At 43.0% G+C, this 288,358-nt stretch overlaps 1 protein-coding gene across 2 annotated transcripts; it reads left to right on the top strand.

Annotated features, from left to right (window-relative positions):
- The first annotated feature begins 139,065 nt into the window (after positions 1-139,065).
- On the top strand, positions 139,066-264,167 carry Stac (SH3 and cysteine rich domain). 2 transcript variants are annotated; one of them, XM_027414743.2, is made up of 11 exons: positions 139,066-139,176; positions 190,383-190,686; positions 219,190-219,290; positions 220,676-220,757; positions 222,193-222,308; positions 223,755-223,833; positions 234,527-234,591; positions 238,642-238,730; positions 253,287-253,338; positions 253,438-253,575; positions 264,069-264,167. In XM_027414743.2, exons 1-11 carry the CDS (start codon positions 139,066-139,068, stop codon positions 264,165-264,167), a joined length of 1,236 nt encoding a protein of 411 aa, XP_027270544.1. The 2 variants fall into 2 exon arrangements, with proteins under 2 accessions (XP_027270544.1, XP_035300502.1); XM_035444611.1 differs by lacking the exons at positions 219,190-219,290; positions 220,676-220,757.
- The last annotated feature ends 24,191 nt before the right edge of the window (positions 264,168-288,358 follow it).

Raw genomic sequence — 288,358 nt, 5'->3', positions numbered from 1 at the left:
TCTCTAGTGTGACTATTCTCCTGTTTCTTCATGTGGGCACTTAGTACTATGAACTTTCCTTTTAGTACTGCTTTCAAAATGTCTCATGAGTTTGGGTATGCTGTGTCTTCATTCTCACTGAATTCTAATTAGTCTTTAATTTCTTTTTTTAATTTCCTCCTTGATCCAGGAATGGTGCAATTGTGCATTGCTCAATTTCCATGAGTTTGTAGGGTTTCTGCAATTTGTGTTGTTGTTGAATTCTAACTTTAAAGCATGGTGGTCTGATCAGATACAGAGGATTATTCCAATTTTTTGTATCTGTTGAGGTTTGCTGTATTGCCTATTGTTGAGCATGTGGTCAATTTTAGAGAAGGTTCCATGTGGCACTGAAAAGAAGGTATATTCTTTTGTGTTTGGATGGAATGTTCTACAGATGTCTGTTAAACCCAATAGGGTCATAACCTCATAACCTCTGTTAGTTCCTTTGTTTCTTTGTTAAGTTTCTTTCTGATGGTCCTGTCTAGTGGTAAGAGTGGGGTCTCCCACTCTAAGTGTGTAAGGTTTTATGTGTGATTTGAGTTTTAGCACTGTTTCTTTTACAAATGTGGATGCCTTTCTATTTGAGGCATAGATGTTCAGAATTGAGTCTTCATCTTGATGGATTTTTCTTGTGATGAATATGAAATGATCTTCTTCATCTCTTTTGATTGATTTTAGTTTAAAGTCTAATTTGTTAGATATTAAGATTGCTACATTAGCTTGTTTCTTGGGTACATTTGATTGGAAAATCTTATCCCAACCCTTTACTCTGAGGTTAACATCTGTCTTTGAAGTTGAGGTGTGTTTCTTGTATGTAGCAGAAGGATGGATTCTGTCTTCACATCCATTATGTTAGCCTGTGTCTTTTTAAAAGCATGTTAAGACCACTAATTTTGAGGGATATTAATGACCATTTATTGTTAGTTCTTGTTTGTTTTGGATTTGGTGGTGGTGGTTGTATTGTGTGTGGATCCCCCCCCCCTTTTTTTTCTCTTTTGGCTGTTGGTAAAGTGAGGTTATCTATTGCCTATGTTTTTGTGAGTGTAGTTAACTTCCTTTGGTTAGAGTTTTCCTTCCAGAACTTTCTGTAGTGCTGGATTAGTGGATATGTATTATTCAAATCTGGTTTGTCATGGAGTATCTTGTTTTCTCCATCTATAGTGACGGAAAGCTTTGCTAGTATAGTAGTCTGGGCTAGCATCCGTGATCTCTTAGTGTTGGTAGAATATCTATCCAGTACCTTCTGGCTTTCAGAGTTTCCATGGAGAAATCAGGTGTAATTCTAATAGGTTTGTCTTTATATGTTACTTGGCCTTTTTCCTTTGATGTTCTTACTATACTTTCTTTATTCTGTATGTTTGGTGTTTTGATTATTATGTGGCAAGGGGACTTTTTGTGGTCCACTGTATTTGGTGTTCTGTAAGCTTCTTTAATTTTATTGGCATGTCTTTCTTTAGGTTGGGAAAGTTTTCTTCTATGATTTTGTTGAATATGTTTTCTGCAATTTGAGGTGGGTTTCTTCACCTTCTTTTTTACCTATTATTCTTAGGTTTGGCCTTTTCATGGTGTCTCATATTTCCTGGATATTTTTTGTCAGGGATTTGTTGGACTTAAGATTTTCTTTGGGCCAGGCATTGGTGGTGCACGCCTTTGATCCCAGCACTCGGGAGTCAGAGGCAGGTGGATCTCTGGGAGTTCGAGGCCAGCCTGGTCTCCAGAGCGAGTGCCAGGATACACTGCAAAGCTACACAGAGAAACCCTCTCTCAGAAAACCAAAAAAAAAGATTTTCTTTGGTCAATGAATCTATTTCTCCTAGCACATCTTCAACACCTGAGATTCTGTCTTCCATCTCTTGTATTCTTTTGGTTATGCTTGCATCTGTAGTTCCTGATCCTTTGCCCAGCTTTTCTATTTCCAGCATTCCCTCCGACTGTGTGTGTGTTTTTGTTAATTGTCTCTATTTCAGCTTTCAAGCTTTGCGCTGTTTGAATTGTTTCCATCACTTGTTTGGTTGCTTTTTCTTGGCTTTCCTTTTTTAAAAAAGAGATTTGTTTATTTCTTGCAATTTTGGTTTATCTTTTCATCCATTTCTTGAATTTTGGGTTTTTTTCTTCCATTTCTTTAATGGGTTTTCTTATTTCCTTTTAGAGGGTCTCTATCATCTTCATAAAGTTGTTTTCAGGGTCATTCTCTTCTGCTTCATCTGTGTTGAGATGTTGAGGTCTTGCTGGCATGGAGTTTCCAGACTCTGGTGGTGTCATAGTCATCTTTCTGTTGTTGAATGTGTTCTTATACAGTTCTCTTCCCATCCCTTCATCCAGTGGGTGCCTAAGGGGTCTCTCACTCCTCTGGTGGGTACAGGCTCAAGGTTCTCTTCTAGTGGGTACAAGCATGTAGAATACTCCCATAGCTCTCCTTCTCCAATGGGTGGAGGCAGGACTAGCCCCATGAAGTCAGCAGACTCTGGATGGCCTGTACCGAAGGGACTGGTTCCCCTGTGCTCAGTCCCCAGGACTCAGAAGGCTCAGAGCAGGGATATATATATATATATATATATATATAATATATATATATAATATGAAATTTTAGTGCACTAAGCATGCTCACTTTAGATTTGTCCTTGAAGATGCCATGTGTGCCCTCAGCCTGTGTGAGTGGCTTGAATACTGGAGATTGCCTGGCACATGAAGAACAGAAATGTGTTCTGTGCAATTCTGGAAGATTGACAGTGCAAATCAAGGTGCCAGCAGATTCAGTTCCTGACAAAGGCTGCTTGTTACAGATGACTGTCCTGTCACTCCTGTGGGGAAAGGAATAATGAGGTGTCTGTGGTCTCTTCTAATTACATCCCTAAGAATTCTATTCTCATGATTGAAACACCTCCCAAAGGCCACACCCCTCACTCTGATCTTTGAAGTGAGGATTTCAGCTTGGCATCTTTGTGGAGAGGAACAGAAAATTCTCCAGCACAGTAGACACCTCCATATCACCCTACACAAATACCCTCATTTCTTTCAGGTGTAAGAATGACTCACTGTTTACATGTCTATTTTTAAAATTAGTTTCTTATGGTGACCACTGTCACTGTCTCCAGTCAATGACACTATTAGGAGCCCATTCGTAATAGATAAGTGCCTATGTCCTGGATTTCCAGGCAGCTTCGCTCTTATTCTGTCTTTGCTAGTGCCAAGCCATGTGACCTGGGGCAAGCTCCCTCCCTTCCGTTGTTCACAGTCATCTCCAAAAAGTTGAAGAAGCAAAAGTGCAGAGCACATTTAGTGTTAGCTAGATTAATTGTGGATGTTCAGTGCTCCCAGGGAAGACCAGAACATCTGCAGGTAAGTTTCTATGTATTTTATTATAAAATATTTACAAGATAAATAATTCTTCCTTTGAAATTCTACTATCAAGTTTTGATGGCTACTTCAAGTTGTCACCAGAAATGTTAATGCCTGTCTTTTCCTGTCAATTTCAACTTATTCAAGCATTTATGTTTTGATGAACCAAATTGATGACTTTCAAAAATTCACTTGTGTTTTAATTTTTATGCCCTTTTAATTTCAGGCACACATGCAAGAAAAGTCTCCTAAACTTTCGTGAGCAAATATCTTATGTAAACCTACTATGAAATATGGTAATTGAACAACACTAAAAGATATAAAATGTATAATCTTTCTTTGTGAAAACAGTATATGCACTATATGACATGAAGGGCCCTGGAATGCAGTTATATGATGTTTGTATGTGTATGAGATGTGACCATATGTATACAAGAGTGAACTGTATATGTGACCGCTCTAACAATCCCCAGAGAACTTAGGTGGGGGTCTCACTAATGTGATCGGTACATTCTGAATCCTGTCAGCCATAGACTCTATTTATAGTTCACAGTTCATCAAATTAGAACCTTAGAATGACCCATGTGATGCTTAGTTTGGTTGTCAATGTAACACGAGGTTGAATCACTTGGGAAGAGAGTCTCAGTGAGAAATTGTCTAGATCAGGTTGCCGAGTGGGAATGTCTGGAGGAGACTGCCTTGACTGCTTTAATTACTGTGTGAAGGCCCAGCTGAAAGTGGTGGCATCATTCTGTGACATCGGGCCCTGCACCCTATCAGAGTAGGGAAACTGAGCTGAGCACTTGCAGTGCCCTGTGTGGCTTAGATCTTGAACTTGATTAGGGGTGCCAAGGGAACAAACAAAGGGCAGACACGAACACACAGCAATGCTGGGGTCTGGGGCAGGGGTGTGCACACTGATGAAGTGGCACCTATTACTGTTATGACGAGGAATCTCAGCATGTTTATTACATACTGCACAGGGGAAGGGGCTGTCTCTTCTCCTTTGTAGGAGAATTGTTGTCTGTAGTCAGCTGTTGTCGGAGTAAGGGACTGTTGGATGTGTCTGTAATCAGCAGTCTCAGGTTATACACATCCTGGAAGTTGCCAATTTCCCATGGGTCTGAAGCCTTGGTCTTTGTCTTGGTTGTGCCCATGTCAGCAATACACACTTCACTCAGAACCCCACTCACTCAGGGCTTCCTCTGCTCACTGAAGTACTAAACACATACACATTTGTTTCCCCTTTATCTTGACTGTGGCTGTGATTTGTCTAATTGTTTCAAGTTTCTGTGGCCTTTACTTCCCTCCAGCAGCTGGCTGTGCCCTGGAATTGTGAACGAAGGTAAACCCTTTGTGACATAGGTTGCTCTTTTGTCAGAACATTTTGTCACAACAGAAATGAAAGTAGACCAAACTAGTTTAACCAAGGTATCTACTAGTCATACTTAATGTCCCACTCAATTCTTTGAGATGCTGTACTTAGATCTTGATAACTGCATTTTCTCCAAGAAAAATTGCCAAATATAGGCCATCACCAGTGACTTTGTGGGGACCCTATCCTCACCACACCAAGAGTGGAACTGTGCAATTTCAAAGAAAGTGTTTCCAGGAGCAAAACCTGGAGTCCCATAGCAACCGCCACCGCTCTCAGGTGTACTGTTCCTTTCAGCCTTTGAACAGGGCTGTAGAGCCCTGACCAGCAAAATCTTAGAGCTTGGACAGACAGACAGACAGACAGACAGACAGACAGACAGACAGACAGACAGGCAAGAATCTGGAAATATAAAGGAATAAGTTGAGTCCAAGACAGACTGAACAGATAGACTTAGGACAGAGGAGGAGAGCAGCACAAGGCCACACAAAGGCTGTTTCCTTATTGGTCATTATTATCTTGGTTTGTTTATTCAAGGTGAAGTTCTGCCATGTTATGAGGACAGAACTGCACAGCCGTTGTCTTACACTGTGGGGCATTGACTGCTTGGTGTTTCACATTACCTGCTACTACCAAAACATCATAGTCATGTATCATTTGCCTTCAATTCTACTAGAAATGGTCCTCACTACCCACACCCATCCCGACCTAGGTAATTCTGGTGTGTAATTTCCCAAGCCTCTAGGTGAGGATGGAACTTGTAGCATCTGTGGTAACCTAAATTCATGTTCACATCTCCTGCCCCAAAATGGGCAACGGGGCCAAGACTCTCTTAAGCTGGCCCTCTATGATGTTTCTACTTTAGGCACAAGTGAGACCTTCCCAGAGGGAAGAGGAGTGAAAGAAGGTAAGGTGACAGTAGCTTCCTATCCCAGACCCAGGCATCCCAGAAGCCCTCTGGGACCTTGCGACGGCAGCTGTATGAGGCGACAATTGTACTGCGGTACCTGTTCCTTTCTTTGCTTAGGTTTCCCTGAAAGCAGAGGGAAAGTTTCCCCAGAGTTTAGAAGGTAATCCCAGAGAGCAGGAATGCGGCAGGATGTGGAGATGAGGGAAAAGGGCCAGTAGACATGGGTGTCCTGGCAGGAGAGAAACTGCTGGAGGCTCTCGGTTACCCCATCTCACTGCCCTGAGCTGGCAGCTTCTGAGCAGAAAGGGGCAAACATTTGTTTTCTGTTCCTTCCTGCATAGGTTAGAGGGTAATCCTACTGAACAGTAGCTCCCCTGGATAGTTGGTCACATGTGCAGGAGAGAAGAGGAGGGCATCCTCACCTCAGAGTGGGAGGACTCCCAGGCTGGAGTGTGTGTGCACGACCCTGAGCTGCCACAGTGCACCTGGATGAACCCCACGCAGATGGAATTGGAGTACAACATGGGGGTAAAAGCTTTCTAACAGTAACATTTGGGAAACTTTGGCTCCTAGCCAGCACAGGGTGTGAGCTTTTGGTTGTTAGCAAAAGAATCATAACTAAAAGAATGAAGAATTTTGTTGTCAAAAGTGGAACTCAGGAGTGATCGTCCCTGGCCTGGTGTGTGGCCATGTGTTTAGGGCCTTAAAACATTCCTCTTTTGTCTGCTGTTCCTCAAAGGGAAAGCAGAGCTTTGTGCTACTCCCACAGGAGGGGAAAACTGCTCTCTTTTCTGGTGTTTGGTTGTGGTCCCTGCTCAGTAGGAATGACCTGGAAGAAAGGGAAAAATTACAAAGAAACAAAGGGCTTGAGTCCTGCTGTTCTTCTGAAAGATTTCTGCCCCTATTATCATTAAAAAATAGGGAAATTCAGAGTTAGGAAATTATATCCTTTACAAAACAAATTTGTCATTCTTTAAATATGAATAAACACTTCATCAGATGGAAACATTCAAACAAAATGACCATCTAATACTTGTATTTGTGTTTCATGCTAGCCTACATTAAATTAGTTTAATAGTAATGGTTATAAATCAGTCAGAATCTATCCACTTCTTTTAAGCTCATTAATATTTTTGCAAGTACATATGGGTGTATTTGTACCCACAGAGGGTTATTTATGTACAACAAATCACACATGTAGGTCTGTCTGTGATGTATGGCAAATTCATACTAAGAATTGAGACCTGAGAAGATGGTTAAGTGGGTAAGGGCACTTGCTATGAAAGCATAAAGACCTGAGTTCAGGTCTTTATCTCTAGCCCCTATGTAAAAGGCCTGAGTTCAAATGCCCAGCCCCCACGTAAAAAGACCTGAGTTCAAAACCCAAGCCTCGGTGTAAAAATCTGGGCATGGCTACATGTGCCTGTAACCCCAGTTCTGTCTCCTAATACTAGGAACTGACTGGACTATCTAAAGCAGTGAGCTTCTGCTTCAGTGAGATTCCCTGTCTCAAGCAACAAGATGGAGAGCAATAGGGGAAGCAGCAGGGGCCATGGAGGCAGCCCTCACCTGTTGGAGAGCAGGGAGCAGCCCTGCTTTTGCAAGCCTTCTCCCAGTAGCTTGAATCTGCTCAGGACCCAGACACCTCCCTGCTATTGCACTGAGGACTGAGATTCCCATATAGGGAATTTTACATAGGGTTCAAGAGAATACATTCAGACTGCAACCATTCTGAAGCCCAATTTTCATTTCCTAACTCACACAGCCACTGCAGCTCCTACTCACTCACTCTGAACCAGCAGGTTCAGAAGCAATGTTACATGTTACATTCAGTCTCTTCTCTCTAAATCTCCATCTTTTCCTGGTTGTTGGAGTGAAACTTCTCTTGGTTTCTTGGCATGTTTCTTACAATAATGTGTCTTAAAGCCTGAAGATGTAGCTAAGAACTGTAGTCCTTGCCTGGAATGTGTGAGGCTCCAGGTTTGACCTCCACCAGCATGAAAGCAAGAAAGAGAAGGGGGGAAGGAAAGAAAAGGAAAGGAAAGGAAAGGAAAGGAAAGGAAAGGAAAGGAAAGGAAAGGAAAGGAAAGGAAAGGAAAGGAAAAAAAAGAAAATGTTGTGTACGGGCCCAGCAAGATGGCTCAATGGCTAAAGGTGTCTATCATCAAGCTTGATGACCTGAGTTCCATGTGGTGGAAAGAGAAGGTCAACTCCCACAAGTTGTCCTCCAACCCTCACACATGTTCCCTGGCATGCTTGCTTACTTACACACACACACACACACACACACACACACACACACACACACACCACTGTAGTGAGAGATCTATAGTGCCCTGTATCTTAATCTGAACATCTACACACCACACCCACAACACAAACACACAAACAAATGTAAAAAAAGTATTAAGAATTTTTCCCCAATATGTGGCTAAATTAACTTGTTCACCATTACCGTGTCTCTGATCATTTTGTAAGAAATCAAACAAACTCTGTTTTCTAGAGTCTGTCTTCTTGTACCGGAAGAAAACAAAACTGAGATTGGCTTGTGATCAGAGTAAAAGAAATTTTGTTTGCTAATTAGAGGGTATAACTTACTAATGTGTGTTTATAGGCCATGTATCATTTTAATATTTTGAATTTTAATTTCTAAATATTTTGTAGATGCACTAAATTACTTTCATTATGCATTATAATCTCCTTTTCAATTTTATTCTGGTCATTAGGAAGGTTTTCACTCTTTAATTGATAATATATATGTAAATTTTAAATTTCATTTCAATTTGTTTTTCTCATCTTCTTTACTAATATAATTTTTACTGATTCTATAGTAGTAGTAACAAGAGTATTTTCTTGTCTCATTACAGCTGTTCTCTTCCCTCTTGTCTACTGACCAGTATTCACAATGGCACTCAGCTTTCTATTTTGAAGATGCCCATATTCTAGTCACTGCCTTATTATTTACCATTCTTTTTAAAGACTTGTTCTCATCACTTTGCATCCCACGGAGACTTAATGGTGTAATAAACAGCCATTGCTGAAACTTTTATGTGAATGTATTTGACAGTTTCTTGAAGAGTACCCTTATAAAACTTCTGAAAGAAATACCACAAGAACCAAAGTCATCTAAAATCTATAGACAGCATTGGAATTACAAGGATACCACCCTTTCCTAGTATGAAAGCTCTGCCCAGCTGCTTTACAGGTGTAATTATCTAAGGTAGAAATAAATCCAATCTTATATAACTTCCTTATGGAAATAAAGGCCAAGGAAATGTTTCTCAACTCAATTTATTAGCACTGTACAGCCTTGACAATGAAACTGAGCAAAGATGTTACAAAAAAAAGTGAAGAAAAAGAAAGATATCCAAAGTTTCCATGATCACAGGCACACAATTCTTGAGTAAGTATTATCTACCTAATAATATAGTTTCTGTCTCAGAATGAAGAGGGGGCATGGCAAATAATCTAGAAAGGGGAAGAGAGAACAAAGTGCACAATACAACCATAGACAAGGGTCAAACGTTAGCAGTGACATCAAATACAGGCATGTAGATATTGCGGACCGTTTGGAGTGCTAATTAGAAGTGTCATTTCTTGAAAATACATGGACTAACATTAATACTAAAAGAATAAGAAATACGAATCACTCCCATCTTTACAACAAAGAAAAACTAAACTGCTCAGTGGACTCGCCTTGGTCCAGCATCAAGACAATGCAGCACACCCTGAGGCCCAGAGGACTGGCCAATGTAGAGAACTATTAAGGATGGCTCCAGATGGGAACTTGGAGTCTGCAATCCTCCATGTTATATTCATAGCACTAGACATTGCTACACTGATTTTACTTGAAGAGATCACTCACATCCCCACACAGTGAAGAATGGAGAACAAGTTTTTGCACTCCAGCAAGAGAGGGAAGAACTGTGTTGACCAAAAACAGCCCAGAGATTCTCCATGAGCAAGATGCACTGTTAAGTGGGAATGTTACTTTTTATGGGAAGCACATGTCTTGCTGGAGAGCCAAGGTGCAGATGAAGATGAAGCACCCACATAATGAGAATATCCAAGCAGTCCAAGCCTGTCATATCTCTTCCCATTTCTACCACCACCTGGTGTGTCATGTCCAGTTCTCAGCAACAATCAACACAGTCCAACAAGCAAAACAAACAACATGGGAAGACAGTAATCATTAGAACCATATTCAGACACAATGTAGATGCAGGAATCCCCAAACTGGGGAATTTAAAATAAATATAACTAATGTCAGAGCAAAGTAAATAAGAAGGAGCAGACAGGTAATGCAAACACAGATTGAAACTAAGGTAGATTGTTGGGGGAGATCTGTAGGGAAACCTGCACCACCCCTACTTAGGGGCTAGCTACAGGTTCCCCCACAATTCCCCTTCAGCCCCTAAGTAGGCATGGCTGCAGGTTCCCCTACAGAGGTCCTTCTCTGTATATGTTTTTCTTATTGGTTGATAAATAAAGCACTGTTGGCCAATAGGAAGGCAAGATAGGTGGAGCTAGGAGTCGAGGAGGATTCTGGGAAATGTAGTAAAGACAGGAGTCACCATGCAATCCCAGAAAGAGAGGATGCATGCCACTGGTGTCCTTGATAAGTCTTTATAAAATATATAGATTAATGGGTATGGTTGATACTTAAGATGGAGCTAGTAAATAATAAATCCTAGTTATTGGCCAACAGCATTGTAACTAATATTAATCTCTGTGAGTTATTTGGGGTCCTAACTTGGTGGTAGAACTCAGGCAGTTGGCAGAAAGGGTTATCATTACAGCAGATAGAGAGGAAATACTAGACACCAATAACACTGTAAGATAAATGAATGCTTCAGGGAGGGTATGTTAAAACACTCCCCTCTATCAGCCATAGGCAAGACAGGTTAAAGAAATAGGCAAGGATGTTTTAGCAGCTTTGGTGTAAAACTACTAGCAGAGCAATGGAATAGTACAGAAATTCAATACTTTTGCCTCCACAAACTAAATGCTAGAAAAGCCACATAACACCTATACTGTGCCTGTACTTCTTTGAACTAGGGATGAGGGGATCAGCTTTAACTCCCCTCTCCAATTCCATAAGCACTGTCTGAACCTGAGTCTAGTCATCAGAGCCACTTCCACCATAGTGTTAGAGCTTAGTTGCCATCTTAGTCTATTCAGTCTACTCAGGCTGGAAGCCTTATAAAAAACACAGAAGTTTAATTTTAGTGACAAGGGGTTCAAAATCAAGACAAATTTAGTGTCCCATAATAATGGGATATACTAATAAGGCTAAATAATGCCTTCTCACTGGGTCTTTCAGTGTAAAGCAAACAAGGTCCCAGAGCCTCTTTCATATGAGCACTGATTCCATTCACAAAGGGCTTTGCCCTCTGATCCAATCACTGTCGCCAAACACCAGCCTCAGCACCATCATCTTGGGATTAGGACTTCAAGGCGGGAATCTGGGGTGGACTTGAGCACTCAGCTCACAGTGTCAGAAAGTTGTTTGCACCCTGGCCTTTCACGTGCATTTTTACCTGTCTGAGGATCTGCCTGTCTCCCATGTGGGAATGGAAATATCTTATTTCCAAGTAGCATCACAGAAGAGATAATTATTTTGCATAATCATAACATGTATTGAGCCCTTAGTCATTTAGCACTTTGCTTAAAAGATCTCATCTGCAAAATAGAGTTAATAACAGTTATTTTATTCTCTGACTTCAGTGACATTTATGAAGCCATTCATGTGGTGCCTAACATTACAAGGATTTGATCAAATACTATGATAACCACATTATTCGCTGCATAAGCTAGCTCCCTGTGGTGGAGGGAAGCTCACAATGTAGAGTGCAATAGTAGCATCTCTACCAGGAGACTCACCCAAGACATCTTGTTCCTCTACAAGATGCCTGTCTCCTGTCAGGGTCAGGAGAAGAAGCACTGTGGTTGGGACATCTTCATTTTGGCACATAGATGGCGTACTTAATTGCATTGAGAAGACAGGGTGAAAAGATCAGAGAATCATCGTTGGCAGAATGGATGCCAGACAAGGTTTTCTGTGTGGTTCTGCATTGCATAGCTGCTACAATGGAGAAGAGGAATGAGATCCTGGGCTGTCAAGGACAGCCTCTCCACTCCCCCATCTCCACCTCCCTACCCCCCCCCGCCAGAGCCTCATGGCCTGTAGAGAGACAATCCATGCAAGGTGAAGAAAGGAACTCTAGTCAGCACCACTTTTGCAAGTTCTGGGTCAAAACTTCCAGAGTTTGACCTCGTGGTTTAATTCTATTACACATTGAAGCACAGTAAATTTTTCGGGAATAGTTTCCATGTGACAATCTCATAACAAAGCTTCAGGGATGGCTACATCAAAAAATCCCTTGGAAAATATCCCTCGATAGTGAAGTACCTAAGACCTTTATCATAAAAATGAACTCTATTTGCTGATAAGCAGTGCTCAGGGCTAGAGACTACGGAGGAAGGATTTGTAATAAGAATAAGGGTAGATTCTATTGATGGAAGATGCAAAGTGCATGGACCTCTTTCATAAGGATGAGTTCTATTCACTGAGACACTGCAGTGGTTTGAATGAATGCTGGCTATAAAACTTTCAACTCTCTCATCTTCCCAATGTTTGTGACAAGTAGACAAGGGGCAGGATGAAGGTAGCTGCCCCATAGTGTTTCAGGCAATAATGTTCAATAGCAGCTTCAACTTTCCATTTATTTAATACTGACCACTGCTACAGTGACAAAGGATTGGTAGATCTCTTTGAAAATCACTGTCTATGCCAGGTGTTGGTGGTGCATTTAATCCCAGCACTCTGGAGGTAGAGGCAGGTGGATCTCTGTGAGTTCGAGGACAGTCTGGTCTCCAGAGCGAGTGCCAGGATAGGCTCCAAAGCTACACAGAGAAATCCTGTCTCGAAAAAACCAAAAAGAAAAAAAGAGAAAAATCACTGTCCACGTAAGTGAAGACCTGTAGACATCAATGTGCTTGAAGTGTTGCTTGTTATCATTTTAGGAGGGTGGAGACTCACAGAGAACTCACAGAAGAGTCAAGAGTCAGCACTAAATGCCTTTTTAATCAACTGACTTTGTTCCTAATTTCTCAGCAGCTCTGTGATCCTTTCCCAGCATCATCTCCTACCACTCTCTGGATTTTATGCATTCTTCATACTGCCCCAGGTAGATGAGGCTGCTCCCTGTGGGCAGCCCTTATTTCACATCTTTTGATATGGTGTGGAGGAATGTTCTAGAATAGTGGTACCTGCCTACATATAATGCCAGCTCTATGACTTAATGGCTGGAGGACATTTGAGGAGGACAATTTCCAAACTTCTCCATTTTCCCTGATTGATCAGTCACACCCTTGAAACCATTGGCTTTTGTGCTGTAATTGTTAATATGTAAGAGGTTGAAGGTAGTGCCAGCCATAAGTGGCATGTATGTGGTTACTATGTTGTGGTTGTTGTCCATTCTTGTGATGACTGTTTTTATGTATTCAGATATTATCCTTCTTTGCATATGTAAAGTTCCTCACTTGTCATGGTCCCCTGAGGCCATTTGAAGGCAGGGTATTTATTATCTTCTCTACCTTAAAGTTTCTATAATATTTAGGCTTCCATTTAGCACCTTTTAAAACTTATTATTACATGTAGCAACTGCACACAGCTCTTGAACATGTTTGGAAAACCAATTTCATCGTTCACACATATTGGAAGTCTCTGTGGGTGAGTGTTACATTGTACTGGTGATGTCATGGAAAACTGTGCTGGTCTGGGAACTGTGCATGAGCCATAGCATTTTCCCCCCTGGGACATGGTTAGCAGTCTTTCCTCCCCTCTAAAGACCTGATCCATCAGGATCTGCACTAACAAGGTCCCTAGAGCACCTCACCCTGAAGCCCTTGATGGGGAAGCAGGGAAGCTGGCCAAGACAAATGAGGCTCAGCTATGCGGTATGGGCAAAGCAAGGTCTGTGCTCTCCCAGAAACTGCAAGATTCAAAGAAACTTCTACTTTAGCATCCAACAAACTGAAATTGAGCTTGGTCTCTGGAGTCAACATCTCTATTCATCTGTGCACTTTAGTAGCTACCATTGCTCACCAATCATAACATTCTCTGATCTATGTAATGTTGATGTCAGTATGAGAATACAGGTCTCTCTTAGCTACTTTTATGTTGCTGTGATAAGATAAAACTACCAAAGCATCTTATAAAAGAAAGCATTTAATTTAGAGCTCATGGTTCCGGAGGGTCAGAGTCTATGGCCATCATGGCGGGGGGCACAACAACAGGCAGGAAGCCATGGTGCTGAAGCAGTAGCTGAGAGTTTAAGTATTGAAACAACCATGAAGCAGAGAGTACTAACTAGGAATGCTTTTGAAACTACAAAGCCACCCTCAGTGACACACCACCTCCAGTGAGGCCATACCGCTTAATCTTTCTCAAGCACTTCCGCCAGGGGACAAGGATTCAAACATAGGAGCCTACAGGGGTCATTTTCATTCAAACCACCACCAGGTCATAGAGATACCACACTGGCTGGAAACAGTGAGACCAGGCTTGTAGGAATTGCAAGTGCTGAATTATCTGAGAATGATTGTTTGATGAATGTGTGTGATGGTTGTTTTGTCCCTGACTTAAATGAAGAAAAGCAATGGCGAACAAGCTGGGTAAACTGAGGAAAGGGACATCTCCCTGATGCTCCCTTCTACTCTTCAATACAATGTTCTTATTTCTTTACAGTCTCTGAGAGTTTGCTCCAACTTTTCAAATGTCTCTAAGCTCTTGTGATCCAAAAATGTTTTTTTAATGGTTTTAGAAAGGGTGAATTAATGATATTGCTATTGTTTCTGATGATTTGTATGTCCATCCCATTAAAATGACAGAGACACACTTGGGGGTGTGGAGGATGAGGAAAAGGAAGGCAAGAGTGGGGAGAGGAGAGGGGAGGGGCAGAGGGAGTGGGGAAGAGAGGAGGGGAGGAAAGGACTAATAAAGATAGAAAGTCTTGAGCATTAAAACACAAGAGGCTAAATAAAACCTGAGCTGATGGGATAGGGAAAATGGGAAGAAACAATGGAACTTCAGGGACAGCCCCATCCATCCCCAAATGCACACAGAGGCGCTTCTGCAGTGAGGGAAGCCAGATGGGACTGAAGAACAAAGAATGGATTTAAAAGCTTCAAAGACTGAGTCCACCTCTCCTACCAGGATACCCTAGAAATGTCTGCCTCACCCTGGAAGAAGCCTGGATGCTCACTTTCTCAAATCTTACCCCCAAACACAGGGACCTTAAGACTGAAGCATAAGGCCAGAAGGGTGAGGCAGGAAAGCAAACCCTGAGGAGGGGTCAGCCTGCAGAATACCAGCTTCCCACTCCCTGCCCACCCTGCGACTTGACCCACACCCATTCTTACATGTGAGATTAAAAAGGCTCCCCTGGGACATCAGCCAGCGCAAAGTGAAGACTTCTGGTGGTTTCCCAAATACGCAGGCAGGTCTCTGATCAGTTTACAGTAGTGTGTGCTGGATAACAAGAACAACTTTCCAACCACACAGTCCCACCACAAGACCACCTCAAAGAACGACTCCAAATATCAGCTTAGTGTATGCTTCCAAGAATCCAGAGTGACCAGCTGTATTAGAAAGTATTCAGTCTGGAGTCAGACACAAAATTCAAAAGAAAAGAGAAAGGAACGTACATAGGAAAAAAGACAATGGGATAAGCAGACAAAAAAAATGGGACCTTGTTAATGACCCCAAGTAATGTAATATATAAATGTTAATATATAATATAAATATATTAATGTATATCAATGCTTTATATATACATATTCCTCTATATTGATAATGACTTCAAAGATAGGAAAAGTATAGAGAAAAAGAAGAAATATTAGGGAGTTTAGAAAGTAATAGTATAAATAAGAAATGCAAAAGACATATTTAAATATGTTAAGGAAGCAAAATAAAGAAATTGGCACTAGAAGAAAACAACCACAAAGGATCTGCTGAGGCTACAGAGGGAAAAGCACACGGGCATGAGCCTAGCATAGGAGGTACATGGTATGCTAAAAGGAACAGTGGGACAAGGATCTTACAGGCTGAATAAATAACACATCCACTAATTAATCTAGTGATTACCTTTAAATATTAAAATCTCTCGACATCTCTGCTATTTAAGGGTTTCTTTTTCTCCAGATCTTCTACAAGAAGATGACTGATATTCCATGTGCAAAAGAATGCTTAACTCTTCCTAGATTGCATTTTCCATAGTTTCGTTCAAATGATTGGGTAAATATGTTAATCGATTGAAATCCTGACTTTCTTCTAACTTTGCTGTGTAAGTATGTCAATTCAAGGTGAAAAGCTTTATTTAACAAACTAATGTGTGTCTATGTTCTACAAGATCTGTGCTGCATAAGTTATAATCAATATATGAGTTAAATATTTTGCATGTCAGAATTCACTGTCTTGTGCCTGATTGTCTTACTTTAAGATTATTTTATTTTAATTTGGGAACATGTGGCATGTACATGCAGGTACCTCCGGAGGCTGAGGGAGTTGTATGTCTTGGAGCTAGAGTTAAAGGTAGAAGTGAGCCACCCAAGCTGAGGGCTAGGAACAAGACTCGGGTCCTCTGGAAGAAGAGCAAGTGCTCTTAATCAGTGAGCCATCTCTCCACATTCTTGCTTATCTTATTCCAGAGATTAATTTTCAACTAAATGATGCCAATGAGCCAATTGTTGAATGTATTTTATGTTACAGTTTGCTTTAACAGTCAGTGGTATTTTAAAAGTTGTTGGAGGTTGGGGCCTTACTGAGGGTAGGAGAAATAGTCTTCCTCAAGGAAGAACATACCAATTGGGTACCCAATGCCAAATGGTCAGCCCAGAAAACATATACTTAGATGTAACATTATACAATCTTCTAAGTAACTTCTATTTAGGTATTTAGAAACATATATGTATGCATATTACGTATATAGTAACATTTTAATAAAAGAGGTTGTGATTTGAAAGAGAACAAGAAAGCTTACATGGGAGGATTTAGGGGACAAAAGATAAAGGGGAAATGATATACTTATCATCTCAAAAAAATATTTTGAAAAGAATTTTAGAAGTTGTGAGCAAGGGCTAGAGAGACCTGAGTTCAATTCCCAGTACCCAAGTCAGGAGGCTCAGCTCCAGGAGAATCTGATGCTCTTGAACCTCCCAGAGCGCCTGTATTCCTCGTGTGTGTGTGTGTGTGTGTGTGTGTGTGTGTGTGTGTGTGTGTGTGTGTGTGTGTACAATTTTTAGAGTTGTAGGCACCAGCATTTATTTAATTGCAGAATCAGAATAAGGAGCACATTTTGGGACCTGTATCTGTGCATCAGTGAGGTGGGGGCTGATGCACCCTTGAGAAAGACTGTAAGTCAATGAGCTCCATAAAGACGGCAGTCCATCTTCTCTAACCACTAAATCTGCATGGAGTGTAAGCTTCGTACCTGTAGCATGGACTGCTGGCTATAGTAATAGCAGACAGTCCATACATTGCTTTTTGCCTATTTTGCTCTTGTGGTAGTAAGAGAAAAGGCTTAATTGCCCCCTGAGTTCCTTTAAATAATTAGTGTACTTGTTTTCTGTATTTTCCCCCTTGACAAAGAGAATGCTGGGAATAATTCATTCTGAAGTTGAGTAATAGCCATGACTGTGGGTTACAGGAATGGAACAAAGCTTGCCTGACAAGTCTTCTTTAAAAATGCTGTTTCAATTAAAATTCAAAAGATAAATGGGGGAAGTTTCATCAGCATGGAGCAAGGGCCTTCTACCCTAAAATTTCTCAAAGCATGTTCTTGAATTTATTTCCTTCTAAGGGTCCAATCAAATACAGCAGTGCTCTGATTATTAAAAGTCCAAGTGTCATTCTTGAGCCTGTTTCTTCCAAGAATCAAATTCACATCAGCAAGCAAGACAGACAGTGAGTGACATCTTAATCATTGCACTATAACTCATTAAATCTCCACAGTGGGCTCCACTCTGCAGACAGACATAATGCAAAGGCTCCCCTCCCCTGTAGGACACATGAGTGTAGACACCTCAAAGGATGTTCATGCTCCACCCACACATTCTAAAAAGAACCTTTGAGCAGAAGGGCATACACCAGAGGAAACCCTTGAGTACCCGGTAGTCAGCTCAGGATCACATGAGAATGAATTCCAAGGTCTTCAAAACAGAGCATCATAGGAAAGGAGCTGAAGTTTCCATGTGAATGGATTTTTCCCTTTCCTGCCACCAGGGGGACAGCCTTCTGGGCCTCCTGTCACTCAGGTACCACAGAGCCTAATGGACTGAAGGACCCTAAGAGAAGTCTCCACCTGAGGGGGACCTCCACACTGTGCTGGGAAGTTTCTATTTTTGAAATTTCATTTATTTGTTTTAACTCTGATTTCAATTTCTTCACTGGAATTAAGTTCATTTCTAGTTTATTTTTGAGTTTGAGTAGTGCATTGGCCACTTTGTTCATTGCTATAACAAAATACCCGTCAAAAAGCATCTTAAGGGCATGGGTTTGGGGCTCACAGTCTGAGGGGACTGTTGATCACAGAAGGGAAGGCCCGGTGGCAGGGAGGTTAGGCAGTAGCCACAAGGCATCCACAGGCCACAAGGAGGAAGAAATGAATGCTGGGACTCAGTGAGCTCCTTTGAATTCTGTCCCCACCCAGCCCAAGGGATGATGTCATCCTCACTAAAGGTGGATCTTCTCACCTCAGTCACTCCAAGCAAGGGCACCCCCTGGGGACCTACCCAGAGATTTGTCTGCCAAGTGAGTCTAGAGCCTGTGAAGTCAGCTGACAATCACTATAAACCATCACAACTTTTGAGAAATGAGTGCACTTCATATGAACTATCAAATTTAAATGTGCATTTGTCTGAAATATTTTTCTATCCTTTTACAGTATGGGAGGCCTCTGTTGCTCTTCCTTATCATCTGTGGCAATGGTTATTTGTCTTCTCTATTTTTTTGGGGGGGGGTTGTCCCATCTAAAGACATGTACCAATTACATTGATCTCTTCCAAAAGGAACAAATATTCTTCATTTACTTTAATCTAACTGATTTATTTCATTGGCTTTGTTTTTTCTTATCCTTTGGTTTTCTTTGGGGAATTTTATAAGGTAGAGACTTGGGTTGTTGACTTGAGATTCCCTTTCTGAAATAAGATTTCCTGGGCTGAGTTGTCTTCCCCATTCTCCTAAATGTTGAAATTCTAACCTGGAAAGTCTTGAAATTTAGGTTTATTTAGGATGAGACATTAATTAGTTAAGTTAGTAATGAGGTCATACTGAAGTAAGGTGATCCCTACTCCAATATGGTATTCATTATAATTCCCCGTATAAAGAGGAAAACACAGAACATGGGTATGCACCAATACCAACACAGCATACAGGGACAGCATGTGGACACAAACATAGCACACAGGGACACCATAGCACACAGAGACACCAAGGGTACACAAACATAGCCAACTACAGCTAAGGAGAAGGGCCTGGAAGAGACTCCTCAGAATTCTCAGGAAGGACTGAGCTGGTCATCACTGGGATCCCATGCATCCGGGCTTCAGATCTGTGAATCAGTACATTTGTTACTTAAATCTTCTGGTTCGTGCTTTATTGTTGTCATAGACTCAGCAAATCAAATCACACTTTCATTTTAGTTCTGCTTTGTTTTGTTTCAGACATACTAAGGCTGAAATCTAGGAACTTTCAGATGCTAAGCCCAAGCTTGTTACCAAACTACACTCCACAGACCCCAAACATAAGCTTTGGACATTGTAAATCCCCCCCCCTTACTTAAAGCATACATTAAGGCATAGGTCATAAATTTTACTGGTTCAGTTTTTTTAATTTTATTATGCCAAAACATTTTATGCTTTTCTCGAGACTTCCTTTTTGACCCTTGAGCCATTAATAAATAGCACAGAGTAGAGTATTTATTTTCCAACTATTTTGAGATCTTCCAGATAATTTTCTGTTACTTATTTCTTATTTTGTTTGTTCCAATAAAGAACAAAAATTTGTAAGTTTTAAATTATTTTAAAATTTCTAAGATATGCCTCATGATTTCAAATGGTAACATTTGATAAAGTATTCCATTTGAACTTAAGAAAAAAGTATATTATACTCCTGTTGGGTGGGATGCTCTGTAATTCTCTATCAACCCGAGTTGGTTAATGATGCATGCTCTATTTACTTCCAGACTGAGTTTTTAAATTTCTTTTATTTATTTTTTCTAGACAACAGAGTGAAGTCTGACAGGTGTTTTGTGAATCCCATCTGTCTGGTTTTCATTTCAGTCCCATGAGCCTTTTAGTTGCTAAAGCTGGGTGTAAATGGAGCGGTACTCACATACCACACACATTTAGATATGTTATATGCTTAGTGAGCTGACTGACCCTTTCTGACATAATACAGCATAGTTCAACTTCTGTTCATTTCCCATGCTCCAAAGCATAAATTGTCTGATATGCATATAGATTTCACAGCTTTTTATGGGTAATATGTTCTTGAATTTTTTCCTCTTCTTTTACTTTTATTGTATCAACTCTATTACACTGGAGTTGTGGTAGGCCACACTAACGTAATTATTAAGTTCTCAACTCCGTACCAAACATATGTTGGCTGCCAGAGGAATAGAATGGAGATCACACATTATATGGATTCTAAAAAGAAAACCCTGAATGTTCATTTGTCATGTAGAATTTATATTCTATAGTCAACTCTAAGCATAGAGTTCAAATAAACCAGATGGTTTGTGAACATGATGATCTCAGCATCCTTTTATTTACACCCAATTTCAGAAACTAAAAATGGTGACAGAGGACAGATAAAGCTGAACTAAGGAAGGTGATCCCAGGGGTAGGCAGCCTCAACGTGACCTGCACAGGGCAGCTTAAAGAAGGCTGGGTCATGGCCAAAGATGATGGAGCGTGGTGGGATGACATGTGCTTGAACACATGAAAAGCACTACATGTAGTTATGTATGGTCAAAGACAAAACAGGGTCTCCATCTTTGGGGCTAGCCAGAAAAATAGAGATTTTTAACTTCTCAAGGAGCCCCAAAGGCAGAGCCAAGGATCTAGGTAAAGACAAAGATCAGAACCATCCAGCCATTGTACCACAAGGCTATTACAGGTTGGGAGCACTAGAAAGGGCCCTCTCTGAGATGAAGATGAACCCTCATGGATGTTCTTAAGACAGCAGTTAAAGCAAACTATGCAAAAGGTGATGTTGGACTAATGTATGCTTTCAACCAAGCTCTTAACCTGTGCTCCAATGAGTCCTGAAGCCACGCTGGCTTATACTCTGCTTCTCGATTCTGAACCCTGATCAGTCAACTTCATCAGTCACCAGAGTGACCTCACAATGAGCCACAGCCTTGGAAAAGACGTCTCTCTCCATCTTACGCACTTCAGTGCTTAAGTGATCAAATACACTCTTGAAGCATCTACTACTGCAACAGAGCTCTCTTCCCAAGGGATACTAGAACAGTAAGATTGATAAGGGAAATGTAGACCTTTCTGCTGTAACTGGCTGTAATTGACCACTGGTAGACTGTGAAGTGGAGAATCTACCAAAGTCTGCACCGGGGTGGGGTGGGATGGTGTTAATGTGCTTTGAACTGATATGGGGTTCAACAGTCCAGTACATGGGGTCAGAAAAGGAGGCCCTTTACAGATCACTCTGAGATATTCAGCCTTAGCTACAGCCCCGGTTGGCTCAGTATTTTATCCACACCTACATCCTTAAAATGTTAAATCCCCAGTTACTGCAGCCTTCTTGGGTCAAGGCTATTATACTTGACTACTGACTATGAAATTGGTGGGGTATACCACAGAGTTCCCAATAGTAAATAGATTATCCCCAGCCTCCCTTATAGCAGTACTCTTCCTTCTTAGTTGTCATCATCAACTGTCCCTTCCTACATAGTGATTTTTCTTGTTTCCATCTCTTCCTTCTGCAAGAAGAATTTGAGTTGTCTGGCCAATGGCTAGCCAGTAATTTACTGGCAATCTGACCACTTCTCCCTAGTTGGAGGCATTTTTCAAACTAGGAATGTTAGTTGTCCATATATATAGAAGTTGAGCTATATGGCTCACTGGGGATATAGAAGCAAAGTCCTGGTGATTCCAAACTCTAATTCATGCATGACTGAGTCCCACTCACTATAGTCCTAACTGTTTTCCAAACTTGCCCTATTGATCACCCACACAACACCCAAACTCTTACACTTTTTCCTGTCTTCCTTAAGATGTTGGCGAAATCTTACATCTCCTGTGACATATGGTTTTCTTTTCCCTTCCCTGTTTAACTTGACACTTACTGGGCTCTATCATAATTTAATTTAAGTCATTGACCTTGTGGCTGGATAGGAAGCAGTAAGCCAAAGAATAATTTTCATGTTGAAGCTCACAGAGTGCAGTACCATTCTCAACCAAGGTACAGTACTATCCTTAAGCTAGAAAATGTGAGCCACTTCTTCTAGATATGAGGCCATGAGCAGCTGAGTATCCTGTATTTCAGATGTGTGAACACAGATCCCACAAATCAATATCCCATTCATTATTTCCTAAAAGACTATGAGTTTTATAACAGCAAGTCTACCTTAAACAAAATTTTGATTTTCAGACTTTCCCTTCTCTTATGATGAAGACCTAATCTTTCTCCATAGCTTCATTTTCCCTATGGTTACAGAAATAAGGAACACCATATAGGCTACTTTCATGCTAAGCTTTTAATTTAATGATTAGAATTTTCTTCTTTTCCCACAGAATCAGTTACACCTAGGAAAAGTGACACAATTTCATTATTATTGTAGTATCCATGACATAATGCATAGTATGATATATAGTATCTTCCATGTATTTTGAACACAACCAAATTTTTTTGTGATTGTATATTCTCTAGTACCAAAATCCCATTTGGCATTAACCAAAGATGTATATTTTAATGGCATGGATGCCTGACAGTAGGGGATAATCAGGAGTATAATGGAGTTTGTTAGCCACTAGGTAGTGAGAAAGATGAACCTCAAATCCCTTAGCATCTTTCTCAGACTGTTCCTGGTATCAACTACCACAAAATAAGACTCCTAGAAAGGAAACAGCTGAAGATCAACAAAACAATCATCTTCTAAGACATGTTCTTTGACACAGCATTTTGATGGAAAGAGAAAGAAATGGAGCTGGTAAAAGGAGAAGCTGGATTCCAGGGAGAAATTAAATGGAATGGTTACACCTCCAAAGTGGTCCAAGTATGGTGAGGGGTCTGAGCCCCTGTAACAGTGTTTCAGACGGTCACTGGACACCACTGCTCTGTGCAGGAGGTGTAGGCTTTGGACAGTGATCTTGTGGTAATCTGCTGCAGCATTATAAAGACAGGGGAATAAGTAGTTCCACCCTGGAGGGAAATACCATCAATGTATTCGTGCACTTAGTGGTAAGATGAGGCTTGATCACAGAAGTTAGGTCTATGTATCAAATATCTTAGGGAAAACTAGTCTCTAACACTGCAAGGAAGACAGAAGCCGTGTGAGTGTTCTATTTATCCCAGGCTATGGGCAAAGCCCATACATGACACGCTGTAGTCTGTGCCCCTGAGTTTGAAGATTCCAAGGCTGAAGGAACAGGGTCGGAGAAGGCGTTAGAGATCTCTGCTGCAGACAGAAGCCACACCCATTGGAAAGAGATTGTTTTTATATGTCCTTTATTCACTGCATTGTGAGTGAAATGTTCATGCAAGCATTTTTCATTTACTCACACATATTCATCAAATACTAAATATCAAGTAATAAACATACAGTAGCCATAAAGAATCGATATAAATAATAGGTTCTGCTTTCTGTGCCTTACATGGGAAACACACACCACTATACAAGGGATATCATGAGTACTCAGAATTAAAAAATAGCAGTTGGACAGGGAAAAAGATTCACAGGGACTGGAGAGATGGCTTGCATTAATAGTAGTGGCTAGCCTCTATGGCTGTGGCTAGCTTTGCATTCTGATCTCTAGGCCAGCTTTATTAGATCATAAACAATATATCACCACAAAAATGTGTAGAACATGAGAAAAAGAGTGAGGCAAAGAGCATCCTTCCCTTAACTGTGCACGGCAGGCTCCTTAAGAAGATGCTGGCATGAGACACAGTCCTACAAAGAGAGGGTATCAGAAAAGCAGATATGGCGGTGTGCACATGTATCCCAATTATCTTGGAGGCTGAGGCTGGAAGATCACAAGCTCCAGGCCAACTATAGGCTACATAGTGAAGGTGAACGTCTAGCTTAAAACACACACACACACACACACACACACACACACACACACACACACACACTTCCATGTCATAATCCGTCAATGAAGGAAGGCATGGCAGGACTCACACAGGAACCTGAAGGCAGGAACTGAAGTTTAAACCAAAAAAGATATACTTCTTACTGGCTTGCCCCCATAGCTTGCTCTCCTACTTTCTTACACACTCCAGGGCCATCCACCTAGAGCTAACATTCTCCCACAGTGATCTGGACTTTCCCACATCAATCATTAATAAAAATTAAAATGTACCACAGACTACAGGCCTATCTGATGGAGGCATTTTCACAATTGAGATCCTTCCTCTCAGACAACTCTGGGATACCTCTTATTTTATACATTCTCAGTCTGTGCTACAATTAATGTTCTTGTACATATCGTCTGTTGAACATAGTTTTTGTGTGTAAGGAATCTTAAGAAATGCTATTATTTAGTTGTAATATGCACTTCAACTTTACTAACTATGCCCAATTATCCTTTAATGTGGAGGTGCTGATTTATAGCTCAAGGTAAAAAAGTGTTACTGTCTCCTCAATTTATAGGCTAAATATTCAGCCTCCAGCCTTCTGAAAGCAGACACCCATGATAACAGTGTGACAACAAGCCGTATTTTCAAAGTAATTGAGGTTTCTAATTCAACAAACAGTAATGTTGACAATGTTGAGACAGTGTGTGAGCTCTTCCATGTCCCTTCATCTAATCTTCACAAATATTTCTATGCTAGAGATGGCTGACTGTTAGGAATAAATCCTAAAGGCAGCTCCAGAGCTCCAGTTAACCCTACTGATGTCAAGTTTGAGGCCATGATATTAACAGCTGTAACTGCAGCACAATTTTAGTAAGCACAAAACAATAGCTTATATTTTGTAGTCATCTAACTATGTGATGTATAGTCACATCTTCCTTTGCTAAATGTCCTTATGAATTGCATTCTTACAAACTCCCACTACTGTGATATGATGATTAAAGATATCTTACCTGGATTGAAGAACTTAAGAACCTTACCTGGGGTCACACATTGCCATTTGGTTGGGTATTCATCTGAATTCATGGTTTGATTCTGTGCTTTTCAATAATAATAATAATACAGGGCCAAAGGGATGGTTCAGCGGTTGAGTCCTTGCTCTTTCCCAAGTGACCCAAGTTAGGTTCCCAGCTATCTGAACTCCAGCTCCAGTATACTCAGTGCTCTCTTGTGACCTCTGTGGTGTAACAATAAGTCTTTACTCCAAAGCCACCCGAACCCTACCGCCATGCAGGCGCTTTCTGCCAGGCCGCCCGAGTTCTGCCCCCCACCACGTTAAGGAACAAAGTAACATATAGAGACTTATATTAGGTACAAATGCTGCTTGGTCAATGACTAGGATTTCTCATCTGCTCTATTATCAACCATAAAGACTTATAGGACACCAGTTGCTGGTGTCTTCTCTTGCCGGGATCACATGGCAGCTCCAAAGTAGAAAGCAGGAGGAAGAGAAAAAAGGGACGACTTCCTTCTTGCTCTTGCTTATATAGTCTGCCTGCTATGTCACTTCCTGCCTGCATCAGAAGACTTCTTTACTACATTTCCCAGAAACCTCCCTGACTCCTAGTCCCACCTATCTTGCTTTCCTTGGCCAACAGTACTTTATTTATAAACCAATAAGACAAACATATACACAGAAGGACCTCCCCCATCACTGTGGTATTCAAACATTCATGGCACACACACACACACACACACACACACACACACACACATACACACACACACACACAGAGAGAGAGAGAGAGAGAGAGAGAGAGAGAGAGAGAGATACAAACACAAATAAAATAAATCTTAAGGGGTGGTCCTGTCTTCATGAGCTCTCCACCAAGCCTCAGACTGCTCCCTCTCCTCAACATGGCTGGAGACTAAATCTCCGAGACTGAATACTGAATGCCCTGCTCCTATCTTATATACCTCTCTATAGCTGGGATTAAAGGTGTATATCACCACTGCCTGATCTCTATAGCTTGTGGCTGGCTTTGCATCCTGAATCCTCAGGAAAACTTTATTAAATCATAAATATCACCACACATTAACATATTGACTCCATGGAATAAAAACACTAATATTTTCATTTGTGAATTATACTGGATTACAAACACAATTCTTACGGATTTAAATTACTTTCTGATAAATTTGACTTAAAGACAGGGAAAATATGATCATATGTCATTAAATACATATATAGTGCATTACTATGCTAAATGTTGCCATTAGCCTTACCTTCAGTTCAAGCATATCATTAAGTTGCATCAGATGTATAAGAGGCAGAGTATGGTATGGGGGTATATATATATTCCAAAGTATAAAACATATCAAGGATTTTGGTTGTTATGCAGTATATACATAGGCAAGTGTGGATGTGGATCAAGTAGGGTGTCCTCTACAACTCTAATTTTCTAGTAGAATAGTAAAGTCTTAATAGATACTATAAGACTATCAGCAGAAACATTGGTGAGAGATCTTTAAAGGTGGCTGTGTAGTAATGAGTACATTCTGCCCAATAGTACTTCTGCTTAAGGGCAAAAACAAATTTGCAGAGATTTCTAGAAAATATGTAGACTCCCCAAGAGTCTGTGCTCCTGTTGAGGACTGAAGGAGGTAGGCATAGCCAACAATTTAACAAGAAGAGGTAGCATCTGATGGAGTCTAGAGTGATCACTGTTCTGCACAAGACAGTGTGGAAGACTTGCAGAACTGGACAGATCCGAGTTTGTAGTCGGGTTATCATCAAATCCATTTTGAGACATACTTAGTGTAGTACTAAAAGGATGGACATCAAATCTCTCTTGTAAGACTGATGCTATGTTAAAAGCAATTAGAACATGAGGAATAATCACCGTCCTTGTTTCACACAGGGAAACATGAATGAAAAGTGCTTTTCCAGGCTCAGGACCACTGCGTCGAGACCCAAGGTTATTTTTTAAATGGCTGAAAAGCACCATTTCTGTAATAGTTCCCACTCAGCAGGTATCATCTTGTGCTGAGAGCTGCCAATCCCCACTCAACAGGCTTCAGGCCAAAAATAGATGCACCCTGCTCACCCAGTGCTCTGGCTCCAGCCTGTTGCTATTCATTGGCCCTAGCTCTGCTGCACCTGCCCAGTGCTTTACTCAATAGTCAGTGACAGAAACAGGGGCAGGACCCTCTTTTGTGTTGTTTTCTGTAGGTCTAGAACTCCAGGGTTTCCCACCAGCACCCTTCCTCCAAGTTCAAGGCAGGCTCATCTCATGCCCTGAAATCTGAACCTTGGCATACACTAGTGTGAAGGGGGCGGGGGTGGAGAGGTTGTGGTGTGTGTGTGTGTGTGTGTGTGTGTGTGTGTGTGTGTGTGTGTGTGTGTGTATGAGTGGACAATTTTAGTCATCTTCAGGAGCTGTTGCTCACACACACTGTCTACCTTAAAGGAAAAGAACAGACAGGGCCTTTCATAGGTCTAGGACTAACCAATAAGGAAGACTGCCAGCCAAAGAACTCCCTGGAGGCAAGTCACAAACCCATGCCACCATGCCAGCTGTTCTATCTGTTTAATGTGAATCAGGCTCTTAGGCTTGCAATGCAAGCTCTTGATAGGTGAGTCACCTCTTCAGCCCTGGAATTGCTCTAGCTTGGCAAGTGCAAACATTATGAAGAGAAAATTCCTTAAGAGTTATTAGTTACTCTTAGTTAGTTACACTGTCTTATTAGTTACTTTCTCTTTTCTGTGAAAATGATCTGGGAGTAGCAACTAAAGGACAGGGAGATTTATTTGAAATCACAGTTTGAAGGACTACAGCCCATCACAGTAGGAAAGTTGGGGTGGGGATAGCTAACGTGGTATCTGGTTGTTACACTTTATCAGCAGCCGAAAAAGCAGATACTTTTGACTTGAAAGGGATTAGCTACAACCCCTGAGGTCTGCCTCACAGTAGTTTACTTATACCAAGTAGGTCCCAGCTCCTAAAGGTTCTACATCCAGTCTAAGCAGCACCATAGCTCGGGACCAACCGCTCAAACATGTGACTCTAAGGGACATTTCCCACTAAAACTGCAACAATTGAAACATCAACTTTGACTGGCTCTCACCAAGATGCAGATCTCAAAGGGATGGGTCCAGAGATTCTGTTAAGTGTCCACCCTGTTCTGAAGGTGTGGACGCAAGAAGGTCATGGAGAGATGGCCTTGGATGCAGAGGAACACATGGTGGGCACCCTGTAAGTCTGCAGTGAAGCGTGCTTCACTGTGGCAAGTGTACTGTCAGATCATGACCACCATTTCAGAACCTATACTATGGGAGTTATAACTTATCCATAGTTTCCTAGGCAACAAGACAAGTGGGACCAAAATCAACCCTGTGCTTACCACTATCCGGAGCACTAAATTCTGTGTAAGTCTACCCCAAGGAAAGAGAACTGCATCCTCACTCTATTTAAGAGACACACTTGCAAATCCGGCACTGTCCTCGATTCTCTCAGTGACTCATTAGCACTTATTGCCCTTCATACATCGCCCTGAACTAGACCCTGGTGACAGAAACATGAGAAACAAGAGTTGCCTGTCCTGATGAGTTAATGGGCCATGATCAGGAAGCACATTAAGAGGCACTAACCCTGTTCTAAAAAGCCTTTTTACTAACATGTCTCATTCACCAGCCCTCTCCTCTGGAGATTCCTTCTACTCCAGCAGCTACTCCAGCACTATGGAGGAAAAAGTAGAAATGCCACACATAAGCAATACCCTGTGATGCAGCCCTTTATGGGACACAGGACAGTTCTCACTCATCACACTTTTGATCATTGCAACAATTATTATCTGTAGGATGGATACAAACAGCCCACTAGTTGGTGGCAGAGACTCTGGGGATCACCCTCGGTCCTAGATACAGAAAGGCTCCCGGGTGTGTAGTTCTGATGACACTAGGAATTTAGAGCAACTCTACATTGGGATGCTACCATTCTGACACATTATTAAATGATTGTGTTTTGTTAGCTTCTAACCCAGATGATGGTAATTCTGCCCATTTACTGCTTTTCCAGATGTGGCACAGTTCACATATAAGGGGATGCAAGGCTAGTGCCCTCTGCCTGAGCCTCCTGGGGAAGCTTCCCACTAACTCTGAACTCTCTTTCCCCAGCCATACATTTTTGGTTTTGTTGTTTTTCTTCTTCCTTTCTTGAGAGAGAGATAAGAAAATGATGGAACATAATGTTGTGTGGGTAGGGAGCTGGGAAAGAAAATCCAGGAGGAGATGTGAGGGGGGAGAATATAAACAAAATATATTGTATGGTTTTAAAAAAATAAAGATTTTAAAGGAACAAAACTAAGAGAATGAATGTGTGTGTGAGTGTGTGTGTGTAAGTGTGTGTGTGTGTGAGTGTGTGTGAGTGTGTGTGTGTGTGAGTGTGTGTGAGAGTGTTGTGTGTGAGTGTGTGTGTGTGAGTGTGTGTGTGAGTGTGTGTGTGAGCGTGTGTGAGTGTGTGTATGAGTTTGTATGTGAGTGTGTGAGTGTGTGGGAGTGTGTGTGTGTTGTGTGTGAGTGTGTGTGTGAGTGAGTGTGTGTGTGTGTGAGAGTGTGTGTGAGTGTGTGTGAGTGTGTGAGTGTGTGTGTGTTGTGTGTGAGTGTGTGTATGAGTTTGTATGTGAGTGTGTGAGTGTGTGTGAGTGTGTGTGTGTTGTGTGTGAGTGTGTGTGAGTGTGTGAGAGTGTGTGTAAGTGTGTGTGTGTGTGTGTGTGTGTGTGTGTGTGTGTGTGTGTGTTATTAGACTGGCCCACAGGCTGTGGTCTATGTCGTCCAATAGTGACTGTCCCACAAGCAGTAAGCCAAGAACCCAGTAGTTGTCTAGTAGTCTACATTAGAATTCCAAAGAAGTTCTAGTTAATCTTGGCCCCAGGTACAGGATAGATGACCTTGCCAGTGGGAGTGATGGAGAGCAGGCAAAAAGTAGTTTCCTTCTTCCATGTTATTTCTTTTTTTTATTTTAATTCTATGTATTTTTATATATTTGAATTACAAACAAGATTGAGTTACATGACGATCCCAGTTCCCTTCTCCCTCCCTTCCTCCTCTACCAGCCCCCAACTAAAATCCTACCTGTCATATGTCCTTTCTTCTAATCTACACCTGACTCAAAATTTCTGCTTCCTCATGACCTCTGCATCCTTCCTTTTCTTCCATTCTCACTCTCATAGCTTCCTCCCCCCTCCTCCTATGTTCTCAATTTGCTCAGGGGATGATGACCCTTTCCCCTTCTCCAGGGGACAAAGTTTGTCTCTTTTTAGGGTCTTCCTTGTTTACTAGTTTCTCTGGCAGTGTGGATTGTAGGACTTCCATGTTATTTCTTATGGGCTGCCACCAAAAGGTGTGGCCTGATTTAAGGTGGGTCTTCCCACCTCAAATAATCTGATTTTAAAAATCCCTCCCAGGAGTGCCCAGAAGCTCTGATTTAGTCAATTCCAGAGGAGGTCAAGTTGACAACTAAAATTAATCATCACAGTTGCCCCTGACTCACCATCATGAACATGAGTGCAAATGAAGAAAGTCTTCAGTGAACACACCAACTCAGACCTCTTCACTCTCCTAGTAATCCTACTACTGACAATTGCCAGATGCATCTTCTCAAGTCAGGTGGAGTCAGGTTTATTTGGATTTTGCCTGCACATATGTCTGTGCGCCAGTTGCATGCCTGGTGCCCATGGAGGCCAGAAAATGATGTCATATCCTCTGACACTGGAGTTACAGATGGTTGCGAACTGCCACTGTAGGTGCTGGAAATGAGGAGTCAAACCCAGGTCCTCATGAAGAGCATCCAGCGCTTTTAACCACTGAGCCATTTCTCCAGCCCCTTGCATCAGTTTTATATTCATTCTCATTCAAAACCTGGGCGACTGTCAAGGGTCTATCAAGAGAAACTATATTGTTTCTTTGTTGTCATTTTCATAAAATACCCTGACAGAATATCTTGGAATATAAAGGGTTTATTTCAGGTTATAGCTCCCCTGAGATAGATTCCATAATGGTAGAAAAGACAACGTCATAACAGAAGGGAACAAGAGCTGTCTCATCACCCCCAGGAAGCAGTAAAAGAACAGCTGGAGGACAGTGCCAGACTTTCTCCATGGAGGCTCCACCTTCTCAAGGTTCTACAACCCCCTCCCCCAAGGCACCAACAACTGGGGGTCACATCTCCCTCAAAGCACAGAGACCAGTCCTTCCCTTAGAATGTAGTTTATCTACAGTGTGGATTCAACCTCCTTTCAATCTGTTTCTCAGTCTTTTCATAGACCTCAACCATAGATGGAGCTAGAACTATGATAGGACTACCACAGAACTACAATCACTCTGTCCCTCTGCACAAACTTGTGTCTCTGACGACAGAAACTCCAATGCTTTAGCTACTGCCTTGCTCTTACCTCATAATTTACACTCAGTCCCACCAGTGCTGCCCCGAGACGTCATCTCCACAGAGACTATTTCTGCCATGGTAGCAATCTTCTGTACTGTTGACAGTGTTCTATGCATTTATATCATGTGACTATTGCATACATGTCAGTGTGTGTACATGTGCAGGCCAGAGAACAACCTTGAGTGACATCCTCAGGAATGTCATCCACCTTCTTTGATGCAGAGCTTTTCATTGGCTTGGAGATCACCAATCAGATTATACTAGCAAGACAGCAAGTTCAAGAGGTCCTGGTGCCCCTGCCTCCCCAGCTCTGTGATTAAAATACACACCACTGTGCACAGCATTTATGTGTGTTCTGGACATCAAACTCAGGTCTTCATGTTTGCAAGGCAAGCAATTTACCAACTAAGCCATCCATTTCCACAGTCCTGGAACACTGATTTTTAATGTGTACAAAATATCAACTTAAAGCCTTTTTAATTTCTGTTTTGGATGATCTCCTTCAGAACTGATTCCAGAGGGTAGATGTTTTGTCACATGCCTCAAAGCCTGCCCTGATATTAACTGGTTTCCCACAGTGAGTCAAGAAATGCAGTCACAGTCAACCCACTCTGCTTCACTCCTCCCAGGAATAAAGCTCTTGCTCTTTCTGTTCCCAGAGGAAGAAGAGTCTAGGCAGCACTCCCTGTTATTACTGATCCTACTTTCTAGTGGAAAAACCAACCAAGTGCATGGTTTCTCTGAATGCACACAGGGGGCCCATCAGAGCTTGCAGCAATGCCTGAGAGGGCTAGCAAAAGCTAGTCTCCTTGGCAACTGTAAGGGAGCACATGTTTACTGGGCTAGGAAAGTAAGTCTTGCTTAGAGAATACACACACACACACACACACACACACACACACACACACACACACACACACACACACACACTCCAGCAGCATGAATGCATGTGCCTAATTGAAAAATGGCATTTTGCTTGAAATTCCAGATTAAATCTACACTCTACTTATGCATTACAGGATATGAAACAAGAGTGCTGACTAAAGTTTCTCTGTCATGAGCAAGTATATGAAAAAGAAAGGTGTTGGACACATGAAAACAGCAGTAAAGATGGGGTGTGAGCATGCTGCAGTGGAGGACCAACTTCGGGCTCCTCATCCAAATGGGAAAGATAGATGCCCATTATCAAAGACCAAAGAAGAAATAGAACCCAGAAGTTGAAGCTGCCAAGGCTCCAATGCAGAGCTACAAATAAGTAAATGCAGTTAAGTGATTTTAGTTTTGAGTGGACTTTCTGTTACTGCCTTCTCCTCAATGCTTGAGTGTGACTGGACTCAGCTGCTTTGAATTGTATTACTTGAGGCTGCAGAAATGGCTTAGCAGATAAAAGCACCTGCTACTCTTCCAGAGGACCAGGATGTGATTCCCAGCACCCACAATGGTGACTCAAAACCACCTTTAACTCCAGTTCCAGGGGATCTGATGGCCTCTTCTGACCTCCACAGGCACCAGGCACAAACATGATACATAGATGTACACACAAACAAAACACCACATGCAGAATTAAAATTGAGGTTTAAGAAGACTTGTATAAAGAATGAAACATACATCCAGCCACAAAAGATGGATGAGATGCTAGGAAAAAACATTCACGAATCATTTTCAAATGATCAATGTGTTCTCAAAGGTGATCATGACTAGCTGAAAGAAGTGTGGAAGACAATCCAAGATTTGAATAAGTACAAAAAAAGTGTCTTAGATGTAATTGGAAATCTTAGAAATGGAATTTTCTAGAAACCAAATTAAAAACCAAGAGGTTGTACCAAGCAGAAAGCAAACTTTCAGGGCTTGATGACAAACTTAGGAGGCAGAGTCAGGAGGATCTGAGAGCTTATTGGCCAGTCAATTTATCACAATCTGAAAACTCCAGGTTTAGTGAAAGAGCCGGCCTTAAAAACCACAGCCAATCAGGATGCAGAGCTGCAGAGCCCAGTCCCAGTGGATACATCTACAGCACCGTTTCTACACGTAAGTCTCTGGGATCATTGTGGAAGAGGAGGCAGGAAGATTCTAAGAGCTAGAGGAACACGGAGCTTGCTATGAGACTTGTCCTACCAATGTCAGAAGATACACTCATCCCCGAGTCTCAGCAACATGACTGCCTACACATGAGCTGCAAGGACAGCAATAACAGACATGCTGGTGTGAACTGAGGAAAGACCACAAGGCTTCAACCCTACACAAAGGGCAGCAGGCAATTGAGGAATGCAGAGAGTGGGAGAAACACTCTACTCCGGGGACGAGCACAGCAATTGGTTATCCAATACCAAATGGTCAGTCCTGAAAACACACATACAAGAAACAGACTGAGCAGGTTGAGTTTAGGATTATATATGTGTACATATATGCATATTAATAGCAATCAATGTAAAAAATGGGGGCCATGAATTTAAAGGAGAGAAAGAAAGGATATATGGGAGGCTTGGAGGGAGGAAAGGGAAGAGAGAAATACATAATTATATTATAATCTCAAAATAAAAAGGAATAATTTTTGAAAGAAATTTAAACTGAACATTTTAATGGAGAAAAGGGAGAGATAGGGTTATTTTTCCCCAGACATCTGTCACCTAGCAGTCACATTGGAAAATGGATTCTATTATCCCATTGTGTACATATGAACCATCTCAAAGAGCTAAATTTCTAGCTGGGGATCCCCAGGCAGAGCTAGGAAAAATTCCCCAAGCTGAGCTTGTCCTAGTTCTCCAAATACTTCTCTCTACTCCCTGCCTTAATGTTCTTGTAAATGAATGATCACTGGCAGAGAGGACTAAGAATTTTTTGGCAGAATTGTTAGGATTTGAAAAGGGAAAACAGATTTGAAAAACAAGTAATTTTTAGTAGAACTATGCCTCAAGCAATATTTGTGTCCTATATTTTATCTAGCTATTTAGAGAGGGCCTTTATTAAATTATCTATGTAGTATCTCTGTAGTATATCCCAGGAGACTCCGTTTCTAGGCTTCAGCTAGAGCTCCAAAGCTGTTCTTGATGACTCGTGCCTCAAGGACACTGATCGGGACAGAGTACTTTATGAATCATTTAGTGTTTGGCATAAAGTATCTTACATAGGGAAACATTCAATAAACGTGTCTGAAGTGTATTTCCTTAATATTACTTACCTATTTGTGGCGAAATTTCTTATCAGGACCTTTAGACCACCAAGCAGAAGTATTGTAAGTAGATCAGACTTAAATAGAAATAGAGAGAAATGTACAGAAAAAAATCATAGTGAAAATGAATTTGAGGTAATGAATACAAAGCCCTGAGCTGTGAAGGGTTAGGGTGCACATAAGAAACAGAAGGGAATCATCAGTTGTAGACATGGGTTATGGAAATGTCTTACATATTTCCTAACCTATGATCATCACCACATATGGGTAGCAAGTATCCCCCATCCTCTCTCCCACCCCAACACCACTAGAATGACATGCTTAGGCTTGACCAGAGCTAGAGTCAAGTCTGAGTTAGGTGGACATCTCACTGGTTCCATTTTCTTATGATACAAGCATTCCAGGGGTTCCAAGTCTAGATCTGGACTGTGTATCTCAGCTGTGACATTATGGTAGGGTCTCACCTTCTCCTAAGAGAGGCACTTTGACTCATTTCAGCAATCTTGTTAAGCACTTGGTCTTGTCATGGAGCCTGGTAAGCCACACCCAGATTTTCTCTCATCTTGCTTCAGTAGCCAACCTGCATGTCATCACAAATCTGTCCCTAGCCTGACTCCTCTCTCTCTCTCTCTCTCTCTCTCTCTCTCTCTCTCTCTCTCTCTCTCTCTCTCCTTGTTTTCTGATTGTTTCTTTTGTTTTGTTTTTGTTTGGAGGAATTTTTTTGTTTTTGTTTTTGTTTGAGACAGGGTTTCTCTGTGTAGCTTTATAGACCAGGTTGGCCTTGAGCTTGCCTCTGCCTCCCAAGCACTGGGATTAAAGGCATACACCTCCACCACCCAGCTTCTCACCCTGATTCCTAATCTATGTTCCTACCACTTTAGGTTCCACTTTCTTTAAAAACAATGGTACATTTGCTCCCCGTCACGTGCTTTAGCCTCTTTTCAGCTATGCACATATGCACGCATACCACCTAGCACACTTTGACTCTGACTAGCAAACACTTGCTTCACCACTGTCCCAAGCCCTTTTCAATCCCATCTACCTACACCAAAAGAAGTTGGCATGGCCAGAGATTTGCACCCCGCCCCCCCCACTCAGGCTGACACCATGTAGAGAAATGTGTAAGTGAAGCCTCTTGTTCCCTGAATTTCCAAGTGTCATCACTGTCTCAAGGCATAGCCTGGCCTCAACAGCTCCTGGTGGGTTAAGGCTAAGAATTGATCTCTGTGTGTCTTTGCTAGCTTATTCCCCTTCCTGGCTTTCCCAGCTTCTTTACAGGGTCCCTCTAGAAGCACTTCCTTACTGCATTAGTTGCACACAGATCCCTCCCTGGGTCCTATTTCAAGGAACCCCAACCCAAAGTACCTATTCTTCTATACTTACATTATTGCCTACTGCTCTCTTGGACAAGTCCTAAGGCCCTGGGTGCTCTGTGTTAATAAGCACCTTGGTTGCATGTTGAGGCTATATCCATCTTCCAGCAAGGATGGGAAGCTAAAAAGCTCAAGAGTAGCTTCTGAGCCACAGCTTAAACCATTCTCTTCCACCACGGAGTGCATAAGGTTTGAGATGCCGAGCTGCTCCATATGCTCTTCCATGCCTAGAATTCTGTGTGTTTCCCCAAAGATTGTGAATACTAGAAATTTGCACTGTGACTCTGCTATTCAACATTTCTTTTCCCAACAATTGCTCCTTACCTGTCATTTTGTTATTATATATTTATAATAAGACACCTGAATTATATTATCCCTTCGCCTTTAATGCCCCTAATATTCTGAGGGAAAAAATCAGAAAGAAAAGACAGAAAATAGTTCATTGTCTTGCAGGGAATTGGTTTTCAAGGAATTCATTGTAATGCCTAATGTTTTCCAACAGTTGCGCTCTGAGGCAGTGAGCTTGTGAGATAGAAGGCTAGAGATGTAGCAACTGTCACTCATTAGAAACCAGAGAAAGAGTATGTGAAAGCAAGACTCCATCAAAACCATCCAGCAAGCCCATGAGGAGACAAAGAGGAAAAGCCTCCCACTTCTGCAAGGGTGATCTCTGTCTCACCCTTCCCTTCACTGAAACAGGAGAAATTCTTCCTGGATCCCACAACCACTTTCAGGAGCTCTTGGGAGCACCTGTTTTTAAAATGGCATCAGAACTGAGAGGATGAGAGGAACATCCTCAGAGTAGGTCTGTAATGGCTCATCACCATCACCAATTCTATGTATATTTATGTAAATGACAACTAACTTTTCCACTGAGAAATTCCTCTGGTGTACAGCTCACATGTATCAGACGAATAGCCATTTTAGAATGTTTTTGGGGGGAAATGAGACAACTGGATATGGGAGGGGAAAACCTGGAAGGGCAAGGGTGCAAACTCTCCTAGGCAAGGTGAAGAGTGGCCCTGGAAGAAAGGAAATAGGTGAGGCAGGCAGAAAGAAGTATCAAAATTAACCCCAAAAACAGTAAACACAAGTGAGTGTACACTGTGATCCTTTTTATTATAAAAAGGGAAAAACCAGACAAAGCCAACATCTTCTATTCAAAGTCAACATGAGTTGACATTTTATGAAAGAGATGGGGGCTCTGTGCTGGCAATACTGAGTCATGATTCGGGTTCTGGTGGTGTGAACTTGTCCTGTCTGTGAAACATGCTCTGCTCTATCTGGATTCTTCTTCTTCTTCTTCTTCTTCTTCTTCTTCTTCTTCTTCTTCTTCTTCTTCTTCTTCTTCTTCTTCTTCTTCTTCTTCTTCTTCTGCTTCTTCCTCTCATTCTCCTTCTTCGTCATCGACATCTCCTCCTCCTCCTGCTCCTCCTTCCTTCTTCCTCCTCCCACCGCCTACCTTTTTCTTTTTCTTCTTCTTCCAATATTTTCATTAACTCTGAGAATTCCACACAATGTGCTTTGGTCATATTCACCTCCACTTCTCTAACCATGTCAAATCTGCTCCCAGCCTTCCCGTACTCTCCTAACATTGTGTCATTTCCTTTTAAATCATTCATTAAGTCCAATCTGTGCTGCTTATATACTCATGACCAGGGACATTCACTAGAGCATGGGCAACTATCCGGAGCTATACATTTAAAGAAAACTGACTGTCTCTACCCTTAAAGCCATCTGGGGAGGCTGAACCCATTTTCAAGCCACACCGGAATGTGGATCGGCTTGATTCGGTGCAGACCTTGGGCAGGCATGTACAGCTGCTGGGAGCTCATGAGTGCGCCTGCCCTGTTGTGTACAGAAGACAGTTTAAGTCCAGTACTCGCCATCTCTGCCTCTCATACTCTTCCCACCCCTCTGCCAGGTTGATTACTGAGCCTGGAGGGTGAGTCACAAATGACTGACACTAGTCCTATGCATTTGGATCAGTTGTGAGTTTCTGTGTTGACCACCATGCACTGCACAAAGAAACTTGTCTAATGAGCTCCAAGAGATGTAGTAATGTATGGGCACAGAGATATGAATGGAGAGGGAAGCTTGATACAGTGTCAGTTAGTGAAATAATGGTAAGTTCACACCCAGTTCTGTGAGCTCCCCAGACATGGGTTCTTGGCCAGGTTATGTATTTCCCACTGTGGAGTGGGCCTTAAAGGTGTGATTAACATTCATCCTTAAAGAAAAACACAGAGGATTGTTAGTTAGCTATTGGCTAAGGTGAGTTCTGTTCTTCAACTGCAAAGATGAGATGGGAAGTAAATTAGTTTTCATTTCTCATATGTCAGAATATTGTACAGATTATAATCCTAACAGTAGCCTTTTGAGGAGTTCAGGTGATGGTCATGAAGTTTACTTCTAGAAAAAGTCTAAGGATGCTTTATTCTTCCTTCTGTCCCTTCTGGAATGCAGACATCCTATAAACCAAGACAGCAGTGCACAGAATCAAAGACTCTGGAAGGAGAGGCTCACTGTGGAAATTACTGGTACTTTTTTTCTCTTAGTAAGATTTTTTTCTCTCTGAGCCATTTTCCTACCAGGCTTTGTCTAACAATCTTTCTTCAAATACAAAATATATCACTGTATTCCCTATGCACCTATGTTCACATAAAGAAAAATACTGATTGATTTGGGGTTTCAATCTTAGGCCTTGGTGCTTCATTTTTCTTTCCATTTTTACATTTGGATTTGAATTATCTGTGTCCCTTTCTCATAACTCTCCTTCCAATAAGACAATCTAACAGGACTTGTTTCTGTCCCTCCGAAATGTGGGTTCCATGGTTTACACAACTTTCCCCCTGTGTACAGCCCTCCAGAGCCCATACATCCCACTACTATTGAAAGCCCCCTGCCTATATCTTGAAATGGCTTAGTAGACTTCTTGAGAAGCCTTGAGTTATTTAATCAAAATGTTGCTTTATTGTTGGCTCTTCCTGCTATAACAAATACTACCAACTGGGTGATTTAGACATTGGACATTTATTTTCCTCAGTTCTGGGACTGAAAATCCAAGACCATGGTGACACTAGGGCTAGTAGTCTCTGGTGAGGGTTTTTTGCCTGGATCTCATCTCCTTGTGGCTTTTCCTTCTGTGTCCTGGAGCAGCCCCTTAGTATTCTTTAGACAAGTACATCAGTCTCTTCCCAATAGAACCCCAACCTGACAACCTTGTTTAGCTCTCAGTGACCTGTGTCCAGACTCAGTGGCCTTGAGGACTGATGGTCTTCAACACGGGAATCTGTAGAGAGGGACTCATCCCACAGCAGCTCCATCACTTCTGTTTAACATTTTTAACATTTTTCTTAGCATTTTCAGAGTCACAGAGCTCATTAAGCATGCTTATTCTCTGCTTGTGAGAAACCTTTTTTATAGAAGCCACTCATGGAATCTTCATGTTAGATTATACTCAGCATAATCTTGGGGTGTATTTATAATTCTGAGTGTAATTACAATATTGTTATCAATTTCAAGGTAATTATAGGCCAATGATTCCACTATAAGCTGCCAAACTTCACATGAATCCAGTGCTCTATAATTTCATCTCCACATCTTTGTGTTCAAGCTTGTGGCATTTGATAGAGTTGTGCTTGTTCGTTGTTCTTCTAATTGGCAGGGTGGGAGACTGCAGCAGGGGGATGCCTGGAATTGTTCTGCATTATAAATGATGAGCCAATCTGATCCTGGGAGAGCTTGTGCATACTTGACTGCAGGAATGTGCACAGCTAACTCTGAGCTCCCACGCCAAGTACCTCAGAAAAGCACCACGGGTTCTCCTGACCCAGACATAGATCCCGATCCGAGTGAAGGTTCATCTCTACTCATGATAGATGGGAGGGTGCACAGTCGTTATTGCATGTCTGACGATTGCACAAAACTTCCTTTTTTAATTTATTTGTTTGTTTCTTTGTTTGTTTGTTTGGGGGAAGTGTATCTTCAGGTGCTCCAGAGTATGTGTGGAGGGTTAGAGGACAACTTGCAGGGATCAATTCTCACCTTCTGCCTTGTGGGATCTGGGTCATCAGGCTTGGTGGCAAGCACCTACAGTGCTTTGAATGACTATGACTCTCATCGAATCATACATTTTCATGACTGGTCTCCAGTTAGTGAGCTTTGAAAGATGAATTAAGAGGTGTAGGGGGTGTGGCCTTGTTGGAGGAGGTATGTCACTGGCAGAGGGTTTTGAGGTTTCAAAAGTCCATGCCAAGCCCAGTGGTGCTCCCTCTCTCTCTCCCTCTCTCTCTCTCTCTCTTCTCTCTCTCTCTGCCTCTTGCCTCTTGCCTCTTACTTATGGATCAGGGTTATCTCTCAGCTATTTATTCAACATCATACTTTCCTGAGGGCCGCCATGCTCCCACCATGATTATAATGGACTAACCCCCTGAGACTGTAAGCCAGCCCTGAATTAAATGCTTTCTTTAGAGTTACCTTGGTCATGGTCTAAAGACAGCACTAGAACAATAAAAAAACATAGTGATCAAATAGTGATTAATAGGGTGCCTTTACTCTCAAAGTCATTTCACTAAGCCAGTTCTTTCCTGACTATTGTGTTGGGCTGATACCTATGTCCAGTGAGGAGAATCAGTTCTCCATGAGGCCTTCCAAGTCTGTTGTTATGCCTTTAGAATATACAGAATTCTAGAACATATGAAGCTGTACAGACCCTCATGGTGAAACAGTCTATGGCTATTTGTGTACATCTCAGTTTCCTTACCTCAAAACAATGTTTTGTTTGATACTCCAGCCCACCAGTGGGCTCTACCATGGACATCCCCTTCACCTCAAGGCTCTCTTCACATTTCCCTGACAAGGAGAGAAAAAGCCACTATTTCCTCTTCTAGCAACACATTGATGACAGGAACAGGCGATTTCATTGGCTAACTAAAAGCAGTATGGCCACTTACCACTTCAACTTGTCAATTAATTCAAAATTCTGAACCAAAGGATATCAGTGACCAAAGTTAAAGACCCCATATGTGCACCTAACGCTTAGGATAGAGGATGCTGGACAACTGAAGCTGTGCTCAAATGAGGACATAGCCTGAGGGGGTATCATCACCCAGGCTGGTGCCTGCCCAGTGCACCCAGGTTTGTAAATGAGTCCAAAGTGATTTATGCATGATCTTGATGGAGGAAGATCTTTGTCCTTAAATTCCCTAAGATCAAAGCAGAAGAGGGTCAAAGGCAGAAGCAGGAGAATATCAAATCAGCTCCACTGAAATCATAAACACCAAACAGAAAGCAGTCATCTTTCAAAAGAAAGCTACCAGTGACTGCTTTCCTGTCCTACTGCACTAGGTAGGGTGAGTGATGGGTGAAAAATAGGATGCCAGCATTCTCTGGTAAGATAAGACCACATGGAATACTTAGATTAACAAAAATGGGTTAATAATTAAGAGAGAGATAGACAATAAGAAACCTGAACCATCATCCAAACAGCTTATAGTTAATATAATTATCTGTGTGCTTATTTGGGGCTAAAGGGTGGTGGGACCAGGCACAACAGAAACACCAGCTATAGGTGGGGCCTAAGACTAGGCTGTGGGCAAGGCTGTAGGGCATTTTCTTAATTAATGATTGATGTGGGAGACCAAGCTAATTGTGGGTTGGTGGTCCTGGCTTCTATAAGAAAGTAGGCTGAGTAAGTCATGACAAGCAAGCCAGTAAGAAGCACCCATCCATGGCCTCTGGGTCAGCTCCTGCCTCCAGGTTCCTGGCATGTTTGAGTTCCTGCCCTAACTACTCTTGGTATTGAACTGTTGTGTGGAAGCATAGGTAAAATAAATCTTTTCCGTCCCAAGTAGCTTTTGGTCATGGTGTTTCATCGCAGCAATAGTAGCCTTAACTAAGACTATTTAGACTCAGAAATTGCAATTTCTTTACACTTACATAGTCATGGTCAATGTAATTTTTCAAGAGCTTATGTTGATGGCTTTATCAGAGACCTAGAGGGAGGAGCAAGGCAAGAGTTAAGATAATAAAGGGAAGAAAAGTGATTTGAAATATATACTTAATTGATAAAATAAACTGAGTTGCATTAATGAAGATATTAGTCATGAACACATTTAAAATTTATAAAAATATGGAACTATAAAGGGGAAGGAACAAAATAAATGAATATGTTTCTAAACATATATATATGTATATATACATACGCATACATACATACATACATACATACATACATACATACATACATAGTAGTATAGACATGTAATCCCAGCTCTTGGTAAACTGAGGCAGGAGGATCATGAACTTGAGGCTAGCATGGGCAAAATAGCAAGATACCATCTCAGCATATATAAGGGAAGTAGGAAGAAAGTAAAGCTCATGTAGTTTATTAATATGATATATTTATAAATATGTGATGAATTTATGAAATGCATCCAAGAATGCACAAGAAAAGTTACAGTAGTTGCTATGGAAGACAGGGATATGAGAAAACACTTAAACTTACCACATTTAAAAAATGTCTGAGGGTGTACTATAATTGAGACAAGAAACTATAGTGGCATGATGGCTATTCCCAGCCCAGAATCCATTCCTACCTTGCCTATGCATTAGTGACAACTGTGTGAGGACCACCACACTATCTGAGTATTTCAGAAGCAGAGCCAATGATTCATCACCAGCTACTTTCTTAACAATAACCTGGAAAAATCTACAGGGACGTAGTGGAGGTTGAAGGAAGAAGGAGACACAATACAGAAGGGAAAAGAGAAACCAAAATGGTGGTTTCAAACAAAGCGTTGGGCTCAACCTGGTTTTCAGGGAGCCCAGGAGTATACAAGCAAAAGGGCTTGGCTCTTCTGTTTCTGCATCAATAATTCTTAGGCTATTCAGATTGTCTATTGTCTGGGTAAAGGAGACACATGATTCCTAGGTATTCCTACTTCTCTGAGAGGAACTGAAGCTCTAGGATCCAAGGGTGATCCTGTTGCCAGCCAGGATTAGTTCTCAGACATTAAATACACAGGGCACTGACCACATGCCTATGTTCAATAGACTGTAACTTTCATACACTCAACAGATATGTGATGAAAGCCTAGACTCATGCTCCCAAATGTGGAAGGCACTATCTGTATATATGGCTACTGATCACTAGAAAAATGGCTAGTGTTGTGGGATAATCTTTTTGTACATTATGAAGATGTGACCATGACAAGACACCTTCTGATTGATTTAGTAAAGAGCTTAATGGCAAGTATCTATGCAGGAGAGGATAGGTAGGACTTCTGAGCAGAAACAGGAACTCTGGGAAGGAATCAGAGAGGTGGATTCACTATCAAGGCACAGAGGAAGTCAAATGTACAGTGTGGAGGAGACATAGCCAGCCAAATGGTCGACCTTGGATTAAAATAAGTGAGTTTAAGTTACAAGAGCTAGTTGGGAACAAGCCTAACATAAGGCCAAGCTTCCATAATTAATAAAAGTCTTCTTTTCATTATTTGGAGCTGGTGGTCCAAAGAAAATCTGACTACATTTGTTGTCCAATGTGCAAACATGTATATCCAAGCAGAGGGCCTGTGAGCAGCAGATGTGCTACTCAGCATGGTAGAAACGCCTGCCACAGCCCTGGTCCACCAACTACCCAGAGCTGGGACAGATAGATATGGCTCCCAGATGGTGTTTGCAGGCATGAAGCTAGGCTCTCACAGAAAGGCAGTAGCAGTTGCAGCCCAGAAACAATAGAGTAGCCTGCTGGACCTACTAGAATGGGGTAGATCCAGTCACCAGTGCCATGTGCTAGGCAGAACCCATGGCAGTGGTCTGGCCCTTTAAGGTTTGCCTCACATAGTCAGAGGAGGCTGCAGGCTCACAGAAGCAAAGTCCTCTGAAATAGGTACATTAAACCTCAGAGAAAACCTCTGAATAGGTACATTATACTTGAAAATGTGCTTAGCTGTTAAAGAAAGAAAATAAAATGGGTATAGACCGTCACAGAAAAAAAATAATTTAAAAGTAATAAAGTCTTTAACGTGAGAGTAAAGCAATGTAAAAAGAATAAGCCATGTAAGGATGGGAAATATTTTAACGCAGGAAGTTTGGATCCTATATCGTGCTTTATTAATTTCAAATATTTTTTAAAAGTTAATAAACAAATAATAACTGTTGCTGAAAGACATTGGATTGTGGAAAAAAAGAAAAAAAAACTGTTGAATTCCCAGCCTGTATATTTTGAGGATGTCACAACTTCAGAATAGAAGTCAGGAAATTTCTTACATTAGGGGAGAGGTTATACCTTTGTTTCCATAGGAAATAAAAATCTATGAATTCCTTCAATGTTATAACGATCAGATTTGAATGGGGAAGACCTCCTGAAAATCTTGACTGCAAACCTGAAGGAAGAAACCAAGGAAAACTACCAGAGAAGTGACACACATGCTGCTCCCTCGACATGGGGACAGCTCTGAGAAATCTTGTTGGCTACAGAGTCCTCATGACTTTTTATTACATGCCACCCTTTCATATGACATGGATGGAGATTTATATTACAGTTTGGTTATTCAGTCCAAACAAACTTATAAAGCTGACAAATGCCTTTTACCTGCTCAAACATAAAACAAAAAAATCATCTTTAGCTAATTTGTGCACAACTCACATTCCATATGTGTGTTAATACAGATATGTATGTTTCCTTTCAAAGTCTGTGTGTTTTCAGAAAAAAAGGACCAGACACCACTGAAGACAAGTAGCCCACGTGATCCAGTTTCTCAGACTGCCTCTGTTTCAATTTCCTCAGAAACCTGTATTCAGAACAACTTCAAAGCTGCTAGCTGAGATGGTCCAGCCAGGACTTCAGTTAAGCCCCACTCTTTCTTATCACACTGGGCAACAAATGATACAGCAAGCTCTCCTAGGATTTGACCATCATCCAAATTATCTCTGGGTTCCCTAAAGATGCTGTCACCCAGACAACAGGGAGTAATTTTAAGAACATGATGCCCACAGTCCCAACAGGTGGGGTTTGGGTTGTTCAGTGGGTTATGGATATTTGTCATTAAGGGGAGGGTTGTAAGTTGTTATTGGTCATGGTCATGGAAGAAACCAAGCAAAGGAGGTTAGATTTAGGGTTCTATTTCTTTCCTCTCTTCTTCTTTCTCTCCTAGCGAGTGTTGAAAAAAGGGGAGAGGATAAGGGATGAAAAAAGGAAAGATATAGGAATGATAGGATAAAAGAATAGATTATTGAATCTACTTTTAAGCTAAAAGACAACTACTAGTCTCAAATATTTTAAATTGGTATGGACTTTTTGTTTATTTATACAAATTTAAAGTTATTTTTGTTACAAAACACTGTAAGGTAGTGTATTTATGCAACTCTTTTAAAATTGTAATGTAAAGTTCTAGTCCTTGAAAACTACTATTACAAATTGTTTAGGATAATTAAGATAACAATCAAACTTGTAGTAAGGTTTTATATGTAGACAGACAGATAGATGGTCTTCAAAAACTTCAGATACCTACAGAATATGGCATTTTAAATGTTTTAATAATATAAGGCTTTTCGTGACAGTGAGATGCATGTGCTCCTGGCAGCACCAATCTACCTCAAAGAAGATGATAGGTATCGAAGAAACTCCATATAGAGTTTGCCCAGGGAGTGAGAAAAAAGCTGGGGAGAATTGAAGAGCTGGGATGTGTTTAGCATATTCCAATCCAGAAGCCATCAGACAGTTCAAAAGAACATCTATGAACTGCATAGTTCTGTGTTTACAGGAAACCAGTGGGAGTAATCTAAAATAATACACAAATTGCAGATTTGGTACATGTAGTTGATGTTTAGAAAAATAATCATATTTGAAAGTTGACTAAGAAAGTCTTTTTTTCCTCCTGAATAAATTCAGACTCACTTCAGGCAGTAATATCTAAAGTAATTGGAAAACCAAAGTTTAGGGGACAGGGACAGAATTTCTGCAATTACATTAAAATGAAAAACACTGGATGGAGTTCGGTCTAAACAAAACCACATCTGCCTGTTTATTTTCATTTGGAGATTTTTCACTTGGAGATTTTAAAGTGATGCTAATGTCTCATCAAAATCACACAAGAATTTTACATAACTTTTTAAGGAGAAATCACAGTAGCATTCCTAAGATAGATAAATAACAAAATACTTTTTGCAATTTTAACTGACAATGAAAAAAGTTAGTGTGGAATTTCTTAGAATAGAAAAACATTCCCTGATAAATTTAATTTTACCATAACCCATTCAAGTTTTAATATTAACTGATATATAATTTAAACTTCAAATTGACTCTTCTTAGATAGCTTTTGTTTATGTTATTTTAAACTTAATAGTATGATCCTAAATTATTCTTAATTGTTCTTATTTCTTATTTCAGGTAAATTCAAGGTCAAAAAAGAAGATTGGGAGCCAGGTGTGGTCTAGCCTTTAATTCCAGTAGTTGGGAGGCTGGGTAAGAAGATCATGAGTCGGGCTAGAGAGATGGCTCAGAGGTTAAGAGCACTGACTGCTCTTCCAGAGGTCCTGAGTTCAATTCCCAGCAACCACATGGTGGCTCACAACCATCTGCAATGAGATCTGCTGGCCTGCAGGGATACATGCAAGCAGAATACTTCTTTTTTGACACAGTCACTCAGAGTGTGGTCAACAGGGACTTAGACCAAGAAAGGCGACCAGTGGCTTTAGAGGAAAATGCTGCAGGAAGAATCTGAAAACTTCTTGGAGTGGATTAAAAACACGCCTAGGTTTTAGTGTAGTTTCTTCACTTTTGTTGGACAGACAGGAAGGAAGAAGAAATGGAGCTTCTGTGGTCCCACTATCTCTGCCTCTCTCTGTATCGCTTTCTCTGTCTCTCTGTGTCTCTCTCTTGTGCACATGGGCATGTACACACACACACACTCACTCGTGTGTGTGTGTGTGTGTGTGTGTGTGTGTGTGTGTGTGTGAGAGAGAGAGAGAGAGAGAGAGAGAGAGAGAGAGAGAGAGAGAGAGAGAGTCTCAGATGTCAATACTAGTGTTACTTCAAACACTCTGACCTATTTTCTGAGGCTGAACCTGGAGTTCACAGATTCCTTGACTGAGCAGCCAATGAGCTGCGGGGACCCTTCTGTCTCTGACTTCCCAGTGCTGGGGTGGCTATCACATGCTTCTGTGCCCCACTTGGACTGGAACCTGGGTCCCCACACTGGGATCACAGACAGAGGCTTCTGTACCCAGCTTTTAACACAAATTTACTGACTGTTCCATCTCTCCAGTGCCTGTTCCTGTCTTTTCTTTTTTCAGCCCATCTGACCTCCTGTCCATCCTCAGGAATCTACAAACTTCTATTTGTGCTCTCTGCTTTTCGTTATGATAGCGATTGATTTATGAGCAAGTTCAATGTGGTCCTTTGAGGCATTCTGAATCACCCTGACAGCAGCCCTGTAAACAGATCAATTTCTGCCTTTACAATTTGATGCCTCCTGTCCCAACAAACCAACATTTTGTTAAACTCGGGAGAATTCTTCATGTTTGTCAAAGTAACAGTAAATTAGTCTCCAAAGGCCTGAGACAATATTATATCCACACAGAACAGAAGTAATCAAGCCTATTGTATTTCCCCAACGGTTATTTGTGTACTAAGGGAACTCTGTGCCCAGTAAAGCACAGGATGGGATTATTCTGTAGCTTTTGTTTGCCTGTGCTGTCACCTGACTTTGGAAAGAGAACAAGAGTCCTGGTCACTAGCCCACAAGTCAGACACAACTTGAACATCCAGCAAGTTAGGCAGTTCTTTGTCTACGTTCCAAGCATTTAGTGTTGTTATTTTGTTATTTGGATGTGAAGTGTCTTCCCCCAGAAGCTTATAAGTTGAATGTTTAGTCCCAGCTAGTGTCCTATTTTGGAGGGTCATGAGGTGGTAAGTAAGGAGGTCTCTAGGGCCAGGTCCTTGGGCACATCTTATTGTTGACTCCTTCTGTCTCTCTCTCCCTGCTGCCTGTCTACCATGAAGTGGGCAGCCTCTCCCACATGTTCCCACCACCACGATCTCCCTCACCGTAGACTCAAAATCAAGGGAGTCAATTGTGGGCTAAAATCTCCAAAGCTGGGAGCAGAAACAAACCTTCCTTCACGTATTCCATCACAATGATGGAAAAATGAACTCACACCATTATCTTGGGGATACAGTGCTTCAGAAACCTCCTCTGCATTTCCTTATCCTATCTCCTAGATGCACACTGTTAGCAATTGTGCTTTTGAAATCATTCAAGTCCTAGTAGGGGAAAGGCTAAGAAAGATGCTTTCCAACAGAAGTCTAGACCACACCCCTTGCATCTTTATTCATTGTTAAGACGTTAGACAAAAGGTCACAAATTTTCTGCAATCATTCCTTTCCCTATAGCAAGACTACATGCTCTATATTTAGGCTTGTTAAATGGGATGAGGTAATGTATGCCCCTGGTCATGCAGTTCTTTATAAATGTAGGCTATTATTACTACTCATGAATCTTACCAACTAAAAGGGTCAGAGATAAGATATAATTATGCTGATGTCACCAGTTTTCCATGAATTAACATTGTCTGTTTGATCAAGGACTCTGTAGACCATTGTAGCTTTAAGAATATGTCTGGCTAATAGGCAAGGGAAGAACCAGGGTGTTCTTCAAGATCAGAGTATTCTCTCATGTGTGATAAGAGCTATAGGAAATACTTTTCTACATCATTGCACATCAAAGAACTGAAAAGTAACTGTTTTAGGAATAGTAATATAGCTCAATTGGTAGAGTACTTGCCTAGCATGCAAGAGGCCATGGGTACACTCCCCAGGACAACATAAAAACCAAATGAGGTAACACCTTCCTGTAATCCCAGCACTTGGGATGTAGAAGTTAGAGGACCTCAAGTTCAAAGTCATCCTTGGCTACATATTGAGTTCCAAGCCAGTTAAAAACAAAATCATTTAAATCTTGTTTTGTTATTGTTGTTTTGGATAGAGGGTCATGATATATTCCAGGATTGCCTGAAACTCATAACAATCCTCCTGCCTCAGCCTTACAAGTTCTGGGCTTACAGGCATGTGGCATGACACTCAGTACTGTTTTAATGGTTTTTACTCCTTTGGGCTTATTCACTTAGGACTCAGGATATGTAAAGAAGGGGAAAGTTTTGTTTTGGTTTCCCTCAGATAGTCCCATGAGCAGATTTTTAAGAAGGAACTCCTTGGGTTATCCAACAATGGCCAAGCTCAATGGGCCAAATGTCTCCTGTGTGTTAGGTCTGCCTTAGGATGCTCAATCATTTCCAAATATGGGTGATACTCTGAGTCAGCCTCATCCATTTGAAAGGCAAGTGACTCTCAATACCCAGTGCCTGTGTGGAAAACACACACTCAACCCATTAGTCTGTATTAGTAAATATGGTAGGAATAATAAAAACCTCAAAAATATGATCACCAAACCTACTTGGATTTCTCTATATATTAATAAGTGTCACATGGTTGGCTTCCTTCAAAACCCCAAAATGTAAGCACTGACCCATGATGTATGTGTGAGGGCAGGGAGGGAAGGTGGGAGGGAGAGATGAGAGAGAGAGAGAGAGAGAGAGAGAGAGAGAGAGAGAGAGAGAATTGATTGGGAAGCAAAGAAACAGTAGATATTGAGTCTATTGGGTTTCCATTGTGAGATTTTACCTTGAAGATTAGAAGAGCTCACACTGTAAATGCATAGGCAGTGTTTATATCATCTATTCTAGATAAGTCGTTGTAAATTACCTTTAAGAAGTGTTGCCTAGGACAGTCACTGTAGCTTATGACTGCTTTGATCCATGGAGAACAGCTAAGACAGAGCACACAGGACCACTCAGGCTTTAAACAAACTCCCCTCGGAGCCACCTAAGTAGAATTTACTGAATGACACACAAGCCAGGCAATAGTCTTCCAAACTTAATGTTGAACCAGAACCACAGCTTCATATGGATTTTCTGGGTAGTTGGAAGCAGGATTTTATTATCTCAGGCTTTGGTAAGCATTATGATGTACCTTTAAACAGCTGAGCATTCTGGTTGGGAACCATAGGCATTTGTGTTGTGTCACTATAGTGTCCAAGAAATACCTTTGTATACATTCAAGGTGACTAGGTATATTAGTAACTTTTTCTTGTTGCTGTGACCAAATACATCACAAGAAATAATTCAATGGGTGGGGGAGCTATTCAGACTTAGAGTTTAAGAAGATACACAGTCCCATTGTGGCAGGAAAGGCAAGAGGACAGGAACAGCAAGCAGCTGGCCACATTGTATCTGTATTCAGGAAGCAAAGGAGTGGACAGGAAGTGGGTTATGCTATAAAAACTCAAGGCACACCTATACTGACCCACGTTCCATAGCAAGTTTCTGCCTATTTTTTCAACCTTCCAATACAGAGCCACCAACTTAGACCAGTGCTCAAACACATGAACCAATGGGCTTTCACACCACAACACTGGGGGTCCTGTTTGTTTTAATACTAATGGTGTTTTAAGACTTCAGACACTCAAGCTCAGCCTTCAATCAGTCATAGGTATGAAGATGGTAGACTTTGTTTTTTGTTTGTTTTTTTTAAGAGGATAAAACAGTACTCATTTTAAGGATAGCATGCCATTTTCTTGAGATATAGGGGGGAAATGTAAAGGAAATTCTTGCAAGCAAGAGAATTCTGGATCTTTTCAAAAGAAGTTATGATTGAAAGCTTATGGTCAATCCTGGTATTAAGTAGAAACATATGCTTTTAATAAATCATATCTTGTACCAGAATATGGAAAGGTAGAGCGATTATGCTAGAGAGGAAGGGCCTTTTCATAAAAAGAAAGTTTGAAATTTAATAATTAGTTCAAATATCATGGGAAGATTAGATTTTAAAGGTCAGGCAGAGAGATGTAAGCGAGAAAGACAGATCCAGATCTCACAGGTCTAAAGAGAACATTAGAAGAGAAGAGAGCTGTCTCAGCGACTAAGACATTGGAAAGGAACCAAAGATATGCACAGAAGATGGGAAATTAATCTCTGTCAGAGAATGAAGCAGCTCTACCAGAGAGAACCAAGACACAAGGTCCTAGGAAGAGGTGACTTCATAAACCTACATAGACTGGCCAGAGTGAGAATGACTGGGAATCTTGGTGGTCTACACAGTGGCTATAGAAAATATGGGCAGACTTAAAAGGGTGGGGTTAGGATGACTAGCCCAAAATAAAGGCCCATCATGAAATCTGTTTTAAAGTGGTGTAGCCATTGGAAATAGATCAGAAGTACATCGTGTCTCTAATGTTTCCCTCAGATGGACCACAGCAATCCATGGGTCCAAATTGCCATTTTTACCTAATGCAACGAAACTAGAAATAAAGCCACATTTATTTCTAAGCCCTATTGATTTCCCCGAAGGTCTTTTTTTTTGTCCTTAGAAGAACAAAATAAATAAATAGATAAATAAATAAATACTTCTTCAAAATAAAAATGTTAAATTATAGACATTTTTTTAAGTTTTCTTATCTTTAAAAGGTAAGCAATATTAAGAGTTCTGCAGCTAGTAGTTGTAATCAGCCCCCAAACAGCCCACTTTTAAGGGGATCACAAGATTGGTGGAAATTTGTGTAGATCTGTTCAGAAAAGTGAGCTTGGCTTGAGCTTTAGCAAAACAGTGAAATGAACACATTTCTGGAGCAAAAGCACCCTCACTCTCAACAAAGGTCCTCACACGATGAAAGCCCAAGAGAAGATGCTCAGAACTGTCCCTCTTTTTAGGTGAAGTTCTTTGAAGAACAACTCTCTGGGTGGAAGCGAAAGCTACCCAAATAGTCCAAGGAAAGCAGGAAGTCACCCCACTGCCACCTTCACCTTCATGCTGACACTTCTGCAAGGATGGCAGTAGTTATTTAAAGCCAACACTAAACACAGTTTAGACATGTTCTCTAACTAGCCAAGGAGTCAGCTGGCAAGCAGTTCCTCAGTGGTTCCTGCCTCCTGGTTCTTACTCTGTTATGTATATTAACATTAATTGCTTTAATCACTGAAATTAGAGCCCTTACTTCTTAGCAGTTATACATCTACATTTATTTGTTTATTGCCCATTTTCCTCACCAAATTGTAAATTTCTCAAGTCTAGGATCTATGCATGTGTCATTCACCTACACACTCATACACACACACTCTCTCTCTCACACACACACACACACACACACAATATATATATATATATATATATATATATATATATAGTATGTATTTTCAAATACTGACGTTACATCTTTAGAATTTTTTTTGGGGGGGGGTTCCAGACAGGGTTTCTCTGTGTAGCTTTGGAGCCTATCCTGGCACTTGCTCACAGTGATCTGCCTGCCTCTGCCACCCAAGTGCTGGGATTAAAGGCATGTGCCACCAACGCCAGCCCATCTTTAGAATTTTTAAAAAACTAGAACTCATCATCAAATGTGTATTGAAAGGCTACTATGTGATAAACACAAACTAGACTATAGAAATATTAAAATATAAATTGACATTCAACATTATGATTGAAATGATACAAACAAATACACTTCCTATGATTATAGCTAAATGAATCAACAATGAAATAGAATAGTGAAAACCTCTCTCAAAGCTCATGCTAATCCCCACAGCTAGCCCATAGCAGGAACCATATTAGTAAGAATTTAATTGTATATTCATGTTGCTTCAACTTTCCAAACACAACCACTTTCAAAATAGAAAATGTGTTGACAGTTTTCTACTATGCTAGAATTTAAAGAGACTTGTAAAAGGAGACTTCCTTTGGTAAAACCTCATTATTTCCCTGAGTAAACTTTTCTCTCCTGTATTCATGTGACATTTTCATATCTTAGACAGTTTTCTGTGCTCCTCTGGCTGTTATTTAGACTTTTCACATGTATTGTACAGAGATTAAAAAACAATACACAAGGAACTAAAAAGAACAATCAACCTTGCAACCTTCCGATACCCATTCTATAGCCTTGGGCTTCTTGGTTTTTGCTAGAAGTAGAGTATTCTAGTGAACAGAAATAAAAGCTGCCCACATTTTCCATTTGTTATGCTGGAACATGCAGAGGTCTTCCCTGTTTGCCTGGATACATGTATCAAGGGGGTAATGACCCTCTCCATGCAGTGAAAAAAAAAAAAAAAAAAAAAAAAAAAAAAAAAAAAAAACAGCAAAAGAAGGGTTCTGGCCAAACCAGAAGCATTCAAGCCTGTGTTCAACTGTTTCACTGTGACTTCTCTGCTATGATGGACCATAATCTGGAAGTCTAAGGCAAATATACCCCTTCCTCACCTATGTCGTTGTTTGTAGGCCGTGATGTTTTATCACACCAACAGAAACATCTTGTTTGGAAAGCTAGAAGTCTGAAATGGGGTGCCAGTCTGCGTCATGTTTATCCAACTGTGTGGGTCCCATCGAGTTCCTTCATCACCAGTGATTTTTTTTATTCCAGACATTTAGAATAGAAAAGATTATGGGAGGGCATAATTAACTTTGTGAGAAATTGGGGGTGTTTGGTGGCATATGATGTCATGGTACTCAGTCCTCCTTGAGGGGACAGAATATATTGCTGCAGGAAAAAAAAAACTAAAGCATGGGCCTAGAAATTACAATCCAACATCTCGGGTAGTAATTATTGGTTAACGACAGGATTCTGTGCTATGGACCTTCCAACTGAAGACAGCAAAGGATAGTCCCTCTCTGCAGTTCTAGCTGCAACTGGAGTTGAATGTTGGCTGCAATCAGATCAAATTGTTCACCATCTGTTCATGGAAAGATAAAACCCCTTTTCTTCTATAATAGACCAGCAAGGATGTAAGCAGAGCAATTGTCTCAAATTTCAGCATCAAATGACTGTGTTTATGCACAGAGTACATATAAAATGAGATCAGCCATGCAAACACAGCCACAGAAACTTTGAGGTCCCTGTCTGCATCTTCTGAAAGCCTGTCACCTGCATTTTATGGCAGAGGGAGAGAGCTGTGGAAGTGCACTTACTAACATGAGGTTTTTTTATTTTAACATCCATTCTCCAAAGAGATATTTTTAGCCCTTCTGATCTTTAAAATCATTTCAGGAGTTAATTGTTTTTTTTACTATACCCATAGAGTGAAATTTCTGTACAATATTTTATGCATAATTTATATTTCAAATAAAACATACATTCCAACATCTACTTAGGATCTCATTTCATGTGTACCTTTTACTTAGAACCAGTAAGCAACTGAAGGCAGAAGACAAAACCTGGTAAAAACAAAAATCTATTACCTATGAGAATTAAGGAGCAAATGTAACAAAAATAATTAGACATGAAATCAATGAACCAAATTTATTTCTAATGAAAAATAGGAAAATGAAAGAAATAATTAGATATAATTTATCAAAATATAAGAGGTGTATAATAATATTATTTGGAAACCATAAAACATATCTGAGATAAATCACAGAATACCTCCACAGCTTGTGATAATATACGAACACATAGATCATTTGTGGTACAAAAATATATATTTTCTTCATATTGACCTAGAAATACTAAGAGGTCCCAGTTCAAATTCCCAGTGCAGGGGGGGTTCATAAGTCCCCACCCCTCCCTGAGTATCTGACGGTTAATGGTTTCTGGAGGAAGAAGAGACATTTTCATCAGTGGCATAGTCATAGGTAAATCCCCAGACTCTAGTAAATCGCTGGTCATCTATGGTCCCATAAGCAATCCCAATGAGATTTGCTTAGTCACATACACGTAAATCCTTAGTTGGTTACATTTAATTAACAAGGGCATTCTAATATTTATCTGAAAATGCTGTAGCTAACTATTTCAAGCACAGTTTTCAGAAGAGCTAACACTAAATTAAGAGGACTCACACTGCTCTTTATCAAGAGTTGTTAAGTCTACAGTGTGGCATCAGGGCAAAGACAGACAAAAGACCAGAGACAGAGAATATTCCAGAAGCAGCTAAAAAGAGGTGACTATTTGTTTTTTAAGTGTGTCCTTAAGAGCAATATATTTTAGAACAATGAGTAGAGGATGAATTTAAATTTATGATGCTAGGCCAATTATATATCCATATAAATATAAACTCGATGCCCAACTTACAATACACACAAAAGTAAAAACCTGAGACATTTTTTCATCTAAATGTGTAAGACAAAATAGTAATGATTTTCAAATACAAGCATAGAAATGTACTCATGACCTTGAACATAATAAACTCTTGGAAAAGACACAAAAACAACTAGTAGGTAGATATATAACCTTATCAACATTAAGAAATTTTGTTCAATGAACTATTCCATTTAAAGTGTACAATAAGACCACCCAGGGGGTGAAGGAGGTTGCCACTCAGCCTGATGACCCAGGTTTGATCTCCAGGACCCACACGGCAGAAGGAAAGAACTAATGCCCGCAAGTTCTCCTGTGACCTACATAAGTATGTCATGGTACACATGGGACCACACATGCGTGCACACACATACACACACATATACATAGACACTCAATGAATAAACAAAGAAATGCAAAAAAGCAGACTGTAAAAACTATGCTGGGGTGTAGTTCAACAGTAAGTACAGTATTTGCCTAAAATAGTCAAAGCATTGGAGTCTCCCCCCCAGCAATACGGAAAAAAAGGAACAAACAAAACCACCCAAAAGTAAAAAGTATAGGTAAGCCAAAGAATGAGAGAAGACACTGGAAAGTACATACTGGCCACAAAAAAGAATCATATATGTGCCTTAATTACACTAGTCACTAGTCACACACACACACACACACACACACACACACACACACACACACACACACACACGTTTGCTACAGTGACACCAGCTGGAGGGGGGAACAAATCACTGTGCTTATTCACAATGAACCCTTCAGAACCTACCAACCAGTTAATTTTTCTCCCTAATAGTCTACAAAATAGAAACTCACAACCCAAAATAGAAAAAAAAAAAGACTTGACACTTCACACAACAGAATATCAAAAACAAAACAAAACAAAACAAAAACAAAAAAAAAGTCTACAGAAGTTGAGACATGAGCTCAACTTCATTAGGTAAAGGGGAACACAAACCTAAAGAACAATTTGATACCCCTATGCCCCCATTATATTTTTATTAAAAATTTCAGTTGTTGTTAATACTACAGTTCAAACCCAGGGGAGAATTGTGAATTGGTACAAGCACATTAGAAAATCAATTGCAGAGATGCTAATGAGGACGTGGGCAAAGAGGAACCCTTATTCACTGATGGCAGAAGTGGAAACTGGGGCAGCCACTACGGAAATTAGTATGGAGGTTTCCCAAAACACCAAAAATAGAACTTCCATATGGTTGAGCTCTAACCACTCCTGAGCATATACCCAAAGACTCTCAACCCTGCCAGAGACATGTGAACATTCATCTCTCCTGCTGCTCCATTCATTGTGTAAGGACATGCAATCTTCCTGGATGCCCATCAACAGGTGAATGATAGTGAAAATGGGGTGCACAGTGGAATTTGATTTGTGTAGGAAAAAATAAAATGATGTAATTTATAAAAATAGATAAATACTAGATTATAATGAGAGAGGCAACCAAACTTGGAAAAGCAAACACCATGTTCTTCCATATACAGATATAGATATGGATTGATGATAGATAGGTAGATAGATAGATAGATAGATAGATAGATAGATAGATAGATAGATTATATAGATAGATATAGACATACTGTAAGGTGTATGGATGTCAGCCCAGAGACAATGACAAAAGAGAGTGTATGTGTATGGGGGGGATGGCTAAACAGACAGACAGAAGATAGAAGAAAGCTAGATAGATGATAGGTAGGTAAGAGAGACAGATGTTAAATGATTGATAGATGATTAATAGAGATAGATGACAGATAGATAGATAGATAGATAGATAGATAGATAGATACATAGATACATAGATACATAGATACATAGATACATAGATACATAGATAGATACATAGATAGATACATAGATAGATACATAGATACATAGATAGATAGATACATAAATAGATACATAGACACATAGATATATTTCCTACCATTGGGAATATATTCTAATGCTCTAGAAATAAGCCCATTTCTGACTGGAATTCAGATGGAATGTAAGAATATATTATCTTTGACAGTCTTGAGCTGTTACATTCACAAGAATAATTCATCCCTCTGACTTTCAACCTGCCCTCCATGAGGTCATCCATGCATGGTGCTCTGTAGGGTCATGGAAAGCGCATGCTGGGTATCCCATTGTTTCTTAACTCATCACTTGGCTGCTACCTAAAGGTCTTTGTCTAAGAACTCACTCACAGAGCATAAAACCATCAAAAGACTTAAAGTGAAATCACAGCAATGCAGCCCATGCAGAATGATGCAAAGTTCTCTTCTCTCAGTATTTGTAAAGGAACAGATTTGGAACCAAGTCCCGTGACCAGAGTCTGGCACCAATCAACGTGCCAGTGTAGAATGCTTACTCTGTAGTAAGAATGACATACTCACAGCACCTCTGTGAAATGAGTGAAGTACTCACTTAACAGCTGTTCCTTTGTGAACTTTCACCCCCATGTAAGAGCCCCCTTCCACACCTGCCACGGGGCTGTCACCTGATGGCTTCTCCACAGACGAAAGTCTCAGTGGATCCTCATCTTAAAGACCAGAAATCTAGAAGTACCTGCTTTTGTTTATTTTTAAGTTTCTAAGGGGTGAGATCCCCACACTCAGCTTTATCTCTACCCTTCAGACACTCACCCATACCAGACTTTGGTTTCCATGTTGCCTTACAGTCAGTAGTGGTGGCTGCAAATGCAATAGCTGGCAAACAATGGCACTGTCCATGCCTGCCTCTGGACACATCCCTGCCCCCATCCTTCTGTATTTGACCCAAGCTGCAATCATACCTTGTCAATACCTGTGAGCTAACTTATTTCCATTCCTACCAGAGGGTTCTTGTCTCTTGCTATGTACTTTACACTAAGGTGTACTTTACACTAAGGTGTCTACACTGCCACAAAATATCCAGTGGTGTTTCTGTTCATCCTTATTGGCTAAGCGTCCTTGCTTGTGTCAGAATTTACATGTTCTGTGCTCATGTGTGCAGAAGTGAGAGTGCAGTCATGAAGAGAGAAAACCCTAGGAACCTGAATAAGCAGCAAAGTAAAATTCTTACACAAAAATGATGGATCAAAGGAAAAATTACATACAGTTGCTTATGGAGACAAAACGATCTCTCAGCTAACAAAGATCTAAGAACAGCCTGGGTGACAGTGGGCATGTATCTGCTCAACTGATGACTGGAGCAGCTCATGGCTTAACTAAAATAATGGGGTAAGGTGAAAAAGTTAGGGAAATAAATACTGTCAGTATCTGGGGCAAAGGGATGCCCTAGAGATATGGTAATACTGCAGTCAGGCAGCTCAGCACAAAACACTCCAGGCAGAGACTTTAATATACAGGTGCCATGCTAGCTAATCTTTCAACCACAGAATTTTACCCTAGGTTCATTTTGTTTCTTTGATCCATATCACTTCCCTACTCTCCAAATTTCCCTTCCCCACACCAGAAACCTCCACAGCAGGAGAAAATGAACTAAAGATAATATGCACGGATCTCTCCCCCCCCCTCTCTTCTCTCTCACACACATATGCATGCACACACATGCACAGGCACATACAGAATAGAGCCTCCGTGTTAATTTATATGCACAGGTTTTGTGCATACATGTGTGCATGAGTTTATTGATTGATGTGTTCTTATTGGCATGCATGCATTTCTCCAAAAGTCAGATTAGTTATGAAGCACTAATATTTCTAAGCACACATGTAAAGAAGCAGAGAAAGTCCATTGAGGGAAAGGACTCTGAATATTGTCCAAAGGATGACTGAGGGAATGGCCTCTGGGATAAGGATGGATAGTTAAGATATGAAAGACAGCAGAAGAGGCAGAGTAGAGAGAAATCAGAGGTTGCGAGGTATTTGGGGAAGTCGGGGACAGTTCTGACAGTAGAAATCTAGTAACATGCTGAAGTGACAGGAAAGGGCAGTCACTGGTGAATAGTGCCGAAGCTACCAAGCCAATTGTACTGTGTATAGGTCATGAAACTAGAAAGGGAACTGCGGCAGAAGAAAAAGAAGTGATTATGGGAAGATAGATGGTAGTAGAACACATTTGACAGGAAAATGGACAGGGCTCACCTGGGGCGGAAAGGTGGAAGAAAGAGGGGTGGGGGGAATGAGCAAACAAGAAGGGTCAACCAAGACAACGTGTGTATGAAAATGTCAGAATAAACTCCACTGCTCTGTAAGCTAATTAAAAAACAAAGTTTTAAATTTTTAAATGAAAACAAAAATAATTTGTGGAAATCTACTAAACACCAAAACATGACTATTCTGTGTCCTTTAGTTAAACTGGTGGTCTTTTAGCCAGAATTATTCAGCACAAATCTGAAAAGACACAGAATCAAGATGACTGTGGAAGGCCATGAACATGAACTCAAGTGCTGTCTGATCCAGTCTTTCATGCATCCACTGCAGTTTTCAACTCCAAGGACGTTGACAGGAGTCAGTTAGACAGGAAGACTACAGATAGTGTCTAGTTTTTCAGAAACTGGCGACTAAAAGTTTTAGTCACTTTGACACATGCATTCTTCACCCCAGCTCTGGAATTCAGGGTGTTCTGAGGTCTTTGGCAGAAGTTTTTAACCTGGCTTTCACGTGCCATGTTGCAGATTATACATATAACTCAATGGTCATCTCCATTTGCATGTATTAAAGGAATAAAGAAAGCCCCACGATCCAGAGAAAAGTTTTTGGAATATAATCTAGGCAATAATTTCACTTTCCCCCTGGTGATATTAGGAGAATCAAGAAAGAGATGTAATTTTAAAAATGAAAAAGAATTATTATAAATGAGGCAGCAACGCCTCCAGAGGGTAAGCATCAGGGCCAGGAGAGCAGGATTTGATGGAGATGCAGGGAAAGGATGTGGTTCCTCTAGATTTATTAGTAGGTGGATGGGAATCAAATGAACATGAAGTCAGGGATAATTCTTGCTCCTGAATGTGGAGAAGAAGGGTGGGGCAGCTATAAACTACAGACTGTCACGTTCCAGTTTCATTTTCAGTTGGCTCTTAATAGCATAAAGAACTGGTTGACTTTGTATATTGGCCCTACAACCTGACTACCGTGGGTTATTTCTCCTGGTATTTTTTTTTTTTTAGTAGATCCTGAACTATTTTACACTCAAATTATCCTGTCTCCAAAATAAAGGCAATTTTATTTCTATCTTTCCAGATGTTCCCTCCCATTGGTTCCCATTGCTTCAATGCTCTGGCTAGACTCTCTCATAGACTACTCAGAGAAAGTGGGATGGGGTGCCACTGCTTTTTTCGGTGTCCTCAATGGGAGACATTCAGTCTTCTACCATCATAGAGGGCTGTGTAGCTAATGGCCCTTATCCAGATAAAAATGTTTCTTTTTCCTTTTGGTTTGATAAGCATTATGTCTGAATTTTACCTGGGGATTTCTATCTAAACTTTGGGTTGATCTGTTGGAATGACCTCTCTGTGAGTCTCTTTCAAATACTGAATTATATTGATTGGTGTCTGAGTGTCCCATTTCTCACATAATCTCTGTTTGGTCATAGTGAAGTTATTAGAAATTGATTGATGGATAGATTCAATAATTTACACATCTGTGTTATAGGGCTATTAAGGAGTAAGTAGTTCTTGTCTCATGATGAAGCAACTAACTTAGTAATCTCTTATGTTCATTATCAGAATCCTTTTACTATTTTGGTTTTTATTTGCTCTTTTTTCTATATTTCTTTCTTTGCTTCCTTTGTTGTTGAGAGATAAAGTAAGACAGGATCTCGCTGTGCGGCACTGGCTGTCCTGGAACTCACTAGGTAGACCAGCCTCTTCATCCAAAGCATGGAAATAAAGGTATGACCCTCCAAGCCCTGTTTTTCTGCTCTCTTTAAGGGGAAGTGGAAATTATTGAGTTATGATCCATTTCCAAAAATAAACCTTTAGTCTTTAAGTTTCTGAGTGGCATTTTATGTGCATATAATACATTTTGAAATGTTCTCACTTTTAACACAATACTAATTGCTTTAAATTTTTTCTTGTATTTTCATTTATTAGAAAATTCTCGAATACTTGGGAATCTCTTAGAAATTCTTTCCCTTGACTTATAATTAACCCTATGCAGTCTTTGTGTGCTTTGTATCTTAAAAGAAATAAAACTCATAAAAACATTTGCCCTTGTTGCCAAATTCAGTTATATAATCATAAATACTTTAAATATACTTACCATTTTAGACAGAGTATTTTACAAATGTGAGTTATGGCCAGACAGATGCCTATGTTATATAACTCTTTTATATTCTATTTCTTTTATCTTTTTGTTCTAACATTTTCTGGGGGCCAAAGAAATTAAAAGACTTTAAAATGATTAGGAATTTTTAACTCTCTCCCTTCATTTCTTTCTATTGTTAATGAAGCTGTATGAACTTTATTAGCCATAGGAAAGCTTATGATTCTTATATGCTCTTCATTAACTGAGCCTGCTTGAGTCTGATATGAGCACTTTCCCCAAGGGTTTGCACTAAACTGTACTTTCCCTCCTAGTAATGTCAGCATTCTGGCTTCATTAAATTTATATCAACATTACATGTATTTCCAGGCCTTTAAATGTAGTATATTTGTGTTTCCCTACCTAAAAGTGAGTTTTTATAGATTTTTTTAATGCAGGGCTCTCTCCCTTCACCCTCTCTCTCTCTCTCTCTCTCTCTCTCTCTCTCTCTGTGTGTGTGTGTGTGTGTGTGTGTGTGTGTGTGTGTGTGTGTGTGTGTGTGTGTGTATACATGGAACTAGAGAGATGTATGATGGTTAGACTCTTGACATTGGTGCTAGGAAATGAACTTAGCTCCTATACAAGAGTAGTCATTTTCACCATTGAGCCCTCTCACCAGTCCTTAAACTGAGTTTCTCATCAAAAGCATATAGAAACCACTTACTTTATGCAATATAACAATTCCTGCATTTATCTACGACATATAGATCACCTACACTTAATGTTATAATTAATGTGTGACTTTGAACAGACCGTTCTCTGATTAGTTCACGCTCTGTCCCTTATCATCTTTGTTCCCTTTTGCTACTTTCTTTGTCTTGTTCTGTATAAACTATTTTATTACTGGGTGTTGGTGGCACATGCCTTTAATCCCAGCACTCAGGAGGCAGAGGCAGGGGGATCTCTGTGAGTTCTAGGCCAGCCTGGTCTACAGAGCTAGTGCCGTGATAGGCTCCAAAGCTACACAGAGAAACCCTGTCTTGAAAAAAAAACATTAGTTTTTTTTCTCTTTTATTGGATTATTTGCTTTATCTCTCTTTTTTTTTTAAAGATGTATTTATTTATTATGTATACAGTCTTCTGCCTGCATGCCAGCAGAGGGCACCAGATCTCATTCAAGGTGGTTGTGAGCCACCGTGTGGTTGCCGGGAATTGAACTCAGGACCTCTGGAAGAGCAGTCAGTGCTCTTAACCGCATCTCTCCAGCCCCACTTTATCTCTTTCTTAAGGACTTGCTTCAGGTTTGTGTAGTTCCCCTTTCCTCATCACTGTCTACCTACCAGTGTTATTCCATATACAATATAATAATCTTGAGATACATTATTTCCAATGTATCCCTCCTGGCACTCAAATTACCAGAGAATTTAGAGTCAGCACCTAAGCTCTGGTAGTCCCAACAAATGAGGCTTGGTTACCCATTTCTAGTATGCTAATTAAAGATATACATAATGGTGAAACTGAGAGAGAGGGGATTTATTCAATGGGTCTCTTGGGAGGAGGAACACTAAGGGGTCCCGCTACCCCTCAAGTACATCATTCAAGGCTGCTAGTATTAGCGTTTGGTTTAAAGAGTGGCAAAGGGCATGGGTAGCTAAGCAGTCTTGGTTGAGGTGTGAGCCTACCTGCTACTGACCCATCATCCCTCGACTCCAGCTCTGCATCAGTGTGGTCTAGTAAGTGGCAGGAAAACAAGTACTGAATCCAGATGACCAGGGCTGTCATCTGTTACTATGCACTCTGAACCAGAGGTTTTAGTGTTCTCCTTCTTTAAGTGGGGACATCAACAGAAATGCCTATCAAAGGCTGTTGTATGAGTAAATGGGAAAATTGCATAAAAGTCATTTGGAGTACAAGGCAGAAATACAATATACCCTCAAGAAATATGTAGCTTGTTACACACACGCTATACATACATACAAACAGCTTGTTTTGACTTTCTTTTTGTAATTTTCATAACTATACACAAAACTGATCGCTCCAAAGGGATCTGCCTTCTTCCTAAATTCACTCAGCAATAAGGAATAGGCCCCATTCCAGTTCAAATGACCACACAGGATCTTGGAATTAAGAGCATTAACTCTTGTCCTCAGACATCTTGCAGGCTTTGGTGAGGAAGGCGAGACTGGTATGATGGAGACCTGCACAGGGATGAGAGAGGTAAGCCACTGAAGACGTGGGACTCATTTCAGGGCAACACAAGCCTAAGCCTGGGAGAGGACGCACCCTGAAGAAAAGACAAGAAACAAGAACTCCCCAGGACTCTAACTTCTCCAGTAACAAATGGAAATGCACAGGTTTCGATTTCAAAGATGGACTGAGGAAGTCCAAAGGCAGCAAAGCCCTGGAACACCTCCTAAAAGCTCAGGTTCTTCTTTGCAAATCGACTGACACTGACCTCCTGAGTTGTCTAACACACTGGCTCTAAAGCTGCCATAGCTTTGTTTGCTTCAGGGGTAAGACTGTGCAAAGGCCAGAGCAGGCAGTAAGAACAGCTGCTCTGAGAAAAGGAGCCCTGACTGAAAGAGGGGAGTCCGTAGAAACCCCGGAGCCTGGCTGCCTGTGGCTTCTCTCTGGAAAGCTGTGGAATCATCACACCGCCACTTTGCAAGTGCTCAGCTCGCCCCGGTGATTACAGAGTAGCTTTGTGTCCCAGGGTCCTGGCTGAAAGTGGGTTATCCAGGAGAGAATGTAGGGCAGACCTGCACCTGGAAACTGGGACAGGAAAGCAAAATCCGCTTACCTCCCACTGGCATGTTTGCTTTCTGAGAGTCAAAGAAACTTGTAAGTTCAATTCTTGAGTCACAGAAAATCCAGGTCTTCTGGTGGAATCCTATACAGAGGAAACTGCAATATCGGATGCCAGCACCTGAGCTGTGACCACCCTAACAACCCTGGAGCAGCCCCCCATTCTCCTCAAGACAATGAAATCAGTAACAGTGAGAGCAGAGAAGGGAGATTCAATCAACATGGCCATGTCAGGAAGAGGAACCATAAGGCCCAGTGGCATACCAAAGAGTTCATCTTCATATTGTAATAGAAGGATTAAATTTAACTTGGAGGGTGCTTCTTGGAGTACATTGTTTCAAAAATGTCACAAAAGAAAGATACTGTTGCGCCCAAATTCTGAACTCCAAAATCACCAAGAGGCCCATTTCCATGCAAAAGCAAAGAGTCTTTTATTGCAGTTGTTTAATGAGCTAACCCCATTAGCTCCTGCCTTTCATCCATCTACCACGGCAGATAGTTGGAGAAAAGACCCTGAGAAACCACAAGATAGGGATTTACAGGGCAGCTTAAGGGGAGTGTCTAGGGTTACACACAGTCTCAGGACTGGTGCGCCTCCAAGCTTGGAGGACCTGCCCTGTGTTGATTGGTCAACTTGTTGTTATGGCCCATAGGCCCTCCCAGGGTGGTTGCTATGCTCTGCATATCACTGTTGCGCCTGTCCTAAAGCACACCCAGAGAAGTAAAGCACAGCCCCGCCAGCTAACTTCTGATTGGTTCCGTGCTACAAGGAGGGCATCTGACCTCCAAGTGAGCAGGACAGGCCCAGCAAGGTCAGGCAAGCACACGTTAGCCTGTCATGGCTGCCAAAATGGGGGGTTGGTCCCTTCAATACAAGCATTTTTAGAATATCTTTACTGCTATTTCCAGAGGTGGATTCTAACTTGTCCCTCCCGCCCCTGATGTTTGAATGCAAGTCGCCCCCATAGGCTCACAGGGAGTGGCACTATTAGGAGGTATGGCCTTGTTGGAGGAAGTTGTCATGGGGGATGGGCTTTGAAGTTTCAGAAGCTCAAGCCAGGCCCAGAATTATTCTCTCATTCTCTCTCTCTCTCTCTCTCTGTCTCTCTCTCTCTCTCTGTCTCTCTCTCTCTCTGTCTCTCTCTCTCTCTGTCTCTCTCTCTCTCTCTCTCTCTCTCTCTCTCTCTCTCTCTCTCTGTCTCTCTCTCTCCCTGCTGCTGGCCTAGTGAGAACTCTTTGATCCTCTAGCCCCATTTTTGCCTTCATGCCACCATGTTTCCCACCATGATGACAAAACTTCTGAACTGTAAGCCAGCCCCAATTAAATGTTTCCCTTATAAGACTTGCTGTGGTGGTGGCGTCTCTTCACAGCAATAGAAACCATAACTGTTACAGCTGCAACAGGTGCATGCTCACACCTCCACACAAACCCAACAAGACAAGCTCTGAGTCCAAAGAACAGATAGATGGCAAGGGTTTGGTTGTTGTTTTGTCTTTTATCTTGGAAAATGAAAGGAGACATGGATTTATCTAAGCATCAACAAAACAACTTTACTTTTTTAGGTATCAGCCGCCTCACAATAAGAGACAGGAAGTGATGGAAGGTGTTCTGACAGGCAAGTGAAGTTGAGCTTCCATGAGCCAGTGGTATAATCCCTGGCCCTCAGTTCACACTTTAGACACAAAAGGCAAGCTTGTTTACCTCAGTTTGCTTCCCAGGACCCTGCCGGGATAGACATCACACCAGAAGCTTGCAAATTGCTCTCTGGGACACTAAGTTACTTGTTTTTCTGGAAGCCACTGCTGCAAAGTATATAGGTAAACTTTTATTGTTGCAAATTTTCAGAAAAAAAAAAGATACTTATTTTGTGATTTTAATTATTTTCATGTTATAATCATTGTTAAATGTCAACACCCAATCTCAGAGTTATTACTACCAGTGCATAATGGTTTCTGGTTTTGAGTAAATTTGTTTGGTACCTGAAGCTTAATGTATTGACATTTAGGCTTATTCCTTTAGGGCCCCCGAGATACTCTGTCCTCTGATCAAATTACCTCTCAATTACTGAAAAACTAGGAGAGACCACCATGCTGACACATGTACCCTTTAGAGGTAAATACACTCAGGGCACCCCTAATTGCTAGTCACTAAAGAGCAGTTGTTAAATGGCAGAGTAAGTGGCAATTCCCAGATCCGCGCTATAAGGCAGGTACATTTTTCAGTTGAAAAACAGAATCAAGAAACTAAAGAGAATCCAGCATGACGGAGTGTGCCTTCAGTCTCAGAGCCTGGGTAGTGAAGGCAGCGGGCTGGTAATTTGCAAGCCAGCCGGGTAAGACCCTATCCCAAAAATAAGTTTTAAAAATAGAATTTACAAAAAGAAAGGAAGTGGGGAGGAAATTAAATGTCTTGTGAAGGTCACATTGCTAGAAAGCACCTCAACCAGAATGGGGGCAGAATAGATCAGAAGCCACACACAGTGAGGCCATTTGTACTTGTGGAGATGGGCTGGCTCACCGCTAAAAACTGTCACCTAGAACACTACCAGATGTTCAGTGTTTGCTGAATAAATGTGTGGATGAAATGTCTTATCAATATATAGACACAAAAGATTTAAACTTCCATCAGCAGCAGGCCTCCATGATGCTATATTTAATTTAATTTCCTATGTCTGTGTGTGTTACATGAATGGGACATCACACACGTAGCACAGGGTAGGAACATGGTCAGAGAACAACTTAGTACAACAGATTCTTGATTTTCTTCTTCACATGGCTTCTGGGCAAACAAAACTCAAGTTATCAGGCTTTAGGGGCACCTATTTTAATCCACTGAACCATCCCACCAGTCCTAGGAACTATTAATGAACAAAGCTGGGCATAGTGGCTCATGACTGTAACGCCAGCACTTGGGAGGCTGAGACAGGAGGATTCCATGAGTTTGAGTCTGCACAGCATAATGATGTCTAGGCCAGGTCAGCCTGGAGTAATAACCTGTCTCAAAACCAAACCAAAGAGACAAAACTCCACAAAAATAGTTATTGACAATATTTTAAGCTATTCCAATACAGGGGTTGTGAGGACATTAGCCTTCCAAATTCATCTTTACAGACAGCAGCATGAAAACTCATGAAAGAAAGAAAACTATACATCAATTTTACTTTTGAAGGGACCAGCTTCCCTTTCGGCAGCCATAACAGCTGAACACGTGCTTGCCATAAACTTGCCTTGGTCACTTAGAGGTCAGATGCCTGCCTTGTGACAAGGAACCAATCAGAAGTTAGTTAGTCACTAGAAAGTCAGATGCCTGTCTTGTGACAAGGAACCCATCAGAAGTTAGTCACTAGAAAGTCAGATGCCTGCATCGTGACAAAGAACCAATCAGAAGTTAGCCGGTGGTGTTATGCTTTATGGCTCTGGGTGTGGTTTACGGACAAGCGCACAGCAATGATGCAGAGAGCATAGCAACCACCCTGGGAGGGCCTATAGGCCATAACAACCAGTTGACCAATCAACACAGGGCAAACCCTCCAAGCCTGGAGGCACACCAATCCTGAGCCTGTGCATACCCCTAGACACTCCCCTTAGCGCTGCCCTATAAAGATCTGTACACAGCGGCTTCAAACTGTCTTTTGCTAGCCATCTGCCATGGCAGGTGGGTGAAAGACCCGAGCTAACATGGGGTTAGCTTGTTAAATTACAGTAAAGCCTTGTGTAGTTTGCATCAAGCTCTGGAATCCGCCTGGTGATTGGGGTGACTGCAGTCGTGGCCTGGGACCCCGGATACTTGAGTTTTCCGGGGGTCTAACACTTTTAAATGTTCATTTAAAATTTTAAGATTAAGTTAGGTGAATACATTCTAACAATATTTTAAAATAAAATAATACCCTTTATGCTTAACATTTATTCAAGTAACAAGTTGCAAATTTTGTTAAAACTTCAAAAGACAACAAAAAAATCATTTAAAAGTGTTTTGGACCTACTACTAATGGGACATTTAAAAATTCATGATTTTCCATTTCGTGCCAGGTTTTGTTTTGTTTTTTCTTTTTTTTTTTTTTTGGTTTTTCGAGGCAGGGTTTCTCTGTGTAGCTTTGGAGGCTGTCCTGGAACTCACTCTGGAGACCAGGCTGGCCTCGAACTCACAGAGATCTGCCTGCCTCTGCCTCCCTAATGCTGGGATTAAAGGCGTGAGCCAGCACCGTCCGGCTTTTCCCCCATTTTTATGCTGAACAGTTTAGTGATATCCCCAGCCAATGCTTGTGAAGCATAAATCCTCCCTTTGTCTGTTGTGTTTTGCATCAAAGGGTTAAATAAATTACTAGGGAAGTGCAGATGCAGAATCCAAATCCCCAGTCAGCATGGGTCCCGACAAGACTTCACTTCCTCATCCTGTTGCTTATCTAGCTGCTTCATTGTTCCTTTGTGGCCAGAAAGCACGCATGCACGCATGCACGCATGCACGTGCACACACACCTCCATCCCACACCAGCAGCTGCTGCCTGGGAATTTCATTTCCTAAGCACCCATCCAAGACAAGGAAACAAATTTCAGAGCCCTTCAAATAGGAAGCAGTTTATAAAAATAGAAAGATTCTTCATGAGGGAAAGGGTAAAACGCACTGATAAGACAGGTGTGGGCATCCCTGTCAGAGAGTCATAACAGGTTTCTTCACAGTTGGTATATATGGGATCTTGGTGGCACTAAAGACTGTCATCCTTCTTTTGAACGTTGCCCAAGGATTGTAATGTGTGGCCGGGGTAAAAGCTAAAGAACGTTTCTCAGTAAACCAAGTTGCAAGGTGGATTACAGGGGCATCACCTGGCCTCTGAGAGTTGGTGCTGGGAGACTAAGTTAGATCCTGTGCAGCCCTCTGTAAGCACTGCCTAATGGCACCCTTAGTTGCGCTGTCTCTGGAAATGCATATTCCAGCTCTAAGTAAGAGCAATTTATTTATTACCTTTGACAAGATGCCTTTTGGAAAACACATATGCTCTCTGTAAGCCACGAGGTCTTTATCAGTGGAATCTGAGGTCTGCCTTTTCTAACCATGAATGCAAATCAGGCCCCAGGAACAGAGGACCGCCTGCCTCCCCCAGCCTCTTCTCCTCATTCCCCAGCCCAGTCTATCCTGCCTCAATCTGATTTTATAAATGTATAGATACCAGGCATGCAAATGTACCCACAGGTATATCCAGACAAACATGTGAATGTAAGCAGGGACCAGCTCCAAGAGCATTGCTTTAATGCACTGGAGATGGTATTAGCTAGTTGCCCTAAATACTTCCTGCAGGCACTGTTAGGCACAGGGAGTTTTTAATGCCAGGAAGGACAAGTAGACATTCAGATTGCCTTTTCTTTTTCTTTCTTTCTTTTTTTTTTTTTCTCTACACGCTAGCTAGCATCTCTCACTTGGGGTTGCCCCAGTGTTTGGAAAGTAGGTGACCTGGAGGGCCATTTGGGAAATGAAATGTGAGTCTTCAGGTAAGTGGCAATAAAGAAGTTGAAAATGGCAATTAAGAAACAAGGAGCTAAGCATTTGTGTTGCAGGACCTTAATGAGTTTAAAACTGTAGTTGCGGAAACCTGCTGTGGCCTAACGGATGCAGCAGCCCAGCAGCCTCTCTCCTTGAAGACACAGAAAGACACCGAAGCCTCCAGACTATAAGGAACTCCAAGCAGCACATGCCAGGAGCTCCCATCACCATGCAGGGTGCACGTAACTCACAGACTACATTTCATCTTTGAAGCCCACAGGAGAGAAGGCTATGGAGATGGTTGCGTTGATAAAGTGCTTACTACCCAAGCATGAGGCCTTGAGCTCAGATCCCCATCACCCACATACAAGGTCAGGTGCAACAGCTTTTGTCTATAATCCCAGTGGAGGGGCATGGCAAAAACAGACAGGACCCTGGAGCTCACTGGCTAGCAGGCTAGCCTAATAGATGAGTTCTGGGTTCACTGAGAAACCCTGTCTCAAAAAATATAAGGTGAGGAGTTATCAAGAAAGACAGTTGATGTTACTCTCTGGGCTCCACATGCATCTGTACCCTATGTACATATGTACTCTATGTACATATGAACACATGTATATCACATATGGGACCCTTCTATGGCAATGATGTTTAAAAAAAATCTACCTGAAAACCTTTCCAACAAATACTTGTATTTTACTGCCTTAATCCACCAATTAACACCATGATTTTTCTCACTGTTTAGCTTATGACATTGTATTGCTAACATTTTAATTTCTATTCCACAGATATTCTTCAATAGGGATGTTTCTAAATGGAATTTGAGGTCCAAACTTACTCCTTGACTATCCCAATGGTATTTTAAGTTACATTTTCTAAGCCCTTTTGTAAATAGTAAGTATTTCATATTTAGATCATGTTTGGCCTATCTAGCCCATACAATCTCTGTGTCTAAATCTCTGTTTGAGTACTGCCTTCCAAGTGACCTATAAATAAAGAGTAGACATGCATGCTAGTGTTCAAAGGCACTTCCAGGCTGTGTGGTGGCAGGCTTCTATTGAAACAGCAAACAGAGAGGTGAAGGCTTTACACTAGTCGGAGCACAGGCCTGTGGAGCAAGTTGCTTGCTGAGCCTGTGGCAGCTGGAGTCCTCACTGAACTGTGTCCAACGTGTTGGGCCAAACTCAGGCTCTGTGGGGCAGTTTCTACAAAATCATACTTTAAATCAAGTGCCTTTACACTCTTGACCTTTTATTTTCTTTAATTTATGAATCTAGTTGTTTGGATGTGGATGCATGCCTGTGAGTGCGTAGGTGTGTGCTCCCATTTCCCCACTTGCATTGGTAACCTGAGATGGAGATCAAGAGTCTTCCTCTATGGCTCTCTGCCCACTTCCTTTGAGACAGGGTGGCTCACTGAACCAGAAACTCATTGTTGGACCTTGACTGACTGGCCACTGAGGTCCTAGGATTTGTCTGTGTCTGTTCTCAATCACTGTGGTTACAGCACATACCCAGTTGTTATGTGGAAGCTGAAGGTTCAAAACTCGGGTCACATGTTTGCATGGTGAGCACTTTTAACCATTGATCCAGCTTTAGTTTTTATGGCAGAAGCCATAATCTTTTATTAGTCTAAAGCACTAGACAGACATATCATTTATACTTATGCAGACAATATTTGCTATAATAAAATTGTCTTAAATATTTGTGGTCCTTCTAACAGGTCTCTGAATACCAATCAAAAACTCCTCCTTCAGGTGTCCTGACACAAGCAAAGGTCTTGTCTCTACCTTGCTATTCCTTCAGTCAAAAGAGCAGCTTGTTATATCAAAGAATTAATAAAAAATGTTAAAATACTGGTTTCCTATTTCATGTTTGTGATCTGAATGCTTCTTAGGGCAGGAATATACACCCCTGAGGGATAATACTCTTCCCAACTTACTCTACTGCATTGACATGTTTTCTTTCCTCAATAATTGTGGTCATGGCATTATAAAAACCCAAGAATAAATGACCTTAAAATATTTCATAAGCTGTCCCAGCACCCGGGAGGCAGAGGCAGGCAGATCTCTGTGAGATCTGGCAGGCTGCTCTACAAGAGCTAGCTTCAGGACAGCCTCCAAAGCCACAGAAAAACCCTGTCTTGAAAAACGAAACAAAGCAAAATAAACAAACAAACAAAACCCAAAATTTTAATAAGCCATTAAATGTGTCCACAACAGAAAATTTTATAATTGGAGGATGGAATTGGCCACATGTGTTGATTTCACAGAACAAAATCCTGCACAAAAGATGATAGATGATAGATAGATAGATAGATAGATAGATAGATAGATAGATAGATAGATAGATAGAAATAGTGATATTTATGTGGGATTTCAAAATACTTGTGCCCCACTTGGTTTTACTTTCCTGGCCCCAACTTTCAAAGGATTGTTATACTTTGAAATAGCAAAATTTGATTCCAAAGTCCAGACACAAAACTGACTATTCGTCTGGAAAACTGAAACCCATCAATTAAGCACAGGCTGAGAACAAAAACAGCTTCTAAATCTCATGCACCATCTTGTAATAAGATATGCCTTAAAAATTAGCTTCCTAAGCAAACAAGATAAAAAAATCATGTTATAGGTGACTCTGGGAAGATACTGTCTATACAAAACTCAAGACAATTTTACATGGCCCAATAGCACAGTTGGCTTGGACAAGACAGGACCAGCTGAAATCCAAGCTAGTTAACCTGAATATCAGCAACTGTTTTTTCCAGATGTACTGAAAAACATCAGAATCCCACACCTTTATGCTGAGCTACTATTAGAGCAAGATAGCTATTTCAGTAGCTGAGTTTGGCTTCAAAAATTCCAGGCCTACTGATCAAAAATTAAAGTTCTGATTTTGCGCCCCCACCCCAGTTGGATGTGTGCACATATGAGCACACATGGGGAGGGGTCAGGGCAACTCAGGTGTCGCGTCTCAGGTGCTATCTACCGTTATTTTGAGACAGCGTCTCTTCCTGGCCTGGAACTTGCTAAGCTGACTGCACAGGCTAAGCTGACTGGCCAGGGAGCTTCAGTAATCTGCCTTCTCAGCTCTGGTGTGATGAGCATGCTCTGTCACACCCATTTATGTTGCTGTTTTTTGCTTATTTAATATGGGTGCCGGGGATTCAAACTCAAGTTCTTAGGCTTCTAAGGCAAGAACTTCACCAGCTGAGCTGTTTCCCCAAACCTGATCTTGCTTTTTGTTTCATTTTATTTTTACTATTTAGGTTAGTAGAATCTTAAAATAAATTTGCAAGTTGCTTTATATAATGCAACATATCCATCATAAACATTAACTAACACAGGCATTGTATAAAGTTGGTTTTTTCCTTCTCCCAAATTCACTTTCTAGAGTTCACTAGCATTTGGAGTTCCATTTCATCTTCAGAGATAACTTATCATATGTAAAAATTGCTTTTGTAAAAGAAAATGGGGTCATATTATTAGGAGAAGTCCATGGAACAACAATCCCAAATGAAAAAGAAGTACAGAGGGTTATAATAGCAGATATGGAGCCCTGGGATCATGAGTTCAAAGAAGTGTAATAGCTTTAGCTGAACCACGTGTGTGAATTTGGAAACATGCACACATGTGCACACACATGTAACCCATTGTTGACTAATGTCCTTTAGCCTCATTGCTGTACGCTCTGTTGTGTGTGTGCATGGATGGTAGTCTGGCTGGAAGCTAAGCCTGGAGGCTGCAGCCAGTGAGACAATCAGAGCAGCTAGAACTTCTTGCTTTGTTTTTAAACCACTCCTCCCACTGGGACTGACAACCATGGGCTAGATAGAGAGGAAGTAGAATTATTTTTGGTGTCTCTATGCTGAAGACTCAAACCTCTCCCATGGCCTTTTGACTGGCGCCTGGAAATTTTCTCTTAAAGTTTCTGCAAGAGTTGCAGTTCCCCAAATGCAGCAAATGGAAGGCTTCTCACTTCAGGCCTCACTGAGCATTTTTGCCATGGCAGAGTCCCCCTTGCAGACCCTATGAGGCGTTGCTCCCATAGGAATGGAGAGAGCACGCCCTAGGAGGTGAGCCACCACATCCACATGTCTGGGCAAAGCACACGCTACAGCAAGTTCCCACCTCATCATCCCCTTTCTGGCTGCCTCAGTCCTTCCTTCCCCATTTCAAAGCAAGATTGCCTCATGAACAGGAGGAAGGACCTCAGGAAAGATTTGCTCAATGCCAAGATCAAAGCAGGTCTCCAGACAAAGCATCTACTAACGTGTGCTTTGCTTATTATGATAATGCAGTGGACAGCAAAACATCAAAAGAAAAAGTTTAATATACTAACAGAGCAGCAACACCTTCCCAGCTTCAAATGTGTTGCTAAGATTTTAAAGTGCTGTCAAGGTTATTATATTATTATAAGGGCTATTTCAGCTAGCCTGACTCCTTCCTGCTTTATTAGCTTAAATGTTATCATTTAGATTTTTTTTCCATGAAACCCAATCTTCATCTAAGCATTAATTTACATGTCCGCATAATGGCTTGTGGAGAGCTCCTTCCAGAAGTGATCCGCCATTAGTCCTTGCTTGAAGAGCTCCATTTCCTTTTATCTCTGTGCTTTGTAGACAGTGTAATAAGGGATATGCTCATGTCAGGGAGTATCTTTCCACTCTTTAATTCCCTTTTTCATATTTCTCTGGGTAAAATCTATGCATTAGAGGAGGCACCATTTTTAGAACTGTTGAAATGACTTGTCAAATTGCTTTCTAACACTAACTATACTTGCAAACATTATGATGCCATTTCAGCCAACATCCAATGCTTGTTTGCATGATGTTTATTTTTATCTTATGTGTCTGGGTGTTCTGCTTGCATGTATGTCTGTGTAAACCTGCATAGTACAGAAGACAGTGTCAGACCCCTGGACCTGGAGATGAGCTGCTCCATGTGAGTGAGGGGAATTGAACCCTGGTCCTCTGCAAGAGCAGTAAGAGCTCTTGACCACTGAGCCACCTCTCCAGCTCCAAGAAATGAACTTTTAAAGAGACCAGTCCTCTCTGTCTTTAGCCTAGAATTCTGCTTGCTACTTATTTGCATAATGACTATTGTGTATATTTTTGTATACATTTTGAAATGTATACATTTTGTATACATTTTGAAATGTAAGAGGAATCTGCACTGGAAATGAGAAGCTATGGCAAACAGCAAGGGTGCTGCTCCTGTAATGCTGCCCTTGGAGAAACGGGTTCTTTACAAAGGGCAGCAGGCCTACGCCATTATTCAGAGAGGAATGACTCAGCTATGTATAAGCTAAGCACAGGGAGTCATTCTCTGAGTGATGCCTGCTAGAAATGTCAATACAAACTGGCCTCATGTCTGACCTGAGCTTTACTTCAAATGTCTTAATACCTGTATTCACGTTGGAAAACAAGGAGAATGTGGAAAATTCAAACAAAATCTTCATCAATAGACCTTTACATAATTTAAGTGGCAATGTCCCCAAACAGGACATTGCCATATCAAGAGAATCATACACAACATCATGAAATGCCCAAGCCAGCCCCTCCCCAGGTATCTAACAAGTGAAAGCCATGCTTCACCCTTATGATCCAGACTTGCAATGCTCAGGGACATGTGTGTCCTCCCTGGTGTTCCTCAGATGTGTGTCACAGGCAAGGGTGAGACTCTCATGCCCAGTGATTGCCATACTTGCTCTGTTCTGAAACTTGCTGTGTAGGGCATTTCCTACCGTCTTTTCCCTCGGACTGTTGCAGAGCTCAGCTCAGTTGCCACCGCCTGTCAGCAGCCTTCTCTAAGAGCCTGACCTGAGTCACTCACCCCGTCTTGCTATCTTATCAATTTTAATGCCAACATGCCAATGACCTTTCTTAAAGTCACCTTAGTCAGAGTGTGGCTATCTTGTTCATGGTCTGTGCTGCCTGGCTCACATACAGGATCCAGAGAGCAAAGGCTTTTTCTCCCAAGCAATGCCCGAAGCCTGGAACCAAACTGACACACAGCAAACACTGAATAAGTGTTCTCTAGTACAGAACTCAATTGTAAATCCCACTTTACCATACTGCCTTCAAGAAAAATGGATTTTTGCTTTTTAAACTTCTCAAAAAAAGAATACTTGTTGTTGTTAATTACCATCAAGTTACATGAGCACACAAGCAGTGCAAGTCCCTGGTAAAACTTTGGCTCTCAGAGGAAATCTTCTATGTCCCAGCTCGGACGGTGGAGAGCTGATGCCTGCAAAAAGGCTGACACCCACAGTGATGTCATCGGAAGGGGAAATGACCTCATACCTGACTTCCCTAGGCTTCTGAACTAGTTATCCCCTTGTCATTCTGGGTGAGGGAAGAGCAATGGAGTTCATGAGATTTCTTTGTAGATCCCAACTTGGAGATGAATCCAAGTTCCATGTTCGTTTGATGTCAGGAAAACCTTCCCATTTCCTTTGCTGCAAAAATAACCTGGGACATCAACTATGCATGGGCTCTTTAAAGACCTGGTCTTTTTCTCTGCCCAACCATTACCCAAGGAGAAACTCTCATTGCATACTTATTTCTGTATTTGGTCTCTTTTCATTCCTTAACTAGACTGGGTGCCTTGGGAGGTCGAGACCAGATACCATGCATTGAGGTCAGTAGGAGCTATGTGATAAGAATCTGTGTCAGAAACTCACATTCCCCCCCCATAAAAATAAAGGAAAAGGAACTTGCTAAAGAAACGTTTGGATGGCACTACTTTTATTTACATAATGGAGGCATGTAAGATGCAGAGTCCGTGCTGTTAGAAAGGCTGTTTGGGCTTTTTAAATAATAGAAATAATCCTGTCTCCAAAATAGTCCCAAAGTTAGAATCCATTATGCATTCTGGAGAGTGGGCATTGTTCTTCTATTTTTGTTTTGCTTTGTTTTTTGTTTGTTTCGTGTTTTGTTTGCTCTGAATATGTATCTTGCTAGATTGCCTTGTTCTCTGCAAATAATAGAGAGACCACAGACAGCGCTAATCTTCATTGAGAATGGGCAGCGTGCTTTATGTTAGACACACACAACATCAAAGCTAATGGAGACTGAGGGAAGAAGGGTGTGGTCACCCAGTCACAAATCAAGGATCTGAGTCATCTGGCCAGCAGGCTGCCCATCTAGGACTTACCTTCCCCACTTGCCATTCCTCATGCTGTGTCTCTGCATGTCCAAGCAGAGCAGGGTGACCCTGGGGTGGGGGGATGCGGCAAGGGACACGACTTCACCACCACCTCAGTCCTTCTGTTCTGTTTATGTAGCTGTCTCTCCATGATTCTAATTTGTCTCTACCCAGCACAAAATAATATCACAACATCTCTGGGGAAGACACTCATAGGGTGAGGTTCCTGGTTGTTAATCATGCTTGTGTTACATTTTTTAAAAAATCATTTCTTTTATTTTTTAAAATTATAATATAATTTTATCTTTTAATCTTTTCCTTTTCTCCCTCCAAACCCTCCTATATATCCTTTCTTGCTATTTTTCAAATTAGTGATCTTTTTTTCATTAAATGTTGTTACATATACATATATAGCTATAAATGCATACACACACACACACACACACACACACACACACACACGTGTGTGTGTGTGTGTGTGTGTGTGTGTGTGTGTGTGTGTGTGTATTCCTAAATGCATAAATATAACCTAATCGGTCAGCATAATGTTTCTTGTGAGAGTTACATTTTGAGGCTTATCCTCTCGTACAATGACAGAATGGTAATGGCATCCTAAGGAATGAAAGCTATTTGCTTGAGCTGAGCACCCAGAGCTGGGGTAGACCTTTGATAGCCCAACCGGGACTCGTTTACATTGTTGGGATGGGACCAACCACAGAAGATGATTCCCAGCATGGGAACTAGCTCTAAGGTCCTGATGTTGGGTGCTTGAAGGAGACAGCTGTCACATGCTATGACCCTGTTTCTCCTGTTTTAGTTTCTCCTGTTTGAGTTATTGAAAACAGTATAATCAAGAACCTGAAAATAACCAGAAAATCCCAAGAAGGAGAAGGAATGTAAGGCTCTTGCTTCACCACTATGATTTTTTTCCCTGCAAACTTAGTCATTAGCTCTACAGTGACTTGTTGTTGTTTGTTTTGCAGGATGGGACTTCAGCCTAGGACCTCTTGCATTCTAGGCAAGTGTCTTTACCCACCGAACTACCTCACCAACCCCAGAGTAAATGTCTTTACCTGAAAGAACTTGTTCACCCAAATTCACAGCCTTCTATAGTTACCATCATTGCTCTTCCCACCCTGGTTCCGCTGCTGCCTCTGCTGCCTCTGCTACCTCTGCTGCTGCTGCTGTTGCAACAGAACCTCACACTATAGCACAGACTAGCCTGAAATTCATTATTGATCATTATTCTTTCCGAGGTGGCCTAGAAATCGTGGCAATCCTCCTGTCTCAGTGCCCTCAATTCTAGTATTATAAGTATGAACCACCTTCTTTTTGGGGGGAGGGAGAAGGGGAAAAAAAAGCACCATTCTCCAACTCAATTCTGAGAGCTCCAATGTCTTAAAGGATCCCATGGTCACATAGCGTGGTGGCAAACATCCCTTATAAATGTGACTGGGTTTAGAATAACCATTATTCTAAATATTTGTGGGAGCATCTATAAGGAAGATTCCAGAAAGCTGTAACTGAGGACGGGTGGGCCACCATAAATATGGGGATCGCTTTCCCATTAGCTGGAGTCCCAGCTTGAATTAAAAAGAGAAAGTGATATTTATCCAGAAAATTGTCCATTTCCTTTCAATTTTCCAATTTTGTGGAGTATAGGTTTTCAAAGTATGACCTGATGATTCTCTGAATTTCCTTAGTGTCCATTGTTATGTCCTCCTTTTCATTTCTGATTTTGCTAATTTGAATTTTCTCTCTCTGCCTTTGATTAGTTTGGATAAAGGTTTGTCTATCCTGTTGATTTTCTCAAAAAACCAACTCTTTGTTTCACTGATTCTTTGTATTGTTTTTTTTGTACTTTATTGATTTCAGCCCTTAATTTGATTATTTCCTGGCATCTACTACTCCTGGGTGAGTTTGCTTCTTTTTGTTCTAGAGTTTTCAGGTTGCTGTTAATTCTCTAGTGTGACTATTCTCCAGTTTCTTCATGTGGGAACTGAGTGCTATGACCTTTCCTCTTAGCACTGCTTTCAAAGTGTCCTATAAGTTTGGGTATGTTATGTCTTCATTTTAACTGAATTCTAGGAAGTCATTTATTTTTTTATTTCTTCCTTGACCCAGGAGTGATTCAAATGAGCATTGTTCAATTTCCATGAGTTTGTACATTTTCTGCAATTTGTGTTGTTATTGAATTCTAACTTTAAGCCATGGTGATCCGATAAGATACAGGGGGTTATTCCAATTTTTTTTTGAGGTTTGCTTTGTTGCCAAGTATGTGGTCAATATTGGAGAAGGTTCCATTGTGTTTGGACGGGATGTTCTATAGATGTCTGTTAAACCCAATTGGGTCATAACTTCTGTTAGTTCCTTTGTTTCTTTGCTAAGTTTCTGTCTGATAGTCCTATCCAGTGGTGAGAGTGGGGTATAGAAGTCTCCCACTATAAGTGTGGGGTTTTATGTGTGATTTGAGTTTTAGTACTGTTTCTTTTATGAATGTGGATGCCTTTGTATTTGGTGCATAGATGTTCAGAATTGAGTCTTTATCTTGATGGACTTTTCCTGTGATTAATATGAAATGCCATTCTGAGGTAGTTTCTCAGGAAAGTGGGAATCAGTCTACCTCAAGATCCAGCAATTCCACTCTTGGGCATATACCCAAAGGATACACATTCATACAACAAAGGATATATGTTCATCTATGTTCATAGCAGCATTGTTTGTAATAGCCAAAACCTGGAAGCAACCTAGATGCCCCTCAACTGAAGAATAAATGGAGAAAATGTGGTACATTTACACAATTGAGTACTACTCAGTGGGGGGGAAAAAAAAAACAATGAAGTCTTGAAATTCACATGCAAATGAATGGAACTGGAAGAGACCATCCTGAGTGATGTAACCCAGTCACAGAAAGACAAGCATGATGTATACTCACTCATATATGGATTTTAGACATAGAGTAAAGGATTACCAGCCTACAATCCATACCTCTAGGCTCACCCTCCCTGGGGAATGGATTGGGGTGGGATGGGGTGTTCAGTGAGGGACATGGGAGGATGGGAGAGAGAGGGAACTGGGATTAATATATAAAATAAGATTGTTTCTAAATAAATAAATTTAAAAAATAATGTCAATAAAATGCAAAAGAGAGAGAGAAAGTGAGCCAAGCCCCAGATTTTATCTCTCTCTACTTCCTGACTGCAGGTACAATGTGACCAGGTGCCTCATGTTCCTGCCCCCAGCTCTCCTCATCATGGTAGACTCTACCCACAAACAGCCAAGTTAAACCCTTTTTTCCTTAAGCTACTTTGCCAGGGTTTTGCCAGCAATGAGAAAAGTAACTAATGTGGCTATGAAATTCCGTTGAACAAAAATGTGCAATGTGTCACTTCTTGCTGTAAAGACACCAGAGAAAGCAGTGCTATGAAGAAAACTATAGAGAAAAGGCCATTCTGAGTATATAAGATCTGTTTGCCTAAGACCAATTATCATTTTCTATTGTTTGCTTTTTAGTTTCTTCGGGATACACAGATATCTGAAGATAACTCAAGAGAACTGATGTCTGATGAGATTCTTTCTCTAAAACAATATACAGAGATAAAAATAAAATTCTTTCATGATATACTCATAATGCATACTACATGTACATAGTATGTGCTACAAATGAAGAAAACACACTTTGCTAGTGTGGAAGTCTAAAGTAAAGTCCTGTAAGTTCTGGGTGAAACTGGAATTGTTTGCTCTAGTGGAAAAACCAAGCACAGTCCTGTTTCCAAGAGGCTTCATTTTTATTTAGAAAACAAACAAACAAATAAAAAACTGTTATAACACCAGGAAACCTCCCAAAGCTGGGAGGCTGTGGTCATCTAGATGGTTATGTGACTGAGCTTTCTGCATAGCTCTGAGTCACAGCCATGTGTGCCTGTCAGTTCAGTAAAAGCTAACACAATCAAACCCAGGACCTGTATATGTGACTGTCCAGGGAAAGGTACAGAAAGGCAGAAAATGACAAGAAATGGAAGCCTCTACCCAGTAGCCTCGGGTAGATGTGAAAACACAAGAAACTGACAAGAAAATTTGTAAACCAGAAAGGCTAGAGGAGGCACAACCCAGAGACTGCCTAGATATTGCCGTGCACTAAGGACCCACTAAGACAGAAAGCACTGCTGAAAATGAGATCATGACAAAAAAGGGAAAAATCAGAAACAAAATGTGGAAGGTGCTAATGACAAGAAAAGGGGGGATTTGGAAAGCACACTAATAAATTGAGTAAGATAGGGGGCTGTGAGGGGGAGGAGACAGGCAATATGAAGATTAGATAAAATCAAGACCCAGCAGTTTGTACCAAGACATTGTGTTTGCCTGCACAGACAGAGTATAAGAAGCAGGCAATGAGTTTCTGGCTGCAATATGACTAAAAAAAATTGATAGAATTTCTATTGGCCAATGACAACCAACTGTAAGTATTTTAAGTCCCCATTCGCAGTAAGAACATGTAATGTAAGATACATTGGGGCAATTTAATAAAAGAAAAGTATGACTGTTACTGAGAAATTGCCAGGTGCTATTGTGGGAAATAACGAATAAAAGGAGATGAAGGATGGACAGAGAAAGAACTCACCACTGTAAAGATGGAATTCTTCACGACACTGCTTCTAAATGTCATAAGACAGAACCAGCCAGGAGCAACCCTTCAATGCTAATATCCATAACCAGAAGCCAAAGTGTGTCAGTTAGCTTCCCTGTACTCAACAAATACTTGAGATAATCATTTTATAGATAGAAAAGCCTGAGTGGATTCTGCTCACAGTTTCTGTCTACTGTTCATTGACCCTGTTGTCTCTGGACATACGGTGAGGTGGCATTTTCTCATCAGGTACAGAATGAATGTATGACATAACTGAAATCTGTTATCCATAGAAGAGATTACATATCCACCAAGGATTTACTACTTAGTTCGGATGACACTAGGCATACTGAACACATAATGAAATACACAGTAAGTTTCTGGACACTGGTAAGGCAGAGATTCAGCTGCACAAGCCAGAAGAAAGAAGAGAGTGGTGTTTCAGAGAGTCATTTTGGACATAAATCTAAGGGACAAGATGTAAATGCTTGTCATATCTTTGCATAAGACCCAGAGGAACAGTCTACAGCACTAGAGGATTCTTTTTTAAAAATGTTCAAGGATGAGTGATGGCTCAGTAGTTAACAGTGCTCCCTGCTTTCCCAGATGACCAGAGTTATGGTTCTGGCACTCATCCCAGGGAGCTCAAAACCAAACTGTAGTGCCAGGGGATCCAGCACCCTTTTCTGGCTTCCACAGGCATTACACTGAGTTGCATATACCCCCACACAGAAATACACACCCACATAAATAATAATAAAAGTTTATCAGTAAAATTGATGCCTTAATTTATAAGACATGAAATCAACTACATCACCTGGATAGCAGGGTTTGTAAGTGATTTGTAAAAACTACGAAAATGCCCATAGAAACACAAATGTTCCATTTGGAATCAAGTGGGAGATGACTTACTCAATTGAACATTTTAAAATATAGCCTAAGTGATTATTTTTCCCAAGCTTTAAATCAGCCAAACATACTCAAGGCTTGCTTATTTTAGAATCAAATTATCTTAATGGCATGGAGAAGCAGATGGAAAATCATGGGTAAGAGTCATTTTCTCTACATCATGTGTTTATATGTGTATGCGGTGGTGTGATTGAGAATGTTCCCATAGGCTCTATGTTTGAATACTTGGCTCCCAGTTTGTAGAACTGTTTGAGGAAGAAACAGGAGGTGCTGTCATTTGGTATGGGGGCTTGGGGTTTCAAAAGCACACACTATCCCCAGTGTCTCCCTCTCTGTGTCCTGTGCTTATAGATCAAGATGTAAGCACTCAGCTACTGCCTCACTGCTATGCCTGCTGCCTGCTGCCAATGCTCCCTGGCACGATAGTTATAGACTATAACCATCTGAAACTCTAAGGCCCAAATAAACTCTTTCTTCTACAAATGTCCTTGGTCATAATGTCTTCATACCAGAAGAAAAGTAACTAAGATGGTGTTTGATGGTTCCTCTTGCCTGTCAGCTTGACTAGATCTAGAATCAACTGAGAGATAACTGCTAGACTTATTCTTGATGCAGTTATTGCAAATAAGAAGACACACTTTGAGTGCAAATTGCCCCTTCCAATAGCAGCCCAGATAGAAGGAAGTCTGAGAGAAAAGCTTTTGCTTTTGCCTTACTGTCTTCATATCTCAGTGACAAGTTTATCTACCCTGTCACAGCAGCTGAGGCTGTTATAGTGCTTTATATATCAGAACCCAGCCTCCTTGGGCTTCCATCAGAGACTGAAGACCAAAGATCAATCTCTAGGCATCCTCTAGGCTTTCAGCACCAACTTGAGACTCGGAGGAATCCAGCCTCATGGACTGAGCAGCTGCCTAGTTTTCAGCCTCTCCACTGTTAAAACCAGTGCGGTATTATGTAATCCAATCCAAAAAAAAAGAAAAACCTGTTGGATATGTATTTACCCTATTGGTTCTATTTATGTAGAGAATTCTGACTATTACAATGCTTATATACACGTATGTACCTGTACATATATGTCTTTCACTCAGGTAACCTTAGAAACATGACTCCAGGACTGTAACAATAGTTACGTACTGGTTGTAATGATAGTTACCGACAGATTATTCCTAGAAAAGCATAGACCAGGCTGTATTTCAGCTGTTTTGGATCTGAACACCCTGCACTGCCATCTTCTTCATAAGCTCCTACAGCACATGAACTTCTAGGAGGCATCTACTGAAAACTACAAATGGAAAATCAGGTCTTGTGTTGGGGGGAAGGTTGGCAGGGCTTTGGGCCAGGCTTGCTCCTGCCCCACTGCTCACGACCCTTAAGCAGGATTCAGAGTCAAATGGGCCAAACTAAGAACTTACCTATTGCTGTGGATAATTGTTGGAACACGGTCAAAAGAGTGACACAGTGAACAATGCCTTGGGGAACTATGAGAGAGGCTTCATGGAAAAAGGCAGAGGGCCTTTTACCTCAAGTGTATTTTTTCCCTAATTGTTCCTGGATGTGAGGAGGAGATTTCATGCCTCCTGTGTTAAATGTTTACATTCAATGTATAAGCCATGTTTATTTCCGTTGGATGTCAGAGCATAGCTGTGGGACCCACTCTAGTGCAAGGACGTGCTCAAAGCTGTCCTCCCTGCAGCCTGATTCTGGATAAGGCTTTCTGCCCTGCTCTCATGCTTCCCAGATACAATCTACAGCACGTGGCAGGCAGTGTGTTTAACTTGGTCTGTCCTGGGAAAGTTCTAGGGGAAGGGCTGCTCTGTTAATACACAGGAAGTGCTTACTGGCATTTATTTACATGTTCTTCAGATCATGTTTTTCTGAACTCGAGAAAACTTCCTTATATCATTCCTTTCTTTGTTTCATTCATGTATAAAACACACTGGAACTGAAGTTGGGCTGCCTACAGCATTAGACTGTGGTCTGCTCCCATTCTTTCAGTTCCTCAGATCCCGGGTCTCACAGACACAGGTCTGCATAGGTTGGCAAAAATCAACAGATAATGACTAACTATTTCCCCCCTGGCCTTCCTCGCCTTAGAGAAGCCCACCGTGTCATGTGGGAGCACCAACCAGCCTAACAGCCAGAAGGTGGTGAGAAGTGGGTCACTGTGAAATAAACATAACAGGATGTGCTCTCACACAAAGCCAGTTCACTCAGCCAGAGCAGCCCTGTAAGAACACCATAGGTGGGAGCCTCATTGATGACTTTTTATTTTATGTTATGTTTTACAATCTAACTAATGCATAGCATTATTTGTTAGGCCTGAGGGAGTATTTGGGGGAGAGGGAAGACAAGGGTACAGTTCTGAGATTTGTGGGGAGGTCTAACACTCAGGTCAGTGAGTCTTGATAAATTTTCTTTGAACATGTGTAACAGGATTAAAGTAGTTTATTACTGCAGGGAGAGTGCTCCTGACACACCGTTAGGCCCTGCAAGATCTAGAGAGTGCCCTGCAGGAAGGCCATTCCTGCTGTTAATTCCTGAGGAAAGAATGCATTTAAGTGACAGCCTTCACTCTGGCATGTTCTCTCCATCTGACAGAAAAAAGCTCATGCACTCATTAAGCATTTAGAGAGGCATGACCAAAGTGGCTGAAGGGAGCCAGACTTCCATGTGGCTGACTACTCACAGACTGCATGAGCCCTGGCTGCCCAACTCACTCTATGGCTATTCATCACGTCCTCAAATGGGCCCTGGGCTCAACAACAATAGTGACCAGAGGACTTATCTGCCTTCAAGGACCACATAAACTTCTGCATGCCCCTGTGATTGCTTTCCAGCCTCTTTGATAGATTTCAAACATCTTATTGGAATCTCCCCAAAGCTGACTGAAGTCTGGAAAACAAGACAGAGAATGGTGGATCCTACTGAAACAAGCCTGAACAGGGAAACTTCTGTTCCCTAATAGAATGACTTCTATTTCCCTGTTGATAACCAAGAAATGAGAGGCAGTAAGAAGAAAGAGTCTAACTAACTACTGAACCATATATATATAATTCAATGCCCAATGCACAGTCAACAATGACAATTCTTATATGCCCAGAGTAGTCAAAGCCATGCAACACAGATCTTGACCACAAACAACTCACAACTTACTGCCTGAGGGAGACAGGCAAGAAGAGAGATGAGTGTGTATATTTTAAGTCATAACTGACACAAAGGCTTACAATCTTTGACTGACCTGATGTATGTGAGACAGACATATCTCTCTGGAGTCAGGAAAAAATGTGTTTGAGGTGTGGAAGGTGAGCACTTGTAACAGCTGGAGCAATGTGTGTACATGTGCCTGGCCTATGAGTGCTCAGAATCTGTGGTTTCTTCTCTAGGATAGCTCAGCCAGCTGCCTTCCTTCCTTCCTTCCTTCCTTCCTTCCTTCCTTCCTTCCTTCCTTCCTTCCTTCCTTTTATGTGTATGAATGTTTTGTCTACATGTTTATATGTGCATCACATGCATGCAGTGCCCAAGGAGGCCAGAAGAGGGCACTGAATCCTTTGGAACTGTAATTACAAGTGTTGTGAGCTACAGTGGGGGTACTAGGGACTGAACCCCGGTCATCTGCAAAAGTAGTAAGTGCTCTTAGCTGCTGAGCTGTCTCTCCAGAATCTGCTTTTGTTTATTGTTGGCTTTTGAACTTTCTCTTGAGGCCAAAATAAAATTCTGATGTCTGTCTAGAAATAAAACAGGAGAGTATGTCCCTAAACATTCATTTTTACTGATCCTAGAGTCAGCTTTTAGAGCTGTGAACTCTGATCATCTGCAGCTAATGGGAACGGGGTTTGAAAATTGCTTTATTTCTGGGACTTTTTTAATTGGGTCAATAAACAAATACACTAGTCAGAAACTAGCTGTGCCAGCTTCTACCAAGCAAAGCATTGGAGATTGCCCCAGAGACCCCCCACTTTAATTAGTTTCATCAGGGGGTGTAGAGGTTGTCCATGTTTGTAGAATTTTCCAGTGCCCCATGAATTTAGGAAATGGTGACTAACAAATGGCTCCAAAATGAAGCACCTAAACATACAGTCTGATTTTGTTGTTCTCTGGGTAATATTCCTCACTAGAGATCTGCTCAGTAATCTACCTCTCAAAAATGTATTTGCACAATTTAGGAAATTTTATTCTGGAGGTTGCATTATTAACTAGTAAAAGTTAACAAAAGCCTCTATGTGGCATGCTAGATTGGAAAAAATCAGTAAGTCATGGCATGCACAAGATTCTGTGCAGCACCAATTTTCCTTGTAGACCTGGGTACACACATGCTCATTAGGAAGAACCCGTATGTAGAGCCACAGGCATGTTACAGTCCTAGTTTTGAAGATATGCACATGTGTGGATGAGGGCTAAGGATATGGTTCTGTTGGTAGGATGTTTGCCTAGTATGCATGGGAATCTGGGTTTTATCCCCAGCACCACATAGCATCTGACGTGCTGATGCCTGTAATCCCTGTCTGTACCCAGGAGTTGGAGGCAGAAGGACCAGAAGTTCAAAGTCCTCCTTATCTACATGGTAAGCACTTGTAAGATATATGAGATCCTCCCCCCCGCCCCTCTCTCTCACACACACATACAGGGGCTGATAGCACTGTTATAGCATTTTTATTTCAAATACTGGAATATATGTGACTTTTAAAAGCTGAACTCCCCTTTGTGCACTCAAGGTGAATTACTGGCATATGAGTAACTATTGCAATTAAAACTAAATGAAACCATGTAAAGATGAAGGTAGAAGTCACTTCTCATCATAACAGAGAAGCATGCTGACAGGTAAGTGGAAGAATGAAACAGTGGGTCTTTTCTAGCCACCCGCCATGGTGGATGGATAGAAGGCCCAAGCTAACATGGGGTTAGCTCATTAAACAACAATAAAGCCTCATGCAGTTTGCATCAAAAAAAAAAAAAAAAAAAGAATGAGACAGTGGCAGTCAGAAGGATCTTCTGGGAGTGGACTCGGTCATCTTCAAGGAGACCCTGGAGATACAGCATCCCTTCATGTCATGGTCAGAGAGTGAAGCCCAGAATCCAAAGACATTGCCACAGGTCTTCCCATCCATCAGTACAGGAACAAGGTGTTGACTCACCCAGAGTAGCTTTCATGTGTGTTAGTCCCACTGAGATCGCCTGCCTTGAATGTGACTAGACACACTGAAGAATATCAAATAAGTTAGAAATGTGCTCACTATTCCCAAATGGTATGGCAGAAAACATAGGAAATGCCGGGAGGGGCCAGGCATGGTCCTTGGCTCACCCTTCTGGCTGTGGCTTTGAGAGGTCGGTGACTCAGTGCTCTCTCTATAGTGCCAACTCCATCAGATAACCTATCCGATGTTAACCAACTTGTGGGCATTGCAGTGTCCTTAGGGAACTAAGCCTGCCCTGGCACAGTGTCACTGGCTCTACTGTCTATGAATCAAAAAGTCCGATTCAAGAGATAAGCACACACAGGCTTCCTCTTGGGTGGGAAAAGCTACATATTTGGCGACCATAGAGCACTCTTTTCCTACAAAAATAATTTAGTATGATTCTGTAATCCCCAGGACATCCCCAAGCCTGAATTGTAACAGTAAGCAATTAAACACGTAGACACACTTGCACCCCATGCCCTAGACTTGAATTCAGATTTAGTAAGGCTAGAATAAAGATGTTTTATCAGTACACAACTCAAAAGGCATCTCCTCCCCTTTGCCACTGGAATACACAAATCAACCACACCCACGTACCTTCCCTGGATCCCCACAGTGATTAGCAGCTAAGCTCACCTGTGCTGGCCTAATGCTTCCCATTTAAGGAGGTCAATTTCCTACTACATTTCCTGTTGTTCTGATGATCTCACTCAAATCTTAACACTTTCACAAAAAAGGTACTTGCCACATTGCGGTATTTCCAGCTGTAAATCGTTTTTATCTAATGTGTTCTATTTTTCAATCATCTACGGCTATTGTTCTGATTCCTTTATTTCAGAGTCTTGTGAAAGACTCTGTTTGGAGTCTTTTTATATGCTGGTCTCATTTCAAGGGGTTAGATCTCTCCGAGAACCGCTAAAAGTGGATGCCTTATTGCCAAAGCCACTTAACTGGCTCTCACGGTTCTCATGAATCAGGGTTTTGTCCTGTAAGTGCTAATTTTTAGCTTTAATTTATTCCCAAGTCAACCAGCATCGGCACCTGTGACCTGCTCACATCATGAGGTTCTTTTTATAACTGCTTCATTAACTGACTCCTGTGTAATCCCTTTGGAGCAAGAGATGTTCCCCCGATGCTAGCTGTGCTCCCAAGCATGCTGTGCAGTTGTGGGCTGTCAAGCTCTGCTTCTGGAGCTGAGGGAGTTCCAGGGAGTAGTTTTGTTCCGCCTGTCTGTCAGGTCAGTCTGTCTGTTCAGACTGCCATTCAGTGTCTGTCTTCCACTATTCTATTGAGATTGCTTTGCAGACCACACAAAACTTTCAAACATGTCTTCATTTTGCTACTGAGTGAGACTGGGGCCTGGGGAGAAGGCTCAGCAGGCCCAGTACCAGCTGTGTCAGCAAAGGACCTGAGTTCAATCCCTGGGACCATTGAAAAAAACCAGGTGAGGTGGTCCCCACTTCTAATCCAAACATTGAGGAGATTGGAGATGCATGCATGTACACACCCATGTACACACACAGAGAATGGTTTTCTTTTTCTTGTTGTCCTCACTTTTAATACACTAAAATGTAGATTCGAGAGTATTAACTTTATACCACTTTTCCAGACAGGAGCCTGTCAGAGGTTGCAAACAAGTGCTATGTTCAAATTTGTAGTTTTGAAGCAATAAAGAGGCACATTAAAATAAAGACAGCATAAGGAGCCTTATGAGTCTATGTCAGCAACTCTGCCCCTGAGAACAGTTTGTGGAGCAAGAAGGGTCTCTGGACTGAAGAGTCCATATAAGTTAAGGAACATTTTAATGTAGGATTGAAGAACAGGCGAGGAAGAAGATACTGTCACTGTGATGGTTAGCTATAAGTGTCAACTTGACACCATCTAGAAGTATGTATCAATGAGGGATTGTGTATAGTGGCTTGGATTGTGGGATCGTCTACATTGGGCTAGCCTGGGGGCCTGTCTGTGAGGTATTGGCTTAATTAAGTTAACTGATGTGAGAATATCCAACCTGCTGTGTGTTGTATCATTCCCCAGGCAGCTAGTCTCAAACTGTATAAAAGTGGAGAAATAGAGCCAAGCACAAGCTAGCAAGCCAGCATGTATGCATGCATTTCTTCTGTGGGTACAATGCGACTACTACTCCAAGCGCCTGCCACTGTGGCTTCACTGTAGTAACAGACTAGAACCTGGAATTGTAAGCTAAATTAAACCTTTTCTCCATTAAGTTGCTTCTTGTCGGGAAAATAAAATAGTCATGTATCTAGAATAATACAAAAACTTGTAATTTTTCTTGGATAGTACATAGATTCAAATGTGAAGCATATCTCAATATATCTCAATGCCTTCTAAAATGCTGTGTGTGTGTGTGTATGTGTGTGCTAATAATGTTACCAGAGTCGTTAACCACATGAAACAATATGAACAGCACCCGTGAAGAAATATGAGAGAAACCAGACACAAAAGGCATGAACAGTTTATAGAAAGGGCTAAGAGCCAGTGCTCATGTGCACTGTTAACAGTCAGGAGGGGGGTGGATGGTGGAGGATGTGGGGTTGTGTCTGGATAAGAGCCCAAGAAGGGGTCGGAGGCACGGTGCTGTGCTTGCTGTGCTTGTCATCTGGGTGCTCCTTGCATGGGCATGTTCATTTTGTGAAAATTTGACAACCTGGGTAGGTTCCTTAAGCATATATAGCCAGTAAATGGATTTTTAATATTTTGCATTTATGAAGCATTTATATGTATGTGTACATGTATGGGTGTGGGCATGCCACAGTGTGTGTGTGTGTGTGTGTGTGTGTGTGTGTGTGTGTGTGTGTGTGGTGATCATACAATAATTGATAGGATCTGTTCTCTCCTTCCACCATCTGTGTTCCAGGGATCAAACGCAGATCATCTGGCTTGTCAGCAAGCGCCTTTACCTGCTGAGCCATCTGGCCAGCCCATATGTACATTTTCGAATGACAGTTGCAGGTCCCTTTCACAGGTCCAGTTTTCCTGTTAAATCATGTCTGTTATTCCCTAAGTTCTATAAAACGACAGATTGACCTTCACGGCATCCTTCATGGCACCCAGAGTGGTGACTTTCTCTTGCAAAAGCAAAACTTTCCCCCATCATCTCTGTGCTCAGATGTTTTCTCGTCAGGCAGGACCACACTGAAAATGATTTCTTTTAAGTCTTAGGGACGATTCATTTTCTTACATTGGCTCTGCCAGAGCATGCTGCCACACAGCTGTGGGAAATCAGAGAGAACATGCCACATCTGCTCTGCCAACACAGATCAAAGCAGCATGGCTGGTGCCCAGCATGTCACCCAGGGTGCGAGCAAGACACTTTATTCTATAAATGTAAAATTACATCTTCCTGTCGCTAAGGGCACCCAAAACTGGGATCTGAGGAGATGCTTAGGGGGTAAGATGGAGAGGATGGAAGGTGCTCAGGGGTAAGATGAAGGGCTGAGGAGATGCTTAGAGCTCTTGCTGATCCAGCATGAGGACCTGTGTTCAGACTCCCAAAGTTTACACTGAAGCCCTTACTGTGAGTCCTTCTGAATGTAACGCATTAGATGATGGAACATTAAAAGAAGTTAATATTATATGCATATCATATACATGCACATACATGCAGCTTTTAAGAAATTTGAGTAAGACAATGGGCATTTGGGTTTGGAAAATTGGCTCAATTAGTACAACGGTTACCACACAAACATGAGGACCTGACTCTAATACCCCAGAACCCATACAAAAATCTGAGCACAAGGCCAGGCATTGGTGGTGCACACCTTTAATCCCAGCACTCTGGAGGCACAGGCAGGTGGATTTCTGTGAGTTTGAGACCAGCCTGGTTTACAGAGCGAGTGCCAGGACAGCCTCCAAAGCTACACAGTGAAACCCTGTCTTAAAAACCAAAAGAAAAAATCTGAGCACAATGGTCCATGCTTATAATCCCTACAATAGAGAGGCAGAGACAAGTGGGTCCCTGGGGTTTGAGGGCCAGTTCATCTTCCTGAATTGGAGAGATACAGATTCAGTGAGAGACCATGACTCAAGAAACAAAAATAAGGTGGAGAATAATTAAGAAATCCTCATGGCATTGACCTCTGGCCTCCATGTGTACATGCACATATGTGCGGTCCATGCATGCCCACACAGAGACATGAGCACACACATGAACCTTCACAAGAAAGAAAGACTGGAAAGCTTAGCTGTAGGGGGCCGTTTCCTGCATCCTCCATTACAATAATGGTGCCTAAAGACACCAAGATGTAAATTACTTCAACAGGCGCTGGGTAATCTCCATTCCTTTGATCTCTGCCTATCCCGTGGCTCATTTGGCCTGAGGAGCTGAAGCCATTCATAGGGTAACACGTCCCAGGCGGCTGGCCAGCCTTTATTAGGGATGGGTTTTCTTAGTTCAGGGTCTCCGCTCTGGTAAGCTTATGCTCTCCCCAACTCTCAAGATGCATTAAAGCTTGTCTGCAGAAGGATCCGAGTGTCCTGCGTGTATTTCTTGCCGGCGAGAAAATACAGAGCGCGCGGGACACTTAGCAAGTCATGACATATGTGAAAAATAATGAATTTCTCTGCACACATCAGTAAGGATGAAACTGAAATTATAGTAAGACAATTTCTTAACAATATATTCAATGTTGTTCCAAGTATATAAAACAAAGGCAGGCTAAAACTGACCAATATTTAACTTAAACATAGAAAAATATGTGGTAAATCATAATCAAAAGGAATGATTTTAGTAAATTTTAAGGACTTGTAGACAAGAGAGGTGATAGTGGGATAAAATTGGGAGGCACATAATTTCTAAAACCTAATGGTGTCAGTTTTCTTGATCTGAGTCCTGAGTACATACATGTTCATTTTCATTGCATTATCTGTATTCTTTTGAGACAGGATCTTACATGTAGCTCTGGCTGGCCTGGAACTCTCTGTGTAGACCAGGTTGACCTTGAACTCACGGAGATCCCCCCTGCCTCTGCTTCCTGAATGCTGGGACCAAAGGTGTGTGCCACCATGCCCAGCCCTAAAAATTTTTACTGCAACAGAAATTGCAAATTAAAAGCCACTAACATTTGCCAGCTACACATACTTAAGAAATTTAAGGAAGATGACAAAAAGAAGAAATATTTCCAAAATATAAACTGTACCTGTAAAAAGCAACAAATGAAACAATAAGGAACTTTGTGAACATTGGTGTAATGATAAGTCTTTCTGCCAAGCTGCCCGGGTCCTGTTGCCACATAGGTACCCAAAATAACACAGAATCTTATATTATTTACAATGTTGCTGGCCAATGACTAGGAATTCTTATCTGCTAGCTCAGTCTTAATTATCAACCATAATCATTAATCTATATATTTTATAAAGACTTACCTGATCAAGGACGCTGGCGGCATGTGTCCTCTCTTGCTGGGCTCACACCGAGACTCTGTCTTTACTAAATTTCCCAGAATCCTCCTTGACTCCTAGTCCTGCCTGTCTTGCTTCTCTATTGGCCAACAGTGCTTTATTTATCAACCAATAAGACAAACATATACACAGAAGGGCCTCCCCCATTACATTGGTTTAGAAATATTCATACAAATTTTAACAAATATAATCTAACAGTGATTTCTTTTCATGCAACATGATTGGGTATTTGGCAGCTAACAAAGCCAAGCTCAGCCACCATTTCTAAATGACCAATTGAAGACATAAAGCAACAGAGAAAAGTAGAGAGGGCATTTATTCAATGTGACCCTATAGCAAGGAGGAGCAAAGAGGTTCTGTGAACGGCTGCCTCCAAGTCCATCTTCATGGTCTTGACATGCACAGTCATCCAAGTTGCCACCTGTCACCAAGGGAACAAATGTTTGCTATGGGGTAAATGCAAAATGAAATTCAAGCCTTGATTTGCAATTTCATTGTGGTTCAAAAGACACCTGGATGACTCACTCTACATTTGCCAAGGCACCAGTTACATTCAACAGGAGTCACAGATGGTGACATGCTGTGTCCCATGACTCTGAAGCATAGCTCTTGGCCAAGTAGCCAGAGCGATGTAATGAGCTCTTCATCCAGAGCACCGGAGGACCAACCCTAGCAACAGGCCTTCCTTGCAAATAGGCAGCATCTGGTCCTGTTAGGCCTGTTGAGTCAACTATTCTTAGTCTGCAAGGTAGAATGAAAAGCAATGGAAGAAAGATTTCACCTTAGCTTACAACTCCAGAGCAGGTGTGGTTCATGATGATGGGAAAGGCATCAGGAACTTTGAGGCAGCCTGGAAGTCGGGAAGCAGAGAAAAAGAACAGGAAGTGGGGCCAAGCTATCCAACCTCAAAGCCTGCCCAAAATGATGTACTTCCTCCAGCAAGGTCCCACCCCCTAAAGGCTATATAATCTGCCCAAACACCAACAGCAACTGGGCTCCAGGTGTTTACACACACAATCCTATGGGGGTCATTTCATCTGCAAATCACAGCACATCTGCTAGGAAGCATATCAGCTTCCTTCACGGCTACACACCATGCAGTACATGAGTGCAGGCATCTCGGGTCGAAAGCTGCTTGCTTGCTATTTTACTGACCCCCATAGTCACATATCAGCTTTCACAGCTCTCGGTGGGTACCATCTGTCCTGTGTGTCTACCCTGTCTCTGTCTCCAGATATCTGCACGACACAAGAACTCGAAGATTGCCCGATGGTGTCCTGACACCACCATGGCAAGTGTCTGAAAGCTCCCATGCTAACCTTTAAGAACTGGAATGGATGAGAGAGGGACACAGAGGAGGTGCAGGCTTCTGAAAGCCCATTACACTCCACTGCAAAGTGAAAAATACATTTGGTGAGAGCAAACTGCCATCACTCACAGAAAGCTATCAGCGCTCTGAGTCTAATTAGAGGGAAAAGAATCAATAGTGACTCACTTCCTGGTTAGAGGAATTGATTTTCCTGATAAGCTCACAATATTCCTGGAGTTTGTCTTAATCATTTTCTGCAAAATGGCTTAGCCCCAGCTCTCCCGAATCACATGGTTACATTGAGAAGAGTGGCTTAGTGATGCTGGGAGGCACAAATCAATCTCCTTGAGGAAGCTGCATCCTCCAGGCAGAAGGTGAATTAAAATAAAAAAAAATAAAAAAAAAAACAAGGGCCAGCCTGCACTGGCAGATACTCAGATAATGTTTGAACTCTAGAAACCCAGGCGTGGTTCCAGATCGTGTACTTGTCATCGGGACTTTAATATTGACTTGGATATTGAATGTCACTGTTGTTGTTCAGATAAATGACCCTACTTCACTGTACCTAGAAGACCCCAGTCTGTGTGGCTGGTGAGATGGCTCAACTGTTAAGAACACTTGCTGCTCCTGCGGAGGATCAGGGTTAGGATCTCAACACCCACAAGGTGGCTCAAAACTGTAGCTCCAGTTCCAGGTGGTCTGACTCCCTCTTCTGGCTTCCTCCAGCACTGCTCTCAAGAGGTTCACATGCACATATATCCAAGTACATAATAAACCTTAAAAATACTCGTAAAGTTTCACATTGTCTTTTATACTTTCACTATTGGATATTTTATGTACTTACCTATAGGTGCAGAAGGGCTACTCCAATTGCATAGAAGTTAGCTGAGGTGTATAGATTTGGGATCTGGTTAATTTTGGTGTGGTTTTGTTGTTGCTGGTGTCATTTTGCAAGTATTTTTATAATACAAATTTGTTAAAAGATTCAAGTTTGAACTTTTGTTCTTGCTCTGTCTCCCACCCTTGCTCTCTTTCTCATTCTCTTACCCACTTGCTCACCTTCTCTCTCTTCCCCCTTCCTCTGTCTTTTGTGGCTGCATGACCTTGAAGAAAGTCACTGTGCAGTTCTGAAGTATATCTTCAAATTTTAAAAGAGATTGGGGTTTGACATACATGAAGGTTCAGAACAATTTTATGGAACTCAGCAATTGTGTGGTGTATATACATCCAAATGAAGTATCCATTTAACCCTCACAACCACCCAGCAACAAAGCTGCCAACATTGCTCATATTAGCAGACAAGCACTCGAGGACTTAGAAGGTTTGAAGAACTTGTTTTAACCCAATCTTATCTCATTCCTGAGGCTACATGAGATATAAGATCTTAATGACTATGTTCTTGGACTTGTCACCCATGCTATCTTATTCTACTTTCTAGCAGCAATCACTTCCATGCAGGTGTAGTTAAACTTTGTCAATAATGAACAGTTGCTGTATCACTGACAGACATGTTGGCAACTAAAACACTAGTCTCCCCTATTCTTCCTGCCTACATGTCTCTGTCTAGCTAGAAGATCAGGACAGTGGATATATTCAGTAAATTACAGGGTGTGGGGCCTTCTTTCCCTTAGGAAGGAATTAAGTCTTTCATGATTCACATAATAATAGCCATAATTAATATGAACAGAAAGGTGAGTTAGCATCATTATCAGAAGGCCAATGTGACAGCTGGTATTCTATGTCAACTTCACTGGGCTAAGAAGCCCTGATGGCTGGGGTAAACCATCACTTCTGAGTGTATCCTCAAGGCTGTTTCCAGAAGAGGATTGTATCAGTGTGTGGTAATGGGTGGAGGAGATGAGACAGACATCTTATCCTTGCCCTGGCATCAGAGGCTCTGCTTCTCAGACATTTGGGACTCTAGGACTTCTAACTGTCCCCTAGTGCCACTAACGTTGTTTATCTGTGGAGCCCTAACACAGGAGGCATTTCCAGATAGAACAGACATGGGGCATGAATCACACTGCCTCCTGACCCATCAACACCTGAGGCAGATCATGACACCCACCCCTTGCTACAAATACTTGTTCATTCATGCTCTGGAAAGCCAGGATCTGTTGTTTAGAGTGGACACAAGAGAATGTGTCCCTTATTTTTCTGAAAAGCTCAGTGGCACGGGCCACAGAAAAGTGGAACTAGCAGAAAGCCAAGGGGGAAAACACCTGTTAGACAGTATGCGTGTGGCATGAGACACAGCAGAAAAACAATAGGCTGAAGTCTACTGCTCTAGTTTTCTTTCAGTTTCTGTGACTAAATGGAACTTGGAGAAGGAAAGGATTTATTCTACTTACACTTCCAAGTCATAGTTTAGCATTGGAGGAAGTCAAGGAAGGAACTCAAGCAGGAACTTGAAACAGAAACCACCATGGGTAAATCTACAGAGCCAAAGAATTTATGTTCAACATAATATCAAGGTTTATGTTCTCTCTCTCTCTCTCTCTCTCTCTCTCTCTCTCTCTCTCTCTCTCTCTCTCTCTCTCTCTCTCTCCTCTCCCTCTCTTTCCCCAAAGCTCTAACCATTCCATTTTCTAATTTTCATGCTGCCCGAGTGATTAGCATAGTTTTTTATACTCTAAATGACTCTGGGAAAGGGGAGGAATATTTCCATGAAAAGTACACAAAATTCCTATCTCATAGCTGCTGGACAGCCACATCTGTTGACTGACAGTTTCTCTGGCCACATCTATTTATTGAATGCTATTGCTAGATGGTTTCTTGAGACAAGAGCATCCTGGAAGGATTGGGATGTAGGCTGGCAGCCCACAAAGACTAAAATATTTACTATCTGACTCTTTAAAGACATGTTTGCTGACCCCTGCCTTCATATGCTCATGCTTTAAGACAATGTGTTTTTAAGCTATTCAATACAGAAGACCCCTGGGATCTGATTCTGGAGCAAACTGGCATAGCCTTTATGTTTTACTTTTATCAGTAGGCAGCATATGGTTGAATAAAACTCTGGGGCTTTGGGCCTAGAGACGCACCTATGCTAACTTTATGATATGTGTGTCTTTGGATAAAGCCACGGGGACCTTTGCATTCTCAGTATCCTTCTCCATTAACTCAGACCCGTGTGTGTTTAGCCCTGTGACTACAACAAAGCTAACTTGTGATAAGTGTCAGCCTGCAGTATCACAGCAAGCCCCAAGGACTGGAGGACGCATAGCAAACAGGCACAAGGTCACCTTGCAGCCTTGATTACAAAACAAAGGAGAATAAAGATCAGGTGAGTAGGCCATACATGAGCCTGTAACCCCAGCACTTGGGATGTGGAAACAGGAGGATTAGAAGGTCAAGGTTATCCTAGGAGAGAGAAAAAGGCTGAGAGGAGCATGGGATGCATGAAACCTGGTCTCAAAACTGAAAGGAAATGAAATGAAGCAAGATAAAGTAAAATAAAATGGAATAGCAAGCAACCCCCGCCTGCTTCCTGCAGCTGACGTCCAGGGCTTCCTGGGTCCAGCTGAGTGAAACACATTATATGATTCACAGGTCGTTCGCTTTCACCTCTCCTCCTACACACTTCTCTGGGTGTGCGCACGTCTCACTACACGTGAACCCAAGGCCAGAGCATCTCTCCTCCTACACAGTTCTCTGGGTGTGTACACTTCTCACTACGCATGTACCGGAGGCCAGAGCATGTTAATTCCGGCACTTTGAGGCAGAGACAGGAGGATTGCTGCAAGTTCAGAGTCAGCCTAGTCTTTATAGCAAAGGGACAAAGTCAAATGAAAGGAGGTAAAGAGGGGAAGAGGGAAGGAAGGAAAGAAGGCAGGCAGACTTGAGTGCTGTAAGTCTAGCTTTTTCTCAGCCCTGGAGAACTCTGGAGAACTCTGGCTCAGCACCCTCACACAATGGGGAAAAGATGGAGGGCTGAGTACAGCTGGAGTTTGTTTCCTAAATGTTTCAACAAGTTGAATGATGAACTGCATGCTGTATTTCCCCTGTAGGAGTGATAAACACATGACCACTTGGTCTTGCCTGGCTGCCCAGCTCAATCACTCCTATGCCCTGTTACTCATGTGTGGATTCTTGTGAGGGTCATGTTCCTTAGGGGAGAACGGTGCTGGGCCTCACTCTGCTCACCTCACTCCCCTCCATTCTCTAGCCTTTGTGAGAAATATCTGCTCCAGGCACTGATCAATAGAACATCCTGTGGCAAGACATGTGGCTCCAGGGTCCCCTCAGGCTTCCCGCTATAGACCCAGTGACCAACTGTACAAAGCTGGCCACCACATTGCTTCAGCACAGGACAGGTTCCCACTGTGCCTTGTGCTCTGTCTCCTCCTCCTCCAGCCTCCAAGCCACCAGGCCAAGGCTGAACTTATCTGTTGCTACCTTTCCTGCCCGTCATCCTCATCTTTCTGGCTCTCACCCTATCCTCTGTCCATCTCTTGCAGGTTCTTTTGTTTTTAATGAAGAGTGCTTTATTCTTGAATCATATCCTTGTTCTCTACTTCTAAGTCAGTGATCTAAGAGAGCCTAACATAGCAAGACTGTGTCAGGCCTGAGAGGGACTGCTCCCTCTCCAAGTGGGGTCTGAGGGGCCATGTCCCTCCTACGCAGTTAAGCATGGATGTCTCTCATCATAACTGAAGAAACAGCTTCACCAGCTATTTCATAGATAGCACCTGAGTAAGACTGGCAGCAAGGACCCCGTCACACTCAAATGCATCCACTGAGAGAAACCAGTGGAACAGAATGGAATGAGTGTTCCATAACAACACAGGGCACGTGACTGGCCCCAACCCATGCCTAGCTCTGAGACAATCCCACCAAAATGAAGTCTCTCAGAAGGCTGACACTTGAGTTGGTTACAGTGTGTATTTTGCTTGTGGACCTGGGGAAAACACAGAGCCTGGAAGTATGCAAATGCAATGGTTCTCTGGAGTTACATTCCTGGAGTCAGCTTCCACTGGCAATGGCAATGGCTCCAAAGTTGGCATAAAGAGAAATGTGTCCTCTTTGCAGCGTTAGGCCACAATGAAAGTCAAAACAACAAGAAACAAAACACAGTCCTGGCAAGAGATGAGTGGTCACAGAGACTTAACTACTGTGTCTGCTTTCTGACTGGAAAGGGGGAAGGGGCCACACTGATTAGTGATGGTTATACCAAGCCCACCAGGGGTATACCAGGATAGAAGAAAGAGAGCAGCAGGGAGGCCATGATGGGAAGGTAGGGGCAACATCACCCATCCTGCCAGGTGTCAGAAAAGCCGGTGGAGTCAGCCCTACAGTGTGCACGGGGATGTCAACAGGTGTCACAGGGTGGAGAAAGGACAGAAACATGCTCATGGATCTTCTGAGTCACTTACGGAGCTGCAGATGACAGGGGTGGCTTAGCAGAAAACTGAAACTGTGTGTCACTGGGTGTCCTGTGTATCACCTGCTATCCCTAGTAATTCTAAGGAATTCACGTGAGGACTTTACAGAGCAAAGAGACCTTCATAAGAGATAAAAATACTGCATGTCTTTCATAGATGTTGGCTACATTTGTCAAAAGGGATCTACTAGAGCATCTGAAATATCTGTTAAATTATACAACCACCATTAAAAGCTTACAATCAATACCTGCTGATCATGTCAGTTAAAGGTAATTTTACTTAAGACTTCAATCAACTAATCACTTATATATTTAAGTCTCTCTTTACAGGCAGCAAATCTGAGCCTTGAGACTACAAATTAATATCAGTTACATTGGATGTTAATTGGTATTTGAAAAAAATAATTTTCGAAGATACCAGAGTTTACTTAAGTGATATTCCAATAATTCTTTTTTGTCTATTTTAGTAACAAGGACTTTTTTCTGAACCTTGTTTGCAAATTGTGTGTGTGTGTGTGTGTGTGTGTGTGTGTGTGTGTGTGTGTGTGTGTGCATGTGTTCAGTGTAGGTATTAAATCTATGAAAATTCCAGTTTTTCTTGTTTCTGGGATGCCTTATGGTCCTCATGTGTACTGAATTGCAATACACACAATAAATTAACTAATTGCCATTATTTGTATTATATTTTTAAATTACACATTGTGTATGTCCCCAACAATTATTTTTTATTTCAGACATGCATAAGCTTGTTTTTCACTTTTGTTATATTTACTTATCTGTGTGTATGCGGGTGCATGTGTGTGTGCACACACAGGTACCACGGTGTGTGTAAAGGTCAGGGGACAATTTGCAGGAGTTGATTCTCTCCATGCAAGCCCCATGAATCAAATTCAATTCATCAGGATCATAAAGAACCTTTACCCACTGAGCCATCTTGTCAGCCCATATTTTAATCTATGATATAGACCTAAGGCAATAGGTGTCTGCCTCCCCAGGCAACCTCAGAACCTTTGTAACTTTTAATTTTCCACTCTTGATATTTCCTAGGCCACAGGGTGGATATCTGTCACATCTACATTCTGATTCTCAGAGGTCAAGGGGTAGATGGCTTCAGTCCTGAGAAAAGGAATAGAAAAGTTTGTGCCTATTGCTCCCTTGTGCTTTGTTGACAGGAATTGGTGGCATGACCATAGCTGGCAGCAGCAGTGTTAGCAGAGCCAAACTGAGGGAGAGATGCCATATGCCAAATAAGCATGGCCAGTTCTGTTACAGACATAGAGAAGAAGGAGAAGGAGGAAGAGGAGGAGGAGGAGGGGAGGAGAAGGAAGAGAAGAAGAGAAGGAGAAGAAGAGAAAAGAAGAAGAAGAAGAAGAAGAAGAAGAAGAAGAAGAAGAAGAAGAAGAAGAAGAAGAAGAAGAAGAAGAAGAAGAAAGATACAGATACCACAAATTTGAATTTGAAAACTCTCTCTCTCTGGCAAGGCTCCTCAACTTCTCTCCTCAAGAAGTCTCAACTTGGGTCTGTCACCTGGAATAAAATATTCACCTCATTCCTAATAGCCCAGGGTGCTTCTCCAGGGAGACCATGATGAGCCTGAGTGGGAACCAGGTGACCAGAATGATGTGTTGCTTATTCTAGCCAGCAAGTAAGAACAGAATTTATCTCCTGCTTCTGGGAAGAGAGGACTCAGGACCAGGAGCAAGGCCACCACAGGCTCATATGGGCCAACACGCTTCTCATGTGTCCTACATTTCCCCTCACTGACTCCATGGCCCTGTCTTTCTCCCTTCATATCTCTTCTTTTCCCTAAAGAAGATGAACTCTGAGTGACGGTGCTGGCGTTCTTGCCAAGATTCACCATAGAATTTTATTTCCAAGGCACTGGGTGAGAGGAGGTACATCATGGTGGCTATGCTTAGGTGTAAAATGTCCCCCACAGGCTCGTGTTTTTGAAAACTTGTCCCCAGGTGATGTACTGTTTGGGGATCATGGGGAACCTTTAGAATATAGGGCCTAGGCAGAGAAAGTGGGCAGCTGGGTAGAGGGCTTTGAGCTTTACACCATAGTCTCTTCCTGAGCCACCCAGATGTGAGCAGCCAGCCTCATTGTCCTGACACCAATGTCGGGAGCCATTCCCATCACCATTCCTTCCAACCAAGGTGGACATAATGGATCATACCAAAGCTGTCAGCTAAAATAAATCCTTCCTCCCTTCCCACCAGGTATGTTTTCACTGCAGTGAGAGTAGGAACTACAGCAGCAATAAAGTTACAAGCCTTCTGTCCCATAATCAATTGGTAACACTAAAAAAGGTACTAAGGTTAAATAAACATTCTCTTGCACCTTCAATTTCTTTTCTGCTCTATTTTTTTTTTTGGGTTCAGGAATGTTTGCCCAAATGTCCACAAGGCTTACTCCATTGTAAACTTCAAGTCTATTCAAGATCTAACCTGACACCCAGTTTTAAATTTCAATTCACTCTTTCAGTCTTTTCTTCCTTCTCTCTTCCACCCAATGCTGGCACAATCTCGTTTCCAGATTTTTCCTTATGCCCTTCCTTCAGGACATCAACCCCTGCTGTAATTGGCTCCATAGACCTTGGTCTAAATCAGGAAAGAAAATGTGGCTTTGTGTCCACACTGTTCTTCCTGGAATTCTGTCAGCATGATGAGCACAGAAGGACCTTTGTGAAAGAGATGTGTCACTGTGTTCCTGATGACAAGCCTAAGTGAGACCTGTTCAGAGTCATGGGAACAGTCTACAACTGGGTCCGCTCCTTTTCCACTTATTCCATGCTAAAGTTGGTCAAGCCCAGAAAAGACAGAGAGAATAAATCAGGAACTCCAGTGAAGTGTTAGGCAATCTATTCTTACCCCATCCCTACTCCTTTGAGAAAAGTGACGGAAATACAAACAATGAGAGCAAAGAGATCAAAGAATCAGGGAAAAGGACAATAAAGTCTGGTCTCGGGAAGTTTGAGTAACAATTGGTGCCCTGAGATCTGAGGCTTCAGCTGGAGATTGATGAGATGCAAATTTAACATGGAAATTCTTAGCATTAGGGAGAAAGGGCTATCAACCATGTGAGTCCAGAAAGCGCTTTCTAACAAGAAGAAGAAACTATCCAATGAAATGCAATATTGATAAACAAGGAAAGCTTTCTCCATGACTCTTCAAAATTGAAACATGACTGTGAAGCTGCTTCTCTTGAAAATGCTGTTAATCATTTCTTTTTCCATGCTTCAATTCAGAACAATCAGTTAAGATAGGTACGCCAAATTACATGCAACTAAAGGAAGGGTGAGACTATCCTAGACTCACAAATAAACTGAATAATTCATTGACTTAATGAACTCATTCATCATAATTCCTCACATTTCCATTTGATTTACATTATTATATTTAGTTCTTGAAAAAATTTGGGATTATTCCATTCCAGTTTTAGATGAAGAAAACTAAGATTTAAGGAGGCCAGGTACCTTACTCAATTACATACCTAAATTTGAATACATTACTCAGGATTACATACCTAATACTGTAAAGAAAGTGGGCTTCAAGTTCTTTTGATTCTATTCTCATTTTACTTTGAGTTTTTTATTGTTTCTTTTGGGGTTTCCATTTTTCTCCTTTATTAATAATATACTACATATATTATTTTAGTGAATATTTGTCCAATAGTACATATAGTACACTAGTTAGAAAAGTTTCTGAAGTACAGGAAAGAAATCCATACTTGAAGTGTCTTAAAGGATAGCAAAGGGCCTGTGTGGTGGTGCCTATAATCCCTAGCACACATGCTTAGGGGTCAGCCTGAGCTATATCATGAATTCCAGGCTAGCCTGGCATACACGGTGAGATGCTATCTCAAGTTATTAGGATAGTGGCTAAAACAATAGCACCTTTTATTGCCTTGAAACAAGAGTCCACAGGAATAGGAGTCATTGCTTAGTGTTGAGTGACTGACTGGTCTTTCCACCACCCAGAAAATTAACATCTCCCATAGGCTCAGGTGCCATTTTCACAAGGTAGCTCCAGTAGTTTCAGTCATCAAGTTTAAATATAACTCCATGTAGAAGAGACAGATCCTAATTTTTTTAAATAGCCCTATTGGGATACAGCACCACACTTTCTTTATGTTTGTTCTAATTGTCATTGAAAGTGTGTATTGAAATTATCTATGGTTGAGTTGCCTATTTGTCCAGGCATTTATGTCAGTTTTGCTTTGTGTATTTTTAAGTAACTGTGTTTATAATCATTATAGATTTCTTACAAATTGACCCTCTCACCATTGCAAAATGTTCTTCTTTGTCTCAAGTAGCATAATTTGCTTAAAGCATGTTTTATCTGATATTAATTTATTGGGCTTTCTTATAGTTGCTCTTTATGTGACTATCTTTTTCTCTTTTTTTCAGTTTGTATCTTTCAATTAAAAGTGTGCCTTGTGTGGAACACATATAGTTGCATGTAGGTATTTATTCAGTTTCATAATCTCTGTCCATTGGGTTGTCCATTCTCACTGTGTTATTACTGATATAATTCGGTTTATATCTGACATTTTGGTTTTTGTTATCCGCATCTTATGGTTTGAGTTTTGTTGTTACTGTTCTTAAATTTTTGTTTGCATCAAATGGATATTTTTCAATATAGCATTTTAATTCACTCAATCATGTTAGCTGTTTTATTAGCCATCTTTGGTGCTTACTCTGGAACACACAATAAACATTTCAACTTACCGGAATTAGTTTCTGACTTATAAATTGCAATTAGACATAGGAATAATAACTTCAAAAATTCTATTTTCTTTCCCCTTTGTGTTGAACTATTACATGGTTATATTAAAAAATGTTGCCAGCCCAATAGTGTTTTGTTAAACTTATCACTTTAATTTTGTAAGATCTATTTACTACTTATTTATATATATTTGCAAGGGGGAGGGTATTTTCATGTGAGTGTGGATCCCACAGAGGACAGAAGAGAGCATCAGATCTCCTAGATCTGGGGTTAACCAGCTGTTCTGAGCAGCCCAACCAGGATGCTGAGGAATTAACTGGGATCCTCTGGAAGAGCAGGAAGCCTCTTAATCACTGGTGCCCTTGCTTTCCTCATGAGGATTTGGATGCCCATCAGGTGTCACTTACTTTCAACCAGAAGAACGCTGATATTTTTTATTAGCTAGATTTTCTAGAAACCAATTCAGTTTGTGGATATCCATTCTATTTCACCCTTATTTTAATAAGGCATCATTGTTGGATACACAGTATTCTTAATAAACAGTATTTCCCCCGGGGTCATCACTCTAAATATATCATCCCAATGTCTTCTGACTTCTATTAATTCTATGGAAAAGTCATAGCTTAGCTTGTATAAAAGGCATAGGCTTCCTTGTCAATGAGCCATTGTTCTCTTGCTGGTTTCTTTTTCCATCTTTCACTTGCAGCACGTTTATTGCAGTGTATCTGTTTTTGAGTATCTTTCCATATTTAACCTACTTGGAATTGCTTGAGATTCCTGGATTTATTATTCACTACATGTGGAGAGTGTTCACCCCTTATTTCTTTAGTTAAGTCTTGTTCATCTCTCCTTCTCCTGTCTGGCACTACCATCGTGTGGACATTGACACCCACTGGTGTCTCATATTTCTTTTAGCCTCTGTTTATTTTCTTTCATTCATTCATTTCATTCTTTGGGGTCTATAATCCCTATTGAACTGTTTTCACACTTACTAATTATTTCCTCCATAAGTTCATCTTTATTATTAATCCCTTTTAATACACCTTTATTTCACTTACTCTACTTTCTAACTCAATTACTTATGTTTGACTTTGATATAACTTCTACCTTTTTATCGATATATTCTGTTTAGTGGGGTGATTGATATTATGTTTTCCTTCCATTCTTTACTTATGGCTTATTTACTTTTTAAACATAATTGATACTCTGAAGGAAATATACTTTGTGGAAATCTGATCTCCCTTATAGACTGCTCCTACTTTCCTTTATGTAGTACACACACCTCTATCTCTTAGTGTTTGTCATTTCTTCTTTTTCCAGGAAATTAGGTGTTTAAAAATATTACATTACCACAGCCCTGGGTGCTGGGTCTCTACATTATCACTGCCATTTGCTTGCTTGTGAATGCTGCACACTCTGTCACTACTCAGTGCTTCCTTCTGTGTCTCTCTGTCCCTGGGAGACTCTTCTTCTCATGGATCAGAACTTATTTTCACATTTTACCCAGGTCTTAGGTCAGTGTGTTGTTTCTCACAGAGTCATTAATAATCACTGCTACAATTATTATATATAATCTAATTAAAGTAGACTCTTCTGTCTGTGGCTATGGCTGGGGACAAGTGATTGCCTTTGAGTCCCTGAGTTCTACATTTATCCCTAGCACAGTGCTCTAAGCACGGCCATTGCCTGCCACAGTTGCTCTCATGTTATCCTACAATCTAAAACATGGCCTTGCACAAAGTAGGATCTCACCAGATTTTGTTCCACAAATGCACGAGGAGTATATGGATGAAGAGCAAATACTGGTTCCTCATGCTCTTCACTGGAAGCAAAGAAGGAGGTTCTGGGGAGGAAAGAGATGAGCAGAGCGTATGTCCCAAGATGACAAAGGCTTCCTTCCTTCCTCCACCTTCCTAGGGCTCTTCCTCTGCATCAGGGAAGTGACTGAGCAGGCTCATCGGCCTATAACTTGGCTCTGAAATCTCACAAATCCTCAACTTCAAGGTGTTGTACAGGAAGAAAAATGAATTTGACAAGTACCCTCTTTCTTGAGCTTAAGAAATTGTGTCCAATGACAAGAGTAAAGAACCGAGTTGTGCCCATGGAGAGAAAGCAGCTCTATGCAGTCTATACAGTTACTTCTTCCTGTTAGAATTCCTTCAAAGACTCCCCAGTGGCCCTCAGGAAAAGAGGCTAAGATCCTTAGTGTGATTAAAAGATCCTGCACAGTTTCAGTCGTCTCCACGTGTGTCGTGTGACCCATTTCCTTACCTTCTTGGCTCCTTTTCATTCCTGAAATGGATCCTTGGCCTCAATACAAGTGACCCTCCACCATGCATATTTGCCCCGTAGGCACTGCTGGGAACATTAAGGGACCCTTAACTCTTGCTTTAGGTCTTAACTTAGATCTCCTTTCCACCAGGCATCTTTTCACCACCCCGCTTTCAACTAAGTAAGTAGCCCCTGTCTTAGAATACAGTCAGCTACTCTAAAAAAGAAACTTCAGCTCAAAACTGGCTTAAACATGGTAAAAGTCTGTGTCTCACTCATGTGGGAGCACAAGACAGGGTGATTCTGGGGTGCAGGCTTCTGAAATAATCACAAATGACCCCTCAGTCAGTTTTATCAAGTTAAGAGCATGGACTAAATCTGATATTAGTATCTACCCTATCTTCTCAAATCCCATGGACTAGATGTTGAGATGGTTTGGATGCGAATGGCCCCGGTAAATTCCTATATTTGAATGTTTGGTGTGCAGTTGGGAGAACTGTTTAGGAAGGATTAGGAGGTGTGGCCTTGTTGGAGGAGGTGTGTCACTGTGGGTGGGCTTTCGAAAGCCCATGCCATTCCCAGTTAACCCTCTCTCGGCCTCCAACTTGCAGATTTAGATGTAAGCTACCAGCTGCTGTTGCTGCACCAGAGCTGACTGCCTAGCACCATGTGCATGCCCCACTGTGATGGTCATGGACTCATCCCTCTGAAACTGTAAGCAAGCTCTAATTAAATGCTTTCTTTATAATGTATAATCTCCTTTATATGCTGCCTTCATCATAGTGTCTTCCCCATAGCAGTAGAAAAGTTAATAAGACAGGTGTCAATCATAAAGCCATGGCTGACCACAAGATAAGAAATGCTGTCTATCTAAATTTTCCAGGAAGAACTTGGATTTTTTTAAGTAACAAATCTGGGTCACAGATTTTTATATTTGATATCACCTGACATTTCTATCCCCTAGATCCCCGTGTATCATATACATGTCTTTCAAAGTTTCTAGAGGCAGAAAGGTAGGCTCACAGCAGTGGGTCACATGAAATGACCATCTTGTTGGTCACAGGTGTCTGGTATCAGAGATTTCAAAGAGCAAGCCATCAGAATATCTTTGACAAGTAGGTTGGCTAATAGAACATCACAGATGTAAGGAAAACCTATAGGCAAAGCTCAGCTAATTCTATTCATCTTAAACCTTGTTGGGCATTGAAATCCTTACCCCCAATGGATATACTTGAAGAGTAGAATGTTTTACAGACTATGAGGTCATCAGAGCTGTGGAAATTCATCGGAGGAGAGCTTGGTGGTGGATTCACACGCCAACTTCCACCTAGACTGTGGGAGAAGAGATGGCAGGGACATTATTGAATCACAATCCTTAGTTCTACTCTAATTAGTCAAATATGTGTCAGGCATGGGTCCAAAGCTAAAAACAAGCAAACAAAAAAGGGTGGGGGTCTTTCTTTGAGGAGCTTGGAGACTTGCAATGGACCCAGGATCAGTTTGTTTTGGAAATACCCCTATGGCAATTTTCAGAAGAATAGGCAGGACAAGAAGAGGGGGGAAAGGATGTTTGTGAGTAGATTCTCATAGTCCAGACAAGAAATAGTATCCTGTTTTTGTTTTGTTATTTTTACTTTATAGCTTTGTTTGTCATTTCTTCAAGGGCAAGAGAAGGCAGAAAGAGACCTTAATGGGAAGGGTTAAGGTGCTTAATGGCCCTTTGCCTACTGATGAGGGACAGAGCTAAGGTACCAAAATGGGTAGCTGCTGTGCAGATAAATGTCACTGGATTGATGTGCTGTGCATAGAGGAGTTTGCTTTGTCTAAATTCTCTGCTCTCTCCCAGCCCCTTACAATAGAGCAATCTGAACTGGAATTAAGAAGCACTGGGCTCTCAAGCATGTCAGAAATTGATACTATACAGCCTTCTCCAGGAATCTGCCTTAATATCCAGCCTCTACCTTAATCCCCTTAAGTGTGGGGTTGAAGGCAGGGGGTAAAAGCCCACTCCAGGGTGTTTGCCTTCTGTCATTTGTCAAGCAAGAGCACACTTTCTGCTGCTCTTTGTTTCTCCCAGGCTCTGTGCTAAAAATAGATTCTCCAAAGAAAGCTCCCCTTAGGTGGTCCTACCAAGGCAATTTACATCATCAGCCCCGAACCTCAAGGCGAATTCAGAGCACTCCTGCATTTGATGTGCCCCACTTTTTCCTAGGGACCACTGCATTTTGTAGACCAACTCTAAGAAAATGCTCACTACAAGAATTACAGGTCTGGAGCCAGGAATTAGGACAGGGGGGTGGGGTGGCGCTAGCATAGCTCAGACTCAGTGCGAAGCACAGAAACTGCTCTGCCCTGTTTTCTCCCATGTAGAGGTTTAAAGTATTTGCCTATAAAAATCACACTCCTCTGAGCTGTCTGATAAACATAGTGACTTTGTGAGGTCATATTTTCTTTATGAAATACTTGGGACGGAGTGAACTGCTGAGTGTCACAGCTGCAGTCACACTCATCACAGCTGTGGTCACACTCATCATGGTTGAGACACCCAGATCCTTGAAGCAATCCTCAAATTGAGCCACTGTGTCCTGTCAAAGCCATTCTAGGCAGGACCAGGGAGCCTGACCTGGACCAGGTGTCACCTCTGCCTGTTGCTGTGGAAACTGGTGCCACATGTGCGCTGTGCCAGAGCCCCAGTCACGACTAATGAATTATCAGGGTTGGCTCTGTCCATGTGACTTTTCCTGAGGCATGACCCTTTAAGATACAAATTCTATAATGAAACTACGTCTATAAAATCTATCATGGTGCAAAAAACTTACAAAGACAGTTTTATTATTGGGTCATTTGACAGTCCCTCCCCCCTCCCAGATGACATAATTTCTTGTTTTGTTGTTGTTTAAATTAATTTTTATTTAAATGAAAGACAATCTTATTTTACATACAAATCCAAGTTCCCTCTCCCTCCCATCCTCCCACTTTGCCCCACCATTTCCCCATCCCACCCCCATCCATTCCTCAGGGAGGGTGAAGTCTCCCATGGGGGATCATTAAAATCTGTCACATTATTTGGGGCAGGACCTAGGCCCTCCCCCATGTATCTAGGTTGATAGAGTATCCTTCCATAGGGAATGGACTCCCAAAGCCCAATCATGCACTAGGGATAAATACTGGTTCCTCTGCCAGTAGCTCCATAGACTGACCAAGTCCCCCAACTGACACCCATGTTCAGAGGGCCTGGTTCAGTCTTATGCAGATTCCCCAGCTGTCAGTCCAGAGTCCATAAGCTCCCCCTTGCTCAGGTCAGCTGTTTCGGTGTGTTCCCCCAACACAGTCTTGACCCCTTTGCTCATCACTCCTCCCTCTCTACAACTGGATTCCAGGAGTTCAGCTCAGTGCTTATCTGTGAATCTCTGCTTCTGCTTCCATCAGCTACTGGATGAAGGCTCTAGGATGGCATTTAAGGTAGTCGTCAATCTCATTATAGAGGAAGGGCATTTAAGGCAGCCTCTCTACTATTGCTTAGATTCTTAGTTGGGGTCATCCTTGAGGATTCCTGGAGATTTCCCTAGTGCCAGGTTTCTTGTTAAGCCCATAATGGCTCCCTAAATCAAGGTAACTCTTTCCTTGCTCTCCTTCTTTGTTCTTCCCCCAACTCAACTTTCCTGATCCCTCTTGTTCTCCTCCACCCTCCCCTTCTTCCCTCCTCTTTCTCCTACCCCCCTCCTCCCCCTGTTCTCCCAATTTATTCAGGAGATTTTGTCCCTTTCCTCTTCTCTGGGGTCCATGTCTGTCTCTCTTAGGGTCCTCCTTGTTTACTAGCTTCTCCAGGTTTGTGGATTGTAGTCTGGTTTTCCTTTGCTCTGTATCTAATATCCACTTATGAGTGAGTACATACCATGTTTGTCTTTTTGTGGCTGGGTTACCTCACTCAGGATGGTTTCTTCTAGTTCCATCCATTTGTCTGCAAATTTCAAGATTCCATTGTTTTTTTTCCTCTGAGAAGTACTCCACTGTGTAAACATGCCACATTTTCTTTATCCATTCTGCAGTTGAGGGGCATCTAGGTTGCTTTCAGGTTCTAGCTATTACAAATAGTGCTGCTATGAACATAGTTCAACAGATGTCCTTGTTGTATGAATGTGCATCCTTTGGGTATATGCCTACGAGTGGCATTGCTGGATCTTGAGGTAGACTGATTCCCATTTTCTTGAGAAACCACCATACTGATCTCCAAAGTGGCTGTACAAGTTTGGATTCCCACCAACAATAGAAGAGTGTTCCACTTTCTCCACTAATGATATAGAAATGAAAACTACAGCTAGTGAATTGGCTCGTCAGCTTCAACTTTGCTCAAATATAAAACATCAGAGTGACAAAAATAAAACTTAAAAATGGAGGCTGGAGAGATGGCTCAGAGGTCTGGGGCACTTGATATTCTTGCAGAGGACCCAAGTTTGGTTCTGAGCATATACATGGTGGCACTCAACCCTATGCAACTCCAGTTTCAGGGCATCTGATACCCCCTTCTGGCTTCTGTAGGCACCACACATGAACAAACATGCAGGCATTCATATGTGTAAAAAATAAATACTTTTTTAAAATCATAGAACAGGGGGCTGGAGAGATGGCTCAGAGGTTAAGAGCACTGACTACTCTTCCAGAGGACCCGAGTTCAATTTCCAGCAACCACATGGTGGCTTACGACCATCCATAATGAGATCTGGTGCCTTTGTCTGGTGTGCAAGCATACATGCAGGTAACTGGATACATAATAAACAAATCAAACCTTTAAAAATCATAGAACATCATTATACTTGTGGAGCATCATCCCATCTAAAATGGTATCACCACACAGCACATGCTTTTCCTTCTAAATATTGATTCAGCAGTTGAATTCAGCACCTACTGTGTGCATTAGACATGTAACAGCATGTATTTCATTCCGTTTCACTCCGTGTATATGAATTATGCATACAAGGAAGTGGCAAGTGGCCAGAGGTTCCTCCCCACCCCATCAGTCTGTACCACACCCCAAATTCAGTCACAAAATCCCACTCTGTCAAGAGAATTGTCTGCTGACTCGGCCCCTGCTGGCCATCCTCCACCCCATATCTCTTCAGCTCCAATTCCCTCTGTAGAGGCTTTTTCTCCACCCTGTCAGGACCTCCTTCCGATTCCCCTTCCCCCACTTCTTCAGCCCACCAACAAACTGCCTATGTACCCCACTCCCAGCATTCTAACTCCAGCTCTGCTTCCCACCAGGGCTCGTGTGCACACTCAATCGTCTCTTTTCTGCTACACAATCAAGAGCTCAGCTCCGCTATCAACCCTGTGCCCTTGGCTTCCCAATCACCCATCTCCAAGAGGTCTCACCCGTATCCCAGCTCTTCCCGTTCCAGTACCAAAGGCCATCTGGCTCCTTTTTCTCCCGAGCCTACCCAAAATGCCAAAGAATGCCATCACATCTTACACTCTTATACCCTCCCTTCCAGGAGACCCACGGCTTCACCTCCTTCCCCATCTCACCAGAGGAAAAGACCCATGTGGGTTCTGGCTGGGGCCTTCAAGTGCTACACACATAAGACCCAACCCCGACTCTGCTTGGAAAAAGTCTGAATCCTCCACTGCCCTCCTCCCGAATTTGTGTTAACAATGTTATGTGGTTGTTTGCATTTATACATCAGTAAGAAAGGGAGAGGATATAACTAACAGAAAAAACATAAAATATGACCATTTACCCAGGCTGTGGTGGCGTATGCCTTTAATCCCAGCACTCGGGAAGCAGAGGCAGGAGGATCTCTGAGTTCCAGACCAGCTGGTCTACAAGAGCTAGTTCCAGGACAGCCTCCAAAGCCACAGAGAAATGTAAGGATAAATCTTTCCTCCAAGCAGCCCAAGCCCTGCCACCACGTGGGTGGCCAAAATAACACACAGAGACTTATATTAGGTACAATGCTGCTGGCCAATAACTAAGATTTCTTATTTGCTAGCTCTAGCTTAAGTATCACCCATAACTATATATATATATATATATATATATATATATATATATATATATACATTAAACCTATCTTTTTGAGGATGCTGGCGGATTGCATCCTGTATTCCTGGTGATCATATGGCCATTCCACAGAGAGGAGGAGGAAGAGAATGACTTCCTGCTTGTCCCTGCCTATATTCTAAGTCTGCCTGCTATGTCACTTCCTGCCTGGATCACAAGACTTCCTTTTATTACATTTCTCAGAATTCTCCTTGACTCCTAGTCCCACCTATATTGCTCCCCTATTGGCCAACAGTGTTTTATTCAACAACCAACAAGATAAACATACACACAGAAGGACTTCCCCCATCAAAGAAACCCTGTATCAAAACAACAATAAACAAATAAATAAATAAGTAAATAAATAAATAAAATATGACAATTTAAATACATAGTGGGTTTTTTAAAATACTAGTTAATAATGAAAAACTATTGTTTGGTGTCAATTCACATTGACACCAATCTCGATTTCTCAAGCTTTCTCTTTCTCTCCTGGTCTCTTCCTTCCTTCCTCCCTCCCTTAGGTTCTTTCTTTTTTTTCTTTTCTCTTTTTTCCCCCTTTGAGGCAGGGTCTCACTCTTCAGCCTGGGAATCCTATCACCTCAGGGCTAGGATGGCAGGCTATTTTCCTAAATTTTAATGCAGGGTTTATACTACATAAACTGTATGGTTTGGGGTAAGTCTAGAGGTGAGGGATATTAAGAAGCGAACATACATCTAAGCAAAAAATACTTTCTTCTCAGCATCAAGAGAGTTATTACAGAGCAATGCAGCATTTCAATACATTATGTTCTGTTGCTGTAAAGCAGTCGTCCAACACAACTCTTTCTTAATTAATAAGCTTAGAAACCCCATGAACTCAATAATGAAGTCCCTCTTGAGTCCATGGCTTTTCCAAACAAAAGATATATTCTAAGTTTCCCAGTCTCCAAGGGCAATAAAGTAGAAATTAAGAGGCCACAGACTGCCAGCAATTCGCTTCAACTTTAGAAGTTACATCTAATCTTTGATTTCACACTATTTTACATACATTCCTGTAGCATTAGTCATGATGTCTATAATTTTAGTTAGGTTAATATTTACTTTATTTGTTCTGTAAATAAGTAACATTATTCAGTCTCCCCCGCAGTAAAACTAAAGAAACTAACACTTTAATGCCATTATATTAATAAAGAACAGGCACACTGGATGCTTACAAGGAAATTTCTTTATGATGACACGTATGGATTTTTTAAAGCCTCCAGCTAGACAATTAGCAAAGTAGGTGGCTGTGGGCTGGAGAACACAGCAGGAAACCAGAATAGACTCACATTGCAGGGAGGGTGCAAGGAGAAAGCTAATGAACACCCCATTGTAGGAACCGACTTGGCCAAAGGGATACAGAGGCCTAGGGCAATCAGGAGTAGGTCATGCGAGGTTTGCTGTTATCAAATTCCCTTTAGGTTTGCTGGAATAGCTCTAAACCTATGTCTAGAATGGATACCGAATGCTCTGGCTTTGCCCTGAAGCCATAGAAAAAGGACTATAGGTGAAGGAAGGTTGCCTGATCTAGTGAAAATAGACTTTGTATTACCAGGATAAAGAAAACTGTCCCACGTAAAAGCCTCCAAATGTAGAGCATTTACTTTATATTAAAAACAGGGGACTCTTCCTTGATTTTCTATTGTCCTCTATTGCTTGATTTAATCAGTAGAGCCAAGCTTACATAAAAGATAGGGAATAGAGCTCCCATGAGTCCAAGATCCCCAGAACCCACGTAAAAGCAGGGTATGGTGGCTTGTGCCTATAACACCTGTGCTGGGGAGGGGGGGACATTTGCACATGTGGACACAGGTAGATCCCTGAAGCTCATTGGTCAACCAGGCTGGCTGAGGAAATATCCAGATTCAGTGAGATTCACTGAGAGACTCCACAAAATATAACACTAAAAGTGACAAAAGGGCCCTCTCTCTCTCTCTCTCTCTCTTTCTCTCTCTCTCTCACACACACACATACACACACACACACATACACACACACACACACACACACACACACACACACACACATACACACACACACACTGTGTGGGGGGATCAGGGACGACGTCAATTGATCCTTGCAAACAAATAGACTATATCCAAAACATGATACCAAAGTGAGCTTTTAAAATCTCCAGGTGAAGGAAAAGCAAATGGAGATTGCACAGCAAAACACGGTATGCTTGACTACTCCAACTTAGGTGCGATCACAGAGGGACCAAAATCCACCAGCAGTGGATGTGATTCGGTGCGAGGCAGACACAACAACATGGAAAGATGGGGCAGTGTTTGTATTTATGTAAACAAAAGAGACTTCTGGGCTCACAGACATGAGCTACTATGCTCAGCATTTATGTGGGTGCTGGGATCTGAACTCAGTTCCTACTGCTTGCTTGACAGCATGTATCTGCTAGCCATCTCCTAAGTCCAAGTGCTATGCTTCCAAGGGGGTGGGAGACTGGGGAGGGGAGAGTGTCACACTGGATCCATGAGCAAATGGACATAAGTGGAAGGGGGGAAGGAAGCAAAAAAAAATAGAATATGAATAAAAATGACCATAAACATTCAAAACCATTATTGATGGAGCCAGAGAGATGGCTCCGTGCTTAAGAGAACTGGAGCTCTTCCAGGGAACCTGGATTCAGTTCCCTGCACCCACATGGAGACTTACAACTATTTGTAACTCTACTTCCAGAAAATCTGATGCTCTCTTCTGGTCTCCACCAGTACCTGGCACACATGTAGCATACATACAAACATTAAGACAATACACCAGTGACATCAAATGAAAATAAAATAAAGCATGAAAAATATTATTGATTACAATTAATATTTTACTACTATAGTCTTCCAAGATGGCTGTGCCAGGCAAAATGCATAACTAAAAGCCCTTTAAACCACAAAGCAATTAATGTTATGAGGAGCAAGTGAGACCTGCCACCAGAGCTACCTCCCAGGCCTGGTCTAGGGCAATTCAGCAGCCATGCTCCTTCCCCAACACTGCTGAAAATACCAAATCAACATAACATATTTCTTGCTCTGTGCAACTAACTACTTTTTTGTAAAAATCAATAAATAAAAAAAACGAATGTTTACATTGTAGGAGACATAAAAGTAGCATAGAAATAGAATCTTTTCTGTAACTCAGAGGTTAAAAGTAAACTAAAATTAGCCCAGATCCCGACGCTCTTCTTTGTATACCACTCTTGCACATGTCCAGTCAGCAAGGAGAGTCTGTCCTCCTGCCTCTACTCTTTGCTAAGCCATCTGTACTATGACAAGGAGAAGCTTGCATGCATTTGAGCATCCATAGGGGCTTTCCTTTCATTGCATTCTGGGAAACCTAAGGGCACCTTGTGAGTAAACCCGGCTAGCCTGCTGGAGGAAGTAAGACTATGGCACCTAACGGATAACCTCCCACACATGACCACATAGAGCAAGGCTAACAGTAGGATTACCTAGCTAAGCCCAGGCCCTAACCACAGACCTTGGAGCAGAACAAATGATTGTAGTCCTAATCCCAACATTTTGCAGTGCTATGTTATAGAAAAATAATAATACTTCAATGATTTTGGATAATTTGTAACATCTCTTTGAACCTGCCTCCCATCTCTGGCATGGAAATATTTTAGATGTGGGAGGAGACTAAGACTTGGGCTGCCTTGCTAGGCTAGTGTGGCTGTCATGGTTAGCCTTGGTGGCTGTCATGGTTAATCTTGATCATCCACTTGAATGGATTTAGCATCACTTGGGATGGTGCTTCTAGAGAGATTAACTGAGGAGGGATGATATATCCTGAATGTGGGTGGTACCCTGTTCTGGGGTTCTTGTACTAAATAAGATGGAGACATAATTAAGCCAGCTGACCACTAGTATCATCTCCCTCTCTGATACTGGCTGCTGGAGCAATGGAACCAGCCACCTTGGCACCCACCACCAATGCCTTTCAAGCATTGTGGGCTGTAGCCCTTTGAACTATGGGCCAACATACAGTCTTCTCTCCTTAAAAGGGCTTTTGTCGGAGCAAAGAAAATAATGAACACAAAGGCCTCTGGTCCCCATCCCAGCCCCTCCCCAGCAGTCAGTAAACAGAGATGCCTCATTGGACTCTCCTGGGAGTTCTCTGGAAAGAATTTTCCCATCAGCCACTGATAAATCCATATCAGAGAAAACATTTGTTTATGTGGGCTTGGATGTGGCGGCCCAGCCAGTTCCAAAGTGATACACTCACTTGATAACTCAAAGCCAATCTGTCATCTGCAGCCCCTGAATATTCTCTCACATTTCTTAGCTGCGCAAAAACATTTAATTCAACAATCTTGGTTGAACATTCTTGTTTTCCATGACATAAGATACACCTTCTACTGGTTCCTACAGAGTGACATCTCATGGAACCTCTAAAAAGTCATCAAATGGTGAGTTCAAATCTTGCTTTCGACCTGAGTGGTAAGATAGAGATAGTGTCGCCCAGGGTTACAGTCTGTCTCCAGTTATCAAGCCTGCTTCATTTTTATGTGTTAGATGCACTCTTCCTCCAGCGTAGATGTAACTTAAGACTTGGACCCATTGGCTCTGTGTTTAGAGGGACTCACCAATTGTGATAGGATTTCCATTTTCAGCCATGATGACAGTAGACTGGGAGCTAGATATTTGAGTCCCAGGGCTATTTGTGGTTCTGTCCCGAGTCTCCAAAGCCACTTCTGATGACTGAGTTCATCTTAGCTAGTCAGGTACATGTTTCAAAACCTAAAATAAATTTTAGAACAGATTATTCTTGTCTAGTTAAGTATACTAAAACTGAGTAAAAAATTGTGAGACTAATTTAATTAAACATTAATTATGCTAAAATATATCCTCCAAAATCCTTAATAAAATCTTTACATTATCACAATACCCTTAAACATAGACAGGGGAAATAACTTCATAATTTGATATTTCCAAAGAAAGTATTCCAAATTTCTGATTTGTACCCAAGGATCTGTTGCAACATTTCCTATGCTGAATAAGTAAAGAATTTTTGTGCCCAAACCATTTGCACATGACACAACAAGCTCACACTTCTGCAAAAAATAAATGTATGTTAAATAAGATCACAAAAAGACATTAAACAAATAATGCATATTAAGTTTTTAATATAGTATCTAACATACTGGGAACCTATTAGAGGTTAAATATCTCTTCAGAATCTAGTTATGTTCTTACCCCAGAATTTAATAAGCCATCAGTCAGGACTGAACATACAGGATGCTATGTGTGCCATACATGCTACAGCCACACAGTTGTTTAAAAAGTAAACAGTGGGGTTTTGTTCTTTTGCTTGATTTCTTGATATTTGTGTTTGAGACCAGTCTCCTGTAGCCCAGACTGGCCTCAGATTTGCTGAGGTTACAGGCATTTACCACATTTTGTTCCCCAAAGCCAACTGAGCTACATCCCTAGCCTGTTTTATCTTTTAAACTTACCTAGGTGTCGCATACGCTAGTTTGTGAATGGTATTTGATGCTACCCTGTGGTTTTGAGATTTTCCTCCTAAAATTCATCTTGTCTTTCCTCTTCTATCCCCCCCTGTGCTCATCCTCTCACTCCCCAACTCTTTTTGTCTTTGTGTGTCCCTCCTTTCTCTCCTTCCATTTCTCCCTCCTTCCCGCTCGCTCTCCTCCTCTTATGTTAAATATAGTAAAAGAAGTAGCCATTAAAACCAGTAGCAGTTGGTGCAGAAAGGAAGCTGCTGACCATAATTCCCTCCAGAAGACACCTGTTATTGGGAGAAGGGAGAAGGGCCATGATCAAGCCTCGAGTTGAGAGAAAGAATATTAGAAACAGTACAATGTACTGAGACCTAAACACGATGGAGCCTCTAGCTGGAGGAAAAGCATCCATTTAAAACCCCAGGAGAAGCTTCATTGCAGTGGGAGTGATAGAGGGGTGAGGGAAGAGAGAGGAGGGAGACATGGGGGATAGAGAGAAACTGTGAGATGCGGGGGGCAGAGGGACCTCTGCAGAGTGAATCTCCAGAGCAAAGCCCCTGAACAAAGCCCCCAGATGACGGGAGTGTCAAGATTTTATACATTCAGCCAGTGGAAAGTGCCCATCACCTGATTAACACAACATACATAAGTGACAAAGAGCATGGAAAAGTCAGATGTCATAAATTGAGAACTGTGGATCACAGCACAAGATGTCACAGCACGAGATGTCACAGCAAGGATGACACAGCACAAGATGATGTAAAAGCATAGATGATGTCACAGCACAGGGTGATGTCATAGCACAGGATGATGTCATAGCACCGGTGGTGACACTGCACAGGATGCCGCAGCAAGGAATGTCACAGCACAGGGTGATGTCACAGCACAGAATGGGTATTTCTCACTCTGTCCCAGAGAGGGTGGAGGAAGAAATGACCTAATCTCTTTAGACTGCCTCTATCTTACAGGAAACTGAGCCCTATTCTAGCGCCTTCCTTCCTCTCTGTCTTTCCCACTGCTCAGAAAGTCTTAACAGCTGACTTTCCTGTTGTCTATCCATCATCTTCCTCATCCACCACTCTTGGGAGAAACAAGGGAAAGGATAGGTAACTAGGTAACAGGAAGGATCTGTGAGTTTGGAAATGGCCTTTGGCTGGGGGGAGACCAGGATATACATGGTAAATGGTTTAGATTTTTTCTTACTTCTTTATCTTGAACTCCAAATTGAATAGAATTAATTTTCTGAAAACTAAAATTCAACACTAATGGAATACAATTAAGAAACTACATGAACCTTACTTTCCAATAATGGAGATTTAATTTGTATTAGGTAACTCTAGGTTGTTTCTAGTAGCTGTGAGTGTTTATGTGCACTCAGCTGTGAGCAGATGAAGTCACAAAATGATACAAACTTAAAACCAGCATGCAAGATAAGCACCCACGAGTGCTCCCCTCTGGGCGCCAGCCCCAGCCCTATGATGCCTCCTTTGCTAACAAGTTGTGTGCCACTATAAACAGGCTCCTCCTGGCTCTCATTATTCTCCCCAAGGGAAAACCTTGATCACTGATGAGCTTTGCTCCTCACAGTCCATGAACAAAAACAGCTTCCGAGGGCTTGTCCAGTGACTATTTCTCAAGACACTGCAGTGTTATAGGGGCTTCAGTGTGAGTCCCATGGAAAGCTAAAATAAAAGACAACACTTGTGAAAGACTTCCAATGAGGACCTTGCTTACGTTTGCAACATCAGTCCCTCCAATCTGTTTGAACTACTTTATACCACAGTAGCCATTTTGTGTGCCTGCAAGTGAGAGATAAAGAGCTTAAGTCACCAGAACCGGTCTGAATTTCCCACTTGGATTTCCCAGCCTAGCAGGGCATTGCTAGGAGGGAAAACAGTACAAGAGCACTGCTTAGAATAGCTGAGAGCTCTTGGGCAGATTTTGCCCTCTCTGAGCCACGGGATCACCATCTGCCAAGAGGAAGTGATACTGTTAAGGCCCGTGAAAGCATGGGATTGGTGAGAACATACCCAGCACTCCGTGCAGGTAATGATCAGGGCACCTGGTGACAAAGGCCGTCCTTCACTGATTGTCCCTGAATGATGGCTCAGTCTGTCTGTGGGGGATGGGAACATTGGCCAGAGACTGCTGACCAAGAAGATGAGAAAGACAGGAAGAAATTGCCTTGGGGAACTCTGGGAAAACTCGATGAGCACAGGCTAGTGTTATTAATAGCCATAGGGATTTTTAAGCTATGGAGTCATGTCTTTAAGGCACGGTGACTCATGGTACTACCATATTATAATTTGTAAGAAGTGAAGCCTATGAATTTCTCTTTAGTCTGAGCTGCCTGCTTTTACTTCAAGTTAAGGGCATGTGTGGCTACGGCCAAGTATCTTCAAAGGAAGAAATAGCCTGCTGGGCCCTTGCTAACCCTGAGCTGTAGGATGCATGTGTTTCCTTCTGAGATACCATAATGAAAGTAACCCAGAGTTTTCATGTTTGCCATTGAGCATTGTCATTCAAGGGTCTGGTGGTAATGGTGTTAATGTCACTTCTCCAGTTTGGGAAACATAGCCACACTGAAGCAGTATTCAGTGAAAATAATTTCAGTTTTGAAGTCATTTGACTGGAAATATTGCTCAGTGGGTTACTTAGGAGCTGAGTCAGGATACCTAGAACCCAAGGAAAACCAGATATGGTAAGGAGATGTCTTGATGTGTGTGGTGGGGGGTGAATTTCAAGGTTACAGAGAAACGCGGTGCCAGAGAAACCGCCACAGCATGACCCCAGCTAAGACTCCTAGCAGTAAAAGAGAGGGTATGTGAACGGGCCATCTACCACAATCAGATTGGTGACTACCCTAATTGTCATCAGAGATACTCTATCCAGTAACTGGTGGGAGCAGATGCAGAAATCCGCCATGTTGCTGAAGTTAATCATCTGTAGGAGTTTTCTGGTATAGTGTTTAGGATCTTTTACATGTAGAGTCATGTCTGAAATAAGTATAGTTTGACTTCTGCCTCTCCTATTTGTATCCCCTTTGTCTATTTATGTGTTATTACTTACCTAAGACTTCAAGCTCTATATTGAAAAGGAACAGATAAGTGGATAGTTTTGCTGTCTTCTTGATTTTGGTGGAAATGCTTTGAGGTTTTCTCCGCTTAGAATGTTGTTGGCTATATACTTGTTGTATGCTGCCTTTATTGGAATATGTCTCTGCATACTTAGCGATGCTGGGATAAAGGGGTCTTTGGAAAGTCCACACTGATAGAACTTCCAGCTCAGCCAGCCTTTCTTCAGTGCTTTCCTGTCTACTTGACAGACCATCAATGTCTTTATTTCAATTGAAATTTACATTTAGTTTCTATTTTTTCTCATTTCTTGGTGGGTTTTTTTCTCTTTAAATATGTCACACACCTGTGCTCATATAGTGTGTGCATCTACTGGAGCCCTTGATGCATTAAACAGTCACTGATGTAGGAGTCTCTGAGGAAAGAAAGGGAAGAGGGATTGTGTCATCCACAGGACTCCTGACTTGGGGGTAGAGTGGAGAGGGACCCACAGAGACAGCTGACTTTAGCTCCTGGGAGCTCATGGACTCTGGACCAACAGTTGAGAAGCCTGCATGGTACCAACCTAGTCCCTTTGCATGTGTGTGACAGTTGTGTAACTTGGTCTGTTTGTAAGGCTCTGAGCAGTGGGATCAGGACCTGTCCTTGGTGCTTAGCTGGCTTTTGGGAACCTGTTCCCCATGCTGATTACCTTGTCCACACAGTTGTGATGAACTTAGTGTTTGATGGACATGTACCTGGTGTCAGATTATTCTGATATTTTTGTTTCTGATTTCTGTATCCCCTGCTGACTTTAGGTATCTCTACAAATTTCTTGAGTTGGAGGTTGATAGTTCTACCTGCTCTAACCCAATGTTCTTCTATGGAATGCTGCTGGCTGGTAGTAAAGTGTGCGACGAAAGGAGGTACCTTATGAAGTCATGATTATGCCACAATTATTCAATAGTGGGCTCATGCTACTAGGACATGGCCCTGGTAAACATTTTTCACTCTATCACCTCTGAAGTGACAGGAAGGCTACAAGAGTTTGGGGATTGGCAATGGTCAAATAAGACACTGGAAGGTTCTTTTACAGCATCTGTTTCTGTCGTGGCAGTTACTTTGGGCTTATGGGAAATGGACATTTCCCCCTCCCCCATCCCAATCAAAGAAGAAGCTTTCTCTAGTTGAGGCTGTAACTGTCTGGGAGTGTTCTCAGAAATAAAACTCAGGGAAATGTCAGACATCTACCCTAAGGCCAGGCCCCTGGGAGTGTCTCACTCCCAAGCCTGTTGTCCTTAACCCCCAGCAATTCCTAGAATACCCTTCTTAGTCCATGTCTTTCCCAGGAACTCTGTTTAAATGAGCCCACCTGAGTCTTTGGGTACACATCCCTCTCCAAATCTCCCCCATGCTCTACACCCTTGGCTGAAATCTCCAGCAAGTCTAATGAAAGACTGCTGTCTTTGCCCTTGTTTAACATTTTTGTTTGTTTGTTTCTTGACAGGACAAAAAATATAGCTTTCTCAAGTCTCTGAGCTGAAGCCAGAAAGCTCACTTTTGTAGCTTCTTTCATATTTATTTTTCATGCATCAGTTTCAGGATGAGTCCCTCATAGGTGAAGTAACTCCCCAAAGATTACATGTAAATATTGTGTAGATAAAAGGAATATGAAGAAAGCTAAGTGATCAAAATTTCTCTCTTACTGACTCCAGACTCATTTCCTGAGTAGGGTGTGATTAATCCCCCAAAGTGAAGTAGTATTTTACAATTGAATTATTCATCTAAATAGCTGTTGCAACATGTAATTTTCTAGAAGCTGGGCAATTAGTGTGTGTGTGGATTTCCTCACCCTCCCTAGAGAGAAAAGATGTTTTTCCTTCTCTTAGCAGAGCTCATGGATGAAAGTGGCCACATTATTTGCTTTGATTTTTGTTTTAGTGACCCAAAAGTACATTAAGGGGCAAATTTTGATATTTTCTAGGTTTTCTGATCTATTGACTATTCTTATGTATTTTATTGATGTTGGTTTTGACTTACATTTTTGATCTTGAAATATTTACAGATTCACACACAGTTTATAAGATATTCTACAGGGATCCTGTGAGTACCTTCCATTGGTAAAGTCTTACTAACTACAGTACAATATCACAGTACAAACATAGGCCTTGATACATTCAAGATGCAATAGGTGTCCTCATTTTGTCCATGTGTACACCCACACCCACTGTTTGACTCTCTATTCCTTCCTTATCCCTGTCAAGCAACCATTTCTTCATTTCTATAGCTTTTATTTCACAAATATGCAGAATATGCAGAATTATGCGGAATACAACTGCTTTGGAATTGGTCTTTGTTAATTAATAAGTTCATCAATAACTCATTTTTTACTGATTTATAGGTCATACTATATTTCTGTTATCTACACATGTGACTGTTGAAGGAAAGCCAGGTTTCAAATTTGGGCAGTTATAAGCATTTGTTTTAGTTTGCTTTCTATGGGTATGACAGATACCATAACCAACAGCAACTCAGAGGAGCAAAGGCATTTGGCTTTTAATTCTGTAGTCAAAACCCATCATTGGGGGAAGTCAGAACAGGGGCTCAAGCAAGAACTGAAGCAGAAGCCATGGAGGAACTGTGCTTGCTGGCTTGGTCCCAGACTCGGGTTCAGTTATCTCTTTTACATCGCCCAGGAATACCTGCCAAGGGATTGGTGCTGCCTAAGGTGGCATACACCCTTCCACATGAATTAGCAGTCAGGAAAATGCCCCATAGACATGCCTATGGGCCAATATGATCAGGGCAATTCTTCAGGTGATGTTTTCTCTTTGCAAGTGTATCAAGTTGACAAGATTAGCCATCGCAGCATTCATGTAAAGGTTAGGCTGTTCTTCTTGGACTAGCGTGAGCATGAAATGGTTGGGTCATGTTATGGTAGCAACTTGAGTTTTTAAAGGAATTTACTATTATCAGAAGTAACTACCATTTTACATTCTCACCAGGGAAATCTGACTGATTTAGCATCTCCTCTTTGTCATCAATACTAGATATTGTCACTGTTTGTATAAGACAGTTAGGCATGCCCTGGTATCTCTCTGGGGTTTTAATTCTCATTGCTCTAATGACTGGTGGTATCACAATCTGTCCATGTGCTTATCTGCTATGCATGTTTTGTGTCAGTAAATGCTTCTTGTCATTCGTCCCAATTTTAATTAGATTTGTTGTTGTTTTGCCCTTCTGAACTTTGATATATTTTTAAAAAAATAATAAAGTCCAGATTCCTATTAGTCAGATATATTAATTGTAATTATTTTCTTTATAACTGCTCACAAAATAAAAGTTCTAACTTTGGTAAAGTTAAGCTAATCAAGTTTTTCTTTTATGGATCGTGGATTTTTGTTTTCTGTTTTTGCATATTATTTTATGTGAATGGGTGTTATTCTGCATGTATGTACGTGTTCCATGTACATGCTGTGCCTACAGAGGCCAGAATGCAGCAGATTCCCTGAAACAGGAGATACAGATGGTTGTGAACCACCCTGTGGGTGCTAGGAATAAAATCCAGGATGTGCAGGGTTAAGGACAACAGGCTTGGGAGTGAGAAACTCCCAGTGGCCTGGCCATAGGGTAGATGTCTGACATTTCCCTGAGTTTTATTTCTGAGTACTTTTAACCACTGAGCCATCATCTCTCCAGTCCCTGGATCATGCTTTTAATGATTTAGACAGTCCTGTTGTGATTTTGTTGTAGCAACTTTACATGTATCTCTTCTCATGGCATTTCTGGTAGGTCAGATATTCTATGTCTCCTATGTGTAGTACATTGTCTTCATTTTAAAGATAAATGTAAATAATTTTTCCTTCTTTTCCTAATCTGACATGCAATATATTTGTCTTCAATATCTCATTTATACACATTTAAAAACACATCACACAGTGTTAGGATATTCATTTTTACAGCAAACATGACTTAGAAAACTTCAGAAGAAATATGAATGCTCATACATATAAACCTAACCTTTACACAGTGTGGGCAAAAAGATCAGAAGTAGTTCAAGGTAATTCTAAACTACAAATCAAGTTCTATGGCAGCCTGAGATACCTGGTCCCTGTTTCAAACAAACAATAAAGCATCCCCCCAAATTTCTAAGGGACAAAAATAGGCTAGTATTTTTACTATTTTAAATAGCCCATAATCCTCACTGTATCTTTCTTTTTCCCTCCTGTATCATGGTCCTTCTGTTCCCATTCTTTTCGTTGCCTTCTTGGCCATTATTATGACTCTGTGCTGGTGACACATTCTCTTGGTTTCTGTGTCAGCTACCTTTTTCCTCCTGTGGCCAAATCACTGACAAAACTCAAGGAAAGGTTTTCCTTTGTCTTGACGTTTGAAGGAACTCAGTCCACCCCAAAGGAGACGATGTGGCAGCAGGCTTCAGGGACAGTTGGTCACATTGCATTGCTGCCAGGAAGCAGTGAGACAGGAATGCTTGTGCCCAACTCACTTTAATCCTTTTAAATTGATCTGGGACTGCTGCTCATAGTCAAGGTGGGTCTCTCATGCTCAGCTAAGCCTTTGTGGAAGTTTTCTCATAGACACAGAGCTTTGTTTCCATGTTGATGCTAAGTCTAGTCACATTGGCAATGAAAATTACCCATCACACTTACTGTGTTCAAGACATCTGGCAATGTTTTCATTCCACTTTGTGTCTGAAGATACTTCTCTGTCAGGGGATTCTGAATTCTGAGATACTAGTTTTGTCCTTCCACCTCTTGGGACCCCATACTACTTACTACTTCCAAATTCTGTGGTTTCTGTCAAGAAATAATCTTGGTTTTGTTTTTCCTGTGAGCAGAGGCATATCTTTCTCTCTCTCTGGGTCTCTCTCTCTCTCTCTCTTCCTCTCTCTCTCTCTCTCTCTCTCTCTGGGTTTCTCTCTGTGTCTCTCTCTCTGTCTCTCTCTTGATTCTTTTTAGTTTTTTTGTCTCTACTTTTGATAAATTTATATGTTAACTGGGGTCTTATTACTGGATTTTGATGGTTCATCTTTTTAAGCCTGTGAGTTTGTCTCTAGCTCAGTGTGTCAAGTTTTCAGCCATGTCTTCTTGAATGTATTTTTCATTTCTATTCTTCCTGGATTCTGGTGATGTGAGTGTTAACCTTTATTACAGTCCCACAGGCCCTTCAGGCTTTGTTCAATTTTCCACCTATTTTTCTGTCTGTTCTTCAGATTGTGTAATTTCAATTGTTGCAATTTCCTGTTCACTGGTCTCTCTTTCTGTCACTTCTTTCTGGCATTGATGGAGACTCTTATTTCAAATTTTCTGTCTCTGATTCAAATTTCCATTTGGTTCTCCTTGTATCTGCCCTTTGTGAACCAAGACTTCCCAGTTCTAAGCTTTCTGTCTTGTCATTTTAGTTGTACTTGTCATGGGAGACTGAAGTGTCTCCACCAGCCTCCTTCAAATCTACTAGGTAGTTCTAGCACCCCTGTCAATTCCACATGTGTCCAATCTGTCACTTTCAAGCTTCTTGATATAAAGTGGGATTTTTATTGAAACCTAAGATTTTTTTCCATTGTCCCATGACACTGAAATTTACTTAATTATTTTTCTAGATCTGGCTTTCTCTGACATCATTATGATAGGAAAGGGGAGGTGGGTAGTATAACACCATTGCCAAACGGAAGATGAAATCCAGATTGCCCATGAGAGGGTCTTCATCACTGTAGGATGATGAGAGGGTCTTCATCACTAAAGAATGAAGACAGATGTCCACTCTCCCAAGAGTGCTCCACTAACACCATGAGAAAGGTCCTCAATTAATGTCCTGGCTCCATTTGTTTTTAGTAAACTCATGATTCTCCTGCCTCAATATCCAGAGTGCTGTGTTACAAGCATGTGCCATTATACTTAAATTATATCTATTTCTTTCATTCTATAGCAGTATTTAGGCAACAAATAATCACTTAACAAGGTATTTTGTTTTATTAGTCATCAAAAATGCAAACAAAGGCCTATGCTGAAATTAACAAAGATGATTGCATCCAGTACTGAAGAAAAAGAGTGGAAATATTAATTCATGCTTACATTTATTCTGGTTTCCTTTCTGGAACTATGATAAAATATTATTTCCAAAGGAAGTTTTGGGGGAGGCAAGGGTTATTTCTTTTACAACTTCAGATCATTGAGGGAAGTGAAGGCAGGAACTTTTGGGCAGGCTTATTTTGAGTTCCACACAGTATTACCCCTGAACAATGAACTTACTTCACAGCCATAGACATACAGCAGAAAGCTTGGACTGTCATGGACACGCTTATACTTTCCTACACAGTTGTTGTGTGACACTATTCCCAGGGAAACAAGTACAAATATCTACTCACCCCAGATGGGGAATGGACAACAAACCAAAGTAAGAGACCATGGAAGTCCATCTTAATGAGCAAATAAGTTTATTGGGTAACTTACAAAAGTATGGGTGAAGAGTTGCTTACAGGATCAGAAATGAGAACTCTGAAATAGTGAAAGATTATAATCAGCAATGTGGATATTCATGGGTTCTAAATAATCTTCACATACTTTACTTCTAATGCTGTTGTCAAAATCAAACTCAGTGTTCTGAAATAAGTTACAAAGGAAACTGTGCCAAAGCACAATATGATTTGTGCAATTTAAAATACTTATATGCACTAATTAACTCTACGTATTTCTTAAATATCCATACATATCTAAGACTTTTTATAATTGTGGTAAATATCAGGAAAGAGAAGAAATTTCAAGTGTGGATTATGGTAAATTTGGGACAGTTAATTACATAAGTTAAAGTGACAAGGGATTTACCAAGACTGATATGCCAGCATGGCCTCAATAGGTTGCCACTTGGTCATTTTACTACCTCTCAAAGTAATAATTACACATGCCTACCCCAACACACCACAAGAAATAATAAACATGGATGAACACATCCAATCTTAAGTGTGAAATGGCCCATCCGTTCCTCTGGGGAATTTTCATGTGTCCTTCATTATTCTCTTTGATGATCTTCCCCTGGGCATCTCAGCAGAAGGTTACCATAGCCTTGTCTTCAGACCCAAGGACATTATTTGTGCCTACAATCTCAATTTCTTAGAATTAATGAATGAACGTGTCTGGTAGACAACAGATGTCAGCAACTTTTGACCACTCGATCAATCAACGACTTACAAGTTTTATACATTTCTATCTCTTCCTTATAATGCACTATTCTTGGTATCTTAAGCTGAATGAATACTAATTGAATACTAATTCTTTGCTCTAGGACCATACAAGGAGTGAAAAACAACAGATTCTGGTGACTTATTCTTCACATGTTGGAGAAAAATGAGTTAAAAGCTTTATTTAAAATAGGGGTAGTTTTTACAGTTCAAACATTAATAACTTGATCATCTTTAAAACATTGGCCATTTTGTTGGTAGACTCTGGCATTTAGGCAATGTTCACTTCAGAGAAGAAACAAGGTAACCCCAACCATATCTGGAGGTCATTCTGAGTGTTAGCCCTAGGGATCCAGACTCTCACTTCACCTGCTTCTGATAAGCTATGATTATTAACTATCACACCATTATTGTTAATATTTGTGGAGGATAAAAGTTTCCCATTGTTTTAGCCAACTCTGCAAGACAAAAGGCAGATGAAGTATAGGTATGTTTTTAAATACAGTCCTTATGGGTAAGTTTGCTTCTGCTGGGGAGGAGAGTCTTGGCAGTTAAGGCTTGAGCCCTGAGTCATCTTTTCCAGGCCAATTGTCAAGTGCTTGATGGATGGCTCATGGCTGCCAAGTGGGCAATTGGAGGAATGTAGAGGGTCACAGGAGGCAGAAAGATGAAGCAGTCAAGAAGACCTATCCAGGAGACATAATAGCAGAATTTTTGATGGCCATTTTCTCTAAGCATGGTTCTGCAGATGTTCAGAGCATATTTTAAAGTGAGTTCAAGGCTTTATGGGTAAAGAGCAGCAACTTTGATCAATTTTTCTGGAATGCCTTTTATATTTTGAAGATCAGCCTCTCTGCTCACTTCTGAGGACATCCTTCAAGATGCATCAAATATTCATAATCTCTCAGAGGTCATAAATGAGCCCAGTAATGTGTGTAGGTGAGTTCCTAGCCCGATGCATGAAACGGCTTCCTTCCTTGATGAGGACCACAGTACCCTGTGTTGGAGCAGACTGAAGATTCCATGTTCCTCAGAACTCTGACTTCTGGCTCTCTCTCACTCTGTGACCCACATGACCCTCCAGCAGTCCCTCTGACATGCTTGTTTTCTTTCAGTCTTGTAACAATTACAATAAAGACAACTTCTAGACCAAATGAGTCCAAGTTTCCTTCTGAAGATTGTGAAATCACTCAAAAACCACTCTTCAAACAATTCCTTCAGTTCTAAACAGCCTCTCTAAGTGTCTCACTCTCTTTCTCTCACTCTCTCTGTCTCTCTCTGTCTCTGTTTCTTTGTCTCTATCTCTCTATCTCTCTGTCTCTCAGTATATCTGTCCAATGTGACTTGACTTGTTGATTTTGCTTACAAGAAAAGGGGCTGAGGAGATGGCCCAGTAGGTAAGGTGACATCTGTGCAAGTGTGAGGACCTGAGTTTGATTCCTAGCCCATGTAAAATTCTGGGCATGTAGCACAAGCCTGTATTCACAGTGTTGCAGAGGCAGGTCTGCAAGACTTGGTGACCAGCCAGCCTAGACTACTTTGAGAAACCCAGGAAAGTAAAATATCCTGTCTCAACAAGAACAAGGCGAAATCCTGAGGAGCAACACTCAAGGTTGATCTGTGACCTCCATACACATACAGAGGAACACACAGAGACTCATGGACACACAGGAAGGAAAACAGGAAGGGAAAGAGGGAGGACAGGAAGGAAGAAGGGAGCGAGGGAGGGAGGGGGGAGGGAGGGAGAGAGGGAGGGAGGGAGGGAAAAAGAACCTCGGAAAGGCCACCATAGGTACATAAGGAGTGTCAATATTAGGAGGTGTGGCCTTGTTGGAGGAAGTGTGTCTCTGGAGGAGGACTTTGAGATTCCAAATGCTCAAGCCAGGCCTAGTGTCTCTCTTCCTATTGCCTGCATACCCAGATGTAGAATTCTCGGCTACCTCTCCAGCACCGTGTTTGTCTGTGTGGTACCATACTTCCTGTCATGATAACAATGAACTAAACCTCTGAACTATAAGTCAGTCCCAATGACATGCTTTACTTTAAAAGGGTTGTCATGGTCATAGTGTCCCGTCACAGCAACAGAACACTGACTAAGATAAACCTGAACAAGCTGTACTCATGTCTCTCCACATGAGCATTAACACTATGTTTTCTGCATATAATTCTCTGCTTCCCTTTGTTCTTCCACCAAAATCAAGTCCCTCTTTCAAATTCAACCAGAGCCTTCCCCAAGTCCTTCTCACTTGGTGTAGTTATCTTCATCCTCAAGTACTCTCAAGCCACACCATGAAGAATTCTCACACAGCCTCAATGTCTTTGCATCTCACTGTTGGCAGAGGCAAGAATCTTTCCCCTGCACCAAACCTACTGAAGAAGTCACAATCCTGCCTGCTTCCAGAAATCTCATACACAGTGAAACTGGCTTCCTAAGACTGTCCATTATTAGTACTTACCACATAGGTAGGTTCAAAAGAGATCATGAATTTGTAATTGCTCTCAAACAATTCCCTAGCAAAGAGCATAAATGGTGTTTCATAAATAAGTTATGGTGTATCTATAGAGGAGAACCACAAGCTTTAAAACATAATGTATTCATGGACATGTATTGATAGAAAGCTATGTCTAAGATATAATATTGAAGGAAAGGGAGGTAACAAAACGATTAATGCCCTGAGATCATTTTACATACATACAAGCAAATATATTTAAATATATCCACATGTACTTGTGCTTTCTAAAAGGACATTATCAAAATAATACCAGTTGTTAACAAATGGGGTGAAATTTTAGATCATTCTGATATGCTTCAGCATTCCCTTTGAATCCTGATTAGACAATTATAAAATTACCATTTAGGAAAAAATATTCAGGAATGTTTTACACAACATAAAAAATTGACTCTGGGAGAAAAGGCTCATAAAGTTAATCTATTTGTCATACTCTGGAGGTGAATAGAAAGACAGCCATTGGGAAAGACAAGCAAGGGAAGAGACAATGGCTCCATAGATAATAACTTAGACAATAATATATCCAACTGGGCTTGGTTTTGTTCCACCTTTTCTCATTTTCATTAGGTGTTTGAGAATTTTCTACAGTAGGTTTGGATCATACTTACTCCCCTCCCCAACGCCTCCCAGACCCACTCCCTCCCTTACCCACCCTACTTTGTGTCTGTCCTCTTATTTTTTTTAACTCATCAGCTCCAATCTACATTGTTTATATACACTTGGCTGTGTGGCCTCGCACAGTTGTTGACCAACTGGGGAAGTGGCAGGGGGAGGGGGGCAACACTCATAAAGAAAACAGACTTTCCCTCTCCTGGTAACTACCAGTTGCCAAGGGCTCCTCATCTGTGGGTGGGACTTTTTGCCCATCTCCCCTTTCCATGCTGGTATCTTTTGCCTTGCTTGAGTTTGCTCAAGTCTTGTGTGTTGAGTGGGAATCAAAATTCACTAGAGTCAGATCTCTACACTTGTGCATGCTGCTACAAGCACTGTGAGTGTTTATGTGCAAATGCCCTGCTGTGTGTGGAAAACACTACTTCATTATGGTCAGCCACTGCCTCTGGCTCTTACTGTCTTTCTGCCCTCTTTTCCACCATGATCTCTGAGCCTTGGAAGGAGGCATGTCCTGGGTAGGGCTGAGGATTCTACAGTCTCTTATTTATCTTGGCTAGTTGTGGATCTCTGGATTAGTCACTACCTACTGTAAATAGAAGCATCTCTAATAAGTGCTGAGAGATGTAATAATCTATAGGTATAATGATAAGTCATTAGAAGTCAACTTAATACAAATCCATTTAGAGGAATTCTAGGCTTGATTCTTCTCCCTCCACAGACCAATTTTCATTAGCTCTGTAAGTTTCTCTCCAATGCTGATGTTTTCTCATTTATCTGCTCATTCATTTTATAAATTGAACATTTAAGCATCAAGGACTCATGAAGAGGAGATAGGAAGCCTTTGACATCATGGGGCTCATATTCAAGAAAATATCAAACAAGAAAAGAAACAGGAGCCAACTAGATGGTTCAGTGGGGAAAGGCTCTTGCCATCAGCCTTATGGCCTGAGTTCCATCCCTGGGACTCATTTAGTGAAAAGAGAGAAATGGCTCTTGCAAGTTGTCCTCTGACTTCCACACAAATACCATGGCACTCATGCACCCATGCATATTTATGGGTGCATACACACAGAATAAGGATTTATTTCTGAAGTTAAGAAAAATGTATTTTCAAGGCCAAGCAGTGGTGGCACATGACTTTAATCCCAGCACTCTGGGAGGCAGATCTCTGTGATGCCAACACTATACAGAGAAACCCTATCTTGAAAAACCAAAATAAAAGTTTTTTTTTTTTTTAGATAGTGGATAGGTCCATGGACCCTAAACCCAAAATCCTAGCTGTGGGAACAGCTTGGCTTCTGTGATGTAGGCACTGATTTTGGAAACAGAATACACCATACATTTTCTGATGAGCACAAAGACCAGCATAGACTGGATACTATGACTCTTAGACTCAGAACTTGTAAGAGGACAGACTGTCTAGCCAAATGCTAATTGCATGTTAATGGGTCAAAATTCAAAAAAACGAGCTCACTTTACACACAGGAAATTTTAAATAGACCATTTCTTTGCTCCCCACCCAGGAACTATTAATTTTAGGGTGGTACAATAGATATACTTGAAGTATTATTTACATATTGCACTACAATGAACAGTTAGCCCAACTCAAACTAATTACAAAATCATACAGCAAGTAAAAGTGATGATGATGATGAAGATGATGATGATGATGATTGGTGATTATGAGGTTGTAACAATGATGGCAATAATGGCAGTGATGCTGATGTAATGGTGATGACAATGATGATAATAATATTATTGGTCCATGTTTTAACTAAATGTTATTATCTTATTTCAGATAAGGAAGTTGAGGCTCAGTGCCCAGCCCTTTGAGTACTGAGAACCAGCCCTTCCTTGAGTATATCTTCTTTGCCCAGTCATCAGATTATTCTGCAAGCATCTCAATGATCTGCCATGTGCCTTTTCCTTGTTCTACGCATCTAAAGCCTTAATAGGTGTGACTGCTTTTGCAAGCAGTCATACTGTCATTTTTACCAAATGGATCTAGATGTCAAAACTCATGGAATAAAAACAGATTCTGCACCCAAACTCAGAGCAAAGTGATGGGAGAAGACAGGACATGGCATCCCGGGTGCTCCATAGTTCTCACTGTAAAAAAGCAGTATGCATGGTTAGCAAGAGGGCTCTGGCCTTGCTAAAAATTAATGGACAAGCATATGAAGCAGGAGTGAGGGCTCCCAGGTCAAGTCTGTGAAGACAAAGTTCTGGCCACTCTTTGCGTCTGAAGACATGGACTAGAAGGGAAACTCAGAAATCATAGGTTGAAAAGTTGAGACTTGTAATAACCATGAACAGCCTTTCTTCCCTGAACCTGTGAGCTTTCGGTAAAAATGAGGGTAACTCAGCAGCCACAGCTAAAATGCTATCCCAGCTCCTAATGCATATCTTTCAGCCTTCTGTGATGTCTCACTCCCTTGTTGCTAATAGTGGAAGAGAGTGTGTCCTAATTAGGTTTCTATAATGTGGGAAAGAGAATGTACATTTGGCTCACATGACCCAATCATAGTCCAGCACTGAGGGAAGTCAGGGCAGAAACTCATGACAAGAACCTGGAGAACAGAACTGACACAGGGACCATGGAGGAGTGCTGCTCAGTGGCTTACTCCTCATGGTTTGCTCAGCTCTCTCTCTCTTTTGCATAACTTAGGCTCACCTGTCCACAGGTGGCACTTCCCATAGTGGGCTTGGAATTTCAACATCAATCACTGGTCAAGTAAACGACCCCATATACATGCTCACAGGCCAATCTGTTGGAAGAACTTCCTCAGCTGAGGTTCCCTCTTCCCAGATGACTTCACCTTGCATCAAGTTGACAAAAATAACTCGGTACAGAGTAGAAGAAGGTATTACACAAAGCCAAGCAGAACAGAGACATTATGCTCAGCAGGGGCCACGGATAACTACTCTCTGGGTTGACCATGCACTCACATTCCCATTTGTCATCACTGTCCTATAGCTATCGTCATCAACATAGCCATGTCTCCACAGTACTGAGTCCAGTAATCCTCTGTGACAAATGTGATACTGTGGTCACTATAGGACTTGGAAGCAGGTATAACCATCCAAGACCATAGCAGCAGCTTTCAACTCCTGTTTCAGATGCAGCCCCTTTCACGTGTTCCAGGAGCCAAACAACAACAAACTCAGCCCAGGCTCACTCTGGCCATTTCATGTCTTCTCCCGGAGAGGGTCTATGAATGCAACTCCCCTTTGGAATATCCCTTACCCCCATGGAAGCCGGCAAGCTTAGCAAATTTAGCTTCAGCTGTTAACTTGACACAAATATGGAGTCACTTAGGGAAAAGGAATCTCAATTAAAGAATTGCCAAGGTCAAATTGGTCTGTGGCCAAGTCTTCGGCATTTTCTTAATTGGTAATTGATATGGGAGTGATTATCTCATTGTGGTCAGTGCTATCCCTATGCAGATGAGCCTGGGCTATGCATGAAAGATAGCTGAGCAAGCTAGTGGACAACAAGCAAGTAAGCAAAGTCTCTGTTTCAGTTCGTGACTCCAGGTTCCTATTTCGAGTTCCTGCTTTGGCTTCCCTGATGATGGACTATAATGTGTAAGCCAAATAAATGCTCCCCCACCCATGTTGCATTTGGTCAGTGTTTATCATAGCAATAGACACAAACTAGAACAGATTCCAGCAGTCATGGACATCAGTGACTCTTCTGAGCTGATAAAGGCAAAATCCTTCAGGTTGAGCTTATTTGATTTTAAGTCTCACTGTTTCCCATATGTAGTCTGGAACCTCCATTCAAGGGAGGGACACGAGATTACCAACACTGGAATATTTTAGACCTCATGACTGTATTGCCAGTATCCTTGTAACCAACAGGGTATCTAGTAGCTAGAGAAATAAGACAATAGGACACTGTTCGCTTCCCTAGCATAAATTTTCACCCAGTGTGGTGGTTTGAAATAAAATGACCCCCAAAGGGACTGGCACTATTAGGAGGTATGGTCTTGTTGGAGGAAGTGAGTCACTTCAGAGGTGAGCTTTGAGGGCTCATATATGCTCAAGCCACACCCAGTGAGACAGACTACTTCCTGTTGCCTTTGGATCAAGGTATAGAATTCTCCAGCACCACGTCTGCCTACATCCAGCCATACTCCCAGCCTCCATACTCCCTACCATGAGTATAATAGACTAAACCTCGGAAACTGTAAGCCACCACATCAATTAAATGCTCTCCTTTGTACAAGTTGTGGTGGTCACAGTGCCTCTTCACAGCAATAGAAACTCTAAGACACCCAGTCAGAGGATGGCCCACTTTGCCATTGATTATTTGGGGAAGGTACCATGACAACATGTCACTGGTTTGGAAGCCTAAGTGAGGTAAATGGGCTAAGGAGGGAGACTGCAAAGAGTAGTAAACCCTTGTAGATATATGTTGAAGAATAATAGATGACAAAAAATGGGATGATAAAAACTCATTAGGGAAAAGCCCAAGAACAAAGGTTTGATTTTGTTTGAGAAGACATAGGCAACTATTACCTGTAAGACATAGGAAGGATCTCCCTCTTTCTCTCTCCCTCTCCCTCTCCCTCTCCCTCTCTCTCTCTCTCTCTCTCTCTCTCTCTCTCTCTCTGTGTGTGTGTATGTGTGTGTGTGTGTGTGTGTGTGATCTGTGTGTGTGTGTGTGTCTGTGTCTGTCTCTGTCTCTCTCTCTGTGTGTGTGTGTCTGTGTCTGTCTCTGTCTCTCTCTCTGTGTGTGTGTGTGTGTGTGTATGTCTCTGTCTTTCTCTGTGAGTCTGTCTGTGTGTTTGTGTGTGTGTGTGTGTGTGTGTGTGTGTGATCTGTGTGTGTGTGTCTGTGTCTGTCTCTGTCTCTCTCTATGTGTGTATATGTCTCTGTCTTTCTCTGTGAGTCTGTCTCTGTCTGTGTGTTTGTGTGTGTGTGTCTGTGTGTGTGTGTCTGTGTGTATGTGTGTGTCTGTGTCTTTCTGTGTCTGTCTGTCTTTCAGTCTCTGATGTGTATGCATGTGTGTGTGCATGTGCATTTGTGTGCATAGATCAAAGAACAATTTCAGATGTCATTCCTCAGGTGTCTTCCACCTTTTGCTTAAAACAAGCTCTTTCATTGGTCTGGAACTCCATCAAGTAGGCATGGCTAGTCAACCAGTAAGCTCCAGAGACCTATCTATCTCTCCATCTCATCACTAGCATTAGAAGTGTGAGTCACCAGTTCCAGCTTTTTCATGGGTTATGGGACTTGAACTCAGGTACTCTTGCATATTAAGTTAAGCACTTTACCAACTGACCCATCTCCTCAGGCACCACAGCTACAATTTCTGCTAATAGACCAAAAGTCAGGTCCAGGGAGGTAAATTTCCTACAACCCCACAGGGTTGTACCTTCTTGCAAGGCTGAGGCAGAAGGTCCTGAACCCCAGGACAAAATCAAATCTTTGTTCTTGTGGTTCTTCTCTAGTGAATTCTTTTGTGGTCTAGCTAACTTCTCTTATTCATCACCTGACTGTGTGGTGACAGTCACCTCAAAAGAAAAAAGAATAGGGGATGAATCTGAGCACCTTGGTGTAGTGTGTACCTAACAAGTACAGGGGCTCAGGGTTTGAACACTAGCACCAAACGCTGTTTCCATTAGAAGATGGTATTTCTTATATCTTTGATTGATGTTATTGATAACTAAAGCTGGGCATTTTAAAACAAGAGGTAGCACCTTCAACTCTTAAAAAACAAAACCTAAAAAAGAATGACTTCTTATTGTAAGTCGGGGTATGCTATCCCCCTAGGAGTTCCACTTCCCAGGGATAGCCAAGGGCCTTCCTGTATTAGTACAGTCCACAGATCTATTCATATTTGCCAGAGTCCTGTACTGCCTGTACTGCCCCTCATAAGTTGGTTAACTCTACATGAGTGTACATGAGTGTGTGAGTTGATTATTCTCTCTCTCTCTCTCTCTCTCTCTTCTCTCTCTCTCTCTCTCTCTCTCTCTCTCTCTCTCTCTCTCTCTCTCACACACACACACACTCACTTTTCATACCCAGAAGAGCAGGTCCCACTGCTGTTTTCTTCATGCTATAGCAGTTTCTAGTAAACAATCTCCCACAGACACTGCCCAAGATCCATCTATACGGAGTTGTGCCCTCTGCGCTCTGCCTAAGGCCACTGGTTGGTGTGATGTCTACTTGTGAGAACTTCATCCCCATCCAGCAAATGTGGCTATAGTGTTTCAAAGAGGGACACCGGAAGTCTTTGAGGCTAACCAGCAGGGCTGGGTTGAGTCACAGAGGAGTTTGTAGCATCTGTTTGGTTTTAGGGTTGGTTCTGTCTTATTTCATTTTGTTTTGTTTTACGTGTAGCCCAGGCTAGTCTAGAACGCATCACTTATCCTAGGCTGGGCTTCCCATACCAGCCTCCTGGATTAAGATCGTGATTTTGGAGGTGAGCTGGAGGAGGGCCACAAAGGAGGGTAAACAGGAAGGAGGCCTTCTTTGCGCACGTGAAAAGATGACTACGAGCCCTGTTACTCTAGAGTCTAACTACAAAGTAAATTTAATTTTTTAAAGAGATAAAAATAAGGAGGGAATTTTGTACTGATTTTGGAAAGGCTTTTATAAATTTAGGAGTATTCCCTTGGGCTACGTACCCTGTCAAGTCTGTAAAACAAACCGGATCCTCTGTGCCTTGGTCCCGTAATGCTCAGTGTCTGGTGCCAAAAGATTGAGAATAGCAGTCCAGTTCACCAGGCTACACAGGTTAAGTAGCAAGCACAGCCCTGCGGCCCAAGGTTTCCTCTTCGCTTCTAAACCTGGCTTAGCTTTCAGGCTCGACAGTCCACATGGCATGGATATGAAAATCCCAAATCACTCCCAAGTCCCAGCTCTGCCATTTATAGCTGAGTGACTGACTTTAAGCAACCGGGTTCAAACCTCGGTTTCCTCGTCTATAAATGGAAGTGACAGTGCCAAACCCATAGTGAGCCTGGGAGGCTCAGCAAGAGAAATTGGGGACCAGGTGTCCCTAAACCAAGCATATTATCTGCCTGATTTAGATCAGGGCAGAACATTGGAAATTGCAGTGCCCATGGGTCAGAGGACGCCCACACTAGTCCCTGCTGTCACTGAACTATAAATTAAGCTAAGTGCCACCACATCTCTCTTCCTTCTCCTCTCTGGGCCAGGGAGGAGGGGTTGCTGAAAGTGGCCCATAGCACTTGTTTGTACTCGGTTTCTGTTCGTTGGGGGTTTGCGGAGCATTTCCCTTAGAACATCACCAGATCCTGCTGGATCTCTGGCACTGTCGGGGTGGGCGCGGCCCCCGCCCTCCCTGGGTTCCCCACCCTAGACCACGCAGCCCCGCCCCAAGCCGCTGCCTCCCGTCCTCCAGGGGGCCAGCCTGGGCCCACCCGCCTGCTGCGGTGGGTGGCAGTCACGACTCCACGCGCGCGATCTCGGGCGGGCGAGGTGGCCGCGGGCGCTGCGCGGGGCGGGGCGGAGGCCAGGGAGGTGGGCAGGACCCGGCCAGGCAAGGCCCCAGGGTGCACGCTGCTGCCTGGCGGGATGGACATCCCAGGGACCCAGCACTGAGCGAGCGCAAAGGCAGGCAAGCCTGCGGTTCCTCCCAGGAGCCCAACACCATTCCCGCGGCCACGATGATCCCTCCGAGTGGCGCCCGCGAGGACAGCGGGGACGGGCTGACCAGGGAGGCAACGGGCACAGAGCAGCCGCCCTCTCCTGCGTCCACCAGCAGCCTGGAATCCAAGGTACGGTGCGCCTGCCCTGGGGAAACACTTAGTCCCTTCTCCCTGTCACCTTTCCTCGGGGTCCCGTGTCAGGGAAGCTGGGACACATCCCCAGTGATCTGGGACCAGCAGGACCTGCTGCTTCTCATGCTAAGCCAGCTGCCCAGACACAAACCTTTGCAGCTCTTTGCCTTAGGAGCCCAGGCACTTTACCCTTACCCCGGTGCCCAGTTGGCTTCCTCGGGTAGGAGAGGGAGTTAGGATGATGTGTGCCCTAAATCTGCTTGTGGCCCCAGTGTGGGTGGGTACTGGTAGCTTCTGGGGGCAGAAAGACTGAGACAGCCTAGAGATATTTCTTTAGAAAGCTTGGGCACTCAGCCCACAAAGTATGCCTCATCCTGGGGTCTCAGGGACTCTTCGCTTACTAGGGTGCCTTTCTAACTTCAGATACCAAGAGTTTAAAGAAATGTATTAGGCAAAGAGAAGTAGCTAGGATTGTAAGAAAGTTAGTTTTCCCCACGTAGAAGTTGCTACTCTGTAGAACTTAACACTTGTCTTTTTAAGAGTCACACTAACACGCATACACAAAACCAAGCCGGCAGCAGGTCTCCTGTCACATTTATACTTCCTCTGAAATTTGCGTGGGTGCCAGGCACATGTTTGGAAAAACTGGAAGAGAACCAAGTAAAGCGTGGCTGCTTAACTGTGTAGAGCCAAATGGCAACCCCGCCGGGAAAGCAAACCTCCTTGTAAGATGGAGTTGCAGTTAGTTTCATAGATTCCTCTAAGTGGGGGCGGGGGCTCCTGGCTGTGCAGGGGTCTTTGTGAGTACCTGGGTGGCACATGGGAGGGGGGTGAGTGCTGCCTATGCCCAAAGGGATGCTGACTGAGACCAGAGCAAGGAAAAGTGGACCCTTGTGGTCATGCTGTGCAACCTTGGATGGTGTCACACAACTCAAGGTAGTAGTGATGGCCATGATGTTGGCAAAGTCCATTTCCAGTGTCAATAGTTAACCATCAGAGGTGGTGGTCTAAGACCAAAATCTGTGCACCAATTTAATTCCTGGCTAACTCATCTAGGCACTAGTGACAACTTCTCTAAAATCCAGTTGGAAAGGTAGACAAGACCATTTGAGGAAGAGGTAGGATTGCCTAACTCTATCCTAGTGCCTTGATAGAGATAGCCTGTCCCTGTGTGAGCTAGGGAAGCAGGATCCACTACACTAGATGGTCCTTACCAAGGCAGGTTTCTTATGTCTCTCTTCTACCTGCAACTTGATGGGACTCATTCTTGTCAACCATTGACCACCAGTCCTAGAGAGGCTGAGGGCCAGCTGCCACTTCCTGAGTGATCTGGAATTCTGTGGATGGTATGACTCAGAGGGAGAGTGAAAGTGTTTCTTTATGTTTTAAACGTGGAGTTGGGCCTGTCATCCTGCAATAGGTGTGTTCTAGAAAGGTCTTAGTCTTTGAGTAAAACAGCAGCATGACTCAAACACACAGCATGGGCTTGCTATTTATAGATGTCCCCATGTAAATCATCTGGCAAAGCAAAAGCCTTCTATGTAATGCCCGTAATTACCCACCAATTTATCCGGCTTACGATTCCACATCTGTAGACGTCCATTTTTCTCAACGTCATCCATGTGCCTGTTGTGCGTCTATGCATCTCAGTTTGCCACTCCACTGTGCTTCAGACTACCTATTAGCCAGTGGAGATGAGCTCTACAGAGCGGAGCAGACCCTGGGGTAGGAAACTAGATACTGAAAAGTGTGCTTGGGTGTGATTTTTTTTTCTCAAAGTGATATTTGTAACTGGATCAAGGGGGTTCACATCCCTCAAAAGAGGATGACCTGCTGGTTTGGAGGAACAGTGTTGTGGGCAGATGGCTTGGAACAGGAGCTGGTGAGAGAGACCACCAGTGCACACAGTGAACATCACTGTCACTGGACTTTAAGCAGCTCTGTGCCCTGAAGAAGAGAGAGCCTGCTGGAAAGATGCAGGCAAAGCAGGGTTGACTCTCTACTGGACTCTTCAGGAAGTGGTTGTATTGGCCAAAATGTGTACATTTCAATATAAGCAAAAAGATAGGTTTCAAATACATCCCCAAATGTCAAGTAAACTAAATGATGGACATGTTTGTCAGCTATATTAAATTTCAGATCCATATATCAAAAATATCACATGTACTCCATATTGTAACACAATTATGATATGGCAATGAAACACAATTTTTAAAAATATCATCTGGAGCCAGGCATTGGTGGTGCACCGTCTTTAATCCCAGCACTCAGGAGGCAGAGGCAGGCGGATCTCTGTGAGTTCGAGGCCAGCCTGGTCTACAGAGCGAGTGTCAGGATAGGCTCCAAAGCTACACAGAGAAACCCTGGAACCCTGTCTCAAAAAACAAATACATATACATATATATATATATGTGTGTGTGTGTGTGTGTGTGTGTGTGTGTGTGTGTATGTGTGTGTGTATACATATATATGTATACATATATATATATATGTATATATATATATATATGTCATCTGGAAGATGTATAGTGGAGGTCCTACTGGGCATTGAAATTTCTCTGAAAAGACTTTGTTCATATTTTTTAATTTCTCATTATACATATTTATTAATTTAATGTACATGTGGGCATGAGCTTGCTACAGTGTTTGTGTGGAGGTCAGAAGACAACTTGCAGGAGTCAGTTCTCTCCTTTCACGATGTGGAACCCAGGGTTCAAACTCAGGTCATCAGGCTTAAGGCAATTGCTTTTACCCACCAAGCCATTTCACTGTCCCTCAAAGACTTTTAAAATTACTTTCAAGAGATATGTTTTAGCTGGCCATGGATCTATAATCCTAGCAACTGAGAAGCAGAAGCAGGAAGGCTACATACAACATGAGACCCTGTCTCAAGAAAGAAAGACAGAGAGAGAATTTCTAAATATAAGAATAACAAGTGCTAGCTATTTGAAAAAGTTCAGTGGAAAAAGAAATAAAGAAAAAACAAAACACCCATTGATGGACAGTCCAGAAGCAAGCTCAGACAGCACTTTGTTCTCTGTCTTACCTAGTTTCATGCTTACTTAGTGGCAAGGACAAAGGTGAGTGTCCACTGAATGTTCCCTCTAATCAGATACAACCCTAATCTTCAACACCAGAAGATTCCACTGTGACATCCATTTCATGGCTAGAGCACTGGAAAGCTCGGAAAGATAGGTGACCTACCCAAGGTCATGCAACTCCTTCAGTGGCAAGAGCAGGACCTGAACAACTCAACCTTGGAATCAGGATTTCTGATCTTTACCTATCTCTTGCTTGTGCACTGCTTACATCATCCCTTTCTCCGTATATTGTAGAGATCAGAACCTCACCGAGACATCATTGGTGACACATTATTATAGTAGGAAATTACCAATACGGAGTCAGGTAGAAATATAAGGGTATTTAATAGGGAAAAGCCTTACTTACAGAGCGAACCAGCCAGCCGGTGGTAGTCTGTACAGCAAGAAGCAAAAGAGAAACCGAAACCGAAAACGCAGCCCCCTACTCACTCTGACCACGCCCTCACCAGCCTGCTCAGGTACCCCTGTAGCCAGCCCCTAAGAAGGCGTGGCTACAGCTTCCCCTACACATTATGTCTTCCATATCCTCTTCCTCCCTTGTCTTCTTCCTCTTTGTCTTCATCATCACAAACACATATCACCACACCTGCCTAGTCTTTGAATTACATTTATTTATTTACTTATTTTTTATGTGTATGCACAAACTCTTGCAGGAGTGCACACACTATGGCGTGTGTGAGCATCAGAGGAAAACTTTTTGGAGTCAGGTCTGTCCTTCCACCACGTGGGTTCTAGGGATTGGACTCAGATGTTCAGACTGAGACGTCTTGTCAACCCAGTCATGTCTTCTTAAGAAATGGGGCACGGGGAGGCAGCTTAATTAGTAAAGTGTTTGCCACACAAACATGAAGTCCCAAGTTTGGTCCCCAAAACCTGCCTTTAAAAAGTTAAGCACCATGGTGCCTGCTTGTAAACCTAAGGCCTAAAGAGGTAAAGCTCACAGATCTGTAGATCTCACTGGCCAGCTGGCCTAACCTACTTGGCACATTTTAGACCAATGAGATACTCTGCCTCAGAAAGCACATATGTTTCCTGGGGAAAGCATGTGTGCCTTATGTACGTTTCATGAGAGCATATAGCCCTCAAGGCTCTGTGATCTCACATTCTCTCTCTCTCTCTCTCTCTCTCTCTCTCTCTCTCTCTCTGTCTCTCTCTCTCAGAAGGACAGTAAGTTTCTGAGATGATGTAGCACAGATGCTTAAATAGTTATTGGCTGTTGGCTATGCTCCTAGTTAAGATCCCAGTCTTTGACTTAGGATCCCAGGATGATTTCCTCAGAGCCTCGGAGCCAACAATTCCTGTAAGCACATGTTGTCATGAAGTTTAATGTAATTGTATTTTTTTCTTTTCTATTAGTTGAGCTGAAAACTCTGAAAGCCACTAATGTGTGTCCCCTCCTCTATCTTCCCACTAACTGTTCCAGAAAGACCATAGCCTAGTTTAATTACAGCATGCTGGAAAGAGATCAATGGACCAAAGCGGGGTAAAAGCCCTCACCCCAGTAGTTGAATTTTTTCCCATTTGACTTAGTGGCAGCATAGACGTTTACAAGGGTCGAATGTGAGATTTTCGGCCATCAGGGACGTGACCAAAGGTCCCATCCAGATGATGAAAGGGATCCTAGGCTTTGAGGTCAAATAGACAAAATTCCAGCCTCCTCTCTGACTATACACAAGGTAACTCACTATCTCCAAGCCTGGGTTTGACAGTTAGCTTCAGATGTCAACATAAGCCTAGCATCAGCTAGGAAGGAAAAAACAAACAAACAAACAAAAAACCTCTGCTGAATAATTGCTCAGATCTGAGTGGCCTGTGGCCATGTTTGTGAGGTGTTTTCTTAAGTTACTAATTGTCCCATGCCACTGTGCATGATGCTATCCCTAGGCAGGTGGGCCTGGGCTATACAAGAAAGCTTGCTGAGCAAGCCAGAGGAAGCAGTCCAGTAAGTCGTGTTCCTCCGTGGTCTCTGACTCAGTTCCTGTCCTGGCTTCCCTTGATGATACACAAGAAATTCAATTTCTACTCAAAGGAAGACAATGAAGCAAAATGCATTTGAATCATTAAGGCAGTTAGGGCAGGCATAGCCTCCTAAGCTGAATCATAGGTATTGCTACATTTCAATTGCTTCTTCAGTCATTGGACTCTTCTAAGGATTATAGAATGTCCAAAAGAGCAATGTCCGTGTCCTCTGTCACCTCCCTCCCACTCCAGCCAAGAGAAGAACATCTGTATCTACTGTCTTCTTCAGATTTCCTACTGAACCAAAAAAATGGCTTTGGCAAAGGCAGCCTTCTTATAGTTCTCCATGTTGCTAAATAATTTAAAGCACTACTCGATTCCTGTGACCTCCATGCATAGAAAAATAATGGTATTCTAGGCAGACAACTGGAAAGCCAAATAATTTAAAGAAGAAAAGTATGCTCATCACACAGCCATCCAGAGATAAGGATTGTTCAATGTTTCTGCTCTGTTTCTCCCAAGTATATTTCCCTTCCTCGGTTGAAACACACTGAAAATAAAGTTGGAAATTTTCTCACACATGTATTATACCATTTTCTTCCACCTACTGTTTCCGGACACACTTTTCCATCTCTGAAATCACTGGTATAATATTCCATTTATCCCATTTCCTTGCTCAAGTACTTTGATTTTATCAGCTCCATTTGCTTTTCACATCTAGGTTCCTTCCTGGCTTTCACACATTTGAAGACTATTAAAACCTGCACCCTGATGCATAAGCATTGTATATATTTGTGTTTCGAACCATTTCATGAGAAATTCCTGGGCCTGTGCATTTTATTCTCAATGGTACAGGGACCTTGAGAACTCCTCTGTCAGCCTTTCTTTTGAAACAAACTTTCCATTCAAATATAGCATCCCAGTAAAAGGTGCACAAAAGAGTAGCACTCAATGAATTTAAAATAAAAAAAAAAAAACCTCCTTGTTGTGGCTAACCACTATATAAATTACAAAATAGATTGTGACTCATCCCAGAATATCCCATATCCTGCATGTTCCCTTCTAGCTAGCCCTCCCAAAGATGAGCAATTTCCTCACTCCTAACTAAGTAAATTATTTTTGTTTGTTTTGGAAATTTTGACCAATACATCCATCAATGTGACCAGCTAACTGCTTGGTTCTTCCACTCTGCATTATGTTGGGCCACTTTGGCAGCCATGCTTTCATTTTCAGTGTTGTGAATCATCCATTGTAAGAGTAGAGCACAATTGTCTGCCCATCTCACTGATGAGAGAGAGCTATGTGGGTGGTCTCTTTTGTCAGGGTGCTCAGAGCAGTATTGCTATGATCACTCTTGTACATGCCCTCTGTGATGGGAAGAAATGTATCTGTTAAGTTGTATCTATGGGCAACATTGTTGATCATAGTGTGTGCATATGCTCGTGAGATACTGCACTGCAGTATCCAGGGTATCAGTACACATCCCAGGCAGCAACATGTAACAGTTTAGTCACTCAGCACTCCCACAATTCAGTATCATCTGTCTATCCGATGTTTAGACCGTGTCATAGGTGATTATTTGCACCACAACATATTTTAATTTGTAATATCCTCAATGGTAAATGAAACCAGTGGGTTCTCATGGGGTTATGGGGTTACATATACATTTTGTGAAGTAGTTGTTCACACATCTTATTTACTTTTCTGTTGGATTGACTTCCTTTTTGTTGGAGTCCTTTACATATTCTTGGTATGAGAAAGATAGATGTAATGAATGCATTTTCTCATACTCTGATAAAAGGCCTCTTAGTGACTTCGCAGAAATTCTTGTGTGTGTGTGTGTGTGTGTGTGTGTGTGTGTCTGTCTGTCTGTCTGTCTGTCTGTCTGTCTGTCTGTGTGTAATTTCATCATTTTCCCCCTTCCCTTTCTGCCCTCCAAACCATCCTTGCTAATGTTCAAATTCGTGGTCTCTTTTATATTAGTTGTTATTACAAGCATGTATGTGTATACATCTATAATATAATTCCTGTTCCTAAGTCTTGGGAATCATTGTAGAAGAGGGAACAAAAAGATTGTGACAGCCAGAGGATCAGAGAATTTTGTTGTGAGGTTGTATCTCCTAGGAATGTCAGAAGCTGTGCTGGTAAAGTCTCTCCAACATGACAGACTAAATATGAGCTGAACAAGAACACCAGCGATAAACATGCTAACATGGGCAGAGAAAGCTCAAGAGACCTTAGCCCCACACAAAGAACAGCATACAACTAAGAAATGCTGGCAGCAGAAGAAATAGCCTCTGCCTGGGAAGAGACTACATTTAGAGTTAGAAGACAAGGTCTCCCACTAGCTTGATGCTCACCATGTAGGCTAGGCGGGCTGGCCGGTGTGCCACAGGGATTAGTTTGTCTCTGCTTTCCCAGAGCTGGGTTTACAAGTATTGCAAATGTACCACACTACATTTGCAGGTCTGTTTGCTTGTTTGTTTTGAATGGATGCTGGGTATGCAACCCAGGTCCCTATGAATCATCTTCCCAGACCCTTAAAACAGAAAGTTAGTCTCATATGGTCCAGTTTGTCAAGTCTTCTCTTCATGGGTGTACTTGCTCAGAATCATGAAGGTGTTCTCCATGAAGTGTTACCCACATAGCTTTCACAGCTAGATTGAAATCTATCGGTGGCTTCTTCGCTGGTATGGTATAAAGTACAGATCAAAACCTGGTGATGACTGTATTGCCATCTACCCTGAGCAGTTCCACTGTGGAGATGTAAAGCTCACATCTTTGTCCAAGTTTGGCACTGTCTCAAGCATCAGGGCTTCATTATCGCTGACATCTCTGGTTTTGGAAGACTGAGCCCTGCAGCTTTGTTCTTCGCTCTCCTTTATCAAATTGACTTGTGGAGGGACACTTTTGGCTCTTCACATTTTAGGATGAATTCTAGAATCACAAAATAGGATTTTGATGGGGATTGCAGAAAATCTGTAATACCTATTTTGAGAGAATGGAATTTATAATATGCAATTTTCCAGTAACATCTCCCACTCCTGAGTTCCAAGTCCTCAGGATACCATTAGTTGAGAAATGAATTTGTTAATTTTCCAATTTGGGGATTCCTAGAGACAACTTGTTTTAACATAAATTTAAGCCTCAAGTCTATGTGAAGACAAATCTGTGATAATGACCTCCTTGGGATATTTTTTTTTTTTTTGGTTTTTTGAGACAGGGTTTCTCTGTGTAGCTTTGGAGCCAATCCTGGCACTCGCTCAGGAGACCAGGCTGGCCTCGAACTCACAGAAATCCGCCTGCCTCTGCCTCCCGAGTACTGGGATTAAAGGCGTGAGCCACCAACGTCTGGCCTTCGGAAATATTTTTAATTATCAATTTTGCCTACCTCAAGTCTAAGCTTTCTTCCCCATCATCCTAAACTGAGAAGAAGTTTGCTTTGGAGTTCATCTTCTCTTTCTTTCCTAGGTTGCCCTCCAAAGAGCAATTATCAAAACTCATCACTCCATATTTGTTTGTGCTATAATGTGCTGACTCAAATCTTGACACAAATTATAGTCACTGGGGAAGAGGGAACCTCAGTTGATGAATTGCCTCCTTCAGATTGGACTATGGGAAATTTGTGTGGCATTTTCTTGATTAATGATTGGTGTGGGAGAGCCCAGCCCACCATGGATGGTGCCACCCCTGGGCAAGTAGTCCTGGATTATATAATAAAGCTAGCTGAACAAGTCACTGGAAGCAAGACAGTAAGCAGCATTCCTCCATAGCCTGTTTCAGTTACAGCCTCCATATTTCTTCCTTGAGTTCCTGCCTTAGCTTCCTTTCACAATGGACTGTGATGTGGGAGTGTAAGCCAAAACCATAATGTATGATAAAACACAGAACATTAAATTTACCATTTAAGCATACAGTTGGGGCCATCATGTGTGTTCACATGGTTGTGGAACCATCACCACCCATCAATCTCTAAAACTTTCTTTCCTCAATGAAACTCTATACTTGATCAACAATGGTTTACCTAGCATCCACCCGCCCCTAAGTTCTACTCACGTTCCTTATAAATTTGCTGTTCTGCCTATTCTGAGTAGCTTTGTAATGTTGACCCTTTTGTGAATAGCATGTTTCTCTTATATAATGCCATCAAGATTACACTATATTGTGTCATGTTTTGAGAATTCCCTTCTACTGAGGGCTGAATAATATTCTATATTTAACACACACATATTTATTCTTGTATTAATAAGGCTTGTGTTACCTTGACCTTTTGACTATTGGGTATAATGCTGCTTGCTATGAGATGGCACACCCAGAATCTGCTCCAGTTCTTTGATTCTTCTTCTTCTTCTTTATATAACCAGAAGTGAAATTGGGGAAACTCGTAGGTACTTCACGCCTAGCTTGCTAAGGGATTGTCATAGCGTTTTCTGTGTCGTTTTAGTTCCTTCTCAGTGTACACAACAGAGCTGGTTTCTCCACCTCTTTGCCAGTGCCTGGTATTTTAACATCTAGTTGTTGTTGATGGTCTTAATGATTTTAAAGAGGCATTCTGTTGTGATCTCAATCTTTGTTTTCTTAATGTCTGGTCATCCTCCGCATCCTTCCATGTTTTCATAAATTGTTTACACATATTCTTTGGGGAAAGATCTAGTAAATGCCTTTGTCCCATTGTTTTAGTTGGACAGGTGATTTCTGTGCTAGAATTGTGGTATCACATCCTTCTAAGTCAGCAAATTTAATTAAGCATGCTAGTGAATGCCTGAAATCCAGCACCCAGGAAGCTGAGGTAGGAAGCAGACTATATTCAATATCTGCCTGAGATGAGGAAGGAAAGCAAAAAGGGGGGGGGAGGGAGGAAGGAAGGAAGGAAGAAGGAAGGAAGGAAGGATAGACAAGCAAATTGGAAGGGCAAAATAGCGTTGATTTTTATTACTGTTCTAATTACATACAATTCTGCTATTTGTCTTCTTTCCTTTGTAAATTAGTTAATGCCCTCGTCCCTTTTTTACCCTGCACATACATTTCCTATCTATTTCAAATCTCTATCTGTACTGAAGCAGGGTCTCCATATGCACTGCAGACATTGTCTCACACCGCCATTTATCTTTCAGTTTTGTTTATTACATTTCAAAATAGATTTATTTTATCACATAAAATGTCTCAAGTTTATCTATGCATTCTTCTTTTCATTTATAGTTGGGAAAGCCTCTCTCATTCTGAGAACAAAAAACACTAATCTATATTTCTATATTTCTCTGTATCATTACCATATAAAGCTTATTTTTAACACTTTATTAGCCATCTTGGGTTTATATCATTCATGGTAAAGTATGAAATAATCCCAAATTCCCAAATGATTACCCAGTATCTTAAAACCATTTGCTGAATAATTTATTCTTTTCTCAATGATTTGAGATGGTACATTTATTATGTAATAAATGGTAATATGTACTGGATTCTCTTTTGGAATCATCTGTTCTGTTCTGATGACTTTAAAATGTGTCCTTTCATTTAGTACTGCACTATACTTTAAAAAGGGCTTTGATGGGTGCTGCAGAGATGGCACGGTGGCTAAGAGCACTTGTTCTTCCAGAGGACCTGAGATCAAGTCCCAGTACCCACGTTTGGCAGCTCACAACCATCTGTAACTCCAGCTCCAGGACATCTGACACCATCTTCTCATCTCCAAAGGCATCTGGACTCATAGGCACACACTCACACAGACTCATATACAACAATAAAAATTACAAAGCTAAAATAGGCCTTGATAATTGATAAGAGATAAACGTCTTGGAGTTTTAGTCATTTAGCTGCACTTGCCTTCTTGTTTTTCTACCAAGTTATACAAATATCTTTTTTTTTGAAGTTTTGGGGCCTACATATACTAGGCAAATGTTCCACCACTGAGCTATACCCTCATTCCAAAAATAACATGTTGGCTAAAATATTCTTTATGGGAAAATATTTAAAATCCTTTCTTGTTTTTTTTTTAAAATAAACCACATGCAATCACTATTTATAGGCACCCTGGTGTGTCACAATTCACTAGAACTCCTTATCCTGCCCAAACACATCTTAGTACATTAAAGAACTGATAAAGAGATAAAGGGGTAGATATGTGTACTCACATTTAAATTTTATGTGATATGTGTGTGTGTGTGGGTGTATACATACACCCACACACACACACACACACACACACACACGCATACACTGGAATCACATACCACATGGTAACTCATAAATATGTACAATTTAGATGTTTCATGTATCTAAAAAAATTAAAGAATCCTAATATTTTTAAAGTAATTGTGTAACATGTCAATTAGTATCTCAGTGAAATATTCACAGTAAGGAGATTTTTATTCAGGAATGTAGTGTATTTATTTAGTTTTGAGATGGTTTTATGCCTTTCAGAAAGTATTCAATATTTCAAAAAAATATATATGTACATACACACATACATACATACATACATTCTAGTGGTTCTTTGTCAGGCTTTCCTTGCCAGGTGTTTGGTCCAAGAACACAATACCAGAAACTGAGTGATGACTTTGCAAATGTCAGGAAGGTACTTCTCATTGCTATGAAGTAGGGATTTCCAGGGTAAGGGCAGAGGCAGACCGGTGAGGCTGTTTCCTGGTTTAGACATGGAGCCTTCTAAATGTGCCAGCTGGGGGGAGGGACAGTTCTGGGGACCTCTTTTATGAGAATACTAGTCCTTTCTTGAGAGTTCACTTCCAGTTCTGTCCTTATCTCCATGAAGTATTGCCTCTTCCTACCATCCCATTGGTAGGCTTTAACAAGTGAATCAGGAGAGGACATGGGCACTAACACCCCAGCGCTGAGTATTTCATACTCTGAGTTGGCATTAGGAACCTTCTCTTGTATTTTCTAAAGCTGGCACATAGGGAATTCATTGTTTTATACACTCCTGTAATCTAAGATCTTTTGGATTCCCTTTCTTGATTTCTTTCTTTTTTAATTGTACATGTATGTGTGTGAGTCTGAACGTGTGCATGCACATATGAGTGCAGTACCCATGGAGGCAACAAAATAGCATCAAATACTCTGGAACTGTAGTTACAGGTGGCTGCCAGACAACATGTGGATGCTGGAGACTGAATCTTGGTCTCTGTAAGAGCCGTCAGTGCTCTTCCCTGCTGAGCCATCTCCCTAGCCAATATTACACATCTTGTTCATTAACCGACACACTTATCGGACATAAAAATGGCCAACCTGTGCATGAAATGGTGCTCACATGTCTATGCATGAAGTAAATGAAGAAATGAAGCCATAACAAAATGCCAAAACCTTAAGGATGGCTATTGGTATAGGACAGGAGGCAGTAAATAAACACTGACAACGAAGTAAGAAAAGAGACCCTCCTGTGCACTGTCAGGAATGAGATTGGTGCAACCACCATGAGAAGCGCTGTCAAGGTCCCCGTGCCATAAGATCTGGAAACATACCCAAAGGTAACAAAGTCATCTCCGTGGAAAGGTATCTGTGCTCCCATGGTCATAGCCAGATATGGTCACAGCAATGAGTATGTGGATAATGAGACTGTGAGATACACATACACACTTATATACGTATGTGTAAATAACAAAATATTATTCAGTCTCTAAGAAGATCTATTGCCATAGCATTAATGAACCTAAAGGACATTGTGTCCTGTGAAGAAAACAACAGTGCATGATCCCATGTTGTTTCAATGAAGAGGAGGAGGGGAGTGGAAGGGTGAGAGGGGAGGGAAAAGGAAGGGAAGGGGCAGTGAGTGGGTCACCATGGGGTCAGTGGGGAGAAGAAATGGAGAAATGCAGGCCAGAGGGGATTACATGGCAGATATGAGTACAGTGAAGGAAGGGATGCTATTTGGGGGACTTCTCTTGAAGTAAGATTTTCCTTGTCACACCGAAGAAGCAAGTGTGAAACTGGCCTCACTAGAGGAGACACTTGACTGTCATATCATATGGCACTGTGTTACGAACTCAAACATCCACAAAGGAATTTACTTAAGAAAATAAATAAGGCTGTGTGGATGTCTTAGTTAAAGCTCTTGCTGAGGAAGTGTGAGATTGGCAGTTTAGAGCCCCAAACCCACATTAAAGTCTGGTGGGCATAGCAACCTGCCTGTAGTTCTAGTGCTCAGACAAGGGATCTCCAGAGCAAGCTAGCTACACTGTGAGCTGTCTGTGAACTCTTGGGGTCCAACTGGTAGACCCTGTGTCAGTGAATAAGGTAGAGAGGATCAAAGAAGACAGGGGGCAGGAATCTTGGATCTCCACATGCAAGCATGCATATGGAATGACACACACAGGTGTGCACACATGCACATATGAACAACAGAGAGAGAGAGAGAGAGAGAGAGAGAGAGAGAGAGAGAGAGAGAGAGAGGAGGGAGGGAGGGAGGGGAGGAGGAGGGAGGGAGGGAAGAATAAACAAACAATAGATTGCTGTGTTTCTGACTGGTTCAGAGAACTGGGCTCTGGAGTCAGTCGCCGTGCTCCAATCTCACTGTTCCTCTGGGATGCCAGCTAACAGTCCTCCTTTTCTAGAACTGCACCATGTTTTCTGTAAAGTGAACCTGTAACACCTCCCACAGCACTGCCATTAGAGTCAGTGCAATTAGTGGATGCTGAGTGCCTGGGATCTGCTCAGGAGTGGGTATTTGTATGGGATAGTTAAAATAGCTCTGCTCACAATCTGACCTGGAGCTATAGCCCTCTTTTTAAAGGGCCAGGTAAGTGCAGTTGTTAGGGAAATTACAACTCCCCCCAAAAAGTCACTGTTACTGGAAGCATCAGCATCATTACTTACATACTCACTCAAGTTTTCAGTGTTGTGGAGCTGGTACTGAGGATGGCCTTAACTCTCCTGATATCCCCAGCCTCTCTGGAAACTTCTGCAGATCAGGAAATGCATTTGAGAAAAAAAGTATTGGTTACTATGCAAGTTCAATTCTCAAGGCCAATCAGCTTCCAGCTAAGCCATCCCATAGGATCCCTCCTATGCAAATCACATACTCCCCATCGTGTTAGCAATTAAGCCATGAGGGCCTTTGTGTTGGCACAGATCATGTGCCTGGCCTACTGAGAATTTCCATCAGGACCAGGTGTGGAGCTGTCTCAGGTATTAAGTAACCAAGGGATTGTTTGGGGCCCTTTGGCATTTTTATCTGGTGCATTATATTAATAGATGTCCTGAAATATTAAATTCTTTTTATATTCTTGGCACAGGTTCTACTTGGCCACAGGGTTTTCTTTTAATAAATTTCTGTAGTGTGATTGCCAATGTGCTATTATTTTTGAATCTACATACATATGAGAGATTATTTCCTATCTGTTGCCTGGTGCTTTTGGTCACGTTTCATTTTTAAGGATATGCCAAACTTAAAAAAACATAATGATTCTGGAGGAAGGCCATGGATGCTTTGGATTTTCTCTGTAGAACTGTTGATAGAGTCTAGAATTCTCCTCCTCTCTGAATGAATGTTTGGAGGAAAACAGCTGCCAGTGATGTCTAAACCCAGCACCCATCTCTAAACAAAAGTTGAAAACACTCATTTTATCATCATCATCATTATCTTCAAAACTACAAATTGGCTTCAGTTAAACTTATTAATTTTTGTTGTGCCAGAAGATTGTGTTTCTCTTAATCTTTGTAACGTCTCTGGGTGAGTTTATAGACAGCTGCAGGACCTTCCCCCAAGCCCACCTCCCCTTAGCTCCAGAAGGATCCCTGTTGACATCCACCCTGGGAACGCCCTTTGCGCAGCTCTCTGTTTTCCTATGAGTTGGTCCCTCAGGTCGAGATCTAGAACTGGATGCAGCTGACACCACTGCGCAGATCACTAACATATGGAAAGAATGGACCTTTCTCTCCCCAGACCTCCCTCTCTCAGGGAGGTTTCATCCTGCCACTCACACAGACACTGTCTGATCTTAATGCTTGCCCCTTCCATTTCTACCCCTCATATCCTGCACCCCTACCTCAACACTGTGTTCAGCCCACACCCCTTACTGGGATAGCTCTTACCTGTTCTTGCTTTTTCAATCCGGCCAACTTTGTTTAGAACTCTAGATCATACATATATTCACTAGTCTTTGGACAACCTCTTGAGGCTTGTATCTTAAATCAACTCATATTCATTGTTAAATCAACTCATTGTTCCCCACTCAAATGTCACCTCCGTTTTTGTGGTACCAAGCATAGATATTCTTCATCCGCATCATCAACCAGACTAGGAAGCCAGAGGTCATCATCTGAGGAGGCCAAAGCAAGGGCAGAAAATGTTCATGTGACCTGGTCATAATGTCCCTCACAGTTGGTTTTTAGACAGGGTCTTCTTCTCAGATTATGAGCAGCTGTGACCATAGAACAAAGGATTGAAGTGTGATGTACGATGAATAGAGAAAAAGGGCCCTGCGGTACTCAGAGGGTCAGGGAGGGCCACTGCTTTCTTGCCTTCCGAAGTGCCTTCAAGGGAGTAAAAAGAGCCACTAGGCTGTGTGAACCCTTGACAACAACCCACGTCCCTCCTCCCCACCACACTTCCTGTTCCCATCAAACAAGATGACTTTGGTTTCTTGGAAACAAATCCTGTCATAGCCTTTACCCAGGGATTTAATTGCCAGGAGCATCTTGTAGCTTTGGTGTCCCCTCCTCTCATGGTTCCATCTCCACAAAGGTTGAACATTGGCTAGCTGGCCTATTGTTCAGTAACCTCCAGAGATAAGCAGCTCCTCTCTACCCTCAGCAGCTTCGGAATCTCCTCAAGCTTCCTCCCTCGTGTGTCCTTCACTCTCTGCTCAGATGTCTAGTCTGAGGGACTTTGAAAGGGTGGCTCTCCTTCCTGAGACCTGTTTCTTAGGGACACACTCAACTTCTTCCATATTATTGTCACCACTGTAAAATCTACTCTCTCAAGCTCTTCCAATCAATGTCAACATCACAGTCCCCTGCCAACCCCAAGCAGGCTTTCTTTCCCCTGGAGAGAGACTTTAATAAGTGTGACCCTACCATCCGCATGTGATCAAGCATAGCCAGTGCAGATGGGTCAAACACACCTGTTTAGGGGAGTGAAAACCTGTGGCTTGTTCTCTCACATAAACAACAGCCTTCAGCATTTCAGGAACTATCTGTCCTTGGACAAGGGGCTTGAAGGTTAGAGGCAATTTTTTTTGTTTGCTTGTTTTTTGTTTTTTTTTCATGGATCTGTAAGGCATAGTAATTAAAACTTAAGATGTGGGCTGGAGAGATGGCTCAGTGGTTAAGAGCACCAACTGCTCTTCCAGAGGTCCTGAGTTCAATTCCCAGCAGCTACATGGTGGCTCACAACCATCCGTTATGAGATCTGGTGCCCTCTTCTGGTGTGCAGATACACATGGAAGCAGAATGTTGTATACATAATAAATAAATAAATCTTTTTTAAAAAATTCTTTAAAAAAACTTAAGATGTAAAAAAATAAGTTTGATTTATACCAAAACCTTGCCATAAACCTGTCAAAAATCCTGACTCTTTTTTACAGTCTTGTCTTCTCCCCTCTCCTGTGGCAGCCTCTGCTCCCCTGAACACTGGCGTTTCCTCCCCTTTTGGTACTTTTGTTCTGAGGACACTTCACCCGAACTGAGCACAGAACTAATTAAACTACAAGTGCCCTCACCACCTGCCCTTGGCCATTCTGGCTCCTCGGGCTCTGCTTTCAGTCATGACAATGAGTCTTTTACAAATACTGTCAGCCTGTTAGGTTCTGTGTCCCTCTGTTCAGAAGCACGTGGAAAGCCAGATTCCTGATTACTCTGTCCCTGTGCTTCTGGAGAGAGTACAGGTGACAGATGATCAACAGATCATTTCAGCCAGGGATGATGGCACACAGGCGCCTGAACATGGGCAGAGAGGCCGGGGGAACTCTTTCCACAGGATCTATGGTGCCCTGCACTGAACACATGCCACCCTCCAGTTCATGTTGTAAACCCTCGTCCTGTGATGGGATGCCCTCACGGTGGGAGAGTGCTGCTTCCTTTCCCAGCTCCCTCCTATGTGAGTAGCAAAACAGCCATCTGGCAGTCAGGAGCTGAACCCTCCTCAGGCGCTGGCCAGACGCACACTCTGACCTTGGGCTTTCAGTGTCTCAAATGCTGAGAGATTATTGCCGGCTGTCAATGCTGCCAGCTGCTGGAATTCTTACTATAGGCAACGTGAACTGACTAAAGCAGAGACCGGGAAGGGAGTCTGTGGCAAAGTAATTTTTGAAGCAGAAACCAATATGGAATGAGGAAAACATTAGTGGTGTGAAAGCCGGGGGTCCGAGGGAAGGGGGGCGACCTGGGGGGAAGTTTCCAGGGTGGCTTCAGGTTTAACTCCTACTTCACCACAGGAGAGCTGGGATGAGAGCTGGGTTCCATCATACCTGGCTTTCCATGGATTCTGAGGGTCCAAACTCACACCCCATGTGGCTTTATCCGCTGTGCCGTCTCCCCCCGGCCGTCTCTAGGCATGGCTGTTTAGCTGTTAGTGATTAGTCCTTCACTGGACGTGTGCTTACATTTTCCTTTCATTTCCGAGTTACCCAGAAGTAACTTATCAGATCCTGTGTTCCTGGCAGGTTTAACATTTCTACATCTCCTCAAAAACACAAGTTGACCATGCTGAATTTTCAGGTACCCATTTAATTAGTTCATCTTCGCTGGGTAATTAATGTATTGATCAGTTCACTGTTAACAGTCCTCGGTGGGCCTTCTAATTAACTGAAATAATCAACCTCCTGATATGAAGTTTCAGTATTTATTGTCTCGCTGAGCAGATGTGAAGTGCTATTCCAGCCTCTATCTCTTCTATTCTCTCACAGAGAAAATAATCAAAATACTGTTCCCTGAAAAGTTTGCCTGAGTGAGAATAGAGCAAAATGAAACAAAAATATCCAAGTTGGAAAACTGAAGCATGTTTCATGATATCTGACCATGAATACAGGAAAAAACATAGAGTGCAATCAGGAGACCTGGTGTCAAAACATGGCTCTGTTCACTGTATCATCCCAAATGAGTGTGCATGTGTGTGTGTGGGGAGGTATATTTGTTTGCTTAATGTGCATGCCTGGAAGGCCAGAGGGGGCTGTCAGGCATCCTGTTCTATCAATCCCTCTACCTTATTCCACTGAGACACGATCTCTCACTGAACCTAGATCTGAGCTAGCAGCCAACAAGCCCCAGTCAGTGATCCTTCTGTCTACACACACCCACACCCACACCTATACCCACACCCACATCCACACACACACACACACACACACACACACACACACACACACACACACACACACACACACGAGCGCGCCTCTTCTTTAGGGTTACAGATATTCAGAGCCATGTCCAGCTCGCATATCAAGCATCCATACCTATTGAAACATCTCCCCAGTCCCTCAGATGAGCATATCAGCCACTACGTGAATGATGGTGGCAATGGCATTAAACCTGTATCAGGAGCCGAAAGCAAAGTACCAAGCCAATTAACTTCCTATCAGGGTCCTCCTGGATGTTAGTTGCGCCTTCCCTTGGAAGTGGGTGTGCACAGCCTGGTAGCAGAGCTATGCAAAGCCTTGGCGAGCTCCCTGAGCCTGTGCATCTGCTCCCCAGACTTTCAGTGGCAGCTGGGGGACAGAGGGGACTCCTGAGAAGAGGAGCAGCATTGCCTTTGCCTGACAGTGGTCAGGCTAAAATTCCACCTGCCGATTTATTAGTTTTTTAATAAGACTGTCCTAGGGACATAGAAACAAAGTGACAATAAAAAAGAAAGGTGTTAGAGAGATGGCTCAAGGCTTAATAGCACTTGCTGCTCTTGCAGAGGACCTGGGTTTGATTGCCAGCACCTACATTCGGCAGCTCACAACCTCCAGTTCCAGGGGATCCAACTCCCTTGTCTTGTCTCCAGAGAAACTGTATACACACAGAGTGCACATGCAGAGAAGCAGGTGAGCATACATAGGCACATAAGTATAATAAATATTTATTAATGAAGAAAAGAAAGGGATGAAGAGAGAGGAGGTAGAAGCGACCACACTAGGCAAATCCTACAGGTCTGACATGGAAGATGCCTTCCTCCAGCATATGAGTTGCTAGAGCTGTGTTAAGTATGGAGCTTAATTTTTTTAGTACCTCATCCTTGTCTTAAGAGAGGGTCTCTTAAAGCAGAGATTGAATCACATGGAAGGGACATGTGATTTCTCAGGGGTGTATGGAGATGGCTTCAGGCAGAAAAGCAGCATGGCTTCACAGTCATTGAGTCTCTCCTTTGCCCAATCTCAACTTCAGGCCCTGGAGCAAAAATATCAAACCTCATAGCCATCCCTTAAAGCAACTTTTCATCATCAGACCCAGCTTGCACAGTTAGAATGGAACCCTGGTGTGTGTGTGTGTGTGTGTGTGTGTGTGTGTGTGTGTGAGACAGAGAGAGAGAGAAAGAGAGAGAGAGAGAGAGAGAGAGAGAGAGAGAGAGAGAGAGAGAGATCATAGGAAGAAAGGGAAAGATGACTCCGAAATGAAAGAGATCAGTAAGGCAGAACTGCTGCAGATGGGGAGTGAGGCTCTAGCTGAGGCTCTGGGTGAGCACCACAGCTCCTCCCCTCCATCAGACCCCTGCCCATCATCCAGGGCAGGCTCTTCCCTCCTCCATGATCTACAATTTAGAATACTGTTATAAACATTTGCTTCCAAAAACAGGGAAAATGGAGTTGAGGGCTTTCAACCACAGAGCTGTCTGCTTACTTCCCAACACTCCACCAAGCTGCATAGCAAAAACAATGACAAGAGATGCTGTGGTACAAATGTCACCATGAGCATCACCCTGGGGTGAACACTGACTCTGCTCACCTGAGGTGCGCATGCAGGTGTTCTCCAAGCCCAAGCAGATCCAAAAATCATCCCCTCAGTACATAAAGGCTCTGGCTTCAGCCTCTGGCACCCCACACACGGCCAGCATTTATCCAGCTGGCATGGAGTAGCTACAATGACCATGCTGGATTGGCCTTGCATTGCCTGTGCTTCTTTCCCCAACTGTAGACTTGACTAAAGAAAGTTAGCTTCATACAGCAGAGAATGAGCTGCTCAAAGTTGTGTAATAAGTTATATCTACTTGGAAACCACTTGGGAGGTAAGCCTCTCTAAAACATGAAGTGGAGTCATCCTGGCTTGTAGAAGCAGTGTCCATCCTGCCTCTGTGGAAATAAAGGGCAAATGGTAAATTGAAGGGTTGTAGGAGGCAAAGGGAACTCCCAGCCATGAATCGGCTTGTCAGGGAGCTCAAATTCAATGGTACCTTATGGTCCAACCACAGCATGAAGTGCCAGGCATATTCCTAACATTTCCTATGCTCAAAAAAGTGTGCCTGCCTTTCTGAATCATTAACTGAAAAGGCTCTAAGTTGCTTTACTTCCAAAGCCTTGCAGAGATCTCCCATAAGGACCTGATGGAGACACCAGTTGAGTCATATTGGAGTGATAGCTGAATCACTGCAGAGTGTCTGGGGGAGACACACCAAGTGCTTTAGGAGCATGGAAAAAGGATGATGCCAAGACAGGTGCATCCCTGAGCAGTCTTGGGTCCCCCACTGCAACTCTCAGCCATCTTGAAACATGTGTCCTCTCTGTGCCTTAGGAAGCCGGAGACGTGTTCTTCCGGGCACTGTGACACAGCATGCACAGTGACGTATGTAAATTGTGGGGCATGGTGTGCGGAGAAATAGGAACTCCTTGCTCAAATATCTTTATAGCCCAAAGATAGCAAAAACAATGAGCATTGCAGGAAACCTGGGTACCGTAAGTGCAAAACCCTGAATCTGCAACACCCTAGACTTACTGCAGAGTCAGACAGCATAGGAGACATGGGTGGGCATTACTCTTAGGTGGAATGTGCACGCTGACCTACATGCATTACACTTTGTTTGATCCCCTTCCTCAGATGAGGAAGTTCAGAAGCATAGACACTGAGTAGATTGAAGTAGATTGCCCAAATCACACGGCTGATGGGAGTCTACACTAAAAGGTATTTCTGGCACTGGGTCCTCATTTGTTTGTTTCTTCGCTTAATCTTGCTTTGTGCACATTCCTGTAGCAATAAAGCCTATAACGAATGTATTGTCCTCTGTGTTCTGATGTAATTCCCTCCAAAGCCAAAGCAAAAAAGATATAGTCAATAAAACTACAATGAATAAGATAATTAACAGATGGTCCAGGTACTGGGATAATCACGATTATTTAAAATAACAGTGGCAAAATATAAATGCAGGATAAGGGAGTGGGTAGTTATTTGTTTCTAGGAAAGGACAATCGGTGCCTACAAATGAGTTTTCAGGAAAGGCAAAATTTCAAACTTTTGTGTTCGAATTAAATAAAGTGACCATTTTCTTAAAAATCCATGGGAGATCTCAAAAGCAGAACAGGCAAATCTAAAGACTGAGTCAGTAAAATGGAAGATAATCTGTGAAGTTGTCATAGGATAAAGTCTATAGAAACCATTGTAGACACTTGTTGCTGCCTTCCTCCAGTGGGAAAAAATGGTCAAAGTGGAATTAGTAGACTATGAAAGAAGAGAAATAAATATTATAAAAAATTAAGAACAGGAAAAAGAAAGCTAGATGTATATATTCATCTAAAAAGAGCCTAATAAATACCCAGCAGTAAACATGAACAATAACACTGAAACAAAACTCTGTGTGTGAGTAGAGAAACCATGGTAACATTTGTAAACTATGAAGTTGAGAAGAATCCTGAAATGTCTCCACAAATGTAAAAGCAAATGACCTTCTCATAATGAGAAGCAGCGAAGCAGTAGACAAGAGAGTCAGGGTCAAGGTCAGCTTGGCTTCTGAACCTGAACAAGAGTGTGCTCAAGCTGGAGTCCAATGTCAGGTCATTGGGGGTGATTCTGGAAAAGACAGCTACCAAAGGACACTGGTTCAAATTAAAGCCTGCAACAAGCATTCAAAGCTGCCAGCCTGGTTTCAAAATGTCTCCTTGGTCTCAGATTCAGGGAGAATGAACCTTTTTTAAAAAAGGCAACTCAAGACATGCTAAAAAGAAAGTATTCAACACCTACTTCAGTTTTTAAAGTGTGGGGGGGTTGTTACTGTGGCCCTACTGATGTTGAATTAAATGGAATTTCTTATTATCAAAAAGATCCCTGGTGAACTAGGAATCATTCACTTGTTTCTGGGTAGCCACCAGAATTCTGTGGCAACAGCCCCTGGTAGTAGTTAATCATACACCCCTGTAAAGTGAGAGGTGAGATACTTTTCTTGTATCATGACTCCTTTTTTCTGGAAGTCCTAGTTTGAGAAAGACATGCCAGCATCTATAATAGAAAGGGGAGGAGGTTGTCATTATTAATAGCACATCTGAAAATCTGTTTAAAATGGTCATTGAACCTCTGGTGACTAATAGGACAATTCCATACACAATGTGGTCAAAACTTAAAACCCAAACTTAATCTGTTGTCCCCACGCCAGGGATGACACACCCAAGAAAAGCTTTAACAGCAAAGCTGCAGGTCTCACGTGAATGAGCAAGAAAACAGATGGAAAGACAATTAAGAATCTCTAAGTAAGTCGGGCGTGGTGGCACACACCCTTAAGCCAGCACATGGGAGACAGGTGGATCTTTGCAAGTTTGAAGCCAGCCTGGTCTATACAGTGAGCTCCAAACTGCACAGGGCTGTATAATGAGACTCACATATTTTAAAGCTTAGTCACCAGGAAGTGAATTCTTGATAGGATAGGGTTAGATGGATTAGGAGGTGTGGCCTTGTTAGAGGAAATGTGTCACTGGGGGTGGGCCTTGAGGTTTGAAAAAGCCCACATCCATCCCAGTGTCTGTCTTTCTCTGTCTGCCTGTCTCTGTCACCTATCTGTCTGTCTGTCTTTCTTGTCTGCCAGTCTCTGGCTCCTGTCTGTCTGTCTGCCTGTCTGTCTCTCTGCCTGTGGATTAGGATGTAGCTCTCAGCCATATGTTCTGATTTTCCTCCCACCATGATGTTAATGGACTAAACCTTTGAATATGTAAGTAAGCCCCAACTAAATGTCTTTTTAAAATAGGAGTTTCTTTGGTCATGGTGTCTCTTTAGAGCAATAGAACCCTGACTAAGACAGGTCCTGTTGTCTCTGAAACAAAGAAAAGGAGGGAGGGAGGGAGAAAGGGAGGAAGGGAGGGGCGGAGGGAGGGAGGAGGGGGACAAAGGGAGGAGGGAGAGAAAGGGGGGAAAGAATTTCCAAGCAAAGGAAAAGACAGGAGATTTTCAGATGCAAAGACTTGGGAACTTAAAGCCATACAGATTTATTATGACACACTTGTGATGGGTGAGGAGTGAGGAGAAGTGGCTCTGTGCTTAGCTTCTTATTGAGTTGACATTGGCATGCCAAGCAAGATGTCAGCCTCCTTTGAGACTTGGGGTTCTCTTCTAAGCTCACTGGCATGGAAAGGGTTATCTCCTTGCAATCATATGATTAAAGTCACCAGTATCACACTAGCTAGCCCAGGGATGCTCTCAGTAGCTAGAGGGCACCTGTATCCCTGTCATATGCATTCCCTATTCCCACACTGTGCAAGCTTATTTTGTCAAGGCCACAGGATGGACCTGCTGTCCTCCTCTATAATTTAATGGAGTTCCACTCAGAGGGACTATCCCCCTGCTTCTCCTAGGCAATGTGACCTCATCAAAAGAGTTACTATCCCATCTTATTCACAAGTCTTCCCACACTGTAGGCAAGGGATTAAATGTTTCTGCCCCAAGGAGACCTCATTGTCTTCCCCCTCCCATCACCGATAGTCCTTTGCAATCTCAACCAGGAGTCTCTATGCGTTTAGAGAGTATAGGGGTTTGCCTACTCTTTGGCTGTTTATTCCTTTTCCAATTTTCTAATGGAATGCTTCTACTTTTCTCCTATCAACCTTTCTCTGTATGATGTACTCTCAGCCCAAACATCAAAGAGACAAATTGTGATTAGCCTAACTAAGCCAAGCCTGGTGACTTCATTTTCCTTGCAAGGGATTGGCTTAAGAAGGACATTCATTACAATTCTGACCAGTGACTGCTGAGAGAATTACAACTTCTGGGTTAATAAGAACAGACACAGTGAAAGAGGCTGTTACTACTGGATATTTGCTGATAGACAGGCATATCCTTTTGAATCAGACAGGGGTGAAGAAGTCAGAGATGATGATAGAAGGAACCCAAGTCCTCAGTGAGATCATTCAATTGCTAGAAGAGCCATCCCTAGAATGGCCTGCATTATGACATTGTTTCCAGGAGACAATAGCTATTATTGAGCCAAGTTGAATCTGAGTGTCCAGTATTTACAACTATAGGTAGTAAATGATTTGGGTATGTGAATGTTAATCTTTAATTGTACTTATCATGGTGTACAATGAAATGACACAAAATACTGTGGTTCCCTTATTTCACATACTGTGGTTAGAGACTCTTGAGACTCAAGTTCATACTGCTGCACCCAATGATGACAACAACAGAAGCAACAATGTTGAGAGCTGCTGCTCTGCCCATCAAATAACATCAAGGTCACCAGCATATTAAATCCATTACTCCTGATTTGAATTAACAGCTTCTAAAGCTATGAAAACATAGGTTTGTTGCATCTCTACAGATGTTAAGATTCTGTGTCTTTCATTTTGAAAGTTTACATCAATAGTGTATGTGACTAAGATGTATTTATGGTTTTCTATTATCCCATCATTTGATGCCCCAACCCCAGATCTATAGAGAAGATCGATCCAAATAAGAGGTGATTTATGCATTCCAAGGTTATTGGAACAAGTACAGAATTCATGTTTCATCCCCATTAGCACTGGACTAACAGTTGAGTTCCCAGATTTTAAAGATTCTGGAAAGCCAAGTGACCATGCCCATCAAAAGCCTAGTAGAATTGTAGGGATAAGAAAAAGTCATCAGATTCTACAAAGTGACTATGGCTTGACTATTACCTTCACTAAATCCACCCACACACTTCTTCAGGAAGAAATCGCCAAAGCGAGTCATGCATTAAATTGCCAAGGTGAAGAGCTTTAGCTAAATGGCTCCATAAAGCCAGACAGAATGAGCACTCAGTTGGCAGTATCTGGAGAAATCCACCTGCTGTACACTTCTATTTTATATGAATCCAATAACAGGGGACCTGAAAGTGGGCCATTCTGCAGACACTCAGGAAGGGTTTATTCATGTCACTGAATCGTGTTGCTTCTGGTAGATTAGCATGAAATCCCTTCAAGAACAGACTCTGTTCTTTTCTTTGAAGGCTTATGGAGATGAGAAGTACAGTTAAGATCAGCTGGGGTGGTCTATTTTTAGAGAAAATGGCTTGCTGAGGATATTCGTCACTCATTCAAGAGGGCAGCAGGCTCTGAGCCATGGAAAGCATAGTGGGAACAGCCAGCTCTTAGAAGACAGAGAAAATAATCTTTCCATTCTTGAAGAGCATTAAGATGGAGTGTTTTCAAGTACAGAGGCAGGCAAGAAGGGCAGTGGGGAAATGAGAAATTTGAAGGCATTTCTCTGTGTGTTCACTGAGCCATGATGGTATGCTGGTGTCCATTTGGGCATGAGCTCATCAGAGTGTGGATGTGAAGACAGACCCAGAGAGTCATGTATGTAACTGTGCATTTAAGGAAAGGCATCCAATGGGTGTTTATTGCATTGTTACTCTGCCCCCTGTTCTGTGCTAAGAGCTTTATGGGATTATCTCTTTGAATTAGCTCAGCAGCCTACATTTTCCATTCCAAATGAAGTTAACGGAGCTGTTCAGAATCAAAACCAGGATTGAGACCCATTGGGAAAGCCAGCTTTTGACATGTATGATGTTCCTATGCTCCATGGTATTTCCATTTAGGCATATATTTGTGTAAACTTGGTTTGGGGGAAATCTTTTTTTTTTTCATTTTTTATTTGAATTAGAAACAAGATTGTTTTACATGTCAATCCCAGTTCCCTCTCCCTCCCCTCCTACCCTGCCACCACCCCCCGCCCAACTAAAACCCTACCTATCACATATCCTTTCTGCTCCCCAGGGAGGGTGAGGCCTTCCATAGGGCTCTTAAAAGTCTGTCATATCCTTTGGGATAGGGCCTAGGCCCACCCCTGTGTGTCTTGGCTCAGGGAGTATTCCTCTATGTAGAACGGGCTCCCAAAGTCCATACCTACGCTAAGGATAAGTACTGATCTACTACAAGGGGCCCCATAGATTTCTGAAGTCTCCTCAATGACACCCATGTTCACGGGGTCTGGATCAGTCCCATGATGGTTTCCCAGCTATCAGTCTGGGGACCAAGAGCTCCCCTTGTTCAAGTCAGCTGTTTCTGTGGGTTTCACCAGCCTGGTCTGGACCCCTTTGCTCATCATTCATCCTTCTCTGCATCTGGGTTCCAGTTTAGTTCACTGTTTAGCTGTGGGTGTCTTGCTTCTACTTCCATCAGCTGCTGGATGAAGGCTCTAGGATGGCATATAAGATAGTCGTCAATCTTATTATCATGGGAGGGCATTTAAGGTAGCCTCTCTTCTGTTGCTTAGTTAGTTGGTGTCATCTTTGTAGATCTCCAGACATTTCCCTAGTGTCTGATTTCTCTTTAAACCCATAATGTCTCCCTGTATTATGGTATCTCTTATCTTGCTCTCCTCTATTCTTCCCCCAACTCAATCTTCCTGCTCCCTCATGTCCTCCTTATCCCTCCTCTTCTCCCCTTCTCTTTCTCCTAGCTCTCTCTCCCCTCCCCCATGCTCCCAATTTGCTCAGGAGATCTTGTCCCTTTTGGTTTGGTGAAAATCTTAAAACCCCTCCCTTTCTGAATGAACTGATGTATTGTTTATGTCTATGCAATCAATCAAGCATATCCATGTTCTTGGTAATCCATTGATTTGCTCAGCAGCAAATGGAGATGAAAAACTTGAGTCTTTATTAGAGTATGTGTATAGAATTCACTGTTGATCTTTGTCCTTCCCTTCAAACTCATGCTAACACTCCTAGCTCTGATATGCTAACACACAAACTCTAACAGCTTATCATCTCGCCCCTCAGAACAGTTTAGTGTTCAGAGACATGAGTTTAGGGCATCTGGAGCCTCTTTTGGCTCCACGGGGATGTCTAATAGTCATCATGATACCAGCTAGTAGTTGGTTCTTTTCTCCGTAAGTTAAATAATTAAAAGACAGAACAGGGCCACACAAAGTACAAGTTTAATGGCAGGTGTGAAAGACTTCCCTGATAAAGAAGCCCCCCACCTTCCTCCAGGCTGGAGAGACCCCTGAATCTAAGAGAGTTGGGGTTTTGTTTGGATTTAGATTTTGTTCCTGGTGATTCCTCCTCCTGCCCTTTTCTGTTCATCTTGAGGTGTCTGTGTGCCCCTTCAGTAGCAGGAATTGGGCCTTTGTCCTTGTCCACAAGCAAAGGGATAACTGTGTTGTTGATTGGCAGGTGGGGGTTAAGAGTGGATGCTCTGACCTCCTCTATTCCTTGTGGTATGACAGGTATAGAGGGACTTAGCTCATGGGAGGAGAAATGGTCTCCATTTTAAGGAAATGTAAGCTCACTGCTGAGGACGAAAAGTCACAGATATGGAAACATTCTGCCTATTGCTAGGGGGAAAAAACCCTCAAACTATGGTTATTACATCACCCCTTCTCCCATGCCAGGGACTCATGACCTCATTATCAAAAGATAATCTATGAAAGCTACTTTCCTACTATCCCTCCCTCCCCATGCTGGACATTCTTCATGGTGACAGCCACATCTCCAATGACAATAACTCAAATCAAAAACCTGGATTCCTCCTTGCCTGTTCTCCCTTCTGCAACCACTAAGGCCACAGTGGTTATAATTCCAAAATGTGTCAAGATCATGTCACTACATATGATTTCCACTGCCATAGCTTTCAGTCATGTTCAACCCAGGATCTGTAGCCACATGCATCCTAAGCTTAGGGCTCAACACAAATAATAAACTTGCATTTCAAGATTATATTTTGGCAATTTTTGTAACTCTGTTACATGGTTCTCAAGTGTGAACTCTGGGGATGACATCATGCCACATGTCAAAATGTTGGCTATCATTTGTCTATAGAAATAATTGACTCATTCCATATATAACTTAGCAGTCTCTTTAATATCCTGCTTACTTGGGGTTAAACAATGACTTTCCATCACACTGAGAACAAACCCAAAATCCTTGACGTCTACTCTGGGTTCCATGGGACCCAGGCCCTCCAACCACCTCTTCTGCTTTCTCGTCCCTTTCAGCCCCCTTATTCTTGATGCTACTCAAATACGCAGAATGTATTCCTATCCCAGGTTAGGAGAATGATCAGGCAATGCTGGCAAATGTTCCCTCTGGACTCTTAAAAGTCATATCCACAACGGGTGGATGGGCTCTTGTCAGCAAGGTGTACTTCCACTATAGGCAACAAGACAATAGCATCTCAGTCCAGGAGTCTGTGTTGCTCTAGTCAGGTCATTGGGTTATGGCGATGAGAGGTCCCCAACATCCATGAAGTCATGGGATATGGGCTCAGAAGGCAGAACAAACCTTGTCATGAAGTAACCTAGTAATGTCATGGTGTGGATTTTGGAGTTGAAAGATCTAGATTCGACTTCTGGCTCCACCCCAGTGATCACTTAAGCCTCTGAATCCCCTAGTATTTCAAAAGTGTGCAATGATCTCACTTTAATATTTTGTGTGCTGTGCATATGTGTCAGTGCCAAAAGAGACCAGAAGAGGGTATCCAATTACCTGGAGCTGGAGTTAGAGGGGTTGTGAGCTGCCTGATAAAGGTATTGGGAACTGAACTCGGATCCTTTGTAAGAACAGCATGTGCTCTTATCTGCTGAGCCCTCTCTTCAGCTTTATAGCCTTCTCTCTTGGATCAGGAAAGCAAAACCTCTCTGTAGATAGTTGCACTGGTTGTGCCTGCCATTGGCCGTTCACTGCTCTGAGAAAAGCTGGGCGTATTGCTGTTCTGAGTAAGATGAGGATTTTGTAGAGAAAATAGGAACCAGAAGGTGACTAAACAATCTCTGCAGAGTCTTTCAGTTAGAGGAAACCCTTACAGGGGAAAGAAATTGAAAATGGCTTTAAGGAAGGCACAATGCTAACCCAAACCAAATCCAATCTTACAAGGAAATCACATCGTAGAATTCTATTAGTTACTTTTGTAGCTTCTGTGACTAAATACAAATAATAAATAATAAAGCAAGTTCAGGGGTGAAGAGTTTATTTCAGCTGACAATTTCAGGACAGAGTCTGTCATAACAGGGAGGCATGGCAGTAAGAGTTTGAGACACCAGGACATGTGGCTCATATCTAAAGAGAAGGTGGATGCTACTGCTAGGGCCACCATCCTTTATCTACAATATAAGACCTCAGCCCATGGAAGGGCTGGTGCAACCCGTAGTTGGGGGGCTGGGATCTTCCCACCTCGATGCTCAACTAAACTCAAAAATCCTTCACAGACACACACGCATGCATGCACTTGCACGCTCACAGGTTTCCATGGTAACTTTAAATCCAATCAAGATGACAATAAATACAAATCATCACATCATCACAAAGGTGGCAATACGGGTGAAGGCTGATGATAATGCACCAGAAACTGGGATGGGATGTTCACTGCGTATCAGAAAATTGTGTGGCAGATACAAGAAGTGCTTGCTCCTGGCTGGAATGAATGTGATATCATGGCATCCCTGGTGATCCAGGCAGTGACCACCCTGTCCCAGACACGTCAGCATTGATCGCTAGGACTCTAGTGACCTGACTCTTAGAAAGTCCACACTCAAGAGTTTAGACAAGATAGAAGCAAGATAGTTACAGATCTTAACAGAGCAGGTGACATTCTGAAAGGGTGATGGCATCCCCAGGCAGAGCACAGAGGCTGGGAGGCAGGCTGGGGACCCTGCTGGCTGATCATGGCTGAAACACAGGATGAGGGTGCTTTAGCAGGGCTGACTCCTGGCTTCACCAGCTCCACACGGAGGACCGTGCTATTCTGACTTTCAGTGGCACAGTCTCCATCTGTAAGTTGGTATTTTGGCCCTTCACAGAGTAAGGGTAAGGAGGAGGATTAACAGCATGCGTGTAGAGTGCTAGCACTCAGTAGTAAATTTGCTCCACAAATGACTAAATGCAAATAAATAAATAGATAGACAAATAAATAAAACAAGTTCAGGGGTGAAGAGTTTATTTCACCTGACAATTTCAGGATAGAGTCTGTCCTGTGTTCAGGTAAATAGTGTTCTGTTCATGGTTTGCCTTGTTTTGTAAACTTACATGACTCCTCCCCACTAAGCCACAGTCGATAGGACACTTTGGATACTTGGAGTCATATGTGAGGATATAAGACTGAAGAATCAATGTAAACACAAAGCACTTATCAATTAAAAGTTCAATTGAACTAAGTAATGTATTCCTTCCTTCAATCAGTATCTTTTAGGGCCTACCATTTTTCAGTCATTGCCCTGGGTAAGCACTTAGTATCCAATAAAATCATAACACAGGCCCAGCAGATAACATCTTCTGGTCAGTGTATTAGCAGTAAGTTAACAGTACAGAGAGAGCTTGCATAACACGCACAAAGCCTTGGGTTCCAGCTCCCTGCCCTACATGAACCAGGCATGGTGGCACACATCTGGACTCTCAACACTCAGGAGGCAGAGGTAGGATGATCAGGAGTGCAGGGTCACTCTTGGCTATATAACCAGTTTGAGCACAACTGGTCATGCATGGGACACAGTCAAAACAAATGAACAAAAGAAGACCTGGCAATCAATTAAAACAAAACAAAAAAATACTTTAAGATATTTTGCACTGAGTCTCCTACATCTGGGGCTCTGTAGCCCACATCAGTTCAGGCATCCCCAGGTGTTGAATGAAGCCAGCTCTATACACCTGGGAAATAGGTATGAACAAAACAGACAGAGCTCCACTCTCAAGGGCTTTGTGTTCTAGTGGAAATAACCCAACTGGCCTCTGTGGGGCTTTTTAATTACAGGGTGAGGAACTGGCATCTGAATTTCGGTGTGGTGACCCGAAAGCAATAGGATGTGACATGTTCCTTGGTTCTTAGTATTTCTACTCCCTTTTAATTAAAACCCTACACACCAATCCAGCATTTTACTGTCAGACATCAGCAAACCTCTTGTGCAAACAGAAGCCCCCACTTCCTACCAAATGCCAGTCAATAGGCATCAGACACAAGCCAGGCTGCTCACCTCCTTTTTTATTTTCTCACTGTATAGATCAGCACGTTTAGCTGCTGAGACCAGCAACTCACAGGTCCCAGTGGATTCTCACCACAGTTATCACTCATGCTGTAGACTGGTGTCAAGCACTTACAAGATTTGTATTTTGTCATGAACGTCACAAATGTTTTCCCTTATTGTTTGTGATTACTAAGTCTATTTGTGATTCTTTCTTAAGGCCCAGGTGTCATTTCTACCCTTTTAATTTACTATTTTTTCTTCCTGCACATTGAAACTTGCAATTCAACTGGGAAATGGCTGGGAGATAATGTAATTCGTCATTTTTGAATACTTCTCAGGCCTGAACAATTCTACATAGACTCACACACTTTGTGATTCTATTTTTCATTTCATTCTACTCTCTCTCTCTCTCTCTCTCTCTCTCTCTCTCTCTCTCACACACAACACACACACACACACACACACACACACACACACACACACTTTTTGTTCCTATATTAAAAAATAAACTATACATTATGTGTAGTGATATAATTTTTAAAAAGAAAAATGGAAAATATTCAGGTTACAAACCCCTCTCCCCAAACATTTTTAAATGACTTTTCTTAGTGGGTCAATGGAACAAAAATTATTTGGTAGCTATGGCTTTCCTCATGTATCTTTAAGTTTAGGTGAAAATATATCCTTTGGTGTCTTGTCCATATATTTTTAAAGTTTTTCTATTCATATGTGAATCTATAAGATATTGTGATTCTATTTAAGTTTTACAATCATTTGCAAAGAGTTCACCACATAAAAATTCTGGGGTTCACCATTTCTAAAAGTGATATACACTCTTACCTTATTTGAACCTCATTTTCCTTTATCCTTTGAGCCAATCTTCTGTAATAGCCCAGGCTTGGCATTGACCTTACAATCCTCCTGTCTGCCTTCTGAGTGCTGGAATGAAAGTTTTGTTCCAGCACACTCAGCTCTGAAGTTTTATTTCATAATGTAACATTCACCATTAACTAACTTCACCCTTGGCCTCATTAGTATCTATCACTAGATTTTGTACTAATATGATTATCAAAGTATTTTCTTTTGTTAGCATTTAGAATTTTCTTCCTTACTGCTCTTGTCTAATATTAAGGGTTTCTTCAGTCTGTCATAAATTTGCTTTGTGAGGGACATAACTCATTATCATTCACTGTATTTTATTTCCTTCTCTGCCATTTTGTTGCTTGTTTCTGAAATTTTACTTGTTCACAGTTTTGTGTTTTGAGACAGGGTCTTGACATGCACCTCAAGATGTCCTAGAACTCACTGTGTAGCCCAGGCTGGCCCCAAACTCAAGATCCCCAGCTTCAGCCTCCTAAGTTCTGGAATTACAGTCATGAGCCAACATGCTCAGCTACTACTAAATTCATGACAATTTATATAAAATGTGCTAATGAATCCTTTTAAAACTCTGTAGCCTAGACTGCATGGAAACTCACAGCAACCCTGACAGAATCCTTTCTGGCCCCCTAAGTCCTGGGGTCACAGGCAGGGTTGGGGGCTTGCTCCACCAGATCCAACTTACCTTTAAAATTCCCTGTAACAAAGATTTAAATATACACTTTATTTTTAATAAAAATCCTTACAGTCACTCATTAAATGTGCGCATGCATGTGTGTGTGCATACACGTGCACATGTGTGTGTGTTTATGCACGCCTGTGCAGTCATGGTAGAGGGGGCACATGGTTAGAGGACATGTAGGAGTCAATTCTCTATATTTTAACTGTGTGGGTCCGAGGGATCCAATTCAGGTTGTCAGATTTAACAGTCAAGAGCCTTTCATCTCCCGGGCACCACCCTCTTGTATAAAGTCAAGTGTGAATTCTCATGCTGGCACCTTGTAGTAAAGGTTAGTCACTGCTCCCCTTTACAACTGTGCAATCCACTGATGTATACTGAGGACTGGAATAGCACAGCCACTTCCTTTCCCATCCTACAGGAGGAAGGTAAGTATGACTCCCTGCAATGACTGCAGGTTAAAGGAGGTGACACATATAAAATCCGATGAACACAGTGTGACACACAGGCACTCAAATGCCAGCAGTAACAATAGCATTGTGGGACAGTCGCTGCTGCTTTTCATTTTCCTATAAATGAGGGCATCAGCACAAAGTGATGGCACGGCCCCCTCCACCCACTTCACTTGTCTTTTGTTAACAAGTCGATATTTTCATTACCATTAAATATTTCTAAATTTTGGGTCATCTGTATCATTAAGAATATGTAATAGGAGGCTGGAGAAATTGCTTGTTCAGCAGTCAGTGCACAGAGGAGCACTGGGTTCCTAGTACCTACATCAGGTGGTTCACAGCCACCTACAATTCTGTTCCAGGGGATCTAGATCCCTCTCTAGCCTCCTCAGGCATCCCCACACGCATGCATGCACACACATGCATGAGCTCTCTCTCTCTCACACACACACTCACATGCTCTCACATGCACACTCAAACTCACACTCACAGTGCTTCAGGATATCCGCAGCAGAAACTCAGGGCCATTTCTGAGTGTAACTGCGGGATGCTTTGCAAAGTGTATTCTAACCACATACCTGCAGGAGAAATTTTAAAACGGATTTTGGTGAGCCACGACAGAGCTCTGCCTCAAGAAAGTTCTACAAACCATAAAAATGTCTGGCAAAAGAGGACTCCTTAATATCATAGCTTCATTCAGTGTATTAGCAGGGCTTCAGGAAAAGGAACAGCACCACTGGAAAATACCAGGCAAGATTGACGGACCCTTCAATAGAGGTTCTGGTTAGAGGTGATAGCACAGTGAGCTGTACTCTTTCGTGTGATCACATGATGACACTCATTACTACAAAGGGAAAAGGCCTATTTACACCATGGAATGACCTAGCAACTCTTACCTCAGCCCAGTGAGCAAAGTTAACACTTGCTATGAAATACTTTAACCTCAGGTACCACGTTACATGATCAGGAGGTCCTGGATAGTGGTGTCTAATAAAAGCATCCTGGGAAACCAAACTGATGGACAATTCACAAAAGATTTAGTCAAAAGCCTTGGGGAGAGTCAAGGTTCTCGGAGACACAGAGACACTCAGGGCCTTCCATGGACTAGAGGACAATACAGATGGACAGTAACTAAGTGTCTTATGGAACACAGGGCTGGGTTCTGCCAGATAAAGAAAGGATACAGGACAGCTACTTTTCATAAGGCAATGTTCCAGGAAGTCTGAATGGCATGGTGGTTTCATGGCAGTGCTCACTCATGTGTTAGCTGTGATGTGTATATGGTGGGTTATGTGAGACACATGAGCTGGGAAGGCCTGGATTTTGCCACTTGCCCATATGACTAAGATTATTTCAAAATTGAATGTTAAGAATGAGATATGTCATACAACTTATCATTGAGTTATGCTTTCATACATAATGGAACCCTGGGACCTACTGAATTGAGTGCTTTGAAATACTTCTCCTACACATCAAGTGTGTTTCAATGTTTAAAGGTAGTATTGTGGGCTGATAAGACGGCTCCGAAGGTCAGGATCTTGCTGCAAAATCTGACAACCTGAGTTCGATCCCCAAGATCCACACAATGCAAGGAAAGAGCTGACTGAAAGTTGCCTTCTAATCTCCACACACAAGATGGCATGTATGCACTAACATACATACATGTACACATATATGCACATATACAATAAATAGATAGGTAAATAGATAATGTAATTTAAAACATAAAAATAAGAGATAGTGAGTAAGTATCCCCCTTTCATTTTGTATAATCTAATTCTAGGATATTTCTCATTTTAAAATTTGTACTGACATATAATCATTGTAATGTTGGGTTTCATGAAGACATTTTTATCAAAGCATATCATGCACTTTGACCATATTTACCTTCTTGTATCTTCATCAAAATCTTTGCCACTTTACCACTCATGGTAAAACATGCCTTTAATCCCAGCACTTAGAAGACACAGATGGGAGGATCTCTGTGAGTTTCTGACCAGCCTTGTCTACATAGTGAGACCCGATCTCAAAACAAAAACAAACAAAAAACCTCACCTCTGTTGTTCTTTTTTGCAAAGGAAACTTCAGCAACTGTCTTTCTCTCTGGATTGGCTCTTCATTGGATTCTCTTAGCTCATGGAGGAGCATGAGCTAAGGCTCTACATAGACCTGGGGGTGGACTTGCTGCTTGGATTCTCCAGGCAGCCATTAAAGCTGTGAGCCATTTAATAGAAAGCCATTTGCTAAGTTCTGTAAGCTCAGATGCAGCCATGGAGATGCCCCTTGGACTGAAAATGAAACATCAAGCTCCCATGTATTAGCTTGAGTACACAAAATACTCAATGCATAAATGGATGTCCTTAACCACTTTTTCTCAAACCCAAGTTTTCTCTTGAGTTCCTAAAATCAAAGACAGCAGATCCAGGTTGTGACAAGACCCCCAATGTGGACTTGGAAGTCTGGGTTCAAGTTTTCACCCTGATAGTAATTTTAGATCCAGTAAGCAATGTCTGTAAAGAGAAGTTCTCAAATACAGATAGGGACAACCATTTATGATAGCCTGAACTCCATGCCGGGACCTCGGCCATAGGCTTTGTTCTTCTTATCTCACTTCTCTAACATAACGGATGAAATCTGTTGTTCCTCTCATAAACTTTGAAGAATTTAGGTCAGCTCTTGACTCTGGTTGATCACAAGGGTCTTATTTTCTACTATGAAGTCTACTCTTTTATTTTCTATCTCTTGCTCTCCAATTCTTTTTATTAAATTTTTAATTTAAATTAAAAGCAATCTTATTTTACATACCAATCCCAGTTCCTCTCTCCTCCAGCCCTCCCATACCCCCCACCATCTCCCCATCCCATGCCCCATCCACTCCTCAGAGAGGGTGAGACCTCCCATTCAGGACCATCAAAGTCTGTCACATCATTTGGGGGAGGACTGAGGCCCTCCCCCTGCATCTAGGCTGAGAGAGTGTCCCTCCATACAGAATGGGCTCCAAAAAGCCAGTTTATGCACTAGGGATAAATACTGGTTCCACTGCCATCAGCCCCATAGACTGCCCAACCCTCCCAACTGACACTCACATTCAGGGAACCTAGTTTGGTCTTATGCAGGTTCCCCATCTGTCAGTCTCAGGTCCATGAGCTCCCTCTTGTTCAGGTCAGCTGTTTCTGTGGGTTTCCCCAACATGGACTTGACCCCTTTGCTCATCACTCCTCCCTCTCTACAACTGGATTCCAGGAGTTCAGCTCAGTGCTTAACTATGGGTGTCTGCTTCTGCTTCTATCAGCAGCTGGATGAAGGCTCTAGGATGGCATTTAAGACAGTCACCAGTCTCATTATAGTGAAAGGGCATTTAAGGCAGCCTCTCCACTATTGCTTAGATTCGTATTTGGGGCCATCCTTGAGGAATCCTGGAAATTTCCCTAGTGCCAGCTTTCTCAAGCCCATAATGGCTCCCTCTATCCAGGTATCTCCTTGCTCTCCTCTATTCTTCTCCCAACTCAACCTTCACTTTCCTGATCCCTCATGTTCTCATCCCGTCTCCCCTTTTCCCCTCCTCTGAAGTCTACTGGACCTAAAACAAAATGCAAGTCTGACGCCCTGCTGCTTCCACTCCTTCTGCCACCAACCTCCTCCTCCCTCATCCATGGACACCTCACCAAGATATCCCTGGGCTGAGAACTGCCAAGGAAGAGTGAGAGGTGGCCTGTCCCTGCAGGCAGCCTTTGCCTGGCTTTTCTTCTCTTCCTCCCTGCCACTTGCCCCATCCCCAAGTCCTCCACTCCCAAATCCATGGGGATTTTTATCACCAAGAGTTCTTAGCAAGCCCTTTGCCTGACAGTCAAGTGCACTGCCTTTTAGAGGCAGTCACACTTGGATTCATATTTTTCAGGCAAGGTTTATTGAGCATTGCTGATGTGTTAGTTTCTGAAACATAAAAGGTCAGAAAACAGAGGAAATGGCCTGCCCTTTAGAGACCTCCTTCCAGCATAGGAGCCAAAGAATGAACAAACAAAGCATGAAATACATGAGGTAGAGCCCTGCTTTGTGTGCCTCTGATACAGTGCACTGAGGGTGCAGTGTCAGGTCTGAGAAATCTCTTCCACACTGTATGAAGTTCACTGGGTTGTGAAGAAACACTAGACAAACTCAGGTTACAGAACATTCTACAAGACAGAAGTTCTGTCATCTTTAAAGATGAAAATGTCACAAAGTCAAAAAAAAACCCACACACTCTCTCAGACCAAATGAGACTAAAAACAGGGAAACCAAAAGAAATATGTAACCCTAGATGAGAAGCTAAGAAAGATTTTTACGATGCTCTTGAGACACCACTGTCCAATGTTTTTCAAAATCCAGATATGAATAACAACATTGAACTCATGTGTAGTGTGCTTCCAAAATGAAATACCTTTCTTCTGAAGAACTGTGCCCCAAAGAACTCAGAAATATTGAGGACAGATTTGTGTAATGTATCTCCTAACAATGACAATAATCAATCATTATTGCTGGGCCAGAAGGAAGGATAAGAAAAGCAAATACTGAACACAGACCTCAACATAAATGCAGCCATACTGAACCTCTTAGAAGAGAAAGTGGGAGGTACCCTTGAACAAATTGGTACAAAAGACCACTTCCTGAACATAACATCAGTATGGCTGTTCTTCAAGAAGATGGGAATCAGTCTACCACAAGATCCAGCAATTCCACTCTTAGGCATATACCCAATAGATGCACATTCATACAACAAGGACATCTATTCAACTATGTTCATAGCAGCATGATCTGTAATAGCTAGAACCTGGAAGCAACCTAGATGCCCCTCAACTGAAGAATGGATAGAAAAAATGTGGTACATTTACACAATGGAGTACTACTCAGTGGGAAAAAAACAATGGAATCTTGAAATTTGCAGGCAAATGGATGGAACTAGAAGAAACCATCATGAGTAAAGTAACCTAGTCACAAAAAGACAAACATGGTATGTATTCATTCACATATGTATTTTAGACATAGAGCAAAGGATTACCAGCCTATAATCCACACTGCCAGAGAAGCTAGGAAACAAGGAGGACCTTAAGAGAGACATGCATGGTCCCCTGGAGAAGGGGGAAGGGACAAGATCTCCTGAGAAAATTGGGAGCATTGGGGGAAGGAGAGAAGAGGAAGGGAGAGGAGCACATGAGGGAGCAGAAAGATTGAGTTGAGGGAAGAATAGAGGAGAGCAAGAAAAGAGATACCATAATAGAGGGAGCCATTATAGGTTTAAAGAGAAATCTGGCACTAGGGAAATGTCCAGATATCTACAAAGATGACCCCAACTAACAATCTAAGCAATTGTGGAGAGGCTACCTTAAATGCCCTTCCTCTATAATGAGATTGATGACTACCTTATATGCCATCCTAGAGCCTTCATCCAGTAGCTGATGGAAGTAGAAGCAGACACCCCAGCTAAACACTGAACCGACCTTCTGGAATCCAGTTGCAGAGAGGGAGGAGAGATGAGCAAAGGGGTCAAGACTAGGCTGGAGAAACCCACAGAAACAGCTGACCTGAACAAAGGGGAGCTCATGGACCCCAGCCTGATAGCTGGGAAAGCAACATAGGACTGCTCTAGACCCCCTGATCGTGGGTGTCAGTGAGGAGGCCTGGGCAATTTATAGGGCCTCTGGTAGTGGATCAGTATTTATCCATAGCATATGAATGGACTTTGGGAGCCCATTCCACATAGAGGGATACACTCTAAGCCTAGACACACGGGGCCTGGACCTTGCTCCAAATGACGACAGACTTTGAAGATCCCCCATGGAAGGCTCACCCTCCCTGGGGAGCAGAAAGGGGATGGGATAGTGGGTCGGTCGGGGGCAGGGGAGGAGGGGGGAGAGAGAACTGGGATTGAAATGTAAAAGAAGCTTGTTTCTAATTTAAATGAAGAAAAGGATCTAAATGTGTCATGTGACCTCCAATGGTCCCACTATAAGCCTTGCTCAGGTCAGGGCCACCCCAGAGTGAGGCACATGTTCCCTGTGGCTGCTGAGATCCCTCTAGGCTGGTTTATGTTGCAGTAGGGAGGGGCCTGAGCATGGTGAGACCATTCGGGAACCTTCTCAGAGCAACACAATCTCTGTGTTCATCGCGGTTGACATATGTACCCTAGAAATGTCCCTTCCATGTCCTTGGACACCCTCTAAACTATATCCTCATCTTCTGGATTAACCCTATCCATTCATCTTGCCTGGTCACCACTGAGGCTCTTCAGTCTTGAGTTTGTTCCTCTCATCCACCACCTACTGTTAGACCTGGTTCTTGAAATCTTTTGGTTTTAAGCCTCAAGGTCAAGAGAACCCACTTCTTCTATTCCCTTTAATTCCACACAATGCTATAAAATAGCGTGCAAAGATACGGCGTGGAGACAGAGCAGGAGAGGCACCAACACAGGTACAGAGCTGTGTGGTTTGGAGAGGAGAAAAGAGGTTGGCTGTGGTGTATGACAAAGAATGGGGTTAAAGATGGCAAAAAGGAAGTCTCAGGGTCTTGTAAGCAAGAGCACTGTTTGGATGACTCTGAGATTTTCCCCCAATAAATGTGGGAAATCCACTCTCTCAGTTACTTAAAACAAAGTACTCATCCCCTGGCAAAAGCTACACTGTGGGTAAGGATGGAGACAGACGGGAAGCAGAGTTCTTACCTCTTCGTATAAGATGAGAGTGGACAGAATGACGCCCCGGTGATGTAGTAGGGAGGTGGTTGCCTGGTAACAAGGCACCTGGAAGCATGAGATACCAAACTTTGTGGTGAAGTTATGGAAAGTTCTGGCAGGATGTGGGCAGAAGTTCTCAGCTGAGATTTAGATTTAGAGCTAAAGTTCTCCAGAAGCATGAGTGTGAAAATGCCCAAGGTGTCTTCCATTCTTGTTACCTAGTGCATTGTACTCTAGTTGGAGGTGTGGTTAGGTAGCACCAATAACAGAGCAGGAGCCTCCTCGCTGCAGCTCCGATACACAGCCATCCCTCTAAGGAGGCAGCACTGTCCATCAGCAAGCTTTCATTGATGACCTGTTAGTTTGATGCAGCTGCTGTAATAAAATACCACAAACTGGATGACAGAAATAACAGGCTTATTTTTTTCTCCATTCTATAGGCTGGAGATCCAATAGCCACATATTACATTCTTCTGAGGCTTCTGTCTCCTGGCTTTGCAAAGGGCTGCCTTCTCACTGTGTCTTTGCCTCGTCGTTCCTTCATGTGTCTATGTGTCTAAATCTCTTCCTCTGTATATGTGTGTGTGTGTGTGTGTGTGTGTGTGTGTGTGTGTGTGTGTGTGTGTGTGTGTTTTCTTGGGTGGGGTTTGAGTGCCCATTCATGTGGATAGAAGCTAGAAGTCAATATTGGATGCCTTCCTCTTTTGCTAGTCCACTTATTTTTGGAGACAGGGTGTCTCACTAAACCTAGAGCTTACCAATTCAGCTGGAGGCTAGCCATTGAGCTCCAGGAATCCACCTATCTCTGTCCCCAAAGTGCTAGGCTTACAAATGTCTGATTCTGCATCTAGCTTTTCCCTGGGGATGGGAACTTGGAAACCAATGCTTGTGCAGCAAAATTTTTCCACTGAGCCACTTCCCCATGCCCCAAATCTCCTCTTCTGGTAAGGGTACCAGTCAGATTGGATTAGAGCACATCGTAATGGTCTTGTTTTGACTTTAATTACCCCTGTAAAAGCCAGATCTCCAAACATAGTCACATTCTGAGGTACAGGGTGGAGTGTTAAGCCTTCAGTGTAAGAATTTGGAAGGACACAATTCACACTGCAATCAGTGCCTATTTACAAGGCAGGGCTTTATAAACAAAGCTTAGTGTTGTACTAAGTGTACATATTTATTCTCTAGCCCTTTGGTTATTTAATTGGTAGGTTCTGTGAATCAAATTCTAGAAGCACTCGTAATCTAAACCCCTCGTGTGCTTTTGAGACGGTTTTTCTGTGATGCACAGAGCCAACATTTGTCAAGAGTCAAGCTCTTCTCTTTGCTCTTGAGAAGAAATATCATTGGTCCCAGGCTCGAACCCCTCCCCCACTCAGTTTCCCTCAGCAACAGCAATAACATGTGAAGCAGAAAAGACCAAGTAAGGCCACATGTAGTGGGCTTGGTGGCTGCAGTTTCTTACAGCTTGGCTTGACTACCGTTGATAGGCCATGTGGATCAACACCAGATTTCAGTTCAGCCTCTGTGCCTCCTAGACAGGGCTTCCCCTGGTAAAACTCCAAGGATGAAGAAGGTCATGGAAACACTCGACAAAATCCATTCATGCTACACCAGGCAACTGACTCCACAAGCTTTCCTTCAGGCTAACAATGAGCCCCCATGCATATACCTCAGAGACCAGTGTAAACCTTGCTGGTGATTTTCTGATTACAGATTACAATGAACACCCAATTTAGAAGTATTTTGACACAAAATTCTTTGCCACAAAATCACCCCTAAATTTGCTTTCTTCTGCCCTTTCCAGCCCAGATCCATCATGGTCACCACTTCTTATTCACCCCTTCACTGAGAAGCTGGGTATCTGATTATAAATCCCTCTCCTCTCAGGACCCAGTGGGACTGAGATTAGTCCCTGAGTGGTCTCCTCGACACACTTCTTCTCAACACACAGATTCTCTTTGCAAGGAGGAATCTCTGGAGGTATTATGTATGACTCTGCTGACATCATATTTAGGAGACAATGTATGACTTTGCTGGCATACCCAGGAGTCATTTCAGAAAAAAAAGACATAGATAGCAAACACATCTTTGGAAATCTGGGGTGGCTTGTGCTCTAGTTGTGTCTATGTGTTGAGACCGAAACGGTGACTAGAGACAAAGTTAGATGAGTGGATGAATCAAGAACAGCCCCACGACAAAGAGAAGTTCAAGGTCATCCTTAGCTTCATAGTCAGTTTAAGGCAAGCCTAGGCTTATAACATAAGATGCTGTCTCAAAAACTACAAGTTAATCCATCCTCTGGGATTGTAAAGAATGTCTCTGTCTGACTATTCTAGTCCCTACTGATGCCTTCTTTCTCAACTACATAGATTAGGCAGCAATCAAAGCCTACTTACTACTTTATGGCATCGATGCCTGGTCTTATAAAGCCTTGGATTCTTTTCAACATTGCTGCTTGTCTGTAGAAGCACACCCTACATTTCTGAAGAATGGACTCTGGTCTCCTGTATTACAGTGTCCTGCAGGGTCAGAGCTGTGAAGGGGTTTGGAAGAACTAGGTTAATTTTCCCCTTTCCTGTTGGGACTCAACCATGCAGCTGTAGGGAACAGAATATACAGTCAGTTCTATTCAATAAACGTTACTTTACCTGTCTGTTTATTAACATGACTGTGACAGATCCAGGCAGACCCAGGGAGAAATTTTCTGACTTTTAAGTCACTGTCTAAACTGCAGTGAATCTAACCTAGAATGTATTGTGCTTGTAATAAAAGAAATTAGACATAGGCAGGGGATATGGCTGTCACTAAAGTACCTGCCAAACAAGAATTAGAACCTGAGTTCCAGTTCTCATAACCTACCTAAAAAGTCTGTGTTTGTAATTCCAGTGTGGGGGAGGCAGAGACAGGAACTGGGATTCACCAGATATCCATCCAGTGAGAGGGCTTGTCTCAAAAACTAAGATGGAAACCTCCAAGGTCTGCCCTCCATGTGCATGCAAATGCATGTGTACACACATGCATGCACACACATGTATACACACATGCACACACATGTATACACACATGTATACATACATGTATACACACATGCACACACATGTATACACACATGTATACACACATGTATACACACATGCACATACATGTATACACACATGCACACACATGTATACACACATGTATACACACATGCACACACATGTATACACACATGCACACACATGCACACACATGCATACACACACATGTATACACACATGTATACACACATGCACACACATGTATACACACATGCATGTACACACATGTATGTACACACATGTATGTACACACATGCATGCACACACATGCACACAAATAAAAGGAATCCAACTAATAAGAATAAAAACTGAGCACAAAATGGGAAAGCTCACCATAGGCCCTGTATTTCCCAAAACCCATAATGCACTGCTGCCCACTAGCCTTGGGTGTGTTTGGGAAACACTCTGACAACCCACAGCATCAGCCAGACTTGAAACAGATGCAGTTAGTGGTCCACGTGGTTGATGAGGGTGAAGGAGAGTGGGTCGCAGAAGGAATGCACACACGTGAGAGTTAATCCCCGACCTCTGCTTGCCGAGTAACTCATGCCCTTCATGCTTAGATCATCAATTGATTTAATCACGTCTTTACAGGCAAAAAAGAAGCCAGTGACTATCTCAATGGGAGATGTAGCTATTTTAGAGGACATCAAATGTTAAGAGGAAAAAGATGTTGATTTCCAAAATTAAAGATGCAGATCACATAGGGAAATCCAGGACTCGATATTGGCTTGTCAGCAGTTTTCTGCTGACCTCATCTAGATCCAGATAAGAAAGCCAGTGAGCCAATGATGTGGTTTTAGATAGCTGAGAAGATGTCTGTAAAAGCTACTGGCGGTTTTAGCTTAACAAGCATGAGCATAAGCTCCGAGTGCCCACAGGGAGCCCGCAGTATGCCTGTATGGGCAGACTGGTTCGCAGCACACTTTCCCCCATACTTCAGACTTGAGATCCTGCTCTCGGAACATCGAGCGCACACTGGTTAATTAGCTTCATCGAAGCTTCACCAACTGGTGAATCAACATGTCTGCATTATGGTCGCCTTCAGGCTACATTCTCCACATGCTCTCAGGACACCTGACTTCTGCTCTCCCTAATTAACTGCCGCCTCAGTGCTGCTCAAATGGCAGCTGCATAGATCATTGCTAAAATCCCAGCTGGCACCAGGGTGACAAATTGCACTAAACTGAGAGATTTTCCTAAGAGAAGGGTGAAGGTGGGCTGCTTCTCCCCAGAGATCATTTGACTTTGGGGGCTTTGAAGTCAGAGACTTCTATATGGAGGCATTTACATCGTCAAGACCCTGGTCTCTCATCTATAAAATAGGTAGTGACCTGTCAGAGCTGCCCCGCCTCCCACTGTGCATTGGTCCCGAGTGTACACTCTCTTCTATCTGTAAGCTGGTCTTTCTCTTCCAGCTCTTGACATCTCTGCCCTCTCTCTCCTGGCTTCTCCCATGTATTGAACAATCAAATATCCATATCCTGGCCTAGAGGAGACTCAGGGAGTAAAATGCTTGCAAATGCCAGGACTTGATCTATGTCCCCAGAAACTGCATCAAAAATAAACGCCAGGCATGGTAGTATGTGCTGGTAATCCCAGAACCGTGGAAGTAGAGACAGGTGGATCCCTGGGGATACTGTCTAGCCAGCTCAGATGACTTTCTGTCTCAAAATACGATGTGGCACCTATAAAACATCACATGGGGTTGTTCTCTGGTCTTCACATGCACCTGCATACATGTGAACCACACACATACATGTGAACCACAGACACCACACACAATGATCTGTACACAACCAACACCAACTCTGCCAGCCCGCTTGTGTCCCTCTGCTTGTTGCCTCTCCTCCCATACATCACCCCCCACCCCTGTCCTCTATTCAGGGACAGAGCTCCAACAATGACCCCCTGTTATGCATTATCAGATTAACAGTAGCTTGAAAACAACTAACATTTAAACAAAACTTTCCCCAAACAACACTGAGATGTACAGTCCCCTCTGGCCACTGTCACTTTACTAATCTGCTTCATGGTAAACTCAAAGAAACTGCCTTGCCTACCCCCCCACCACACCTACTCTTTTCCCCTCTGGCCATTCCTTCTTGAAACCTTTGCTCTGCACACCTGGGTCTTCATTGAATCTGCCATGTTGCTAAGATTTCTCAAAGTCTCTCTTTGCAGGGCCTTGGGCCTCACTAACTTAAATTGTTGCTTGAGTTAATTTGACTCCCCTGGCTTTCTAGCTTTCTCTGAATCCTTCTTTCTCATAGCTCCCACCATACCCCTCTCTAGGTCTCCTTCCTCGGCCACTTCCCAAACACCCCTGCCTGGCCTCATGGGTCTTCTTTTCATATACATTTTCAGTCTCCTGAGCTCTGTCTTCAGACAGTGGGTCTCCAGGATCTGCTTATGGCATTTGTAATGATTTTATCTGGTCTCATGGTCCTGCTCGCCATCCATATACTCATGGCTCCCCACTCACTGCCCAGCTTAGACCTTCTTCCTGAATGCCAAAAGCATGTATCTCCTTACCAATACTTTGGCTCCCCTTGAATTCTAAATAAGCACCTCAGACCTCCCAGTCTCCATGACAACTGTGTCTTCTCTGCTGTTCCTCCTTCAAGTAAAAGGGCATGCCTCCGTTCACTCAGTTGCACCAATCTTAGAGTTACTCATTCATATCCAACCCAACAAACCCCTGGGTCCATCTCCAGAATGTACCTGCAATACAAGTGTGTCTGATCACATGTCAGAATCCCCTTTTGGCCAGACACTTACTGTAGGTAACTCCCAGCAGGGCTCTTTGCTTCAGTCTTGCCTCTTAACCATCTGTTTCTCAAATACTCCCCAGAGTATCCCTTTAAATCAAAGTCAGCCCTAGCCACTTTCTTGCTCTGAACCATTGCCCTTGGGATAAATTCCACAGCCCTTGCCATGGCCAGCAAGGAAGCCCCAACTGAAGCTGATTTTTGGATCAGTGCCCTTGCCGCGTCCTCATCAGTTGTTGCAGGGGACACTGCTTTCTCACTGGGACCATTGGCTGCTGGCTTTCTCATCACCCATAATGCTCTTCTGCCTGTTGTCCAATACCAACAATATCTTTCTGCTAGTTTTTCCACTACCCCCAATGCTCTCCTGCAACATTACTCACTTTCCACAGCTTTCTTCACCTCGCTGCTCAGATGTCACCTGTCAAAAAATCCTTCTTGTGACCTTCTAAAGCCCTCATCTACTTTTTTCCCTTCGTAACTTAAGCACTCACTCAAGTACATTGTCATTTATTCATTTTTTTCTTCTGCCTACTCGACTTTAAACCATAAGGAGATTAATTTCATTGTCATTAAATATTTTCACTGTTTTATCACCAAAATTGGGTACTATGACTGGCTCCTTGTAGCATCCAAATGGATATTCATTACTGAATTATTTTTAATGAATAAGGAAGTGAATGATCCTTTACTTGGAGAGTTTTCTAATATGTGAGACTGGAGATGTAGCTCATTGGTAAACTCTTTTGTACAAGGCCCGGTATTTGATCACAATCACTAAAATACACAAATGAATAAAGTTTACAAAAATGTTAAGAACTGAGATATAGGTCATTTCCAGCCATGAGAATGTACTTATGAATATTTGTGGAAGCTAAATTTGTGGTTCAATGGTGCTGTTCTTCCAGAGGATCTAAGTTCAATTCTTAGTCCCCACATCAGGCTGCTCATAGCTGCCTGTGACTCCATCTTTGGGGGATCCTATACCTTCTTTGGTCCCTTGGGGTACCAGCATCTATGTAGTATATACTCACATAGACACATTAAATAATTTACATTTTATTTTTTTATTATGCTTATAATTCTTATTTAAAAGAGAATACTTTTAAATAGAACTGTACCACCTTAGTGGTTGTACATAGAAGTTAATGATTTTGTGACCCTGTGCTTATCAAACTCTATTTGTATTTCCTCATTTGATATCTTCCTGTCTGGTCTCTGTTCCATTGGGGATGTTTGAAGTGCCTGTTTGAGCTTGCAGCTAGGATCCTGTTTATTTGGTAGGCATGTCTTTTAAGCAGTCCACCTCAGTAGGAAATGTCTCATCTGCTTCCAACCAAACCTCTGTCTCTAGAAGCAAGCAGACTTCCTCACCCATCACGGTGTCCAGCCACACACATGAGGACATGAGGGCAAGGATGGGAAGTGCTGAGGACTCCCTGTCATCATATGTAAACTTCTGGAGACCACAGACCTACTTCCCCACTCACTGACCAGCAGAAGTCCCATGTTCCTGAGACCTGGGGTAACAGCCTTTCACCCCTGTCCAACACCTGGAGACTCAAGAACACAAAGAGTGTAGGGTCAGCAGAAGGCAGACTTAACTTTGGACCCAGTCTTCAAAAGCTCTTTGACCTTAAGCTGATACTTTGTAATGATAACTCTTTCTGCCTGCCACTTGGGTTCTGCAGCCGCTTTAGGGCCCCCAAATAACATACAGAGACTTAATATTAGTTACAATGCTGTTGGCCAATGACTAGGATTTCTTATTTACTAGCTCAATCTTAATTATCGATCATAACTACTAACCTATATAATTTTATAAGGACTTATCTTACCAAAGATGTCGGCCTTATGCATTCTTTCTTCCAGGGATCACATGGTGACCACTCTCTCCCTTTCCTTCATTTCCCAAAATCCTCCTTGTCTCCTAGTTCCGCCTAACTTGCTTCCCTCTTGGCCAACAGTGTCTTATTTATCAACCAATAAGACAAACATATACATAGAAGGACTTCCCCCATCAATACTTGACCTCCTTCAGCCTTTATTTCTCCAATGCTTCAATAACCACCTTCCCTGCCTACACCCCTGTGTTGGTTCTACCCTGTAAGCAGAGCAGACATGTAGCTCAACAGCCTTAACTACTGCCATCTTTCTGTTGGTGAGTGTGTAGGGTTGACAGTCAGGATAGGACTTGGCTAGGAAGTTGTAGTCTCAGCTTGGGTCCCTTTTATCTTGCTAGAGGTAACATAGTTCAAGTCTGTGATCTCCCTGCGTGGAAGGAGTCTTGCCTCTCATAATCCCTCAGGTTATCACAGATTTGATCCCGAAAGCATTTGAGAAGCTTCCGAAGGAGCCACAGAGTCCTACCTTACAACCAGCCTAGAGCTCCCCCGCCCGTAGTCTCCTACTCCCTTCACCCTTCTCCCCTCTCATTAATCCTCTTTGTTCCCCAATGGTCTTGCTTCTACTCTCAGGTCACATATAACCCATACATGATTTTATGCATCTATATAAAATCTAAGACACCCCAGTGAGCCGGGCAGTGATGGCGAATGCCTTTAATCCTGGGACATGGGAGGCAGAGGCAGAGGCAGAGGCAGGGGGATCTCTGTGAGTTCAAGTTCAGCCTGGTCTACATAGCCCAGCGCCAGGATAGGCTCCAAAGCTACACAGAGAAACCCTGTCTCGAAAAACCAGAAAAAAAGAACCCCCAATGATAGCAAACATGTCATTTGTCTTTCTGAGACTGGGTTAATTTACTTAGTGTGATTTCCTCCAGTTACATCATTTACCTGCAAACAACATTGCTTTCTTCTTTATGACCAGAAAGAATCCCAATGAACATTCATCATCTGTTCCTCCTTTGCCAGATATCTGGGATAGATAAATAGACAAATAACAGTAATAACTGTCGTGAATATGCTCAACTTACAACACATATTTATATGAAATATCCTTATATGATAGTACAACATTCAGGAAATACATACAGTCAATTTTTGAAAGTGTGTGTGTGTGTGTGTGTGTGTGTGTGTGTGTGTGTGTGTTGTGTGTATGTGTATAACACAGTACATATGTGGAGGCCACAGCAAAACTTGTGGAAGCCAGTTCTCTTTCCATCTTGTAGGTCCTAGGGATAGAACTCAGGTCTTCAGGATTGATGACAAGTGCCTTTTATGTGTTGATCCATCTCATCAGCTGGACATTAAAGTAAAATGAAAGCAAAGTCCAAGAGCCTGGATGGCTCACATATGGACTATCACCAGGAGGCTGAGGAGAGAGGGTAAGCTGCAGGTTTGAGGGCCATATAGTAAGTTCTAAGACAGCCTAGACTGTGATGTGAAATCTTGTCTCATCTCTGTCCCTAAAACTGGCAGAATTTTTAAACTAACAAGATTTAGAGAGTGGAAAATATGTTCTGCTTTTGAAGGGAATCACAGCAAATCGATATGGCTTTTTGTGCTGTGTCCTGCTCTATGGCCACAGTGGCTTCCTAGTCTTCTGAGGTCAATATAGAGGTGGGGTAGAGGTGGCAGGCTGGGGCAGCCTAAGTTATCTTACATGTCCTTGGGGAGTCCGGTCCCACTGTGTAGACTCCAGTAAGCACAGGGCACCTTCATGCATGGCTTCCGCAGGTGTGATTCTGAGTAATAGGAAGAATGGCCACAGGTGAATACTCATCAAAGGAGGCCACCTCAAAGGTGTAGTGACCCCCGAAAGCCATAAACTAGCACACTGTTCACTCCTTTTATCTGGGCGGGAGGAAGACAGGGTGCTAAGGGCTGATAATGAAATGTGTGAGAGATTGGGAGAGAGCCATGGTAGCTGGCAAGGACTGAGCAAAACCAATGCTGGCGCAGACTGTGACCAGGGCTGAGGGCCCAGGAGCTCAAGCAGCAGGGGTTGTACCCTTTGTTTGTTTAGTGCCAGGGACAGAGTCCAAGGTGTTACATATGCCAGGCAAGCATTCTACCACTGAGCTATAGCTTCAGCCTTGTTTTCTACCATTTAATTGTTGAGACACAAAATTGTCAAAGCTGAATCCAACTCCCTTTGCAAAGCAGTCAGGCCTTGGATATGTGATCCACTGGCTACAGCCTCCTGAGTAGCTAGAGTTCTAGGCCTGCAGTGGCACATTCAGCTGGAGCATGTCTTAATGCCCAAGAAAAGGGGAAGTATCTAGAAGAATTGAAGGATGGGACTCATGTATTCACATCTGTGCTTCCAGAAGATCCCTCCAGAATCAGCATGGATTGGATTAGGAGTGCAGACTGAAATCAAGTCCAGAACTATTCTAAATCCACTTGGTGTATTACTATAAGTCCCAAAGACAAAGAGAAGTGACCTGCTTTACTGAGGCTGAACACCAGGGCAAGGGAACATTAGCTAAACAACTAAGCAGGCTGTTAAAATATTGAGTTATACACACATACCGCACACGTAAACACATGTACCCCACACACCCCCACCCCACATACATACAGGCACATATATGAGCACCACACACATATACATACAAACATATTTCACATATAACATACATGCACATACTTGCAATGTTACACGTGCATGTACATATACATATACACATATACTACACACAAGCAGAAGCATATACCACACACACATATACCACATGGGCATGCAGGCTCTCTCTCTCTCTCTCTCTCTCTCTCTCTCTCTCTCTCTCTCTCTCACACACACACACACACACACACACACACACACACACACAAACACACACACAAACACACACACACACACACACACACACACACACACATTTCTCATCCACATATTTCAGATACGTGCAGATTAGAGAGCTTCTGACTTATGTCCTGGAGACCAGTTAGCCAGATCAGTATCAAGTCATAAGGAGACATTGTTCATATACTATGCTGTCCATAAAGACAGTTAGCTTATGATCATAAGACCAAAGACCTTGTCATGACAAAGAGAAGACACTATTACACACACAGCCTTTGCACCCAGGAGTTCATACCTCATTTCCAACTATGAAAATTCAAAAAGATAAAAGGTCAAAAAGCCAGTATCCTGGGACTTTAGAAAGCACATAGGTGGAAACTCAAGGAGCAAGGGTGAGAAGAAGGTGGGATAGGGCAGGTGGAGCCTCTTTCTGCTCAGGGTGGACCTCTGAGTCCCGTTTCAGCTAGCTGCAGGCCTTGAACTACCCACTCTGGGGCCTGGCCCAGCCTCCCGGGCTAAGGTATCTGTGGGTCAGCACAGGGCAGTTAGCTGCACCTGCCACAGGAGTCACAGGACTGATCATAAGAGCAGTTGTCCTGTCATTGCATTGCAGCTCCAGAAACTAAAACGGTCACTTTCTTTCAAGACCAAGAGCTTGCGGAGCAAAAGTGCTGACAACTTCTTCCCGAGAACCAACAGTGACGTGAAATTGCAAGCAGACCTGCTGGCCAAGGTCAGCCTGGGCCCCAGCCCAGGCCCCAGCCCAGGCCCCAGCCCAATGCCCGTCCCTGGAAGCCCTGCACCTATGGCCTCCAGGCCTGGCCTGCACCCTGGCAGCAACAACAAGGTCCACGCCTTTCAGGAACATGTCTTTAAGAAGCCCACCTTCTGTGATGTCTGCAACCACATGATCGTGGGTAAGATCCCCCGACACACAGGTGTAACAACCCTGGGAAACTGAATGTAAGCTGGGTGCCCGGGCTGAGGGACCCACAGCTTCAGAGAGTTGGATGCAAATGGGTCCATGTGGGGCGTAGCTTTGAGGAAGAGGATTTGTGAAAAGGAAAGGGAGAACAGGGCCAGGAGGAGGGAGAAGGTGTTTGGGATGCAGTTATAAGCAAGCCATCAGCTGGCACCCTCCACCAAGAGCCTGGTACCGTTTACACCTTTTTTGTATGTGGCCCGTGTACACCTGCCTGAGCCTGATATGCCAGGTGGGCAGAGGAGACCTGAAATGTTTGTCTGTCCTCACTGAAACTGGACGCATATGTGATGGCCGGTGTGGCCAGGAAGGTAGAATGTTCTACGATTCCCTCACCTTGGTCAAGGTCCAGTTAAGAGGTGTGTCAGTATAAAAGAGAATAAAGGGAGAGTTTATTCTAGAGCCAAATATTAGTGGCCATGGTCCCAGAAACACAACTTCAGGTTACCCCAAATGTCATGCTTCAATGTTTCATGAGGTTTTTCATAGTAGTGGAACAATGAAAGTTATAAATCAAGGGATATTTAAAAATATATGGGTGGGAACATCATACAGTCGTGTTACAGAAAAGCAGGGGGTCTCAGCCATCAACCTCAGATGGGGTCTGTGGCATGCTCAGCCTTTGGGTCAGTGCAAGTTTAAGGTCATCATATATTCCACAAATTATTTGCCTCCAAGTCTCACAAGGCCAAACACAGTGACTAGGGAACTAAAGGTAGTCCCAAATCATTTGTCTCTGGACCTGCGATGTTCTAGCTCTCTGAAGTGACAGAAGTTTTGATCAGCCTCACAGAGTGTAAGGAGGTACAGCAGCCATACAGCTTTTGTTCTGGAACCTTCCACACCCAGGTGGGATATTCTAATTGGGAAGCAACATCAGTCCTACTGCTGCCTCAGCCAGGAGGCCTGTCCACATTTTCAGATAAGGCTCACCACCTCACACGTCCCCTCCTTACTCCCAACTCTCCCTGCTCTTTCTCCAAACAAACCACATGTAGAAAACAAGGTTTGTATTAGTCAAGAGATTTCCATCAAAACACCACTTACCCCCACACTAAAACTAGCCATCTTTCAGTTCTCATTTGAGTGTCTTTAGATCAGACAGAGCCCAACTGACCAGGACACTGTGAGGTAGTGAGTTGTATCTTTTCTTGCCCTTGTCCCTCACTCTTGCCTTAAGCCGGAGGCCCATCCCTGTCCTGTCATTCTCCTGGCAAGGACAAGAGGTGGAGTGCAAAGCTCCTTGAGTTCTTGAGCTGGAGGTGACCCACTGCAACTTCTGGCAAATTCCTTTGGTTGGATAGACTGAATGAGAAGTCCCACAGTCAGGAGGGTAGAGAAAAACCATTTGATATTTCCAGCCACCTGGAAAGGGGTATGGACGAAGACACGGAGAATAGGGTCAGAAATCTGATCCAATGCCTGGGTCGCCTTTGGACTTTTCAGCCTGTTCGCCTGGTAGGTGCAGCTCCTTCTTGGAGCCCTCACCCACTCGCTTCTCCATTTGACCCTGAGTGTGGCACCTGGCTGCCAGTGTGGGAGATGGAGGGGGTCCCGTCATGCTCTGTACTTAGCAGCCTGCCTCCTGCCTGGTTTTCCTGAATGCCTGCCTCCTTTCTGAACCGCATGCATCACTTTCAATTGCCACCAGGCCTTTTCAAGGTGCTGCTATTCATAACCCTGAAGGAGGTGGGGACGAACATCTATTTCCGACCTCATTGTGAGGCGAGAGAAAAGACAAGGAACATGTGGTTTCAGAATGAGTGATGGAAATGCATTCACCCCTGAGGAATGTCACAGCCATTGCCCTGGAGGCTTTTCAGGACACCTCAAGTGCAGCAACAACGTTATAGACTCTGTGCTGAGGAAGGTTACAATGTGCTTTCGTCTGAATTCCACTTATACTGTAGCTGCCTTTTAAAAGTGTATGTGTACACGTGGTTGGGAGGGGCATGTGCACATGCCTGCCTGTGCTCAGAGGATTACAAGTGGCTGTGAGCCTCCTGATGCAGGTCCTGGGAATGGAGCTCAGGTCCTCTAAAGAAGCAGCAAGTGGTTTTTAACTGCCGAACCATCTCTCTAGCCCCATGTATCTGTCTTTTAAATTATTTTTAATTTTGAAGACAGAGTCTCATGTATCCTAGGCTGGCCTAATTACCTCTAATTAGGACAGCCTTGAACTTTTAATCATCCTGCCTTCCCTCCCCCCAAGAGAACTGGGATTTCCTTTGTGTGCCACCACACCTGGTTTTGTAAGGATCAAACCCAGGTCTCCATGAATGCTGAGGAAGTACCATAGGTGCCTTTTCATTGGAACCCCTTCTTAACTGGGGGGTGGGGTGTGTGTATATGCATCTGCATGTGGGGGCTGGAGGCTGACTGTCAGGTGCCGTCTCTATCACTGCTCTTGTATTTTGAGGCTGGCTGGACACAGAGCTCCAGGAATCTGCTTGCCTTATCCCAACCCCTTCTAACACTGAGTGTGTGTGTGTGTGTGTGTGTGCGTGTGTGTGCGCGCGCGTGTGCATGTGCTCGTGCAACGCCACTTTTCCTGGCTTTTATCTGGGTGTCGGGAACCCAAACTCAGCGGTCCTCAACCTGTGGATCACTATCCCTTTGGGGTCCAATGACCTTTTCACGGGGGTCACCCAAGACCATCAGAAAGCACAGATATTTACATTATGGTTTATAACAGCAAAATTATAGTTACAGAGTGGCAACAAAAATAATTTTACAGTTGGGGAGGTCACCACAACATGAGGAACAGTTTTAAAGGGTCACAACAGTGGGAAGGAAGGATGGGAAACAACTACCTGAAGCCATCTCCCCAGCCCTACTTCTTTGTTATCTTTTAAAAAGAAATAAGGAAAAAGTAAAAGTAGTCAACAAGTTGACCTGTTCCTTTCCAGGATCTAACAAAGCAGACTAGTGCCTTCTTTGAGGAGAGCAGAGAGAGGACTGAAAGGCTTGAGAGGACAGAAGGGGTTCCCCAGGCTTCTCTGGAAAAAAAAAAGGGAAGACCAAGAGATTTTACCCTCCTCACTCTAGGTTTCTGAGACAGAAGTACATTCTTAACTGGGGTTTGAGACAATATATGCGTGCCTTGTTGACACCTGCCCTTAAAGTTGTAAAGATAACATGGCCACAGAGGGCACATTGGTCAGTAAAGACAGTCATAGCTGACCATCTGTTTCAAGTTCCTTTGCCTCATACTTGATGCCTGAGGCACTCCCTGTTGAGCTGGCTCCCACACCCCATGGGTTAAGCAGTTCCTGGGCCAGGCCCTCTACACAGTCTAGCCATGCCTCTAGAGTGCCCTACTCTTTGTTTTTGCCTATAGGGCAGGGTTGCTGTGGATGATTTTTAAAAAAATATATTTTAGTATAATATTTTAATTTATTCTTTGAGAATTTCATGCATGCATACAATATATTTCAATCACACTCATCCCCTCTCCCCTTCTAATTCCTTCCAGCTCCTCCAACTCTCTCCCTAATTTTACTTACTTTTATAAAACCTTGCTGTATCTAATTACAGCTGGCTATATATACACACACGTGTGACCATCCATTGAAGCCTGGGCAACCTAGTAGGTGCCAAACCACTAAGGAAAATGAATTCTCTCTCTCCTAGCCATCATCAACTGTCAGTCACTTCCCAGCTAGGAGTGGAAGCTCATTGCCCCACCCCTCTCCATCATCTGCAGGTCTTGTACAGGAGACCAGAGGCTGTTAGTGAGTGCAATGGTACTTGGGTGTCTGGAAGACACTGTTTCTCCCAAGTCCTCCCCATTCTCTACCTCTTCCAATCTCTCTACCTTCTCTTCCTCGGTGCTCCCTGAGACATGGGCCGGGGGAGGAGTTGGTAGAGAGTGTGATATATTCTCACCTCTTTAGGCAGCTCCTCCTACAAAGACTGGCCACCTGTTCAAGCCAATGATAGACAACCCAGCCTTCCCTAGAAATGTGAGAGAAGCAAGTATTCATGCGTGCCTGTGCACTCCAAAGATGAATGCCCTGCCTCTGGGACAACAGGACTCAAGACTACATCTTAGATGGAGAGAATTATGAACTGACTGAGGTCCTTGGTCAGAAGAACACCTCTTTTCCTCCAAGTAGATCCTCTCCTGAAATCCTTAAGGCTTGACAAGGAGCGTGAGTGTCAGAGGACAATTTTCATGTACATGGAAAATGTACACTTGTGACATTCTACCTTGACAGTGAATTGAACATTGGCAGGGACTCACTCAAGGGAGCATTGAGCCAATGTGACAATGCAACAGGTAAACATGTGTATGTGTGTGTGTGTGTGTGTGTGTGTGTGTGCGTGTGTGTGTGTGTGTGTGTGTGTGTGTGTGTGTGTGTGTGTGTGTTTGTACACATGCATGCTCATATGTGTGCAAGCATGTATATGTCCACATGTGAGTGTGCTTTTGGAGGCTGCAGTCAATGTTGGGCATCTTTACTCTCCATCTTATTTTTTGAGACAGAGTCTGGCATTAAACCTAGAATTTAACAATATGGCTAGACTTGGTGGCCAACATGCTCCAGCATCCTCCTGCTTGTATACCCGCGGTACTGAGAGTATACTGCCATGCCCAGACGTTTCATGGGTATGAAACACATGTTCTTATTATGACTAGCTCTAGGCATGGATCTGCTCTGTCAATCAAGGAGATTATTTTTCCTGAAAGTCCAACATTTTGTGTTTATTGTTAGATACCATGTCTCTAAGACTATTTTAAATTAGTTTTAATGGCTTTAAGTGTAGTCTGCTTAGAAGACATGGCATAATAAATGGACTTATTTTGTGACCAGTTTAGTAGAAAAAATGTTGGATTTCCTGGCTTAAATTTTTCAAGGCCCCTTATACAGTCACTGCTGAAAGAATCAATGACTTCCATAACTGCCCAAGTTTTCCACAAGGGGAAATAACAACAGTGCTACTTTAGGTAGGGATTATTATGAGAGTGGTTAATTGTAGAGGGTACCCTTGCAAGGAGCCCCAAAGAAACAGAAAAAAAAAAGAGAAGGCACTAAGCAGGACATGGTCTCATCCAGGATCTATGTCATCCTGACCCAACTAAAGAGTCTCTCCAGACACAAGGAACTTCCCTGTAAACATCCTATTACCCAGTTACCGGCCAGGGCTGCCCTGGGAGGAAGCAAATTCTTCCTCCAGAAATAAGGATCCTATTTGGTTAAGACTAATTATCTTACAGAAAAAGAGAAAATTGGGGAATGAATGACAACTTCGCAGTCAATGATTACTGCACCAGCATAAATGATGTATGAGCAAGCCACCAACAGGATCCACCTTTTCCTCAGCATCTGTCAGCAGGGCAGCATCCTTTGCTGAGAGTGCGTTCAGGGTACAAGAAGACCCTGGTGTTCATAGACCCATTGTGGTTAAAATAAATCATCTGACATTAGGAAACACTACCATACACCCAAGCTAGACCTTTCTGCTGAGCTGTGGTCTGACCAATAGCTTAACCATTTCATTACCTATTCTGAAAGCACCCCACTGTTCTTCCCCAGAAACAACACCTATACATATACACACAAAACATAAAATTTATAAGTTGGGTTTTTCAGGGTGGTGAGAATGGCCAAACAGAGATTGAAGGGAAAATCTAAAATCAAATATATAATGTCTGTGTGTTCTCAGGGTGGACAGAACCTCAGGGGCACCTGTGGTCATTTACATAAACAATTCTTATAGGGCTGTACAACTTATACATGAGAAAATAGAAACATTGCTAAAGTCTTCCTGGAAATACATCAAGCAGACACCTCCTTGAGCAGCACCGAATGCCATCCTTTGAAAGGGTAAAACCCTTGGCCCACTGACATAATGAGAACATGGGGACCAAAAGTGGTAGGAGTGCTAACTTAATGGCCATTTGTCCCTCTTCTGTTCCTGACAACCTATTCTCCATAGAAAGTTCTGGATATTGTTTTCTCAGCTCATTTTCAGCATCCCAGATTTGGCATCTACCTTCCTGTGCTCTCCCTCCATGTAGCCAATCCAAAAATCTATTGAGACCTAAGTAAAATGTGTCTGCCAGTTCTGTGGCAAACACTTGCTACCTCTGAAATGTCATGTTGTTTCTTGAAGCCCAGACTTTGTTAAGTTCCTTGAAGGCATGATCAGTTCTGATAACATGCAGTACTCAGGTCCCATGGGACTATTCATCTCTGCTGTTCACAACTTAACTGCTTCACTGACGTTACAGAATACAAATGCAAAGCAATGCTCTGCACATTAGAGGCAGATTTCCTCCCATTGTTTTCCTATCTAGTTCCTGCTAAGAGAATCATGTTGCTGCTGGACAAAGAATGTTAAGTGAAAGAAAGTAGAATTGGGGCTGGAAAGATAGTTTCACCCCTAAGTGCTTTCCTTGCAAGCATTGGGACCTGATCTTAGTCCCCAGGATCCATGGAGAAAGGCCAGATGTGGTGGCGCATGTTTTTATTCTCAGTGTTGGAGAGGTAGAGACAGGAGGATCCTTGGGGTTTCTTGATCAGATAGCCCAGACTACTTGGTTACTAGACTCGAGACCAGTGAGAGATTCTGACTCAGTCAATTAATTGGTTAATTAATTAATAAGTAAACCCAAAGCTGACCTCTGATTTCCACATACATACAAGGTTGTGGGGGGCAGGGGGAGAGGTGAGCTGAGGGGTGAGGACACTATGACAATCACAGTAGGAGATTGCAACTGTCACTAAGGACTCTCCCTTCCAACACCCCTGCTTCTTGATGCCTGATGCCACTTGGTCACTAGTGAATATATTTCAGCATGTCTCTCTGTCTAGCACACACAATTTGGAGGATCTTTCAATTCCTGCAAAGGTAAAGTTGTTGAAAAGTTACGACATAAATCTCAGACCCAATGTTCCTACTATTGTTCTCAAACAGAAATGTGTGTGGCTGGTACTCAGTGACTTTCAGCTAAAAGAAGAAAGCACAAAATACTTTGAAAGCTGCATATCCTATTATTTTTCTGATATTTTGTCTGCTGCCAACAAATATGGGTTTAAAATGTCTCCATGATTGTCCAGGGGCTGAGGAAATGGCTTAGTTGATAAAGTGTATGTCATGCAAGCCTAGGAACCTGTGTTCCAACTCGCAGCACTTACGTAAAAAGCTTGGCACAGTGTGCATACCTGTAACCCTGGTGCTAGGGAGGCACACATAGGATGCTCCCCATGGCTAGCCTTTTGGAATTGATGAGCTCCAGGTTCAGTGAGATAGAGGATGACACAGAAATCAATCTATCACACGCACGTGTGTGTGTGTGTGTGTGTGTGTGCGCGCGCACACACACACACACACACACAACATTTGTTCCTTCAGAGATAGATATGGATTAGAAAGCAAAGGAGATGTCTTTCCATGCCTCAGACATAGAAATATTGGCTATGGATAAATAGTGTTTGTGGGATCATGTGGGTTTGCATATCATCATTTTGAAGAGGCAAAAATCCTTGGCCCCCTACCTAAAGAAAAGCCAGTGTAAGAGGGGGCAGGGAGGGACTACCTATTACAGTGTCTTCCTGATCTGCCATAGGTAGCTTGTTTCCCATGGAAAGTTCTAGATACTATTTTCTGGCCAATCCCAAGTCTATTGAGGACTAACTAAAACCTACCTGCCAGTTCTTGGGGTTCACTTATTTTCTCTGAATTTCCATGCCATTTCTTAGATAGCCCAGATTGTGGTAAATTCCCTGAAGATATTTTCAGCACTAATATGTGTGCCTATTATTACAGCAACTGCAAGGCAATCACCTGCCATGCAACATTTTAAAATGAGTGAGTGGGGCTGGAGGTGTAGCTCAGTTGGCAGAACGCTCACCTGCTATACATAGTGTCCTGGGTTAGGTCCCCAGCATAGTATAAAGTGAACATGGTAGCTGACACCTGTAATTCCAGCACTTGGAAGGTGGAAACAGAAAGAGCAGAAATTCCAGGCCATTCTCAGTGGTACATGGAGTTCAAGACCAGCCAAGACTATCTGAAACTCTGCCTTAAAAGAAAAGATATAAGTGAATGGGGAAAAATGGTTTCCAAACTTACTCAAGGAAATGGGTTTTAGCACAAGAATATGGGAATATCCCTGGGATGTCAGACCCCACCCAGCCAACCGTAAAAGAAAATTGGCACAGGGGCCTGGCTTCCTCGTCATCCATCTTTTCTCTGCTATATGCTTTAATACAGATTTGTACAGTGCACAAAGGTCCTTTCAGGGACCCCCTTGCTGTGAGCTCAATCCACACTTTAGAAAGATGCCATAATATTCTGTCTAGCAGTTAGTGATGGGTTCCCCATTATGTCTTGTCTACTTTTAAATATGTGATCACTGGGTTTAACTTTCAACTTTTTGCTACGTTTTATAGGTATTCTTTGATAATTTTATACATGTATGCAATCATTCTTATTACTCTCACTCCCTACCTGTCACCAACACTGCCCCTCAGCTCCAGACCTTTCCTGTGGCCATGTCCTTTTGTTTTGCTTTGGGACCCACTAAGCTTAACCAGAGCTGCCTGGGTGCTCATGGGGTTGGCCCATCCAGTGGAGCAGTGGGCCACTCCAGGCTCTGCTAGGTGATCATTTGAAAGCAGGCATGATGAAACTGAACTTTTTTGACTGAACTCTTTTATTCTTAAATTGGATTTGCATCTGTTGTGAAGCATTTGGCTTTCGTGGGCCAGTCAGATGGCTCACAGGGCAAGAAGCACTTGCCACCAAGCCTGATATCCTGAGTTTGAACTCCAAGACTCACATGGTATTAGGCAAGAACAAACTCCAGCAAGGTTTCCTCTGAGACACACACACACACACACACACACACACACACACACACACACACACACACACTAAATAGACAGGTTGATCTGAAATTAATTAATTGAAAGCAATGACATATCTGGCTCCCCTACATTATATGCCTCTCATTTCCTCCACTGTGTGAGTGTGTGTGTGTGTGTGTGTGTGTGTGTGTGTGTGTGTGTGTCCACACAAGTGTACAAGTTCCATAAGCAGTTTAAGAGTAACACCTTCCTGTGTTTCAAAATATATGAATATTCTACTAATAACTATACCCATTCCTTATTGTACATTTCTCAAGTATAAACATATTTGGAATTTTGATTAAAAGTAAATGTGGAATTATTCCAGGCATATTTACCAAACTCTTAATCCTAATTTTACACCTACCTACAATGTTTTCCACACTTTTCTGGGTTTTTGTTTTGTTGTTGTCTTTTGTGGGGTTGGGGATTAAAGCCAGGACCTCCATGCTGGACAAAAAGTTCTACCACTGAGCTACAGCTGCTCATGTCTTGTTGTCCCTGCTCTGGCTGAGAGTGAGCTTAAGGTGGCTACACATTTCATAGCATCACATTTGATACATCTTAAGCATTTCTAGTTTAAAAGATTTCTCAGTTCGCCACCTGTCTTACTATCCTTAAAAGTTTGTTTCTCTGTTATTCCGGCTCCATTTGGAGCTAAGTTTCAAAAAGGAAACTAGAAATCAAAATATATGTGGGAGCCAGTGTGAAGAGCCTCACACCCCTAGTTAAGAAATGCTTGCTAGATGGGACATATTCATGTAGGTTTCTCCTAACGTCTGTCCCTCGTGTGTTCTTCCCACTATTTCTCTGTCTGTTTTTCTTCCTGAAACTTCTAACATGTTCTCTCCCCATATGTTAGTCTAGAAAATTTGGAAACTATTGCTTTATAATATTAAGTCAGTCTTGCCATCCTTTAATTCTAATAAAGATTTTTATCATGAAATTTTATTTATTTACTTGTTGTTTTTGTTTCTCCAAATATTGCTCCAGGTTGCTGGCAGATTTTGCTTTTGACTCTTTTATTGTGATATCTGGCTCCCTCCGTTGTCAACCACAAGCAGAAAAAGACACTGCTTGTGGTTGGTTTTTGACCTCTTTAATGTCCTTCAAAGCCTATCTTGACTTACAGCAAAATGACTCACAACACACACCCCAGAGAATGGAAGTTGGTGTATCCAGCTCTCTGTGGTGTCCCCAACTACAGTTAAGCTTGTCACTTGTCCAGGATGGACAGGTTAAGTGATTAAAGGAATGGGTACATGAACATTCAACCAATGAGGAATATTATTATCAGAATTAAGCTTGTTAATTCATTACACACAAAGCAGTGTTCATAATTACAAAGCAGAACTGTGGGTAATTGCTGTAGCCATTGTCTGAGCAGCCCTCCCTTCATCTCTGGGGACAAACAATGCAAAAGCTTCATAAATTCAAGCAAGAAAAGTGAAAGAAAAAACCAGAAGTTATCTAGAAACGAGGAGAGAGAAGATGCTTCACCATGTGAAGATACAAACCACAGAGCCTTCCTCCGTGACAGATTCCAGGTAGCAGACAGAAAGACTTCAAGAGGACTTGGGTGGCCTCCCAAGATGAGCAATCTCGCCCATGCAGGTGATCAGACGGGGGAGGGGGCCGCTCTGGGGCCACATCCCTAGAGGAAGACATCTGAGCCTCATTTTGGTACCACTTGGGGGAAGTCAGAAAATCAGAAGAGCTGTAAGAGTCTGTTGCCTCCATGACACTGGTCACACATGTCTCCTAAGTCTGTTTCCCCTACATGCATGCTGATATTCCATGCCATGGAAATGGCCTTCGGTCCTATCCTTCAACATCTCATGGCAATTAAGAATCAGGAAGGCGGCCTGAAGAGATGGCATGGTTGATAAACCTTGCCTTGCAAGGATGAGGACCTGAGTTCAATCCCCATAACCCAAGTGAAAAAGCCAGGTATTGGTGGTGTTCACTCACAATCTCGGTGTCAGGGAAGCCTGAGAGGCAGGGGGAGAGGGGGTTGGCTCAATGGCCAGCTAGGCTAGCCAAACTGACAAACTCTAGACCATCTCAAACACAAGACTCACAGTGTTCTGAGGAATGAGATGTGAGGGTGTCCTCCAGTCAATACACACACACACACACACACACACACACACACTCGAATACACAGAGAGGGACAGAGAGAAAGGAGGGAGGGAATAGAGGGGTGGGGGATATGGGTTATAAAAGGTCAAGTTACAAGACAAGGTCTTCACAGGCACGCACAGCTCTTCTTGGGAAAATGCAAACTTCCATCTTGCCAGACACTGCTGTTATCTTATCCATGGAAGAAAAATGTGGGCCTCCCTCACTGCAAACTGTTTGTTTTACAAGCAATTAATTGGCTGGGGTTTTTAAGTGGCCAAGTTTGGGAGGAGAGCCTAAAACTGAAGTGATGCGTGGAAGGAAATGGTCTCTTGCACTGTAGATCATGATGCTTCGAGTGCCTTGGGAAGTGTTTGAGCCATGGCGTAGAGGTGATCTTTCAAGAGATTAAAACTGTTCAGCCCCAGAGATTTGGATCTGAAGATCACACCTTAGCCGAAATAAGGAATGCCTAGGAAGAAGGCTTCAGTGCATAAATAACCAACCAGAGAGAGAAGGTTGTATGGTCATTCAGGACAGAGCTTGGTTAACTATGTGGAGTAGTTCACCATAGTCTACCACCTAGACACAACATACTCAAACCTTTCCTATACTGCTTCATTCTAGTTTCTTTTTATTCTACCCAGAATGCCCAGGGCAAAGGTCAATCAAACTGGCGCTTGAGAAGAAGGGGTGGGAAGAGAAGGCAGGCACAGCCATCGTGGTGGCACTGGGAGGGTTTGCAGAGTACCAGTGTGGCAGAGCCTTTGCAGCAGGTCTCTGCTTCCTGCCACAGGTCCAGATGAAGCCATGATGAGTGTCAAGAGGCTGCTTGCTTCTGAGTTATGAATCACTCCAGATCTGAGGCCGATAGCGTACAAGAGCAGGGCATCACCTCCAGCTAGCCATGCCGGGGAGCCCTGTTGGAGAAAGCTCCCTGAACAACCATTCAGTTGCCATAGCAGGCACTGCTCCACTGACCTACTTTACGATGGTCCCTACGGTTATGCAGCAACAATAGACATGACATCATAAATGACAGAATTGGGTCAGTGGCATAAAATAGAGCAGGAAAGTCCCCATATGTGGGGCTTAAAGCCTCCTGAGGTCAGGGGTGGGGAGAAGAGAACTCATGACTAATCCTATTGAAGTATATTCACTATCACTTATTAAATACTGCCCAGACACCCAGCCATGGCAACAAAGTGCAGCTCATGCCTGCTAAGAAAATCCAGGTGCCTATGGCTCCCTGGCAAGTACCATCTCAACAGCATGACAGTGCACAAGTGCAGGACAGCACACAGAGTTGCATGTGCGTGTGCGTGTGCGTGTGCGTGTACACCACATGGGCACACACACACACATCTCCAGTCAGGGAAATGAGTTTCGTGTGTGTGTGTGTGTGTGTGTGTGTGTGTGTGTGTTTGTATGCACGCTCGCAAGCGCGTTAGTGCACTGGTATGCATAGGTATGCAAGCAAGTACATGTACATGCACATACATGAGTAAGACAGAGGTAAACTGCAGGTGGCATTGCCCAGGTGCTGTTTACTGTATGTATGTTTTTGCTTGTATTTTTTTATTACATTATTTGTGTGGGTGTATGCACACACACACACACACACACACACACACACACACACACACGTGCAGGCCAGGGCACATGTGGGGAGGTCAGAAGACACTTGCAGGAGTTAGCTTTCTCCTTCTACCATTCTACCATGTGGGATCTGGGTATAAATCCCGATTGATCAAGCTTGTCAGGCACTTTTACCTGATGAGCTGTCTCTCTGGATCAGCCACCTTGTGCTTTTGAACCTGGGTCTCTCGCTGGGACCTGGGGCTCATTAATTAGGCTAGCCCCAGGGATTCCATTATCTCTCTTCGGTTAGTGCTATCATTACAAGTATTTTATATGGGTGATGGGTTGAGTTCAGGTTCTCTTGCTCACACTTTACCAACTCAGTTACTTCCCAGGCCATGGACTGTTTCATCAGCTTTCTACATCACATAACTTCTTTCCATCTGTGTCCCTGTTCCACTCTGTGCTGGTGACTGGCCAATCTACCATCACATTCTGCTCTTCTCAAGGGTGCTAACCTTACTTTGTTATCTAAAGAACTTCCCTCATGCTCCTGGGTTTGACTTGTTCATTCTAAAACCTCCAGTAACTAACAAAGGTAGAGTAAGGGCTCTCTGCCCTCTCAGATTGATGGAAAGTGGGACCTCACTCATGACTGATGCTCACAGCCAGTGTTAAAAATGGTGAACACTGAGAAGTATACAGAACAGGGTTGAAATGTGGGGGATCCCAGGATAGCTGCGTGGAGTAACTAGACAAGTCACCCCCCTCCTTTCAATCCTAGAATTATTACAATGAGATTAGAAACAGCTACAGTACTTCATAAAATTGGCTAATAGAAAACAATGCCTGGGAAAGTTGGTTTGCGGGTTATAGAACTGAAAAGCCTATCCATTATTAAATCTATATCAAGCATGGTGGCACACATCTGTCTTCACAGCAACACGGAGGGCTAAGGCAGGGAGACCTCAAACTCAAAGTGAGCCTAGTAGTAATTCACTGTCTTGTAACAAATTGCTAAAGGTGGCTGAGAGGTATCCTAATGGCAGAAAATTTGCCTAGGGCATGTGAAGCTCTGGATTCCATCTCAAGCACCACCGTAAAATTAAAACTCAATAAACAATAGCTTTGTGTGCAAAAAGAAGGCTGATATCAATCATACACCCAATTTCTCTAGAAGCACCTTGGAGGGAAACGACTGGCCCTCCTACTCTTTGGCATCCTAGATAAATTGAATCTCTCCAGCCTCCAAGAACAAGTCTGAAAGAAGCAAATGGCCTTAGGAACAGGCTTCCAGGAAAGGGGGACAGAAAAACAGCAGCAGTGTGTCAATACCAGGGTCAAGCCATCGGGTCCAAATGTTCCCCTGATGAGCATGAGAAAGTGGTCACTCAGAGGACCCCTCCTATGGAAGCCCAAGCCAAACACACATCCCAGAAGAAAAGATGGCCAGCCATGTTTCACATTTTGAACTGATGGCCTCAGGGGCAAAGGCTGTGAACTCTAAACCCAGGAGGCCCTGAGCCAACCCAACTCACACTGCTATTTTTAAAGCCAACTGTGGGTGAGGGGTGAGGGAAAGGAGAGTTTTTCCACTAGTCGTCAGGAGCTGAAATAGGAAAGATCAACAGAGGCGTTTATAAACAATGAATGCCATTAATTTTTTTAATCTAGGACAGTGCTGGAGACAATGTTCTATAGGCTAGAGTGGGGGACACAGGCAGGGACAAGTGGCCCAGGGGTCTTCTCAGTTTTAATGGGAGCTTTCTGCTTGAATAATGGCATTTCAAATTCCTGGTGGGAATGGCTCAGTGACTAAAGTGTTTGCTGCAAGCCAAGCGAGGATGGAGTTGGGATCGATCCCCAGAACCCACATAAACACAGTAAATGTGGCAGGCACCCTGCTTGTAAGTCCATCACGTAGAAGGCAGAGGCGGGGATCCTCAGAGTGAGCTGGCTAGCATAGGCTGGCCTGATTGGTGAGCTCTGGGTTCAATTGAGAGACCATGCCTCAATAAATAAGGTGGAGAGAAACTGAAGGCTTCTACCATCAGCCTTGGGCCTCCACACTTCTACTTCCTGGAAAATTTGGCTCTAACTTGTGAGCTGAGCTGAGGAGACAGGGAGGCTGTTTTTAATCAGTGTTAACTGGGCCCAGTGACTAGATTCAGCTGAGAGAGCAAACACATTCCCTCTCTTTTCTGTTAACAGAAACCCATTGATCCATCCATAGGGTTTCAAGCTATGCAAAACATGACTCTCTCATTACACAACTCAAGATCCTTCTAGAACATAACACAAGGAAAACAGTGAGAAGTCTAGGGCTCCTTCGGGAAGGGTGAAAACAGCAGGTCACTGAGAGCCTGAACTGAGCTGGGTCTGCTGAACATCAGTGTGGTGCCAGGAAGACCATCAAACCAGGAGGCTTTCACTGGGGTGCTGAGAATCCCAATGCTGCACACACAGCCTGTGCTTTCCCCACTGGGCCATCTCCCCAGACCCCATCATTCTTCTGTAAACTGCCACACCCCCTTCCCAACAGTGTCAACAATGGGAACACCAAAATCCAAACTGCCACAGTGGTTCCTTTTGTTTCAACATGACCTTATTTTGCCAATTCCTCAAAAATAATAGCACATCCCTTCAGATTTGGCCAACTGTGTTCCCTGTTACCAGGGAAAATGTGCTTATAGTGGAAAATGAGGAGATAGAAAAAAGCAAACTGAAAAGGTTTATAACTCTACCACCCACAAATATTAACAGTGTGCTTGGTATCTGTGTCAGCCTTTTAATGTGCATGACTGTTTTAAATGAATTTTCTAAAGATTGGGGGCTTTTGTTTTCTTTCCATTATATTGTGAATATCATGCCAGTCATGATTAATTTTAAAATTCTCCCACTGGCCAAAAACCTATTTTGTTTATGGATGTACCCAGCTTTAATTAACTACTATCCAATTTTGTGGTATTTTTGTTTTTGTTTTTGTTTACATATCTCGCTGTTATTAGAAAAGTTGAAGTGAGCTTTTGTTGAGAACTCTTTGCAAGTCTGGCTATTTTCCTAATACCCAGTCCTGGAACTGAAAATGCCACAAGCTTCTGATGCTTAGAACAAAGCCTGATAGCAAAGAAATACCTGTCCCAAGTTTACCTGACAGCAAGTGATGTCATTTCCCTCCCTCTCCCAGCTGCAATGTGTGAGAGTAATCGTTATGCCGTATGCAACCATCAACTGGTTTGTTTGGGTTTTACTTTTCAATTTCTGTTTATTTGGTAGAGGGGAACAATAGAGAATTTTATATCCTTTCCCCTAACTCTTCAGTTACTAAGACTGCCATTTATTAAATGCTGAATTTTCGAAGTTAGTTGTAGGTTCCTATCTTTGGATGATACTGTAGGCCTTTAGCTCTTTGCCTTTATTCCTTCAACTTGTAAGAACAGTTCATAAATCCTAATGTCATCATTGACTTTTCAGGCAGTAGTTTTCAGCCCCTCACTCTCCATAGTGTGTGAGTTAATGTGTTACTGTTTTGAGACCAAACCTCATGAAGCAAAGGCTAACCTTGAACTTTCTATGTAGACAAGGATGAACCTGAACCTCTGACCCTCCTCCACCTTTCAATTATGGTACTGCAGGAATAAGCGACCACCCAGAGCCTCATGCACACTAGGCAAGCACTCTACCAACTGAGCCACACCCCACCATTATGACTGCATTTTTATGTGATGAATGTTAATCAATATTTTGGTATATTGCTTTATCACAAAACTATGCTTAGGAAGAGTCACTCTTAAGAATACATAAGCTAATACATTTTCTTTAGGTAATTTATCAGTTCCAACTCTTAGTTTCTTACCCACTCCTAACTATTTTTCCACCCTTCTCAAAATAAGCACTGTTGCTTTCACCAAAAATGAACCAGAGGCCTCACCAACTTTTGTTGCATAATTCTTTCCCTGTTTGTCGGAGAAATCATTTTTACCAAGCACTGAATTCTTTCTTTCCCTTCCTTCCCTCCCTCCCTCTCTCAAGCACTGAATTCTTCAAGATATTACTCAGTCCTTTCAGTGCACATTATTGGTTGTGTTGATCATTGGTTTAATCACTACCCTGGTTTGTTACAATGTAACTGGTTTGTTACAATGGATTGTCCTTCAAAAATGTTATGCAGTTCTTGGGCGCTTACTCTTCAAGATTTGTCGTGTTTATTTTAACTAGTTTTTATTTTATATTCAAAGTAATGAGTTTTGTGGTGACATTTGTTTATGTCTATATCACTATTCTCTGCTGTTCACCCCTTCTCCTCTTCACCCTGTCCACTTCCTCTCCCCATGTGTCCCTCTCTCTGCTTCATGTCACACATATGCCATTATTCCACTCTTTAGATCCCTTTCTCCCCCTGCTAGCCTACTTTCATTCACAGGTAGGTAGTTAGGTAGACAGATGGTAGATAGATGGATAGCTAGATACATAGGCATATGATAGATGGATAGCTAGATACAAAATACATAGATAAATAGACATGATAGAGGAATGCATGGATACATAGACAGATGATAAATAGATAAGTAGATGATGGATGACTAGGTAGATGATAGGTAGATGATCATAGATATGATAGATAGATCATGAATGAATAGATAGATGGATAGATATGATAGATGATAAATAGGTAGATGATGGATAGATAGGTAGATGGATACCTACGTACATACATAGACAGACAGACAGACAGACAGACAGACAGATTCTGTACATGAGAGAAAACCTACAGTACTGTCTGTTTGCATTCCTAGTCTGGCTTATTTTGCTTCCATAACAATTTGCAGGCCTATCCATTTTCCTGTTGTTCCATTGAAGGTTTGACCTGTTTTCTGCTAGAGGCCAAGATCCCCAGGTTCCCACAGCAGGTATTTTTTGAGGGACTGAGAGTTGTTTGCTTTCCTCTTGGTAATCACATCTTCACAAAACTGTCCCCAAACCATGGCTTGTAAATGTCACATTAAATACCACGAAGGTTTTCTCGCACCACTAGGAATGTCACAGTTATCACTGGAAGCTCCATGTGACAGATATTCCTCCAGGGTAAGGAGAGAAGAGTGATTCTGTCACTGTCCCCCCTAAGGGCTCTAGAAGAAGCCAAGAGCCAGGGTTCTCTCCACTGCAACTTCTCTCTTCCCTATCTCTGTATTACCAGCCTGGCAATGGAATGAGTACTGTGTCAACAAAGCTATCATTGGGTGTACTCATGACATTGCTGCTGCACTCTCGTGGCTTCCCAGGTCCTGGTCTGACCTAAGTATGATCTAAGTTCCATGCCTGAGTGGCCCATTTTCTGTCCCGTGAGTGAATACGTGCTTGTTTATCTTGAATTGATTTGTTACTTGTTTGGGTTTCTTCTCTTTGGTGGCTTTTCCCTCTTTGACCATCTTGGGTGTAGCCCTCTGATGCAGCTCCTTGGAGAACTCTCTGAAAGGCCCAACTCATGACATCCACATAATCCTCATGTGTAATTTGGCCAGGATTCTGAAAAACTTTCAGCAAGATGATTTGCAACAAGTAAATAGAGGGTTTTCAGCAAGGAACTTCTCCTATGAGTCTTACATAAATGATCATGTAGAAACTTAAATATTATCTAAATAAAAATATTAATATTCTTGATAAGTGTGATTCACTTCACTGTGGAGTTAATTCTTCTATAAACAATGCATTTCATTAGTGTTCTATAACATATTCATGTGAAAACATACCTAAGACTAGCTTTTTTAAAAGAGGGCTTTTTAAGATTTTGTTTTATGTATATGAGTAGTTTACCTGTGTGTATGTATACCACATGCATGTCTGGTGTCCACAGAGGGCGGCGGGGGGGGGGGTCTTCAGCTTCCCTGGAATTGGAGTTTTGGGCAGTTGTGAGTCACCATGTAGGTGCTGGGAACTGAACTGAGTTCTCTGAGAGCAATAAGTTCTAAATGGCCCGCCCACCTCTCCAGCCTCTTGAGATGAACCTCCACACAGCGCGGACCACCTTGCTTGTGTGTAACTACAAAGGAGAGGTATGCAGGCAGTGCACACAGAAGATTGATGCATGCAGACTTACACCAATGCATGCAGACTTGCACCGATGCATGGCCATGCCAGTTCTTGATGTTGACGCAGCTAGCTCAGCCTTAAGGAATCTGAAGTAGTGGCCCCAGAAAAAGTCACTACTCAGGAGGTGAAGCTCTGCTTACCTCACCACCTGCTTGTCAGCGACTCAGAACTAGTGCTTGGCCCAAGGTCTCCAAGCACAAGACTGCTGTGGAAACCTTTTAATAGTAGAGGCCCAACTTTTTCCACTCTGCCTTGCTGTCTTCATAAATTTCTTATGTATATACATGCACACATACCCAGATATGAACATCCAAATAAAGCTTATGTGTAGAAGGCATCGTAATTTGTTAAACAGTCATCCTATTTTTTTTTTGTACTTCGTCATCTTACAACCCTGGTATTATAAGAATTAACCAAGATCATCAGAGCTGTCTCAGTGGGGAAGAATGAAGTCCTGCATTCAAATCCCCAATACCCACAAAAACAGCCAGGCAATGCTGCAAATGCCAACAACCCCAGCACTAAGCGGCAGAGACAGGAAAATCCCCAAAGCTTGCTGGCCACTCAGGCTAGCTGAAACAGCAAGCCACAGCAGGCTCAGTGAGAGCTCTGTCTCAGGAAAATAAGGTAGAAAGAGGTGGAGGAAGATGTGTGCCATTCTGCTCACAAAGACACCACACACACACACACACACACACACACACACACACACACACACACACACACACCAGACCACATACAAACACACACACACACCAAAAAAAAAAAATAGTAAGCAATCAAGATTAGAACATGGTTTTGACTAAAGGAGAAGTATCCTTTATCATTAAAAAGATAAATAAAATAGCAAGTCCCTGAATAGATAGATGCATCACACACCTGGGAACACCAGTGAAGACATAATGGCGAACAGTCTTGCAGCCTTGACTGGCACACTCCTGACTGTCAGCAATCACCAACTTAGAGGGTTTAGCATGCAAAGTGGGAAGAATTCTCTGTGTATTTCATATCCATGTTGCTTGTTTTCAAAGGCTTGCACCGAGCTACAGGCCAGCACAGCCTATAATCCTCAATTGAGAGTCTTAAAAAGTTGGATTCGTATTTGTCAGCTCACAGAGCTTTTAAAGATTTTTTTTTTTATTTTTATGTAGATGCATGTGCCCGTGTGTGTGTGTGTGTGTGTGTGTGTGTGTGTGTGTGTGTGTGTGTGTGTGTGTATCACATGTATATCAGTACCAGGAGGCCAAAAGAGAGAGTCAGAAACCCCTGGAGCTAGAGTTACAATCTGCTGGAAGCCACCAGATCATCTGGGTTCTGGGAACTTGACTTGGGCTGTCTCCAGCTCCTGGAGGCTTCTTCTATGTACTCAACCAGGAATGGGACCAGATGTCTCCTGTGAAGAAAATGTTGTAATAGTTCATTTGAAGCCCCAGAATTTTCTCAGGAAAACCTGGAAATCCTTGCTATTTCTCACTGACCCCATTCTTATTGATCATACTTGTATTTTTATTTTCTCATCCTAAGATAGAATCAGACCTTAGAAGGTCACAGCTGTCCTTCTAATATTGCAATTTCAGTGAAGGAAGTCTGGGCAGATGAGGGTTTCAACCTGTTGAGTCACAAAGGCTGGCAGAAGGCTACCAAGAAAGGAAGAGAGCTAAGTTTCAGAGCAGGGCAGACTGTACCTGCATCTGCTTTCCTTTCCCAGCCAGTTCCTGTTCCCAGTCCTTAGTTCTACAGAAAGGAGAGATGGAAATTCCTACCTCAGAGGACTACTGAGATAATAGGAAGATATCTCCCTGAGTGCATCAGATCTCCGCTGATCTCTCAGAAGCTAAGCAGGATTGGGCCTGGTTAGTGCCTGGATGGGAAACCTCAGAAGGACCTGAAAGCTCCCAGCCGTGCAGTCATTTCCAGTGAAGTTACCAGCTATGTCTATCCCTGCCTCCTTAGTTAGAATAACAGTTTACATACAAAACACGAGGCTCATTTATTAGTCAAATGAAGAAAGTTGAAAGGAATTATTCCTCCCAGTAGCTCCATCAGTTTTTACTCTTTCTTACAACACCAAGACAAGAATTCAAGTTGGGCTGGGCATTGGTGGCACAGCCAAGCATTGGTGGTGCACGCCTTTAATCCCAGAACTCAGGAGGCAGAGACAGGCAGATCTCTATGAGTTTGAGGCCAGCATGGTCTCCAGAACGAGTGCCAGGATAGGCTCCAAAGCTACATAGAGAAACCCTGTCTCAAAAAACCAAAAACATAAAAAAAAAAAAAAAAAGAATTCAAGTTGCCCAGCAAGCAAGGGGAAATTGGTAAGAAATATTTTATTCTCCTTGTTTTCCATAACTCCTCAGCAAAATACTATGAAGGGGAAAATACTACAAATTATGCATTTAGTAATGTATCTTTGTAAATTAAAACAAATGAATTGTGTTTCATATTCAAGTCTTTCCTTCAAAAATTTAAATAAACTCTAGTACTAACATGTAAAAAAATAAATTAATTAAAGAAGATACCAGAAAATGGAAAGATCTCCCATGCTCTTGGATAAGTAGGATCAAAAAAAAAAAAAAAGAAGAATTCAAGTTGCCAACTTCTCGTGTAGTGTTCTTCCTCTCAGGTGTGTCTATGTGTGTGTATGTACTCACTGACAAACTGATACATTTCATTTTCTTTCAAATTGCCCTTTGTCCATGTACCAAGAGACAGAATTGTGCTCCATGGCTTGCTTCATTTGGCTTTGTCAGCCTTGTGTGACTTTAGTATCTTAGAAATGGTCTCCCTATCATTTTATCAAAGAAAACTGGCATGTAAATGTAGCGGAAATGCATCCCATGTCTTCTATATGCTAGCTGGTAATTATAATTAATATATATTATATATAGTGTCCCCACTTACAGAAATTTCAGTTACCCATAATCACCTATAATCTGAATTTTTAATGGAAAATCCTATAAATAAACAAGTCTTAGGCTCTAAATTGTACACTTTCTGACTAGTGTGGTAGAATGCCACACTGCCCTGCTCGGGAGTACAGCATCCCCTCCTCTAGTTTACTTAAGCTGTATAAAGTTTCCTGCCTGGTCATCACATGGCAGCCATTTTGGTTACCAGAGCAACTCTGTCAGAGTGCCATGTCACTCACCCAATTTCACCTCATCATATAGGCTTCATGTCTCTTCCCATTAGAAGAAGGTAACACAATTTATGAGGTGTTTTTAAAAAGGGGAGAGAGAGAAGTATTCAATTTATAGTCATATAAATTTCATTATGGTATATTATAATCTTCCTATTTTATTATTAGTTATCTTTGTTGCTTTTACTGGCCATAATAATTCATAAATTAACCTTATCAGTAGGAATGAATAGGAATAAACACAGTATATTTAGAATTCGGAACTACTCATGGTTTCAGGCATAAAGTGGGAATCATAACCCTGACAGATGCAGTTGAACCACTCTATTTATAGATGTCCATGTTTATATATAGGGTTATACATTTTTGAAGTATTTTCCCAAGCCAGCTGAGTCCTGTGGCATACATCTGTAACTCAAGCACTAAGGAAAAGATCGTGATAGTCTGGGTTACACAGCATGCTTGAACCAGAAGAAAAGATATCTTCCCAAATCATAGTTAAAAAGCATTTTTCTTATCTGATTTACATTTGTCTTCATCAAATGATCTGTAGTCATAATTCTACAATGGACAAAACTTGAAGCAATCTAAATATTTATAAAATTAACTTTTAACCATTGTTTGTTGCTAATTAAAATACTGTTTTATGACTAAATTTCTTTTCTTTCACAAGTGGTTTTTTTCCCCATCCTCCAAACTATTTCTATAGTTAAAGGATCTCAATTGTTAAGCCTTATTTTATGTTGAACTTTGACATTATACGGAATTTTCCTAATAGTTAAGCAATATCTCAATGTCAACCGCCATACAAAATTGATCTAGCCAGGTGGTGGCACAACCTGGACCCCCAAAACTCAGGAGGAATAGTCAGAAGGATCACACATAGTTAACTCAGGGCTAGCCTGCACTATATAGCCAGACTTGGTCTCAAAACGAGAAAAAGCAAAAGCAAAAAGAAACAAGAGCTGGGGATATAGCTTACTGCTAAAGAAAGCCCCGTTCATTATTTGCAAAGCCATAAATTTAATTGCCAGTACCACAAAAAGAAAAAATAAGCAGTATGGGCAACTGTTTAAAATGCATATCTAGTAGTTTTCATTACTAGCATGACATTCCAATCCAGTAGAAGTAGCTACCAGCATGGAGAGAAGAATCAATCTCTGCATGTAGTTGCTACCCTGCGCATGTGAGAGACGGGCGTGGTTTTGAGTTGGAGCACACATGGCAGAGGACCAGCAACCTCAGATGTTGGTCCACATCTTTCACCCTGTTTGGATAGAGTCTCTTGCTGTTGGTCACTGTGTGCTCTGGACCACGTGACCCACCAGCTTGCAGGGATCCCATCTCTGTCTCCCATGTCCCCATAGGATTTCTGGGATTTTGGGTGTGTGCTATGGGAAAAAGGCAGCTGAGTTTTAAATGGGATCTGAGGATCCAGATGCAGCCCTCACTCTGACAGAGGAAGCACGTTAGCCCCTGCCCAGTCCTGAGGGGAAAGCTTGAAGAGTTTCCTCCCAACATCTATTAGACTTCTTTACACTCTAGACTTCAGAATTTAGTTCTGAATGGACAGCTCAGTAACCCCTGGTGTTAAATAATACCAGGTCCATGAAACAGGCCAATATGTAGCCCCTAATCAGCATTGTACTGGCCTCAACCTGCTCCATTTGAAGTTCTGTCCAGGCAGTCTATGGGGCCTCTGGCAGTGGGTCAGTATTTATTCCTAGTGTATGATTGGACTTTGGGAGCCCACTCCACATAAAGGGATACTCTTTCAGCCTAGACACACGGGGAGGACCTAGGCCCTGCTCCAAATGAATGTGACAGACTTTGAAGATCCCCCATGGAAGGCCTTACCCTCCCTGGGGAGCAGAAAGGGGATGGGATATGGGGTTGGCCGGTGAGGTGCAGGGGAGGAGGGGAGGGAGAGGGAACTGGGATTGATGTGTAAAACAAGATAGTTTCTAATTTAAATTTTAAAAAAGAAGAGAGGAGAGGGAAAAAAACGTAAGTAGCAAAGAAAAAAATCAAATTCATTGCTAAATTGAGGATGGGAGGAAAATCTCACAGTCAAAATTAGATTTTCTTGAGATGATTTTTAATGGAATGTTTTGGAATACATTATAACAAAAAATTTCATTTACCAAAAAAATAATAATTGCCACTTGTGACTCCTAAAACTGTCTTTGTTCATGCTAGAACTTCAAAAGTCCAAGGAATAACTGATGAATTAAGTGATAAAGTGACAGCGTCAGTCACCTTCAGGTACCTTGGTCTTGCTTCCAGATTTTCCATCTTTCCACTTTGCAGGAATTGGTTGTCTCCTTCTACTATATAGGTCTTGGGTATTGACTCCTCATCAGGCTGAGTTGCAAGCCCCTTTGCCCTCTGGTCATCCTGCCCTTCCTCTTATCTGCCTTTGTCACAATAGTTCAAGAGACTAATTCGAGAGAGATGGTCTGAAAAGTGCTACAGTGAAAACCAGCTCATCCCAGACTCAGACAGGCATCCTCCATCATGTCTTCATTGCTTTTGGTGACCTTTGCATCCATAGTTCTCAGGGACATGCTTCTGCTGTTTGTACTTATTAATCCATCCAATGACTTCCTGCTGTAGAAAAGGATTCATCTCTCAGGCCACCAGACACACTTGCCTCTGTCTCTCTCATTCTGCCCTTTACAAACAACAGTTAAATCACAATTTTGTGTAAATTTGAAGGTCAGTTTAGGCACCATGACTAATCACTGATATTTTCTAATTCAAGTGTTTTACTATGATTGCATTTCTTTCTTAAACACATTTTATTTTCCCTCCAATTGAAGAATGCCCTTTCTACTCCCTTCACTTTTCCTATCTCTGTAATTTATAAATCCTCCCACAGATCTTTCAAATGCTGTATCTGTTATAAAACCAAAGTCATTAAACTTCTATTTCCTTTGTTTTATTCTTCATCCTACCCTCTTACATCATCTTGTAGCTCTAGCCTGGGCTATTGCAGGGTTACATGGGAGCCCCTACTTCTAACCCATGGATCTTCCACACTACATCTAATGATTTTTAATTTCTTAACTTAGTCTATCATTTTTCTAGGGCATATTCTACAGTAGCTTTTTTGTTTTTTGTTTTTAAGGATGAGCACATGGAAAGAAAATATTTTAAAGAAAGATCTGCATTTTGGAAAATATCTATCCTGCCATCACCTACATTTTGTCATTTAGCTTGGTATAAAAACCTAAGCTGGGAATAATTTTCTGCCAGAACTTTATGATTTGACTCTTTGTAAGGTTCTGTGGTCTTCCGGTTTCCAAACTACCATTGTGGAAAGTCTGCATCCATGTCTTTTGTTAGAATGCTTACCATGTGTCCAGTAGCTTTCTTTCTTCCAAGTGAATATTAGACTCACTTCTATTCTTCCTATTGGTGATTTTTAGTTCCATGGTGACATGATGAAGTGTATTGAACCAATCTAACACTATTTACTTGAAAGCCAGTAACATCTTTGTTTCTACCTATTTAAAGCGATGCACTCCTTTCTTTTAAAATTTTTACCTTTATTTGTTTGTTTGTTTGGTTGGTTGGTGTATCAGGGGTGTGTGTACCCCTGCTTGTATACAAAGGTCAGACAACAATTGCAGGAATCAGTTCTCTCCTTTTGCCAGTCTGAACTCATGTTGTCATGCTGGAGGGCAAGTGCCTTTATATGCTGAGCTATCTCACCAGCCCCTGTGAGCCCCTGTGAAATCCTTTTATATGCTTAAGTTCCTGGCTTTAGTTTTATGATGAGAAATCTGTACACATTCAGTAAACTCTGTAGCCCAAATTTTGATCATATCCCAGGCCAATTATCAATATAACTGTAAAACATTGTCTCAAGAAGCTGGGCAGCAGTGAGCTCCAACCTAGACAGACCATGGTGCAGGAAGAGCAAGCAGTTCTGTACATCACACTCTTCTAAGCTATGGTATATAGCGTAGTAAGAATATTAAGTTTGTATATGTATGTGTTTGTGCATTCGTGCATGCTTGTGAGTATGCAGATACACAAGTGTGTGTGTGTGTGTGTCTGTGTGTGTGTGTATGTGTTCGCACATGCCTATGGAGGCCAGAGGACATTCTCAGATACGGCTCTTCAGACACAATTACCTTGTTTTTGAGGCAGGGTTGCTCACTGGCCTGAAACACACCAATTAGGTTAGGCTAGATGACCAGGGAGCCCCACGTCAGAATTACAAACACACACCATCACACCTAGCTTTTTGTTTTATGTAGGCTCTGGGGTTGAGCTCAGTCCCGCATGCATACAAGGCAAGCCCTCGACCAGCTTAGCCTTACCTCTGCCCCCTCCAGTACACTTCTGACTCACACTGTCTTCAGCTTATGATGATCTGATTAGGACATAACCTCTTCACAGGTCATTGTGACACTGTTCTGTTAGCAGCCTTGTGGAGAGAGGGATCTCATTTGAAGATGAAGGTAGTTAAGGGAACAGAAATCTGTGGTGGCAGATTTTAATTTGAAGAGACAGTGTGGACATATTAAAATTCAAATCTAAGTGTTTCTCTCTCGTTGGACATAAGGGGAGCCAAACCACTCCCTCCCTGTTCTCTGAAGTTAAGAGTAGAAGCCCCTCCCCACCCCAGCCTTCAGTGAAGCTTGTCAGGGCACAGTCCGTGGAAAAGGGAACACCTAACACTGAGTAATTGCTGGCACTCTGACTCATACTAAGCAGCAGAGTATGAAAGCAGGCTGGAAAACCAGAGTCAGGGCGAGGAAATATATAGATGAAGGAAAATATGCCATCATTTATAATGACAGCATTTCAGACGCCGGCTCACAGCGAAGCAACTTCCCTTTGAAGATCTTGCTTGCCTTTCCACCTAGGCACAAATAGCAGGCTCTGAAGTGAAATGAAAAGTCATTGCTTTCCAGGGCCAGCCTTTGAAAGAACAGCACGCTCTACCTGAGGATTTTCTCAGAAACAAAGGGGGCTTTTCTGTCACTTCGTATAAACAAGTAATGTGTCTTCATGGTGTGTGTGTGTGTGTGTGTGTGTGTGTGTGTGTGAGAGAGAGAGAGAGAGAGAGAGAGAGAGAGAGAGAGAGAGAGAGAGAGAGCTTTTTGTTTTCAGGTGTAACAAATGGGTCCTCTGTTAAATGGTGCTTCCTGAAGGGACTTTGCAGGTGACACCTTCCAAAGGATTTTTTGTCTTTGCCCATTTAGGGACATACCCATTGCTTTTCCCAGATGAACTGTGGACACTTGTATTTTTTTGTTATACCATGATACTATGTAACTAACCCCAACTTCATCTGCATATACGTTAAGCAATCCTGCAAAAATGGGAGGAGGTATTTGAGCCAAGCTGTGAAAGAATGGAACAAGTTAAGATCTCTATTGAACTGGGACAGACTACGACCCCTGACGACTCATTTTTTTCATTAAACAATGCAGCTAGAACTCCACTTCCCCTTTCAGCTTTTGAATGCTCCTACAGTGTTGAAGAATCTACTCCCGTGAAGTACCTCAGATCAGCCACTGTTGCTTCACAGTGTTCTGTGATTATGAAGGAATTTGCTCATTAGTTATTTAATGCATTGTGTACAGGGCAAGGCTTACAGCAGCAAACCAACACACACCGTCCTTGGTCTCGTTGAGTTCACCCTCCAGGGGCAAAGGAAGACAAAAGCAAGCTTTTAAGTAAATACTCATTGCTAATTATGATGAGTGCTATAAAAGATAACCGCATGGCTCTGTAAGAAAGAACTTCAGGAGCGCCGGGTTGTGGCTCAGGACTTGAGTGCGTGCCCAGTATGTGCAAGACCACAGGGTTCATCTCCAGGGTGGAGGAGGAGGAAGGGCAGATAAAAGGAGATGCTGGGAAATCCAAGGAGGAAAAAAGGTGAAGCATGAGAGTAAGAAGATGGAAGTAAGGGGGAATAGGGGAGATGAGAAGATGGGGGAGGGGATGAGAGGAGGGGACAATGGAAACGAGGAAGAGGGGGGACAGTAGGGAGACAAAGGAAGGCAAAAGAGAAGAAAATATCTGGGCAGATGAAGGGAAATGCTTGGTATAAATGACAGAGTCAAAGCATGAAGGGGTCAGTAGCCAAGTAGAGAGAGACAGGACAGCATTGTCGATATATAAAGTAGTGCGTGCAAGGACCCTGGGGGACTACAGAGCTAATGCATCCAGAGAACTGAAAGAAAGCCACCTGGCTAATATTTCATGAGCATGAGGGATGGCAGACGTCCTCAACTCCTGACACACTTGCCCATCATGGGGAGCAGGTGGGAATGGGTAAGATGTTAAGACAACATGACTCAGTAAGGGCCAAAAGAGAAAAGATGGACGTTTTACATGAACAGCAAAGAACGTGGATTTTGCTAACTTAAATTAAGACAAAGAAAGCACGAGTGGCTTTGATTTGCTAAAGTTATAAAGAGAGAAACCAGAGTGGATACCTTAAGCAGGAAATGTGGGATGGGGGAAAGGATACATGATGTTAAATTTTTCCATTTTTCAAGTTTCCAGAAAGAAATCCCAGAGAAGACTAAACTGGCTAGAAGTATCCCCCTTTTTCATGGATTTCAGACCAGACCACAGGAAAGGGCAAGCTGTACCTAACCAAAGTTTGCTGTGTGCCTGACAGGAACACATGCTAAGCACGGACTGCGCTGCGGGGCCTGTAAGATGAGCATCCATCACAAGTGTGCAGACGGCCTGGCACCCCAGCGGTGCATGGGCAAGCTGGTAAGGGCTGGTGCCAGGTGGAGCCCCGGAAAACTATGTCTAGAGGCCCCAGGAGCCTGTCCCGGGGAAGCCACACCCTCTAAACTCCTTCTTGGGAGTTCTGAAGCATCCTCAGATGTGCTGGCCTGTCACTCAGCTTCATCGGCACAGTGAAGGAGGGGGGGATATGTCGATCTCTGTAACAGATGCCCTACACTGGAAAGGGGTCCAGTCCTCAGAGGGTGCAAGCTTGCTCTCAGGTGGGGCCTTCTCAGCTGTGGCATTTCATCTCACTCCACCTGGGACAATTGAGGTTTTCATGGTGAAAATTAAGCATCACAGGAGACCCCATCAGTGCATGCAAACTAGGGAGCTTTGTCACAACTAGGTTACCAGGTATTTAATTAGCTGTTATTTGAGTGGGGGTAGAGAGAAGCTAGTCCTCTGGCCTTAGTGTCCCTGTGACAGTCATGTTGGTCAAACTACAGTTTGACCAGTCTGCACATTCTGCTCAGACCATCTCAGCAGTGTGGCCTTCAGTCCTGGTATGCCCCAGAACACATTTGAAGGCTACTGAAACCAGAGTGACCAAGGATTACTCCAATGTCCACTATAGAGAATTAGCAACAGTCTCCAGAAACTGTTAATCCCAGCCCAGGAAGGAATTCTGAGGACTTTTCTGCCTCTCAGGAGAAGTTCATGATAAGCAGGTATAACAGTTTAACACCAGATGTAATGCCACCAAAGTAGGGAGCTGCCTCTAACCCCAGTTTCTAGCAATGATCAGACAAGGATGGGTACCACTTGCAAGAACATGTGTGAGGACTCATGGATGCTTGTAGGAACCAGGTCACCAAGTTACCTCCTAACCCTCGGGTATAGCAAATCTAGATTCTTAGAAAGTGCATGCAGTGACTCTGGCTTGCAATGCCCTCTTCTTTTAAATTCCTGTGGCATCTGTTACCCTCTATGTTTCCAAGGGTAGTTACCACCAGCCAAAGGAAAAGACCACAGGTCAGAAACACACAGAAGCTAGAGAGCAAAGTTGATGGTTCTTCCCTGTGTAGGCTATTAACAATGTAAAGCACCCCCAGTAAGCTGTGATGGAGAACTGTGAGATGTGTCCTGGGGTTGGGGTGGGGGTTCTGCATGTAGTGACGTTATAGGGCCCAGCAGAAGAGGCAAGGGCCAGAAGGCTAAGAGCTTGCCTTCAGATGGCCCATTAGCTTGCTCACCTCCATCATTCCTCTCTTTCCTTTCCCATGTCAGTTGTAAATCAGAGCATTAACAGGCTATGTTAGTACATCAAAGAGAGGCAACAACTGGCTTTATCCTTAAGACTCCTGCTTGGTTTTCTCCCTCTCCTCTCTGACATCAAGCCCTTCTCTTCTTCATTCTCTCTCTAGCCAAAGGGATTTCGGCGTTACTACAGCTCCCCTTTGCTCATTCATGAACAGTTTGGATGCATTAAAGAAGTTATGCCCATTGGTAAGTTGGACAGTGATACACTGAGGTGTCAATGGTGACAGTGACCCTATAAGGGCTACAGAGTCAATGGGGTAGCCTTGGCTATCTGTGTGGTGGCTTTCTTTCTAGCTCTACTTGTTTTCCTGGAGATGAAACATTTTCATTATCCCCCCAAATGGAGTTTAAAAATAGGCTCAATAGTAGACACCAAACTTTCCAAATATTCAGCAACAAGACAACACACTTGTCCAACCATCATCATCAAAGCAACACATCCCCTCAGCCATCCCCATATAGTATGGTACCCTGCAGCCCTGGTGCAGAGTCAGCTCCCCAATTATCAACAGTCATTGAACTCTCTGCTATATGCTCTAAGATAGGGCCAGTGGTCATCACTTTTCACAATTGTTTATATACTTATATAGTATCCATATAATTATACATAGTATATATTGTAGTGAAAATCCACATGCATCTATTTAAGGGGTAACAAGGATTTAAGATATGAAAAGGGGAAAAATACACTCACAAATACAGGATATGGTAAATCCAGTTACAGAGCCTTGGATAGCTGTAGACTGATCACATGCTGTTTCATGCCACCTGACCCAGTCTTCCTCACCCAAGAGGGCTCAAACTCCTCCCCTTTCCTTTGAAGAGGTCACAGTGTCAGAAGCACCACTTCTATCAGGCCAGATAGCCCAAGGTCACTGGTAGAGCAAGTACCCACTACAATATATATAATATGTAATAGTATATATGTAATGAAGCATATATATCAATGCTGAGTAGAAACTCAGCAAGTGACACTATTTAATGAAATGCCCTCTACAGACACGGTATGGATATCCTCTTTCATGTTATCTTTTAGTTGGTTTCCATTTGTTGTTTTAGTTGGGTGGGTTGCTTTTTGTTTGTTTTGCTTTCTGCACCTGCAAGCCTCTACTCATCTGTACCTCGGCCTTTTTAGTTGGATGGATTTTAAACTAGAAATGAAAAACTAGACAGCTTTTCATTAGAAACATAAAGTATGATGGCTGGTTGTTTGAGAACACTTGTGTCCCTACTTCAAAATTTTTCTCTCAAGACTAAGTATCTTGGTGATCAGAGTTTCTCACTATAGGAAACAAACTGGTCCCTTTATTATTCTTCTCCCTCAAGGTGTAGGGAGAAGAATAATAGAGGAAAACTATCCACTCAGGAACACCTTGGAGGCAGGTTTCCAGTCAGACATGTCAGGTTTCCTGGGAGAACCCAAGCAGGATGGTGTGGACCCCAGTTCTTGTTGGACATGTGGAGTTCCACTAGGGAGCAAAGGCATTTGATGTGAGCCCTTGTCGATTAGGACAGAGTGAACACACAAGACCCCTGGGCAGGTCCCCAAGGCTCTTTGGCAGAAATCTTGTTTCTTGGGTCAGCTGGGCTCTCTGAGATGGGTGTTTTTCTTCTTTTGCAGCATGTGGCAATAAGGTGGACCCCGTGTATGAGGCCCTCCGATTTGGCACTTCCCTGGCCCAGAGAACGAAGAAGGGCAGCTCAGGCAGTGGTTCTGATTCACCCCCCAGAACCTCGGTAATTGAACTCGTCTTCAGTTCCATCAAGTGTCTAGGTGGGAAGTGGAGGAGATGGCTTAGTTGTCTGCATACTAGCCGGCAAGCATGAAGACCCAAGTTGGATTGCAAGAACCCATGTAAAAGTCAGTACAGCGTGCATGTCTGTAGCCCCAGAAAAAGGAGGGAGAAAGATAGCAGGTCCCTCAAATTCATTGGCTACCCAACTTCCAATGAATTGTTGAGCTCAAAGCTTAGTGTCAAACAGTTGTGGGTTCCTGTGTCCAGTAGTAGAGAGTAGGGATGTAGGTCAGACAGGTGAGGCTAGAATGCCTTCTGATGCAACACAGCTTCTAAAAAGCCATTTTAAAGTCATTGAAAGCTCTGTCCTTCTACTGACTTCCAAGAGAAAAAGAAATCATAATCATGTTTCATTGTCTACATGGATGAAATTCTCAAGAAGAAAAGTGACAGTTTAAAAAATGAAAAATAACCTCCATTTGTTTTTCTTAGCTTATGCATAACATTGACGCCATTTAGGTTTGTCTTCTACTCAGTTAGGGTGAATAGCAGTGGATAGTTTGCTAGCCCTGTGGGGGACACTAAAGAGGAAGGGGACAGGGCTACCCACCCTTTGGTTCAGTTGTTTCTAAAGACTAAACCAGTAGAGAGGAAAGCACTGTTCGGTGTTTCAGAAAGACACACTTACATATCTCCTTCTATTTTATTAAGAAGGAGAGTGTAACAGTCGTGTTAGGGTTATTATAATGGTCATTTCATGTGAACACTGAAGGGTTTGATAGGAAAATCAAAGTGTTTGGCAACAATGTCTCAAGGCACTTAGGATATTACTTGTGACATTGTCCGTGTGTTTTAGTGTATGCTAACGTTCATGTGGGGACATGCAAATGTGTGTGCACGAATGTGGAGGCCAAAGGTCAGGTTAGGTCACCTGCCACCTTTCTCTCACTTCAATACCCCTGAAACTCACCGATTCAGCTAGTCTGGCTGGCCAGGAAGCTCAAGGGGTCTGCCCGTCCCCATGCCCCCCAGCCAACACTGGGGTTATAAGCACCTGTCCCCGACACCTAGTTTTTACATAAGTGCTGGCAGTCCAGACTCAGTTCTCATGCTCACACAGCAACCACTTTACCGAGTGAGCCCTCCCCAGTCTCCTAGAGTTTGTGACATGACCCGATGACCTTCTGAAATTCAAATGGTGATGTTAATGCATCTACTAGAAGACCCATAGAAATGGTGCTAAATGTGATTGAAATAAAAACCATGCCAAAGTGCATGAGTTTGTGTGGGCATGTCCATCAGTGAAGGGCCATAAGTAACAGCTGAAAATGCACAAATGCTATGCAAATTCCTCTTTGGCTCCAGCACTGGCATTAAAGTTCTATACTCAGTTGGTTCATGATACATCGTGGCTCAATGGCTTATTCTGTCTCCTATTTCCTCCAAGATGTCAGAGCTCGTGGATGTTCCTGAAGAGGCTGATGGACCAGGAGATGGGTCTGATCTCAGGACACGCAGCAACAGTGGTGAGTGAGGACCACACTGCCAAGACCTGAGCACACCATCAGGGGCTGCAAGGGCTGTGTCCACTTCTGTCACACACACCCCTCATTTTCTGATAGCTCTGGAGTATGACCTGGGCAAGAGTCTGGTGTTCTTGAAGGAAGGCAGGTGTCCATTCCAGGCAATTCCAGTGATCTGACTCCACTTGGCTCCACACTGTCCCCTGTGTGTTCTCAGACCTCCAGGCCTGGCCATTAAAAGGCTTGGGAGTTGTTTACAGCCTTTTGTGAATGAGTTTTTCCTCCACTGACCCAGATCAGATCTGAAAACCTGACCACTTACACATTGCTTTGTGCCACGTCTGATATACCTGAATCGGGTGGGCAGTGAGAGAGAGAGTCATTCTAGGAGATTATTAAGACTCAGAAACCACTGCAGGGGATAGAAAATATCTCAGTAAGTGTTTGCCTTGAAAGCACAAGGACCTGAGACCAATGTTCAGAATCCACATTTTAAAAAAGTGGATGGTACCTGAGGAATAACAGCAGAGGTTGGCCACACCAGATTCCATAAACACTGGCACACATGTACACTCAAACCCATACACCCATCTGTACCTGTGTGTGTGTGTGTGTGTGTGTGTGTGTGTGTGTGTGTGTGTGTGTGTGTGCAAGCACACAACACCCCCCCTTGTAGGGAGTCACCCTAGCCCCGCCCAATAGTCCTGGGGCAGGTACCAGGTGGACCCGGGGACTCGCCCAGAAGGGCGTGGTGAAGGAAAGCCGGGGTGACGTAAGGGAGCTTCTTAAGGGGCTGCACGTGGGGAGGCTGGCCCTTTTGTTCTGGCCGCGCTGGCTGGGTTCTATAACCTAGCTCTGGCCTGTGTTTTACCTTGGTGTATTCTGGAATAAAGAGACATTAATCATACACCCCCTCACACACACAGGGAAAAAAAGCACTATGGGGACTGGAGAGTTGGGTCAGTGGTTAAGAGACCTGATTGCTCTATCTGAGTGGCAGAGTTTGGATTTCAGCACATACATCAGGCAGCTCATAAAACTGCAGCTCCAATGGATCTGATGCCCCCTTCATGCCTATGGACACGTGTATACACACATACACACTCGTGCACATGCACACATTTACACACACTAAACTAGTAGGGATATCAGTTAGGCAGATTACAGCAAAGCATGGAAGTCTCGGCTGGCTTCAACTATCTGAAGACATCCCAAGCCTTTGGGCTGGTGGAAGATGGGAGTCTTTTTGTCCAGATAGGATTTTGCTTCACAGTCCCAAAGATATGAGATCAAACCCAGGAGAATGATAAATACCTATTAAGGGGACTAAAAGTCACCCAAGACAATTTGGTCCCACGTCTGTAAGAACTGACTCCACAATCACAGAGATTAGTCAGTTGACCAGCCTTGTTGAGCCTTTAACACAGGCATGGCTGTTTTGTCTGGAAACTTTAGCTCATGGGTTCTTCACCATCACACAGGAAAATGGTGCAATCACTAGGTGACCTCTTAACAATGTGTTAGCAGACACACAGTTAGCAGGCAGAATCAGGCAGAGCCATTCTGGCCCAGGTCTGTGTAGAACCATGTGCCAGCCAACTGGATTTAGCTAGCAGTCCCAGAGTTCAACATCGCAAAGATTAAGCCACCAGTTGCATAACTAAACTTTCCCATTCATTTGGCAAGTCTAGCCAGCGGCTCATGCTGAGTTCAATCTCTGCGGTCACCTGCCCACTGGCTGTTTTCTTCAATGGACCTGAAGGCCTCTGCACTGGACATCTGGGCCTCAGCAAGCCTTGCTCTGGAATTCACTTTGAGATCATGTGACCTAGAGGCACTCAGTAGATGCTTTAATGAAAATATTGACATCACTAGGAGTTCCAATAGGCTAGACTTAGTCACCCATCCCCGATAAGGCAACTAGATAGATGCATAATGGCAAGAAGCAGAGTGAAAGTGACCACAGTGGGACAAGAAACAGACCCAAGGATCCAGGGTACAAACAAGCAGTTTAGAAAAAAGGCAAGGTGGGCTAGAGAGATGCTCAGTGGCTAAGAACACTTGAGGTTCTGAAGAGGACCAGAGTTCAGTTCCCAGCACCCACATCAGGCAGTTCACAACTACCTGTAATTCTAGCTCCAGGAAATCCAGCACCTTCTTCTTTTCTCTAAAGGCACTGTTCACATGTATGTACACATACACATACACACATGCACAAGTGAAAATAAAATATATTTTTTAATAAAGCGCAAGAGGTATGCCGTACTAAGGAGTCTTGGTCAAGCTGCAATCCTGCCCAGCACTGACGTACCATTATCTTGCTTCATTCTACACAGTGGACAGTATGGTGTTAAGATGTCAATCTCATACTTGCAAGGTTACAGCCTCATCTTCATGGATGATTGTCCTCATCTGAGAGGTTTTGCTCTCCCTGGCGTTCAAAATGACAGAGGAGGAAGGAAAAGGACCATTGGTTAATCTAAGCCTTAAGCTAGCTACAGATACAAAAATGAAGGCAGGGAGTCCTTCATTAAAAGCAAGGCTCTCACTCCTTGCTTTTAGTTACCTTGTGGGCCTAAGTGGGGAATCAACACTTGCTAACAAAAGCAGCTTTTAAGGGCAGTTTCAATAACTGTGAAACCATAAGGCTGTTGTGATCTTTAAATAAGATAATGTAATGCCACCCACACACAAAAAGCCAGCCTTCATCTCCGGCAACAGGCTTTTCCAGATATCTATAGACTATGAGGCCCAGTCTTTGGAAGGAGGAACTTATATTAGCTGATATCAGGGTTCCTGGGGTACTTCAAAATGAGTTCCATATTCTAATGTCTCCAAACAAAGAACTAAGCATAGGCACATAGTTGCAATGGAACCAAGATGGTCTATTAAGAGAAAGGATGAGGAAGCTGGCCAGAGCACAGAGCTAGCTTAGGAGCTTAGTGGTGCCTAGTGCACAATGGACTAGGGCTTTGAGGCTCCTTTGCATGGCATGCCATCTCGCTTAAGCTCTGTGACATGGTTCTGCCTACCACTCCATCCTTCAGGGGCCTCTTCAGGGGCATCTTCACCCAAGGGCATGGAGATTTTGTGCAGGACTGAATGGATTTGAGACAGTGTGCCTGCACCAGTGGCCAGGTCTAGTCATCCTTGGCCAGGGTTTTTCCAGCCTTCTTCTGTGTGAACTGTTTACATTTTGTTTTTCTAGTATGCAGATTTTGTATGGCTTTAGACAAGGCCTTCTGAACCTCATGCTCTGGCCTAGCGCCCAGCCTCACAGGCACCATAACATTAAACATACATGCTTTTCCTCAGTCTCTCCAGCTACTCACCAACCCACCCACATGGACTCTCCCACACCTCTCTGCTCAGGGAATAGGAACGCCACTCAACCATTGGTTAGGCCAAAGTCTTTTGTGTTTGGTCAGTCTCCCCATTTCTTCACACACCTCCACATGTAGCCATCAGCAAATCTACCTATAGCTCATGAGAACAGCCATCACATGCCTACTGCTGGGCTCTCTGTCTCAGTCATCCAGATCTGACTCCATCAATGCTAGCCTGTTAGACTCGTCCATTTGATAGTAAAGACTCCCCTTATTGACAGAGAGCTCTTCTCTCACAAACTGCTCTGAGCAGAGTTATACATTGCAAAGAGCTAGATTTGGCAATTATCATTGCAAAGTGTTATTACTACTTACGAATTCTTCATAAGCTCCTTGAGGCAGAGACACAGCCTGGAGATTTGTGCTCTACCTGCACACAGACCCCTTATCATTTGGGACCCTGTTAGAAATGCAGAATTTCAGTGTACCAGCGGAACAGGTGTGGGTATGTGATTTGTGGTGTTTGAGAAGTAGGGTTAGAGCATTCAGTTTCTCTCACCCCCAATACACACTCTCTCTCTCTCTCTCTCTCTCTCTCTCTCTCTCTCACACAACACACACACACACACACACACACAGAGAGAGAGAGAGACAGAGAGAGAGAGAGAGAGAGAGAGAGAGAGAGAGAGAGAGAGGTGGGGGGAGAGAGCACATTCCAAATAAATGAAGAATGAAGAATAAACACACTCAATGGCATAAAGTTGACCATTTTCCATCTAATCCATGTTAATGAGCAATTCACAGTCATATTGAGAGAGATCTGTGAGAGTGGACATGGTAGCACACACCTGAAACCCGAATGCTCAGGAAGCAGAGACAGGGTGATCACAAGCTCCAGGCCAGCCCAAACTACATGAGCAGCTAGTCACATTTCTTTTAAAGTAAGGAGTAAGGAAAAGAAAAGTAAAAAAAAAAAAGTCATAGCAAGAGAAAGATGCATTCATAGCAAGCCATAAACTTCTAACAAGCTTGGGAGATTTGTGTGCAAGCCCTTGGATCAGCATAGCTTTCTTCACAATGCCGTAGCAGCCTCAGGGGGATTAATTGTGCAGCAGTTTGCTCCAGGCTTTGATTGATCTCAGTCCCTCATCCCTGCAGTCTCAGAGATAATGGGGGGAATGACACTCAAATGCTGCAGTTTCCCTAGGGTCCTCTTGATCGGGACAAGAAGGTGTGGCCTTTCAGAAGTTCTGTGGAACTGGTCACAAGCTCTTCTGAATGGCATGTTTCATCGTGTCCAAAAGGCACACGTAGTTCACATACATGTTATGTCTTCTGCTCAAATGTCCAGCCAGACTTCTTGAGGAACAGCTCTCTCCAGCTTCCTTAGAAGAGTACTCAATTCATGCTAACGTCATTACTGCTAAGGTTTCAGTCTGCGTTCTCTCTTTGGAGTTGTCTTGGGCAGGTCTGAGTCCTGGCTCCAGTTTCCAGTTCTCCTAGATCTGTCATAGATACAGATGCGGAAGGTGTTGGCTTCCACCTTAAGCTTCACTGCTAAATGCTTCACTCATGGCAAAGCAGCATGAAAACTGAGAAACAATAGGCAGCTGCCTGTTTCTGCTCAAAATGGCAGATAACAGCCTTCCCAGCAGCCTTCGTTGCCTGCATTTCACTCTGATCATATTGATTATCATTTCCCTGGAGTAGGAGCAGGGTGTCGGCAATGCACACTCGTAGAAGTACTCTTCCAAAAAGACTGAACCACTCTCTCCACTGATGTCACAAAGCCCAGTGTTGTCTCAGTCTGTACTTGTGTCAAGAACTTTTGCCCAGAAAGAAAAATAAGCCAACTTTGGTTTTGAACATTTGCTTTTGTCTTTAGCATATGTTGTTTCTAGATACCAAATGCTAACTTGTCACCAATAGCGGAGGGAAGAAGATGAAATGGAGGAGGGACAGGAGAGACGACAGGGCAGGGTAGGAGAGTGGGGGAGGAGGGAAGTGGGAAAGAGAGAAAGAGAGAGAGGGAGCTTTCCTTCTTGAATTTACACCCTGAATCCATGTTCCCTGTATGAGCAAAGCAAATAGGAACTTTTGTTTTAAACTGTCAAATGAGATCAGGTCATAATTCATGCACAGAGGCAAAGGCAACTCCTGTCTATGGAATTTAAATCAAGAATGCAAACATTCCCCACAATAAGCTTTCAGCAAACATAATCTAATAATCAAAATTCACCAAACAGGAAAATGTGTTACTATCCCACTGGACGTCCTCTGTGCTAACCATTGCACCACATAGCCACAATGTGCTGCTATCAGGTAGAGGTAGCAGGGTCAGTTAATTTAAGGTCAGAACCTGGGAGGCATATATGTCAGAATTATCAAACAATTACATAAGTAATTTATGTTAAAATGCTTAATATAAACCAGAAAATCTAACAAAAGAACAAGAGACTATCAAGTATGAAAATCTGAAGAGAACTCCAAAAGAGAGCTTCCTGAATATTGTAAAGTAGAAGTGTGTTTGACAAGCTGGATAGGGCATTTGCTACAGCTGAAGAGAGAAACAGCATCTAGAAATACAGAGCCAATAAACAAAGCAAATACCCAGGGCAACAAAGACTGGCATCTGAGAGTAAATGGGTTGTGGAAAGAGAGTGCACAATTCCAGTGTGCATCCAACTTACATACACAGAGATGGGAGTACGAGAACATTCAACAACATTCTGGCTGAGAACTTACAGAACTGATTGAAGACAACATTCCTCAGAGACCTCTCTGTGACACAACAGGACTGCAAAGACAGCTAAGTACGGCTGAGGCTGAAAGGCAAACAATAACGGAGGAATGAAAATCACACAAGAGCTTCTTACAGATTACAGCTGAAGCTAACAGTGATGAATGTTAGCTTCTTTAGAATGAAAGAAAGAGCAAAGGAAGGAAGGAGGGAGGGAGGGAGGGAGGAAGGGAGGGAGGGAGGGAGGGAGAAAGGAAGGAAGGAAGGAGTCTTAGCCTGGAATCATAAATAAAGCAACCACAGTGCCTTTGTTTAGGATTTTATTGCTGTGAAGAGACATCATGAGCATGGCAACTCTTATAAAGAAAAACATTTAATTGGGGTGACTAGCTTACAGTTTCAGAGGTTCAGTCCATTATCATCACGGCAGGGAACATGGCGGTGGCATGGAGGTAGATGTGGTGCTGGCACTGAGAGTACTTACTTCTTGACTCGGAGGCAACAGGAGGTTGATTGACTGTTGCACTGAATCAAGCTTGAGAAAGAGACCTCAAAGCCCGCCCCCACAGTGACACACTTCCTCCAACAAGATCACACCTACTCCACCAAGGCCACACCTCCTAATAGTGCCACTCCCTTTGGGAGTCATTTTCTTTCAAACTACACACAGCAAACACCGTGAGACAAGAAGACATGGAAAGTCAAGAGAGTGATGGGGCCAGGGAGGGGGATCTGTGAGTAGAAGCACTTGCCAAACAAGCCTGCCAACCTCAGCTCGATCCCCAGATCCCACTGTGGATAAAGAACACTGGTCCCTAAAACATGTCCTCTGACCTGCCCACGCATGCCACCTTCACACATCATATACACATGTAATAAGAAATCAATAAAGAGGAAAAGAAGAAAGTGTCAAATGTATGGTTAAATCTAGGCAAACATACATTGGATACCTTACAAAAAAAAAAAAAAAGCAATAGTGCTTCTAAACATTGTTGATAAAATATCTAAAGTGTCCATCTGGAAAACAGACAATGGGCATTCAGTCATCCTCACACTGTTTGAGGGAAGCTTGAAAATATTTCACTTTAGATCTTATTAAAATGTACTTCATTAAAGATCTAAGACAAGATAAAGGATATTAAGATAAAACAAATTTTCCAAACTGCAAAAAGCAACAAAAATGGAATGAATTGAGTGGGAAGGAGGAGCCAACAAATCAAAGAGAAAGCACTAGGAACTCTACCTGAAGTCATCCTCCAGATTCCTTAGACACACACACACACACACACACACACACACACACACACACACACACGCATGCACACACACACAAACACAAGCATCCATGCATGCACACACGCAAACACCCACGAGTGCACACATGAACATGTACGCATATGTTAATAAAAAGTCAGAAAACAAAATATGACACTCCCATCCAAAGACAGCATGAAGATGGTAATCATAAAGATACATTAACTTTTGAAGACAGGCACTAAATCCTGAGTGGATATTACAGAGAATAAAATTTATAAGCTCTAACAATTTTTAAGATGGAAGAGAGTAGGGAATCAAGATGTCATAACCAAAAGGGGAATATAACACACCAAAAAGACGAGACAGTCATGACCAAATTCTCCTGCAACAGCTTGAAAACCTTTTCTAAATGAGCTGATACCAAAATCACCAGAGTGACTGCGGCCCAACTGCAGAGGATGGAATTAGAAATTGTGAGTTTTTCTAATCCTTTTAGAAACCAAATCAATATTTGCACGACAAAACCACCAAGCCTGGACAACTTCATAGGTAAATTCTACCAAACAATCGAGGGACAGAAAATTTCCACATTACATAAACTCTTCCCGAGAACCGAAAGTACGGCAAGGAGGAAGGGCAGGCGCATTCTCTAACTTGGTTTACGAGGTTATTACAACACTGACTTCAAAACCAAACAAGGCCGGAGAAGGGAAAATTGCTAGCCGCTCTCTCTTGAGTGTGGATGCAAAAGTCTGTAGTAAAAGTCTGGTGAGCTGAACCCAGTGATGGACTTTTAAAGGATACTGCAGGGTAACTACATTGGAATTAGACCAAGCATTTAAATTCAAGCCCGTGTATCAGATAATTTACTAATGTAACCTGACATAGTGCCATTCAAAAGAAAAAGGGCATGGGCGACACAGATCCACAAAATGGAAAAACAAAAAGTCCTTTTGTCCACAAAGAAAAAACACTTTAAAGCAGCAAAAATAACAGTTGTTACAATATACCAGTTGTGCAATATACACAGTTGTGCAGTCTACACACTGTTCAATATACACAGTTGTGCAGTCTACACACTGTTCAATATACACAGTTGTGCAGTCTACACACTGTTCAATATACTACACAGTTGTGCAGTCTACACACTGTTCAATATACACAGTTGTGCAGTGTACAGACAGCTGCCTTACTTTTCTCCTCCATTCTGCAAATCAGCTTTAGAAACAGTTTGGAGAGGGGGCACACTGTTCTTGCAGAGGACCTGAGTTCAGTTTCTAGCACCCACACAAATTTGCTCACCAACACCCATGCATATTGGCTCACAAACACCTATAACTCAGATCCAGGGGATCTGACACTTTTTTCTGGCCTCTACAAGCAGTTGCACTCATGTGCACACACACACACACACACACACACACACACACACACACACACACACAAAGACTCCCACTGCCCCTGGTTATACTCTGCTTTTGATTGAAGATCTGAAAAACTTAAGGTCACTTCAAATAATTTTCTCAATGGTTTATAGGAATAATACACATTTGAACTAGAAGACCTGATGGATTTTCAATAAGAGGCTAAAATAATACAAAATTTAAAAAGTGTACACTCATTCCAAACTGGACACTGTAGACTTCCCTGATACGATTCCTTTCTTTAGACCCTCTTTGTTTGTTCCCATTCAATTATTTACTAGTCTTTTGGGAAGAATACAGTTTTATACTTACAGGACCAAGTGTTTACACCAGGATTTGAGGAGGCAATGTAATACCAGAAAAGGGTGTTGCTGGTCTCTGCCCTGTTTCACCAGGTAAACACCAAGTTAAGTGACTAAATGCTTCAGGCACACTCTGTGGAAAGGGATAGCTTACTATATAACTCAGTGATGCTCCATTGGTAGCACGTGGGCACCTTGGACATCCTTGTGCCAATGAAACTGTATCTGTAAACTCTGGAATTATAAACTGAATGCCCTAGATAGTTAAGACTCCTTAGGACTTCTGCAGGAGCTCTTGTTTTGGATGAATTCTTTTAACATAGAATTTCTCAGTCTGTCATTAGCAGTAGAGATGCTGGTGAGATATACTCACTGGATAAAGGGGCTTGCCTCCAAGTCTGACGACCTAAGTTCAATCCCAGGCCCTACATGGTAGAAGGAGAGAACTGATTCTCACTCATTGTCATCTGATCTCCAAAGGCACACTATGGTGTGCCACACACACACACATACACATACACACACACACACACACACACACACACACACACACACACACACACACACACACAGTGTGATTAAAAAAACTAAATGAATGGACAGTAGAGAGAATCAGGGTACCAATGAACCAAACTATATGGATTCCTAGGTATGTACCATCCTATGCTGATGTCTTGCTATTGTGAAGGAAAAGAATGAAGAATAATTATGTTATTCTAAAAAGTCAAGCCATCCACATGGTAGAATAATTTACAAAACAAACCTACTGCATAAGTATGGAAACCCTGTGTCTCAATTTACTCGAGGGAAGATCTATCCAGTAAGAATGGCAAGCTGTCCGTGGTCACTGGACCAGATCTGACAAGTAAAGCTCACTAGGTTTCTGTAAAGAATTCTGGGCAAGTGTGCATCTGGACAGCAAGAATCCCGGAAAAATGTACATCTGGACAATGAGAACTCTGGGCTAGTGTGTATCTGGACAGTGAGAACTCTGGGCTAGTGTGCATCTGGACAGTGAGAACTCTGGGCTAGTGTGTATCTGGAAAATGAGAACTGCCCATCTTGAAGGGTTTCATTATCAAAGGCAATGCCTTCACGCTGATGCCCTAGAACACATGGAAGAGGATTACACAGTCCAAAACTAAGCTCAGAGAAGATCCAGCCAGTGGCCTCAGTACACTGGAAGTAATCAATCAGGGGAATGTTCTGAAGTTTAAAGCTAATGCTTTAAGATAGCATTAAGAGCATCACGATATTGAATGTAAAAATCCTGGTGTTTCAGAAAGGTTACTTGAAAGAACCAAATTGTCTTCTCAAGTGATTCCACACGGTGATCATGCCTCTGCCTCTGAAAGGGCACTCCCAATCGAGAGTTTCAGACACACACCTGGCCAGTGATGGTGGGGATGCATCACTGAGTACACACAGATGGTGGGGTGACAACTGGGGTTGGAAGGATGCTGCATGAGGAGGCAGGGAAAACATCTCTGAAAGAAGAATGAGGTAGAAAGGTAAAGAAGGGGCTGGGCGGGAAGCAGCCAGTGATAAGCTCCAGTTCAGGAAATAATCAAAACTGTCCCCATCGTGCATGTCCCCAAACATGGCTACCAGCCACACAACATGCCTGTGTTCTCTTTCCTCCCTCAGTGTTTACATATCCAGAGAATGGCACCGATGACTTCAGAGACCAAGTAAAGACCATAAACCACCAGGTATGTAGACATCACAGACCGCAGACCAGGTGAGAGTTCCTGGATCAAACTGCCAATCATCACCCAAGTGGGTCACAAAATCCATGAGGGGAGGCATAGTTTCATGTCAAATTCTTTTTTAAAATTATTTGGGGAAAAAATGTAACATGTTTGACAATAAGTGCCAGTGAGGCATGACGTGGCATCATATAATAAAATGTGACATCGTATGATGAGATGTGACACCATATAATAAATACCATGAATAGAAAAGCACAGCATATAAAAGGTGAAAAGGATAAACACAGTATTAATGACATGAACAATTTTCTGCCACATGTTACTATAAGTTAAGACATACTCTACAATGTGTTAATCACAAAATCATATTATGACTACACTGTATGCTATGCATGCATGTATTGTTATATTAGATATGACCATTTATATACACATATAATTACAATAGATTCAAGCAATATTGTGCCCATATACAAGCCTTAAATTATAGCGGAATGAAAGGCCTGTGCAGTGGTTTGGTGGGTGAAGGTGCTTGCTGCCAAGCCGGCTGACCTGAGTTCAGTCTCTGAAACCCACAATTGCCCTCTGACCTCCACATGTATACTTTGGAATATACATGCTACACACACCAATAAATTAGTGTGAAAAAATAATTGCAGGGTTCAAAAGGCTACAATATAGTTTTGTACAAGTCTTATGTTTTAAATTCATAAATAGAATATATTTATTCTATTATATAATGTACTCAAGCATTATGTAATTGTATATATGTAATATATCATTTTAGCTTGTAGGTTATAAAATATAGATGTTTCTATAGCATTGCAATTTTTTGGTCAGTGGTAACAGCTTATATTTATATGACACTACAGGACTCCTTTATAGTATAATAAATTGAGGACTAGAGTAAAACTATCTAACAGGGTTGTGATGAAGTTCAGTTATGTTAGTACAAATAATAAAATATCAGACAGCCTGTAGGCTATCAAAATTTTGGCAACTTTTATTATAATATTTGCAGTATTTGAAAGCCAGTAGATTGTGGTACTGTGACATAGCTTCCAGTCCACTGCCAAAAATCTATGCTTTTTTTCCTCACCACAAATGAACTGATTGTCATACAAATGTCCATGGTCTCTTTGATGTATCATATACCAACTTTCAGCCAACCAATAAGAAGTCAGTGTTAGGGACTCCGAAAAATGGCTCAGTGATTGGGAGCATCTCTTGCCTGTCCTAGTTAGGATTGCTATTTCTGTGATAAAATTCCATGGTTTGCTTAGCCTGCTGTCTTATAGAACCCAGAACCACTTGTCCAAGGGTAGCCCCATCCATAATAGGCCAGGCCCTCCCCCCCCCATTAATCACTAATATCCTACAGGCTTGCCCACAGCCTGATCCTACGCATCTTCTGAATTGAGGTTCCTTTTCTCCAATGACTCTAGCGTGTCAAGATGACATAAAACTAGCCAGCACAAATGACTCCTTGTCAACTTGACACAAACACATCACCATTAAGTCACAACCTTCCCTTTCTAATTCACCCCCAAGATCTCACACTAAAAACATAAATAACTTTAAAAGTCCCACAATCTACAAGTTCAAACACAATACAAGTTCACCCCCTTTAAAATATTCAGTCTCTGATATTCACAAAGAATCTATAAAACAAAAAAAAAATTCAGTCTCTTTAAAAATCTAAAATCTCTTTTAAAAGTTCAAAATCTCCTCTGTGGGATCCTGTAAAAGTCAAAATTAAGCTAAATACTTTTTTTACTTCAGGAGGGAAGAACCAGAATACAGTCACAATCTGAATGAAGCAAAACCAAACCCCAACAGTGTAAATAATCCAGTGTCCAATATCTGGGATTCACTCACCATCTTCCAGACTCCTCCAAAGTGCTTGGGTCACTTCTCTGGCTCTTCCCTCCTCAGCACACATACCTTGTCTCCTGGGCTCAGGCCAGCTCCACTGCACACCTGCTTCTCTCAGCCATCTCATGTTAATGGCATCTCCAAACTGCTGGGGTCTCTTGGACAGCTGGGCTGCACTTTCACCAGTAGCCTCTACTGGTCCCTCTTCAGGGACTCCAACCCTGCCATAGCGCCAAGCCTCAGCTGCTCTCCATGAGCCCTTCACGCCTTCAAAGCCAACACCACCTGAGTGATTCTTACACTACCAAGTGCAAACACCAGCATGGGGTGCAATCTTGGCAGCCTCTGGAATGCAGCTGGTATGTTCTGACTCTGAGGAAACACTTCCCAGAAGACTTTGCCTCATTGATGCGGGTCTTCTTAACCACCACAGATTCCTCAGCTCCAGCTAACCACCAAGGTTTTCGGGCAGTGGTCCTGGTATCTTGCTCATCCCAGCTGATTCTTCAGGCCCGGCTAACAAGAAACACAGATTAACTCATAATAGCAAATGGCCCTCATAGAGTCATTAAAGGACTCCCTCAAACTTCCCTCTGAAACAAGCCAGGCCTCCATCATCTGCACTGCTCTCAGCATTCTTGTCTTCCAATCCCCCACAGAACAGCTTGCCAAGCTTTGAACACTCAATGGCTTTTCCAAACCAAAGTTTGAAATTCCTTCCACAATCCTCCCAAAAATACGTGGTCAGGTCTGTCACAGCCATACCTCACTAACCTGGTACCAATTTCTGTTTAAGTTAGGGTTACTGTTGCTGTGATACACCACCATAACCAAAGCAACTTGGAGACGAAAGGGTTTATATGGCTGACCTTACTTCCACATCACTGTTCATCATGGAAGAAAGTCGGGATAGGAACTCAGAGGGACCGGAACCTGCAGGCAGGAGCTGATGCAGAGGCCATAGAGGGGTGCTGCTTACTGGCTTGCTCCTCATGGCTCGCTCAGTCTGAACCCAGGACCACTTGCCCAGGGACAGCACCACCCACAGTGGGCGGAGCTCTCCCACACCCATCACTAATTAAGAAAATGTGCTGCAGCCAGATCTTAAAGAGACATTTTCTCAACCGAGGCTCCTTCTTCTCCAATGACTCTACCTTGTGTCAAGTTGACATAAAAATTGCCCTCACATCACACTTTCAGAAGACCCAGGTTCAGCTCCTGGCAAACATATGAGGTCCCTCACAACCATCTATAACGAATAAATCCTTTTATAAATGTCTATTTAGGGAAGCAAATCTATTTTATGCCTGTTCATATGTCTTTCTTTTTTTCAGAGAAAATGTTCTCACTTGGGGCAGAGGAGGTGGCTCTGGTAGTTAAAGTTCTTACCACACAGTCCTAAAGACCAGGGCTCAGATCCCTACTGCCCACATAAAAGCCAGGTGGGCGTGGAGGCTCACTTGTAATTCCAGCCTCAGAAGATAAAAACAGGGAATCTGCAGAGAAAGCTGACAAGAGAAACTAGCTATATCTGCAAGCCCTGGTTTTATTGAGAGATCCTGCCTCAATGAATACGGTAGAAGAGAGATTAGGATGAGTCCTAACATAAGCCTGCACGCACACGCACACACACACACACACACACACACACACACACACACACACACACACGCACGCACGCACGCACGCACGCACGCACGCACACACACACACACACTTAAAATGGAAAAAATAGGAAGAAAATATTCCCATTTCTGACATTTTTCATTAAGAACTATTGCAAAAAAAAAATCACCTTTCTGACACATTTCAAGCATTTCAATAGCTTATAGAGGAGTATAACTCCAAAATTCAAAGTAAGCTAAGGAGCTGGGTGTGGTGGTACATGCCTTTAATCCCAGCACTCAGAAGGCAGAGGCAGGCAGATCTTTGTGAGTTCAATGCCAGCCTGGTCTACATAATGAGTTCCAAGACAACCAGGGCTATGTGGAGAGACCCTGTCTCAACCAATCAATCAGTAAATAAATAGAAAGCTAAGGTTGTGCAAGAAGCCTTAGTAACGGCCATCAGTTTTGACTCCTGAGAGCTGTACACCGACACTCACGGCAGCTATTTCTTCATGTCCATTTTCTTCCTCTCTCAATTCCGCTCTATCTTTTGTATCTTCTCTGGCAGGGGCCTCTTTCTAAAGACCCATTACAGATGAACACCTACGTTGCCTTGTACAGATTTGTACCCCAAGAGAATGAAGACTTGGAAATGAGGTAAAAAATATATATATATAAAGTTAAAATTAAATTAATGAAAGACAATGTTAAAGTGGTTATTATTTTTCTATGTAAAAAAGAAAAAAGGCATGGACAGTGAGGTGGCTCAGAAAGTAAAAGTAAGCTTTCTGATCTGAGTTCAAGCCCAGATCTGTGATAAAAGGAGAGGACTAACTCCCAAGGCTAGTCTTCTGACCTCCACATGTGCACTGTGTCACACACATTCACAATCATGCATACACACATATACACACATACATGCAGACATATATACACTACATACATGTATGTGCATGTGCACACATGCTCAGGTACATACACTCACATATGCACACATACATACTCATATGCACACACATACACACAGTCATGCACACACACATATGTATACATACATACACACACACATACACACATATACAAGCACCCACATTCACCACACACACATACACACACAAAAAAAATAAATAAATAAGGTTACACCATTACATTATACTACTACTACTACTAACACCACCACCAACAATCCCATGGGAATCACTAAAACAGTGACTTGTAGATATCTTTATGCATCCTCCCCCATCCATGGGGCTAACATGTGAGCTACTTACTAGGTTCTGTCCCAACTGTGTTATTCAGCTGGTCTGTGGGGAAGCCAGAAGGTGTGCTGGCCTGGGGACCACACTTTGCAAAGCACTTCTTTGATCCACGGCCCATGGGACATGAGTGTTTCCATGCAGGTTAAGTATCGAATGTGGTTGACATGCAATGGGATCTAATAGATAATCAAAGGGTTTATTTTAATCCCCAAGTTAGTATTGATGGAAGAGTTGAGCTACAACATTCAGGGTCAATCTCCTGCCTCCTGCCTCCTGCCTAAGGTCAGCTTGGTTTGAGTGTGCCTCTGAGTGACACTAGGACCTTCTTAGAGCTGTGTCAGGGTTTGCATCTGGCCTCTCATTTTGCTTCATATAATGACATGTGGATACTGTCATGGGCGAGGACTGGAGCCTGAAGGGCATCCTCTGGGGTTCCTAGGTGTTTGTGTCACCAAACAATAAGTTGGACAGGGACACATAGTGGCAGAGAGAATATGTTGCAGAAAAAGGAAACAAAAACCACTACCTTCAAGGAAGTATTGAACCAAAGCTTGGGGAGGAGGTTCCATGGAACCCGTGCCTGGCAGACTGGCACCTTTGCCGGGTCCTTCATGTATGGCATGCTTCGCTTTTTCAATTTCTTTGTGTATGCTCATGTCAGCCTTGGCACAGAGGTGCTCCAGTCTGGTTTCTTTGTGCTGATTTTGACTTTATTCTCCACCCTACACCACTGCCACAGTGGTTCTGAGTTTTCTCCTCCACTTGGTAAACTTGCCAGGATGAACTCACTGTCAGGCATGTAAGCATTGCCTGATTTGTCCTAGAATGCTGGGAGAGGGTGTGGCATTCTTCAGGTGGTCTCTGTTTCTTCAGGGACAGTCCAAATACTTGAGTCATTGCCTCGCTGGCGTTGTGCTATGGGACCTTCAGGCAACGGTTCACAGTTGACTATGAGAATGGCAAGAGTGCAATGTACTGAGTTCCTTGAGATTGCCATTTGGGTGTGTAGAATTTATAGTGGAGTACTAGAGATGGCTCAATTGGTAAAGTGTTTGCTTGCAAGCATAGGGACCTGAGTTCAATTCCCCAGAACCTGCTTAGAGGAAGAAGAGGACAAGGAGACGTGGTGGCACAAGCTTGTAACCCCAGAGCTTAGGAGACAGAAATGGATAGACCTTGGGACTCCATAGCCAGCTTAGTCTACTCAGAAAGTTCCAGGCCAGTGAGAGATACTACCTCAAGATTCAAGGTGGATAGTTCCTCAGGACAATCTCTGGCCTCCACAACATACCCATGCACATACATGTGTCCCTACAGACACACACCAAAAATAAATTTAAGATGAAAAGGCTCCCTATGGTGCTGGCCCCACTGCTTTGTTAGACTCGTATTCTGAATTCCCTGAAATGTTAACAGCAATTGCAGAGCAATACTGAATGTTACCAGGGACATTGAAGGATGGCTGGCTTTGTGCTGGCTGTTGTAAGTCTGTGTGTTTATTTTTTGTTGGTTGCAGGCCATTAAAAGCCAAGATGTCTGGTCACGACTCCAACATTTACAATCTGCTTGCAGGCAAGCAGAGCTATTCATTCCCAGGAGTGAAATGCCTGCATTTTGTAGGCTGCAAGATTGAAGTGATAAATCACACTTACTTTTATTTATTTTTTTATTTACTTAACATTTTTTTTAAACCAAGGCATTTCAGGTTCCCATTTTTAAAAGCCAAGAGCTTGCTTAGCATATTCAAGGCAATACCAAGAGGATTGGGTATAATTCCTTGAATGAGTTAAGACTTTGTGAATTATCTTTTCCTCCTCGAGCCATAAGTGGAAAAATCATTTTGATAAGATACTATTCTTATCTGCCTGCATACCTACCCTGGGCAGCTTTCTGGGTACCTTCCTTGGGAAAGAAAGCAAAGGAGTAACATATAAGGAACGTTGGGAATGTGAATTGGGGAACAAGAAAAGCCCAAATGTCAAAGCCAGCCATCAAGAGTCAGATAAGTCATGGCTTCAGTAGATACCTTAGCGATTTGCCTGGTAACAGGGAAAGCTTTGCCTACCAGAGGCCAGCGATGCAGGCTTCTCCATGGTCCTCCATCTTAACTTACCTTCCTCCTGACACCCACAATTACTGGATCAGGGCATCCCCCTGTCACTGCCTCTCCAAAGGGCTGTCCCCATGGAGAATGCAGCCCGTGTCCCCTGGCCTCCAGTCTGAGAGGTTTCCCTGAGCCCCATGTCCAGAATGTACTCAATATTCATTCTCTACTCACTGGTCTAAAACCTAGTATACCTGTCCCCTCACATGTGTCCAGATTGTCGTCAGGGTGCTGCCTGGTCTCTGTGTTCCAACTTTGTGACCCCCCCCCCGCCCCGGTACTGTTCACCATGGGTGGAGCATGGATAGGTGCACCTAACTAAACCCATGAGTCAGGAGGAAGGGTTCCCTACCCTGCTTCTCACCCAACCACAGAGCACAAAGTCTCACCATGAACTTCAGCTCCATCATTTTGAAAATGAGAACAATCAAGTTGGGCTTCTAGGATGAGGTGGTCAGTCACAAAAGGTAACAATAGACAACACACTGTAGAAACTTTACCATTTTAATCCCATACTACATCGGTTCTGTATTGTTCTATTTTGTTGTGTTGTTCTATTTTATTGCTGTCTCACTCTGTAGCCCAGACTGACCTCAAACTCGGGATCTTGCTGCCTTGGCCCATGGGTGCTGGGATTATAGACATGTGTCACTGTGTCCAACTCCAAAGACCTCCAAAGGTAGATTTTTTATTTTCAGAGTAGAGGGATGGAGGAGAGGAGGAAGAGGGACAGAGAAGACAGCACAAGTTTACTAGATGCTTACAAATGCAGTGTAGCACCTCTTGGCCTAGGTGTGAGTCCCAGGCAAGTCACTCATGCAGTTATATGACCCCCACATGTCTGGAGAAGCCACACAAGCTGTCTGAGTCTTTACCCCTGAACTTGTAGGAGATGCCTCAAAGGAGATTGGCTTCAAAGTCCTGGTGTCCTCCATTGTCTTTGGATTTAAGACCTTATTTGTGGAGACTCAGAACTTGCACAGTTTCATCCCTGCTGGCCTCTGTTTTATTTCCAGTCCCTTTTCCCTTCCACAAAAGGACCATAGGCCCATTTGACAGGGGATCGTTCCTTTCTGTAGTCTGTGTTATCTTACTTACCCTCCATCACTCACACACATATACACATACACAGACACTCAGACACACAGACATACGTGAATACATACATACACACACATGCATGAATGTGCACACATGCTTGCATGTGCATACATACGCCTGTTTACCTCTTGACTTTCTTCATCCTCTTGGTCCTACCTCAGCAACCCTTGATTGTGGGGGATTCTCTCCTGGTGGCTCTATCTGGATTATTTCTTTCAGAGAATTTACCTCAACTTATAGTCATACAATTCTGGAACTATCTAGTTATATCTGCTTTCCCTGTAAACGCCCTTGGGAAACTCTACCTTCAACATTCACAATGCAACTAGCCCCAGTATCTCTACTGCTAGGAGCATGAGAAGTTTGCAAAACAAAGGCTTGAAGTCATTTCTTCTTATTCACACCAAGGCATGTTAAACAATAGAAATAACCTATATGTAAATCATCAAGAGATGTATTTAAATCATCAAGAAATATAAATGACCAAGTACACACAAAGTATTCAGAAACTCTGAAGAAAAGGGTGGAGAGTAAACAAAAGAGTGAAAGGGTCAAATTCATATTTCTGTGACCACGTAGTGTCTATTTTAAAGAATCCACTTTGGCTTTCCACATCTAAGTCATTTTCATTTTTATTAGCTCTCTTCAAACAGATTTATATGATAATGGCCATTTTTCTTCAGATGGGGAAAAGAAATGGCAGGTCCAGGATGAGAAAGGCTTGGGATCCAAGACAGGCAAAAAAAAAGGAATTGCTTTTTCAATATTATTTTGTTCTAAGGAAGATATAAATTAATGACTGTGCATGACAGAACACCTAAACGGAGAAAGAGTTCCAGAGAAAAACACATCTCTTTTACACCAAATAAGGGTTTAGAATTGTGAATCACCAGGCTCCTTGAAACGTCAAGTCTCTGACATTCCGTGGGTGAGTGTGAATGAGAGCAAGCAATCATGAGTCTGGTTAGCTAGTACTTGAATGGAAGCAATAGTGTGTCTAGTTATCTAGTGTTTGAATGGAAGCAACTGTGTCTTGTTATCTAGTGTCTGAATGGAAGCAACAGTGTGTCTGGTTAACTAGTGTCTGGATGAGAGCAACAGTGTGTCTACTTATCTAGTGTCTGAATGAGAGCAATTGTGTGTCTGGTAGTGTCTGAATGAGAGCAACTGTGTGTCTGGTTAACTAGTGTCTGAATGAGAGCAACTGTGTGTCTGGTTAACTAGTGTCTGAATGAGAGCAACTGTGTGTCTGGTTAACTAGTGTCTGAATGAGAGCAACTGTGTGTCTGGTTAGCCAGTGTCTGAATGAGAGCAAACAAGCGTGAGTCTGGTTAGCTAGTATCTGGATGAGAGCAATTGTGTGTCTGGTTAACTAGTGTCTACATGAAAGCAAACAAGCATGAGTCTGGTTAGCCAGTATCTGGATGAGAACAATTGTGTGTCTGGTTAGCTAGTGTCTGGATGAGAGCAAACAAGCATGAGTCTGGCTAGCCACTATTTGCCAGAACCCTGGAGATGGGTAGCCTGAATTCATCACTTCTGAATTTTCTCTTCTGAGTTCGACACTGAGTTGAAAGTGACTGTAACCTATACATGGCTTTTTCCAGGGTATATTCTCAAGGAGCTGTCCCGTTTGAGCTCAAGGGGTCACAGTGCTGGGAGGCATGTGAAGCGCAGACAGAAGTTACAACTCAGTGTGAGGTGCTGGCCTTCGGACACTGTTGGGGTGCTACAACACACCCTAGAAGGACACCCAAACAGTCTTGGGCCTTCAAGGCAGGTTCTACAAGGAGGCAGCATCAGCACTCGGCTTGCAGAACTTTGCTTGTGAGAGTTGGGGTAAAGGAAAAACTTAAGCTCCAGAACTAGAGAAATTCAGTAAGAAGCACCAAGCAGGGGCCAAATGCCAACCCAATTACAGAGCAGGTCTTGAAAGTCTGGGGCAGAGGCACACGGTGCTGGCTTCTTTGCCAGTGACACCACTTGTGTTCTCTGCCTTCTGGGAAGCTGGGAAGGAGGGCCCTTATTAAGAATGTGGGTAGAAAGCAGAGGCTGGGCCTGGAGCCCAGGGAGGCTGAACACATTGGCTTTGGTCCTACCTGTTCTTTACACCCTACGTAGATGTTGGTCAGTGTCCTCTCTGAAAAATCTGAGGATCTAAGTAGTTTTTTTTTAAACTGTGTATATGGATATGTGTGCATGTGTGAATACCATGTGTGCAGAGGTGTGAGCCATATACATATATGCTCATGTACCTGTGAAGGGCAGAGAATAGCTCTGAGTATCGTTTCTCAGGAGCTGCCTGCCTTTATGTTTATTTTTATTTCTTGTGACAAGGTCTCACTCTGGCCGGAACTCACCAATTGGCTGGGCTGGGTAGCCAGCGAGCCATAATAATCCCCTTGTTTCCACCACACCAGCACGGGGATTACAAGTGTGCACCACCAAGCTCTGCTTTGTTTTTTTAACATGCTCTCTGGGAACCAAGCTCAGTCCCTGACCAATTAAGCTCTCTCCCCAGCCTTAATTTTATTCTTTATTGACATAGTTTCATGTGTTTGTAAGATGCTATATGGTAGTTTAGTAAATGTGTATAGTGTATATTGATTGAATCAGGCTAACAGTCACACCTGTCCCCCTAAAGATTTATCATTTCTGTGTTGAGAATGTTGGAAGTCATCTCTAGTGACTATTTTTAAACATAAAAAGTGTCATAAAGTTAACTGTTGCTGACCACAGTTACCCACCATGCTGCAGAACACTGGAAGCCTGCCTTCCTTCCTAACCCTGCACACCTGTACCCATCTTCTATCACCCTCCATTTCTTGTTGGACATTGAGCTCAGAAAATATAGTAATGTATCCCCAGCACATTACTCTCCAATAAACCTAGGTTTGAGGCCTGAGCCCAGAGCCTGTGGTATGCAGGCTGAGCTCATGACATAGTGCTCTAGATATAGAAATTTTACAGTGACGATCAGACTGTGATTTCTCATACCAATATGCAATAAGCATATATCCAAATTATTCTTTGATGCACTAATATACAAGAGGATGGAAAATATATTGCACCTAGTTCAGAGGGAGCCCAGTGCATCATGTTTACAAAGACAATGAGGACTGTTGATGGGAATTTCAACTCAGTGCAAGCACAGCCAGAATTCATGAGGTATCCAACTAGATTGTGCCAGGAACAACTCTCTTGCATTTCTATGGGCAATAACAATTGCATTGTCATAAGATTTCTACAACTTTTATGAAACGGATTCCCAGCATTCAGTGGAGTTCCTTTAGTAAAGCTATGAGGTTGTCCAAGCCAACAATATTTTAAAGGAGAAAGTTGTCTGGAAGAGCAAAGCCATTGGTTGTAAACCATAAGAATTCCATAGAGAATGTTATTAAAGTAGAAGTTTCTGTGGACACCACAGACCTCCACCTTAAATCAAATCCTGCCTGGAAATCTCTGGTTACATGCTCATCTGGATTCCAGTTGTATTCCAGATTTGAAAGCAATCATAATTGCCATTGGTCAAAGGCAGACTCAAGCAGACTGTTTACTTCCTAGGCATGAGGACATGAGCTCAATGCCCAAACCCCATGTAAAAACAAGAGCAGAGCATGTAGTATGTGTTTGTAATCCCAGCCCTGAGGAGGTACACACAGCTGACTAAGCAACTTCCATGCCAGTGAGAAATCCTGTTTCAAAAAACAAAGGTAAACAGTTGCCGAGGAACAACACCCAAGGTTGCCTTCTGACCTACACACACAGAGAGAGAGAAAGAGAGAGAGAGAGAGAGAGAGAGAGAGAGAGAGAGAGCTCCAGTTTCCTGTTTCTGCATTGACCACCTGCGAGAGACCTGCACTCACCGTTGGACCCACTTGAATGCCCTTCACCTTGGCAGCTGTGTGCACCCTATGTAAAATAGGAAAGGAGGAACAGAAAGGGGGCAGAAGAAGACTCCCCTGGTGTCTCATTTCCATTCTCTAAGTACATTACTGCTTGGCAAATGCATCAACTTAATTAAAACTAAATGTAATTCTAATGCACCAATTTGATTTAAAAATAATCTTCACAGTCGCCAGGACATCAAAATCCAATTAAGGCTATTTGAGGAAAGTCTCCGATGCATATTACGCTGTGAGGCTGCACTCTGTCAAGAAACCCAGAGCTTCCCGAATGTCACTAATGTGTTTAGCAGCCTCTCCCCCACTCAAACGCCTCTCCCAATTAGCTTCTAGAGAGCGTGATCTGTAACAGTTCAGGAACAACTCCCCCAAATCTTCCAAATGGCCCTTTAGCTGAATGTTCTTGCTCGAATATGAACTTGGATGTAAAAGCAAACAGCCTTAAGGCTCTCGGGTTTAAGATGGAAATCCAACTGCAGAGTCCAGGAGTTCCTGATGATCTGCTTATGTGCCCAGACTGTAAACAATTCTGGACCAGATTAATGAAGATTGAGAAATGAGTCTGGTGAAAAAATTCAACAGTAAATCTCAGATGGAGTAGTTTGGCTGGTTCCCTTTGCTTTTCCCATTGGCTGGGTCTTTTGAGGACATCTGTTTTGGTTGAGTGGTGGTGTTGATGGAAGCTCATTGTGGACTTCTCTTTGTCTAATGAATAGGCTAGGCTATAGAATATTAAAACTGATATGGGCAACTCTCATGCATTTTGATAAGCTATGAGTAGTGTTAGAGGCAGCTTGATATACTGCAGTCAGCCATGGAACCAAACCCTGATGTGAGGAGTCAAATCTCTCTGCCCCTGTTGACTTGCACACAAATGTGCCTGGCCACGCCCACTCCATACAGTGGGCATTGTTCTCCTTCCAGGATGTCTTCTGTTGTCAGCCCTGCAAAAATACCACTGCAATCAGGCACCTGGACAGTTGATACTAAGCCCGGCTTTAATAGTACTTTGTGGTCAGAAGGGATGGAGGGCAAAGAGACTGGGTCCACATGTAGAGAGGCAGGAGCCTCCCTGTGTTCGGGGCCACTGCAATGGCCAGTTGTCCCTGACCAAAACTAATGAGGGCAGTGTAGCAGTATGCAGTGTCATGCCCCTGCAACCCCAAAAGCACCTGAGGCTAAGGCAAGAGATTGCAAGTTCAAGGCCAGTCTGGAAAACATAGAAATACCACAACACACACACACACACAGAGAGAGAGAGAGAGAGAGAGAGAGAGAGAGAGAGAGAGAGAGAGAGAGATCTTCTTGAATCTAAGTGGAAAATGACAGGCTTGGAATGGAATTAACAATTTCATACTGCCAAAGACTCATAATATATTTATTATGCATAACATATAAACTTAGAGTGTAGCATTGTGGTAGCTCAGTATCAGAGGCATAGGTGCCTGGGACTTTTGCCTGGATCCAGTTCCACCCTGGTTCCCTCCCCTTGACACTTGCTTCTCATTCATGGAAGACACTCACTGTCAACTCCTAGTTTATAGACATCTGCTTTCAAGATTGCCAATATCCTTAAGGTCTTGACTGTGGCTTAGCAGCAAAGATGACCAGCACTTATTGTGGACTTGGCTAAATAGTTTATGTAAGTATTAATGCAACTTAGTATTTAAAAATAAAAAACCAGTGCCTCTCTCCCTACTCCTTCAATGGCCCACCCCTTTCATGTGGGATTCTAAGTTCTGAGGAGGCTTCTCTAAGCCCCTTCCTCTCCTTATCTTACTTGTAGGCAAACAATGTGTTTGTCTGACAGGAAAATAGAGGCCCCATCAGAAGCTGTCATGTTACACTCACCCTTGAGGTAAGGAAAGGGAGGCTTGGAGAAATTTTACCATCTCTGTGATTCTGGTGCACAGTCAAGACCTGAAGGCCATAGCACTCAGAAAACAGGAGCTTGATGACCTGGGATCTCCTTTGTCTGTCCAGGTAGAGATGGAGGAGTGAAGGTCATTTTTCTGACTTCCAAATAGGAGGCAAAGATGACCCCAATCCTCCTGTTGTCCCAAAATAGAGGGGCCATTCTCACAAACAGTGCCATCATTAGGAAATGAGAACGTTTCCACTCCACACAGGCCATAGGAAGAGATTGACAGTGGGGCCTTGGATCAACCCACCCACCTCTAAGAACCTTCATCCATGAAGCATCAAGCCATCTTCAATAATAGCTTCTAGAAGGTTCCACATAGCCAGCCATACTGGGGTAGCATCATCGACAGCTCTGTACACATTATGCTTTGGCCAACAGGGATCATCCTCAGGGAGACTCCAAGCAGTAGACTTCCGTTGTCCCCAGACTGATGGTAAGGCTCTCTGTAGAGTCGTGTGGTGTTACTGGCTGTTCCTTTATTTAGAATCCCTTTAAAAGTTTTGTCAGGTTTTACGTGGAAAATTTCACCCTGTATGTTGGTGCCATTTTGTTGCTGGAGTTTCTTGTCCCACCACCGTTTAAGCCCCAAATAAACACACGGATGCTATATTAGTTATAAAATTGTTGGCCAGTGGCTAGGGCTTTGCATTGGCTAGCTCTGTCTTAATTATTAACCCATGACTACTAATCTATGTATTTCTATATGGCCTTATCCTACCAGAGAACACCTGGTGCATCCTCTCCTCCCCGTCTCTACCTGGGGGTCTCCTTTGCAGAACCTCTCTGCCTCTCTTCCCAGCATTCTCCTCATCTCCTCGCCCCGCCTATCTCCCTGACTCTATTGGTCAAACAGCGTTTTATTCATCAACCAATAAGAGATACATTTATACAGAAGGGCCTCCCCCATCAGTGTGGTGCAGTGTTTTGATGGCAGAATAGGTTTGCCATGAAAATAGACAATTGTGAACAAAGGGAGACGAGGAAGGACCATACTCAGGAGTCAAGACAACAGCTAGCTCACATGCCCCAAGTCATGGGGTTTCCTGGGGCTCCCTGTAATTTGCCAGGCTCCAGAGCTTAGGGACTGCCGCCTACCATTGTCTGATACCTGCCCTGGGGCTGAGAGACCAGAGCTGTAACATAATAAGCTGGAGTGGGGAGTTAATCAGGCACTTAATAAAGAGAACTGGGCAAACTCTAGCCTGAGCCTCAAAACTGGGCCAACACAGTTTTTTAAAAAATAAAACAGAGTATAACCACAGTGTGGCCTTCCTGTAACTGGAATGCCAAAGCAACTCATGCCACCTGTCACTGAGAGTCAGCCAATAAGTGGAGACACAGATAGAATCTTTAAATCATGCTTTACCCAGAGAGAAAGTAAAGAAAGTGGGTTGATGTCCTTCGGTTTTCCACTTCATCTTTAGCCAGACACAGGGAGTGGACCCATAGGCCATCATCCCAGTTTAGTCTTGCCCCTCGAGGTGCAAGTCTTGTCAGTGGTCAGTCTTGTCTGGGAGAATGTGACTTGGGTGTTTTTCTCTTTATCATCTCCTCTCCAATTGGTGGGAGTTTCTGAATGCACCAGGATGGGTGGATCTCACTTCCTTCCAGATGGCCATTTAGGTTGCATCGAGATTAAAGGTTAAGTCAGATCAAGCAAACCATTGATGTATTCCTGGGCTGCTTGCACTGTGTAATACAAAGTATGGGTGGGGTTGCTCCTATAGGATGAACTCTAAAAGTGGCCCCACCTTCCCCCCATCACTACTAGCTAACCTTGCATGCCCATCCAGATCTACCTCCTGGCTCCCAGTGTGGGAAAAAACGTCAGAGTTCAGGCTCCACGGGAAAGGGTGCTCTCATTGCGTGGTGGTGTGCACAGGGTGTGAACAGAGAAGATCCCACCAGCTTTGGGGTCACGTGTAGAAAGCTGTTGTCTTGGCTGTGAGTGAAAGAGACACCAACATTAGCTGTGTCTGCCAGAAGAACAGGCGGTGTGACTGATACTGCGGGAAGCCACTCCCCTGCCTCACTGCTACATCCTGCTTATTTCCATCATAGACTTTAAGACAGTCTGTGACCATTTATATTGTTATTAGATGGCTTGTTCTCTGTTTACAACTGTTGACAACCCATCTTTTGCATGGGGATATAAGTGCTAAGCAAGGGTTTTATTCTGCAATGGAGTCTAGTGAAATAACTCTTCCAGAATCTACCTTCTGTGGATATTTGTTGAATGAGGAAGTGAATGGATTTTTTTTAAAGCAAGGAATAAATGGATCAATGTGGCATTCTTCACTTACCAAGCACATTATCGGTCCTGGTCAAGATCTTTTGTTGGGAAAGACAAAATCCTCACCACACCGTCAGGGGTATACATGCCGTCTCACATAAAATTATAGCTGCTATTCCAGTGTGTGCCTTTTGCTGGTGGGTAGTTTAGTTAGCACAGGGTGGGTGCTCTAGGACTGTCTATTTCTGAAAACCTCAAAGAGTTCATCTCTAGCTGGGCTCTGATACCAAAATTTAATGCAAGCATCCTCCTCTGTTATCCTTAGGAAATGTGCCTCTCTAGTCTCCTGCTCCATCCCCTGCTTACAGCCTCTATCAAGCCATCAGCAAAGCCTTTGCATTTGGTACTGATGTGCCGTCTCTTAGGTTACAGGGTTAAATAAAATCTGCTAGGGCTTAGGAGATTTTTCTACAATGACTTTCATCCACGGTGCTTAATTAAATCCCTCACCTGGGAAAGAGCGATTTTCTTCAGCCATCTCTCTTTCAGTGGCATCAGCAGGCAGCTGTGACTGTTGAGATGGCAAAATGTCAGTTGTATTTACTGCTGCAGGGCTACAGTAACAGAGTGGGCAGAAACTGTGACTTTTGCCTGCATTCTTAATCTTTTAATGATCCTTCCGTTTCATGAGAGATTCTAAGTCCTGAAGCATTCACATGAATTGTAGAAAATTAGTAAGTTTTGTGAAAGGAAAACATAGCTGTTCCAACAGAGGCAGAGGTCATAGGTCAATGGGCTTCAGAAGAAGAAAAGGGCTGGGGAGGTGGTTCGGTGTCTAAGCACTGAGAGGGGTGAAGACCTGGGTTCGAATCCCCCAGCACTTATGTAAAACCCAGGCGTGGTATAGCATGTCTGTAACCCAAGTCCTCCTAGGACAAGATGAAAGGTGGAAAGGAGAGAATATCTATGGGACTCCTGAAGGCTTCGGATATGCAGCCTGGGAAACAACAAAAGACTCTGCCTCCAGTAAGCCTCCAATAAGGTGGGACCAATGCCCAAGGCTGCCCTCTGATTCCAATGCACTTGCCCGTTGCTTCACCATGGCCCCGTGGAGTTCCATAAAAGCCCTCCACATGCCTGAGCCTTCCAAAGACAGAGATCCGTGGCAGGGGTCTTCTCTCTTTCTCTCTAAGCTGCCCTTGAATAAATCTAATGCCTTCCACTGATCTCCATCTCCAGAGTTTCCCATGGAGCAGCAGGGAGTGACACTTAGGTATCAGTAACACTGTAGGTCTCTAGGAATCTCAGGTTGAAACAGATAACTGAGACTTGGCACTGACAGCAAAAGAGGCTGAGTCAGAATAGCAAAATGGACACAGAAATCTGCTCTGCTCTTGTCCCAGCACCTAAGAGTATCAAAAATGAGTTTCCTAAAGAGTGCTTCTGCTAACATACAACTAAGAAGAAAGACTGCCAGGAGAGGAGGAAATTCTTGGCAGGGAGCAGCAAACCCAGGCAGGGTGAAAAGGTGACCAAAGGCCGAAGAACGGCAGGCCATCATGGCACAGCCTCGCATCCTGGCATCAAGAGGCTAAAGCTGGGGGATTGCAGCAAGTTCAAGACAAGCCTGGGCTACAAAGCAAGTCCCAGGCCAGCCTGGGCAACAATGTAATATCAGGTCGTAGAAAGTAAAGATTTGTACTCAGAAAAAAATATAAGTCCCTAGGTATAGGAGTAAATTCAAAACTGAGCAAAATCCCTGGTGCTGACTGAAGCTGGCTCTGCAGTGCGAAGTCCCATTAGCAGCTCTAAGCTCCTCCCTCCCCGGGGTCTGTGCTCCTTAGCTTAAGACACTGCAGTACCTCTCACAGGTGTGGGGCCTACTACTCCATCTCTTGTGTCTGGAGTGGCCTTGAGATGGCATTGGTCAATGAAGAGACAAACATGAAAATATAGCCTTTCCTCATCCTTAGAAACATATTAAGTGTGAGACCAGCCTGGTCAACATACATGAAACCTTGCCACACCAACGCCCTGTGTGTTCCTTTTTAAAACTTATTTTTATTTCATGTGCATTGTGTTTTGCCTGCACATATGTCTGTGTGAGGGTGTTGGGTGCTCTGGACCTGAGTCATAGACAGTTGTAAGCTGCCATATGGGTGCTGGAAATTGAACCCAGAAGAGCAGCCTGTGTTCCTAATCACTGAACCATCTCTCCAATCCTGCCTGTGTGTTTTTAATCCAATCAAGGTGACTGAATAACCACCACGAATAAAGATAATAATAAAGACTATGGCTGGCTTTAGATGTAAGTTCTAGACAACAATATAAAGGCAAAATGCAGCCATATCTACACAGAGATGCATGGGGAAATCTGGTAGGACATAGAGAAGATGCAACACTCAGGAAAATATACCTTGATACTTATTGAATCTGGGTGTTTTTGAAATGTAAACACGATTTTCGTGTACTAAAAGAAAAGATAATCACCGTTTTTTTTTTAAAAAGGCACAGAAATTGTATTGGCTTTCCATTTTCTTGGGAGGGAAGAGCCAGTGAAATTGTTTTTATTTTATTTCTATTTATGTTAGGATTGTTTGAGTGAATGAAAAACTATCTCGAATTAAAGTCTATTTTGCCTTCCTCGTTTTACTTCACCACCCAACTCATCCATTCTTCATTTTTAGGCCAGGAGACATGATTACTCTTCTAGAAGACTCCAATGAAGACTGGTGGAAAGTAGGTATTTCGGTCTTTAAAAAGAAATAAGAATCCTGTGGTGATGACAGTAACAATAAACGTTATATTTGCCGCTGAATGCCTCCTCTTCCATTTCAGGGAAAGATTCGGGACAGGGTTGGTTTCTTTCCAGCCAACTTTGTTCAGAGAGTAGAACAGCATGAGAAGATTTATAGGTGTGTTAGAACCTTCATTGGCTGCAAGGACCAGGGACAGATAACACTGAAAGAGAACCAGGTAAGCAAAGTACATGAATGCCACCATGCACATGCAAGCTGGGACAAATGGGGGAACCAAGTGTGGCATTTGAGGAAAGATGACCTTGCACCAATGCTGTGGGGGTAGGTAGAATCCAACATGCAAAACCAAAGGGCAGGAAACTTGCTGTTTAAATTCATTTTTAGCATTGTGATAGAATACCACAACTAAAAGTAATTTAGGGAGGAGAGGATTTATTTTAGCTTAGATTTTTCAGAAAGTTTGAGTCCATAATGGCTGGGCAACAGGCAGAGAAAGCAACAGGGCCAAGAAGCTGGCTGATCACATTTCTTTCAAACATAGGAAGCAGAGAGGGGGGGGAGGGAGAGAAGGAGAGAGAGAGAACAGGAAATGGGAATAAATTATAAAACATCAAAGCCCGCCCCTAGTGAAGTACTTCCTCCAGCAAGGCTCCACCTCCTAAAAGTTCCATAACTTCCCCCCAAACAGAGCCAGGAACAGGAGACAAGTGTTCAAATCCATGAGCTTGCAGGGGATAGTTCTCATTCAAACCACAGATACCTAGTAATATGTGTCAGAAAAGAAGCATATATAATGTCACAGAGTCATAAGAGAGCGTCTCATCCCTGAACTTGGGTCTGAGGGCCACAAGTCACTGATGTTAGCAGCTACTCCACTTTTCACACTGGGCTTGTGCCCACCAATGTATCATCACCTAATGGGAGAATTTTGTCATTGTGTGCCTCCATGCTCCAGGGCTTGGTGTGCTGGCTCTAATCACACAGAGCAGCCTCAGATGACCTTATCAAGCTTCTATGTGTCCCCTAAAGGCCATACACCTTCCCATATAGGATAAGACAGAGACAAAGCAAAGACTGAAAACCATCTTGGGCAGAGACTTTGGCCATCTCCCTGCTCTCATTGACAAGTCCCTGTACCTTTATGCTCCAGGCTGGGTTAAATGACCTGCTCTGTGAGGTTGTCTGTTTTCTCGAGTCCTCTCCAGCTATAATATCCTTCGGCTACTTCCTTCCTTCTGGGTTCCTTAGCTCTGCTCTAGAATGCAGATCAAAACAAAGAGGAATCGCAGCTCAACACTGTCCTGTTCTTCTGGGTGTCTCCTTCCAGCACAGAGGTCCTTCAGCCCTACTTATTTCTTTTCATGCACATACCTCGTCTTCACTACAGGCAAAATGACGTGCTCGAGTCTCCAAGATTGCTCTGGAGAAGTTAGGAGAGGATGTGGGGGACCAAAGTCAGAAATTTCCTGTCTTTCTCCATGAAGTCTCACAGTTGATTGCAATTTTCAGTCTGGGAAGTCAGAAATTGGCCTCTTTCTACATTCGTGATATATAGTAATTCTAGCAATTCTCAAGGCAATGGGTATCTCTACTTGAAAATGTGGAAATTACAAGGCTCAGGCTTCAAGAAAGTAAAGAATGACACATGCATTCACAATTTAATACTTGTCTGTTCAATACAGTTGCCCCAAACATATCATGGATGTCATTTATTTAATTTTATTTTTCTATTTTATGTGTGGAGACTGTGCCTGCATAGATGTCTGCATGAATGCCAGGTGCTGTGAAGACCACATGAGGCATTGGCTCCCCTGTGATCTGGAGTTATAGAAAGTTGTGAGTCAACATGTGGGTGCTGGGGATCAAACCTGGGTCCTCTGGGAGAACAGCCAGAGCTCTTAATCACTGAGCCATTTCCTCATTTCCTCCCTCATTTGGGGAAATTACCTTCAATGATAGTTACTAAGTCCCTCTCTCTCTCTCTCTCTCTCTCTCTCTCTGTCTCTCTGTCTCTCTCTCTCTCTCTCTCTCTCTCTCTCTCTCTCTCTCTCTCACACACACACACACACACACACACACACACACACACACACACGTGCATGATCTAGATGTTCTAAGACAGTGTTTTAACTCAACTTTCCATCAACCATTTTCTTTTCCATATGTGACTCCAAATAACTTATCAAATGGACAAATGCTTCCTCACACTGGACATGTAGTTTACACCACTCAGTTCCAGCATTCAGGAAACACAGGCAAGAAAATCTCAAGGTCAGCATAGTGAATCAAATCCAGGCTGAACTACACAGCAACCAAGAACCTGTCTGTGTCAAAGTAGCAAAGGCTTGGGATACAGCTCAGTGACAGATCACAAGGCCTTGGGCTTGCCTTCTGATGGAGCCCTGAGAATTCAGTGTGGCCACCTGTATAGAGACAGCACGGTGCCTGGGTACCATGGGTGTGTAACAAAAATCACTTCCCACCATCATAACTCAGAGCAGGTCTCAATGGGGACTTCATCTGCACTGGTAAACACCAGTGTAAGGAACCCCATGAGCCCCCAAAAATAGCCTGTGTGATATTTATAACTCTAAAAACAAAAAGAGACAAGTGGCCACTAACAGAGGGATAGGAGAAAATTGATTCTGAAAATAAGTGCAATGCTTTTTTATTAAATCACATTTCTGTTTCTGAGGTTAATCTTTCATAATTATTACATTGTTTATCCACAGAGCACTTGTTTCCAGATGGAATTAAGTTATCCATCATGAACACGTAGGAGTCTGCCTTGACAGGATAAATTTTCTTCATTTTTTAAACTTAAAAAGAATCCTACTTAATCAGCTTTACATTACTTTAAAACAGTTTTATAATCTCATGCATGGTTCTGTCATAGCTGTAGAAATGTTTTCATGGATTCCTTGTGTTCTTACAAAAAAATTAAACCAGAAATTATTTTTAGATTATAAAACTGAAATTTGTTTGTTATATGGAAATTTTGAAAATAGTATTTTTAAAAATAGAAGAAAATAACAACCACAGCAATTCAACCATTAAGTTTTTGTTAGCATTGAAATCTTTGACATATTTCATGCCAGGCTTTCCTTTGAATGCATAGTTTAATATCATACTTTATTTAGTCTAATGCTACTTAGTTTCATCAAAATATAGTTTTTAACAGTTGTATATACATCAGAGTGGCAAACTTAGGCACATTGGACAAATCTGGCAATTTATGTTTTTTATTATATGATAAGGTTTAGGATTTTACTTTTATTTTTTATACGTGTGTTGGTATGTGCATGAGCATAAAGCTCATGGAAGTCAGAAACTCTGGCTCTGATCCCTTGGAGCTAGAGTTACAGGCATTTGTGTTGGCTGGTAATGGGGTGTAGGACCCAAAAGCAGTCTGAGTTATTAAGCACTGAGTCATCTCAGTCCTAATTGTGTTGTTTAAATAACTTTTTTAGAATGTCTACACTGGAGCTGGGCACAGAATGTCTGCCTAATATTCTCCATGTTCTGTCTTAGCAACACACACACACACACACACACACACACACACACACACACACACACACACACATATGTCTATAAGAAATTATTACATGTGTATTTATATACATGTATGTATGTAGATTTCTCTATCTTTTCTAACCCTATAATGGTTGGGTTAAGCCACTGCAACAGGTATGGTATGGCCTGCAAGCCTAAAATGTTTACATACCTTTTACAGAACAAGTTTGTTAACTCCAGTCTGGATACACAAAAATGTATTTAAATATCAGCTGTTCCTGGATATTCAAGAATTTTTTTTATTTTAACTACTATTGATAACTACAATGAACAACATTAAACTTAAATCTTTCTCTCTAATTCTGATTATTTCCTCAAGTCAGACTTTAGAATTTATAGGAACATGGAATGAAATTTTTGTACATTTATTGATTTGTGTGCATACATATGTGTATATGCATGTGGTGTGTGCATGTATGCATGCCACAACATGGATGTGGAGGTCAGAGAATAATCTGGGGAAGCTGATTCTCTCCTTCTATCATGTGTGTCTCTAGGATCACACTCAGGTTGTGAGGTTTGGCAGCAAGTGCTGTGACCAGCCCCACTTAAAAGACATTTACAGTGATTGATATATGCCAAACTGACTCCACAAAGCTTGTCCCAATCTATACCCACCCTGTTGTTTACAGGAAGACCCAGGCCACCATATTCTTGCCAGAATGAAACATGACTAGTTTTTGATGCTTATCAAGTTAGAGAGGTAAATAATATTTTATGTCATCCTGCTTTGACTTAATAGAAAAAGAGGTCATAATTTTATCACAGATCTATGGGACAATTGTATAATTTGCTTATTGCTTTGCATAGTTTCTTATGATATCAAGACAGCAGAAGAAATAATTACACATGAATTGTGATATGTGGCCAATATTTTTCCCAACTTAGCTTACTACATCTTCAGTCTGGAACTTAATAATCCTTTTGCTGGTGCATCTCTACCATATCTCCCTTACAGGTTTTATACATCTTCTATTTCTTTTCTCTTCCTAAGAGAATGTTTAATGGTTGTTCCCATTTTACTTAAATTCCTCTAAATTCCAAGTCACTTTTTCATTTCCCCTTATGTGGATGGAATGATAAATCTTGACTGTCAACCTGACAGAATTTAGAGTCGCCTTGGACACATTTCTGGGAGTGTCTGTGAGAAAGTTTCCTAAAAAACTCAACTGTGGACAGAAGACACACCCTGAGTGTGGGCAGCTCCATCCCACGGACTCTGGTCATAGATGAATAGAGAAAAGAGAGCAAATAGAGTGCCAGCCATCTACCCTCTGCCTACTGACTGAGGACACAGCCACCCAACTCCCACCCCCGGGTTTTCCCCTCCATGCCTTCCTTCCTTAGGTTGCTTTTGTCAAGTCTCTTGTCACAGCAGTGACAGACCCTGTGGCTTCCGTGCAGACTTTATTTCCTCACAGGCTTTTCTCCACAGTCAGTCTCCTTGTATTCCTTTGCGTCCCATGACATCATCTCTACGCCTCAAGAGATTCTACACTACAGCATCAAAAATGAATCTTCAGCTACACCAAAGAATGTCACCCACGATACATAAGCAGACTTCCTGAATATTTCCAAGGCTCTCACTATATAGAACAGACAACAGTTCCCCAAAGCTGCCTCTGCCCTAATGCCCCAACCCTTGAGCATCTTATTTTATAAGTCAAAAAAGAACCATGTAGCTATGGTTAAGGCTCTTGTCAGGGGAACACTGTCCTGCATTATTTCAATGGTATAAATGCAAATGCAGACGTTCTAGAAGAAAAGCAGTAGATCAGAGGCAGAAAAGAAGATGAGGGCAGAAGTCAAAGAGAGCTAAAGATGTTATGGTGCTGGCCTAGAAGACAGGAGACGAGGCTGTGAGCCAAGGAGAGCAGGTAGACTCTGAGAACTGCAAAGGACGGCGAAATGCATCTCCTCTGAGATCTGAGGAAGAGATCCCATCCTGAAAGACAGCTGGACTTTAAGACCTCTGATGTTGTGCACTGTGAGAAAAATAAAGGTGTGTTGTCCTGAGCCATTAAATCTGTGACACCTGCTTAGAGCACTGGACGCTAGTCCAGATATTATGCAAAATGCTCTTGGCAAATGTGATGAAGGCTGTGGACCCTGATATCAGCCAAATCTAATCATGTGAGCCGTAAAAGCACAGAAATGCACCCTGCTAAGGCGGGGAGAAGCAGCGGCAGAAGGTGGGGAAGAAATGAAACCAAAGGGCAGGTCCATGCGAGATAAACTCCAAGAATGACTCAACCCACTGGGTTTTGTTTTGTTTTGTTTAAAGATGGAGGACAGAGCCACAGTGCAGGTGGCATCAGCAAACTGAGAGTGGCCCCTGGGAGACAGACAGTAAGGAAGTGGGAACCCCAGCCCCACAACCACCAGGAGCACCATCACTGCACCTGGAACTGAATTCACACCTGGAGAGATAGAAAAGAAAGAAGATACTTGAGTCCTTTGTCCTCCTTAACCTTGACCTTGGAAACTCTTTAAACAGAAAACAATCTGTCAAGTCCTAGGCCATCAACCCTAAGAACCACAATGCAATAGGTTATTGTCCCTTTATGCCACTGTGTTGGCCACAGTGGGTTATGTGCGATAGCAAGCATGCACATCACAAGTTAGGAAACGAATTTGACTCAACCTCGCAAGTTTTGTTCAAGGTACACAATGAGGCCCTGCTGTCGTGTGGGTTGAGATTGGCTCAGCTCTGTGGGCAGCAATCTAAATTCCTTCGCCTTCCTCCATTAGGGCCTCCAGAATGTTGGCTGCCTCCCACTAGAGGTCACAGATGCCCACAGACACTTAACAAGTCACTTCTAGGCATTGGAAGGACTGTTCTGAGTATACCTCATTGTAGAGCAGGAAAATCCTTCCCCAAAGTCTGTCAGCAGGTACCCCGTCTGTCTTGTTCCCTGGACCCATTAGAGGAAGCTATGACTGCAGAGCACGTCCTCCCTGAAACACTGCAAGCATTAGTCCAACCAAGATCCACTAGATTGGAAACCCAGGGAGGAAGCATAGACGCGGAGCCTGAGAATGCTGAGGTGAGGGGTGGAGAGGGTGGTTAAGAGTACGCTCTGCTCTTGCAGAAGACTGGAGCACCCACGTCAGGCAGCTCACAACTTCCTGTAACTCCAGCGCCCAGGGATCTGACGCCTCTGGCATCCATGGGCACCTACACTTGTGTGCACAGAGATATACACATATGTACAGTTGAAAAAATAATCATGGGGTTGGGGAGATGCCTCTGTGGTTACGAGTAGTTGCTGCTCTTCCAGAGGATCTGAGTTCAGTTCCCAGCACCCGCATGGCCTATCCTGATTGTATTTTAACTCCAGTTCCAGTGAATCAAGCACTCTCTTCTGACCTCTGTGGGCCCCAGGGATACAAGTGGCACACATATATACATGCAGGCAAAACATACACATAAAATAAAAGTAAAAAAATAAAACTAAAATAATAATCTTTTTTAAAGATAATGGTGGTAGTGATGATGACTACTACAACAAACGACTAAGGGATTAGGAGCTTAGTTTAAGTCCAAAGTAGGAGCCTCCAACTCAGCAAAGAGTCTATGCTCTGAAAGACACTTGGAAAGGAATTAATTGTTGAAATCAGGAGAGCATAAACAGTCTCACTCCATATTACAAAGGGTCAAGTCATAGCCTGGCTGGAAGGCTGGAGCCGTGTGTAGGGGCAGGGTGTCCCTCCTCAGACTGCATTGCACCATCTCCACCTCAGAGGCTGGCACTGTGTGCCAGGCCTGGTCTGCCCCAGCAGTAAATGCACTGGCCTGGTCAGGGAGAAAATGCATGCAGGCTTTGGGAAGTCTTCTGGCTAGAAGGAGAAAGAGGGTACAGAGAGAGCAGAAGGTGAGGGAAAAAAAGGGATATGGAAAGGGATAGAAGAGAATGAAGAAATATGATTTGCAGTATTTGTGACCTCTTCAGTTGCTGTCTTTAAACCCTTCTTTAGCTTCTGCCGGCTGTCACATTTGCCCTTTCGCTGCGATGCACAGCATAGAGCCTTCCCCTTGTGACCCACCTACATCCTATGCGACCCAGGCAATTCGAAGTTGACCAAACTGGTCCCATTCTACTGTCAGTGGTTGACTCTGACCCAGTTCTAGCCACCAAGACAAGAGTCAGAGAGTAAGCTGAGGAGCCTAGCAGGGCTTAGCAAGGCCTATATTTCCAGTGTGTCCCGGGCCTTGACAGCACTCTCTCCACCTTTCCCTTTCACCCTTCACCCCTCTGCCTCTGTCCTGACCTCACTGCACTCTGTCTGTCTGTTTGTCTGAGTCAGGGTCTCTCTGTGTAGCCCTGGATGTTCCGGAACTCTCTCTGTAGACCAGGCTGGCCTGGAACTCACATATCTATCTGCCTCTGCTAGGATTACAGGTGTACACTGCCACACCTGGCCCCTTGCACTGAACTTTGTTAGTTGAATTTTTATTCATGTTTCTTCTTCTCTGCTTAAATGTCACTTCTTTAAGGTCTTGCTCATCCCCAAGGCTAGGTCAAGGTGAGTGAGTGTCTGTGTGTGTGTGTGTGTGTGTGTGTGTGTGTGTGCCTATCAGTACCCTTTTCTGAATTCATTGATTCACCCAACTGCACTAGCATTTTATGTTTTCAGCTTAGTGAGTACTGCTCCTAAGACAGACAACAGTCATCGCTGTCTTCTTGTTCATCCCTCTCAGAACTGCTCACTTCCCAGCTACTCCCAGGATGCACAGCTGTCCTCGGGCTGTCCCCAACATTGACGCTAAATGTGTTATGTTTCTTCTCATTTCTGTTTGTTTTTGTTTTTAATTTTTTTGAGCAAGGTATCATGTAGCCCAGGCTGGTGGCTAACTCACTATGTAGCCAAGGCTGGCCTTTGACTTCCAAGTCCTGGGATAATATGTATGTGTGCCACTGTTTCTGGGGGCAAAAGCAAACCTCCACCTTTGAAAATCAGGTGGCCTTCCCCCTTTGGGGCTCAGTTTACCTATGTTAGGTTCCAGTGAGATCCAAAAGGACCTCCAGCTACTTCTGTCTATAGACATCTCGGCTTTGTACCATATTGGATTAAAGTCTCTTTATTCCAAGCACAGCCGGGTGAAACACAGGCCAGAGCTAGGTTAAGAACCCAGCCAGCGCAGCCAGAACAAAGAGAGCGCCCGGTCCCCACGTACAGCCTTTTAAGAAGCCCCTCTTACGTCATGCCGGCTTTCCTTCACCCCGCCCTTATGGGCGAGTCCCCAGGTCCACCTGGTACCTGCCCCAGGACTATTGGGCGGGGCTAGGGTTACTCCCTACAATTCCCCTTTTAGTCTAAGAGAGGATTAAAACTTAATAGTGTAAAATATCCAAAACTAACAATCATAAGGGTGGAATACAAGAATATACAATAATCTGCTATGATACATCCTATGTCTATTCTAGCTAAGTCTTAAAGTCATGTGGAAAAAGTGTCTAACTTGAACACCTTCTTCCAATCCCAACTCTAAACAATAAGAAGGTCATTCTTAACTAGGCTTACACTACCCTAGTACACAATAATGGGGAACGGGGGCGTAGCATCTTCTAGGTTACTTCCTGCTGAAACGGGACGAAGATGGTCATGTGGGGGCCCTGTGGAAAAAAAATGTCAGTACAGGGAAAGTCTCTAGTGAGTTATATCTAGTCCACCCCACGTTGGGCGCCAGATATTGGATTAAAGTCTCTTTATTCCAAGCACAGCCGGGTAAACACAGGCCAGAGCTAGGTTAAGAACCCAGCCAGCGCAGCCAGAACAAAGAGAGCGCCCGGTCCCCACGTACAGCCTTTTAAGAAGCCCCTCTTACGTCATGCCGGCTTTCCTTCACCCCGCCCTTATGGGCGAGTCCCCAGGTCCACCTGGTACCTGCCCCAGGACTATTGGGCGGGGCTAGGGTTACTCCCTACAGTACCACACTCAGCATGTCCCCCACTCTCTGACCTTAACTGCTCCCCTCTTTAAGCCTCTTTGCAGTCTGGTTTCTGAAACACAACTCACATTCCAGCCCATCGCACGTTCCAGACCCTGGGGGGTCACATATCTAGCTCTAGGCTCTGCTGAACCTCATCTGGGTTCCATGCACTGGTGGGCGCTGCTACCTCTGGGTTATAAACACTACCTGGCTCCTTCCTGGTGAGCCCCCTTAGAAAAGCAATGCTGCCTTGACTGAACTGCTGTGCATCTCTTGTCCCAGGTCAATAGAGACCCCTTATCTCAAAGTAGGGCCATCCATGTCCAGAGCTCCTGTGACTTCTCTCCAGCTGAGTCACACTTGCCTGGTTTCTGCCCTCTCCATACCACTGCTGTCTCTTTCAAACTCACAGCAGCAGCTTTCTATGTAGCTCTTGTGTCATTGCCTCCGGCTAGCTCTGAGAAATACATACTAAGGCATAACTTTCAACTGTGGTGATGAAGGGGGAAAACAGAACTGCCCTCCCTGGGAATCTCTTCACACTCCTGGCCTCATCCCCTTCTCTGCCCTTCACTGGCCTGTGAACAGTGAGTGACAAGGGCACCCGAATGGATTTTCACAGCCTCCTCTGAAGTTTCGCACAGGCGCCTGCTCTAGAATATGAGAGATCTTCATGTTCATTTGCCCGGAGCTAGTAATGAAATTGTGTCTTGGCTTCCTGGTACTAGACAATTCTCATATCAAATTCCAAGCACTGGACAGGAACCAGTGAGTGACAGCTATTATTTGGGGTTTTCAGCATAATATACGGGAAGTTTGCCTGCCTCGTGCCAGTTCTATGAGACATTTTTGTCATTCTCTCCTTATGGTGACTCTTCAGGGAGTCACAGTATTTAATGCCATTTTGTTAATCCTGGAGCCCAAAAAATATTCTGCATCTGGACCTGTTTCCAAAGCAAGTTTGCCTGCAATGTTTCATTGCGAATTTCCTCACATTGCCACCCCCGATGTCCCCTCCCCCCAAGCCACCTCCCATTCCCAGAGGGATGCTCCTACATAGCAGCTTACACTGTATATCCTCACTTGTTCCTTTCTCTCTCTCTCTCTCTCTCTCTCTCTCTCTCTCTCTCTCTCTCTCTCTCTCTCTCTCTCCCTCCCACCCTTCCTCCCTCCCTCCCTTTCTCTCCCCTGACACTCAGATCTGTGTGACCTCTGAGGAAGAACAGGACGGCTTCGTCAGAGTCCTCAGTGGGAAGAAGAGAGGCCTTGTCCCACTGGATGTGCTGGTCTCCGTGTGACTGTGAGGGTCCCTCCAAGTGCAGGAGGCAGCTCTACTGATCTCACTGTGTCCACCCAGACGAGCTGCTGCACTGATGAGTGCCCAGGAAACAGGGAGACCAGAAGATCTGAGACTGTGCTAGCAATCTGGAAGCAGACCCATGGCAAGCACACCCAGGCTGCGGGAGAGCAGCATCCCAGAGCTGAGGGCAGCTGGGGGAAGTAAGTGGGCTGTAGCCAAGGCTGCCCCAGGACTCAGCTCCCTCCCTGTGCCCACCTGTGCAAGGCTGGAGTATGTTCCAGGTCACCATGTGGTCCTGGTGAGACATTTGGATCTGAGTAGCCAAGTGTTACTCTGGTTCCAGATTGTTGTCCCCAGTGCTGGCCAGTCAACATCACAACTCCTGCAGAGAATCAAGAAGGCCCAACCTCCCAGTTCCCGACACCCCTGGCCTCACTCTAGCTCCTGCTCAGTTGTGATTCTGCTGGCAGGATTGTTCTCTTTCTCTTCAGTCACTGGAGCATGTCCTAGGGACTGAACTGACACGGTACCAAGTGCAAAGATCTAACTAACCTACAGATTGCTTACCAGGGAGTCCTTGCTATTTCAGTGACTCAGAGAGGTGACAGAGCAAAGTCAGAGGCACAGAATCAAGCAGCAGCAAGAAGTGGGAGCAGGGACAGGAAGGAGTCCTTGTGTCTTGGAATTGTACAGCCTTTTCAGATGGGGCTTTCTTTTCCAAAGCAAGTGGGGCTGGGAATGGGACGTAGCCCAGAGTCTCCATTTCCATTTCATACCCTCTGTATCAGGAGCATCACTTCTTCCCTAGGGCAGCCCGTAGGACTTGGTTGTGGAGGATGAGTCCACTGTGCAGGGAACCAGGGACCAGGGAGCGCCACTGAGAAAAAAAAAAAAAATCTTAGAATAAATGTAGCCAAGTTAGAATCCATTCTCCTCTAGGGCGGTATTAACAGCTCCAGCAGGTGTGAAGTGGAAACAAACCTGTGATGCTTCATCTCTGTGCAAACAGAAGGAGCTGGAGCTTAGCTCCCATCACCTAGGGAAACTGCTCTCTACCTGTACCAATGTTTACAAGAACATACCACACTGCGATGCCTTCCTCCCAAGCCCGGTCCCAGCATTCAGACCTGCTTCCTAGCAGTCACTGACATGTTTAAATGTGATTCACAGTGACTTTGAAATCAATGTTGCTTTGATTTATTTTGCCACTGAGCAATAAAATCATTAGAACCATTGGGATTGGACTTGGTTCTGCTTTGTTTTGTTCTGTGATTTGTTTCGTTCACTTGAGAAAAGAACTCTAGCCTAGGCTAGGGTCAAACTCACTGCATAGCTGGAGATGACCTTGAACTTTGATCCTGTTGCCCCCACTTCCAAAGTCTGGGATTACAGGAATGCACCACCACACCCCATGCACGCAGTGCTGGGGACTGAACATGGGGGTTTCATGCATGCTAAGCAGTCACTCTACCAACTGAACCACACCCCAGACCCCCAAATGCCAATGTTTTGCTTTGTTGTTTTTTTTTTTCTGTTTTGAAGACTTAGATGACTACATTCGGGACATGTCAGCCTCATTCCTTAGACAAAGAATCGTTTGTCTGTTAACGTTTTTTGTTCCTGCCCAAAGTAAAGTCAGGAGCTGAGCTATGGCAGCAGCTGGTCTCATAGTAACCCAGATGCCTGGCTCCCATTCTCTAGCCAGCATCCAGTTTCATCTTCATCCAACACGACTTGTTAAAGCAGGTTCACAGACTAAAAACCTTTGGGAGCATGGATCACATGACTGCCTTTTGTAAAACTGAACACCCAGGGCAGACAATCCCCACCTCCAATCAATTTTCCATTTAATCAAGACGACCTAGTGACTGGAAGGAATGTAAAACACGTGTGTCTTGTCCTCTCCTCATTGATCTCATGTCCACGGCAGGCTTCTGGTACAGGGTACCCAACTTGCATTTTAATATCAGCTTGCCTTTTCAAGTTGAAAGAAGGAAGATACAGCATCTGGCCTCCCAGGCGGTCCCACTATTGGGCCTTTGCCTCCTGATAGTTTTGACTTTATGTAGCTTTCCCCCACACTGGATCAGGGTTAGTCTTTAGTAGCCAGTGGAATATAGCAGAAGTGACAGTGGCTGGCACATGAGACAAGCTCATCAAACTCACAGCTTCTGCTTTGACCTACCAGAGAACACACTGTTGGGATGTTGGGACATCACATGAGAGGCATGCACCTGAGGCCAGCATGTAGGACAGGCCACCATGCAAGCAAAGACCATATACTTCAGCAGCTGAGATTGTGGGAGCAATGCCAGGGCAATAGGGAGTTGTCCCTGCTGACCACTGCTTGGGTCACAAATGTATGATCAATCTAAGTATAGAAAGTATTTATAAATGTAAGTTTTAAACTCATTTGCTATTCAGAAGCAGGTAAGTGGGACAGGAGGCTTTTGCCGCAACCCAAGAAGACATGTACTCATTTTGTACAATGAGACCCCAAAGCTTTGCTGACATTGGGTGTCAGCAGGCAGCTCAACCTCCAATGCCAGATGTGCAGCATTCTCCAAAGACCTAGAGTCATTCAAACAGAAGAGGAGAAGCACAATGTCGTACACATGCTCCGTGTAGACTGTTGCGATGACTGTTAGGCAAACACACAGAGAGGGGTAAGAGGGACCAGGAGGGTTAGGGGCCAGGGCCTTTCCTGCCCTCTTCTGCTTGCCTGCAGAAATGACAAGAACAAGGCAAATGGTGGTTTAGCCAAGTCTTGATGACTTCTAAGACTTGAGAAGTAGCTGGACTGGAGACAAATGCTGGCATGGGGACAGGACAGGAGAAGGAAGCATCAGTATGAAAGAGATGATATGAGTCTGGGGGACACTCTTCGTAGTGCCAGGGGCACACTGAGCCCTCACCATCTGTGCTGCCTTCAGGGGAGGAAGGTACAGGGCCATCTCAACACTAGGGCAGCTGTGCCCTGTACCTCACTGTGGAGCATGGCTCTGTGTTGGCAAGTGTGTGGGGAAGAACCGATTAGACATTCCTTAGAGTTCCAGAAGGCAGGGAACTGAATGTCTCTTCCCCCACCATCATCACTACCAGACATTGGTTCCACCTTTGATGTAGACAATGGAGCTGTGAAGAGAGACCAGGTATAGATGTCTGGTCTGCATGAAGATTGGCAGAGCTGATTCATTTATCATTTTCCATTCCAGCTATGTACCAATTACACACACATACACAGAGACACATAGATACACACATGGTAATGAAGAAGAATCCAACATCTGGGCTGCATGTTTAAAGCAACCAATTGGGTAAAACATGGTAGGAACTTAATGGAGCTGGTCTTCTTTGTTATTGAAGGGGAAAGCTTAAAGCCAAGGGGAAAGTCACACATAGCTAAAAGCAAAAATCTTGAGGCTTGAATCCAGTCTGGATGATGCACTTCTCCAGGAAGAAGAGGGCTAGAGAGTAAATAGATTCAGCAAACCTACAAGAGCCCAGCCCAGGCAGAGGCACCTGCACTGGCTGTGTGTTATAGTACACACTTACACTTTTTTTTAGCATTGCCACTATTCTCAGGACTTCTCGGGGCCTTTAAGCTGTTTGCTAACTCTCATTGTGGATACCCAAAAGGGAGTTAGAACTAGGGAATACTGCCAGCCTCCTCTAGAGTACAGTTTGAAAGAGTCTACAATGACAGTTCTCAAGTGACAAGAGACACCTAGCAACCTCGAGGTCCCTAACACGGGACTCTTCCTACAGGCCGCTGAGGTAAGCACACTTGAAAGGATGAAGGCAGACAATTGCCTTCTCTGGGCTGAGTCTGCAGGGGGTGGAGGGAAGGAGGATGTGGAGACCAATACACTCCAGGCCAGAAAGCTCTGATAGCTTAGATGAATGCCAGCAGCCAGGAGGAGGTTGGCACCAATGTGAGGAAATAAGAGAAAGTTCAGCCATGCTCCAAATGGAATCCCCGGGAAGCTAAGTGAGCAGGTGGACTCCAAGATTCACCACAAACAGAATCCCCTAAAAATAACTTGGATGGAAAATTCAAACTAATACATGACATCCTGTACCTGTCTCTGAGACTTTTCTTAGTCGCCATCCTGTTGTGTGTTTGGTACACCTGGTGGTTTTGATCCTGAGGATGTGGTTTCTTCTTTGCTTCCAACAAGGAGCTTTAAATAGCCTGCAGCCTCCTGTAGGTATGAAAACTAACTGTATCTTAAACTGTCCGTAAGACCATAGCCATTTATTTTAATAGACCTCTTCAAAATGAAGAAGTGGCACATATTTTTAATACTGTATTATCAAATGTGAGTAGCTAGTAAGGCTCTCCCATGTCTTTGTGGAAATCAGGACATCCTGAATCCTGAAGATACCCCCAGGAAAAGCACAAGAACTGCTACTGAGAACAAGGGGAGACCAATTTTGGAATTCCTGCAGTAATGCCTGGCATTTCGTCACATGCCTGCAGTCCCCAAATGAGGGTGGCAGACTCAAAGATCAACGATAGTCCATGGTGAACCTGGACTACATCAGTGAGTTCCTGGCCATCCTGGACTACAGTGAGACACCCTAGAGGGGAGCAGGGCTGGGGGAGATAGAGAGGGAGGAAGAGAGGCAGGGAGGGAGGCAGGGAGGAAGGGAGGGAGGGAGGGAGGAGGGAAGGAGGGAGGAAGGGAGGGAGGGAGGGAGAGATTTTATGGGCATCACTCAGGTTCTAGAGTTACTTCCCTGATTTCATCTTTTTCAATTAACACATCTTTATCTTCTACTAATTTATGGAAATTAGCATTTTTTCAATCATTTTTATTTTAATACAAGTAAAAGTGTCATCTAAGGTTCTTTGTGATTTCCTGATTTCAGCTTTGACCATGTTAAATAGCTGCTCCATGCTCACTCATTTATGAACACTGGTTTAAGTGGTGACTTTTCCCTTTGATTTAAAAGAAGTGTGTGTGTGTGTGTGTGTGTGTGTGTGTGTGTGTGTGTGTGTGTGTGAATGGATAAGTTGTTGGATATAGTTGCTGGGAAACAGGTTCTGATGGCTTCTGATTTTATTGATTATTTTGTTTTTGTGTTCTTATGTCTGACCAGTGTGTATAAATGTTCAACAGACACTAGAGAGATGGGTCTAGTCTGCAATGTGTTGATTTCACTATATATCTATTAAATAAATCCTTAAGAAATTTGGATTGTCTTATTCTTTTTTGTTTATGTGTCAGTCAAAGACAAAGAACCAAGAATAAGTAACAGTGGGCATTAATGAAAGACTCCTATGAGGACCTCCAAAGTCTAATCTGCAGGAAAGAAATGACATCTTCCCTCTTGCATTTAGAACCCGTTGCTTTGGTCGTGTCCTAAGCAACTGTCCTCTTCCTGGAGCACACTATACAGGAACTTTTTTTCTTTTATTTTCTTTTCTTTTTAAGTGGAAAGGTTGCAAAGATCTTCTTGGGGAACTTCAATACTAAATGCAGAGATGTGTCCCCAGAGTTTATACTCTGGATACTGGAAGCATGGCTCACAATGAAGAAATGTTGGAGGTGAGGCTTAATTGCCATTTGGTTTGGTTTAGGTTTGAAGGACTGGGTATTGAACCCACGGGTTGTGCCTATGAGGCTCCACCACTGAGCTATGCATCCAGCCCAAACTGGGCTCTCATAGGAAGTGTCTGGGTCATGAAATACACTCACAGGAGTGTATTTATTACACGGTTGTCCATCCTCTCTCTTGAGCTCGGTGCTACCATGCTTCACCATGAAAATCTCAGCTCCAAGGTCCTCACCTTGATACTGAGCCTCCAACACTAAATGCTAATAAATTTCTACTTGTGGCAGTGACCCACTCTGTGACATTCTGTTACAGAAAAGAAAGCACTAAGGTATTGTGTTTGTGACAAGATTAATAAATATTCAAATGAATTACAACAGGAATGTGCTTAGCCCCACACACAGAAGTTGAGTGACCTGCACTAGCAGGCAGGGATTTTGCTGGCTCCACTGGGATGAGGGTCTGCATGACTGTAGATGAAAAGGGACATGGCAGCTTTGCAGGTTGATGACCATGTTAATTTCCCGACAGGTGAAATTCTTTAGTCTTACTAGACTTCGCGGATGATGAGGAGAATATGTTGTGGCTATGAGAAGTATTATTTTTATTACTAATATTTCTGAGAGTGTGCTTCCTTTGCGTTGGAGTACTGAGCAACTGAGTGATATTGCCACTGTAGCACCAGACTGAGTAGGGACAGCAGGTTGGTAAAAAAGAGGTGGCCGGGGAAGGGGCTAGTGTGCAGGCAGAAAGAAGAAACGGTGTTCTCATTCAAGTCACACTTCATCCCAGAAGCCTCAGCATCTCCTGCCCCAAGAAATGGCCCAAGGGGAATGAGCCTTCTAAGTAACCCTGCACTCTTCCCACAACAGTTCTTATATGTGGTGCTCAAGGGGGGGGGATTACACACAGGATAATAAAGGTTAAAATAGCATCAAAGAGGCTGGAGAGATGGCTCAGCTGTTAAGAGCACCGCTGCTGCCACAGAGAACCAGGATTTGATTCCCAGCACTGGCATGCCAGCTGGAAACCATCTGTAAGTGCAGTTCCAGGGAATCTGATGCCCTCTTCTGGCCTCTGCAGGTACTAGGCATAAATGTGGTACATATACACACAAAAGAAGAAATAAGTCTTTAATGTATAATATATGTCATCAAAATGGAAACAAATCCAGGGTTCCTTCATAATGTAGAACAAAGGGTTTTTTGTTTTGTTTTTTGTTGGTTTTGTTTTGTTTTGGGGGTTTTGTTTTTATTTTGTTGTTTCTTGTTTTTTGTTTTGTTTTGTTTTGTTTTTTGGCAGGCATATGGAGAGGAAGGCCAGAATGCTATCACATCCAGGGCAGGATTGGTGAAAGCCTTCTAGTTGTAGGGCGATCCCAAACCCAAAGCTTCTTGCCCCTAGCATTGGGGAAGTCTTTCTTCCCTCTTTCAGAGTGTCTCATCTTTATTTATTTCACTTTTCAATGTGTGTTGCATTGTACCTGGTTTGAAAATTAAAGAAATGAGCTTGTGACTCTTACAGACATGATCACAGAACCATAAAATGCAACGCAATGAAACAGTGCAGACCCTGTACCGGAGATGGAATTAAGTCTGTGGGCTGCAAGGCCCAGCAATGGTTCCAGTACTTATGGAAGAATCAGCCCGCTCTGGGTTGAATTACTCTATAGAGTGAGAAGTGAGACAGTGGGGGTCCAAGGCCTCACCAGGAGGACAGACACAGGGAGAGAGCTGGACTCTAATGACAGTCCAGACAGAGCACGGCGGTAAAGACCACTCTCGGGCTGCAGAGACGGCTCTGTCAGTAGAGTTCACCTTGCACTTGAACCTACCTCTGCTTGAACCCAGAAGCCATGTTTTAAAAGAAAAGGCGGGGCAGAGTTACAAGTTCCCAAGCCCAGCACTGGGAGATGGTAACGTCACAGACAACCAGCCCAGCCTACTTAGCAAGCTCTGGGTCAGTGAGGAAACAAACGTCCATAAAAACTAAAAACTGGCCCCTGAAGAATGACACTATGTATCCTAGGTTGATGCCATCCACACACATGCACTCACATACCCACCCCCTCAAGCATATGAACACGCAACACAGGATGCTTTTAATGCGACAAGCCTGTATGAAATGTGTCACCCAGAACTCTCAGAGTGATCCATGTCTGCTGAAAGAAAAAACAGTTTTAGAGCCCTCAGCTCGGAGATGTGAGCCTCTCAAGGGACCAGCTGAAGTAACAACAGCTTGACCCTAACCTAACACTAGAAAAATGAACCCCATTGCCTGCTATGGCTGGAATCCCTGAAGAGCATAGCTCTGTGCCCTTGTGTCCTGGTGAGACCCATGGAGGGTTTGTGATGTCTGTGACTGTAAGACAATAGATGTCTACCACTTAAGTCACTGAGTTTGGGCACATTTGTTCTACTATAAGTAGGACACACACAGCATCTCACTGGGAAGGCAGAGAGAAAAATAAAGGAACACACATCACAGCTGTGGCTAACTATTAACAAGAAGCCATGAACCCCAAATCAGATCCATCATGGAGAAAGGGCTTCCAAGACTCAGAGGGATCATTTGAAGAGAACAGGAAAATCCCAATAGCATGATAGCCATGTGTAAGCAGTGTAAGGACATCATCCCTGGCCTCGAAGAAGTACCCTGGATACTGTCTTGTATCATTCTTTAAGCCTTTCCTCTTAGACCACCCCCCCTCTCTCTCTCTCTCTCCTCTCCTCTCTCTTCTCTCTCTCTCTCTCTCTCTCTCTCTCTCTGTGTGTGTGTGTGTGTGTGTGTGTGTGTGTGTGTGTGTGTGTGTGAATGTGTGTCCCTGTCCCCTCCCCGTTCCCCCTCTCTCTACCTCTCTGAAGGATGAGTGGAGCTTTGGGGGACAATGAAAAGATGGCATCAAAGGTGAATTCTGAACCAGTTCTGGAACCACCTAGAGAAGGCTATATGCTTACAGGAACATCCTGGCCCTGAGCTGCAATCTTTCTCAAATGTGCTTCCTATTTATAGCTCAAGAACGAGCAATCATTATGCAGTGACAAGCAACGAGCACAGAGGGAAGGGGTGTCTCATCAAGAGAGGATGGTGGCAAATAAGAATGTTTGAAGTGATTAAGGTAGGGAAGGATTTGTGGATCATCATGAAATATGGATGAAATCAATACCCTATACAGATTCTGCCTGGGATTGGGATGAAAATAAAGTTGGTATTAGGACAACAGAAGCAGAAGAGGAGATACTCTCAGGAACAGAAGACTGTGCACACTAAAAGCCAGGGAGCCAAAGACTGACCCTACAGCCATATAGGGCCACAGCAAGAGACTCATGGCAACATGGTGAGGCCAGCCTGCTTGGCAGATCCTGTGGGCTCCGTGTACTCATAAGAACCCCACCGTGACAAGGCCTTTTTTGGTTCTGGTTGCTCCTTAGATACAACAGGAAGCCTGCTTCCAACATCTCATTTTGATCCCATCCCTGCTGTGATAATTATAGCAACTGTCAGTTTGACAGGATCTCGTCACCAAAGGAAGGATAAGATGAATTGAGGTATGGAGATCCACTGAACTGGGTGTCACCATTCCCTGGGCTGGGGTCCTGGGATGAAAAGAAATGGAGAAAGCAAGCAGAGCAGCAGCATCCATCACTCCCTGCTTCTTCACAGTGTGTGAAATGGGAGCAGTTGCCCAGCCCCCCCACACCCTGTCAGGACTCCCCACTGTGATGGACTGCAGCCTCTGAACCATGAACCAAAATAAACCTTCCTTCCCTGAGTCGATTTTGTCTGGGTATTTTGTCATAGAAAGAGGAACATAGTTGCCCTCCAAAGACCCTCCAGAAACACCCAGGGCTATAGAGGACAGTCTATTCCTGCACTGGGGTCCTCTTTAGGGGCTCTGAGCCAAGGCCTCACCCTGACAGGCAGAGCTCTGACAGAGTGGATCTGCTAGCATCTGCCGCCTCATCCTGGACTGTTGCTGATGTTCACACTATTGCCGCTGTACTCCTACCCACCCCAATCATCACAAGAGTCTTGTGGGCCAGCCTTTCAGCCGGTGTCCTTAGATCCTTACTTTACAGGTGGTGAGAGATCTTCAGTACCCTCTGCCAGACATGCCTGACTGACTCTATGGACAGCCTTGCAGTTCCTGGAGGGCAGCAGCAAGGCTTGATTGCCTCTGAGAAGGAATAGGTTCAGAGTGCAGAGTTTTAGCATCATCATAAAGACTCCAGCTGCCGCTGCTAGCCATCTCCCAGCTCTTAGCATAGCCCAGCTGTGATAGTAGGGGACAATGAACTCTAGCAGGTCCAGAGAGTCAACAAAGTCCTCAAAATAAAGATCAAGTTCAAGAATGGAACCAGAGGTGTGAGCGTGCCTATCCTTGGCAGGGACTGCAGTCTTGTGCTGATACCCAATAGAAACAGCCAGCCTTTCACCCAGATGCCGCAGATGGCAGTGAGATGGTGACTGACAGGGACCCTGTGCTCAGCACTCACAGCTGTGTGAATTTGCAGGTCATTTCCTCAGCCATAAATCAGCTGTCCAACCAAGGGGCGTGGTTCCAAACACTGGATATGGTGATCCCAGTATGAGTCCATGGCCTGCAGTAATTACTTGGTCCAAGAGGGCTAAAGTTGTACACCAGGCATGACGTTGTAACTTCCTGTACCCCTCTACCCATGATGAACCACTGTTCCCTGACACTCTCTGCCCTGCCAGGATGTCCTACCTTGTTCTACTCTGTAAACCTAGACATTGCTAGACCCTCACTAGATTATGAGAAATTTAAGAGAAAGATCTGAGCTTTGTCATAAGTTCAGCCACACAAATTTGTGTGGAAGATTGTTGAATTTCTATCTTCCTTGTATCCATCGTAATTCTCTCTATTGAGTGTAAGTTTTCAATAAACAGTGACATTTTGCATTGAATTAAATATGTAGCCAAAGCAGAGGTAGCAGACAGATTGGGTCTCTTCATCCTTTTAAAGTCTAGAGAGTGTTATTTGGGGATTTTAACCCGTCACCTTGACAAGTATAAAAACCTTTGTCACAATTTCTAGAAAGTTCCAAAGACTGTGTTCCCTGAGTCTATGACCATGAAAGCTGTTTTGGAGCTACTCTGGCTCAGGCTGGAGGCAAAACTCTGTCACCTCACCATCGTTTACAAGAAATCCACCCCATAAATCATGTGCTGAGCTTAGAACAACTGACCTGATGAGGTCAGCGGAGAGTCCAGGGAGGAATCCCAGCTCGGCTCTCTACCACATCCCTGCCACTTCTGAAAGGGGCGGAGTTGGCACAGGACACACCAAGACCAAGTTCTCAGCACAAAGGAGATTCATTTGCTGCAGAGGGACAGGGAGCAGAGAATAAGAAACAAAGATAGGAGAAAGAGGACAAGGGGGAAGAGAAAGGGGCAGGGACGTAGGGGAGGAGTATTTGCCCTGGAGGGACAACGGACTGCCTCTGGATAGAGAGGAGACAGGTGCAGCCTGCAGGCAACGGAAAGAGAAAAGAGAAATCCAGTGTCAGGATGAGTTCCTTTGTTTTGATTGGGCATGTTAATTAGTGTAGCCACGAGGGGCTTTGGATTGCTGGACTTTAACACTTTGATATCTGGACCTTAGTGGTCAGCATCATGGGGAGGAAGTGGCCAAATAAGGGAAGAGAACTTGGTGGCTAGCTTTAGGAATATAATCTATGGCAAAGGCAAAACCTGTCGGCACCATGTTTGCCATGCTCGGGCCTGGTATAGCTCTTCACCTTCCTTTCTTCCCCTCCTAGTGCTGAACCCCTCTCCTTCTTCCAGGAACCTACTTCTTTGGCACCTACACGGGTCAACACTCTTAGTAAGCCCAGGGGCCTGGAGCTTGTGAGAAGACTTCCCTCTGGGGAAATAAAACTATAAATTATGTAAATATTGCCAGGTGTTGGTGGTGCACGCCTTTAATCCCAGCACTCAGGAGGCAGAGGCAGGCGGATCTCTGTGAGTTTGAGGCCAGCCTGGTCTCCAGAGTGAGTGCCAGAACAGGCTCCAAAGCAATACAGAGAAACCCTGTCTCGAAAAAAATAAATAAATAAATAAATAAATAAATAAATAAATAAAATAAAAGTAAACAGCATCTTTAGTTACCACCAAACTTCTACTCAGAATGACAACAGAAGGAGCTCTAAGGGTTTGTGCCTCTGGACCCTGGTCCTGGCAGCTGCCCCAGAAAACAGACCCCTGTCTGCAGCATGCAGTGTGTGCTCGGTCCCTATACTTCTAGAGTGTGCCACATGGCAAGCCAGCCAGGACGTAGTCCCTGTAGTGAAATCATGTCAGCCTCATAAATCTGTTTCTGAAAGTCTCCCTACACTCCCTCCTCAGTGAACATTTGATGTGAGTGAAGCCATATCTATTGGATTCCTAGAGTCTTCCTTTCATGCTGGACATGGAATTGTTTCTGGGTTGTTCTCTGGCCTTCGTGTGCTTTTGACCCAAACACAAGTTTTATTTAATGATACTGTGAGAATAGCATGGAATCAGTTATGGTTATTGTTGCTATACAAGCAACATAAATTCAATACACGTGGACTCTCGAACACGCACAAGTCTGGGTTTCTGATTTGAAAACTGATAACTACAGAAAACAGATTACTTTTGGGATTATGGGCTATAGGAACTGTTACGATGGCTCAGCAAGTGAGAGAGTGCTTACAGCTCTTGCAGAGGACCTGAGTTCGGTTCCCAGCACCCACATCGGGGCACTCATAGCCTCCTGTAACTCCAGCTCCAGGGAGATCCATTGCCTCTGGTTCCATGGGCACCTGCACTCGTGTGCACATACCCACACTGAGATACATAATTAAATCCAACAGTGGACGTGGAATGGTGAGGTGCCTTAGTTTTGCTGTGCAGGTGACTGGGGCTGACATTGCTCCCAGTTTCTCTCCAACATTCTATTGCTTCCACTCCTTGTAGATTCCACTGAAAGCATATGGCCTTCTTCCCCTCACAGGAATTCAGCTCTGGCTGGTTTCCTTCCATCAGTCTCCCAAGGACCAAGTGTGCTTGATCAATGCAAGAACAGTGACAATAGTATTTGCTCTTGTATAAGTCTAGGTCCACTATGAATATAGACATGTACTTTAAAATACAGCATCTGTAAATTATACAGCCCTTAAACGCTTCGCTTATCATTTTAGTTATATTGCCAAATTGTCACAGAAAAGAAATATGTGGCAAATGCTAAATACTATAGCTTTTGACCCAAACACAAGTTTTATTTAATGATACTGTGAGAATAGCATGGAATCAGTTATGGTTATTGTTGCTATACAAGCAACATAAATTCAAATTCTCATTTCTTTCTTAACTTCTCTGAGCCTCTGAGCAAACAAATCCTACCTGGAAAGACTGTTGAGGACATTACAGAAGACGTTTACATGAAAGTGTGTAGGAGAGGGACTTCTTCAGAGAAGGCTCCAGTGGAGTATAGTTATGAATCAGCATGGAGAGTACTCAAGAAAGTAAACTAGACTTACCCTGTGACCCAGCGATGCCTGGGTGTCACCCAGAGGACTCTAGTCAACTCCCACAGACACACTCCCATCAGTGTTTACTGCAGTTCTACTCACAGAGGCTAGAACTGTAACTGCAAGTTGTCATGTTAGGTCAGACCCAAAAAGACAAACAGCGTATTTTCTCTCACTGTGGATTGTAGATCTGTATAGATGCATGAACTCATTCATGCACATGTGGCATCAAGGCAGAAGTAGCCTAGGGTGGTGCCGTAGGCTAACAGAGAGAGGAAAGGGATAGAAAGGGAGGCTGGGAAGGCTTGGTGGGGGCAGTCTGTTCAGAGTACATCATATACCCTATGAAAATGTCTTTATACCACTCAGTACTATGAACAAGGAACACATGCCAATCTTCTCCATTTTTCTGTTGTTCCCAAGAATATTATCTTCCCATTAGGAAACCACTTGCCTCCATAAGCTTCCACCACTGGGCTTCTGTCTTTTCATGTGGTAAATATTCTCAGAACATCTTCATTCATTTAGAATGTGAATGGTTAATGTCTCACAAACCAGGAAGTCTATGTGGGTTGTCTTGACTCTCCCTGCACTTGTCTGGAACCCAAGGTTTAGTAAAGCAGAGGAACCAAGACTTAGCCACACCCCTGTGACTGACCGCAACCTCCCTGTAGCGCTATGGGCAGAATTCTTTATGCTTATATGGTCCCTATGTCTGCAAGTCTCAAAGCATTTTTTTTCAGAGATTAAATCAGGACTTTCCTATGACCCTGGTTAATAAATGTCAAGTCTTCTGTGTGAAAGCTCAGAATATCCTTTTGAGGAAGGTGGCTGACAGCCTTATCTTCCACACAAATAAACTGAGGCATGGGGGGATAATTTGGGATTGCTGCCGGGGCTCCGCTCCTCGTGTGTGCAGTTTCTTATGAATACCAGGGGTCCTCAGGGACACAGGTAGTATGTGCAGGGATTCCTAGAGGCACAGTTGGCTTTCTTGGAGACAACACCTACTAGTTCCATTATTCTCCTAACATGGCTGTGTGTGGGTGTGAGAGGGAGGGTGCCAAGCAAAGATTGCCTTAATTGGATGAAACATGAGATTAGTTTATGCAGATTAGACAGAGCACCAAAGTTGTGCGATATGGCATCCAGTATGAGTCTACAAGCTTCCCACCTCAGGGCAGTCCCCATGGCCACAATACCTATGTCTAGGAGAAAAGAGGAGCTGGGGACAAAGAGAGCTTGAGAAATGGCTCTGTGCCTAAGGAAGGGCAGAGAGCACTTTTGTCAGCATTTGAAGAGGAGCCCGTCCAGCCTGCCAGCTTCACATGATGTGAATGACTGAGAGGAAAGGGGCAGGGGCTAGAAGAATGCCCCAGCTGCATTCTCAGAGGGTGAGAGTGCAGTTCCCAACACCCATACAAACTAACTGACAACCTCACGGCACCCTGTACCTCTAGCACCAAGTAAGGTGATGCCCCCTGCTGGCATCCTCAGGTACTACACATAGGCATACACACACACACACACACACACACACACACACACACACACACACACACACACCTAAAATAAATAATTTAAGAGAGACGGTTCACCACAACCCACTCCACCGCAAGCCCACTCCACCATGGATCCTGGGGTCTGCCACCCGTCTTCTGTAGCTGGTTTCTCAGACCAAAACCTTCCACCTCTTCCTCCTCCTAATCTAAAAACATCAGTCACTAGACAATCAGTGTCTAACATGCTATGGCTTTGCAGGCTCTGTCCCATGAGAGCACACCCAACCTGGAACAGCATCTCAAGCTTTTCTATCTGGGGTGGCTCTGGGTCTGCTTAGCTTGTAGAGAAAGCTCAAGCACCTGAAATGCACAAATGAAGCAGCTGCCATTCTCTCTATGCTCTGAAGGGTAGTGAGAGCGGCGCAGCACCAAGGAGCTGTCACTGCAAGTCCCTCAGCTCCTGCTGCTGTCCTCTGCTTCAGCTCCTCCACACACATGGGGTCACTAAGTTCTGCATGTAAACCACTGAGATTAGTGTGCAGGGAAGACACAGTGGACCCCACTGACCCTCAGGAGCGCCCATTGTCCTCACACCCCACATAGCTGACCTGCTCTGTTATTGGGGTACCTAGTCACTCTTTTAAAAAGAAAATTCACTACATTTGGGTTTATTCATCTGTGTATGCAGGCACCTGTGTGTGTGTGTGTCTGTCTGTCTGTCTGTCTGTCTGTCTGTCTGTCTGTCTCTGTGTGTGTCTGTCTGTGTGTCTCTATCTCTCTCTGTCTCTCTTTGTCTCTGTGTGTCTGTCTGTCTCTGTGTGTGTCTCTGTGTGTCTCTGTGTGTCTCTGTGTCTCTCTGTGTCTCTCTGTCTCTTTCTGTCTGTCTGTCTGTCTGTCTCTCTCTCTCTCTCTCTCTCTCTCTCTGTGTGTGTGTGTGTGTGTGTGTGTGTGTGTGTGTGTGTGTAAGAGGGCACAGAGGGAGGGGCAAGAAAAACAGGAATATGGTGTCAGGGTATGCGTGTGAAGCCAAAGGACAAACTCGGGTGTCTGGGTGTCTTGTTGCTCTCCTGTTTATGCTAAGCTACCTGGCCTGAAAACTGCTATGGATTCTCCTGCCTCTGCCTCCATCTCTTCCCTGCAATTCTAGGATCACAGCTGCATGCTTCATGAGATTCTGAGAATCTCACTCAAGTCCTCACTATAGCCCTGCAGCTGCTTCGTCCACGGAGCCAGCTCCCCAGCCTGGCACGCCCAGTTCTTCAGACCACTGCTGTCAGCTTCTTCTGCAATCCCAGACCTCTATCTCTGCCGCCTCCTACTGGAAGCATTCAGAGCCCTGCCCCAGCAGCTCTCTCATAGTGAACCACGTAAAGCCTGCAGCACAGAGGTAGGGCAGGTACGTAGGTCAGGAAGCTGGGAAAATGACCAAAGCACATTTATCGGAGGAGCAGGGCCAGAGGCAAGTGACATCTGAGATGGAAATAAGCTCCCCCATAATAAAGACCAGGATTATTTTACAGCTTTCATGAGGAGAAAAGTACCCTAATAGATGAGGGGTTTCCTAGAGAAACCCCAAAGGCCACAACAGGATTACTGGTGGAATCAGCTAGCCAGAAAGAATGGCTCCACTGTGGAGCTAACAGTTGATCAGGACCCTAGAGCCAGGGAGCCAGAGCACAGGGTATGGTGAACCTACTGTCAGGATTCACAAACCCAACAAGGTAGTAACCCAGGAAGGCAGTGCCAAGATCATTGAAACTTTCTAAGGCACAGAGCATGGACTGTCTGGCCATGGTGTGCACACCTGTAATCCCAGCACTGAAGAGCAGAGGCAACAGGATCAGGGCATCATTGTCACCCATGGCTACATGGTAAGTCTGAGGATGCTGTCTCTAAAACCAAAGTAAGGGAGAGAAAAAGGCTAACTCCTAAGGTAGAGTGCTTGCCCAGCATGCTCAAAACCCTGGGTTCAATAACCAACCCAGCATAAAACCAGGTGTGGCGGCACATATCTGTAACCCCAGCACTCAGGAGTGGAGGCAGGATGATCAGAATCCAAAGCCATTGTTGACTAACAGAGAGATCAATGTCAGATTGGGCTATATGAGACCCTTTCTCCAAAAAGCAAAAACATAGCCAGTGGTGGTGACACATGCTTTTAATCCCAGCACTTGGGAGGCAGAGGCAGGCAGATCTATGTGAGTTTGAGGTCAGCCTGGTCTACAAAGCTACACAGAGAATCCCTGTCTCAAAAAAAGAAAGAAAGAAAGAAAGAAAGAAAGAAAGAAAGAAAGAAAGAAAGAAAGAAAGAAAGAAAGAAAGAGAAAGGAATACAAACAAACAAACAACAAAAAAAAAAACCATGGACCAGTAAGATGACTTGGTGGAGAAAGGGGCTTACCATGAAATCCTAAATCCAATTCCCGTGGTGCAAGGAAAAAACACTCATACTCTCAAACACACACATACACACACAAAAAAATTCAAATTAGATACAAGGAAGGACAGAAGCATGCTATGTCTCCATGGATATCCTGCCATGCCTGGTGAGTTCTCTTGCTGAGAAGCCAATGGCACTGACCCAGGGTTCTGCCTTTGATTAGGTCTCTAGGGGATGTGGGACTGCAATGTTCCAAGATCAAGGCAAGGTCCTGCACCCTGCTTGCATACTCACCAACAGTAACACAAGCGTGTACTCTAAGACAGTGATGCTCACAGAAGAGGCTCTGCTCACAGCTCCCAAAGTGCACAAAAGGGAGAAGCAAGAGTGAAATAAATAAATAAATAAATAAATAAATAAATAAATAAACTTGCTCCTCTAAAATTCCGTGGTTTGGGACCCAAGAACTCTATTTTTGAATCTCGTAAGTGGAAAGCAGCTTTTGCCCAATGTTGTTTATACTGGTGTGTTGCTGCTTCGATGGCACAAAATTAGAAACAGTCTAGATGTAGGGCAAAGGGGGATGAGGCTAGAGGGATTTAAATAGAGGATGCAGCCCGTCTCTACTACAGAATACGACGGCCTTTCTTTTCTAATAAATAGGATTGTGCGATTGAGAGAGAGTAGGGAATGGAGAGTGAGAGAAAAAGAGGAGACAGAACAATAGAAAGAAATCCTATTAACCAAACAGAAAGTTGCATAATGCATGTGCTCACTGGTGAGTCTCTGTGGGGCTCTCTACACCTACAATGCCACACGTGAATGCCCAGAAGAAGTCTAGGAAAAAAATAATTCATACTATCAACAGAGGTACTGTGCAAAAAAAAATATATTCATAAATAAGCAGATAAATAGTATTGAAAACCACAGCAAAACTTATCTTTTAGATTTGTTTGTTTATTTGTCCCCCCACCCCAGTGCTGAGAATCAAAATCAGGCAAGTATTTCACAACTCAGCTATACCTTCAGCTCCTAAATTTGATCTTTAAAAAGAAAAAATCATATCCCTCCCCCAAAAAAACTAGTTAAAAATTCCTTTTTATTTCAGAAAATAAAAACAAATTCTTTTGGCAAGAAATTATATTCTTTTTTAAATGTGTGTACATCTTCGTGTGTGTGTGCACATGTGTGTGTACATGTGTTTGTGTATGAGGATGACCACAGAGCCAGAAGAGGACTGTAAGACACCCTGGAGCTGGAGATACAGGAAGTTATGAACTGATAGACATGGGCACTGGGAACTGAACTCAGGACCTCCGGAAGACCAGCAAGCACTCTTAACCACTGAGCCATCTCTCCAGTCCCAGTTATATTCCTATAGATACAAAAATCTCTAAATCACTCAGTACATGAATAAGGACACTCAATGGGGTAAGAGAACAATTCTTTTTGGAATAGTCACCAAGAAAATTGCCTGCAATTTAGGCTTATTGCCCTGGATAAAGAACCTTCTGCAATTTGTTCAAGTGAGGCTGGACCCAGACCTTAGGTCTCTATCAACACTTCTGATGGCTAGAAATTGTAGCTGCTCTGCATCAAACTGTATTCTATTTCCACTCCAATCTTTGTGTCAACCACCAAGATAGAAATTCAGTTGTTATGTCATAGGAAAGTTATCCTGGGAGAGACAACTGGAATCAGGGGCATCTCTGGGATGGGCTAGAAACCTAGTGCAATGGAAACTCCCAATAATCTACAAGGGTGACCCTAGCTAAGACCCTACCAATGGGGATACAGAGCCTGAGCCAGCCATCCCTGTGACCAGGTAAGATTTCCAGTCGAGAGATTGGGACACCAACCCAGCCACACATCCTCTGACCTATAATTCACCCTGACTACAAGACATACCAGGGCAAGGGTGGCAAGAGGAATTATGGGAGTAGCCTGAGACCCATGCTACAAGGGGTAGCCTACCCCTGACACTGCCTGAAGAGCCAGGACCTAGAGGCTAGATGTCCCGGCCACCTAGGATAGAACCAAACATAACTGGCAAAAAAAGAAAAAAAAAAGTCAGTGAAATGATTCCTAATGATATTCTGCTATTCAAGGCTTCATCTAGCAACTGATGGAAACAGATGCAGAGACCCATAGCCAAACATTAGGCAGAACTTGGGGGATCCTGAGGAAGATGAGGAGGAAGGATTGGGGGGGGGGTGTCAATGGCATCACAAGAAAACCCATAGCATCAGCTGACCTGGACTCATAGAGGCTCACAGACTGAACCAACAACCAGAGAGCTTGCATGGGACTGACCTAGGACCTCTGCACATATGTTACATGTCCTGAACAGTGAGAGCAGGGGTTGTCTCTGACTCTGCCATCTACTTGTGGACACTTCCTCCTACTGGGTTGCCTTGTCCAAACTCAATAGGAGAGGAGGTGTCTAGTGTTGCTGTAACTTGATAAGCATAGCTGGCTAATATGCATGGGAGGCCTGCCCTTTTCTGAAGAAAAAGGAAGGGAGTGAATGAGGCTCAGAGAGGAGGTCAAGGCAGAGAAGGGAGGAAAGGAGGACAGGAGGGAGGAAGGAGGAAGGGAGGGAGGGAGGGAGGGACTGGAAACGAAGATTGTGCTGGAAAAAAAATTAATTTTTTAAATGAAAAGTTATAGACAAGTTTCTTTGAGCGTCCAACATCAAAGACTGTCCCTCCTGTCACCCTCTTGGGAACTAACAGTTTTCTCTCTCATACCTCAGCTCCTCCACACAGGAGAGTAAGGTGGGCAGTATCTTCCCATCCCGCCATGATGCCTATTACAGGATATCTTATCTCCCTTCATTTTAAAAGCTCCTGCAAAGCTTGCCCCCGCTGCCCCCCCCCGCTGCTCCTGTTGCCCCAGCTGCTCCCTGCTGGCCCCGCTGCCCCCGCTGCCCCCGCTGCCCCCGCTGCCCCCGCTGCCCCCCGCTGCCCGCCCCCCCACTGCCCCCCCGCTGCCCATGCTGCCCCCGCTGCCCGCTGCCCCATGCTGCTCCGCTGCCCCCCCGCTGCCCCCGCTGCCCCGCTGCCCCCCGCTGCCCCCTCTGCCTCCCCGCTGCCCCCCGCTGCCCCTGCCCCGCTGCTCCCGCTGCCCCCGCCCCCCCCCGCCCCCCTGCCCCCCGCTGCCCCCGCTGCCCCCCGCTGTGTCCCCCCCCCCCCCCCCCCCCGCTGCCCCTGATGCCCGGCTGCTCCTGCTGCCCCTGCTTCCTGCAGCCCTTTTGTATTCTCCGTAGTTTTTCTCAGGTTCCTCTTCCTTTCAATTCTTGCCATTATTCTTGTTCCTTCTTCCACATGGACAACCTAAGCAATGTGTGGTTTACATATTGCCCACCTACCTTCAATGACCCCTCCTCCATGCTGTCTCAGCCAGCCACTCTTCATCACCCCCAGTGATGCCAACCCCCCCCCCGTACACCACCGACCACCCCATCTCTTCTTGTGAACAAGACACACTACAAGGATTCCCTTACAGGGAAGGCAGGATGGAAGGGCCAGAAGAAAAGAGTCATGAAAGACCCGGAAAGAGGAATCCAAAGTGACTTCAAGAAACAATTCAAACCCTGGTGAAGAAAACTCCAAAACAGAAGATGATAGGGAGGAAAAGCCAAACTTTTCTCTGGCGACATGGCGTCTGGGTCCCCAGCCTCGGTGAAAAGTGATGAGCCACAGGGAGGAGTGGTTAAGAATACACACTGCTAGCCGGACTTTGGTGGCGCTCGCCTTTAATCCCAGCACTCAGGAGGCAGAGGCAGGCAGATCTCTCTGAGTTCGAGGCCAGCCTGGTCTCCAGAGCAAGTGCCAGGATAGGCTCCAAAGCTACACAGAGAAACCCTGTCTCGAAAAACAAAACAACAACAACAACAAAAATACACACTGCCAATATGTTCACTCATGCACACATATGAAGGTGGGGTTTAAATGAGACCACCAGGGCTGGAGAGATGGCTCAGAGGTTAAGAGCACCGACTACTCTTCCAGGGGTCCTGAGTTCAATTCCCAGCAACCACATGGTGGCTCACAACCATCCGTTATGAGATCTGGTGCCCTCTTCTGGTGTGCAGATACACATGGAAGCAGAATGTTGTATACATAATAAATAAATAAAATCTTTAAATGAGTCTACCAGACCCAAGATAAATATAGGTATTTATTAGGGAGCACTTACACAGATAAGACTAAATAATTGCTGTGGTGTCCCTGCTCCAAAAGACACAGTCTCTGCCCTTCCAAAGCTCTGCAACCCAAGAGAGAGCAAGTCAGCCCCTCCTCTACCTTATAAAAAAAAAAAAGAAAGAAAGAATACACACTGCATTACCAAGGGACTCGAGATTGCTTCCCAGCACCTACATCAGGCAGCTCACCCCTGTAACTCAAGTGCCCTCTTCTGGCTTCCATGAACACCTGCACTTTTGTGCACACAGACAGACAGACACATACACACACTCAAATAAATCTCTTTTTATAAAAAGACCCACCGAAGGAAGGAGGGAAGCAAAACAAGTGAGATGAGGCTAGAGTGGAGGTTCTCTGCTTCCCTTTAGATCCACTGAGCCAGCCAGGCCGGCTGCCAGCTGAGGAAGAGGTCAACTGTCAGATTCAAGATGGCAGGAGCATGGAACATGTCCCAACCACAGTGCCTATGTTCTTTTGTCACCTCTACTTCCTGGAATGTGTTATATATAGTCTCTGTCATTTTCACCATAGTTCTGGGATGTTTTGAAATGTTTTATGATTAAAAATAACTATTCTTCTATAATTTGTGACATGCAGTATATTTTGTGTAATTTTTAACTTTGAAGGGATGCTTGGCATCAAACACAGATACTTGTGCCTGCTACACATGTGCTCTACAAACTACTGCCCACTGTGTCTGAGACTTTTCCTGCCATTTAACTCTTTAGCTGGCAGAGAAAATTAACCTGATCAAGACCCCCCAGATGATAACACTATCGGTTATAAGAGGTGAGAAACCTGGGGGAGGGGACAAATTCCCATATTAAATCACTTTCAGTGTAGCCTTTCCTTTGGTTGCAGCTAAGCAGTCTTGGTAGGAGATGAGTTGTCTGAGAGCATTCCTTGTGCTTAACTCTGAGTGTACCCAGGAATCTTGTATAGACTGTCTGGGATGCAACTGAAGTATGCCCTAGCATCTTCTATAAACACGTGTCTGATACAGTGCAGCTGCACACAGGACTCTTCCTATCCTCATCCTGATGATTCAATGTATGGACCCAGAGAACTTGTAGGTACCCATCTTGCCCTGAACCATAACTCAAGAAATGTGCCTGGTAGTGTATATGTAAGTTGTGTGTGCCACTCTCCCTGTCTTAGTCGCTCTCCTATTCCTGGCAGGAGACACCATGACCACAGCAACTCTTACAAAAGAAAGCATTTAACTGGGGCTGGCTTAACAGTTTCAGAGTTTTAGTCCATTGTCACTGTGGCTGCCAGCATGGTGGCATATAGGCAGACATGGTGCTGGAGAAATAGCTAAGAATTCTACATCCAGATCCCTGGGCAGCAGGGAGGAAGACACTGGGCCTAGGTTGGGCTTTTGAAAGCACAAGGCCCACCAGTGACGAACTTCCCCCAACAAGGCCACATTTCCTAATCCTAAAGTAGTGTCACTCCTGGATGACTAAGAGTCTAAATATATGAGCCTATGGGGTGGGGGGACGACGGGTCTTACTCAAAACACCACATCCTGATCCATATGTCTTTTAGATGACTACTTATAAACTTCAGAATAAAATTCATACCCTTTCTCTGTTCTGGGAAAGCACTGTCTCAAGAATTATCCTGCAGGACATAAAAATTCCCTCCTTTCTTTACTGTCTTGGCTGGGCTGTTCTTCAGCACGTATGCCAGTGCAAGGCATTTGTTCTTGGGTGTAATGGGGAGACAGGTTGTTCATGTGTTGACCCTTGTCCTAAGATGCTTAATGAGTTTTAGGTTTAAAATGTATTCTCTTGGTCTTTACTCCCAAATAATTTACATTTAAATGAGGCAAAAAATGTTTCTGAGTTCAGTGAGTTCTGCATATTTGCAGGCATGTATCTAATAAAAACATAAGTCATAATCGGTTTTTCCATGAAGAGATCCAATTTAAGCTTAAAGTCCACTCCAATTAGTGGTTTTCTCTTGCAAATCATTGTTTGTAATGGAAAATTTTGAGAAACACAAATCCTCCTGGCAAATGGATCTGCCTTTAGCTTCTGGGTCAGTTGAAGCTTCACCTGCTTCCTTCAGCTCTAGTCAGGAAGCCACGGTTGAGCCTGCAATTCTTCTAGTCACATCATTCTGCTCAGTTGTAGGTTAAGCGCTTTAGAAAAGCTCCAACTGAGCAATGCTGCCCTCAGAGCCCATAGGTCTCATTTGTCTAGACAGTCATTCATAGCTCATTCCGATGAATGTTTTGTATGTGCCAGGAACTAAGTTCTGTGGCTTAGACACCATGATGCAGCTTTCTTTGTGAGCATGGAATCCAGAAGACTTCAACAATGCTTCCAAAACCAACTGAAATAAGAGGCCAGGGTATGAAATTGTCATCCCTCGGGTGAAAGACCATTTGCCACTCTAGCCACTGATACTCATGGGAGACCTTCATCATGAAGCTCAGCAACCCTTACAGTCACAGCATCATTAGATTACAGATCTAGCCAAAAATGTCCTCAACCTCTCCCTGCCCCCACGATTAGTCACCTGCTGTTCTGTATACACATCTGTATGGGTTCTGCGTCCTGTATGAGTTTGGGCTATGTATCCCCCAGTGGCAGGAGTCTTAGCTAGGGTCACCCTCAAAGATTGCCAGGAGTTTCCATTGCATTAGGTTTCTAGATCATCCCAGAGGTGCCCCTGTTTCCAGTTATCATTCCTAGTACTCTCTCCCTCCATCCCCCTCACAGGATCCAGAGATGTCAAGGACACCACTGAAAACCTACAGAATCAACCAACCTGGGATAATAGGGGCTCACGGATACTGAACCAACAACCAGAGAACTTGCTTGGGACTGCCCTAGGACCTCTGCTCATATGTTACAGTTGTATAGCTTGGCCTTCTTGTGTGATTCCTAACAGTATAAGCAGGGACTGCCTCTGACTCTGTTACCTGCTTTGGGGACCCTTTCCTCCTACTGGGTTGCCTTGCTCAACCTTAATAGGAGAGGAGATGCCTAGTCTCACTGCAACTTGAT

This window comes from Cricetulus griseus, chromosome 4 (assembly GCF_003668045.3).
Source record: "Cricetulus griseus strain 17A/GY chromosome 4, alternate assembly CriGri-PICRH-1.0, whole genome shotgun sequence".
In the NCBI taxonomy this organism is placed as follows: domain Eukaryota; kingdom Metazoa; phylum Chordata; class Mammalia; order Rodentia; family Cricetidae; genus Cricetulus; species Cricetulus griseus.
Note: the sequence above shows the minus strand (reverse complement) of the source record. Positions and strands in the feature narration are given on the sequence as shown.

Excerpts from the sequence above, each read along its gene's own strand:
- Stac (XM_027414743.2), top strand. The coding sequence starts at position 139,066 with ATGATCCCTCCGAGTGGCGCCCGCGAGGACAGCGGGGACGGGCTGACC. Across the intron at positions 220,758-222,192 it reads TAAAGAAGTTATGCCCATTG|CATGTGGCAATAAGGTGGAC; the intron begins GTAAGTTGGACA and ends CTTCTTTTGCAG. Across the intron at positions 234,592-238,641 it reads TAAAGACCATAAACCACCAG|GGGCCTCTTTCTAAAGACCC; the intron begins GTATGTAGACAT and ends CTTCTCTGGCAG.